At 48.6% G+C, this 245,144-nt stretch overlaps 4 protein-coding genes and 2 long non-coding RNA genes across 65 annotated transcripts, besides 29 other annotated features; 2 read left to right on the top strand and 4 right to left on the bottom strand.

Annotated features, from left to right (window-relative positions):
• PPARD (peroxisome proliferator activated receptor delta) lies at positions 8,410–94,030 on the bottom strand. 35 transcript variants are annotated; one of them, XM_047418919.1, is made up of 13 exons: positions 93,907–94,030; positions 89,438–89,521; positions 87,585–88,225; positions 84,892–84,915; positions 83,538–83,659; positions 39,483–39,611; positions 38,995–39,090; positions 25,371–25,601; positions 16,307–16,461; positions 14,630–14,768; positions 12,440–12,642; positions 11,809–12,259; positions 8,410–10,756 (listed from the first exon to the last, which is right to left on the bottom strand). In XM_047418919.1, the coding sequence occupies exons 8-13, from the start codon at positions 25,498–25,500 to the stop codon at positions 10,509–10,511; spliced, it is 1,326 nt and encodes a 441-aa protein (XP_047274875.1). In that variant the 5' UTR covers positions 25,501–25,601; positions 38,995–39,090; positions 39,483–39,611; positions 83,538–83,659; positions 84,892–84,915; positions 87,585–88,225; positions 89,438–89,521; positions 93,907–94,030; the 3' UTR covers positions 8,410–10,508. The 35 variants fall into 35 exon arrangements, with proteins under 35 accessions (XP_047274875.1, XP_047274878.1, XP_047274885.1 ...); XM_047418922.1 differs by lacking the exon at positions 84,892–84,915 and adding an exon at positions 26,226–26,374; XM_047418929.1 differs by lacking the exon at positions 84,892–84,915.
• Positions 24,867–25,399: an enhancer, noted in NCBI's record as "H3K27ac-H3K4me1 hESC enhancer chr6:35378966-35379498 (GRCh37/hg19 assembly coordinates)". NCBI's record gives its function as "activates a minimal SCP1, AML or CMV promoter by ChIP-STARR-seq in primed H9 embryonic stem cells {active_cell/tissue: H9 hESC(primed)}" and the evidence as "EXISTENCE:reporter gene assay evidence [ECO:0000049][PMID:30033119]".
• Positions 25,400–25,933: an enhancer, noted in NCBI's record as "H3K27ac-H3K4me1 hESC enhancer chr6:35378432-35378965 (GRCh37/hg19 assembly coordinates)". NCBI's record gives its function as "activates a minimal SCP1, AML or CMV promoter by ChIP-STARR-seq in primed H9 embryonic stem cells {active_cell/tissue: H9 hESC(primed)}" and the evidence as "EXISTENCE:reporter gene assay evidence [ECO:0000049][PMID:30033119]".
• Positions 42,146–42,195: an enhancer, noted in NCBI's record as "active region_24404". NCBI's record gives its function as "activates an Ori minimal core promoter by ATAC-STARR-seq in GM12878 lymphoblastoid cells {active_cell/tissue: GM12878}" and the evidence as "EXISTENCE:reporter gene assay evidence [ECO:0000049][PMID:35858748]".
• Positions 42,216–42,265: an enhancer, noted in NCBI's record as "active region_24403". NCBI's record gives its function as "activates an Ori minimal core promoter by ATAC-STARR-seq in GM12878 lymphoblastoid cells {active_cell/tissue: GM12878}" and the evidence as "EXISTENCE:reporter gene assay evidence [ECO:0000049][PMID:35858748]".
• Positions 44,121–44,689: an enhancer, noted in NCBI's record as "H3K27ac-H3K4me1 hESC enhancer chr6:35359676-35360244 (GRCh37/hg19 assembly coordinates)". NCBI's record gives its function as "activates a minimal SCP1, AML or CMV promoter by ChIP-STARR-seq in naive H9 embryonic stem cells {active_cell/tissue: H9 hESC(naive)}" and the evidence as "EXISTENCE:reporter gene assay evidence [ECO:0000049][PMID:30033119]".
• Positions 52,697–53,299: an enhancer, noted in NCBI's record as "H3K27ac-H3K4me1 hESC enhancer chr6:35351066-35351668 (GRCh37/hg19 assembly coordinates)". NCBI's record gives its function as "activates a minimal SCP1, AML or CMV promoter by ChIP-STARR-seq in naive H9 embryonic stem cells {active_cell/tissue: H9 hESC(naive)}" and the evidence as "EXISTENCE:reporter gene assay evidence [ECO:0000049][PMID:30033119]".
• Positions 65,270–65,529: an enhancer, noted in NCBI's record as "active region_24402". NCBI's record gives its function as "activates an Ori minimal core promoter by ATAC-STARR-seq in GM12878 lymphoblastoid cells {active_cell/tissue: GM12878}" and the evidence as "EXISTENCE:reporter gene assay evidence [ECO:0000049][PMID:35858748]".
• Positions 65,869–65,948: an enhancer, noted in NCBI's record as "active region_24401". NCBI's record gives its function as "activates an Ori minimal core promoter by ATAC-STARR-seq in GM12878 lymphoblastoid cells {active_cell/tissue: GM12878}" and the evidence as "EXISTENCE:reporter gene assay evidence [ECO:0000049][PMID:35858748]".
• Positions 65,979–66,228: an enhancer, noted in NCBI's record as "active region_24400". NCBI's record gives its function as "activates an Ori minimal core promoter by ATAC-STARR-seq in GM12878 lymphoblastoid cells {active_cell/tissue: GM12878}" and the evidence as "EXISTENCE:reporter gene assay evidence [ECO:0000049][PMID:35858748]".
• Positions 75,164–76,060: an enhancer, noted in NCBI's record as "OCT4-NANOG-H3K27ac-H3K4me1 hESC enhancer chr6:35328305-35329201 (GRCh37/hg19 assembly coordinates)". NCBI's record gives its function as "activates a minimal SCP1, AML or CMV promoter by ChIP-STARR-seq in naive H9 embryonic stem cells {active_cell/tissue: H9 hESC(naive)}" and the evidence as "EXISTENCE:reporter gene assay evidence [ECO:0000049][PMID:30033119]".
• Positions 87,665–87,914: an enhancer, noted in NCBI's record as "active region_24399". NCBI's record gives its function as "activates an Ori minimal core promoter by ATAC-STARR-seq in GM12878 lymphoblastoid cells {active_cell/tissue: GM12878}" and the evidence as "EXISTENCE:reporter gene assay evidence [ECO:0000049][PMID:35858748]".
• Positions 93,569–93,618: a silencer, noted in NCBI's record as "silent region_17091". NCBI's record gives its function as "represses an Ori minimal core promoter by ATAC-STARR-seq in GM12878 lymphoblastoid cells {active_cell/tissue: GM12878}" and the evidence as "EXISTENCE:reporter gene assay evidence [ECO:0000049][PMID:35858748]".
• Positions 93,649–93,788: a silencer, noted in NCBI's record as "silent region_17090". NCBI's record gives its function as "represses an Ori minimal core promoter by ATAC-STARR-seq in GM12878 lymphoblastoid cells {active_cell/tissue: GM12878}" and the evidence as "EXISTENCE:reporter gene assay evidence [ECO:0000049][PMID:35858748]".
• Positions 93,969–94,178: a silencer, noted in NCBI's record as "silent region_17089". NCBI's record gives its function as "represses an Ori minimal core promoter by ATAC-STARR-seq in GM12878 lymphoblastoid cells {active_cell/tissue: GM12878}" and the evidence as "EXISTENCE:reporter gene assay evidence [ECO:0000049][PMID:35858748]".
• Positions 108,830–108,889: a silencer, noted in NCBI's record as "silent region_17088". NCBI's record gives its function as "represses an Ori minimal core promoter by ATAC-STARR-seq in GM12878 lymphoblastoid cells {active_cell/tissue: GM12878}" and the evidence as "EXISTENCE:reporter gene assay evidence [ECO:0000049][PMID:35858748]".
• On the bottom strand, positions 114,817–138,770 carry DEF6 (DEF6 guanine nucleotide exchange factor). Of its 2 annotated transcripts, NM_022047.4 has the most exons (11): positions 138,636–138,770; positions 126,778–126,918; positions 125,944–126,129; positions 124,050–124,286; positions 123,816–123,962; positions 118,589–118,697; positions 118,117–118,415; positions 116,898–117,064; positions 116,571–116,769; positions 115,614–115,704; positions 114,817–115,401 (listed from the first exon to the last, which is right to left on the bottom strand). In NM_022047.4, exons 1-11 carry the CDS (start codon positions 138,729–138,731, stop codon positions 115,178–115,180), a joined length of 1,896 nt encoding a protein of 631 aa, NP_071330.3. In that variant the 5' UTR covers positions 138,732–138,770; the 3' UTR covers positions 114,817–115,177. The 2 variants fall into 2 exon arrangements, with proteins under 2 accessions (NP_071330.3, XP_047274794.1); XM_047418838.1 differs by lacking the exons at positions 126,778–126,918; positions 138,636–138,770 and having other exon boundaries at positions 124,050–124,374.
• Positions 123,543–124,042: an enhancer, noted in NCBI's record as "H3K4me1 hESC enhancer chr6:35280323-35280822 (GRCh37/hg19 assembly coordinates)". NCBI's record gives its function as "activates a minimal SCP1, AML or CMV promoter by ChIP-STARR-seq in naive H9 embryonic stem cells {active_cell/tissue: H9 hESC(naive)}" and the evidence as "EXISTENCE:reporter gene assay evidence [ECO:0000049][PMID:30033119]".
• Positions 133,204–133,403: an enhancer, noted in NCBI's record as "active region_24398". NCBI's record gives its function as "activates an Ori minimal core promoter by ATAC-STARR-seq in GM12878 lymphoblastoid cells {active_cell/tissue: GM12878}" and the evidence as "EXISTENCE:reporter gene assay evidence [ECO:0000049][PMID:35858748]".
• Positions 133,402–133,696: an enhancer, noted in NCBI's record as "tiled region #9100; K562 Activating DNase unmatched - State 5:Enh". NCBI's record gives its function as "activates a minimal TATA promoter and a strong SV40 promoter by Sharpr-MPRA in K562 cells {active_cell/tissue: K562}" and the evidence as "EXISTENCE:reporter gene assay evidence [ECO:0000049][PMID:27701403]".
• Positions 133,402–133,733: a biological region, named in NCBI's record as "Sharpr-MPRA regulatory region 9100".
• Positions 133,604–133,733: an enhancer, noted in NCBI's record as "active region_24397". NCBI's record gives its function as "activates an Ori minimal core promoter by ATAC-STARR-seq in GM12878 lymphoblastoid cells {active_cell/tissue: GM12878}" and the evidence as "EXISTENCE:reporter gene assay evidence [ECO:0000049][PMID:35858748]".
• Positions 140,269–140,433: a silencer, noted in NCBI's record as "fragment chr6:35263932-35264096 (GRCh37/hg19 assembly coordinates)". NCBI's record gives its function as "represses an EF-1alpha promoter that drives an FKBP-Casp9 reporter gene in an ReSE screen in HepG2 liver carcinoma cells {active_cell/tissue: HepG2}" and the evidence as "EXISTENCE:reporter gene assay evidence [ECO:0000049][PMID:32094911]".
• On the bottom strand, positions 140,603–177,055 carry ZNF76 (zinc finger protein 76). Of its 15 annotated transcripts, none has more exons than XM_017011249.3 (14): positions 176,861–177,055; positions 155,364–155,532; positions 150,380–150,460; positions 150,189–150,266; positions 148,743–148,942; positions 146,206–146,322; positions 145,872–145,947; positions 145,185–145,310; positions 144,851–145,030; positions 143,801–144,034; positions 143,544–143,707; positions 142,673–142,837; positions 142,019–142,132; positions 140,603–141,444 (listed from the first exon to the last, which is right to left on the bottom strand). In XM_017011249.3, exons 2-14 carry the CDS (start codon positions 155,434–155,436, stop codon positions 141,340–141,342), a joined length of 1,713 nt encoding a protein of 570 aa, XP_016866738.1. In that variant the 5' UTR covers positions 155,437–155,532; positions 176,861–177,055; the 3' UTR covers positions 140,603–141,339. The 15 variants fall into 15 exon arrangements, with proteins under 15 accessions (XP_016866738.1, NP_003418.2, XP_047275258.1 ...); NM_003427.5 differs by lacking the exon at positions 176,861–177,055 and adding an exon at positions 176,747–176,853; XM_047419302.1 differs by lacking the exon at positions 176,861–177,055 and adding an exon at positions 176,747–176,853 and having other exon boundaries at positions 145,275–145,310.
• Positions 149,571–150,770: an enhancer, noted in NCBI's record as "BRD4-independent group 4 enhancer chr6:35253595-35254794 (GRCh37/hg19 assembly coordinates)". NCBI's record gives its function as "activates an origin of replication core promoter dependent on BRD2, P300/CBP, MED14 and CDK7 cofactors, and independent of BRD4, by STARR-seq in HCT116 cells {active_cell/tissue: HCT116}" and the evidence as "EXISTENCE:reporter gene assay evidence [ECO:0000049][PMID:35650434]".
• Positions 176,421–176,740: a silencer, noted in NCBI's record as "silent region_17087". NCBI's record gives its function as "represses an Ori minimal core promoter by ATAC-STARR-seq in GM12878 lymphoblastoid cells {active_cell/tissue: GM12878}" and the evidence as "EXISTENCE:reporter gene assay evidence [ECO:0000049][PMID:35858748]".
• Positions 176,751–176,870: a silencer, noted in NCBI's record as "silent region_17086". NCBI's record gives its function as "represses an Ori minimal core promoter by ATAC-STARR-seq in GM12878 lymphoblastoid cells {active_cell/tissue: GM12878}" and the evidence as "EXISTENCE:reporter gene assay evidence [ECO:0000049][PMID:35858748]".
• Positions 177,056–177,132: 77 nt separating the features above from the next.
• SCUBE3-AS1 (SCUBE3 antisense RNA 1) lies at positions 177,133–216,218 on the top strand. Of its 4 annotated transcripts, XR_001744102.2 has the most exons (4): positions 177,133–177,298; positions 190,329–190,399; positions 192,158–192,240; positions 205,108–216,218. It is a non-coding gene; the product is annotated as an SCUBE3 antisense RNA 1 (long non-coding RNA). The 4 variants fall into 4 exon arrangements; XR_001744099.2 differs by lacking the exon at positions 190,329–190,399 and having other exon boundaries at positions 177,133–177,518; XR_007059559.1 differs by lacking the exon at positions 177,133–177,298 and having other exon boundaries at positions 189,816–190,399.
• On the bottom strand, positions 183,509–222,632 carry SCUBE3 (signal peptide, CUB domain and EGF like domain containing 3). 6 transcript variants are annotated; one of them, XM_005248943.2, is made up of 23 exons: positions 222,085–222,632; positions 208,886–209,008; positions 207,849–207,974; positions 204,729–204,863; positions 203,613–203,738; positions 203,287–203,403; positions 201,095–201,142; positions 198,570–198,686; positions 196,714–196,836; positions 196,098–196,214; positions 195,322–195,447; positions 194,929–195,045; positions 194,678–194,782; positions 194,268–194,384; positions 193,808–193,966; positions 193,352–193,567; positions 192,833–192,994; positions 192,458–192,625; positions 191,777–191,938; positions 191,163–191,360; positions 190,492–190,644; positions 190,303–190,382; positions 183,509–188,032 (listed from the first exon to the last, which is right to left on the bottom strand). In XM_005248943.2, the coding sequence occupies exons 1-23, from the start codon at positions 222,167–222,169 to the stop codon at positions 187,883–187,885; spliced, it is 3,030 nt and encodes a 1,009-aa protein (XP_005249000.1). In that variant the 5' UTR covers positions 222,170–222,632; the 3' UTR covers positions 183,509–187,882. The 6 variants fall into 6 exon arrangements, with proteins under 6 accessions (XP_005249000.1, XP_005249004.1, NP_689966.2 ...); XM_005248947.2 differs by lacking the exon at positions 192,833–192,994; NM_152753.4 differs by lacking the exon at positions 201,095–201,142.
• Positions 188,357–188,796: an enhancer, noted in NCBI's record as "active region_24396". NCBI's record gives its function as "activates an Ori minimal core promoter by ATAC-STARR-seq in GM12878 lymphoblastoid cells {active_cell/tissue: GM12878}" and the evidence as "EXISTENCE:reporter gene assay evidence [ECO:0000049][PMID:35858748]".
• Positions 192,097–193,296: an enhancer, noted in NCBI's record as "CDK7 strongly-dependent group 2 enhancer chr6:35211069-35212268 (GRCh37/hg19 assembly coordinates)". NCBI's record gives its function as "activates an origin of replication core promoter dependent on BRD2, BRD4, P300/CBP, MED14 and CDK7 cofactors, with strong dependence on CDK7, by STARR-seq in HCT116 cells {active_cell/tissue: HCT116}" and the evidence as "EXISTENCE:reporter gene assay evidence [ECO:0000049][PMID:35650434]".
• Positions 195,216–195,345: a silencer, noted in NCBI's record as "silent region_17085". NCBI's record gives its function as "represses an Ori minimal core promoter by ATAC-STARR-seq in GM12878 lymphoblastoid cells {active_cell/tissue: GM12878}" and the evidence as "EXISTENCE:reporter gene assay evidence [ECO:0000049][PMID:35858748]".
• Positions 197,482–197,776: a silencer, noted in NCBI's record as "tiled region #1078; HepG2 Repressive non-DNase unmatched - State 23:Low". NCBI's record gives its function as "represses a minimal TATA promoter and a strong SV40 promoter by Sharpr-MPRA in HepG2 cells {active_cell/tissue: HepG2}" and the evidence as "EXISTENCE:reporter gene assay evidence [ECO:0000049][PMID:27701403]".
• Positions 222,499–222,608: a silencer, noted in NCBI's record as "silent region_17084". NCBI's record gives its function as "represses an Ori minimal core promoter by ATAC-STARR-seq in GM12878 lymphoblastoid cells {active_cell/tissue: GM12878}" and the evidence as "EXISTENCE:reporter gene assay evidence [ECO:0000049][PMID:35858748]".
• LOC112267955 (uncharacterized) lies at positions 222,908–244,080 on the top strand. 3 transcript variants are annotated; one of them, XR_002956343.1, is made up of 3 exons: positions 222,908–223,959; positions 235,705–235,787; positions 243,978–244,080. It is a non-coding gene; the product is annotated as an uncharacterized LOC112267955 (long non-coding RNA). The 3 variants fall into 3 exon arrangements; XR_002956344.2 differs by lacking the exon at positions 243,978–244,080 and adding an exon at positions 236,308–241,347; XR_007059560.1 differs by lacking the exon at positions 243,978–244,080 and having other exon boundaries at positions 235,705–241,347.
• Positions 244,081–245,144: the final 1,064 nt, after the last annotated feature.

Below are 245,144 nucleotides of genomic sequence, written 5' to 3'. Positions count from 1 at the left end.
TGCTGGTGGGAGGCATGGAGGGCCCAGCCATGATGGCTGGGGAGCTGGGGGCTCAGGGTGTCCAATCCAGGCTCCAGGGCTGTGGGTGGGGTATAAAAGCCCTCAAGGATGTTTAGGTAATTATTGGAGGAAATTGGGGGATGGTTTAAGGACTTTAACAGTCTGGGAAGGCAGGGTGACTTGGGAGGGGGCCACGAGGACCTGGGAGTCTGGGAGTCCTGGGGCTTGGGAAGTAATGTGTCGTCTGAAGGTATTTGTGACTGAGGAAGCCGCTTGGGAGCCTCCCCACACCTCCAGAGCTACATGAGCCCCACCTGTGGAGCTAAGGTCAGGTGGAGAGATCAGAGAGCAGGCTGGGAGATGGTGTGAGCTGGGTGGGGGCACAGAGAGGCTGATCCAAACTGGCCCTGTACTGGACAGATCCAGGAGGCTCTAGGGTCCTGACTCCAGGCCTGAGATCTTTCCACAAAAAGTCCCTGTTGCCTGGCCTGTGTTTGCCAATGAAACCAGCTTGCTAACCTGGTCACAAAAAATTAGAATAGTGTTGATGTCCTAGCAAAGGCCACTATGAAAGGTAGCCAGGAGGGGGCTGCCCGAAACTGTATGTGGTGAGGACACTCCACATCGGATGGGAGGAAGGCAGCCCATCAGAGCCTCCTTTTTGGGTATATTGAGAGTAGATGGTTCACCTGGCTTGGGGCTAACCCTGAGTGATCCAGAGCCTACGTCTGTGCCCTCCAGGAGGCCTATGGAAATGTCTGTCTGGGAGGGACTGACCCTAAGTGCATCTTCCCAAGAGTTCTCAATCAAGTTCCTCAAAGACATGCTGTGTGCCTCTTCCCTGCAACCTCCTGGGGACTGACTGATGGCAGGGCTCGCCGGCACTCCTGGAAATCCACCGGCCCCAAGAACCAGGCTATCCCTGCCCCGATGGCGAGCCTGAGCTGGGTGATGGACTGATTGATTCCCTCTCTCAGTGAGTCTGTCCCCCGCACCTGGTCCTGAGAGCAGCATGGCCGTGGGATTTGGGCCCTGCTGGAGCGTTGGTCGGGGACTTTCTCCCCTTCTCCCTGGGATGGGGGTGCTGAGCAGCCCAGTGGGGCACAGGAACATTGTTTCTGGCCGAGGAGGCTCCAGGCTTGGCAGTTGGGCTGCCAGGAGGTTCTGTGAGCTGGCACTACACTTCATAACTCCCTTTTCCAGATAAACAATCTGTTGTCTTAAATTGTTTGCGGCAAAGATTATCTGATAAAGTTGTTGTGAAGATGAAATGAGGCCATAGGTGAAGATTGCTTGGCACTGGGCCTGACACACAGCTCAGCGAGGGTTTATAGCGGGGAAAGAGCAACGGGCGGGGAGCCAGGAGACCTGATATGACCTTGGACAAGGTGCCTCCCAGGCCTTGGCCTCAGTCTCTGCTACATAATGTGTCTGAGGAGATGGGGACCTTAGAGAAGGGGGATCATGGCCTCTAAGAGCGCTTCCAGCTCTGTTTCTAAGACTCCCTGAATTCCCATCTTACGCCTCCAAAGCCCAGTCTCTCTCTGCCAGACTGTACTGCCCTGTGTGGGAGACAAGATGCGAAAGTTAAAAAAAAAAAGTAAGAGGAATTAACTTAAAATTAAAGGAGAGATTTTAAAATTGAATTTTACAACTTCCTATGCCTATCAGTAGGTTGAAACACTAGGTTGGGAAACCAATAGTCCTGGAAATTTTTGTTATATATTTCACTTTTGCTGGATCAAATTTTTTTTTTTTAATTTTTATAGGTATTACCAATATGACCTTCATTGGAGGCTGCGCCAGTTTACAATCCTACCAACAGTATGGACTGCCCGTTTCTTCACACCCTTGCCAACACAATGTTATCAAACTTTTAAGTATTCAATTTAGTAAGTAAAACAACAGTATCTCAGCTGGGTGCCACAGCTCACACCTGTAATCCCAGGCCTTTGAGAGGCCAAGATGGGAGGATCGTTTGAGCCCAGGGGTTTGAGACCAGTCTGGGCAACATAGTAAGACCCTGTCTCTACAAAAAATCAAGAATAGTGAAGTGTGGTGGTGCATGCCTGTAGTCCCAGCTACTCAGGTGGCTGAGGCAGCAGGATCGCTTGAGCCTGAGAGGTCCAGTCTGCAGTGAGCTCTGATCATGCCATTGCACTCAGCCCGGGTGACAGAGTAAAACCCTGTCTCAAACAAAAACAAAAACAAAGCAGTATCTCATTGTAGTTTTAATTTACATTTCTCTTATGAATGAGGTTAAGCATCTTTTCATATTTTTCTTTTTTTTTTTTTTGAGACAGAGTCTTGCCCTTGTTACCCAGCCTGGAGCGCAATGGCGTGATCTCGGCTCACTGCAACCTCCGTCTCTCCCAGGTTCAAGCGATTCTCCTGCCTCAGCCTCCCGAGTAGCTGGAATTACAGGCGCTCAACACCACGCCCGGCTAATTTTGTATTTTTGGTAGAGATGGGGTTTCTCCATGTTGGCCAGGCTGGTCTCGAACTCCTGACCTCAGGTGATTTGCCCGCCTTGGCCTCTCAAAGTGTTGGGATTACAGGCGTGAACCACCACGCCCGGCCATCTTTTCATATTAAGAGGCATTTCCTTTTATGTTCATATCCTTTGCTCATTTTTCAATTGGATTGACCTTTTACTCATTGATTTATAACTGTTCTTTTTTTTTTTTTTTTTTTTTTTTTTAAGACGGAGTCTTGATCTTGTCACCCAGGCTGCAGTGCAATGGCACGATTTTGCCTCACTGCAACCTCTGCCTCCCGGGTTCAAGTGATTCTCCTGCCTCAGCCTCCTGAGTAGCTGGGATTACAGGTGCCCGCCACCATGCCCAGCTAATTTTTGTATTTTTAGTAGACGTGGGGTTTCACCATGTTGTCCAGGCTGGTCTCGAACTGCTGGCCTCAGGTGATCCACCTGCCTCAGCCTCCCAAAGTGCTGGGATTACAGGCGTGAGCCACCATGCCCGGCCTATAACTATTCTTTATATAATAAAGAAATTAGCCCAAAGGTTTTGCCATTTTTACATGGTTGGTTTAAAATTGCTTCCTTATGGTGTGTTTTATTTCAGGCAGAACATTTTTAAATGTATGTAGCAAAAGTTTTTAATACTTTATATTTTGGGGGAACAGTGTCTCCCTCTATGCCCAGGCTGGAGCGCAGTGGTGCCATCTTAGCTCACTGCAGCTTCAAACTTCTGGGCTTAAGCGATCCTCCTCCCTCAGCCTCCCGAGTAGCTGGGACTACAGGCATGTACCACCACGCCCGGCTAATTTTTAAAAACGTTTTGGCCGGGCATGGTAGCTCATGCCTGTAATCCCAGCACTTTGGGAGGCTGAGGTGGGTGTATCACCTGAGGTCAGGAATTTTGAGACCAGCCTGGCTAACATAGTGAAACCTGTTTCTACTAAAAATACCAAAAATTAGCTAGGCGTGGTGGCGCACGCCTATAATCTCTTGGGAGATTATATCAACTACTTGGGAGGCTAAGGCAGGAGAATTGCTTGAACCTGGGAGATGGAGGTTGCAGTAAGCCGAGATCATGCCATTGCACTCCAGCTTGGGAAACAAGAGTGAAACTCCGTCTCAAAAACAAAACAAAACAAAACAAAACAAAACTTTTTGGAGAGATGGGGGTCTCACTATGTTGCCCAGGCTGGTCTTGAACTCCTGGCCCCAAGTGATCCTCCTGCCTTGGCCTCCCAAAGTGCTGAGATTACAGGCATGAGCCACTGCACCAGCCTGATGAACATTTTTATTGTTTCCAAATGTTTGCTATTGCTCCTGTAAACGTTTATATAAGTCTTGGTGTAATTTGATGGGTTTCTCTCTAGGGTACTGTCTCAGGATGGCTTCTCTAGGAAATAGATTTGGAAGTTTACTTGCACAACACTTTCTGGGGAATGCTCTTTAGAACAACACCTGTAAGGAACTGAAGGAAGCAGGATTGGTCAGAGGATTCTCCCTAACCAGTTAAGTTAACCATTGAAGTTAAGCTGCAATGTAATTATAAGAGAAGCCTCAGCTCTGGAGCTGGGCCAGTCTTTGCAGTTGTCCCAAAACGGGCAAGAAGGCTTGGCCTTTGTACTCCCATGTTGGACACAGGCTGCCCTGAGCAGGGCGTGTGCATATCCTTGGGTGAGGCAGCTTCCTTTGGTAAGGGCAATTCACTGAGAGGAACTCAGCTTTGAATTCAGCAGCCGATACCCCCAGCAGCTGGGTCCTGAGGGGTGGGATCTGGGTGGTGCCCGGTAGCATCCACAGGCACATTTTAATAGGAAAATGCAGGGTAACAGAGTGTGTGCACCTTCAACTTGACTAGATTTTGCCAAATTGTTTTTCAAATTGATCGTACAGCACAACTTCTCCCTTCTGCAGTGTATGAGAATTTTTATTGATATTCTTTCCATATTTTCTACATCTTGATTTCCCTGTGTTATTTTCTGGAAATTTTCTTTCTTTTTTTTTTTTTTTTTAAGACGGAGTCTTGCTCGGTCACCAGGCAGGAGTACAGTGGCATGACCTTGGCTCACTGCAACCTCCGCCTCCCGGGTTCAAGCAATTCCCCTGCCTCAGCCTCCCAAGGGGCTGGGACTACAGGCGTGCACCACCACGCCTGCCTAATTTTTTGTATTTTAGTAGAAACAGGGTTTCACCATGTTGGCCAGGATGGTCTCGAACTCCTGACCTCATGAACCGCCCACCTCGGCCTCTCAAAGTGCTGGGATTACAGACGTGAGCCACCATGCCCGGCCGAAAATTTCTACAGATCCTTCTTGAGGAGCAAAAAATAATCTCTAGCTGTGTCTAATTTTTAACTCATTCAGGTTTTTTTTTTTTTCTTAGAAGTTCCAGGCATTTCTTAATTTTTTTTTTCTTAAAAAAGCAAATTGGCTGGGCGCAATGGCTCACGCCTGTAACCCTAACACTTTGGGAGGCTGAGGCGGGCAGATAACCTGAGGTCAGGAGTTCAAGACCAGCCTGACCAACATGGTGAAACCCCATCTCTACTAAAAATACAAAAATTAGCCGGGCGTGGTGGCGGCCACCTGTAATCCCAGGTACTTGGGAGGCTGAGGCAGGAGAATTGCTTGAACCTGGGAGGCAGAGTTTGTAGTGAGCCGAGATCATGCCATTGCACTCCAGCCTGGGCTACAGAGCGAGACTACATCTCAAAACAAAAAAACAAACAAAGCAAATTATTCCTTTCTTATGTTTTGATTTTTTTTTTGAGTCGAAGTCTTGCTCTGTCGCCCACGCTGGAGTGCAGTGGCTCGATCTCAGCTTACCGCAACCTCCATCTCCCAGGTTCAAGAGATTCTCCTGTGTCAGCCTCTGGAGCAGCTGGGACCACAGGCATGTGCCACTGCGTCTGGCTAATTTTTTGTGTTTTTAGTAGAGACAGGGTTTCGCCAGGCTGGCCTCAAACTTCTGATCTCAGGTGATCCACCCGCCTCACCCTCCCAAAGTGCTGGGATTACAGGTGTGAGCCACCACGCCCAACCTTGATTTCTTTTTTTTTTTTTAATGTATTTTTTATTTTATTTTTATTTTTTGAGACGGAGTCTCGCTCTGTCGCCCAGGCTGGAGTGCGGTGGTGCGATCTCGGCTCACTGCAAGCTCCGCCTCCTGGGTTCACTCTATTCTCCTGCCTCAGCCTCCCGAATAGCTGGGATTACAGGCGCCCACCACCATGCCTGGCTAATTTTTTGTATTTTTAGTGGAGATGGGGTTTCACCGTGTTAGCCAGGATGGTCTCGATCCCCTGACCTCATGATCCACCCGCCTTGGCCTCCCAAAGTGCTGGGATTACAGGCGTGAGCCACCGTGCCCGGCTATCTCTCTAATAAACTTCTAATTTCAGAATACTTTTAGGTTTATAGAATTATTGCCAAGAGAATCTTCTAAGTCTCCTAAGTTTGCTTTCTTCTTTTTTTAGTTTAAATGCTTGATTCATTTGTCCTGAGCATTATTAAAAAGAGACCAGGTGACCAACTGTTTTCCCCAAAGTTTTGATCCTGGCTGAAAAGCAGAGATCCTAAGGCTGCGGATGGAATACCGGCCATGCCTCTTCCTAGCTGTGACCACAGGCACACCCCTTAATCTCTCATTGCGCTTCCTCCTCTGTAAAATGACAGGTGATAATGTTTACCTTATAAGATTAGAGGTGATGTATGTATAATGCATGAATAGCTGCTTAATAAGGAATAGCAATTAGGGTAGTAACAACGGGGGCCAGAGTCATATGATGCTCTTTGCAGCACCAGAAGCCAGGCAAAGTGGTTGAGACAGCTTCGACTCTCTGAACTGAGTGAGAACTGGTTATTTAGTATACTGGGTTCTTCAGTGCTGGGAAGAGGACTGGCCTTTAACAACTGAGACACACACAGTCTTTGACTATTTTTTCCCCATTTGATAGTGTGGGAAAGAATAGGGAGGTGAGTAAAATAAACCAAGTGTAGAAAGTAAAAAAGGTTCCTCTTCAAAGTTTCCCTTCTTGTTAAAAAATAAATCATAAGTGTTAGAAATAATAGTTTCTTTTAAAGACTAACTTCCTTCAAGCCACCTTGTTTTGTGCTAATAACTCTTTGTTAAGCCCTATCCTGTGTAGCTGTTAGATATAAGGGAATTAGTACATTCTATGTCCTTGTACTTTAACCAGATATTTGGTTATTACTTTTCTAAGTCCTTTTGCAAGCAACTTCCTCTTTTCCTTTGTTCTCCCTTGCCTTCACCTATTTAGGAAAGTTTTAAGTTATTAGCCAGTCAGGTTTAGCTTAGATTGTGTGGTCTGGCTTCAGCCAATGGAGACAGGACACAGTAGCAGGGACAAGCTGCATAAAGGATAAAAATTGCTTCCCTCCTTTGTTCGTGTGTGCTCTCGCCATTGTTCCATCTGTGAGGAACACCCTTCCTGCAGAAAGTAAAATTGCCTTGCTGAGAAAACTTTTTGTCTAAATGCTAATTTTTCCTTATAGTTCCAAGGAACAAGCATTCTGTTTCTGAATAAACATTTTACTTATAACACCAAGTAAACCAGAGGATTCCATTATAAAAAAGGCTACCAATTTCAGAGATGCCCTGGTTCCAAGCACCCCTTTTTTTCTTCCTTCTCCTCTTTTCCTCCTGTTCCCCTGGGGCTGTCACTCTCTGGACTGAGATGAACCATATGGGACCTGACAATTCAGATTGCTCTGCCAAGATGACCAGCAAAGAAAGAAAACAAGGAGGCAAGTGCTGTAGTGACCATCCCTTAGCTGTGGGCCTCTGGGATCCCTCACACTGGGGCTGGTGCCTGTACGCTGTGCTAGTTGTTTGCCTGCAGACGCTTGGTTCAGTTCCCACCCTTCCACATGCTCCTCTATGCTGCAAGGGCTGGAAGTCTACAAACTCCATTTCCTAGACTACCATGCATTTTTTTCCCCCAATGGGAGGTAAAAGCAACAGACTGGAAGATAGGCAGAAGGAAGAATCCTTTGCTTCCCCAACCCCAAACTCTGACAGCACTTCTGGCAGAAGCAGCTGAGACCAGGCTATGAGTTATGGGGCTACAGCACTCAAGCAGTGAGGTTCCAGGGGCAGCAGTGGTGGTGGCCTCGGGCACTCTGGTGGCCCCATATGTACCATCTGCGTGAACTCAGGCACCAGCAGTCTGGTTCTACAGTCAAATCAACTGGTGACTTCAGGCTCCTGGGTCGCCGCAGTGTCAGTGTGTGTTGTAGCAACGGTGGGCCCTGAATACCATTTTCCCATTCAGCCCTGGAGGTGAGAATGGCTTCCTGCAGTTAGTCATCTCTGGATGACTCCTATTTCCCCCTATTGATCTTTCAGTACTTCCAATACTTTTGTAACAACTCCCTGCAGTACATTCCCCATTTGGAAATATTTAGCTGTAGTTTTTTCCTGACTAAACACATACTCTGTTACACACCCTGACCTGGCCTCACACTGCAAACAAACCCATGGCTGCCGGGGGCTGGGCTCGACTGGACCGCTGGGGAGATGGCACTCAGGAAAGACAGGAGAGAGCTGGGTGGCAGCAAAGGAGAGGAAAGCCGTGATCTCTTGTGGTGATGAAAAACTGGCTTTGATCTATTGAGTCCTGCATCCGCCTCCTCCAGGGGCCTTCCCCTTCCCCAGACCCCAAGTGCTCCACCAGGTGAGGCCAGGGCACCACAAGTCCTTTGTCCCCTCACACCCCAAATTCTCTCTGCAGGGCGGAAATGGCATAGTCGTCCACCTGACTGACAAGCGGTGAGCAAAGCGAGGTGGAGGCAGGGGAGGGTTTTGGAGCCCAAAGCCTCCTTTGCCCTCCAGTACTGGATGTGGAGGAGGCGTGGAGCCCTGTAAGCCCCAGGAAAAACATGCAAGTAACTGAGTCAGCTTCCAGTCAGCTCTTAAATATTTAATTCCCATTTATTTAAAGTTTCGTCAGTCTGTGTACACTATTTATATTAAAAACACAGGAAGCTGGGGCTCCTAGCAAAAATATACATTTCAATTTTGGAGATTGTTCAGACACTGAGAAGAGCTGTATCCTCAGCACCAGACCCGGGTCGGGGCAGGGACGCGGCATGTGGCCGGGGAGGGGGAGGTGGGTCCCAGCAGCTGTCCCTTCATAGCCTTGGCCTGAAAGGAAGCACCCCAACCCCCATCAGCTGGGTAGGTGGGGAGCGGGAAGAATCCTGCCAGCAGAGAGTGATCCTGGGGCATGGAAGGGAGGCTGCAGCGCCCGTAGGGGCAGGGGCTGGGCACTTCCACCCAGAGTCACACACAGAATGGCTCCTTGGGAGGGAGGACCAGGCAGGACCCAGGAAGCCTGGGCTTGAACCCCAGTTCTCCTACCTCTGTGCTCTGAGACTCCAGCCAGCCCCTTGCCCCTGCAGGCCTGGAGGGCTCTGCGCCGCTCAGACATGGCATGCCCAGCTGTGCTTTGGCCCTGCTCTGAGGTGAGCGCACCTCAACCTGGGAGCAGGGGAGGGCAGGGACCAGCGGTGTGGGACTGGTCCCACAAGGTCCCCGGACACTAGAGGCTGTGCAGGGAGACTTCTAGGTGGCCAGCTGGGCTGAGTAAAGGGGAAGGGGAGGGCAGTAGAGCTATTGGGACAAATGGACATCAGAATGAACAGGCTCAGTTTATCCCGGGAAGCTCCCACTGGGAGCAGGTGCTGGGCTGACCCACCAGGACCTGCAGGACCCCTGCCTCCCCGGAGACCTGGCCCAGCCCTGCCTGCTCACCTGCAGGCCCCTCTCTCTGGGTTCTCACCTGCCTCAGGGAGGGAAGGGAGGTGCATGGAGCCTGCAGGTAAAGTGATTTCAGTGCTTATGTGTGTGTGCTGGAGGGGCAGCTTCAGGGGGAGTGGGGCCTGAACTCCCGTGGAGCCAGCTAGAGAAAGGAGCAGGGGGATGTGAGGCCAGGCCCTGGCCCTGGATGCTGACACAATGTGGGCGGCTGCTACTGGGCAGGGGGGCAGTGGGAGTGCTGGCGGAAGGCCTGCCCCGAGCTCTCCCTGGCCTGACCCCAGGACTCAGACCCCGAGTCCTAGGGGCAGAATTGGGTGTGCTGCTTCCTCCAACCACCAATCCCCCCTCCTTCTCTTGAGACTTGCTCCTCTTCAGTGAGGTGGGGGCCCACCTGGAGGGAACCCTGCCTACTTCCAAGCTGGGAGAGTGCCGTCCAGCGGCCAGTGCAGGGGGCCATCAGCAACATTGGCCTGGCAAACCAGTGTGAAGATGGAAGGACACTGGGTGTCAGTGGGGCTGAGGTGTGCTGCTGGAGCAGGATCAGTTGGGTCAGTGGGTGGCCTCAGCATCGGAGGGGCAATGACAGTCTTGGGGAGGCATCTGGCTCTCAGCCTGGGGCCTCCTGCCCACTGTCCTTTGCAGCAGGGACCCCATGACTATAGGGGGCTGCAGTCAGTCCAGGCCATGCTTAGCCTTCCCTGGAACCCAGGCCCAGAGAGCTTAGTGTTTCTTTGGATGGCTCAAGTCTTTTGCTCTGAAGACAGGAGACAGAAGTGAGGACCTAAGCCTGCAGGTGCAATGATGGGGCAGAGGGCAGGCCCCACTCTCTTCTGCTCCTGGGGAAAAGGTGTGCAAAAGCAGAGGTCCTGTTCTATGCTGCTGGTGAAATAATACAAAACATCTCACAGAATAAGAAAGGAGGACAGACGTGGGGGGTGGAGAGAGAAAGGGAGGGCAAGGGAGAAGGGAAGAGAGAAACCTACAGAAAGGAAGAAACAGAGCAACAGGAATTAGAAAAGAAAGAGGAACTGAGAAAGAGGGAGACAACAAAGACAGGAAGAGAGCTGGCTGGAGGAAGCGGGAGAGAGGGCACAGGGAGCCAGAGGCCGTGGGTGTCATGTGTCTGAGGGCGATCGTGGGACTCTGCTGCTCCAGGCCGGGTGCTCAAGGGCTGGTCAATGGAAAAGTCATGTGGGTGGGCCCCTCCAGTGCTGGCCCCATTGGAGTCTGCAGGGAGGCCTGGGTGCCGCCGTTAGTACATGTCCTTGTAGATCTCCTGGAGCAGAGGGTGCAGCGAGGTCTCGGTTTCGGTCTTCTTGATCCGCTGCATCATCTGGGCGTGCTCGGTGACCAGTTGCCGCAGGTCAGCCATCTTCTGCAGCAGCTTGGGGAAGAGGTACTGGGCATCAGGGTGGTTGGCCTGCAGGTGGAATTCGAGGGCACGCAGGATGGTGTCCTGGATAGCCTCCACCCGTGGAACGTTCATGAGGCCTGGCCGGTCTGTGGGGACACAGGGCACGCCAGGGAGCTCAGAAAGGCAGTGGAGCTCCCCTACTTCCACCCCAAGAGGTGACTTGGCCCAGGGGACGGCAGGCCTCCTTGGCCGTGACAGACCAAGCCCTGTCCCATCAGCAATGCTCCACTGGGTGTTCTAATCTCCCTACCCCTGGTCTTAATCCACTTCTTTTGTTTTTTGCCAATTTGTCCCCACCTCCCCCCCGATTAGGCAACGTAGTATTGTGGTTAAGAGACTCAATGCTTAATTCAAATCCTGTGTCTGCCTGTGAGGCTATAGGCAGGTCATTCAGCCTCTCTGATGTGTAAAATGGAGACACAAAACATTCTTCCTGCACAGGGTTGTTGTGAGGATCAAGTGAGTCATCATCGATGAAAAGAACAGTGCCTGGCATGAAGTAAGCTCTAGACCACTGTTAGTTAGCATAGTTATTATTGTATTTATTGTGTTGGAATTTTAAAAATGCAGAAAAAATGCAGACAATTTTTCCACCCCACATTAACATGACAGCATACTGCCTGTTAGTCCTTTTCCTTTTTTTTGAGACAGGGTCTCACTCTGTCACCCAGGCTGGAGTGCAGTGGTGGGATTTTGGCTCACTGCAACCTCCACCTCTCGGGTTCAAGCGATTCTCCTGGCTCAGCCTCCCAAGTAGCTGGGATTACAGGCGCGTGCCACCACATCTGGCTAATTTTTTGTATTTTTAGTAGAGACGGGGTTTCACCATGTTGGCCAGGCTGGTTTCGAACTCCTGACCTCAAGTGATCCACCCGCCTCGGCCTGCCAAAGTGCTGGGATTACAGGTGTGAGCCACCACGTCTGGCTTAGTCTTTTTCCTGTCTCCACCTCTATCTACGTACATAATGAGATGGAGCTGATCCTGCATGCTCAGTCAGTGCCTTGCATGTTCCACTGCCAAGATCACAGGGACACTTCCCCACACTGTCAGAGCTCAGGCACAGTGCCCTGCAGTGAGGGCCAACCCCCAGGACGACTGGGTGTGCCAGGCCAGCCCACCTGCCCCACTCTCACTCACCTCCACACAGAATGATGGCCGCAATGAATAGGGCCAGGTCACTGTCATCAAGTTCCAGGGCGTTGAACTTGACAGCAAATTCAAACTTAGGCTCAATGATATCACTGAAGGGTTTGCGGAGGCTGCGCAGGAACTCACGGGTGACAAAGCCACTGCCGTTGGCTACCAGCAGCCCGTCCTTGTTGACGATAGAGGCCAGCATGGCGAAGATGGCCTCGTGCACGCCATACTTGAGAAGGGTAACCTGGTCGTTGAGGAAGAGGCTGCTGAAGCTGGGGATGCTCTTGGCGAACTCAGTGAGCTCCCGCACGGTCTCCACTGTGGTGCACTGGCAGCGGTAGAAGACGTGCACGCTGATCTCCTTGTAGGGAGGCAGGCCATTCACCAACTGCTTCCACACCAGCCCCTTCTCTGCCTGCCACAATGTCTCGATGTCGTGGATCACAAAGGGCTGAAAACCAGGCCCCGTTAGAGATCAGGCCTCGGGAGACCCCCACCCTGTGCTCCCCATGTCCCTTGCCTGCACCATGAAGTTGAGGGAGGGAGAAGGCCTGGCTCTCCCGGAGTCAGGCAGGCGGCAGTGGGACCCAGAGCCCAGGATGCTGCCAGGCCAAGCAGCAGCAACACTCACCGCCGTGTGGCTGGCTTTGCCGGTGAGGATGCTGCGGGCCTTCTTTTTGGTCATGTTGAAGTTTTTCAGGTAGGCATTGTAGATGTGCTTGGAGAAGGCCTTCAGGTCGGCCACCTGTGGGTTGTACTGGCTCCCCTCGTTTGCAGTCAGCCCTGCCACCAGCTTCCTCTTCTCAGCCTCCGGCATCCGACCAAAACGGATAGCTGCACAGGGAAGGGGGCAGTCAGCAAGGAGCCCAGGCAGGCCCCAGCACCTCTGACATCCCCATCCCTTTACAGGTGCATGGGCCAAATCCTTTTGGAGCCTAAGGCCCCCAGAAGCTCTAGAGTCAGCAAGGTAGGAATGATGGGGTGGCCCCTCCAGATCGCAAGCTCCACAAGATGTGATTTTTTTTTTTTTTTGGTGTATCTTTGCAAGAGCAGTGATTTTGTCTGTTTTGTTCACAGTGCCCAGCACACAAGGACTCTAACTTACTGAGTGACTGAGCTACGCTAGCTGGGGTAAGACAGACTTTGGTGACAAAGGCCTGGGCTTGAGTTCCAGCTCAGCAGTTTACTAGCTTTGTGACTTGGGGCAGACTCCTTCACTTTTCTTTTTCTTTTCTTTTTTTTTTTTTGAGACAGAGTCTCGCTCTGTCTCCCAGGCTGGAGTGCAGTGGCACGATCTCGGCTCACTGCAACCTCTGCCTCCCGGGTTCAAGCAATTCTCTGTCTCAGCCTCCCGAGTAGCTGGGATTATAGGCGCCCACCACCATGCCTGGCTAATTTTTGTATTTTTTTTTTAGTAGAGACAGAGTTTCACCATCTTGGCCAGGCTGGTCTTGAACTGCTGACCTCAGGTGATCCACTCGCCTTGGCCTCCCAAAGTGCTAGGATTATAGGCATGTGCCACCATGCCCAGCCTTTTTCTTTTTTTGTTTTGAGACAGGGTCTCACTCTCATCCAGGCTGGAGTACAGTGGCACAATCATGGCTCACTGCAGCCTTGACCTCCTGGGCTAAAGTGATCCTCCCGCCTCAGCCTTCTGAGTAGCTGGGACTACAGGTGCACGCCACCAAGCCTGGCTAAATTTTTTTTTTTTTTTTTTTTTTTTTTGTAGAGATGAGGTCTCACTATGTTGCTCAGGCTGGTCTTAAACTCCTGGACTCAAGCAATCCTCCTACCTTGGCCTCCCAAAGTGATGGGATTACAGGTGTGAGCCACTGCACCTGGCCACTTTTCTTTTTTAATCAGAAAAATGAGGCTAATACTTTTTAAAACTTACTGAGTTATTAGATCAATTAAATAAGAATCCTCACATAGTAAGCACTCAAAAATTGTTGTCATTAGTAATTGAGTAGGATACGAATTCGACTTCTCCTGGAGTTAGCGTAAGGAGAGGGATTCAGTCAGTTCCGAGATTTCCTAAGAAAGGAGTCAAACCCAGACCTGCCAGACCCCATTACCCAGGAGAGCCGCAAATGGAGGGCTCAGGTACTGCTACCCTCTAAGATGCAAGGCAGTTAGGGCATCCCTGGGTAAAAGCTGGCCAAGCAGCTAACCTGCCTGTAGAGATCACAAGAGGCTCTCCCCTGTCCTCTAGGGGTCTTACTCAGAGAGGTACTGAGGGGACAGGTGGGCTTTGCAATATCCTACCCTGGGGTCCGAAGACAAGGCTCTGCAGGAGGCCTGGAGCACAGGGCAGAGAAGGCTCTGTCTCCTGGGAGTGGGTGACCTCCAAGAAACTTCTGCCTGGCTCCTGGCAGTTGACAAATGTGGTTACTTACTGGTTACTGCCTGCCTTCTATAACCAAGAAGGGCCACCTGGCCTTGGCAGTAGCTTTCATGCTGTGTCAGGTCATCTGAGACAGGCTTGAGTTTCTGGGACTGGTGTTCCCCAAATTGTTCAAGCTGGTATCAATTATCAGTTCCCTTCTGGGCCAGAATGCGTAAACCTCAGGTATAGGGAGGTAAACACTACCCCACGCCTGGGACCCATGGTAGATGCTGGCAGTCTGAGGAAGTGGCAGGTCTTAGGCTCTAAGATCCAAGGTCCAGATCAGCAAAGCCAACAGCCAACAGCCATGGTGCTTACTGTGCGCCAGGCACTGCTCTACAGGTGCCCCCTCTAGGCTGCCCCAAGGGCTCCCTGGACCTTGGTTTCAGGCTGTGTGGAGCCAGCAGCCCGTGAGTTGCCCTGGTCAGCTCTCACCGTTGTGTGACATGCCCAGTGCCAGGCACTTCTGGAAGCGGCAGTACTGGCACTTGTTGCGGTTCTTCTTCTGAATCTTGCAGCTGCGCTCACACTTCTCGTACTCCAGCTTCATGCGGATCGTACGACGGAAGAAGCCCTGAAGCACCAAGAACAGGTGAGGAAAGGCCACCAGGAGGTGGGAGGGAGGCTGTGCCAAAGGGCCCGATTATGTATAAGGTGTAAACACTCCTGACATTTGGAAGTAACGAGAAGAAATTTTTTTGGAGGGGAGATGGAGAAGGAAAGTAATTCTAAAACTTTAATTAAAACTATTTTAGTTCAGGCACAGTGGCTCACGCCTGTAATCCCAGCACTTTGAGAGGCCGAGGTGGGCGGATCACCTGAGGTCAGGAGTTTGAGACCAGCCTGGCCAACATGGTGAAACCCCGTCTCTACTAAAAATACAGAAAAATTAGCTGGGTGTAGTGGCACACCCCTGTAATCCCAGCTACTCAGGAGGCTGAGGCAGGGGAATCGCTTGAACCCGGGAGGTGGAGGTTGCAGTCAGCCAAGATCGCGCCATTACACTCCAGCCTGGACAACAAGAGTGAAACTCCATCTCAAAACAAAACAAAACAAAATAAAACAAAACAAAACAAAAAAAAAACACAACTATTTTAAATGTCTAAAGAAGTCCTAAAGCTTCTTTGTTGGGGCTGGACACAGTGGCTCACGCCTGTAATCCCAGCACTTTGGGAGGCCGAGGTGGGTGGATCACCTGAGGTCAGGAGTTCAAGACCAGCCTAGCCAACATGGTGAAACCCCGTCCCTATTAAAACTACAAAAATTGGGTCAGGCACAGTGGTTCACACCTGTAATCCTAGCACTTTGGGAGGCCAAGGCAGGTGGATCACCTGAGGTCAGGAGTTCGAGACCAGCCTGGCCAATGTGGTGAAACCCCATCTCTACTAAAAATACAAAAATTAGCCAGGCATGGTGGCATGTACCTGTAATCCCAGCTACTCTGGAGGCTCAGGCAGGAGAATCTCCTGAACCCGGGAGGTGGAGGTTGCAGTTAACTGAGATCACGCCACTGCACTCCAGCCTGGGCGACAGATCGAGATTCCATCTCAAAAAAAAAAAAAAAAAAAAAAAAAGCTTCTTTGTTAGTTTGGTAACATAAGATTGTCTCACGGCTAACTTGATTTCTTCATAAATGTATCTGGTTCTGTGTATTTGTGAGGTGGTGATTCAATAAAATAATCTGTGAGATTTTGATGGGTGTGAAGTTAGGAAGGACCCACAAATATCACTGGAAAAACAAATGTCTGTCCTTTTTTCTCAGAGCCCGCTTTGAGCCTTGAGAAACAAGAAACCCAGACCTCAGGTAAGACGATGGCTCAGCCCAAGACCCTCATTCTGCCCTAGCTGCCTGGTCCCCAGGGGGACACAATCACCCACAGAGCTGGGTCAACACAGGTGCCCAGCAGGGTAGGCTTGACAAGGGAACCCCCTCTTCTCCTGCAGTGCCCAGAGCTGAGGTCTGGAGCACAAGGGCCTGGCTGCCTCCTGGGCAGGAATTCTGCAATAGGTACAGTCAGGGCCCCACCCCAAGGCAAGGAAAGCTTTGTGGAGGGTCAATTCACCATGTGACCACAGCCTCAGTGGCCAGCCACCGCTCCCCCCAGTCCGTACCTTGCACCCCTCACATGCATGAACACCGTAGTGGAAGCCCGATGCCTTGTCCCCGCACACCCGGCACTCCATGTTGAGGCTGCCGCATGAGGCCCCGTCACAGCCCATCTGCAGTTGGTCCAGCAGTGAGGGTGGCGAGGAGCTCCGGGAGAGGTCTGCGGACACACGATGGAGGGGCAGCTCCACATGCTGCCAGGCCTGGAAGCCAGGGCGTGGGAACAGCCCCACAGCCCTCGCCTCAGCCACTTAACAGCTGTGTGGCCTCAGGGAGTCAACCTTTCTGAGGACCAGTTTCTTCACCTAGAACAGGGGGTACTGACAGCTTCTCTGGGAGGATGGGCAAAAAGTCTCCACAGCATTTCTCCCAGAGCCTAACATACAGAAGATGTCCAGTACACAGCAGCTATTACCATCAGGGCTGGGTCAGAGGCTTCCTGGGCTGAACTCACCATGGGGTAGCAGTGGGGAGGAGGATGGCTGTGTTTTGGGAGGAAAGCAAGAGAGAGAAAGCAGACAGAGGGTCTTAGCCCTTAGGAAGCAGCTCTCCTGGTTCAGAGGTTGCCACCGTGTGGCCCATATGGAGATGTGTGCAACGTGTTTTGCAGAAACTGCAGGACTGTAGACCTCTGCAGAGCTAGCCTCCCCACCATCCCCCACAGGAAGTTCTATTCTTGCATAGACTCCAGGGATGCTGTAAACAATCTCTTCAAGAAGCTCAAGTTCATTCCCATGAAAACTTCTTGAGTAGAACAGCTTAGGTATCAGTCATATTGATTAAGCAACACACTGAATTTCTCCAAGTTTTTCTATCAGACGTATAGATGTTTGAACCACGGGGTGTTGAGTGTGTTGGCGAGAAAGGCAGTTTGCTAAGGCTATGACTTCAGGATATATCTGCTGTCAGATGATTTCATAAGAACTGCTAGGATTCTCTTCCCAGTGCCCTTTGGACACTCGGAAATGATCTCTTCATCTTGGAAAGGGGACCTGAACTGAGTCTCAGCTTCCTGACTCCTAGCCCAAAGCTGGTTTCATGGCCCCACATACCAGCTGTCCTACCTCTGCCATGATGACCGTCCAACCTCTGCACTCTTCTCTAATGACTGAGCAACCTCCCCAAAAGCAGGTGCCAAACCTCCAAACCAGAGAATCAGCCATTTTGAGTAGAAGGGGATGTTGGGGGACCGAAGCCACAGAGATAAACCCAGGCTAATGTTTTCCAGGCCTGTGGTAATACCTGTCTACTACACAGGCCAAGCAACTTTGATTTCCCCACCATGGGAGTACCTATCCACCTGCTACCAATCAAAGTGCACTCCATCCTTCCCACATGGTCTCCCCACTCCCCCAGCTTCCCCTTGGGTCCTAGGAGTGGCAGCAGGAAAGCCTGCTTCCCCTATCCTGACCACAGGAGGGGGAGCACAAGAAGCACCCAACTGTGGCAGAGAGGACCCAGTGGGCTGCTCCCCTCCTGGCTGGTGAGGTTTAGGGGTAACACAAGTCTCTGGTTCCTAAAATGGCCTGTCTTGTCCTGGCACCTTAGCTCCCAACTTCAGTCATTCCAAGGTGTTGTAACTGTTCCTCTTGACCCAGACTGGGACAGTGGGCTCCCTACATCTCTCGGGCCTGGGAGGGAAAAGCTGTGCTCTGGGAGGGTGAAGCCGCTTTGGTCTTCTCAGTAGCCTTTGTCACCGCCTGACATATCCTGTGTGTGTTCATTGTTGGAAGCCACCCACTAGACAAAAGGGCCACAAGGGCAGGAACTTTGTCCACCAGGGCACCAGCGTGGTCAGACACTGAGAGCTGTGTGAGGTGCTGGGCACGCAGCAGGCACGCGATAGCTCTCTGCACATCTGGCAGTCCTCAGGCTGCCTGGGTGTCCTGACTGCAGCACCAACTGGCTGATGGGGCTGGGCAGGACCTGCCACTCCTGGAGGCATTTATAACAGGGACAATAAAACTCACAGCACCGGATGTTGGAAGAAAAAGAGATAACATGACAGAAACCCTTTGTGGATGCCTGTGCAGATGCTGGGGCAGGCAGGGTTTCTGGCACTTCCTCCTTGAATCTGTGCAGTCCGTGAGCATATGCTCGTGTTGGGGCATTTCTTGTAATTTTGTCTTTGTGGCCTGCACGTCTGCTTCCTCTGCGAGACTCTGCATGTCTCTACTCACGTTCCCTTTGGATCTCTGAGCTCACTTCCACCACCGAGTCTTGTCCACAGTGGCCAATACCCTCAGATTATTCACACCTCCTGGAGGTGCCTTTCTCATCCTCCCTGTGGCCATGGAAGGTCAGCAGGTGTCTAGTCATTTGGTTTCTGTTGGCACTGCACGTGACAATGTCACCCTCTGTGTTCACTCAAAAGACACATGATAAGCACCTTCTATATGCAGGACAGGACCTAGACTCTATCCTCAAATAGCTGAGGTAAGAAAGAGGTAACAGCAGGGCTGGGTGTGGTGGCTCACGCCTGTAATCCCAGCACTTTGGGAGGCCGACGCGGGCGGATCACGAGGTCAAGAGATTGAAACCATCCTGGCCAACATGGTGAAACCCCATCTCTACTAAAAATACAAAAATTAGCTGGGCGTGGTGGCACATGCCTGTAGTCCCAGCTACTCGGGAGGCTAAGGAAGGAGAATCACTTGAACCCGGGGGCAGGGGGGCGGAGGCTGCAGTGAGCTGAGATCGCGCCATTGCACTCGGCTGAGTGTGGTGGCTCACGCCAGTAATCGCAGTACTTTGGGAGGCCAAGGCAGGAGGATTACCTGAGGCCAGGAGCAACATAGTGAGACCCTGTCTCTATAAAAAGTAAAAAAAAAAAAATAGTTGGGTGTCGTGGCACCTGCCTATAGTGCCAGCTACTGAGGAGGCTGAGGCAGGAAAATCCTTGAGCCTAGGAGAGCTGTGATTGTGCCATCGTATACCAGCCTGGGTGATAAAGCAAGACTGTCTCTACTTAAAAAAAACAAAAGGCCAGGTGCAGTGGCTCACACCTGTGATCCCAACACTTTGGGAGGCTGAGGCGGGAGGATCACTTGAGCCCAGGAGTTTGAGACCAGCCTGGGCAACATAGTGAGACCCTGTCTCTATCTCTATAAAAAATTTTAAAAACTAGCTGGGTGTGGTGGCACATGCCTGTAGTCCCAGATACTTGGGAGGCTGAGGTGGGAGGATTGCCTGAATGTGGGAAGATGACTTGAGCCTGGGAGGTCCAGGTTGCAGTGAGCTGTGATTGCACCACTGTACTCCAGCCTGTGGTGACAGAACAAGACCTTGTCTCAAAAAAATAAATAAACAAATAAATAAACAAGAAAAACAAGGAAAGGTAAGGTGTAACTTAACCTACTGTAACTCACTTGTGCCTACAGGAAAAAAATAAAATAGAAAAAAAAAGAGAAAGAGATAAGAAAACTAGAACATGAGACAGAGTGGAGCAACGCCAGGTAAGGGGCAGTAAGAAGTGCAGGATATTGGAAGGAGCCATCACTCACGCATGTGACTGTCACGGAAGGGGACTGCTTCCCTCTCTGCTGAAAGAAAGGTGATGGCAGAATTCTTCTCATACTAGGGGCTGGGTTCTGAAGGTTCCACCACTTCCCCCGCATCATGATGTCCTGGGTAGAGGTGGGGGTAAGCAGGTGTCCTGCTAAAGGCACTCCATTGGACACCCATTTCATCTCACGTAAAACCTCAAAACAACCTTTCAAGATGGTCTTCTTACCCCCACTTTACAGGCAAGGAAGCCGAGGCTCCAAGGCTCAGAAGTGTTAGTAACTTGCTGGCAGCGGCTATGTTGGTCTTACATATCAACTTGATTAGGCCACGGTGCCCAGTTGTTTGACCAAACAATGTGCTAAGAAGGTGTTTTTTTTTTTTTTTTTTTTTTTTTTTTTTTTTTTTGAGATGAAGTCTCGCTTTTGTTCCCCAGGCTGGAGTGCAATGGCGCGATCTCAGCTCACTGCAACTTCTGCCTCCCGGGTTCAAGCGATTCTCCTGCCTCAGCCCCCCGAGTAGCTGGGATTACAGGCGCCCAGCTAGTTTTTTTTGGTATTTTTAGTAGAGATGGGGTTTCACCATGTTGGCTGGGCTGGTCTTGAATTCCTGACCTCAGGTGATCCACCCACCTTGGCCTCCCAAAGTGCTGGGATTACAGGCATGAGCCACTGTGCCCGGCCACTAAGAAGATATTTTTTAGATGCAATTAACATTTAAATCAGAAGACTTTGAGTAAAGCAGATTACCCTCCATAATGTGAGTGGCCCTCATCCAACAACTGAAGGCCTTAAGAAAAAAGACTGAGTGCCTACCGTGGCCCCACTGTGGAACAGGAAATTCTGCCTCCAGGCTGCCTTTGGACTTGAGCTGCAACATCAACTTCCCCGGCTCTCCAGCCTGCCTGCCTTTCAAAATTTGGACTTGCCACTCCAACAACTGTGTGAACCAATTCGTTAAAACACATCTCTTTCTTTCAACACACACACACACACACACACACAGGTTCTCCTTCTCTGGAGAACCCTGACTAATACAGTGACAGAGCAAGAATTATAACCTAGAACCATGCAATTCCTGGAGCTGAGCTCTTAACCTCGGCATCTCACTACTACGCATACCTACATGTTCAGTACCGCTAATCAATAACATTATTATGATGAACAAGAAGACACAGTCACTGCTGAGGAGGCACCATGTCATTATCCAAATGTTTGGATTCAGTGTAAACACTAGCCCTCTCACCCAGAGAGTAAAGTATCAGTTTCACCATCTTTGATGACAAGTTCAGCAAATAGACACTATTGACCTTATTCACATCATTTGTGGCTGAGAGCTCTCCTGCATATCTAGCCTCCAATGCTGGGAGAATGCCGTTGTCATGGCTGTGAAGACAGCCAGGAGGCGCCCGATTGGTCTATTTACTTTGCTGGCAGAGCTCACAGGCAAACAAGCACCCAGCAGCTTCTGAAGTCAGGCCAAATTCTGCAGGGATTTGAGGCTGGGTTACTGAGCAGCCTCTTTACTTCTGCTGTCCTGTTTGCCTGAACTGTGGGCTCCTTGGGACAGGCACTCAGCCTTGTCCACCACTGTATGGCCAGCCCTGGGCACAGTGCTGGGCCCAGCCTGATGCCCACCAAGTGCTTGCCAAGTGAGGAGGTGCTGAGGCCAGGAGGAAGGACACTTTATCTTCCTCTTTCTCAAGGGTGATTGGGATGGATGTCACTGAAGCAGGAGGGATGAGAATGGGAATGGGAGGTGAATCCTGGCTCTAGCTGTCTCTACTCCTACACGCCCAGGGGACCCTGGCAAGTGGGTTTCTGGTAACCTCAGTTTCCTTGTTGATGGGAAGGTCTGTCCTGCCTGGCTGGGGGGAGGGTGAGAAGGTGCATGGCAGGTGTTGAGCTCAATATCTGCACTGAGAGTCAGTGCTGAACTGCTGAGGAGGGTGGTCAGGGGTGACTGTGGAGCCTTCCTGCTGTTTCAGGGCTCAAAGCTGTGCGCTGTCCTTATGGGTCCCTCAGGGGACTCCCGAGGCCAAAGTAATAACTCATGGGGATGGGGCAGAGAACTAGCAGGTGCTGAGACCTGCGATGTGTCACATACCCCCACTGACTCTCACCTGGCTGGCCCTCAGGCTGGGTAGGACACAGCCTATAAAGGTGAAGAGAATGAGACTTGGAGAAGTGATGGCACTGGCGAGGGCTACAGCTCACAGTGACAGACCTGGGATGCCTGCCCTGGTCTCTGTGATCTCCAAGCCCTTCTGCTCTGGACACATGATCAGGCTCTGTCTCCAGGGCCCCTCACCTGCCAGATCCTCACCCCCCTTTTAAACAGTTAATTTTACCCTTAAAAAAAGTACAGTTGCCTTTCAAATTATGGAAGTAGTGCAGACTTGTTGAGAAAAACACAGAAGGGTATGCAGGATCTTATGACACAGCCTCCTTAACCATGATCCTGCTCCTCAGAGTTAGCCCCTGAGTCCTTCGGTATAGACTCTTCCGGTGCCTTCTATGAAACATAAGGATTTTAAACAATGGGATCCCCAACTTGTCAGGAACTTATTTAATATATATATAAACCAGCCTTATCCTTTTCAATGACTCCAGAGTATTCCACCATATGGCTCTACCACAGTTTACATAACCAGTTCCCCACAGATGGGCACGTTCCTATTTTTGCTCTTATGAGCAGTCCTGCAGTAAATAAGCTGGCATGGGAATCTCTGAGCATGCTGAGCAAGTACTTACACAGGACACGTTCCTAGAAGTGGGAATGCAGGGTAAAAGAAATGCACACTTGGCCAGGTGTGGTGGCTCACACCTGAAATCCCAACACTTTGGGAGGCCGAGGCGGGAGGATCACCTGAGGAGTTCGTGACTAGCCTGGCCAACACAGTGGAACCCCATCTCTACTAAAAATACAAAAATTAGCCAGGCACGGTGGTGCACGCCTGTAATTCCAGCTACTTGGGAGGCTGAGGCAGGAGAATCGCTTGAGCCCGGGAGGCAGAGGTTTCAGTGAGTTGAGATCGTGTGCCACTGCACTCCAGCCTGAGCGACAGAGCCAGGCTCTGTCTCAAAAAAAAAAAAAAAGAATCACACATTAAGAAGTGTTGGCCCACACTACCCTTTCACCCCTGGTGGTGGGAGGACCAAGTCCTCCCCACCCATCTGACAGGTGAAATGGCATTGCAACTTAAGGTGCTTTCTTTGAGTTGGTTAGACTGAAAAACCTGTCGGGATTTCAGGCCATTCGTATTTGTCTTACTGTTACCTGTTCTGATTTTCCTGCTAGGTTGCTTGTCTTGTAGAATTTTTGGGAACTTTTCATACACTACAGCTTTAACACAAAGTGATTATGTCAAGTAACCCTCTCTCCTGTTTCAATGACTGAACAAGGAAGTCTATCTCCACTTCATCCACTTATTGATAAACAGAATCTATTAAACACCACCGCCTACATAGTACCATGTGACTGGTGAGGCAACCTCTGCCCTGGACGTTTCCCGCTGTGCCCTAAATCCCACAACGAAGCTGCCTGAGAGGTCACCGCCATGCCTGCCTCACCCTACCCCTGCTCCCAGGCACCTCACCTGGCCTGCACGGGAACAGTGATGCTATTTGGGAAACAGCCCTGGTCCCAAGAAGGGGTGTGGAGGAAACTCCAGGACAGAACACTGCTCTGCAGGGGACTTCCATCTGCCTGGGCTCAGATGTGGGGATGAGGTGGGCCACGGCAGGCGGCATAGCCACAAACCCTGTGGCCGTCTCTTCTCCTTGCATTCTCCCCTGAATCCTCATGACATCCCACACTCATTCTTAGTCCCCACTGTCTTCCCTTTGCTTTCTAACCCTCCCTACCTTCTTCAGATTTAGAACAGTATGTGCTACTGGCACTGAGTGAATTATCACTCCTGGTTAGCTGTTCCTCTCTTCTGAGACAGGCTGTGTCTCCAAAGCCATCCCAGTTACCAGCCAATAGACAGGAAGTTGCTTACTCGGGGAATGGCGGACACCTTCACTTTGGCCCTAGAATCACATTTGGCCTACTTTGGTCACTCCCAGGTGATCCTGGGTGAGATGAGAAGGACTGAATGATGGCTCTATACTCCCTCCACCCAACTCTATACACTGAAGAGGAAGAACTTCTGCAAAATTCTGGGACTTGCTTTGCAGGTTCAAGGTGGTGTGGCTCCAGGATTCAGACCCATCTTAGCTGCAGACCCAAACAGGAGCCTGCGCTACCTCCACAGCCTTCACCCTGCCTTAGCTTGGACACTAACTGCCTCCTCCTGCTCCATGCAGTCACAGGGGTCCAGAGCCCATTTCTGCGGGGTGGGCTTGCTCCTCTGCCTGAGTCACCGCCTGTGGCTAGGATCTCCTGCAGCTGAAAGCAGCAGCGAGTGCAGGGTGTCTACTCCCAGCAGTATATCCTTATGACCCTGAGTTCCCTCTAAGGGGAGGAGCGAGGATGAGCTGCATGTGCAGGCCTGCAGCACTTGGGTAAGGAGAGAAGTGGTGGGAGAAAGCAAGAAGCAGAGGGATCAGGCCAGGCGCGGTGGCTCCTGCTTGTAATCCCAGCACTTTGGGAGGCTGAGGTGGGTGGATTGCTTGAGCCCAGCGGTTCGAGACCAGCCTGGCCAACATGGTGAAACCCCATCTTTACTAAAAAAATACAAAAATTAGCCGGGCGTGGTGGTGCACGCCTATAATCCCAGCTACTCGGGAGGCTGAGGCAGGAGAATCACTTGAACCCAGGAGGCAGAGGTTGCAGTGAGCTGAGACTGTGCCACTGCACTCTAGTCTGGGCAACAGAAGGAGACTTTGTCTCAAAAACCACAAAAACAAAAAAGCAGGGGGAACTGCAGCAGGGAAAGCCAGGGGCTGCATGGATTCTGGGTGCTTTTGAAGGTAAACATAACATGATGATGATGAAGATGACAGAACAGTACAGGGTACTAGAGAAAACTGTCTGCACTGCTGATAAATAAAGGGGAACCAATAAGTGAGACAGGAGAAGCTACAACTGCTTGGCTGCATAAAAATAATATTAGTTGAGTTATTCATACTAACTGCTTAGCATTTTTATCTAATTATGATACGGCTCAATGATGATGTGTATAATTATTACCAGACCAATTGAACTGTGTGTTTCGACTGATCATAACAATCCCAGGTACAGCTGATCTTTCTAGTGTGCTGTTAGTGGAGATTGGTCTCAGATGCCTTGTGTTAACAGTGGTGGGAATACTAATAATGATGATGACATGTGTTACAGATGCCCACTCATTTAATTCTCACGAAAGCCCATATCCACATCACCTACCATCCTTTGGCCTGTTTTACAGAAGGAAGTGGTGCAGCTTGCTCCAGGCCCCACTGCTGGTGAGTGGCAGAGCAGATCCCCACCGCACTGGGCGTGAACCCAGGCTTCCGGCTCCAGTCCTTCAGCACTCTGCTACTCTGCGCCCCACATGATGGCGTTTGCAGAGGGCCAGGATCCCCACTGCACTGGGCTGTGCCTCCTCTGCCCCGTGTCCCCTGCCAGTCCTCTCCTCACCTGTGTAGCTGCTGGAAGGAAGTGCATGCTGTGGTCCCCCATTGAGCTCTGGGGCTCCTTCTGCCTCTGCCACTTCCTCTTTCTCCTCCTCTTCCCGGACCTCAGGGGCTTCCTCCTGTGGCTGCTCCATGGCTGATCTCCCCTCGGCGCCACACCTGCAGGCCCAGTCATAGCTCTGGCATCGTCTGGGTCTGAACGCAGATGGACCTCTACAGGGTGGTTCCCATCAGCCTGGGCAGAGGAGAAGACAGGAAGAGGTCAGGGGAGGCAGTGACAAGGAAGAGGATGGTGCGAGTGGGGCACGCTTGGGGGCTGCTGTCATGGAGGGGGTTCTTCTGCTCCTGCTCCTTCCCTAGTTCCTGCAGTGCTATACCATGGTCTCTGCTCCTTGTATCACAAGTCACCTGCCCTATCACCCTTCCCACCTGGCTCTTGTAGTGGGTTTGTGGGGTTCGGAGCAGGCTCCATAAACTAGAGAGGTGACACATCACTGTGCCACCCTTCCCTGCCTCCTCTGCTGCCTTCTGTTCTGAGTCTCCAGGAAGCACATTGGAATGACTTGAGGGGCTTTTCCCAACTCTCCAGCCCACCTGGAGATCCAGATATGCATCACGCCTCCCATCCCCGACCCTGTCCCTATCAGCACTCAGGCCCAAGAATCACGGCTCTGCTGTGCTACTGTTCCTGAAGGGGTGAGTCCCATCCTTTCAGTGGTTGGGTGTGGAAAAAAGACATAAAGCCCTGCTGTTCTTGGCTCATGTTGACAGCAGATCTGCAACCATGGCCTCAATAGCAGAGACATCAGAAAAAGGAAGATGTGCTCCATCCTGGAGTCTTTCCAAGGTGACAACTTACTGGGTGGTGATGCCACGTCCACATCACCCAGGAGGAGACAGTTCCAACCCTTAGCAAGTAAAACATTATCCACAAATGCCACAGTCAGAGATGATAAGATCATGAGGTACTGTGGAGAGTCTCCCAGCGGGGAAATGTCTGCACCAGACCTTGTGGAAGGATCAGGAGAAGAAAAGATCTGCTTTAAGATGTTAAGCATCTGTGGGACCCCAACTCTCAGATATTTTACCGACAGCTCAAACTCAATCTATCCAAACAGAACCCATCATTTTCCCCAAACCCATTCGTCCTCTAGTAATCTTTACTTTAGCAACCCACCTGCCTGTCTACCCACTCATCAGAACCAGAACCTGGAGTGATCAGAGACTCCTTCTGCTCTCTCTCCCTGCTCTAGACCTGCCAACTCGGCTGTACACTGTAGTCACTGGGGAGTTTTTAAAAAGACAGATGCCTGGTCCCATCCCCAGAGATTCTCCTTTGATTGGTTTGGGGAGCAGCTTGGACATTGGGTTTCTTATTTTTTAATTGTCCTGGTGATTGTAATGTACAGCCAAGTTTGTACAAAACATGTTAAGGCTACACATTCATTTCCACCAGGCCTTCCCTTGCTTGGACTTAACAATAACCTCGGGGCCTACTTGAGGGTGGAGGCTGGGAGGAGGAGAGGAGCAGAAAAAATAACTATCGGGTACTAGTCTTAGTACCTGGGTGATGAAATAATCTGTATAATAAACGCCTGTGACACAAGTTCACCCACATAACAAACCTGCATCTGTACCCTGAACCTAAAATAAAACACCACCACAAAACTCTTAGCTGTTTTCTGATGGGTTTTTTTGTTGTTGTTGTTATTGTTTTTTGAGACAGTCTCACTCTGTCGCCTAGGCTGGAGTGCAGTGGCGCAATCATGGCTCACTGCAGCCTTTATCTCCCGTGCTCAAGGGATCCTCCCACCTCAGCCACCCAAGTAGCTGGGACCACAGGTGTGCACTACCACACCAGCTAATTTCTGTATTTTTTTTTAGGGATAAGGTTTTGCTATGTTGCCCCGGCTGGTTTTGGACTCCTGGGCTCAAGCAATCTGCCCACCTTGGCCTACCAAGGTATTGGAATTACAGGCATGAGCCACTGTGCCTGGCTTAAAAATAATTTAAATTATAATAAAATAAGAAGGCAAAACTTAATAATGTGGAAGATGAGAGGGAGTGATCAACATTCAATCAGCTCAAGTCCCTTTACTTCTCAAAAGATGTCTCAAGATGCCGATGTATGATTTCCAAATCATTAGAGTGGGAAAACCTGGAAAAGGTCACGTAAACCTCTAGCTTTGTGACTGAGGAAGCCTCACAGACAGGAGCAGACCACAGAGACACAACTAAATGAATGTGGGATCCTGGACCAGATCCCCGAAGCAGAAAGGGGGCAGTGGCAGAAAAACTGGTAAGGTCTGAACAACACACTGACTTTGGTTAATAGTATTGTACCAGTGTTCCTTTATGTAAGATTTAATGTGAGCTGGGTAAAGGATATGTGGGGACTCTGTACAATCTCTGCAACTTACTCTGTAACACCGAACTTTTTTCAAAATAGAGTTAGAACGAAAAAACCTTTAAAAATTTTGGTTTTCTGGCTTCTCTTGAAAATTGGGCAGACCTGGCCCTTGGGCACCTGCATGCCTCTGGCACCCACCCCCAGAGCCAAGCAATCGGCTGCCCACTCGCATGGTCTCCACTAGTGGCAGTTTCTCCCCTGCAGGCTCTTTACTCATTTACACTGCATTGCAGGGACTTGATAGTTTGTTTAATGTACATCAGTTCCTCAAGGATCAGTCCCTGACCACTCGCCCCTGGGTGTTAAACTTGAGAAGCACCAGACCCAGAGCACAGGAAATGTTCACAGGTGCTGTCCTGCTCACCCCGTGGCTTTCTCCAAGTGGCAGCTGGGGCAGTCACTCCTACTTCTCCCCAGCTCCATTCTCCTTCCTTCTGAGTCTCAGTCTTCTCTGGATCAGCAATCTGTGCCTACCTAAACACTCAATTTCCCCAAGCTCTCTTGCAGCTACAGTGTTCATTGGCATAATTCTGACCAGCAATATGTGAACAGAAATCTACCAGGAGGAGCTTCCGAAAAAGCTATTATTTCCTAATAGAGAGACAAACTTCTGCCCCTCCCATCTTCCTGCCTGGAACAGGAATACTATGCCTAGAGGTGTAGCAGCTGCCTTCGGAGCAGCAGAAGACAGGGTAGGAGGGTGGGTGAAAAGTCCGAAAGCACCTGGCCACTGTGGCCTCCCAAAGCTGCTGGACCCACCCTGCAATGCCGGCCTCCAGACTGCTTGTTAGGTGAAAAAATCAAACTTGTTTTACCAGGCACTGATTGCCGGATTTCTGTTGCATGCAACTGAACGCAATCCTAATTTAAAATAGGAGACATAAAGACACTTAGCTCAAGAGTAGAGTGGGGTTCTGGGGTGGAAGTTGGCCACAATACTGGAAAAAGGACCCTAGCAATTACCAACAGCAGTGTGTGACTGTAGTGGCATTAGTCAGCTTTTTTTTTTTTTAATTGTGTGAAAGACAATTATTCTTTTATTTTTATAATATATTCAGACTCGGCATGGAGAGGAAACTAATTTTAGCTGAAATCTTTTTTTTCAAAGTTTATTTTATTTTATTTTATTTATTTATTTATTTTATTATTATTATACTTTAAGTTTTAGGGTACATGTGCACAATGTGCAGGTTAGTTACCTATATATACATGTGCGATGCTGGTGTGCTGCACCCATTAACTCGTCATTTAGCATTAGGTGCCATTATCCAAATAACAAGTACCAGAAACACTGATTCTTTATGCTCCACCAGATTGAAAGCCTGGAGATGGAGGAGGTAGGGGAGGGTGAGAAGGGGCCACGGGAGGCCTCAGAAGGGATGAGTCCCAAGAGAAGGAGCAGCACGGGTGACAAGGGTCAGATGGTGGGACCCCCGAGAGCCACAGCGCAGTGGCGGCAGAGCCCAGGGTGAGTGGGATGAGGCAATGAGAACACACTCTGTTTTTGGACCCATGTGGCGTGGGTGTCAGTGGACACGGGGCAATGCACACCAGGCTGTGGTGATGAGAGCCAGGAAGAGGAGGACGTGAAGATGTGGGGTCCCCGCTTAGCAGGCAGTAACAGAGGAGGAAAAGCTACAATACTGCCTGGTATATATACTTGACAACACAGCATCTGAGCCTCTGGTGACCCTGGGGAAGACCTGATGGAGCTCCCTGTCAGGACCAAATCCTGGAGGGAGGGGAGGGAGCTGACTGAGCTCCCACTATGCGTCACGCTCCCACTCAAGCCTCGCCAGCCCCCATTAAGGCCTTATAGGCCCCCCTTGCAGATGACAAAAGTGACAGGCCTGAGGATCCCAACAGGGCATCTCAGAACATGCTAGAGGACGAAGCAGAAAACGGCAGAGCTTCGGACACAGCAGGACTCGAGCCGGGCCAGGCCCTGACAGCTGTGTGCACTGGGCCGTGTTACTCAGCAGAGCCTCAGCTCCCACTCCCACATATGAGCTGGTAGTGGGTTTTTTTCACCAGAACCGGTAAAACTGTTCTCAGTTTCGGGAGGTGTAAGTAAGTGGTTGCCTCTTAGACTCAGATGCAGTTCTGGACTCTGGCTAGAGTTCTGAATTTGGGACCAGGGTCTCTAGTTCCCACGCTGACATCTCTCCCTAGCCTGGAATTGTCTCTTCTGACTGTGGCCTCTCAAGGACACCAGTGAAGAGGAAGGGGAGCTGTAGCCTGGCTGTTCTAAAACCTACCCACGTCCCTTGGGCTGCTCCTATTTAGATTGAACTGCTGTGCTGCAGCCCATCCCTGCATTTTGCCAGAAGCCTGCCATTTTCATATGGCCTCCTTGCTCCATCTACAGCTGAGGTCTGTCATCTACCCTGAGCCAAGGTTGCTCCCTGTTCTCAGCTTGCCCAGCCAGGAGCAACCTTGACCCCTAGGCTCTCTCCCCTGACCCACTGGACCTAGGCCCACTGTCTAGATTTTCTCAGGTAGCTGCCACCCCACCCACCACAATTCCTGCAATGAACCCTATTCTCCTCTTCCTTTCTTAAGCCCTGGCACTAAAGATAGCACAGGCTGGGCTGGGCATGGCTCATGCCTGTAATCCCAGCACTTTGAGAGGCTGAGGCAGGCAGATCACATGAGGCTAGGAGTTCGAGACCAGCCTGGGCAACATGGCAAAACCCTGTCTCTACTAAAAACACAAAAATCAGATAGGTGCGGTGGTGCACATTTGTAATCCCAGCTACTCGGAGGCTGAGGCACGAGAATCACTTGAACCCGGAGGGGAGAGGTTTCAGTGAGCCAAGATCGCACTGCTGCACTCCAGCCTGAGGACAGATTGAGACCCTGTCTCAAAAACAAAAAAAAAAGTCCAGGTGCGGTGGTTCATGCCTGTAATCCCAGCACTTTGGGAGGCCAAGGTGGGTGGATCACTTGAGGTCAGGTGTTCGAGACCAGCCTGGCCAACATGGTGAAACCCCATCTCTACTAAAAATACAAAAATTAGCCAGGCATGGTGGCGCACGCCTGTAATCCCAGCTACGTGGGTGGCTGAGGCACGAGAATCGCCTGAACCTGGGAGACAGAGGTTGCAGTGGGCCGAGATCGCACCACTGCACTCCAGCCTGGGTGACAGAGGAGACTCTGTCTCAAAACAACAACAACAACCACAATACAGCCAGGCACTAAGTTTAATTTGTATGCCGGCAAAAAACCCTGGCTTTTTTTTTTTTTGGTCTGGCTCCCAGTGTTGGCTATCTCCCCTCTCCACGCCCCAGCACTATGCCAGAGCCAGAAGCCCTCTGATCATGTCACAGCTTTGCCCCACTTAAGAGGCTGGAGCTTCAGACCCCCAGACAACACAAGGGCCCTGAGCCAGAATGAGGGGGCACGAATGCAGCAATGTAGCCCCTCACCAAAAAGTAGTCCCTAGCAAAATAATTTCTTGCATGGGGCATGGGGGAAGGGCAAGGGGGCTCACACCTATAATCCCAGCACTTTGGGAGGCTGAGGCAGGCAGATCACCTGAGGTCAGGAGTTCAAGACTACCCTGGCCAACATGGCAAAACCCCTGGTTATCCGGGTGTGGTGGCACGCACCTGTAATCCCAGCTACCTGGGAGGCTGAGGCAAGAGAATCGCTTGAACTAGGGAGACAGAGGTTGCAGTGAGCCAAAATCACACCACTGCACTCTAGCCTGGCAACAGAGCAAGACTCCATCTCAAAAAATAAAAATAAAAGGATTTCTTGCAAAACAAACCCCTGGACTATTCCAATTCTGACATATATGTATGTGTGTACACACACACACACACACACACACACACACACACACACACACACACAAAGCCTGCAGTGCACATGCAGCCCCCATGCTCCCATTCCAATACCCACTGTCTGGCCCCAAGAAGAAACTCAGCCCTTCAGAGAACTTAGGTGCAGGGAGGGGCATGACTCCATCCATTGCCCATTGGCAGGTGAATTTCATGGGCAGTGGTAGTTAGAAGCTTAACCCAAATGGCCCAGAGCTCTAGAGAGACCTGGTCTGGGGCCAGAGCAACTAAGCCACCTGGGGCCCAGTCCTTCCCACCAAGTCCAGTTGTCTCCCTTCCCCGTCTCTGCTAGGAGTAGGGAGGGGCTCACTTTCAGGGCAGCCCTCTGTGCTCCTGGTCAGCTGGGCAACCCCCAAGTGCCTCGTACTCCTCGTGGTGACTCAGGTGTTTCCCTGATGCCCACTGGCAGGCTGTACGGTGTGGGAACACTTCTGCCCTACCCAGGGGATGAGTGGGGACAGTCAGTGTGCCAGGGGCCTCCATCCTCCATGGGCTCCATCTGCCACATGGTACAGCCTGATGGACCTTCTTACTGTACCAGAGCCTAAGCTGGATCACCACCTCCATCACAATAGTACTAGCTTCCCTTCTCCAAGGACTTATTACACACCATGCTCTGTGTATGTTGGCAAATGTAATCCTCACAACAACCCTAAGAGGCAGGTACTATTATCATCTCCATTTAACTGACGTGGAAATTATGGCACAGAGAGGCAAAGTAATTGGCTCAAGGTCACACAGTAACTAGAGAAGCAGGATTTGAGTCAAGGCAGGTTGGCTCAAGTCTTAGCCACTCTACTGTGTGCCTCATATATGGTGCTGGGTAAGACTGGACCAGGAGCTGGCATGTCCTTGCCCAGCTGGGGCTCCTTAGTCTCAGTCTGGAGCCATCACCTCTGAATCCTCTGTCTGGCTGCCAGTCCCCAGCTGTTTCTGTCAAGAACACCTTGGTCAAAGCCCTTCTGGACATTACTGCCAGAAAATGACTCCTGTGTGCTGAAGACAGCCACAGGCTCTCGTCCCTGCCTCCCTCTCCAGGCCTATCCTCCTGCTCTGCCTGCCTATGTGCCTCATGATCCCACATCACTCCCTGAGCATGGAGGCTTGAACTGGCACCTGCCTTGAATGCCATCCCCTCCACTAGCTAAAACCTTCTCTCCTTCGCGACCTGTCTGCACCTCCTCTTCCGGGAAGCTCTCCTGGACTAGCTCCATTCTGTTCCTTCTCACCACAACCCTGACCCGGGCCCTCCAGATCTGCAATCACTACACCAAACTGCAATGTCTGCTAACTGCTCTGGCCTCACCATGTTATCAGTTTCCCAGAGAATGCCCTGTATCTTACTGAGGTAGGTCCCAGCACCTGGCACGGTGCCTGGCATTTAGTGGGTCCTCAACATACGTTTGCTGGATGAATAAATATACTAAAAACATGAGCCTTAGCCACACTATTCTGAGTTGTAGCACTTGCCACTGTATCAGTTTTCATATATTACTGCCATCGAGATGCAATACTCCAAAGAAGTGAATTCCACCGGCTTCAGTCAGGCCTGGGTTCACACCCTGGCTCATCCCTCCCATCCTATGACTTGGGGAAGACATTAAAACTGGAATACTACCACCTAACCTGAGAGGCTGCTGTGTGGAATAAATAACGATGCAGTAACTGCTTAACAGTGCCAGGTAGATAGTAAGGGTCCTACAAATAAGGACCACAGTGGCTGCTGCTATTATTATCACCCATGGCTTGTGTTAAGGGATTGTATGGTGATATTCCAGTCCTAGAAATGTGCTAGCCTGCTGAAACCCAAGGGACCTCCACAGACAGAACTTCCCAGTTCCCTGCCTCACCATCAATTGTGGGGAGAGAACCGGCAGGGAGCCCCCTACTCTGGGCACATGCTTCTTTTTTCAGGGAGAAGGGCCTAAACCTTCCTCCCCTTCTCGCCCCACATGCAGGTGACCCAGTTGCTGTCACCTCCTTCCTCCCATACTGCAACGGAATAAGGGGCAGCCTCTGGATACAAGACAGAGGTTGCCCCGTCTCCGTGGCAGGTGCTTTTGGGATCAGAAGTGAGGGATGTCATGGGAGAATGGGTCTGGCTGATTCTCTCCCAACCTTTCTTATCAATCATTAATCCAAGTGCTGACCTAGTGACCTGGTTTTCTAGGCCAGCAACTCTGCCGTGTTCTCTGCTTACTATTTGCCAATCCAGGTCACCCCACCCTCTTAAGGACACAGGAGAAGCCCGGGTGGCCTTCTAGCTGGCCAGAGTCAGCCCAGAGAGTCACCTGAGGCCAATCCCCAGGAGTGGCCTGGGGCTGGTTTTGTTCAGAGAGTGCTGGAACCAGAGAAAAGACAGCCAGGAGGCCACCCACGCATTCCACAATTCTTCCCATTGCCCCAAGAGGCAGCCCCCTAGGAACAGCCTCCAGGGCTGGAGAATGTCCTGGAGAAGAGACCAGAGACAGGAGGGTACTCTTCACCAGGGATAGGAAAGCTGCCACAGAAGGGGGCCTTGGGTGTGCCCACCCACCCACCTGCAGTAGGGAGAAAGGGGCACCCAGATCCCTGCATCACCTCTCCACTGGGAGCACTAACGTGCTGACCACCTCTGACCGCAGCCACTGAAGACTGCGAAAAATCTGTGGTTTTCACAAAGAGAAGCTCAGCAATGTCAAAGCACATACACATGCATAAAAACAAAACTGAAAAGACATGGCCACAAATGTTAAGGGTACTTTTCTCTGAGGGGTGGAGCTGTAGGTGATTTCGATTTTCTTAATTATATTTTCCTATGTTATCCAATTTCTTCACAGTGAGCGTGGGATACCTTTATAATCTGGGGTTGGTCGGGGGAAGGGGGAGACATTTTTAAAACCAAATAAAATGCTGAGAGATGCCAACGAGGTAAAGGAAAGGCCTGCTCAGGTCCCAGAAGAGACCCAGATCTCTCCTACTGAAGCCTGAATGGGCCTGAGACCCCTCACACTACATGGAGAGGGCTTCCAGGGTAGGGTGGTTCTGCCGGCCAGCAGAGAGACTCACCAGAGACCGAGCCAGAGCCCTTCTCAGCTAAGACCACAGGGGCTATGGTTGTGGACACTGTCCCTGCCCCTCTGCCCTTCTGGTCCCTGCCAGCTGGTTTCATTCACTTGTTCAACAAATATTTGTCAAGTACCTACCACCATGTGCCAGGCTACATTAGCCAGCAATGACCAGGGCTATGAAGGACAAATGCCAAGCAAGGTGTGGCACTCAGAGCACATGAGTCAGGTGCGAGTGGCCAGGAGACGCTTTCCTGAGGACCTTACGTAGCCTCTGGCCCAGGCAGGCTGAGTGGGATTCCAGGGTGATGGGAACAGTGATGTGAAAAGGCCCAAGGAATGAGGACCTGGGCTGTCTGTGGGTAGAGAGAAGGGCTGTGGCTAGAGGTCACTCAGCGTCTTGAAGGGTAAGCTGAGGATGTGGGTATTTATTCTGGGAGGAGCAGAGAGCCAAGGGGGTTATGAAGAGGATGGGGAGGAACAGAGCTGCATTTTTACAAAGACTTTTCAGGCTGCTGTGGAGAACAGACTGAAGATGAGAACAGACTGAAGGTGATAACAGACTGAAGATGATTTCAGCCAGGCTCGGAGGAGCAATAGTTACAGCAAACCTGGCAAGGGAGTCGGCAGGAGGGGAAGGCCACCTGGAGCCCTGCAAGGTCTGGGAAGCAGCTGCCTGTTGTGTTCCTGGGAAGACTCAGGCTGAGGAGTTGAGGGATGGGGCCCTGACTCAGAGCTGAGTACCTCTCTGGCTGCCCCACCTGTGTCCTCACTGAGTAAAATGTCAGAATTAGATCATCTCCAAGGCCTGTTCCTGCTCTGCCCTCCCAGGGTTCAGCCTCCCAGAGGTCCTGGTCTCAGTGATTCCCGACTATGACACACACATACAAACACAGGTATCTGGGGAGCAGACGTGGCGCTTGGCACTGCTTGGCATGAGGCCAATCGATACTAACAGCCACATTCCCAGGCTTGACAACTACACCCAAGCCCCTCACACATCTGACACAGAGCTCTTGTGACCAGGATGCCAACCATAGGTCAACAGCCCTGCTTTAGGGGCTCTGTGGTTACAATGTGGACACCACCACTTATACCTTTTTCTTTTCTTTTTTTTTTTTTAAGACAAGATCTCCCTGTCACCCAGGCTAGAGTGCAGTGGCACAATCACAGCTCACTGCAGCCTCGATTTCCTAGGATCAGGTGATTCTCCCACTTCAGCCTCCTGAGTAGCTGGGACCACAGGTGTGCACCACCACGCCTGGCAAATTTTTGTATTTTTTGTAGAGACGGGGTTTTGCCATGTTGCCCAGGCTGGTCTCGAACTCCTGGGCTCAGGTTATCCACCCGCCTCAGCCTCCCAAAGTGCTGAGATTACAGGTGTGAGCCACCATGCCCAGCTACCTATTTCTTTACAAACAATTAAGACTAGGACAGCCCTTTAAGGGCACCTGGCTAGCTCAGTTGGTAGAGCATGAGACTCTTAAGTTCCTGAAGTGCTTTCAGGTACATCACACATCACTTAATCGACCCAGTGAGATGAGTGAAGGCAGGGCTATTTCATTTATCACTACACCCCCTACTCTGAGGGAAGCTCTGACTGGCTCTTGCTCGCCTGTGAATGCTCTAGGTGAGGGGACGAAGGCTGGTGGTAAGGAGAAGGGCAGCCACTGAGTGGGTGGCCAGCAGGCCCCATGAGAGGCAATGAAACTCTGACTGGCCCAGGAGAAATGGGACGTGCAATTGCAGCGGGGAGGCAGGAATAGGGATCTGCAGGGCAGAGAGACTTCTCAACCTTCCCAGGGAGAGAGGAGACATGGAAAAATCCCACAGTTAAGCTGTGATTGGTCGGTCTGTCCAGGAGAACCCAGGGATCTCAAGTTCAAGTCTCACCTAAAAGCGTTCACGTTCTTTGACCCTATACTTCCCCTTATAGGAAAACACTGAGCTGTTCACTGCAATGTTATTTATAATAACAAAAAATCAGAAATGGCCCAATGCCCAATAATAGAGGAATGGTTAAATATATTAGGGCACACCCAGACAACTGAGTATTACCTAGTCATTAAACTCATGTTTTCATAGAATATTTAATAACATAAGTGAAAAATACAATACGAATTTACATAAAGATCATGATTCTCATGAAAATGACTAGAAAAAGAATAGAAGAAAGTTCCCCTGTATGAAGAGGGTGGTAGGTGATTTTTTTGAGACAGAGTCTTGCTCTGTCACTAGGCTGGGGTGCAGGTGTGACCTCAGTTCACTGAACCACCTCCTAGGCTCAAGTGATCCTCCTACTTCAGCCTCCAGAGTAGCTGGGACTACAGATTCATGCCACCACACCCAACTAATTTTTGTATTTTTAGTAGAGATGGGTTTTCACCATGTTGGCCAGGCTGGTCTTGAACTGAACTCCTCCCGGATCACAAGTGATCCTCCCGCCTTGGCATCTCAAAGTGTTGGAATTACAGGCATGAGCCACTGCACCCAGCCTTTGTTTTTTTTTTTTTTTTTTTTGAGACAGAGTCTCACTTTGTCGTCCAGGCTGGAGTATAGTGGCACGATCTCAGCTCAGTGCAAACTCTGCCTCCCCGGTTCAAGTGATTCTCCTGTCTCAGCCTCCAGAGTAGCTGGGATTACAGGCACCTGCCACCACACCCAGCTAATTTTTGTATTTTTAGTAGAGATGGAGTTTCACCACGTTGGCCAGGCTAGTCTTGAACCCACCTCAAGTTATCCGCCTACCTCGGCCTCCCAAAGTGCTGGGATTACAGGCATGAGCCACTACGCCCGGCCTTTTTTTTGGGGGACAGGGTCTCACTGTTGCCCAGGCTGGAGTGCAATGGCTCGATCTCAGCTCACTGCAACTTCTGCCTCCTGGATTCAAGCAATTCTCCCACCTCAGACTCCCATAGCTGGGACTACAGACATGCGTCACCACGCCCGGCTAATTTTTATATTTTTTGGTAGAGTCAGGGTTTCACCATGTGGGCCAGGCTGATCTTGAACTCATAACCTCAAGTGATCCACCCACCTTGGCCTCCCAAAGTGCTGGGATTACAGACATAAGCCACCGCGCCTGGCCAATGTCACTGTACTTTGAAACTTTCGGTAACACTTATGATCTTTATTTTACTTGACCCACGATAGCATGTGATAGTGATATGACTGCTCGATCCCTCCTCCTCTACGCCTTCTCTTCATTTGGCTTCCTCCCAGGTTTTGCTCTGATATCACTGGCTGCTCCGTATCAATCTACTTTGTTGGTCTCAGTCAGTAATTTTCTTCCTAATCTCTAAAGGTCTCTTTCATTCTCCATCTACGCTCCATCTCTTTCTGATCTTATGCCAGCTTGTGCCTTCCAATGCCTTCAGTATGCTGATGATTCCCCAATTTATTTCTCCAGGCCAGCTTCTCTGACACCTCCACACGGATGTCCAATGGCAGCACAAGCCTAACACATCCAAAACCGAGCCCTTTACCTTCCCCCCATGGTCTCTCTCATCTCAGTAAATGACAACTCCAACCTTTAAGTTAGAGTCAAGGAATCTTGCTGGCTTTGCCTTTAATAAATATACGGAATCTAATTACTTCTCACCACCTCTACTGCTATGACCCTGGTCCCAGCCAACACCATCTCCTGCCTGGATTACTTAACAGCCTCCTAACTGGCTTTCTGGCTTCTGCCTCCCACCTCACCACCCACTCTCTGTACAGCAGTCAAAGTGATCCTTCTAAAATACAATTCAGATTCTGTCCCTCCTGTGATCAAATCCTTCCTGGAGCTTCCTATCACAGAGAAAAAGCCCATCTTAATACCTGCCAGCAAGTCCTTCTGGAACTGGTACCCCTGCCTGCTCCACTCCTTCTGGTATATTAAGTACCAGGCACACGGCCTCCTGCTGGTCTCGACACAGCAGGCATATCCTGCCTTCAGTGGGCCTTTGCAGCGGCTTTTCTCTCTAGCTAAAGTTCTTCCCCCTCCCCAGTTACCCACCTCCACAGCTCACTGCCTCACCTTCTTCAGGTCCTTTCTCAAATGTGGCCATCTCAGTGAGGTCTTCCCTGGCTTCCCTATTTCAAATATGCGTAGTCCACCCTCAGGTACTTCCATCTCCCTTCCCTGCTTCAACTTTCTCCATCCGTCTTATGGCTATCTGGCAGAGTGTATATATATTTCCTTATTTGTTTAGTGCTTGTCTCTTCCCAAAGAATATAAGCCCCAGGAGGCAGAGATTTTTGTCTGTTGTTAGATTCACATAACCCTCAAGTATCAGAGGAGCAACTGGCATAATTGCAAAAAGACGTCTGTTCACCACGCACCTTGAAGCAGTCCTGTAGAGATCACTGCTCCACGGGCTTCAGTTTTCCAGGGGTATCTGACCCTGCTTTCCAGACCACTCCAGACCATTCCAGACCCTTCAAAGGAGGAGCTTATCAAGATGAGCATAAATTGGTAGAAATGTGGTGGAGAGCGAATCTAGAAGCCTGAGGGGCCTAGCAGCGTCTGGCTAGTTCTTTTGCTAATCTGCCAAGTGACGTTGGGGTTGGTGGTTCTGTGGTGGTGGTGGTTGCGGGAGGGGGGGCTTCATTTTTCCCATGGGGAGGCAGCACTGGTGCTTCTTCCTCCCTTAAACTATACAATCCTCTTGCTGAGCAGATCCCAAGGCTACTATTACTCAGTGGAGGGAGGCCTCCCTGACTCAGAGTCCTAGGTCAGACCCAGGGTGGGGGTGGGGAGGTGCTGACAAATCCTCAGGTGCCTTTAAAACGTTTATATTTTCAGGGCGAAAGATAAGACCAGTCAGTACCTGCACCTACTCACAGGACAGGCTGTGCACGAGGGAAGAGTGAAGGGCAGCTGAGTCCTGAGGAGGAAATTGCCTCTGGAGGCCTCAGGGAAGGTTCAAGGTCAAGGAGAGCTGGGTCTTCAAGATAATCTGAAAAGTACACTATGCTAATTATAGAAAATACTGCTGGGCACAGCAGCTGGGCAGGGAGGTTGAGATGGGAGGATTGCTTGAGCCCAGGAGTTCCAGACCACCCTGGGCAACACAGAAAGACCCTGTCTCATTTTTTTCTTTATTGAGACAGAGTCTCACTCTGTTGCCCAGGTTGGAGTGCAGTGGTGCAATCTCGGCTCACTGCAACCTCTGCCTCCTGGGTTAAAGCGATTCTCCTGCCTCAGTCTCCTGAGTAGCTGGGACTACAGGCGCATGCTACCACGCCCAGCTAATTTTTTGTATTTTTAGTAAAGACGGGATTTCACCACGTTAACCAGGATGGTCTCTGTCTCCTGACCTCATGATCTGCCCGCCTCGGCCTCCCAAAGTGCTGGGATTATAGGCATGAGCCACCACGCCTGGCCTTTTTTTTTTTTTTTAATAAAAACAATTTAAAGAAGAAGAAATAGGGCTAGGCGCGGTGGCTCACGCCTGTAATCCCAGCACTTTGGGAGGCCGAGGTGTGTGGATCACGAGGTCAGGAGATCGAGACCATCCTGGCTAACACGGTGACACCCTGTCTCTACTAAAAATACAAAAAATTGGCCAGGCGTGGTGGCGGGCGCCTATAGTCCCAGCTACTCGGGAGGCTGAGGCAGGAGAATGGCGTGAACCTGGGAGGTGGAGCTTGCAGTAAGCCAAGATCGTGCCACTGCACTCCAGCCTGGGCGACAGAGCGAGACTCTGTCTAAAAAAAAAAAGAAGAAGAAGAAGAAATAAAATACTTAAGAGTTTCAAAGAAGAAAATAAAGATTGAGGGGTAGGGTGTCCTAGGTAGGGGAAATGTAGGATCCTAGACCCAGGAGAGGAAGATGGAGAAAGAAAGAAGGAGACAGGGAGGCAGGGAATGGAAAAGGCTGGGTAAGCAGGTCATACCAAATGCATGCAGAAGACCTTCTACAACTCTTCTTCCATGGAGCCTACCCAGCTTCCGTGTGAATCAAACAGTGCACAGCACCTCTGTGTGCCAGGCATTATTCTAAGCTGCTTTCATGGAGTAACTCCCTTAGGTTTTACAAGTGGACTATAAGGCAGGTACCCATTATCCCCATTTACAGATGAGAAAATTGGAACATGGAAGAGTGAGGTAACTTCCAAGACTCTGGGAGCCGGGAGCCAGTAAGCCATCAGAGCAGGAGCTCTTAACCACTCTACTGTACTGCCTCTCGCTACTATTCCTGAACTCTAATGCTAAAAAGGTGTTCTGTATCCTGACCAATTAGACTCTCCCTTCAACTAACTGCCATTCCTGGTCCTGTCCTGCCTGGCCCTGGTCACCAAGTCTTGGCCTGCACCTTTTCCTCCCCAAACCCATCTTCTCTAGGTGAAACCTCTGTCACTGCAGCATTTGTCATTTGACAGGTTCCCAAACCCTCTTCCTTAGTTCATCACGTCCTCTTGATGTGTGGCTCCTAACACTCCCAGGAAGTAAGATGAAGTTAAAGTGTTGAAATGACATGTCCCCCTGCTTACAGTCCACTATGACTCCCAGGCAGACCAGTCATCACTGCCTGAACATCAAGTCAGGCCTTCCTGTGCTTACGGAAATAGAAGGGGGCCCCTTTACATCCACCCCTTCCAAAGTTTATCCTGTTGCTCCTGACCTGTCATTAGAGCTCTTTGAGGGTTTTCTAAGCCCGATTCTGTTCTCTAAAGCGCAAACAATCCCTTGTCTCATATTGTCTGTAAACCTGAAGAGCGTGTCTTCTACCTCTTCTCCTAAGTCAATCAGGGGCTTTCCTCAAGCAGTCATCTGTCTATTAACCTTCGGATAAGGCAGTTCAATGCATCTGAAATCCAATGCCTGGCACCCCCCTCTCTGTCCCAAGGTGCGAAGACAGCAAGTGGGCTACAGTGGAGAGAGCATTAGTGCTGAGTTATATGACAGGTACACCCCCAGCTCTGTCTTTACTATGCTGTGTACCTCTGGGCAACCTGCTACCCTCTCTGTGGCTCAGGCTTTCTATCTGTGAGATGGGACTAATGACCATGTGCCTTCTTTAATGGCAGTGGCAATGCTGAGATGAGGGAGCAAATGTAAAAGACATTTGTATTATACACACCAAAATGTTACCTCTTAGGGGTCATTTCTACTTTTTTTATTGCTTATCTGATTTTTTTTTTTTTTGGTGGGGGGGGCGGGGAGACAGGGTCTCACTCTGTCACGTAGGTTGGAGTACAGTGGCATGATCTCGGCTCACTGGAACCTCCACCTCCTGGGTTCAAGTGATTCTCCCACCTCAGCCTCCCAGGTAACTGAGACTACAGGTACGCACCACCACACCCAGATAATTTTTGTATTTTTAGTAGAGATGGGGTTTCACCATGTTGGCCAGGCTGGTCTCGAACTCCTGACCTCAGGTGATCTGCCTGCCTTGGCCTCCCAAAGTGCTGAGATTACAGGCATGAGTCATCATGCCCGGCTGCTTATCTGATTTTTCTACATTTTCTAAAATGAACATGTGCTGTGTCTAGTAAGCAAGTTTTTTAAAAAAAGGTTTTACAAGCAGATATAAATGATTGTAGAAAATAAGATGAAGTAGAAAAAGCTGAAGAAGACTACCTCAAGATCCATGTCATGGAATTCTCTGCAGATGCCCAAGAGCAGCAGGTGGCACAGACATGGTGCCATGGCAGGATGGCCGTGACATACAGCCGAAGAAAACAGGAAGTGGCCGAGCTGCGCATCCGCGACACACTCATTTTGTTTAAGACACTGATGCAGAGCTACACACACTTGCCCCACAACCTAAACTACTGGGAGGGGAAACCAGTCTAAGAACAGGAGGGAAGGGAGAATGAGGGGGACTGGTGGGGAGATAAATACCTTTATTCATGTTTGTAGTTTAAATTGTTTTTAAAACGAGCATCAACATCTTTTGTAATAAAGTGGAGTAGAAGAGTCAGGAGTCTTGTAAATGGATCTCACTCGAGTAAAGGCAGCCCAGGAGCTGCAGGCACATACTGACACCAGTAAAGAAGCAAAGCTCTCCTGCTGCTCAATCTCACAGAAATGTTTAGTCTTGTTCTCAGTCCTCCTGTCCCTTTCCAAGTGCATGCCTAGCTGGTTGCTTTCTAAGGTCCCATATAAGCACCCACTTAACAAATATTTGAGAAGCATGAAGTCCCCAAGAAAGGAAAGGAAGAACCAGAGTGAAAGGACAGATAAAACAAGAGGTTTCAAATCTCAGGGAGCCCAGAAAGACTTCTTAAGCATCAAAGCACCCTAGAGATTCAGAAAATTGGCCCATGCTGTCACCTCCCAATTCTCACATAATTCTGACAGCAGCTTCTGGATTTTATATTATACCTGCATGACAGCCCACTTCTCAGTAAGAACATGGGTCAAAAACTGCAATCTCACTCCTCAGGACTCAGAGCCAGGAGGAGGGGTATGCAGGATAAGATAGGGAAATGCCAGAACCGGAGTGACTTATTGATGACACTTGGGGAATACATTCAGAGAGTGCAAGGTCTCACACGCCAGGTCATGTTAGGCTTCTAACCAGTCTGGATCTCAGCCCACCTAGCAGGAGAGAGAAGGGACTCTCTTGAAAGAGTCAGGAAAAGCACTGCCACTGTTCACTGAGCAAGCATTACAAGCAGTGATGACCGGGAGTCTGTCTATAAACCCTGTTTCCTTTCGGGGCTCTCCCTCCCAAGATGCCCCCTCCCTCCGCTCCTGCCCACTTGGCTGCCAGAGCCCTGGGGGTCTCTCCATGATGGTGGCCATGAGCCAGGGGAATAAGAACTCCCCAGAGCTCCCCACAGGGCCCATACAGCAAAGCCTATGCCTCACCAAGCCACTGGCCCTGGTCCTGGCCCTGAATTTGGCCCCCTTCCTGGAGGCCTATGAGGATGAATAGTGTAAAGAGAGGTAACAGGAACCTCAGAGGGCTGATCCTCAGGGTCTCTCAGTTCTATAGCAACAGGACAACATGACCTTGACAAGGAGCACCATTTCCTGCTTCAGCCGGAGCCAGTTTTTCCCAAAACAACTGCTCTGGGGAAGGACACCAGGGTAACATGAGGAGCAGACACTGGGTCTTTCTACTTACCAAGTGCTCAGGTGCTACTGGCCCTGGGGATGGCTGCTAACTGGAAGATGACAGGTTGGTGGGCTGCTGGTGGGTCACCAGAGCAGAAGGTCACTAAGAGCCATTCTAGAGTGCTCCAGAGTCGCTGTCACAGCTCTCCTTTCTCGCTGCCTCCTCAAGAACCTCCACCCAAATCCTGGGGCGTCCCGAGCACGTAGGCGGTGTCTCCCCACCCACAATGACCTGCTTGGCAAGGCTTGGCACACCTTTCCCCCATTAATGCTTCCTGTCTCCCTCTCTCCCCCGAGGAACCCAGGCAGGCTGAGGCAATACCTTCCTTCATCCATCTGGACTGGCCTTGGAATTCCTGGGCCAATCTGGGGATCCCATGCATCAACCCTAAAGTGGGCCAGTGCCAGGTATGTGCAGCCTGTACTTCCCAGTCTGGGCAGGCGGAGGCTGGAACGGTGCCAGCAACTCACCTCTGCAACACAGCATGGAAGCATTTATTTCAAGGGTGGCTGGGGAGCGTCCAACAGCCCGCCTCCCAGCTTGCAGGACAGCCTGCCACATGCAGGGGAGGAACCAGTTTGCTTTGGGCAAACTGCTTCACTTCTCTGAGCCACCCTTGAAATAAATACTTCCGTGCTGCGTTACAGAGGAGAGCTGCTGGTGCGGTTCCAGCCTTTGCCTGCCCAGACTGGGAAGTACAGGCTGCATATACCTGGTGCTGGCACTGGCCCATGTTAGGGTTGGTGCCAGGGTTCCCCAAATTGGCCCAGGAATTCCAAGGGCAGTCCAGATGGATGAAGGAAGGCACCTCTCTCTTCCCTCTCACCTGTCAGGGCCTATAAGGCTTGGTGCTCTTCTGCTTGGTTCCGAGCACAACATCTGAGTGGTCAGTGCCACAATCATAACAACCAGCTGCCTCACAAAGGAGGCAGCTTGGCATAAGGACAAGGGCAGGGCTTTGTCCCCAGACAAAAATGGGTTTGAATCCTAGCTCTGTCACTCACTAGCTGAGTAGCTTTGGGCAAACTGCTTCACTTCTCTGAGTGTCTATTTCCTTATACGTACAGTCTCACATAGCTCAGAAATGACTTGGCTATGGTCACAGGGAGAGATGGCTGTAGAGCTTGGTCCCAGGTCCTGACATACTGGCTTCCAGAGCTTGTCTGACTATACTAGGATGTTTCTTAACTGCAGCTACACGTGACAGAGAAAACAGTCGTCTCTTTTCCTAAATGGCTGTCAGCAATTCCCAAAGTCAGGGAAAAGTTCCTTTCGAAGTTCACTGCCTTAATACAAAAGTAGCCTTCACAGATGCCAACTTAACTAGGTGAATCAAGTTAGCATCACTTTTACTAGGGCCAACTGGCACCACTGTGCCTCCTGATGTAAGCAACAGGAAGCACACCTCATCTATGTGGGTTCCCACCAACAACGTAAACCCGAATCTAATCACAAGGAAACAATCCAACAGATATGGAATGTGGACAATCTATGACACATCAAGCAAATGCGCCAAACTGTTAGCAACTGGTGAATCTTGGTGAAGGAAATACAGAAATTCATTGTTTTATTCTTTTAACTTTTCTCTAGTTTTAACCTTTAAGAGTAACTTTTAAATATTAAATATGTGTAGTATTACTCTTAAATCATTAAGTGATTTTTATTTGGTATTCATTTTGTGTTAATGCTCTCTTCCGCATTTTCTATTATCAGATGTCTATATCAGATAGAGATCATTTTTACATGCTAATGAAATATATACAATCATATATCACAATATATTTGTCCATAATAACAATAAACTATGCATTTATTTTATTTTTATTATTTTAATTTTTTAGATGGGGTCTCACTCTGTCACCAAGACTGTCACCACCCGGAGTGGTGCTATCATAGCTCACTGCAGCCACAAACTCCTGGGCTCCAGTGATCCTCCTGCCTCAGCCTCCTGAGTAACTGGGACTACAGGCACATGCCACCATGCTGGCTAATTTTTTTTATTTTTAATAGAGACAAAATCTTTCTCTGTTAACAGGCTGGTCTCAAACTCCTGAGCTCAAGCCATCCTCCTGCCTTGGCCTCTCAAAGTGCTGGGATTACAGGTGTGAGCCACTGTGCCCAACCAAACCACCAAACCACGCATTTAATGTTACATCTTTTTTTCTCTTTTTCTTTTCTTTCTTTTTTTTTTACAGAAACACCTCTGAAATTTTATCACAGAAAAAATAATTCCATTTATTATTATGACCACTCCTTATTTAAAAACTCATAAAGTGTTAGGAAAGATATAGAAAAAGTTATGATTTTGGGCATTCCAGGGAATTTCTATTACTTGTTCCTCAATCCTGAAAGTTAATAACTGTTGGGAATTTGGAAGTACCAGCATCTTGATGGCCAGCCTTCGTTATGACCCCTGCTCCCACATGGCAACATTCCACCTAGTAGCTCCAGCCAGAGAGCCCCACTCAAATAAAATATCATTTATGGGACTGTTTCAGGCACCATGTACAAAAGCACTGACCTAGACCCCTATGGGGAGAGATGACAAAAGGAGTAAAACACAGCCTGCCCTTGAAGAGGTAAGTATACAAACTGTGTGATGGAGGGCACATAAGAGGTGGCCACTGTGGAGGAAGAAATATTCCAACTTGGGAGCAGCAGGGATGATTCTGGAGTAGGTGTAATGGCCCTTTCTTCTAGCTGGGCCAGAAAACTAGAAAAGGCACTCCCAGGGAAGGCCAAGGTGAGTCAGGCAACGCAGCCGAGAACACAGGGCACATCTGGGAATGGCGAGCTGTCCGCTTTGGCTGGGGCACCCCACTCTCTGAAGGACAGATAAAGGGCCAGGACCTGGCTAGCCTTGAATTCCTAGTTTCTAAGGTGTATAGACTTAATTTTGAGGCCCGGGGTTCTGCCCTCTGGTTCCAATGACTGTAAGAGTGGAGAGGGGCAAAGAAAGTCACCAGGGCCCTTCAGAAATGACACAGTGAGAGAGGGTGAGGGTCTGAAATCTCATCTCTCACCCTTTCAAAATGATACAGTTCCTGTATTTTCCCAGGCATAGCTCTTTGCACACTTTCTTGCTATTGCATTTTACTTCTTTATTTTGGGGAATATGCTATTTATTTGCCTGCTTGATTTATAATTGGGGTATAACATACTCATGGTTAGAGTATGCAATCTGCATTAATCTTAAACATAATAAGCCCCATGAATTCCTACATTTATATACCACCATAAAACCATCACCCAGGCTGGGCGCGGTGGCTCACGCCTGTAATCCTAGCACTTTGGAAGGCCGAGGCGGGCGGATCACCTGGGGTCAGGAGTTCAAGATCAGCCTGGCCAACATGGTGAAACCCCTGTCTCTACTAAAAATACAAAAATTAGCCGGGCATGGTGGCAGGCGCCTGTAGTCCCAGCTACTCGAGAGGCTGAGGCAGGAGAATTGCCTGAAGCCAGGAGGTGGAGGTTGCAGTGAGCCGAGATAGTGCTATTGCACTCCAGCCTGGGGCACAAGAGCAAGACTCCATCTCAAAAAAACAAAATAAACAAACAAAAAACAAACCAAAAAAACCCATCACCCAGGTCAAGACAGTAAACATTTCCAGCACCCTACAAGGTTCTTTGTGCCCCTGAACAGCTAATCTCCACAATAAGTAACTACTCCGCTTTTTTTGAGACAGGGTCTTGCTCTGTTGTCCAGGCCAAGCTGGAATGCAGTGGTGGCCTGATCACAGCTCACTGCAGCCTCAGCCTCCTAGGCTCAAGCTATCCTCCCACCTCAGCCTCCCAAAGTACTGGGATTACAGGTGTGAGTCACTGTGCCTGGCTGTAAACCACTCTTCTGACCTCTATCACCATCAGCTAGTTTTGCCTGCTGTTGTGCGTCCAGTTTCTCCTGGTTGGAGTCAGAGCCCACAGAGGGCAGGCACTGAGAGGTTCCTGCTGCCTTGTGGCCCTCTACAGTGCTGGGCACGCAGCAGGCATTTAGATGTCTGATAAGTCAATGATTAGACCAGGTGGTGGAAGCGTGTCCATGGACACCGACCCTCTGCCACATGTTTGCACCTTCTGCCTATGCTGCTCTCCTGCCTGAAATGCCCGCCTCCCCTTTTCCTTTGTCTCATTCCTACCTTCCCCTCTTTTGTTTGAGACAGAGTCTCACTCTGTCACCCAGGCTGGAGTGCAGTGGCGCGATCTCGGCTCACTGCAACCTCCGCATCCCAGGTTCAAGTGATCGTCCCACCTCAGCCTCCTGAGTAGTTGGGATTACACGTGTGCGCCACCACGCCCGGCTACTTTTTGTAATTTTAATAGACATGGGGTTTTGCTATGTTGCCCAGGCTGGTCTCAAACTCCTGACCTCAAGTGATCTGCACACCTCAGCCTCCCAAAGTGCTGGGTACAGGTGTGAGCCACTACACCCGGCCTCCCCTCTTTTTGAGAAAAAGGTTTGGCTCAAGTTCCATCCCCTTCCCGGAAGCTCTCCCCTTCCTGCCCCCGCGGCACGTGCTGCCCACCAGGCTCCTCTGCAGATGCTGCCTCTCATGTTCTCTCTGAGTGGATATGTGTGCACATCTACAGCCTGCTCCTCATCCTGTCTCAGTCTCTCAAAGGAAAGATCCTGTTTTAGTCTGCATTAAATGAGCCCCAACTCCTCTCACTTCCTCCTTGTTTGCAGAGTATCCTAAGCTGCAAAAAATTTCTTCTGGTCTGTCTTCCTCACAGGGCTAGAAGGATCGCACTGGAAAACAGCTATGAAGAGGTTTTATAAGCCACAGTCCACCTAACATACATCATATGTACAACAAAAAAGCTTTAAAAAAAAAAAAAAAAGAATGGCCAGGTGTGGTGGCTCGCACCTGTAATCTCAGCACTTTGGGAGGCCGAGGTGGGCAGATCATTTGAGGTCAGGAGTTTGAAACCAGCCTGGCCAACATGGTGAAACCCCATCTCTACCCAAAATACAAAAATGAGCCAGGCGTGGTGGTGGGTGCCTGTAATCCCAGCTACTTGGGAGGCTGAGGCAGGAGAATCGCTTGAGCCTGAGAGGTGGAGGTTGCAGTGAGCAGAGATCGTGCCATTCCACTCTAGCCTGGGAGACAGCACAAGACTCCATCTCAAAAAAAAAAAAAAAAAAAAAAAGAATGCAGTGTATCTGTATATGCTGATATGGAAAGATTCCCAAGATACACTCAATCAAAAAAAAAACCAACTAGGTGTCAGAGCAATTTAGTGTGCTCCCCACTGCCACGGTGAAGAGCAGGATGAGGATAAAAACACACGCACATGAGAGCGTGCATGGAAAAACCGTGGAAGGAACGATACCCAGGAAACCAATCACCTTCACCTTCACCCCTGGGGCTGGGGTGGGAGATCCTGAGTCCAGTCAGTCCCTTTCTGTCATACAACATTCTGATCTATGTGTTATTTTGTATTAATAAACATTTTAACATAAAAATAAACTAAAATGAGGGGCTGAACTTATACCACCACCACAGTGCTCCCCAGCTTCCTAGAGTTCATCCTGAGGGTAAACCATGGGCAGCTTGCTGAAACCTGGGCTCGGGCCCCAGAAGCCACGCAGATGCTGCATGGGGTCAGTCAGAAATTCAGCACAAGTCAAAGCAGAGAGAAGAAAACATCCTGTGAGCTCACCGACAGCAACCCCTGGGGGCCTGGTAAAGAGCAACAACTGATGCAACTCCACCTTTTGCTTGGTAGCCAAAACCTGAGAGCTCAGAGCCTAGGGCCAAAGGGGAAATAAGGGGCCCAGGGCCCTCTGTGGGCCAACACTGCCGACCCTGTTGTGTGACCCAAACTGATCCAGGACTGGATCAATTTCCAGTTTATATATTTGTCAGGAGGTGGGGGAAAGCAGGTTTCCCCCACCTCCTGACAAATATATAAACCAAGGTTAGGAGATGCAATCTAAGGGAAAGGGCAGAAGGAACAAAGACCTCCAGGGTGCTGCTAGTCTTCACAGCACTAAGGGTCCCACACAGCACAAGACAGGGCCTCCTGGGACCAGAAACCATCCTGTGCTGGAAATGGTAGGAGAAAGACTACAGCAACCTTTTTGCAAGGCTAGGTCTGTCTCTGTCTCTCACATCTATAGAGCAGCCCATTCTGAAGCCTTGCTCTTCACCTTGAGGAGTTCATCTTCAGGGTTATCAACAAACTCCCACTGCCAGGCCAACAGTGAGGTAGATTCTATCATCATTTTCCTATTTTATGTCTGGTGGAGTCTTGGCAGGAGTCTTGACCTTGAAGTTAGTCTCCTTGAAGTTATTCCGTCATCTCCAATATTCCCCAAGATCCAAAAAGCCAAGTACCAAATGAACCAAGTATTTGTTTGTTTGTTTGTTTTTAAGATGGGGTCTCGCTCTGTCACCCAGGTTGGAATGCAGTGGCATGACCACAGCTCACTGCAGCCTCAACCTCCTGGGCTCAAGCAATCCTTCCACCTCAGCCTCCCAAGTAGCTGGGACTACAGGTGTGTACTGCCACACCTGGCTCACTGAAAAAAAAAAAAAAAAAAAAAAATTGTAGAGGTGGGGTCTCACTATGCATCGTGGTAAGAGAGCACGATGCAAAGAATGCAAAGGGCCTTGAAAACGACTAAGAACTACAAATACAAAGCATTAGAACCACCACCAGAGGAACACTGCTTTCTCCTCCCATTTTGAAACAGTTCTCTTGGAGGTCCTGGATGACCTCCTCTCGCCCCGCCATCTAAGAGGCCCTTGGCTGCTGCCCTGGTCCTGCTTCCATCTCACTGCTGCAATGATTCTGTCAACCACTTCCTCCCGAGGACAGGAGGGTAACTTGCCCAGGGTCACAGTCCAACCTCATAAGGATCGCCCTTCCCTCTGGGGGCTTTGCACTCTGCTGCTTGTTCTTCCCTCACCCGCCCTTGAAATGATGATCCTCCTTTCCTACCCCCAACGCCCTCCCCACCCCATTCTGTTCTTGGCTGGCTTCCCTGCTCAATCCATCCGCTGCACAATCCAACCACTGGCAATTTCACACACCGGGACTGCATCCCACACCACTGTCCGGGGCCTCTCTCCTGCTGACTGTCTAAATACCACACGGAGGCCTCGCAGGGGCCTTATAATGCGTTCAAAACACAGTCAATTATCTTCATGCCAGGCCACAGGAGTCCCTGGCAGGCAGCAAGTTACCCATTTGTTTTTTTTTTTTTTTTTTTTTAAATTTATTTATTTTTTATTGATAATTCTTGGGTGTTTCTCACAGAGGGGGATTTGGCAGGGTCATAGGACAATAGTGGAGGGAAGGTCAGCAGATAAACAAGTGAACAAAGGTCTCTGGTTTTCCTAGGCAGAGGACCCTGCGGCCTTCCGCAGTGTTTGTGTCCCTGGGTACTTGAGATTAGGGAGTGGTGATGACTCTTAACGAGCATGCTGCCTTCAAGCATCTGTTTAACAAAGCACATCTTGCACCGCCCTTAATCCGTTTAACCCTGAGTGGACACAGCACATGTTTCAGAGAGCACAGGGTTGGGGGTAAGGTCACAGATCAACAGGATCCCAAGGCAGAAGTTTTCTTAGTACAGAACAAAATGAAAAGTCTCCCATGTCTACTTCTTTCTACACAGACACGGCAACCATCCGATTTCTCAATCTTTTCCCCACCTTTCCCGCCTTTCTATTCCACAAAGCCGCCATTGTCATCCTGGCCCGTTCTCAATGAGCTGTTGGGCACACCTCCCAGACGGGGTGGTGGCCGGGCAGAGGGGCTCCTCACTTCCCAGTAGGGGCGGCCGGGCAGAGGCGCCCGTCACCTCCCGGACGGGGCGGCTGGCCGGGTGGGGGGCTGACCCCTCCCACCTCCCTCCCGGACGGGGCGGCTGGCCCGGCGGGGGGCTGACCCCCCCACCTCCCTCCCGGATGGGGCGGCTGGCCTGGCAGAGGGGCTCCTCACTTCCCAGTAGGGGCGGCCAGGCAGAGGCGCCCCTCACCTCCCAGACGGGGCGGCTGGCCAGGCGGGGGGCTGACCCCCCCACCTCCCTCCCGGACGGGGCGGCTGGCCGGGCGGGGCCTGACCCCCCCACCTCCCTCCCGGATGGGGCGGCTGGCCGGGCAGAGGGGCTCCTCACTTCCCAGTAGGGGCGGCCGGGCAGAGGCGCCCCTCACCTCCCAGACGGGGCGGCTGGCCAGGCGGGGGGCTGACCCCCCCACCTCCCTCCCGGACGGGGCGGCTGGCCGGGCGGGGCCTGACCCCCCCACCTCCCTCCCGGATGGGGCGGCTGGCCGGGCAGAGGGGCTCCTCACTTCCCAGTAGGGGCGGCCGGGCAGAGGCGCCCCTCACCTCCCGGACGGGGCGGCTGGCCGGGCGGGGGGCTGACCCCCCCACCTCCCTCCCGGACGGGGCGGCTGGCCGGGCGGGGGGCTGACCCCGCCACCTCCCTCCCGGACGGGGCGGCTGGCCTGGCAGAGGGGCTCCTCACTTCCCAGTAGGGGCAGCCAGGCAGAGGCGCCCCTCACCTCCCAGACGGGGCGGCTGGCCGGGCGGGAGGCTGACGCCCCGACCTCCCTCCCGGACGGGGCGGCTGGCCTGGCGGGGGGCTGAACCTACCTCCCTCCCTGACGGGGCGGCTGGCCGGGCGGGGGGCTGACCCCCCCACCTCCCTCCCGGACGGGGCCGCTGGCCGGGCAGAGGGGCTCCTCACTTCCCAGTAGGGGTGGCCAGGCAGAGGCGCCCCTCACCTCCCGGACGGGGCGGCTGGCCGGGCGGGAGGCTGACGCCCCGACCTCCCTCCCGGACGGGGCGGCTGGCCTGGCGGGGGGCTGACCCCCCCACCTCCCTCCCTGACGGGGCGGCTGGCGGGGCGTGGGGCTGACCCCCCCACCTCCCTCCCGGATGGGGCTGCTGGCCTGGCGGGGGGGCTGACCCCCCCCACCTCCCTCCCGGACGGGGTGGCTGCCGGGCGGAGACGCTCCTCACTTCCCAGACGGGGTGGCTGCCGGGCGGAGAGGCTCCTCATTTCTCAGACGGGGCAGCTGCCGGGTGGAGGGTCTCCTCACTTCTCAGACGGGGTGGTTGCCGGGCAGAGGGTCTCCTCACTTCTCAGACGGGGCGGCGGGGCAGAGATGCTCCTCACCTCCCAGACGGGGTCGTGGCCGGGCAGAGGTGCTCCTCACATCCCAGACGGGGCGGCGGGGCAGAGGCGCTCCCCACATCTCAGACGATGGGCGGCCGGGCAGAGACGCTCCTCCTTCCTAGATGTGATGGCGGCCGGAAAGAGGCGCTCCTCACCTCCTAGATGGGATGGCGGCCGGTCGGAGACGCTCCTCACCTCCCAGACTGGGCAGCCAGGCAGAGGGGCTCCCCACATCCCAGACGATGGGTGGCCAAGCAGAGACGCTCCTCACTTCCCAGACGGGGTGGCGGCCGGGCAGAGGCTGCAATCTCAGCACTTTGGGAGGCCAAGGCAGGCGGCTGGGAGGTGGAGGTTGTAGCGAGCCGGGACCACGCCACTGCACTCCAGCCTGGGCACCACCGAGCACTGAGTGCGCAAGTTACCCATTTGTTTGCTGAGCTGATCACCATATGCTTCTTTCCCCTCCTGCCACCCCAACTGCTCCACCTCTAGTGCTTCCCACCCAAGTCAATGGGACACCATCCCTTGGGCACACAGGCTGAACTCCAGCACCAGTGGGTCCTCCCTCACCACTCAGGTATCCATTCTCCCCTTTCCTTGACTGGCCAGGTTCAAGCCCTGCCCACTCCTCACCTAGATCTGCCTCTCCACTCCTGTCAGTGACATTTCTAAGCCCAGCCATGACCTGTCACACCCTTGCCCACAAAATCCAACTCCTTAATGTGGCATCCAAGGCTTTCCACACTCTGATACGGGTGCAGTCGCTGCCCAGTGGGCTAGTGGGCTAGCACTACCAGTAGCACTAATAATAATAAAAATAACAATAATGATGATAATAACAACAACACATACTGAATGCTTCCCATGTGTCTCTTCATTTCCATCACAGCCCTGTTGGGGAGGGTCCACAGGATCAAAATTTGACAGATGAAGAAACTGAGGATAGGATGGTAACTTGCCCAGGGTCACAGTACAACCTCATAAGGATTGCACTGTGCCAGAACAAACGATCTTTTAATCCTTTAGCCTTCTCTGACACTTTCAAACTCCTTAGGGGCTGGGATATGCCTGTTTAGAAAATCTCTGCAGCAGGCTTCCCATTGCCTCTCTAACTTCCCAAAGGAAACAGCAATAGATGTTCTTGGGATCAAAATGAAAGATAATGTGGGTCTCCCAAGTTATTCCTAGAATTTTTGAGTTCTAAGAAGGAATATCAATGTCTAACTGTCAATACATTTTATAGTAAGTAGAAGTATTTTTACACATAATTAACACTATAGCATACCAAGACCTCTGGTTAAATTAATGTGGGTGAAACAATTATACCCATTTCACGGGACCTGGAGAATTTTACTGCTCCAAAATTTCATTTTATGGCAAGCACAGTATAGGTGATGCCAGGTGCCTGGTTAGAACATGCCTCCTGACAACGACCCCATTCCTGGAGTAAAGTCTCCTGGCAGTGCCACGGCATGTCCAGGAACGAATGCTCTCCTGCCACAGGCCTCTAATTGCCTAATGGCCCTGGGACTTGGCTCTTCAAACACATGGCTCCCATCCCAGAGCTTCCCACTAGGCCAACTGTTTCTGTTTCCTAAGGTTCTAGGGGCTACTGCTGACGTCAGAATGGAGGGGCAAAAACAAACCCCAACAACAACAATGGCGACAATGACAAAAAGGAGAGAGCAGAAGAGGAAACAAACCACAGGCAAGAATGTCTGCATGACGAACTCTAGAATGCGCCCTTGGAGGGTATGTAAGATACCCACTTCATGCCTTTCTCCACTCTCCCCCTCTTCCTCACCCATCCTGTGTACTGTACTTGTTTACTTATCTATGTCTTCCCTCTGGAATGGGGCACCTTGACTGTTCTTCATAACTAGTAGATTGTAGGTGCTAAATTAATGTTGAATGAATGGCGGCAGACCTTGCTAATTGTTTACACAATATCCATTCTCCCCTTCTTTCTTGGTGACAGAATCCCAATTCTACCTCAGGTAGCAATGTGCTCAGCTAAATGATGTCTCAGCCTCCCTTGCAACTAATGGAGGCAAGGAGGAGAAGCTGAAGCTATTTGGTGGGACTTGCAGGAAAGCTCCTTAAGATGGAGCATGTGTTCTTTTTGCCTTTCCTCTCTTCTTCCTGCTTTCTTCCTAGAACCTGACATGATGGTTGGGGCTCCCGCAGCCATCTTAGACCATGATACAACCTTGGGGTTGGACGCCCTGCACTAAGGATGGCAGAGCGGAGAGACAAGCCCTAGACTGTCCCCCTAGATTTCTTTTCACAATAGAAAAAATTTCTACTGGTTTAAGCCACTGCTATTTCTGTTCTAGCTGCCAAATAGAATTCCTAACTGACTCATGAGTAAACCAATTAAATTTAGTTTTCTTAAATTACTCATCGCTGACCTACAGTTTACAAGGCCAATCACCACCTCTAACCTCTGGTCTTTGTAACGTAACGATAATTTGTCATTACGTTACAAATAATTATTGTTCACTGGAGGTCAGGAGGAGGGAAGGACAGAAGCACTAGAAGGAAGAGGTAGTTCAAGGAGGAGGAGGAGACACTGAAAAGCCAGTGGCCACTGGCTGGTTTTAAGTCTCTGAAAAGAAGATGAGGGACAGAGGCAGGAGGGGAGCAGGAAAATGAGGTGCACGGAAGAGAGGAGATGAGGGGAGAATGCAGAGAGGAACAGATGCAAAAGGCAGGAGCAAAGGAAAGTGGAGCCTGACAGGCAAGGTAGAGACCCTGGAGAGATGGAGCGGTGGAGAGAGGAGAAAGAGAAGTGTGCTGCAGCAGCAATTGCTGCTATGATTTAGAGAACAGGTGCTGCAGGCTGGGCATCAGCACCAAGCACTTTGTATGTATGTGTGCTCCCTGATCCTCTTGCTCCTGCACTAAGTGTTACCATGCCTGTTTTACAAATGAGGTAACTGGTTGGGTGCAGTGGCTCACTCCTGTAATCCCAGCACTTTGGGAGGCCAGGGCAGGAGGATCACTTGAGCCCAGGAGTTCCAGACCAACCTGGGCAACATAACAAGACCCCCAATCTCTACGAAAAAATTTAAAAATTAGCCGGGTGTGGTGCATGTGCCTGTAGTTCCAGCTACTCGGGAGGCTGAGCAGGGAGGAGCCCTGCTTGAGCCCGAAAGGTCGAGGCTGCAGTGAGCCGAGATTGTGCTACTGCACTACAGCCTGGGCGACAAAGTAAGACCTTGTCTCAAAAAAAAAAAAAAAAAAAAAAAAAAAAAACAAACAAAAAAAAAAAACACGAGGTTAATTGGCTCTGAGTATGAATTAACTTTCCCTCAGTCACAGAAAGTGGTAGAGGCAGGCTTTGCTGAAGTCTCCTTAGAAGGGAGGTGAGACATCATTCTTCTGTCTTCTTCTATCTCACTGTGAGATGTGGAACCACGGCAACCATTTTGGACCATGAGGACAGCAGCCACACCCTAAGAATGGCAGGGCACAGAATTGGAAGGAGTCTGGGTTGCTCATGACCTAATGGAGCTTCCACAACTGTCTGAGACTATAGACTACCTAACTCAGTCAGAATCCCTATCCATCAATCCATCAATCCATCCATAAATGCTTCAGATCACAATTTGCTACATTTTCCTCTAATCTTCAGTAATAGATTCCAAGTCACACTCCCAGACATTCTGATTCAGCAATCACTTTGAGATACACTCTCCTAGAAAAATGGAAAATCAGATTCATTGAACAGGTAAAGAAACTATCTGAGACTCCACAGGACAAACCTTGATACCTCAAAAGCAGCAACTGCTGATGACGTGCCCCTAGAAGACCTTGGAGATTAGCAGATGACACTGCAAAGTTAATCTATCATAATTTGGAGAAATGGAAGAAAGGAAAAGTTCATAAAGACCAAGAGAGAGCACATTTGGGGCTATTCCTCAGAAACAGATAAAAGGTAGTCCTAGTTAATTCAGACCAGTCTGTAACAGTGCCAGCAAGTCATCTGAGAAAAAACAAACGAATAGTCCAAGCCTCAGAAAGAGAACAGCTCCTTTTGGGCAAAAGCACCAAGTTGTCAAAGGGACACACTTGCATGCAGTGGCATCAGACAGCATTACTGTTGGGCACCACTGGTTGCAGCTTTCTGTGTGCTAGGAATTCTCTCCAACTAGAGTGCAAGCTCTCCTCTCTAAGAAGAGGGACTTGTGGCATTACTATTTCCGTATCTTCAGCAATAGCACCCAGCACAGTACTGAACACATAGTTGCTTAATATATGACCACAGACTGAGAGCTGTCAAGAAAGAACTAATGGGATTCACGTGGGTTGGGCAAAGATGCCTACTGCAAGCCAGGCGCGGTGGCTCATGCCTGTAATACCAGCACTTTGGGAGGCTAAGGTGGGCAGACCACAAGGTCAGGAGTTCGAGACTAGCCTGGGCAACATGGTAAAACCCCATCTCTACTAAAAATACAAAAATTAGCCGAGCGTGGTGGCGGATGCCTGTAACCCCAGCTACTCGGGAGGCTGAGGCAGGAGAATCGCTTGAAACCAGGAGGCGTAGGTTGCAGTGAGCAGAGATTGAGCCATTGCACTCCAGCCTGGGCAACAAGAGTGAGACGCTATCTCAAAAAAGAAAAAAAAAAAAAAAAAGAAAGAAAAGACGCCTACTCCAAGCCCTAACCCTGTGCCCACCTCTGAGTTCAAGCTGATTCCTGAAATTCCAGCCAAGGGAATTGAGAGTTGGTGCTGTCATTGTTCATCACTCTCATGAGACTGTTATCTGATGGATAATCTGGGGATCTTTAAAGGTTCGATTGCCTTCTCTTCTGAGAATATTCCTATGATAGAGTCTCAAGAGTCCAGAGAATTCAGGCAAAGCTGAGGAGAATGACACAGGCCATTAAGCTCTGCCCCGGACCTATCTCATCTGCCCTTTTTAGTTGTTAAGTCGCAGTAGGGTAGAAATCTTAACGAGGTCAGAAGTGATGGGTGACACAGCTCTAAATGCCAGGTACTGAGTTTTCACATCCTGGTCTCCTCGGAGGCCCCGGGCATACAGAGTCACCTACTCCTAAAGCAACTGCGCCTTTCAGAAGTGCAGCCTTATTCTAAAATTAAAGATTCTCAGGGCCCACTAGGATTATAATTAGTTTGTATTCCTCCACCTGGCACTCAGAGACGCTGAGTTTGGGAAGGGAATGTGGGGCATGCATTCTTAAGTCTGGAAACCACTTTAATTTGCAAGATTTAGTGGCTTTTTCTGGCCACTGGCTTGTTTTAAGTCTCTGGCATCCTCAGCTAGACTAAGAATTGTTACCTTGTGTCCCAGCCATACTGATTCACATTTCCATCAACTTGGCACAAAATGTGCCAAAAAACAAGCTTTCCTGCTGTCATTCCCTGCCTCTGCGTCCCATACCACTCCCAGCACTTGCCTCTACTCAGCCAGAGAAATTCAATGCAATTAAACTACCAACACTGAATGCCCACCAAATGACAGGTAGAATGTAAGGAGTTTCAAGTACCAAGAAAAACAAGACCCTGCTCTCAAGGGGGTCAGAGTCGGCTGAAAAAAGGAGATACGTGGCCAGGCGCAGTAGCTCATGCCTGTAATCCCAGCACTTTGGGAGGCCGAGGCGGGCGGATCACAAAGTCAAGAGATGGAGACCATCCTGGCCAACAGGGTGAAACCCCGTCTCTACTAAAAATACAAAAATTAGCTGGGCATGGTGGTGCACGCCTGTAGTCCCAGCTACGTGGGAGGCTGAGGCAAGAGAATGGCCTGAACCCAGAAGGCAGAGGTTGCCGTGAGCCAAGATCGCACCACTGCACTCCAGCCTGGCGACAGAGCAACACTCTGTCTCAAAAAAAAAAAGATACGTAAACAAGCAGCGACCCACAGAGTGATAGTTACTACAGACAGAGACCCCAAGCTCTGAAGGAGTAAAGGCTGCTCTCCTGGGAGGGATCAAGGAGAGGAGGGGAGACAGGCAATTCCAGCAAAGGAATAAACAGTGCAATTGCGCAGAGGCCTGGCAGCCTCAACTGCTGGGGGCAGCAACCACAGAGGCAGCCAACAGGGATCAGGGTTACTGCATGCCGGACGCTGCCATTTTACAGATGAGAAAGCTGAGTTATGGAAGGGATAAGTAACTTGTCCAAAATCATACCTTATGAAAAGACAGGTTCCAAGCCAAACAGCTGGACCCTAAAACCTGTGCTTTTAAACATTACAGTACATGGTATGCAAATAGTTCAATTTGCTGAAGTGTAAAATTTAAGAGCTAAGTTTATGCAGGAGAGGTAGAATGGGCTGCATCATGAAAAGCTTCATATGACACGCTAAGCATTTGAACAAACTTTCAGTAGGATACGGGACTAAATTAACGTGAAAGAGCTTCCCCTTTCCACCACTATCACAGAAAAATACCAGATAAAATAAAACAAATGACGTCCGTAGACATGCAGCCAAATTGGAAAGAGAAATGCCTATGTGCGAGAAGAATTGAAACATAAACAGTGAGTGGAACTGACACCACAATGGCCTGTGGACTTTCGCACCCACAAATGAAGCGGTTTAAAGCCTGCCTGTGGCTTTGAGCCCCAGTATCAAGAAGAGAGCCTCAAAGGGCTGCCCAGTAAAGGAAAGCAACAAGAAGCTGAACACTTCTCCAAGGCTCTGTGGGTCAGGTATGGGTGGGAGGTCACCCTTTCTTTTTTTTTTTTTGAGACAGAGTCTCACTCTGTCGCCCGGGCTGCAGTGCAGTGGCGTGATCTCAGCTCACTGCAAGCTCTGCCTCCCGGGTTCATGCCATTCTCCTGCCTCAGCCTTCCCAGCAGCTGGGACTACAGGCACCCACCACCTCACCCGGCTAATTTTTTGTATTTTTAGTAGAGACGGGGTTTCACCGCGTTAGCCAGGATGGTCTCAATCTCCTGACCTCATGATCCCCCTGCCTCGGCCTCCCAAAGTGCTGGGATTACAGGTGTGAGCCACCATGCCCGGCGGGAGGTCACCCTTTCTTAAGCCACCAAGCTAGTCCTGCCCATGGATATAAAACTGAACTTACACTACTAGGGTAGTAAAGGGGTGCCGCACTAAGCAGTGAACAAAAACTGAGCCAGGACCACTGAAACACTCATGGCCCCGCCAGAGGCAAACAAGCTGCTCTGAGGTATACTTTCATAATTCAGGACCCAAGTCTCAGCCAGAAAAGAGAATCCCTCCTGGAGATGAACTCACACCCAAAGTTACAAACCACACAAGGAAATAAACCACCAAGAGGGGCAAGCCTCAGACACAAAAAGAGAAGTAGCATCCCAAGAATCAGAAATAAGACAGTCTCAAAGAAACTACACAAGAAAACTTGGATGATTAAACAGATAAAGGAACACAGAAAGAACAAATATAGAGACTTTGGTGGTAAAATGCTCAACAATATGTCTAAGAGGCATTCCAGAGGCCACTGTAGAGAAAACGAGAAAGCCAAAGAGGCAATGGCTGAAATTTTCCAGAACTTAAGAAAGAATTAAATGTAAGAGATTAACATTAGGGGAAGCTGGGTGAAGGAATACAGAAACTCTGTGTAAAGCTAAGTTTATCTACAATCATTTTAAAGTAAAAAGGCTTTTTCTTTGTTTTTTCTTTTATAAATGAGTCCTCAGATAAAAGCAGCACACCAAATCCTGAGCAAGAAGATGGAGAACAAATCCACACTTAATTTCAAATGATTCCAAACAAAAGCATATATACATATACAGAGAAATATATTAATTGAATAAGATTAAAGAGAATACTCATGTTCATTGTACTATTTCCTCTAATTTTAACATTTTTCTAAGTAAAAGGATGGGAGAAAAGATGAGAAAATGTTGGAGTAAGAACAGAAATAAAGGCCAGGTAAGGTGGCTCACACCTGTAATCCCAGCACTTTTGGAGGCCAAGGTGGGAGGAGGGCTTGAGTGAGGAGTTCAAGACGAGCCTGGGCAACACAGTAACATCCCATCTCTAGAAAACATTTTTTTTTAAATTATCTGAGCATGGTGGTGTGCACCTATAATCTCAGCTACTTAGGAGGCTGAGGTGGGAGGATTGCTTGAGCCCAGGAGGTCAAAGCTACAGTGAGCTGTGATCACACCACTGCACTTCAGCCTAGGCAAAAGAGCTAGACCCTGTCTCAAAAAAGAAAAAAACAACGGAAGTAAAATGTATAGAAATAAAGAAAATTCCGGGCCGGGAGCAGTGGCTCATGCCTGTAATCCCAGCACTTTGGGAGGCCGAGGTGGGTGGATCACCTGAGGTCAGGAGTTCAAGACCAGCCTGGCCAACATGGCGAAACCCTGTCTCTACTAAAAATACAAATTAGCCGCGTGTGGTGGCACGTGCCTGTAGTCCCAGCTACTTGGGAGGCTGAGGCAGGAGAATCACTTGAACCTGGGAGGCAGAGGTTGCGCTGAGCTGAGATTACACCACTGCACTCCAGCCTGGGTGACAGAGCAAGACTCCATCTCCAAAAAAAAAAAAAAAAAAAAAAAAACTCGGAAGGAGAAAAATAGGCAAAAATGGAAATACATGGAAAGTACTAAAAAATATAATACAGTAATACGTTAAGTTAAATCCCAAAAATGTACATAAATTACTTAAGACAGATTGTCAGATTTGATTTAAATCCAGCCACATTCTGTTTATGAAAGAAACTCCTAAACATCGTGACACAAAAAGGTTGAAGAGATGAGGCAGTAGCAACCCCAGGCAGCACTAGTGCCATCAGACCTCACGGCAAAAAACAGGAGTGACATTAGGGAGGAAGGACAAACAAGACTTGGTGGCTGATTAAAAGAGGCTGAGGAGAATAAAGAAATAGAGGGCAACTGTCAGGTGACCAGGGGGATGTGGATGATTCCATTAAGGTGGGGATTGTGGGAAGAAGAGCAAGTCTGGCAGGAAAATGTAAGAATCACTGGGGGAGTGCTGAGTTTTAGGAGCTCTGGAGACCCCTCAGTGAAGATGTCCCGTAAGTAGTTACAGAAAATTCTTACTACCACTATTAAAAATGTACATATTTTTCCTTTTCTTTTTTTTTTTTTTTGAGACAGAGTCTCGCTCTGTCGCCCAGGCTGGAGTGCAGGGGCGCGATCTCAGCTCACTGCAAGCTCTGTGTCCCGGGTTCACGCCATTCTCCTGCCTCAGCCTCCCGAGTAGCTGGGACTACAGGTGCCTGCCACCATGCCCGGCTAATTTTTTATATTTTTTAGTAGAGATGGGGTTTCACCGTGTTAGCCAGGATGGTCTCAATCTCCTGACCTTGTGATCCGCCCGCCTCGGCCTCCCAAAGTGCTGGGATTACAGGCATGAGCCACCGCGCCTGGCCCATATTTTTTACTTCTAAAACAAAACAAAAATCCAAAAAGCAATTGCCCACTAAACCCCCCCGCCCCACCGCCGAGAACTAACCATGACCTTAGCAATAAACCCATGTTTCCCATCTATGCCTGGTCCATCTAAGTTCTGCTCCTGCTGGGTGATGTGAAAAGTGGTGCCAGGCTCCAAGGTTTCTGGAGCCGGTTCAGGTCCCATGTACAGAGTGGAAAAGCTCTTTGGAGGCAGGAAACCCTGTGTCTGTGCAGCCATAGGAGAAACAGATTCACCAGCAGCAGAGGTCAGGAGCCAGAGGTTCACTACTGCCAGGTGGACCACTTTCACTGGCTGAATCCCAAGGTTCAATTCAAGTAATCAGTTACCCAGTGCCCAATCTTGACCTCAAGAAACATACAGTAGGCCAGGCGTGGTGGCTCACACTGCAATCCCAGTACTTTGGTAGGCTGAGATGGGTGGACTGCTTGAGCCCAGAAGTTCAAGACCAGCCTGAGCAACATGGTGAAATCCCATTTCTACAAAAAATACAAAAAAAATTAGCCAGGTGTGGTGGCACATGCCAGCAGTCCCAGCATCTTGGGAAGCTGAGGTGTGAGGATTGCTTGAGTTGGGGAGGTCAGGGCTGCTGTGAGCTGAGATTGCACCACTGCACTCCAGCCTGGATGACACAAGGAGACTTTGTCTCAAAAAAAAAAAAGAAAGAAAGAAACAAAGAAAGAAAGAAATGTACCGTAGAGTGAAGAACAGTCATAGTATAAGACAGACTATGGCAAACCCCACAAGAGACGTACCAACAGCTATGGAGTTCAAAGAACAGAAAGCTCCTCTGTGCAGTTTAGGGGTACAATCATGTTACAGAGGAGGCAACATTGGAAATGTTTTTTTCTCCATGTCCCCTTGTTACATAATTACAGGGGTACATTGATCCATGCAGCTGCGTGTCCAGTGGCTTGTGGCATCAAGGCACTTAACACTCTCCACAGCAGAAGCTGGTCTCTATAATAGCGATACCTAATAATTATTGTTTACAAAGAGTCAGGCATGTGTTCAATGTTTTATGGGCATTCTTTCATTTAATCATCCCGATTACTCTATAAGACATTGCTATGGTTTGAATGTTGTGAACCCTCCAAAATTCATGTTGAAACTTAATCCCCAATACAACGGTATTAAGAGGTGTGGCCTTTGGAGGTGTTTAGGTCATGAAGGCTCTGCCCTCAGGAACGGATTAGTGCTCTTATAAAAGGGCTCCAGGGAACTAGCTGGGCCACTTTCACCCTTCTGCCATGTAAGGACACAGCATTCATCCCCTCTGGAGGACACAGCAACAAGGTGCCATCTTGGAAGTGGACAGCAGCCTTCACCAGACATCAAGTCTGCCAATGCCTTGATCTTGAACTTCCCAGCCTCCAGAACTGTGAGAAATCAGTTTCTTTTGTTTATAAATTACCCATCTCAGGAATTTTGTTATAGCAGCACAGACTAAGACAGGTATGAACCATTGTTATTCCCAATTTACAGATGAGAAAACTGAGACCCAGAGATGCAAAGAAAAGTTTCCCAAGGTCACTGAGATAGGGTCATAGAGCCTGAATCTGAACCCAGGTCTAACTCCAGAGCACATGCTCTTACCCACTTTGTCATCTATCTCATATAGGCATAATTCCACATGCCCTCCTAGACCTGTAGCTCTGTAATCCATTGTCTTAGCCCTCACCATGCCCAGCTCCAGGACAAACTGTGGAGAGACAAAGACAACTGTGGCAGAATGACATACAAGTAGGCTGGATTTAAGTCACAGCTCTTACACTCATCCAAGCTTGGGATCCTCCAAGTATAGGTTGAGCGATTTGGCTAGCCACAGCATCTCTCTGGTTATAAAGCTCAGAGTGGGCTGGACGTGGTGGCTCACACCTGTAATCCCAGCACTTTGGGAAGCCAAGGTGGGCAGATCACCTGAGGTCAGGAGTTCAAGACTAACCTGGCCAACATGGTGAAACCCCGTCTCTACTAAAAAATACAAAAACTTGCCGGGCATGGTGGCGGGAGCCTGTAAACCCAGCTACTCGGGAGGCTGAAGCAGGAGAATGGCTTGAACCTGGGAGGTGGAGGTTGCAGTGAACCGAGATCATGCCACTCCACTCCAGCCTAGGCAACAGAGCGAGACTCCGTCTCAAAAAATAAAAATAAATAAAAATAAAGCTCAGAGTGTCAGGCACAGTGCTAGACACTATGCAATCTAATTCTCACAACAATCCATTAGCTCCATTTTCCAGAAGAGGAAACTGAAGCCCAGAAAGGTTACAATCTGTCAAAGGCCCTTGGCTAATAAATGACAGAACCAGGATTCAAACCCAGACCCACCTTAGAAACCACACTTGTAGCTGCTGTGCACACAACCTAGCAAGTCTGACCTAGGAGTTAGTGGAAAGGGCAGGCAGTGAACTTTGCCTTTGGACTAGGGGAGCTCAAACAGAGTAATAAATATGTAATCACTGTGTGGACTAGAAGTACAGTCACTATTTCAAGCCAGAGACCAACAAGGCCAGGCCCAGAGAGGAGGTCAATGAGCACAGGTTCATGTACGTCTGCAGCATAGGAAAGAATCTCTGCAATGAGTTTTTTTCCAAACAAGGTGGTCATGTTCACAGGTTCTAGGGGTTAGGACTTGGACATATCTTTTGGAGGGGCAACCATCCAACTCACTACAGGCAGGAAAATCAGTGGGGAGAAACACTCAAAAGAACGGGAGGAACGACCTGTGCATGGCAGAGGAATGAGGTTTAAAGCTGTCAGTAAGGCTCCGGGAAACTGAGAGAATGACGGATTATTAACAGAAAGGGGATATGCAAAGAGCAGAGACAAAGATGGACTCTGCTTTTAAGGCTGCACACTCCAGCAGGCAGGTGGACACAGGGACCTGGTTTTCAGGAGAAAAGAACTTTAGTATTTGGTAGCTATAAGAGCAGATGGTCACAGCCACAGGAAGGGACAAGCGCGTGGAGGGAGAGGAGAGAGGGCAGAAGCCTGAAGAATGTTGACACTCAGGCAGCGGAAAGAGGAAGAGGAACCAGGGCAGCAAAGGCGCAGTCAGAGAGGAAGGGAAACAGAGGCCATGGGAGAACAGACATTTACCCTCCTAGGGGGCAGGGTCCAGTCTCTTTCTTCTGCATCATTCCCGAGTCTAACAAGGTACTAGGCATAGAGTAGGCACTTGGCAACCGCTGAAGTAATAATAAAAAGCAATTATGTGAGAGAGACCAACATGTGAGTGATTTCTAAGATGCAAAGAAAAGAAGGTAAAGGCATCTGTAATGCTTGAGAGCTTGGCCAAGTTACATGAGGCAGCATCTTCTGAGAGGGTGTGGGGTGAGTAGGGGAAGGCCTGGAAGAAACCCCAAGGGAAATGTGATGGGAAAACCACGAGAAGAAGAAAAGAATGAGCAGCCAGCTGCTGGAGAAGGTGAATTCTGGGGCCTTAACTGCCCCACCATGGGGCTCGTGTGAGCTCCCTGCTACACACAAGAGCTGCCTTGCCATCTAGCCGCTCTTTTTTTTTCCAATCCCAACCATCCATTCCACATATTTATCTAAAAAGCAGTTACCACAACTCATCTTGGGGAGAAGAACTGCTGTGAAACCCATGAGCGAGAGGCTGCTGCTGTGACCTGGGAAGACCTGCCCTGCATCCCTGGCAAGTTCTCTGGGGTGACTCTTCACCATGGGCGGGTAGCAGGCTTTTCCAGACAGGAAGTGTGTGGAGAGGAGCAGGGACTGTGGCCAGTGGGTGACTCATGAAGCGTTTACCAGCCATGTGGGTGCCCACCACCCTCAGATGGGGGCAGACTGGGCCAGTTGCATCAGACTTCCTGGAAGCATTTCTTCATTTCTATTTTTGAAGACACTGAACTTCCAGAGTGACATCTCTCCTGACGACTTCAAAAGGCACTCCAATCAGCAGCCATAACCAGTATCTTCTTACACATACTTTATCCACCCAACTCTACTCACTCCCCAACATGCCTGCACACAATAGAGGAAGTGGCCAGACAACACGATGCAGCCTTTCTAAGGGCAACAGGAAACGATACAATACCACGGAGCCACAATGAGGACCCGGGCAGCTAGAGCTCCCACACACCACCATCTTTCCCAACAGCCAGACCCTTCCTGGCCCACAGACAGGGTCAGGACACAGACAGCATCAATTCCCAAACTAACTGGTTGACAGGTCAGAGAATATCATCATTCAAAAGATCACAGGACTTCCTGTACAAATTAACCCAGATTCAAAGGAACAGGGAGTCAGGTACCCTTATACTGCAGTGAGAGGGTAAATTAGTACAACTTTCTAGAATTTGGCAATATGGCAACATTTATTAATATCCTTACATTTTGATTCATTCAAAATTTGCACATATACACACATACACATCCTTTAAAAACTGAATACCTACCAAGTGCCAGGAACTATGCCAAGTAGTAGGGGAGACAGAGAAGGTGACTGTTCTCAAAGAGCTTTTGTTCTAGTCACAGATTCGGACAATTAACCAATAAATCAACAAAATAATTTCTGAGTGCAGAGAGCACTGGCTATAAGAGCAAAAGATGAGAAATAACCTAAACGTCTGTTGGCAGGACTGATTAAATAAGATTAGATATTCTCATAAGAATGAATACCGCTCTGCTATTAAAAGTGCATTCTTGAAAACTATATTCAAATTGCTAGGATATAAATGTTTAAAGCAGGTTTCAAAACAGTACCATGATTATGTCCAGTGACAGAAGCCAATCACAAAAGATCACATATTGTATGATCCCATTTATATGAAATGTCCAGAACAGGTAAATCTGTACGTAGAGAAAGCAGATGAGTGGTAGTCTTGGGCTGGAGTAAGGGCGGGATGGGGCATCGAGGCGGGAATGCACGCTAATGGATTATAAGATGTCTTTTTGGGACTAAGAAAATGTTCTAAAACTAGATTGTGGTGATGGTTGTACAACTCTGTAAATACTAAAAACCATCAAATTGCACACTGTCAACAGGTGGACTTTATGACTTACATCTCAACAAAACTGCTAAAAAGTAACATTCAATATGACTTCAATATGGTTTTCAAAAAGAGGGGGTGTGAAGGGTCATGAGGGGAAGGATGAATAGCCATTCAAAACATTAACCGTGGAAATTCTCTGAGAGGAAAGTTCTAGGTAATTTTATGGTCTTCCTTATATTTATCTTTATTTTCCAAATATTCTAAAATATAGAAGTTTATTTAACTGGCAAACCAAATTATCCAGGGTTTTAAAATCTACTTTTCCAAGTGTACCTTAAGTATGTCCAAGGCACAAGACTAGAAAGGTCCAACTGCTGTGCTAACCTAGGTATCTCTAGGGTTGTCATATTCTTCACACCAAAGATACCAACCAGACAGCCAAGCAAAGGAATTTCATATTTCAAATAAATCAGACCAAGTAGCTCCTGGTTAGGGAGTGTCTGCTGACTGCTGGAAGAGCTTGCTACTCTCTGCAAACACTTTCAAAGAAAAACACCCAGAGGCCACCATAAAGCTCAGATACTATCAAAGCATGCAAAACAACATCAAAGATTTGAGCAGATTCAAATAGAAACTTCCTGGACACTTTCAGGAGTCACTTCCTGGTTGTGAAGTGTGAGGCCCTCTGGACAAATCATTCTCTCCCATGTGGCCTCCTCTGATCAGTGACTTCAAAGGCATCTTTCTGAAATGACTGGGCTGAGGGAGGGTGCCAGCCTCTGGAAGTCATTGGTTTCCCAACCAGGCTGTACTCCCAAATCAATGGGGAGCTTTAAAGGCAGGTTCCTGGACGCCATCCCTGGGAATTCTAATTCAATAGGCATGAGGAAGGCCCAGGAATCTACATTTTCCCCAAAACTCCCTGGTGAATATGCCAGTTGAGTCAAGTATGGGACTCACTGGGCTGGATACCATCTGGGATAACTCAAAATAGGGCTAGCCTCCACATCTGGCTACAATGCAGCAGGAATCCCACCCAGTGAGCACTGTGCATCAAAAGGCCACTAAGCGCAGAAAGGGAAACTCCACAGGGAAATTCCATGCATGTCTGGCTATCACTGCTGAAGCTTGGGGGAAGCTAGCAAATCCCTAGAGCAAACCTATTTTGGAAGGTTCCCTAAGACACAGTGATCTTGGATGCTCATCTGTGAAAAGGGGGATGACTAGTACAACTTCCACTGTGGGAGACCACAAGAAAAATCAGCCCTCTCCAACCACACAAAAGAGCCAGCAAGCTTTGCAACTCCCAAGGAACCAGAAGCAGAAAGGGATGCAGTATGGCATGACAGACTGTGAGTCTGAGTCACACAGATCTGGGTTCAAATCCAGGTATCCACTACCGGCTGTCTGTGGATTAAATATGGCTACAAACCTTTTGCCACTCTTTCCATCAAGAGGTGGCGTCTAGTTCCCAACCTGGAATCTGGGCTGGCCCAGTGACAGCTCTGACCAATAGAACATGATTGAGGTGATGTTCTGGGACGTGAGCCCAGGCCTCAACACGACTGGCTTCCACTGTCTTGGCCCCCAGATGCCATGCTGCAAGAAGTTCAGGATAGACTCTTGAAGGATTAGAGGCCATGCAAAGAGAAGCTGCCTTGGACATTACAGTGCAGCTAAACACAGACAAATGGGCAAGCTTGGCCGACATCATGTGGGGCAGAACCAAGCATCTGGACCCAATTCACACAATCAAGAGAAAGGATAAATGGTGGTTGTTTTAAACTACTGAGTTTCACAGGTGATTTGTTACACAGCAGTAGGTAACTGAAACACTGTTTCTCCTTGAGCAAATGGATTTTTCTGAGCCTTAGTTTCCTCATCAATCAGATAGGGAATGATGATAACCTGAATAGGGTTGTGTGAGTTTCAACAGAAGTGAACGGGCTGTGAAAGTCTGAAGCGCAGGCCAGTGCCAGTTACCATCACTATCTGCGCAAACCCAATGTTCAAACCACCACCACACCACCATATCCTTTTTCCACATTTAGAGTCTTTTTGGGCCAAGGGTACCTCTTCATACACAAAGCACAGGAACTATTTATACTCGCCCTATAATTGGGAAGGACCCTGCCAACAAATGCCCCATGTTCCCAAATCACTCACCTTCTCCCATCACATCAGTGTTCCCTCCGGCCTCTCTTCTTCCTGTTACAGTGTTATCTTTGCCCCAGCCATCCAGGTTCAAAGAATCAACCTCTTACACTCCTCCATTTCCTTTTAGCATCCAGGGAACGGACAAAACCTCACCTCCCCAGTCACCCCCACCTTTCCACTTCCAGTGCCATCAAGGCACGGTCATCAAAGCCAGGCAGGTCTGAGTGCTGCTCTGCAACTTACTACCTTTATGACCATACGCAAGTCATAAGTCTGGCCATACGCAAGACCATATGCATATTAATCAGTAATACCTTCTTTTTGTGGTCATTTCGAAGAAAGAATATGCAGCTAAAGTATTTAATACAGAGGCCGGATGCAGCGGCTCACGCCCATAATCCCAGCACTTTGGGAGGCCAAAGTGGGTGGATTACTTGAGGCCAGGAGTTCAAGACCAGCCTGGCCAACACCGTGAAACCCCATTTCTACTAAAAATAGAAAAATTAGCCAGGCATGGTGGTACACGCCTGTAGTCACAGCCACTAAGGAGGCTGAGGCACTAGAATTGCTTGAACCCGGGAGGCAGAGGTTGCAGTGAGCCGAGATCATGCCACTGCACTCCAGCCTGGGTGACAGAGTGAGATTGTCTTAAAAAAAAAAAAAAGTATTTAGTACTACAGGCCAGGAATTTCTCACCTGTACTACTATAGCCATCTCCTAATCTAGGCCTCTGCCTGTGTATCTCTCTCCATTTTGACCCCTCTAGCATAAATGCTATCAGATTAATTGTCCTGTATAGCAACTATCACATTATTCTCCTGCTCAAAGACCTTCCATGGCTCACACTGTTCTCAGATCAATCTCTGACAACCTCTCAGCTAAGTATGTAAGATTGTCCACAATCATGGCTCCATCTGTTGCCTTGGCCAATCCTATCCTTACTGCAACTTGCTATTAGAGTCAGCCTTCTAAAATGGCTGGCAACAATCCTCACCTTCTGGTATTCACATATTTGTGTAAATCTCTCCTAACCCATAGAAACTGCGAGATAGTGTTTTAAGCTACTAAGTTTTGGGGTAATTTGTTATGCAGGAATAGATAACTAATACTCTTCATTTCCCCTGTCACACCTGAGCTGTTGTTCTTTTCTTCAGTCATATTTGCCCTTCCTACAACATCTCAGCCTGCTGAAATTCTGCCAGGCCTGCAAGGCCCACTCAGATACCAGCGCTCACTCACCCTGAGCCTTTCTTAACTATCCTCTGGAAGCCTTCCCTAGTTCCCCAGTGTCTATCTCCATTACTGCACCTATCACACAGAAGCATTGTCAATCTGTTTATCTGTGTGTAAAATGACAAGGTTATTCATTGCCAAAAAAGACTAGAAGTCACCTGCACATTCATCAATGAATAAGAGAATGGCACATCCAGGCCGTGCATGGTGACTCACGCCTGTAATCCTAGCACTTTGGGAGGCCGAGATGAGCAAATCATTTGAGATCAGGAGTTCAGGACCAGCCTGGCCAACAAAGTGAAACCCTGTCTCTACTAAAAATACAAAAATCAGCTGGGCATGATGGCACATGCCTGTAATCCCAGCTACTCAGGAGGCTGAGGCGGGAGAATCGCTTGACCCAGGAGGCAGAGGTTGCAGTAAGCCGAGATCATGCCACTGCACTCCAGCCTGGGTGACAGAGCAAAAATCTGTCTAAAAAAAAAAAAGAAGAGACTGGCACATCCATACAATGGATGAGCCAACTGTTAAAAAAAAAAGAATGAGGGGCTGGGCGTGGTGGCTCACACCTGTAATCCCAGGACTTTGGGAGGCCGAGGCGGGCGGATCATGAGGTCAGGAGATCGAGACCTTCCTGGCTAACACGGTGAAACCCTGTCTCTACTAAAAATACACACACACACAAAAATTAGCTGGGTGTGGTGGCAAGCACCTGTATTCCCAGCTACTCGGGAGGCTGAGGCAGGAGAATGGTGTGAACCAGGAGGTGGAGCTTGCAGTGAGCTGAGATCGCGCCACTGCACTCCAGCCTGGGTGACAGAGCGAGACTCCATCTCAAAAAAAAAAAAAAAAAAAAGAATAAGGAAGCTCTACATGTCTGGTATGCAAAGATGGCCAAGATATAATAAGTGAAGCAAGGTGCAGACCAGTGAGTATAGCAGACAGGTATCAGGTATCTGCCTAACGAGTAACACTTGGGGCCGGGCGCGGTGGCTCACGCCTGTAATCCCACCACTTTGGGAGGCCGAGGCGGGTGGATCACAAGGTCAGGAGATCGAGACCATCCTGGCTAACACAGTGAAACCCCGTCTCTACTAAAAATACAAAAAATTAGCTGGGCATGGTGGCATGCGCCTGTAGTCCCAGCTACTCGGGAGGCTGAGGCAGAAGAATCACTTGAACCCAGGAGGTGGAGGTTGCAGTGAGGCGAAATCGCGCCACTGCACTCCAGACAGAGTGAGACCCCGTCTCAAAAAAAAAAACAAACAAAAAACAAAGAGTAACACTTGGGAGGCCAAGGCGGGGAGATTGCCTGAGGTCAGGAGTTTGAGACCAGTCTGGCCAACACGGTGAAACCTCGTCTCTACTAAAAATACAAAAAAAAAATTAGCCAGGCGTGGTGGCATGCACCTGTAATCCCAGCTACTCAGGTGGCTGAGGCAGGGAAATTGCTTGAACCAGGGAGGTTCAGGTTGCAGTGAGCCAAGATCGTGCCACTGCACTCCAGCCTGGGCAACAGAGCAAGATGCCGTCTCAAAAAAAAAAAAAAAAAAAAGTTAAACATGGAATACTATATGACCCAGCAATTTCACTAAGTATATTCCCAAGAGAACCTAAAGCATATGTCCACACAAAAGCTTGTACATGAATGTTCACAGCAGTCAAAAAATGGAAACAACCCAAATGTCCACCAATTTACCAATAAATAAAATGGAATATATACACACAATGGAATACTCAGCCACAAAAAGGAATACAGTACTATTATATGCTACAACATGGATGAACCTCGAAAACATGCTAAGTGAAATTGTTCAGACACAAAAGGCTACATATTATATAATTCCATTCATATGAAATGTCCAGGATAGGGAAAGCCATAGAGAAGGGAAGTAGATTAGCAGCCAAGGGATGGAGTAACTGCTGACAGGTAAAGGGTTTTTTAGGTGATAGAAGTGTCCTGGAATTAGTGGTTAATAGAACACAGTTAATATAATATATAAACAACACAGCTAAAATAATATATAAAACCGTTAATATAATATATAAATATATTAATTTAATATAATATATAAAACACAGTTAATATACAAAAACCATCAAAGTACACACTTTAAAGTGGTGAATTTGGTTATGTGAACTATATCTTAATTTTATGCTATAAAAATATGTAGAATATAAAATAAAATAAACTGCTCACATTCTGCCTGTGGCTCAGGCATCAGTCACCCTGTCCATGCCCTCCAGCCCCAAAAGGCTGCCTGTCTCCCCCATTTTTGTGTCCCCTGGCACTTTCTAGCTGCTCACTCGCCCTTCATCTCCCCCGTGACTTCCCACTTTCTGACTCTTGGGCAAGGCCTGGCCCCCGCCTCACTGGATCCACCCTTTCCTGGTGGGTCCACACCACCTACTCAGACCTACTGGAGAGCGTCTGGAGGCTGAGGCACCAGCCCCAGAAGTCACCCCAGATGAGCCGTCCAATGGCCAGGGCTGTAGTTACAAGCGTGTGTCAGCTGAGGGATACAGTTTCACATGGGAACTTAATTATAGCTTGGGAGTGGTGAAGGGAGAGGCGGTGGCGCAGGCTTTGAGGGGACGTACAGGAAGCCAGTGGGTCTCACCAGGCCTGGGATCACAGCAGAACAGATATGATCCAGGCAGGCCCACAGGAACGCACAGCCTATGGAAATCAGCCTGCTTTTAAGCATGAATTCCTAGCCCAACCTGTGTGCAGGCCAAAGTGGCCCAGAAAAGACCTGAGAAGCCACTGACCCTCAGTGCTCAGAAAGGCCTTCTCCTTGCCTACTGCCAGAGACCCCATTTTATTCTGTAAGAAGTGACAGGAAGGCATAGCTTGTTCCCCACAAAATACCCCATCTTCAATTTTCTCCCTTGCTTTGAGATGCGTTTCTGGAACGGAATCTGAGTTACTGATGCATGGAACATCTTCCTCTATGCTCGGATCCCTGCCTACTGCCCAGGGAGATGCCAAGAAGCTGTGCAGCTGCTGCCACACAGGTGTCAGTAGAGCACAGTAGCCAGATATACCAGATGTGTCAAACTACTGGGGCTGGGCACTGCCAGGTGAGGGAAGCAGATCAGGCAGAAAAAGAGAGAATCTCTGGAAAGATCATGGAAAGAGTGGGGCCAGGGTGGAGGAGCAGGTGCCACTGAGACACATTTTCTTCTCCCCTATGTCTGGCCCCTATCTGGGCCCCTTATTCTCCAGGCGTCTTCCTGGCCAGCTTGCTTGCTGTTTCAGAGAGGTCCCTGCAGTCACCTGCTGCCTACCCCGCCCCAACCCATCACCCACGCAGCTTCTTCTCACTGACTCAAGACAGCACCAGGGACCCAGGCCCTCCTCTCAGTTGCTCTTCCCAAGACCCCCACCCCCAGCCCTGGCATTACCCTTCCTATATACTGTCTGTGCATCTTTTTTTCTAAACTCCTGAGAGATTCATCCCTAAAAGCCATAGAAAGAAACCTTCAGACTGGAGGTGGTATCCTTTTCTGGATTTGTATGGAAGGAAAAAAAAAAAAGGCAGGAGTGGTGAGTAGGCAGAGCAGATGGGGCGCTGGACAGGGACAGGGAGAGACACAGATGGGGAGAGGCAGAGTAAGACTTCATGCACCTCTCTACCCTCTGCAAGTCTGGCAATAACATCAAGGAACAACCAGACAGTTCTTCCCAAGTGCCTCCCTCCAGGCCAAATGCCTTTCCCACAAATGGGAGAGGAGGTCGGAGGACAAGCAGACACCACAAAACCACCTGAAAAATGGGAAAGGCAAGTCACAAAACTAAATGTTAAACAGCATCCCATTTCGAAAGACAGAAAAAATAACTAGGTATACACAATTTGAAAAGAACCTAGGTAAGAAAAAAAAATCATATATCAAAGCAGCCACTTATGTGTGATAATATATTACTTTTTTCTCCTCAGTGCTTATCTGTATTTTCTAATCATCTATAACGAATGAGCATTATTTATATAACTAAAACATTTTTAACTAAATTAAAAATGCCATTGGTGGCATCTGATTAATTTCAAAGCTCCCAAATACAGTTTCCTAAAGGTGTCATCCACTGTTTATTACTAGTCAGATAAACAGCTTGCAAGTGGCAGGCCCTTCCTCCATCACCTCGTGCCCAACACCCAGAACCACCTGTCCCCATGGGACACAGACCCCTACCACTCCAGAGCTCATATCCAAAAGCCAGACCCTCAGCAAGGTGTAAAACTAAACATAAGGTTTGGTGGTTACAGGCATCCTTAGGCCAGAAGATTCCTCGCTGCACTGCCCTGCCTTTTCCAGGGCCCAGGCAGGGGCTGGCAGGAGCACACTCCAGGCTGCTGTCACTGGGAAGTACCCTGTGGGGCTCCACAAACAATCACTGGACTCAGGTTAATACCTACGCAGGCCAATGTTCAGATGAAGAGGACGACAAAAATAACATTAAAGTTATTTTTCTTTTTTTATTATTATTTTATTTTTTTAAATAAATAGACACTGGGTCTCACTACGTTGCCCAGGTTGATCTCAAATGCCTGACCTCAGGTGACCCTCCCACCTTGGCCTCCCAAAGTGCTGGTATTACAGGTGTGAGCCACCATGCCCAGCTGCCTTGAAGTTCTGTTTGGTCTAACCAATAATGACTGGCATCCACCTATGGTGCTGGGTGCTGAGGGTCTAAAGACACTAATGAAACAATCATCATTCAGTGAGTGCCTCCTCTGTGCCTTTACATGTATGAGCTCATTTAATCCCCAGAGGTGGAGGGTCTACAGTTATCACCCCCATGCCACACAGAGTCTGGCTCTTAAGCACTACCCCATATTCCCTAGAAGTCCGTAACCTAACCCTGAGAAACAGGCAGTGAGCTACTCCCTTCTCTGTTCCAGGAGGAAGCTCATCCCCCTCTGAGAAGCCAAAGAAATGAGAAGTGTGGCTGTTTCTCTGTCTCGCCTGCCCTCCCAGCCTCTAGCTACCCGAGCTCTATGATCCCTGGGGCCTACAGCTGGCCTGAGGAGGAGCCAGCAGGGCAGGCAGATGGGCACAGTTCCCAGAGACCAGCCAAGGCCACCAGTGAGATGCCATCTATGCCTGCCTCTTCTGATTTCTAGCGCCATCCCTGCACCCCAGCCCCTGCATCCAAGCCAAGAAATGGGAACAGAAATAGAAAAGGCTCTCTAAAAATAAATCGGGGATGGCAAGGTGCAAGAAAAGAGAAAAATATAATGCCACTGCTGGTTTGGGTATAGTGAGTCCTGCTAGCTTAGGCAGGGCCCATGTTGAGAGGGCAAGTACCAAGAGCCCTGGCTCCCTTTCAGCCTCTGCTCACAAGCCTGTGGATGCAACACTTGCATAACTATTTGCACATACCTGGAGAGCCCATGCTGAGGTGACATCAGCAAGAACAGCAGGGCTACTGAACTGAGAAGAACAGGGCTCAAATTCCAATTCCACCACTTGTTAGCTGTTTGACTTGGGCGAGTTAACCTCTCTGATCCTACACCTTGTCTGTAAAATGAGACTACCACTACACACCTCTTGCAGGCTGGTGTAAAAGGAAGGTGATCTCATCCGTGGGGTAACGACTGGCCTAAGGGAGAACATGAATAAAGGCAATTTCCCTCCCTTATTTCTCTCCCTATGTGCACATCTGGGCCAACTTTTCTCTTTTCACTTCACCAGACTGAAGCTGTTGATTAATCACAGCAGAGATTTTTTTTTTCTCTTAAGAGTTCCTTCCACCCTACAGGCCGGGCCCACAGCTTGGCTGGCCAGTCTCTTGTGGTTCTAGGGGCTGCTCACTGTCTTGGAGCAGATCCAGGGAGCCAGTATGCACGACTATTCTCAGGGCCTCCTCTGTCCACTGACCTGGAATGAGACTCTGCAGGAGGCCCCAAGGCCTGCCAAAATTTTGCCTCTTCTCAGTGACCAACAAGAGACTGCTATTTTCTGAAGCCAACAGCAGTCTGGCCAGTCAAGCAGGTACTTTCCAAACTGGAACAACTAGATCCAGCCAGCCATCCTTCCTAGAAGGCCCTGCTATGTAGTGATCAAAGACATGGGCTTTAATCACTTGGGTTCAAATCCCAGCTCTGCCATTCATTAGCTGTGCAACTTTAGGCAATTTTCCTAACCAGTCTGAGCCTCAGTATCCTCATCTCTAAAAGGGGTACAATGGTTCCTACCTCTCAGGGTTGTTGTGTGAATCAAAGTGATATATGTAGTGATCAGCACAATGCATTCAACATGTGGGAGCCATATTCTACTCAGATCGTTACTAGGTTATCTACCGGCTCAGCCATGGAAAGGGGATTAGACACAGGTGGGGATAGAAGTCAGCTGTGGGAGTCCCACTGGGGAGACCAAGAGGGGTGAAATGGAAAGAAACAGCGGGCCAGGGGGGTTGGACTTCCTCATGGGCTGAAGAAGGCCATGGAGGGGAACCTCTCAGAAACCACCCAGAACTACGCGGTGAATGGCCAGCCTGCACTGCTAGATACACAGTGCCATGCCAACACTGCCATGGAACTGCTTTCATCATTCAGAAAGAGGAGGCTGCTTTTTCCCCCTCTTCTAATATTTTTAAGTGACTATGTTTGCCTGCTGGTAGTCCCTAAGTATGATGGGATAAATATCCCATGGAAAGGAACTGAGGAACATGGGCCTAAAACTCGTGAGGTGGTGTGAGGGGGAGGAGAGGAGAAAGAAGGGGCAAAATGCCAAGCAAAGTAAAAGCTGTTATGGCACTTCAGGGCCACCAATCTCGTCTCTAACTTCATCTCCTGGTCTCCTCCCTCCCTCTGTCCAGCCACGCTGGCCTCCTCGCTATGCGTTGAACACCTCAGCTGTGTCCCAGTGCAGGGCCTTGGAACTTGCTTTCCCTCTGCCTGCGAGATTCTTCCCACAATAGTTCACTCTCCTCTTTCCACTTAAATGTCACCTTCGTGGTGAGACCTTCCCCGGCCCTCTATGTGGAACTGCCACTACCCTCCTTTCTGCTTAGTTTTCTAGAGAGCATCTGAAGCCATCTCACATGCTGTTGACTTAACTCTGGCTCCCTCCACTTCCCCCACCTCAGTTACCACGAGAGCAGGAGATTTTTTATCTGCTTTGTTTATCCCTTCATCCCCAGTGCCTAGCACATAGGAGGTACACAATAAACATTTATTGAATAAATGGAAGAGGAGAGGGGAAGATGGAATTAGAATCAGATTTTAATAATCCTACATCCTCACTGGTCTGAAAGAACTCTTTGTTCATGATATCACTGAAGGTGCTGGGAGAGTTCCAAAGCAAGGATCGGGTACCATATGAGGCTTTCTCTCTTGCTTCCAAGAACTCCCCAACAGGTTCCCCCAAAGTGCAGATTGTTTCAAATACTGGTTCAGGAAAATGCTGGGCCTATGCTCTCCTTGTGCCATGAGAGGGACGCCTTAAAATAAGAACAGGGATCAGCCAAGCCACCACTTGTACCTGGAGGCAGATGAGCCCTGTATTAGTTTCCTACTGCACTGTAACAAATTACCACATTACCACAAACTTAGCGACTTAAAACAAAACACATTTATTCTCTTACAGTTCTAGAGGTCAGAAATTCAAAATTAGTTTCACTGGGCTAAAATCAGTGTGTTGGCAGGGCCACACTTCCTCCAGAGGTTCTAAGGGAAAACAGTTTCCTTGCCTTTTCCAGCTTCCAAAGCTACGTTCGTTGCATTTTTGGCCTTCTCTTCCACCTCCAAAGCCAGCAGTGTAGCATCTTGCTGCAGTAGTCACATTGCCTCCTTCTCCTGTGTCCAATCTCTCTCTCTGGCCCCCACTCATAAGGACACTTGGGATTGCATTTAGGGGTCCACCCAGATAATCTAGGATAATCCCCTCATCTCAAGATCCTTAATTTAATTACATGTGCAAAGTCCATTATGTCATATAATATTCACAGGTTACAGGGGTTATAAAGGGGTATATTTTGGGGGCCACTATTTAGCTTACCACCAAGGAAGCAAGCTCCAAAAGTTTGGAAGAAACACAGTTCAGATCCCTGGTCCACATGAAAGAAGTGTCAGATTAGGAGCCTTGGCAGCGTCCCCAGGCCAGGGTCTTTCTTTAACTGTAACTGCTTGCTATTTAAATAGGCAGCAGGCCAGGCATGGTGGCTCATGACTGTAATACTAGCACTTTGGGAGGCCGAGGCAAGTGGATCACTAGAGGTCAGGAGTTTGAGACCAGCCTGGCCAAGATAGTGAAATCCCGTCTCTACTAAAAATACAAAAATTAGCTGGGTGAGGTGGCGCATGCCTGTAATCCCAGCTACTTGGAAGGCTGAGGTAGGAGAATTGCTTGAACCCGGGAGGCGGAGGTTGCAGTGAGCCAAGATCACACCACTGCGCTCCAGCCTGGGGCACAGAGTGAGACTGTCTTAAAAAAAAAAAAAAAAAAGTAGGCAGTGGAGAGTTAATTTTACGGAACTGAGCATTCTGGCCCTTGGAGGATGTCCTTGAAAGGGAAGGGCAGTTTTCTCTTCTCCAGTCTGAAGCCCCCAACGGAGTGCTGAGCACTACATACCAGGATGTGCGTGCTGAGGGTCAAGGGGAATCCATCAGGATCTCTGCACTTTCCTAAAGGCTTTTACACAGGAGAGGGGGCTGCAAAGAAATGGTCTGGACCACATGAACAAGCTCTAGATCAGGATGGCAGAAGTGCCGCCTCTCATGAGTGCAGCTTGGGGTGGAGGGTTCTGAGAACCCATCTGGGCTTGGAGAGGAAAACTGATGTGGTCAGAGTGCCATGACCACCAGGTCAAACACTAGGAATGGGCAGGTCAATGGCAATCTACACACTGTGACCAACCCTAGTCTACATGGCACCTCTGGATGCTAAGGGAAGGTGGCTTCTAACCAGACACAAAATGACTTGGAAAAGCACACCCTGAGAAACATAACTGCTCCAGGGAAGAGCTGTACATTGTGGACACTCTCCTCTGTTGTGCAGACATCATATGCTTTCTTTCTTCATTGGAATATGCTGTTAATTGTAAACCATTTCCCATCACTCCTCCCCAAAGCCCTCAAGGGCCCAGTGAGATAACTGAAGAGAGTAAACTTCTAATGTAAGAACAATATGCTTCTATTACCAGGTTTATTGATGTGAGGTTCGCCAGTGGACCCAGCTGACCAGCAGTATTTAGTGAATAAATGATAGAGCAGTGACTCTCAACCAGGGGTGATTTTGCCCCCTAGGAGACATTTGGCAATGTCCGCAGACATTTGGGTTTTACAGCTGGGGAGGGGAGAAGAGTGTCACTGGCACTTAGTGTGTAGAAGCCAGGGATGCTGCTCAACATCCTACAATGCACAAACAGCCCATACAAGAGATGATTATCCAGCCCAACATGTTTACAGTGCTAGGGCTGAGAAATCCTACACCAGAGGAACAGGAACTAGGAGGCAAAGAGAGTCAACAGCTATGAGCATGGAGATGTTTTAGGCAATTAAGGGAAACAAAGGAAGAGCATGCTTTGCTTGCTTGTTTGGAAAAGGGGGTAATGAGTAGAGAGCTCTGGATTCTGACAAACTTGAGAACAGCATGTTTATGAGGAGAGAATGCAGGGCGGCCTGCTCAGCTACTGCTGCCATTTGGAGAGCAAAGTTGGCTTGTACTTCCACTGGACTGGTGGCAAGGAACTCTGCCTCTGCGATCAACTCTTGGATGAGGAGTGTGCCAAAAGCAGTGATAAGGATCAAGTGGTCCTAGCAGATCACAAATGAAAGCAATGAAAATCAGCTGTTAGATACCTTTTAGTATCATGATATGGAAGTGAACTTAAGCATGAAGCAGTTTCCCACACCACTTGGCAACCTCCCTTCAGCATCCTCCTACAAGAGAACTCTTTCCAAGCTGAGTTACCATTAGCTGTGGAGAACTTAGTAACGGTCTCAGGAGAGCTGCTGAGGTGACCATGAGGCTGGGTAGAAGTTAGGAGTGAAAGAACTTTTCTGGGGAGTCTTTCTGAATCTGCTGTGATTCTGAGGGCTGCCCGATTAAAAAAAAAAATTATATAAGAAAGAGGTCGGGCATCGTGGCTCATGACTGTAATCCCAGCACTTTGGGAGGCTGAGACGGGCGGATCACAAGGTCAGGAGATCGAGACCATCCTGGCTAACACCGTGAAACCCTGTCTCTACCAAAAATACAAAAAATTAGCCAGGAGTGGTGGCGGGCGCCTGTAGTCCCAGCTACTCGGGAGGCTGAGGCAGGAGAACGGCGCGAACCTGGGAGGCGGAGCTTGCAGTGAGCCGAGATCACGCCACTGCACTCCAGCCTGGGCAACAAAGCGAGACTCCGTCTCAAAAAAAAAAAAAAAAAAAAAAAAAAAAAAAGAAGAAGAAGAAGAAAGCACTTTTTTTTTTTTTTTTTTTTTTTTTTACAGACAGGGCCTTACTCTGTCACCCAGGCTGGAGTACAGTGGTACAAATATGGCTCACTGCAGCCTCAACCTCCTCGGCTTGAGTGATTCTCCTACCTCAGCCCCCCAAGGAGTAGGAACTACAGGCATGTACCACCACGCCTGGATAATTTTTGTATTTTTTGTAGAGACGGGGTTTCGCCATGTTGCCCAGGCTGGTCTTGAACTCTGGTGTGCTGGGACTACAGGTGTGCGCCACCGTGCCCAGATAATTTTTGTATTTTTAGTATAGATGGGGTTTCCCCATGATGGCTAGGCTGGTCTCAAACTCGTGGCCTCAAGTGATTCACTGTGCCTGGCTGGAAGACAGGACTTCAATGAAAAAAAAATGGGGTGCTGCAACGCACTCCCCTGAATGCCAGGAGCTATTTAATGGAAGATGAGGCTCCCAGGCTGAGGCTGGGCTCCCTATGCCCAAGCCTGTAAATCTGGGCTGGTTCAGAAGTCACTCCTACCTGGGCTCACCCCCTCAGAACCCAGCTTGACAGAAAGAGGACAAGCCAGCATTTCCTGAGGTTCATTTTAATCCTCACAGGGAAGAAAATGAAGGCTCAGGACATTCAGTCACAAGCCCATGGTTAGAAGGTCAGTCAACACTGGAGCTGAGTCACACCGGTCTCCAGCACAAAATCCACTCAGGCCTCTTCACAGACGATGAAATGGCTACAAATGTTCCTCAACTTATAAGGACAAACCCATCATATGTTGAAAACGTCACAAGTCAAAAACGCATGTAATATATGTAACCTGCCGAACACCATAACTTACTTAGCATAGCCTACTGCAAATGTGCCAGAACATTTCCATGAGCCTACGGGCAACATCATCTAACACAGAGCTTATGTTACAATTTTGAATATCTCATGTAATTGAATACTGTACTGAAAGTGAAAAAACAGAATGGTCGTATGAGAACCGGGGCACGGTGGCTCATGCCTGTAATTCCAGCACTTTGGGAGGCCGAGGTGGGCAGGTCACCTGGTCAGGAGTTAGAAACCAGCCTGGCCAACATTGTGAAATCCTATCTCTACTAAAAATTCAAAAATTAGCCAGGCCTGGTGGCAGTCGCCTATAATCCCAGCTACTCAGGAGGCTGAGGCAGGAGAATCACTTTAACCCGGGAGGCAGAGGTTGCTGTGAGCCGAGATCACACCACTGCACTGCAGCCTGGGCAAGAGTGAGACGCCATCTCAAAAAAAAAAAAAAAAGAATGGTTGTATGAGTACTAAAGGATGGGGCTTCTGTTGAATGTGTATCGCTTTTTTTTTTTTTTTTTTTTTTGAGACGGAGTCTCGCTCTGTCGCCCAGGCTGGAATGCAGTGGCATGCACTCGGCTCACTGCAAGCTCCGCCTCCCGGGTTCATGCCATTCTCCTGCCTCAGCCTCCCAAGTAGCTGGGACTACAGGCGCCCACCACCACGCCCAGCTAATTTTTTGTATTTTTAGTAGAGACAGGGTTTCACTGTGTTAGCCAGGATGGTCTCAATCTCCTGACCTCGTGATCCTCCCACCTCGGCCTCCCAAAGTGCTGAGATTACAGGCGTGAGCCATGCGCCCAGCCGTGTATGGCTTTTACATCACTGTAAAGTTGAACCATCATAAGTTGGGGACTGTCTGTATTAAAGAAAGGGTGAGGATACCAGATGCTAAAACCCAGAAGCCAGTGCCTCAGGGAAACACAGAAGGCACCAGCTCTTTGCTAACATGTTAGCCCCATACGGAGCCTTCTCTCAGCTTCAAGTAGTTGCTCCAATCTGACCTCCTTCAAATTCTTTCTGCTGTGTGCCCCTCCTGACTCCTTTCTTCCCCTACTTTTGTCCCTCTTCCTACCATTCTCTAATTTGTCCTCCCCATTCCTTCCTCTGGCTCCACTCCTTGCTTCTATAATACTGAAACTGAAGCGTATTTGAAACATGGTTAGTGGTGTTAAATGAAGTTTCACCTTTCTTGCTTTTTATTTTTGAATAATTTATGCTTAACTTTTTATGTGCTTTGACAATAAAACCTAAATTTAGTTGCCTTCTAAAGTTTGTGAACTCTTAATCTCTCCTGTGCATCAACAGCCCTAAATGGATATGGGGTAGGGATGGGTTATTCCACCCTGGCTCTGGGTGCTTAATCTGTGTGGCTGAAATATCAAAATCAATACACTTAAATTGCAACCAGAGGAACTCAGATTTAATGTGAAGAAGAATTTCCTTACATTTAGACCACTGCAGTCCCCTACCTATCCTCTCTATCTCCATTCCTAATCTACCTTTTTGCAATATTAACACCACCACTCCTTGCTCCAAAACCACTGATGGCTCCCCCATTGCCCAAAGAACAGAGTACAAATTCCTTCACCTAGCATTCAATGTCCTCCATCAACCTATTAGGAATTTCCTAACTAACAGTAGCTTCCAGGAATGAAAATCATGAGAAGATGTGCTTTTCTCTTGGAAGTATCAAGACCACATTACCTCACATAAGGATGCTGAAAAGTAGTAGCTGGTCTCCAAGGAGGCCTGTTTCTCTCCTCAGTGAATCACGCCTCTTAGTATTCACACCCTTGTGTAGTCCTCTCCTTGAATCTGAACTGGTCCTGAGACCAAGGGAATAGAGGAAGTGGCACTGTGTAACTTCCAAGGCTAGGACATGAGAAACATTGACATTTCTTTCTGAATCTCTCAATACATTCATTTTGGGAATGCTTCTGCTCAGAACCCAGCTCTCATGCTATGAGAAGCCCAAGGCACATAGAGAGGTCATGTATACGCACTCCATTCAACAGCATCAAGTGCCACCCATGTGCCTAAGCCAGCGTGGACACCCAGCCCAGCTGAGCCTTCAGATGACACCTGCCCCGTCTTCATTTGACTATAGCAACATGACATATCCCAAGCAAGAACCACCCAGCTGGGCCCAGTTAATCCACAGAACCATGAAAGACAATAAAATGCCAATTTAAGAATGTCCTAGATGAATAAATAAAAACTAACTTTATTAAAATCTCCACCTTTGATATCTGTCTTTTAAATATTCTTTGTGGCCGGGCGCGGTGGCTCACGCCTGTAATCCCAGCACTCTGGGAGGCTGAGGTGGGCAGATCATGAGGTCAGGAGTTCGAGACCGGCCTGACCAATATGGTGAAACCCCATCTCTACTAAAAAAATACAAAAATTAGCCGGGCATTGGGGTGCGCGCCTGTGGTCCCAGCTACTTGGGAGGCTGAGGCAGAAGAATCACTTGAACCCACGAGGCGGAGGTTGCAGTGAGCCGAGATCACACCACTGCACTCTAGCCTGGGTGACAGAGTGAGACTTCATCTCAAAACAAAACAAAACAAAACAAAAAAGAACTGGCTGGGCACAGTGGCTCATGCCTTTAATCCCAGCACTTTGGGAGGCCAAGGCAGGAATGAATGGCTCGAGCTCAGGAGTTTGAGACCAGCCTGGACAACACAGGGAGACCTGATCTCTACAACAAGTTAAAAAATGAGGTGGGCATGATGGTGCATGCATGTAGTCTTAGCTACTTGGGAGGCTGAGATGAAAGGATCACTTGAGCCTGGAAGTCAAGGCTAGATACAGTGAGCCAAGACTGTGCCACCGCACTCAAGCCTGGGCAAGAGTGAGACCCCATATCAAAAAAAAAAAAAAAAAAAAAAAAGGCTGGGTGTGGTGGCTCATGCCTATAATCCCAGTAATTTGGGAGGCTGAGGCAGATGGATCACTTGAGGCCAGGAATTCAAGACCAGCCTGGTCGATGTAGCAAGATCACAAGACACCATCTTTACAAAAAATTTTAAAATGAGCTGGGCATGGTAGCACATACCTGTAGTCCTAGCTACTCTGGACGCTGAGGCAGGAGGATTACTTGAGCCCAGAAGTTGGAGGCTGCAAGTGAGCTATGACTGCACCACTGCACTCCAGCCTGGGTGACTGAGGGAGATGCTATCTCAGACAAAATCAAACAAAAGAACCAACAGTATGTTACCAATGATAAAAATCAAACTTTCAAGAGAAAACTCAAATTTAGAAAACGTGTATTGACCACTGTGAGCCCGACAGCTTCCCAATACTTAAAGACTTTTTAAAAATGAGATCAGTGGTGATATTAACGAATGTCACCCGCCCGGCCTATTATAACTTCTAACATGGTAAACATAAGCCCTTGGGGTCTTCAATAATTTTTAAGAATCTAAAGGGACTGGCGCAGTGGCTCACATCTGTAATCCCAGCACTTTGGGAGGCCGACGCGGGTGAATCACGAGGTCAGGAGATTGAGACCATCCTGGCTAACATGGTGAAACCCCGTCTCTACTAAAAACACAAAAAATTAGCTGGGCGTGGTGGCGGGCACCTGTAGTCCCAGCTACTCGGGAGGCTGAGGCAGGAGAATGGCATGAACCCGGGAGGCGGGGCTTGCAGTAAGCCGAGATTGTGCCACTGCACTCCAGCCTGGGTGACAGAGAGAGACTCCGTCTCAAAAAACAAAAACAAACAAACAAACAAAAAAAGAATCTAAAGGGATCTTGAGGCCAAAAAGTTTGAGAATGCTGTTTTATAATATTCTAAAGTTGACTTCAAAATAAGCCATCTTTCGCCCAGGCGCGGTGGCTCATGCCTGTAATCCCAGCACTTTGGGAGACCGAGGTGGGCAGATCACCTGAGGTCAGGAGTTCAAGACCAGCCTGACCAACATGGTGAAACCCCATCTCTACTAAAAACACAAAAAATTAGCCAGGCATGGTGACACATGCCTGTAATCCCAGCTACTTGGGAGACTGAGGCAGGAGAACTGCTCGAACACGGGAGGCAGAGGCTGCAGTGAGCCAACATCACGCCACGCCACTGCACTCCATCCTGGGCAACAGAGCAAAACTCTGTCTCAGAGAAAAAAAAAAAAAAAAAAAAAAGACACATAGACCAATGGAACAGAATAGAGAACCCAGAAACAAATCCACACATCTACAGTGAACTCACTTTTGACAAAGGTGCCAAGAACATACACTGAGGAAAAGACAGTCTCTTCAATAAATGGTGCTTGGAAAACTGGATATTCATATGGAGATGAATGAAACTAGACCCCTACCTCTTGCCATCCACAAAAACCAAATCAAAATAAAGACTTAAATCTGAGACTTCAAACCATGAAAGTACTACAAGAAAACAGGAGAAAATCTCCAGGACACTGGTCTGGGCAAAAATTTCTTGAGCAATACCCCGCAAGCACAGGCAACCAAAGCAAAAATGGTCAAATGGGATCACATCACATTAAACAGTTTCTGCACAGCAAAGGAAACAATCAACAAAGTGAAGAGACAACCCACAGAATGAGAGAAAATATTTGCAAACTACCCATTTCACAAGGGGTTAATAACAAGAATATATAACGAGCTCAAACAACTCTATAGGAAAAAAACGAATAATCTAATAAAAGGATGGGCAAAAGATTTTAATAGACATTTCTCAAAAGAAGACATACAAGGCCGGGTGTGGTAGCTCATGCCTGTAATCCCAACATTTTGGGAGGCTGAGGCAGGCAGATCACTTGAGGTCAGGAGTTCGAGACCAGCCTGGCCAACATGACAAAACCCCATCTCTACTAAAAATACAAAAATTAGCTGGGCGTGGTGGCGGGCGCCTGTAATCTGAGCTACTTGGGAGGCTGAGGCAGGAGAATCGCTTGAACCCAGGAGGTGGAGGTTACAGGGAGCCAAGATTGTGCCATTGCTCTCCAGCCTGGGTGACAAGAGCAAGATTCCATCTCAAAAAAACAAAAAAGAAAAGAAAAAAAGAAATATACACCTACTACTATGTACCCATTAAATTAAAAAAAAACAAAAACAAACAAAAAAAAAACTTAGCCAGGCACAGTGGTGTGCACCTGTAGTCCCAGCTACTTGGGAGGCTGTGGTGAGAGGACTGCCTAGGGAGGCCAAGCTTATCCAACCCATGGCCCATGACTGCATGCAGCCCAGGAGAGCTCTGAATGCATCCCAACGCAAATACGTAAACTTTATTAAAACATGAGATTCTTTTGCCATTTTTATTTTTAGCTCATCACTATTGTTAGTGTTAGTGTATTTTATGTATAGCCCAAGATAATAATTCTTCTTCCAATGTGGCCCAGGGATGCCAAAAGATTGGACACACCCCTGGTCCTAGGTGATATAGCAGTACCCAATCAAGAAAGAAAGAAGAGGCCGGGCGCGGTGGCTCACGCCTGTAATCCCAGCACTTTGGGAGGCCGAGGCCGGTGGATCACGAGGTCAGGAGATCGAGACCATCTTGGCTAACACGGTGAAACCCCGTCTCTACTAAAAATACAAAAAATTAGCCGGGCGTGGTGGCGGGCGCCTGTAGTCCCAGCTACTCAGGAGGCTTAGGCAGGAGAATGGTGTGAACCCAGGAGGCAGAGCTTGCAGTGAGCCTAGATCGCGCCACTGCACTCCAGCCTGGGTGACAGAGCGAGACTCCGTCTCAAAAAAAAAAAAAAAAAGAAAGGAGAAGAGAAGTTCCTACCTGCGACTGGGAGCTCAAGGCTCAGGGATGAACTGGACAACTGACCCCTGGAAATGCACGTACAATTGCTGCCACTGGGCCTGGCTGCTGCTAAAGCAAATGGCAAAGCAAATCAGTTCAACTCAGTAGCTCTCCCCGCTCAGGAGGTACTTTGACCTCTTCCCTCTTGGGGAACCTCAGAAGTCTCTGAAACTCCCCCCTTCTTCCTCCCTCACATTCCCTTCAGAGGAAAGCACTTGGTATGGGTTTGAAAGCAGGAGGGCCCCCCACCCAGGACCTTCCTGAAAGATCTACAAACAACCTGACCCCCACAGACAGAGAGACACAGGGACTCACCACCCTGTCTGACAACAGGAAAACCTGCAGGGTGTTAAAGGCAGAGAAGGGGAAGTGAAGCCCACAAACAGCTACTGGAACCACTGAACTTCAGAGATTAAAACAAATCAGGCAGGAGGCCCACGTTTCCCCGGCCCCCAGCAGGGACCCACAACAACCCAGCCTTCCAAATAGGACAATGAACATTGTATTCCCTGGAGCTCCACTTCTGAGAGTTTATAAAACCTGCCAGGCATCCTGAGAACATGGAAACAGCAATGGGAACCCAGAGCATTGTTCAGACTCTTGGTGAGAACCTCCTACCCCTGCAGAGATGGAAGAAACAATTCTGTGTGTTATGGCCAGCTCTCATATATACCAGCAAACCACAGACCCATGAGGCAGAGATTGGATCTGTTTTTTACTATTATCATTTCCCAAGTGCCTGGCACATAGTTGGCACTTAAAAATATTTGTTCCCGGCTGGGCACAGTGGCTCACATCTGTAATCCCAGCACTCTGGGAGGCTGAGGCGGGTAGATCATCTGACATCAGGAGTTTGAGACCAGTCTGGCTAACATGGTGAAACCCCGTCTCTACTAAAAATACAAAATTTAGCCAGATGTGGTGGCGCATGCCTGTAATCTCAGCTACTCAGGAGGCTGAGGTAGGAGAATCGCTTGAACCTAAGAGGCGGAGGTTGCAGTGAGCCGAGATCACGGCATTGCACTCCAGCCTGGACAACAAGAGCGAAACTCCATCTCAAAAAAAAAAAAAAAAGGCCAGGTGCGGTGGCTCACGCCTGTAATCCCAGCACTTTGGGAGGCTGAGGCGGGCGGATCACCTGAGGTCAGGAGTTCCAGACCAGCCTGGCCAACATGGTGAAACCCCATCTCTACTAAAAATACAAAAATTAGCCGGGCGTGGTGGCAGGTGCCTATAATCCCAGCTACTTGGGAGGCTGAGACAGGAGAAGCACTTGAACCCAGGAGAAGGAGGTGGCAGTGAGCCAAGATCACGCCATTGCACTCCAGTCTGGGGGACAAGAGCAAGACTTCGTCTCAAAAACAAACAAACAAACAAAATATATATATATATATATATTTGCCCCCTAATAAGAGAGAATGATGGACACCATCTTTGTGGCCTGGCACCCTAGGTACCCATATAGGCAAAGACGAAAGTTCGTTCATTTACTCATTCAACAAAAATTTATTCATTATCTCCTCTGTGCCAGGCACTATCCTAGACACAACAGGCAGCAAAACAACTCCCTGCCCTGTGGAGTTTATCTTTTAATGGGCGCAAAGGTGGGAATCTCCATGCTCCTGAAAAAACTATGTAAGCCATAGACTTTCAATAATTACTTAATAAATGCCTATACTATGCATAAGCAACTGGTACCAGATGCTGTGACAGGAACCTGGAATCTGGGAATAAGCCCTAGTGAAATTATTTCATCTTCAAGGTCAGGATCTTAAATCTGGATCCTGTGTCAGTGGTGGTCAGAGACCCCTGAGTAAAGAAAATGGGATTACCTCGTTGGTGCATCTGTCTTCATCTGTTGGTGAGCAGAAGCCACTGTGTGAGTATCACGTGCATGCCCAAAACACTGTACAACACTGCAGGATAGAAAAAACCCCAACAGCTTTAGCTGACAGGTGCCAGGGGCCCTCAAAGCAACTCTAATAAGTTATACCCACCGTAACTCAAAGAGTGTTCCTAAGGTAATCTGGCTCCTCGTCGGTCCCTTACACACCACCCTGAGATGTGATTCTGAGCCTGAGTCAGCAAATATTTCCCCAATCCTGGAAGGAGTCTGCTCACTCCCAAGTAAGCAGACACTGGCTTTGCTGATTTTATCAGGTCGGCGCAGAAGGCGCAGGCAAGGTAAGAAGGGAGCTGGGTAGAAGCTCATAAATGAAGATGTCCTGAGTCATAGTTGATGCCTTCACCAAAGCCCCTGCAGAATGAACTGGAGTCACATGCCAATCACCAGCCTGCTGAGTTATGAAGGCTAGGAGCCATCTGCCAAGGAAGAAGACCCATATGTCTGAAACCTGATGCAAGGGGCCATGTTCTCCCTGCCAGGCTCAAGGCAAGCTCCAAGGGCTCCTCTGACACCCTGGAATCCAGCTGTTGCAAGCAGCTCCTCACCCTGGCTCCAACGGCAGAGAAAAATGTGCATGGACACCAAACCATCTCCAAGAAGCAGCCATTAGGTAATCTGGGACATGGCATTGACAATGGCACCGGGCACAGGGCTTCTGACATCATATAAGCAAGGGCCTGGCAGAACGGACAAAGCCCACAGAGACCTGGGTAGGGAGGAAGAGAATGTTTCCAGTGTGGGCAATGCTGAGCAGTAAAGCTGTGTCCTGCAATTTCCAAGCCCTTCAGAGGCACTGGAGCAAGGCACCACTGTTCAGCTTCCCAGCCTGCAGAGAGCACTCAGGGAGGTGGGCCTCAGGGACAGGATATAGCTGAAGCCCTTAGAAGTGACAGGTCCAGGCTGGTTGTGGTGGCTCACGCCTGTAATCCCAGCACTTTGGGAGGCTGAGGCGGGCAGATCACGAGGTCAGGAAATCGAGACCATCTCGACTAACACGGTGAAACCCTGTCTCTACTAAAACTACAAAAAAAAATGAGCCAGGCGTGGTGGCGGGCGCCTGTAGTCCCAGCTACTCAGGAGGCTGAGGCAGAAGAATGGCGTGAACCTGGGAGATGGAGCTTGCAGTGAGCCAAGATCGCACCACTGCACTCCAGCCTGGGCGACAGAGCGAGACTCCATCTCAAAAAAAAAAAAAAAAAAAACGAAAAAAAAGTGACAGGTCCAACTCCTGAGAGAGAGGAGCTGCACTATCCCAGGATGTGCCAGAATCTGCAGGCCCTGAAGACAGCTTGCACAACAGTCAGGACAGCTGTAGGCCCAAAGCAGAGGCCTAATGGCTTCCCAGGCTAGTGCTCTACACTGTCTATCCTCTTACCAGGCCCTAAGGGAAGGCGTCTAAGGGACCACAGGTCGGGTTGAAAGGCTGAGTAGGAGCAATTCTTCCTGAATGGGTTAAGGCATATATCACACAAGAAGGCCATGGTGAAGAGGCAAGGAGAAAGGCACCTGAACGAGCAGTCAGTGTAATCTCAGTGCTCTGAGAGGCCAAGGTGAGGAGGACTGCTTGAGGCCAGGAGTTCGAGACATTGTGAGAGCCTGTCTTTACAAAAAAATTGTTTTTTAATTAGCTGAGTGTGGTGGTGTGCACCTGTAGTCCCCGCTACTCTGGAGGCTGAAGCAGGAAGATCCCTTGAGCCCAGGAGTTCGAGGTTACAGTGCACTATGATAGCACCACTGCACTCCAGCCTGGGCAATAGAACAAAACCTTGTGTCAGAAAAGAAAGAAGGAAAGAAAATCCAGACCCAGACTCTGCAAAAATCACTGAATGGGGAAGGAATTTGGTAATTGACAATCATGACTACCTTCTCAGAAAATGAGAGTGGACAAACTGCAAGAAGCTATCCATCTAGGGCTGCTGGTGCCCAAGCTGCTCCACAAGGACTGGCCTTGACCTGTTCTCAAATCTCTCACCTGCCACCACAGCAGAGAGCACTACTAAGGGGTAAGCACGGCCAGAAGTAACAAACTGCTCAAAAGAGTAAGGAGGAGTCCTTGAAAGCCAGAGACTAGACTAAAAATCTGTCCAACACTTGACCTCTACCTCTTTAGAATGATCCACTAAAACCCTGGAGAGATGCTATTCACAGGAACAAGGAAAACCCTCTGGTCCAGTCTACCCAAATCTTTGCAAGTGCTGCAAAGGGGGTCTGGGGGTCAGTGGAGAAGGGACTGGCTCAACAACAGGCCATCCACAATCCTATTGCTTTCACAGAAAACAGTGTACAAGAGGATTACAAAACTTTAAAGTCTGGTCAAGCTGGTTCCTTTGGCTCTCCACCGCAGCTCCTAAAGGTTGCCAACTCCCATGTCCAATCTGGCTCAAAGACAGCACAATCATCAAAAGAGGAGCCCCTAGAAACCTGGGGCCAGGTGAAACAATGAGCCTTCATTTCTAAACATGAGAGTGGGTCACGCTTTCAGAATCCTCCAAGATCAGACTGGGTAGAAACAAAGGATATGTTATTTCTTGAATACTTCTTTAGAGAACCAACGCCAAATAAAGGAGCTCAAACTGAAGGATATGACGAGAATCTTCTGCTTGGTAAGGTTAAACATCCAGACACACATGGAAGGTGGTGGGCTCTCAAGCCCCAGAGAAGATGATCTATGTGACTGGAAGCAGATGTGTCTGCTCAAGTTCCTGACAAGGTCTAACTACTGCAGCCCCACAGCCCACCAGGGTAGTTATCAATCTGATACCTCATACTATGCCTGGGCAAAGGGAACAGAGCTCTGGGATTGCCGTTCCTCCTGGATACAGAGGAAATTAAGCTCCCAGGGAAAAAGAGGGACAATTTGGATTCCCTAGATTCAGAAAAGAACAAAGAAAAAAGAGGGAGAAGAGACTCCAAGAGAACATGTTCAGTGACCAACATCAGAGGCACATTCAGTTGGCCAAAGATTGTCAAAGAGATATGAGAGAAAATCAGCAGCTGTTTCAAGCCACCAATAATAAAAGGGGACAGATGCCCGCCAGCCCCAGGGCTATCAGGCCAGCAATCTATTTCAAAACTCAAACGGGAAAAAAAAAAGTTCTGGAGCCAGTACACAGAAAAAAGGTTGAGGACCACAAGTATTTTCTGGAGCACAGCTTCTGGAGAATTCTCTTAGTCCTTTCGGATGGAGCACAGGGTGGAGGGTGGGAGTGAGGGCAGAGAGAGGCTGGGGTATCATGGTATAAGTGTATTCCACACATCCAGAGTGGAAAGACACAAAACCCCGGTTCCTGGAAGGGGAAAAGAATTGGACAAAGCCTCCGGCTACCCGTGGCACACATCCAGCTCAGCGCCGTCTCCCCCAAGGGTTCCTGGAAGTCAACAGCCCCATAAAGGGGAAGTATTAAAGCTGAGATAAGAAGAATGGCCTACAAATTGGACATCATCTCTGATGCAACACCCACGTACATTCTCCCACACAATCTGTTATTTCCTTTAGTCAATCAGCCTCTTAATTCGATCAAGGTCTGAACACCTCCACCCCCACCCCATGGTTATGTCAACTGCAGGTCAAGTGAAAGTAGAGTAGAGTGTGGAGCTAAGGCTTCTCCCTGAAGCAGGGGAAAGGAACAGGGAGAGAAAAGGAGGTGGGCGACAGGAATGTAGGGGACAGAATTGATACGAAGGAAATCGGAAAAAGGAGCAAAAACAGGGCCTCTCAGGGAACCAAGGTGAGAGTCTTAGGGAGACAGGGACTGCAGGCACGGAGTTGGAAAAAGCCTAGGAACACCCTGGGGAAGAGGATGGGGACCCATAATACTAGGAGGGATCAGACCACAGATAAGAAGGGGACAGGGATGGGGAGAGAGAGTAAAGCCTGAGAGAGCAAGGATGGGAGGATGAAGGCAGGAGACAAGGATAACGAGGGGGACAGAGGAAAAGATCCCAGAGAAGACTCTCGCTAGATAGGGCAGTGGATTCAGGAACACCAGAAACGGGTGAAGGAAGAGGTCAGAGGCAGGGGAGGGGAATGGGAGAGGCCCCCGGGCCTGAGACGGGGTTCTCACAAGTGGGAGAAGACGAAGCCACCAGGCCCAAGAGGGGGCAAAGAGTAGGGTGGAAGGAGGCCCGTATTTCGGACTCACTCAAGCAGCTATGGGGGTCCAAGGGCGGGGGGGCGCAGGGTCAGCGGGGCGCCTACATGGCAACGCACGACGGCTGACCGGAGCGGGCCGGAGCATCAGGAAGCCGCCGTGACGCTGTCCGCGGACCCCGGCAGCTCCCCGCACCCCGTTCCCCGCCGCCGGGCCTTGCGCCCCAGTCCCGCTGGCCGCCTCGGCCCAGGCCCGGCGCTTCCCTCCGCCACTTGCCTGACCGCTTCTCTCGTCTCGGACTGACCTGTCCCGGCTGCCTACGGCGCCACCGCCGCCGTCCCGCAGGCTCCGCAGAATTCTCCCGCTCCTGCCAAAACTTTTCCCATTAATCCCCAGGTCCGCGGCGGCCGCAGCGTCACACGCTCCGCGGCCCGGCCCCGCCCCCGCCAGCGAGACGTCACCGCGCTGCTCGGCCTTTCCCTCCCCACGCCCCCTTCCGCCCGGCGGCGGCCAATCACCACGCCTCCTGGAGACTCCCCTAATTCTGCCTCTCCGCCCACCGCACGCTGCCCCGGGCCAGCCTGTGGCGCCCTCTGGTGCGGGATGCGGACGTAGCAGCTAAGGGAGGAGCAGGGGAGCGCCAGGTCCAGTAGAACAAGTCCAGCAAGTGACACAAGAGGGAATTTAAAGCTGGAAGGGAATTTCTAGGTCATCTAGTGCAACCTCCTCATCTTCCAGTGAAGAAACTTAGTCCTAGAAAAGGTACGTGACTTGCAGTGACAAGTCTGGAGAGACTCTTAACCCAGTGCTAGGTCCACTGGAGGAGATCATATCGCCTATAATTTTCAAAAAAGGGCTTTCCGCCTTCAAGAGGCTTCTACAACTGGAAATTTACGGTCTTAGAGTTCTTAACCTTTCTTCCCATGTGCTTATGCAATACGCTTATTCACCTAAAATAGGGGACATCCTCCTTATTGTTGTAGAAAATTCTGTTCTTATTAATCCACATCTTTAAGACCTGGAAGGGACCTATTATCCCAACCTACCGCTTAAGATGTACCACAGGAAACTACCTAGCAGCTGGGAGGCAATCTGGTGGAAGAAGTTGGCTTTCATCTGACGATGAACAAAGCTTGACTCTCAGGTATATGACCAATGCCTCCCCTCCATCATCATTAAAGATGACCCCTCCCCTCTCCTTCGGCCACACCTTCCGTAGGCCGCAAGCTCCTTAGGCCACACCTAGCTATCTGGATGAGTGATTTTTTTTTTTTTTTTTTTTTTTGAGACACAGTTTCACTCTGTCGCCCCTGCTGGAGTGCAGTTGCGCAATCTCAGCCCGCTGCAACCTCCGCCTCCCGGGTTCAAGCGATTATCCTGCCTCAACCTCCCAAGTAGCTGGGATTACAGGCATGCGCCACACGCCCAGCTAATTATTGTAATTTTAGTAGAGACAGGGTTTTGCCATGTTGCCCAGGCTGGTCTTGAACTCCTGGACTCAAGTTATCCTCCCACCTTAGCCTCCCAAAGTGCTGGAATTACAGGCGTGAGCCACCGTGCCTGGCAGGGATGAGTGATTTTTTCCCCCTTCTTTCTGCTTCTCTTTTTCTTTTTCTTTTTTTTCCCCTACTTTTTGAAATGCTTGTGCATTATATTTGTAACTTAGATGTCAACCTCCTTGCCCTTTGAGATTGAGGTAAAAATGGACGGTGAAAGTCAGAGTCCCTCCCTTAACATATTTGCAAATATCTGGGGATTTATATTCTCCTAAATATCTCTGCCTCTGGGTTTCTGCTTTTGCCAGGCTGTTGCGTACCACAGTTCAGAAGTCTGGAGAGGAAACTCAGCTCTCCCTAAGGACTGCCCGCACCCTTCCCACACAAAACATTGACGAGTACAAAGACATTAGGGTACTCTGGGCCCTGGGGGAGGTCATATGATACATGGCAAACAGTTTAAACTCACCCCTCAGAAGTTTTTTTTTTTTTTTTTTCCCAAGGCAGAAGAATTTTTCTTAGTGCAGAACAAAATGAGAAGTCTCCCATGTCTACTTCTTTCTACACAGACACGGCAACCATCCGATTTCTCAATCTTTTCCCCACCTTTCCCGCCTTTCTATTCCACAAAGTCGCCATTGTCATCCTGGCCCGTTCTCAATGAGCTGTTGGGCACACCTCCCAGACGGGGTGGTGGCCGGGCAGAGGGGCTCCTCACTTCCCAGTAGGGGCGGCCGGGCAGAGGCGCCCCTCACCTCCCAGACGGGGCGGCTGGCCGGGTGGGGGGCTGACCCCCCTACCTCCCTCCCGGACGGGGCGGCTGGCCGGGCGGGGGGCTGACCCCCCACCTCCCTCCCGGACGGGGTGGCTGCCGGGCGGAGACGCTCCTCACTTCCCAGATGGGGTGGCTGCCGGGCGGAGAGGCTCCTCACTTCTCAGACGGGGCAGCTGCCGGGCGGAGGGGCTCCTCACTTCTCAGACGGGGTGGTTGCCAGGCAGAGGGTCTCCTCACTTCTCAGACGGGGCGGCCGGGCAGAGACGCTCTTCACCTCCCAGACGGGGTCGCTGCCGGGCAGAGGCGCTCCTCATATCCCAGATGGGGCGGCGGGGCAGAGGCGCTCCCCACATCTCAGACGATGGGCGGCCGGGCAGAGACGCTCCTCACTTCCTAGATGTGATGGCGGCCGGGAAGAGGCGCTCCTCACTTCCTAGATGGGATGGCGGCCGGGCGGAGACGCTCCTCACTTTCCAGACTGGGCAGCCAGGCAGAGGGGCTCCTCACATCCCAGACGATGGGCGGCCAGGCAGAGACACTCCTCACTTCCCATACGGGGTGGCGGCCAGGCAGAGGCTGCAATCTCGGCACTTTGGGAGGCCAAGGCAGGCGGCTGGGAGGTGTAGGTTGTAGTGAGCCGAGATCACGCCACTGCACTCCAGCCTGGGCACCATTGAGCACTGAGTGAACGAGACTCCGTCTGCAATCCCGGCACCTCGGGAGGCCGAGGCTGGCGGATCACTCGCGGTTAGGGGCTGGAGACCGGCCCGGCCAACACAGCGAAACCCCGTCTCCACCAAAACCAGTCAGGCGTGGCGACGCGTGCCTGCAATCGCAGGCACTCGGCAGGCTGAGGCAGGAGAATCAGGCAGGGAGGTTGCAGTGAGCCGAGATGGCAGCAGTACAGTCCAGCTTCGGCTCCGCATGAGAGGGAGACCGTGGAAAGAGAGGGAGACCGTGGGGAGAGGGAGCGGGGGAGGGGGAGGGGGCCCCTCAGAAGTTTTTAGAAGTCCTTTCCACACCCCCAGCTGAGGTTTTCTAACTGGCCCTGCACCCTCTAGCCTCCTCCAAAATCACTAACTCTCCCTCCTGCCCCACCATTCTCTCCTCTGTCCCACCCTCTCTGGAGAAAACACAAATTCCTCTGGCTTTCTACGGAGAAAGAGAAAGCGACATTTTAACCGTATCTCTTTGTTGCTTAAGTTCCTGCCAACACTCATGCTTTGCAGATCTGTCTACCCCTAATAGGCTTATTTCCCCTGTAAACTAAAAACAAATCCTAAGCCCCCTAACTAATTGAATGGACCCTCTTGGCCAAGGAGACCCCAGAAAAACCTTAAAAACTGAGTTTCCAGCCATGACAGGTCAGGGGGTCAGACATGCCTGGTTATACTCCCTCCCTTTTGCAGTTCAGACACAACATCTGACCAGCATCAATGTTAAAATAGAGATCATAGACTAACAGAATGCACTCTTTATGGCAATAAGATACCAAATTATAATCAGGACCTAAGGCCGTGTCAGGTAAGGGTTAAGTCACACACGCCTACACCTAAAGAATAAACTATATTTTCTGCCAGGCACGGTGGCTCACGCCTGTAATTCCAACACTTTCAGAGGCCGAGGGGGGCAGACTGCTTGAGCGCAGGAGTTCGAGACCAGCCTGGACAACATAGTGAGACCCTGTCTCTTAAAAAAAAAAAAAAAAAAAAAGAACGGCGGCTCACGCCTGTAATCCCAGCACTTTGGGAGGCCTAGGCAGGCAGATCACGAGGTCAGGAGATCGAGACCATCCTGGCTAACATGGTGAAACCCCATCTCTACTAAAAATACACAAAAAAATTAGCCAGAATATGTATGTTTAGCCAACCTGTTCAGCATAAAGCTCCTGTCCCAGCCCCTCTTCCTTTCAAGTACCTGCAACAAAATTCAACAACCCTTCATGCTAAAAACTCTCAATAAACTAGGTATTGATGGGACGTATCTCAAAATAATAAGAGCTATTTATGACAAACCCACAGCCAATATCATACTGAATGGGCAAAAACTGGAAGCATTCCCTGTGAAAACTGGCACAAGACAGGGATGCCCTCTCTCACCACTCCTATTCAACATAGTGTTGGAAGTTCTGGCCAGGGCAGTCAGGCAAGAGAAAGAAGTAAAGGGTATTCAATTAGGAAAAGAGGAAGTCAAATTGTCCCTGTTTGCAGATGACATGATTGTATATTTAGAAAACCCCATCATCTCAGCCCAAAATCTCCTCAAGCTGATAAGCAAGTTCAGCAAAGTCTCAAGATACAAAATTAATGTGCAAAAATCACAAGCATTCCTATACACCAATAACAGACAAACAGAGAGCCAAATCATGAGTGAACTCCCATTCACAATTGCTACAAAGAGAATAAAATACCTAGGAATACAACTTACAAGGGATGTGAAGGACCTCTTCAAGGAGAACTACAAACCACTGCTCAATGAAATAAAGGAGGACACAAACAAATGGAAGAACATTCCATGCTCATGGATAGGAAGAATCAATATCGTGAAAATGGCCATACTGCCCAAGGTAATTTATAGATTCAGTGCCATCCCCATCAAGCTACCAATGACTTTCTTCACAGAATTGGAAAAAACTACTTTAAAGTTCATATGGAGCCAAAAAAGCCCACATTTCCAAGACAATCCTAAGCCAAAAGAACAAAGCTGGAGGCATCACACTACCTGACTTCAAACTGTACTACAAGGCTACAGTAACCAAAACAGCATGGTACTGGTACCAAAACAGAGATATAGACCAATGCAACAGAACACAGGCCTCATAAATAATACCACACATCTACAACCATCAGATCTTTGACAAATCTGACAAAAACAAGAAATGGGGAAAGGATTCCTTATTTAATAAATGGTGCTGGGAAAACTGGCTAGCAATATGTAGAAAGCTGAAACTGGATTTCTTCTTTATACCTTACACAAAAATTAATTCAAGATGGATTAAAGACTTAAATGTTAGACCTAAAACCATGAAAACCCTAGAAGAAAGCCTAGGCAATACCATTCAGGACATAGGCATCGGCAAGGACTTCATGACTAAAACACCAAAAGCAATGGCAACAAAAGCCAAAAGAGCTTCTGCACAGCAAAAGAAACTACCATCAGAGTGAACAGGCAACCTACAGAATGGGAGAAAATTTTTGCAATCTATCCATCTGACAAAGGGTTAATATCCAGAATCTACGAGGAACTTAAACAAATTTACAAGAAAAAAACAACCCCATCAAAAAGTGGGCAAAGGATATGAATAGACACTTCTCAAAAGAAGACATTTATGCAGCCAACAGACACATGAAAAAATGCTCATCATCACTGGTCATCAGAGAAATGCAAATCAAAACCACAATGAGATACCATCTCACACGAGTTAGAATGACGATCATTAAAAGGTCAGGAAACAACAGATGCTGGAGAGGATGTGGAGAAACAGGAACGCTTTTACACTGTTGGTGGGAGTGTAAACTAGTTCAACAATTGTGGAAGACAGTGTGGCGATTCCTCAAGGATCTAGAACTAGAAATACCATTTGACCCAGTGATCCCATTACTGGGTATATACCTAAAGAATTATAAATCATGCTACTGTAAAGACACATGCACACGTATGTTTATTGCAGCACTATTCACAATAGCAAAGACTTGGAACCAACCCAAATGTCCATCAATGATAGACTGGACTAAGAAAATGTGGCACATATACACCATGGAATACTGTGCAGCCATAAAAAATGATGAGTTCATGTCCTTTGCAGGCACATGGATGAAGCTGGAAACCATTATTCTGAGCAAACCATCACACAGACAGAAAACCAAACACCACATATTGTCACTCATAGGTGGGAATTGAACAATGAGAACACTTGGACACAGGGCAGGGAACATCACACACCAGGGCCTGTCATGGGGTGGGGGGCTGGGGGAGGGATAGCATTAGGAGAAATACCTTACGTAAATGATGAGTTAATGGGTGCAGCAAACCAACTTGGCACATGTATACCTATGTAACAAACCTGCACATTGTGCATACATACCCTAGAACTTAAAGTATATATATATAAAAAAATTAGCTGGGCGTGGTGGTGAGCGCCTGTAATCCCAGCCACTTGGGAGGCTGAGGCAGGAGAGTCGCTTGAACCCGGGAGGCAGAGGTTGCAGTGAGCTGAGATTGCACCACTGCACTCCAGCCTTGATGACAGAGCGAGATTGTCTCAGAAAAAAAAAAAAAGAGCAGTGGTTTGTAGTTCTCCTTGAAGAGGTCCTTCACATCCCTTGTAAGTTGTATTCCTAGGTATTTTATTCTCTTTGTAGCAATTGTGAATGGGAGTTCACTCATGATTTGGCTCTCTGTTTGTCTGTTATTGGTGTATAGGAATGCTTGTGATTTTTGCACATTAATTTTGTATCTTGAGACTTTGCTGAACTTGCTTATCAGCTTAAGGAGATTTTGGGCTGAGATGATGGGGTTTTCTAAATATACAATCATGTCATCTGCAAACAGGGACAATTTGACTTCCTCTTTTCCTAATTGAATACCCTTTACTTCTTTCTCTTGCCTGACTGCCCTGGCCAGAACTTCCAACACTATGTTGAATAGGAGTGGTGAGAGAGGGCATCCCTGTCTTGTGCCAGTTTTCACAGGGAATGCTTCCAGTTTTTGCCCATTCAGTATGATATTGGCTGTGGGTTTGTCATAAATAGCTCTTATTATTTTGAGATACGTCCCATCAATACCTAGTTTATTGAGAATTTTTAGCATGAAGGGTTGTTGAATTTTGTTGAAGGTCTTTTCTGTATCTATTGAGATAATCATGTGGTTTTTGTCGTTGGTTCTGTTTATGTGATGGATTACGTTTCTTGATTTGTGTATGTTGAACCAGCCTTGCATCCCAGGGATGAATCCGACTTGATCATGGTGGATAAGCTTTTTGATGTGCTGCTGGATTCGGTTTGTCAGTATTTTATTGAGGATTTTCGCATCAATGTTCATCAGGCATATTGGTCTAAAATTCTCTTTTTTGTTGTTGTGTCTCTGCCAGGCTTTGGTATCAGGATGATGATGGCATCATAAAATGAGTTAGGGAGGATTCCCTCTTTTTCTCTTGATTGGAATAGTTTCAGAAGGAAGGGTACCAGCTCCTCTTTGTACCTCTCGTAGAATTCGGCTGTGAATCCATCTGGTCCTGGACTTTTTTTGGTTGGTAGGCTATTGATTATTGCCTCAATTTCAGAGCCTGTTATTGGTCTATTCAGAGATTCACCATCTTCCTGGTTTATTCTTGGGAGGGTGTATGTGTCCAGGAATTTATCCATTTCTTCTAGATTTTCTAGTTTATTTGCTTAGAGGTGTTTATAGTATTCTCTGATGGTAGTTTGTATATCTGTGGGATTGGTGGTGATATCCCCTTTATCATTTTTTATTGCGTCTATTTGATTCTTCTCTCTTTTCTTCTTTATTAGTCTTGCTAGCGGTCTATCAATTTTGTTGATCTTTTCAAAACACCAGCTCCTGGATTCATTGATTTTTTGAAGGGTTTTTCGTGTCTCTATCTCCTTCGGTTCTGTTTTGCTCTTAGTTATTTCTTGCCTTCTGCTAGCTTTTGAATTTGTTTGCTCTTGCTTCTCTAGTTCTTTTAATTGTGATGTTAGGGTGTCGATTTTAGATCTTTCCTGCTTTCTCTTGTGGGCATTTAGTGCTATAAATTTCCGTCTACACACTGCTTTAAATGTGTCCCAGAGATTCTGGTATGTTGTGTCTTTGTTCTCATTGGTTTCAAAGAACATCTTTATTTCTGCCTTCATTTCGTTATTTACCCAGTAGTCATTCAGGAGCAGGTTGTTCAGTTTCCATGTAGTTGTGTGGTTTTCACTGAGTTTCTTAATCCTGAGTTCTAATTTGATTTCACTGTGGTCTGAGAGACAGTTTGTTGTGGTCTTTTACATTTGCTGAGGAGTGCTTTACTTCCAACTATGTGGTCAATTTTGGAATAAGTGCAATGTGGTGCTGAGAAGAATGTATATTCTGTTGATTTGTGGTGGAGAGTTCTGTAGATGTCTATTAGGTTGGCTTGGTGCAGAGCTGAGTTCAAATCCTGGATATCCTTGTTAACCTTCTGTCTCGTTGATCTGTTTAATGTTGACAGTGGGGTGTTAAAATCTCCCATTACTATTGTGTGGGAGTCTAAGTCTCTTTTTAGGTCTCTAAGGACTTGCTTTATGAATCTGGGTGCTCCAGTATTGGGTGCACAAATATTTAGGATAGTTAGTTCCTCTTGTTGAATTGATCCCTTTACCATTATGTAATGGCCTTGTCTCTTTTCATCTTCGTTGGTTTAAAGTCTGTTTTATCAGAGACTAGGATTGCAACCCCTGCTTTTTTTTGCTTTCCATTTGCTTGGCAGATCTTCCTCCATCCCTTTATTTTGAGCCTATGTGTGTCTGTGCACGTGAGATGGGTCTCCTGAATACAGCACACTGATGGGTCTTACTCTTTATCCAATCTGCCAGTCTGTGTCTTTTAATTGGGCATTTACCCCATTTACATTTAAGGTTAATATTGTTATGTGTGAATTTGATCCTGTCATTATGATGTTAGCTGGTTATTTTGCCCATTAGTTGATGCAGTCTCTTCCTAGCAACAGTGGTCTTTACAATTTGGCATGTTTTTGCGGTGGCTGATACCGGTTGTTCCTTTCCATGTTTAGTGCTTCCTCCAGGAGCTCTTGTAAGGCAGGCCTGGTGGTGACAAAATCTCAGCATTTGCTTGTCTGTAAAGGATTTTATTTCTCTTTCACTTATGAAGCTTAGTTTGGCTGGATATGAAATTCTGGGTTGAAAATTCTTTTCTTGAAGAATGTTGAATATTGGCCCCCACTCTCTTCTGGCTTGTAGAGTTTCTGCTGAGAAATCCACTGTTAGTCTGATGGGCTTCCCTTTGTGGGCAACCTGACCTTTCTCTCTGGCTGCCCTTAACATTTTTTCCTTCATTTCAACCTTGGTGAATCTGACAATTATGTGTCTTGGGGTTGCTCTTCTCGAGGAGTATCTTTGTAGTGTTCTCTGTATTTCCTGAATTTGAATGTTGGCCTGCCTTGCAAGGTTGGGGAAGTTCTCCTGGATAATATCCTGAAGAGTGTTTTCCAACTTGGCTTCATTCTCCCCATCACTTTCAAGTACACCAATCAAATGTAGATTTGGTCTTTTCACATAGTCCCATATTTCTTGGAGGCTTTGTTCATTTCTTTTTACTCTTTTTTCTCTAAACTTCTCTTCTCACTTTATTTCATTAATTTGATCTTCAATCACTGATACCCTTTCTTCCACTTGATCGAATCAGCTACTGAAGCTTGTGCATGTGTCACGTAGTTCTCATGCCATGGTTTTCAGCTCCATCAGGTCATTTAAGGTCTTCTCTACACTGTTTATTCTAGTTAGCCATTTGTCTAATCTTTTTTCAAGGTTTTTGTCTTCCTTGCGATGGGTTCGAACATCCTCCTTTAGCTCAGAGAAGTTTGTCATTACCAACCTTCTGAAGCCTACTTCTGTCAACTAAAGTCATTCTTCGTCCAGCTTTTTTCCATTGCTGGTGAGGAGCTGCAATCCTTTGGAAGAGAAGAGGCACTCTGGTTTTTAGAATTTTCAGCTTTTCTGCTCTGTTTTCTCCCCATCTTTGTGGTTTTATCTACCTTTGGTCTTTGATGTTGGTGACCTATGGATGGGGTTTTGGTGTGGATATCATTTTTGTTAATGTTGATGCTATTCCTTTCTGTTTGTTAGTTGTCCTTCTAACAGTCAGGTCCCTCAGCTGCAGGTCTGTTGGAGTTTGCTGGAGGTCCACTCCAGACCCTGTTTGCCTGGGTATCACCAGCAGAGGCTGCAGAACAGCAAATATTGCAGAACAGCAAATATTGCTGCCTGATCCTTCCTCTGGAAGCTTCATCCCAGAGGAGCACCCGCCTGTATGAGGTGTCAGTCGACCCCTACTGGGAGGTGCTCCCAGTTAGGCTACACAGGGGTCAGGGACCCACTTGAGGAGGCAGTCTGTCTGTTCCCAGAGCTCAAATGCCATGCTGGGAGAACCACTGCTCTTAAGAGCTGTCAGATAGGGACTTTTAAGTCTGCAGAAGTTTCTGCCTACTTTTGTTCAGCTATGCCCTGCCCCTAGAGGTAGAGTCAACAGAGGCAGCAGGCTTTGCTGAGCTGCAGTGGACTCCGCCCAGTTCAAGCTTCCCTGGCTGCTTTGTTTACCTACTCAAGCCTCAGCAATGGCAGATGCCCCTCCCACTGCCAGGCTGCTGCCAGGCTGCTGCCTCGCATGTCAATCTCAGACTGCTGTGCTAGCAGTGAGCAAGGCTCTGTGGGCGTGGAACCCTCCAAGCCATGCGTGGCATATAATCTCCTGGTGTGCCGTTTACTAAGACCATTGGAAAAGCACAGTATTTAGGCAGGAGTGTCCTGTTTTTCCAGGTACAGTCTGTCTCGGCTTCCTTTGGCTAGGAAAGGGAAATCCCCCAACCCCTTCTGCTTCCTGTGTGAAGTGATGTCCTGCCCTGCTTTGGCTTGCCCTCCGTAGGCTGCACCCACTGTCCAACCAGTCCCAGTGAGATGAACCAGGTACCTCAGTTGGAAATGCAGAAATCACCCATCTTCTGCGTTGATCACCCTGGGAGCTGCAGACTGGAACTGTTCCTATTCAGCCGTGTGCTAATTTTTGTATTTTTAGTAGAGACGGGATTTTGCCATGTTGGCCAGGCTGGTCTGGAACTCCTGACCTCAAGTGATCTGTCTGCCTCAGCCTCCCAAAATGTTGGGATTACAGGCGTGAGCCACCACGCCTGGCCAAATTTGTGATTTTTTTTTGAGATGGAGTCTTGCTCTGTCACCCAGGCTGGAGTGCAGTGGTGTGATCTCAGCTCACTGCAAGCTCTGCCTCCTGAGTTCACACCATTCTCCTGCCTCAGCCTCCCAAGCAGCTGGGACTACAGCCCGCCACCATGCCCGGCTAATTTTTTGTATTTTTAGTAGAGACAGGGTTTCACTGTGTTAGCCAGGATGGTCTCAATCTCCTGGCCTCATGATCCACCCGCCTCGACCTCCCAAAGTGCTGGGATTATAGGCATGAGCCATCGTGCCTGGCCCAAATTTGTGATTTTTAAGTTAACATTCCTAATAGAGACAGTTTGGATCACGAGGTCAGGAGATTGCAACCACCCTGGCTAACACAGTGAAACCCTGTCTCTACTAAAAAGTACAAAAAATTAGCCAGACGTGGTGGCACATGCCTGTAATCCCAGCTACTCAGGAGGCTGAAGCAGGAGAATCACTTGAACCTGGAAGGTGGAGTTTGCAGTGAACCAAGATCGTGCCATTGCACTCCAGCCTGGGTGACAGAGCAAGACTGTCTCAAAAAAACAAAAAGACAATTCCTCTCCTAAAAGAAATTCAAGGAGCACTGTTAAGTTATTCTATTTTTCACTTCATTTTTATATTAAGAATATATGAAATTTAATATATCTAATAAATACCTATCTCTATATTTATTATTTAGAACGCATAATTCTACCTTGGATAGTCTGCTTGAGGAAATAATCCTAAATACATAAAAGGCTTTGTACACAAAAATGCTCATTCAGTATTATTTAAACCAACAAAAAACTGGAGATAACCTAATTGTCCAACAACAGAGAAATGTTTAGGTAAATCATGCTGTATCCTTCTGATGGAATATTATGCAGCCATTAAAAATGATATTTAAAAAGAGCTGGTAATATGGTCTGAGAAACCAAAACACACACCCCTTTATCACTAAGATAGAACCTAAGGTTAAGGAAACAAAGGTTAATTATACGGTTCAACGCAGCTGGCATGGCAACTCCCTAAATTCCTGTGGCTATAGGAAAAACCACATTCTGGATAAACTGTCTCAACAACAGGAGGTATCAGGCAAATGATCAGACCTCGCCTAGCTAATTTACAAGCCAGACCACTACAACTCTGATTGGACAGAGGACTGGCCTTACATTCTTTTCTTTCTTTCTTTTGTTTTTTGAGACCGAGTTTCGCTCCTGTTGCCCGGGCTAGAGTGCAATGGCGCGATCTCAGCTCACCACAACTTCTGCCTCCAGGGTTCAAGCGATTCTCCTGCCTCAGCCTCCTGAGTAGCTGGGATTACAGGCATTTGCCACCACGCCCAGCTAATTTTGTATTTTTAGTAGAGATGGGGTTTCTCCATGTTGGTCAGGCTGGTCTCAAACTCCTGACCTCAGGTGATCTGCCCGCCTCAGCCTCCCAAAGTGCTGGGATTACAGGTGTGAGCCACCGCGCCCAGCCCTTTTCTTTATTTTTTTAACATTTTTTATTTTTTATAATTGAGATGGGAGCTCCCCATGTTGCCCAGGCTTGTCTCGAACTCCTGAGCACAAGCAATCCACCCACCTTGGCCTCCCAAAGTGCTGGGATTACAGGCATGAGCCACTGGCCTACAAACATTCTATTTTGATAAGCAGTTGCAGACCTTAAACCAGTTTCAGCCAGTTTATAGAGGCTCCACACAAACCGTCTTTGTGTTCTACAGTTCACCTTTGATGTAAAGAGCCAAATTCCACCTCATTTTAATGCTGAAACCTGCCCCAAAGTGAACATGGGATTTATGTTACATATATGTTTGCCCATTGCACATGTACTTGGCTCCCCTCATAAATATGTATAGTTTTTCCCCCAAAACCGCTAAATATGTATGACTATTGTGTAGTACAGACCCTGTGAGGCTTAAAACCCAACCTGCCCTTTCCCTCTTTGAAGAGAATAGAGAGCACCTTCAGTCCATGTCTGAGACTATCTCTTCCTGGTTTGCAAACTGGTATCACTTAGTAAAGCTCTCCTATCTACTATTTAACCATCATGGTGGTCTTTTGGACAATAATAAAGTGGAAAAATGTTATAATCTGATATTAAGTGGAAAAGGATATGATGATACGTATGGAGTGAAATCACACTGTTTTGAAAACTAAAAATTAGCATGGAAAAAAACTGAAAGGAGCCGGGCATGGTGGCGTGTGCCTATAGTACCAGCTACTCAGTAGGCTGAGGCACAAGGATCGCTTGAACCTGGGAGGTGGAGGTTGCAGTGAGCTGAGATTGCTCTGCTGCACTCCAGCCTGGCGTCAGAGTGAGACCCTGTCTCAAAAAAAAAAAAAAAATTCCGGGCACAGTGACTCAACCTATAATCCCAGCACTTTGGGAGGCTGAGGAGGGTGGATCACTTAACATCAGGAGTTCGAGACCAGCGTGATCAACATGGTGAAACCCGTCTCTACTAAAAATACAAAAAAAATTAGCCGGGCGTAGTGGCAGGCGCCTGTAGTCCCAGCTACTCAGGAGGCTCAGGCAGGAGAATCGCGTGATCCCAGGAGGTGGAGGCTGCAGTGAGCCAAGATCGTGCCACTTCACTCCAGCCTGGACAACAGAGCAAGACTCTCTCTCCAAAATAAACAAAAACAAACAAACAAAAAAACTGAAAGGAAACACACAAAAATGTTACCAGTAACTGTCTTTGGATTGTGGTTCTGCAAGTTATTGTTTTTCTATGTTTTTTTTCTGAGCATGCTTTTTTTCCATAATAGAAACATTGTTTATTTTCTTCTTCTTCTTCTTTTTTTTTTTGAGATGGAGTCTAGCTGTGTCGCCCAGACTGGAGTGCAGTGGCGTGATCTAGGCACAATGCAACCTCCACCTCCCAGGTTCAAGCGATTCTCATGCCTCAGCCTCCCGAGTAGCTGGGATTACAGGCACCCTCCACCACACTGGCTAATTTTTGTATTTTTAGTAGAGACAGGTTTCAACATGTTGGCCATGCTTGTCTGGAACTCCTGACCTCAGGTGATTTACTCGCCTTGGCCTCCCAAAGTGCTGGGATTACAGGTGTGAGCCACCTTGCCTGGCTATTTTCTAAGAACAACAAAAATCTTCTTTATATTAAGAAAAAACATATATCCTCTGATGCTCTTACCCAATAATCTTAGTTCTACCCATTGGAGGTAAACTAAGTCAAAATTATTTTCTATGTAAGAGCTTTTCTGATGTTTGACATTTGACTTCATTCCCCTATATATTTTCTTTCCTTCCTTCCTTCCTTCCTCCCTTCCTTCCTTCCTTCCTCTCTCTCTCCCTCCCTCCTTTCTTTCTTCTCCCTCTTTCTCTCTCTCTCTCTCTCTTTCTTTTTTTTTGAGACAGGGTCTTGCTCTGTTGCCTGGGTTGGAGTGCAGTGGAGTGATCTCGGCAATCTCTGCTTCCTGGGCTGAAGCAGCAATCTTCCCACCTCAGCCTCCAGAGTAGCTGGAACTACAGGCATTTTCTTCCAGCCTCCTGTGCAGCTAGGACACAGTCACATGACCAAGGCACACCAATCAGATGTATTGGAAGGTGGAAAGATGAACCAGGAAGCACACATAATTGATTCAGGTGAGTGGCAGCAGCAGTTCCACCCAATTTCCAGAGACAGCCAGGGCAGCAGTTGTAAGAGCAGCATCCAGCATTTGGTAAGATTAGCCAAGGAAGCAGCAGCTTCTGTACCCACAGGTGGCAGCTGGAGTGTGTTCACAAGAACTGTTGTGTGGCTTGATTTGGGTACTGTTTCTGACTACACAGCCTCCAAGACAGCTCACTCGACCTCCCAATTATTTAAGGTACTCCCTTATATTCTACTAATAAATTTCTTTTCTGGAAAGTCAGTTAAGTCAGCTTAAATCAGTCAGTTTCCGTTACTTGAATCACAAACCTAGACTAAAATAGCTTCCTTGAATCTTCATTTTGACTAGATTTGCCCTGGGGGACAGCTCAGAGTGGGAAAAGTTGATTCCTGCCAAGCATCTACAGCCCGTTCCAGACCAGACAGGGATTTCAGCTACCAAAACCTGCTCTGATGCCTGATTATTGTGTACCTGAACAACTTACAGTGCAGAGTGGGAAGGCTGGATTGCCTCTGAATTTGATTCTCCATAGCCATTTCAGCCTCTAGCCAGCAGGTGGGGGCCTCCTCAGTCTTCTGAAATCAGCCTGCCAGGCATCGCCCTCTCCTTCCCCTCTGCTGCAGGAACTAGAGAGGCGACTCAGTAGGCACCCCTTGGGCCAGGTGGACTCCTGGCAATAGTTGCTAACACGCCTCTTGTACTCCAGCCCCACTTCCCCATCCATCCTCACATACAAGCCACAGAAAAAGAGAAGACGTGGGACCACAAATGCTGTGCATTCCATATGGCCCCTAGGGTTTATGTGTATCTGTGAAGGCATCAGAGACAGGACACACTTTTCTTTGTCCAGGGTGATGGAAAGGACACAGGAGTTATTTTCTCACCCTGGAATTAAAAGACTAGAAAATACATTCTCCTTCCACCTAGAAATGTCCCCCAAGGTTGATGGCTTCTCATGCCAGTCCCATCATGGCTCGCATTCAGGTGTCAGAGTGATCTTCCTTTCATTATATCACTATATCATGCCTCCACTGTCGATCCATCCCTATGTCCCACCATAGAATATTTAAAAGCCTGGAATGGACCCCATTTACAAGTGAGGAAACTGAGGCTCAGAGGTTGGCTTGCCACCTCAAATCTAAACTCTGCGTAGCTTCCAAGAATCTCTATAACCAGGTCTCACTCCACCTTTCTACTCGTGGGTTCTCCATAGCAAAATTGCCCTTCCAATCCTGTGAGAATATATAAGAACCATACAGTCCCTTGCATATTTTTTATTTTATTTTATTTATTTATTTTCTTGAGACGGAGTCTCACTCTGTCACCCAGGCTGGAGTGCAGTGGTGCGATCTTGGCTCACTGCAAGCTCTGCCTCCTGGGTTCACCCCATTCTCCTGCCTCAGCCTCCCGAGTAGCTGGGACTATAGGCGCCCACCACCACACCCGGCTAATTTTTTTGTATTTTTAGTAGAGACGGGGTTTCACCGTGTTAGCCAGGATGGTCTCGATCTCCTGACCTTGTGATCCGCCCGCCTCGGCCTCCCAAAGTGCTAGGATTGCAGGCGTGAGCCAACCGCGCCTGGCCGCCCCTTGAATATTTTTTAAGATAGTAATTCCAAGCTTTATCTAAGATGAAGCATTTTTTAGCCAATCAATTTTTTAAATTTTTTTATTTTTTGGAAACAGAGTCTCACTCTGTCACTCAAGCTGGAGTGAAGTGGCACTATCATGGCTCACTACAACCTCTGCCTCCTGGACTCAAGCAATCCTCCCACCTCAGCCTCCGGAGTAATTGGGAATACAGGTGCACACCACCACGCCCAGTCTAATTTTTTTTTTTTTGAGACGGAGTCTCACTCTGTTGCCCAGGCTGGAGTGCAGTGGCGTGATCTCAGCTCACTGCAGCCTCTGCCTCCCGGGTTCAAGCGATTCTCCTGCCTCAGCCTCCTGAGTAGCTGGGACTACAGGCACACGCCACCATGCCTGGCTAATTTTTGTATTTTTAGTAGAGACGGGGTTTCACCATGTTGGCCAGGCTAGTCTCGAACTCCTGACCTTGTGATCCACCCATTTTGGCCTCCCAAAGTGCTGGGATTACAGGTATGAGCCACCGCGCCTGGCCCTACCCAGCCTAATTTTTTTTTTTTTTTTTTTTTTGAGACAGAGTCTTGCTCTGTCACCCAGGCTGGAGTGCAGTGGCGTGATTTCGGCTCACTGCAACCTCTGTCTCCTGGGTTCAAGCAATTCTTCTGCCTCAGCCTCCCGAGTAGCTGGGACTACAGGCACGTGCCACCATGCCCAGCTAATTTTTGTATTTTTAGTAGAGACGGGGTTTCATCCTGTTGGCCAGGCTGGTCTTGAACTCCTGACCTCATGATCCACCCACCTTGGCTTCCCAAAGTGCTGGGATTATAGGCGTGAGGCACCGTGCCCAGCCCTGGGCCTTTTTTTTTTTTTCTTTTTATAGCTATCTTTTTCCTGCAGTAATTTTTTAAATTTTTAAATTCTTGACATTATAGAACTAAACTGAAATTTATTAACATTCCAGTCTTACATTTCTTATTGACAAACAGAAATAACATTCATGGGTCAAAAAACTCCAAGCAAAGCTAAAACCAGGGAAAAGCTTGTAATACTAAATATGGGTTTCAACATTGACAGCTGAACAGAGAATATTATTTTAAAATTCTTAGCAGATGATAAAGATGTAGAAACTGAATACTTACAAATTATTTACAACGTGGAATCAGGCCGGGCGTGGTGGCTCAACACCTGTAATCCTAGCACTTTGGGAGGCTGAGGCGGGCACATCACCTGAGGTCAGGAGTTCAAGACCAGCCTGGCAACATGGTGAAATCCCATCTCTACTAATAATCCAAAAAGTTAGCTGGATGTGGTGGTGCACACCTGTAATCCCAGCTACTCGGGAGGCTGAGGCAGGAGAATTGCTTGAACCTAGGAGGCGGAGGTTGCAGTGAGCCAAGATTGCACCATTGCACTCCAGCCTGGGCAACAAGAGCGAAACTCTGTCTCAAAAACAAACAAACAACAACAACAAAAAAAAACCTGGAATCACTGACCCCAAAAATTCCACAGTTAGATCATAAGAAAACAGCAGAAAGGGGTTATGAGGGAATCTACACTGCTCTAGCCATACCCCATTCCCTTCTCAGAGAAAAGCCTGGCATTGATTAGATACCAGGCCTGACTAATACTGGCAGCAGAACTAGTGATAGATAGTAACTTGCCTGACAGAGGAACCTTCTTCTGGATTGGCAATTTTGATCTGGGCCCTGGACCTCTTGCACATTTTTTTTCTTTTTTTTTTTTTTAAGATGGATTCTGACTCTGTAGCCTAGGCTGAAGTGCAGTGGCATGATCATAGCTCATTGCAGCCTTGACCTTCGCATGCACCACACCTAGGTAATTAAAAAAAATTGTTTTTAAATTTTTGGTAGAGATGGGGTCTCACTACGTTGCCAAGGCTGGTCTCCAACTCCTGGCCTCAAGGGATCCTCCCACCGTGGCCTCCCCAGTAGCTGGGACTCTAGGCACATGTCTCCACACCTAATTTTTTTTTACTTTTTGTAGAGACATGGCTCACTATTTTGCCCAGGCTGGCTTTGAACTCCTGGCCTCAAGTGATCCTCCCACCTTGGCCTCCCAAAATGCTGGGATTACAGGCATGAGCCACTGCATCCAGCCACCTTGCACATTTTTAAGATGACATATAGTATTTTTCATCATTAGTTTAAAACATAATAGTTACCAGCCAGATGCGGTGGCTCATGCTTGTAATCCCAACACTTTGGGAGGCCGAGGTGGGTGGATCACTTAAGCCCAGGAGTTTGAGATTAGCCTGGGCAACATGGTGAAACCTTGTCTCTACAAAAATACAAAAATTAGCCAGTCTCATAACCCAGTCTCAAAATAAATAAATAGATTAAAATTTAAAATAAAATTAAATTAAAAAAATAAAAAAAAAACAAAAAGCAATAGTTACAGAGGATAGGATGCATACAATTTCTGTCTTTTTTTTTTTTTTTTTTTTTTTGAGATAGTGTCTCACTCTATCACCCAGTCTGGAGTGCAGTGGCACGATCACAGCTCACTGCAGCTTCAACCTCCTGGGCTCAGGTGATCCTCCCACCTGAGCCTCCTAAGTAGCTGGGACTACAGGTGTCTGCTACCACACCCGGCTAACTTTTTTTTGTATTTTTTGTAGAGATGGGTTTTCGCCATGTTGCCCAGGCTGGTCTCAAACTCCTGAACTCAAACAATCCACCCACCTTGGCCTCCCAAAGTGCTGGGATTACAGGTGTGAGCCACTGCACCCAGCTGCCTTTATTAAAAAGTAAAGGCCATCCCAAATCCCAGCTCCTACCTAAAACTTCCTTTTCTCTGAATTCCTACAGCACTTTGAGCTTCACCGCTCATCCTTGAAATCTGCCTCATTATATTAGCAGCTTTGTTTCACGACACTTTAAATAGACTGTAATGAAGTTCCTTGCAATCAGGTTTAGTGTATTTGCAAAGTAAATCAGGTGCAGTGGCTCACACCTGTAATCCCAGCAATTTGGGAGGCTGAGGCGGGCAGATCACTTGAGGCCAGGATTTCGAGACTAGCCTGACCAACGTAGTGAAACCATGTCTCTACTAAAAGTACAAAACAACAAAAAAATGCCAGGTGTGGTGGCACACGCCTGTAATCCCAGCTACTCCAGAGGTTGAGATAGGAGAGTCGTCTGAACCTGGGAGGTGGAGGTTGCAGTGAACCAAGATCAGGCACTGTGCTCCAGCCTGGAGACTGATCAGGCACTGTGCTCCAGCCTGGAGACTGATCAGGCACTGTGCTCCAGCCTGGAGACTGATCAGGCACAGTCTCCAGCCTGGAGACTTGGTTTCAAAAAATCAGATAGCACATAAACTCCAGGAAGGCAGGGACTCTGTTTTTGTTCTGTACAATATAGCCAGAAGCTGGCATATAATAAGAGCTTAATAAACATTTGTTGAATGAGGGCAGAGTGCATTGGCTCCTGCCTATAATCCCAGCACTTTGGGAAGCTGAGGCGGGAAAACTGCTTGAGCCCGGGAGTTGGAGGCCAGCCGAGTTTTGTAGAGACCCTGTCTCTTGTAGGGACCTGGAAAACGAATGAACTTGAATTTCAGCTGCTCTATAACTTTTTAGCTTTGTGACACCTGAATTATTCACTTCAGAATTTATTCATTCATATATGTATTTGACAAATATTTGTTGCATGCCTTCTAAGAGCCAATCACCGTGGCTCTTAGTTCAAGAAGATATGTCCCTGCCCTTGAGGGGCTCAAGCATTTAGTTATGAAGGCTGTTACAAGGATGGGGGAAAGGAAGTCAGTGTGAGGCCTAGAGGGAGCTGCAAGTAGCTCTATAAGGCAGAGGCATAGGAGGCCCTCCTGGGACAGATCGCCATGGGCCTCATCTGCCACATATGGGAATGTGAATTTAAATATCAAAACTCTAGGATACCACCAAGGGACTGGAAATTAGGAAGAGTGAAGGACAAATCTGCATTTTAGAAATCCTATCCAGGTGGCAATGGGGAGAGGGGTTGACAAGGAGACCTGGTTACTGCTCTTATCTAGTTGGGAAGTGACAAGAGCCAGAATAAGGCAGTAGCCATGACAGACATGGCCTCAAAAGTGTGGATCTGAGAGTAACCAAGGAAGTCCAATCAGTTGGACTTGGTGAGATGGGCAAGACGGAGGAGGAGTTAAAGGTTAACAACCAGGTAGAAAACACAAAGGCCTCAGCCATGGCAGTAGCCATGGGGATGGAAAAGGAGGGACAGATAGGAGAGTAGGAAGGAGAGAGTCTATTGGATTTGATGATGGGGTTTGGATGAGGGGGCTGAGAGAGAGGACATGAATCTTCCTAAATACCCAGATCTCTGTCTTGGCTAACAAGGTCAGCGAGTCAGAGATGATGGGAAGAAAAGCAAGTCTGAAAGGCTTTGGTAAAGTTGCCAAATCTCTCTGAACCTCAATTCATCCATTTGTAAAATGCCAATGGTGATTTCCAGCTCTAAGAGTTGTCATGAGAATTAAATAACCTGGAAAACTGCAGTAGACACTCAATAAACACTTTTGGCTGATTCTAATAATGGTGCTTGCTCGTGTGCCACTTAATCCTCATATAACCCTATATGGTAAGTACAGTCATTATCTCTATTTTACCAACGTGGGAACTGAAACACAGAGATATAAAGAAAATTGACCAAAGTCAATCAGTTAGTAAGTAGCAAAGCCAGGTTCAGAACCCAGGCAGTCTAGCTGCAGGGTCTTTCTTAACCACTTTATTATACTTTTACTGCTCTTTGGAACCTATAACGGGGCTTGAGGGAGGAAGGGAGGAAATGGCAGGAGAGATGGACAGACCTGAGCCAATAATTCATTCTAAGAGCAGTTTTTATTTAGAAATGTGCTTCCACAACTTGGTGGCCACCTGGGGGCAGGTAGCCCCGGCTTGCTTGTTCTCTCTTTCCTAGCCCAAGAATCGGGTCCTTGGGTCTAAAGCACAGGGCCAAGTTCTCAAGGATCAACATCCCAGACAGCTCCCATGGTCTGGGGCTTGGAGCTGGTATGAAGGGTGAACCAGGTTCCATCCTGGACTGTTTATGGTTGGAGGGCCTGGGCCCCTGGCACCAGGACCTCAGCTCCCTCTCCTAGTAAGAGCTGGGATCACCCACAGGCCAGCTGTGGCCAGGTCCTGGTGGATATGACATTGGGAAGAACAAGGGGCTAAGAGAGGCTAATTTTCTGGTGCTGGATCCAGTTTATCTTCCTGAGGGGTGGAAGCCGGGGCAGGAGCCTCATCCCCACCATTGAGGGACTTCTGCTGCTCATTGCTGTTGGGCGAGGGGGTCCTGTTGCCCTGGGATCCCCAGCGGGTCAGGCGCTTTAGGGAGGAGTCACGGTGGGCAAGCAGAGGGGGCTGGAAGCCTGAGAAGGAGCTGCTGGTGACCGGACGCTTATCTGGCAGAGAGAAGGCAGGCAAGTAAGGAGAAAGGCATGCAAAGGTGAGAGGCGAGGGGCCTTGCCTCAGCCCTCAGAGGAGAGGGGAGCCTCCTGACTGCCAGTCCTGCTTTTGCTGGCCCTGGGAGATCTGGAGGTCTCCCAGGGAGACCTTTCTCCCTCCTTTCTCCCTCCCAGCTCCAGGGAAAGCTCCAGAGTCTATTCCTTCTCACCTCCAGGCTCAATTGGATGCATCAGCCGGTTCATCTGGACATTCCAGTGTTTCACGTTGGTGCTGGCCTGGCGCAGTTTTCTCTGGGCAGCCTGTGGGGACAGGGCCAGTGGGGAGTGATCAGAACCATCATCCATGGCATGGAGTCTTGATCTTTTCAGGTTCGCAGGCTGCTTAAAATCTGACCAAGACTACTGATCATCTCCCCAGAGAAAAACCATATATGCTCATAGAGTTATTAATACATACATGAATAGAGTTTGCCTCCAATTTCATGGGACTCATGGACTTCCAAAAGATAAAATGTAACCATAATAATAGTTTCCGTTTATTGAGCAGCTAAGATGTGCTAAGCATATTTATTATCTTATTTAACTTCCAGAGCAGAAGTTAACAACAAAAAAGTTCAAAAGAGGTTAAGTGACTTGCCCAGGGATACACTTGAGCTCTAAGCCACTGCACTACACCACCTTTCCAGCACCTAATCCAAGAACCTCTGTTCAACATTTCACGGAGCCATTAGCAGTGGTTGTGAGGTGGGGGGGATCATGGAGGAATTTTCCCTTTCTATGTTCCATATTTCTGTGTTTGAATTTATGGAGATTAAAGCTCCAAGGAGTAGAGCCAAAGTACAAGGATAGCAAGACAGGGGCTTGGAAGGGTAGAAGGAAAAATTTTTCCCCAGATTAATAATGATGTGAACAAAGATAGCAGCAAATGTTTCTTCAGCACTTACTACGTACTAAGTATCATGTATCATCTCATTTAATCTTCATAACAACGCTATTACCAGTTTCCCAGGTGAGAGACTAACTCCAAGAAGTTTGGGCATTTGTCCAAAGTCACACAGCCAGCAGCTGCTAGGGCCAGGGTTTGAGGGAAGGCAGCCTGGCTCCAGAGCCTGTGCCCTAATGAGCTCACCCTGCCAGCCTCCACCCCATCCCACCCCAGGCCTCACCTCCACATCCTCGTCAGCCCTCTGCCGGTTCTGCCGCACCTCCTCCAGCTGCTGCTGGGCCTGCTGCAGGGAGCGGCTCTGCTGTGCCATCTCCTGCTGCAGCTCTTCCTTCTCCTGCTGCGCCCGTTCGATGTAGCGCTCCTGCTCCTCCTTCAGCTGCATCAACTGCTTCAGCTTCTCTTCCTCCTCTTCCAGCAGTCTGCCGGGTGAGTGTGTACTGTGTAGCCTCTAGTGCCAAGGCACCTTGCAGGTGCACAGCAAGCAGGAAAACTGGGGTGTGTTCCAGGAGGGGTGGTGAGAGAACCAGAAGAGGTTCCTCAGGCCTACCTGGTCTGAGCGATTCGCACAGATTCTTCATCTCGCCGAGCTTTCACCTCTAGTTGCAGGGCCTCCTGCAACCGCTGCTGCATCTCCTCCAGCTCCTTGATGCGCTGCCGCTGCCGGGCAGCCTCCTCCTCCTTCAGCTCCATCTCAGCCTGCATGGAGGCCCGGGCCTGTGGAGGGGGGAGGTGGTGGACCAAGAGCCAGGTCAAAAGGGGCACGTGGGGGCGGAGGAGGAGGGGGTGGGCATGTTGCTAAGCTGCCTAGGGGTGAGGGTCTGGGGAACTCCTTCATGTTGGGGTTTCCTGATCTGACCCCTTTCTGAGAGCCTGACTGGAACAGATAATGGTCGGTGAACAGATGCCACGTGGGGGAAACGGGCTCAAGTTATTTCCTTCCTAGTACCAACCTTAATCATAATTATATAACATGTAATTAAACAACATTATATAATTAAATAAGATATAAAAATATGGTCATCTCCTTCCTAGCACTAACTTAATAATTATTATAATATATAATAATATGTTATAATCATGGCTGATGCTAGGAAGGATGTGACTATAACTACAATTATTACAACAAAAAGTTACTGGACACTACAAGTGTTTCCTCATTTAATCCTCACCGTACCTCTGTGAGCAAAGTTCTATTAGCATTAGCATTTTACTGATAAGGCTCAGTAAAATGAACTTGCCTGGGATCACGGGGCTCGTAAGAAGCAGAGCTAGGATTGAATCTACGTGTTTCTGACTCCAGATCCAGGTTTCTTAAATCCTAAATCTAATTGCCTCTGCACACCTAGTCCGCCTCCATACGCGTCCCGCTTGCCTCTCAAACTGGTTTCACTGTAAACTTAGTTCAAGTCTAGTCCAAACTTGGTCCAGTCTAATCCCCAATCACACGGTCTTCAACGGCTCCTTCTGCCCAAGCCCCAACCCACAGCCAAGGTCTCCGAACCAGGCCCCATCCATCCACGGGCTCGGACCTCGCCCCACACCCCTTTCCTAGCCCCAGGTTCTGTCCCTGGCGGAAGCCCCATCCCAAATCTCTTTTTCAAACCCGCGGACTCTGTCCCAACAATCCCTCATTTCAAGCTCCACCCCAGTGCACGCCCCTCAACCCAGGAGCTCCGCCCTCTGCCCAGGCCCCGCCCCCGGCGCTCCGCCCCTGGCCAGCCTCCCAGCCCACCGGTCCCGTCCCCGGCGCCGGGAGCTAACCCCACCTGCTCCGCCTCGCGCAGTTGGCCCTCGAGCGCCTGCTGCAGCTCGCGGTGCTGGCTGCGGCGCCGTTCCTCCTCCTCCTGCAGCAGCCGCTCGGCCTGCCGCTGCGCCTCCTGCAGCAGCTCCAGCTCCTGCAGCTTCCGCTCCTTCTCCTCCTGCAGCTGCTGCAGCCGCAGCAGCTCCTCTTCCTTGGCCGCCCGGCGCCGCTCCCGCTGCTCCCGCTGCTCGCGCCGTTTCTGCTTCAGGTCCTTGTGTAGGGACGTCTTCCCCTCGGCCTGCAGCCGGATCGCCATCTGGATGGCTGCCGAAGAGCGGGAGCGGGTCAGTAGGATCCTCGCACACGGCCCGAAAGGGGCCTTAGGAGTTTCCCGAGTCCACTCTCCAACCTCCCGCTGGACAAAGTATTATCACCCCCTTTTCACAGATGAGGCGCCTAAGGACCACCCAGACCCAAGCCACCTAGCGAGCACTCACCAGCTGTCCACTCCTGGCGCTGGCGCGTGTCTGAGGCGCTCATCTCATACGTGCGGTTGGCTGTCTTCACACAGAACATGCAGCGCTTTCCGTCGCGGTCTGGCAGCACCTGGCACAGGGTAGGTGGCCGCAGCCAGGCTGGCCTCACTGGGTCAGGGCCCCACCTGCCCCAAGGGTGCTCCAGCTCAAGCCCCTAGCCCTCCTGGCTATCTTCCCTGGGGACCCCACTCTGCCAGGAGCCTGCATGGCTTGCATCATAAGTTATGGGGGACTTAAGTCCCCACAACTCTGTAGCCTTTGCTCTTTGAAGGCTAGGTGGGTGCGTTTCCATCTTGCTATTATTCCACGGGGCCCAGTACATAATCGCCACTCAGTGTTTATGCAGATCACGCTTGAACACTGCCAGTAACAGGGTCCTCACTATCCATGACAACTCACTTCCACATAGCCCTGCTTGTTAAGAGTTCATTCATTCATTCCGCAGATGTTTTTGGAGTGCCTACTGAGTGCCACTCACTGCTCCAGGGGTTGGGATACTAAGGTGTGCCTAACAGACCAAATCTCTGCCTCCATTAAGTTTACATTCTGTGGAAAATAATAGCTACCACATTCTAGAGTCTGTACTAGTATTTTATATGCATCATTATCTTCACTCCACCTATACAGCTTTGCCAGGCAGGCATTATTAGCTCCACTTTACAGAGAAAGAAACTGAGGCACTAAGAGCTCCAGGATTGTCCACCTCACACTGTTAGTCTGTTAGTGATGAGGCTTGGACTTCTGCGTAGATCCGTGCTCCTTTCCACAGTAACACCTTATGTGACAAAATTAGACAGATCCTAGGATGGCTATGATAATTTTTTAAAAGGAAAAACAACTGTTGGTAAGGAAATGGAGAAACTGAGATCCTCACACACTGTTAGGGATATTATCCAGCCTTAAAAAGGAATGAAATTCTGATATATTTGACAACATAGATGAAGCCTGAAAACATTTCTAAGTAAAAGAAACCAGACACAAAGGGACAAATATTTTATGATTCTATTTATGTAAGATACCTAGAAAAGGCAAATTCATGGAGACAGAAAGCAGAATAGAGGATACTAGGAGCTGGGGTCAGGGAGTATGAGGAGTTATTGCTTGGTAGGTACAGAGTTTCTGTTTGGTGTGATGAAAAAGTTTTGGAAATAGATAGTGGTGATGGTTGTACAATATTGTGAGTATAGATCTTTCACCATGATCAGATGGGATTCATCCCAGGGATGCAAGGATGGTTCAACATGCACAAATCAATATGCATGACACATCATAGTAACAGAACCAAGAGCAAAAACCATATATGATCATTTCAATAGACCCTGAAAAAGCTTTCTAAAAAAATTCAACATCGTGTTATAAAAGCCCTAAAATATTGGGTATAGAGGCAACATACCTTAAAATAATAAACGCTATCTATGACAAACTCACAGCTAACATTGTAATAAATGGAGAAAAATTGAAAGCCTTTCCTCTAAGATCTGGAACAAGACAAGGATGCCCACTTTTACCACTTTTATTCCATGTAGTATTGGGAGTTCTGGCCAGAGCAATTAGGCAAGAGAAGGAAATGAAGGGCATCCAAACTGGAAATGAAGAAGTCAGATTAGCCTTGTTTGCAGATGGCATGGTCTTCTACTTAGAAAAATCTAAAGACTCCATGGGGCGTGGTGGCTTACACTTGTAATCCTAACACTTTGGGAAGCTGAGGTGGTTGGATTGCTTGAGGCCAGGAGTTCGACACCAGCCTGGGCAATACAGTGAGATCCTGTCTCTCTCTTAAAAAAAAAAAAAAGGCCGGGCACAGTGGCTTATACCTGTAATCCCAGCACTTTGGGAGGCCGAGGTGGGCAGATCATCTGAGGTCAGGAGTTTGAGACCAGCCTGGCCAACACGGTGAAATGCTGTCTCTACTAAAAATACAAAAAAAAAAAAAATTAGCCAGGTGTGGTGGCAGGTGCCTGTAATCCCAGCTAACTTGGGAGGCTGAGGCAGGAGAATCACTTGAACTCGGGAGGCGGAGGTTGCAGTGAGCTGAGATCGTGCCATTGCACTCCAGCCTGGGCGATAAAAGCAAGACTCCTCCTCCTCCTCAAAAAAAAAAAAAAAAAAAAAAGGGACTCCAACAAAAAACCGTTAGAGTTGATGAATGAATTCAGTAAAGTTGCAGGATAATTCAACATACAAAACCCAGTAGCATTTGTATACGCTAACAGCAAACAATCTGAAAAAGAAGTTGAGTGCAATCCCATTTCCAACAGCTACAAAGAATGTAAAATACCTAAGAATCGATGTAACCAAAGTGAAAGATCTATACAAGAAAAACTATAAAACTGATGAAATAAATTGAAGAGGATGCAAAAAAATGGAGAGATATCCCATGCTATGTATTGGAAAAATTAATATTGTTAAAATAACAATATTACCCAAAGCAATTTATAGATTTGGTGCAATCTCTGTCAAAATAGCAAAGGCATTCTTCATAGATATAGAAAAAAAATCCTAAAATTTATACGGAACTACAAAAGACCTCAAATAGCCAAAGTAAGCCTGAGTAAAAAGAACGAAGCTGGAGGCATCACATTTCCTGACTTCAAAATACACTACGAACTGGCCACGGTGGTACACACCTATAGCCCCAGCTATTCAGGAGGCTGAAGCAGGAGGATCCCATGAGCCCAAGGAGACTGAGGCTGCAGTGACCTATGATCATACCACTGCACTCCAGCCTGGACACCAGAGAAAAATCCTGTCTCTAAAATAAAACAAAAAAACAAAATGTAGTACAAAGCTATAGTAACCAAATCAGCATAGTACTGGCATAAAAAGAGACACAAAGACCAATGGAACAGAATAGATAACCTAGATATAAATCCATGCATTTACAGAGAACTCATTTTTGACAAAGGCTCCAGGAACACACAATGGGGAAAGAACAGTCCTTTCAATAAATGGTTCTGGGAAAACTAAATAACCACATGCAGATGAATGAAACTAGACCCCTATCTCTCACCATATAAAAAAATCAAATAAAAATGGATTAAACATTTAAATGTAAGACCTGAAACTATGAAACTACTAGAAGAAAACATTGGAGAAATATTCCAGGACATTGGTCTGGGCAAAGAGATTTTTTGTGGAAGACCTCAAAAGCATAGGCAACCAAACCAAAAATAGAAAAATGGGATTATGTCAAGCTAAAAAGCTTCAGGACAGCCATGGAAACAATCAACAAAGTGAAGAGACAACCCACAGAATAGGAGAAAATATTTGCAAAGTATCAATCTGACGAGGGATTAATAACCAGAATATATAAGGAGCTCAAACAACTCTGTAACAAAAAACCAAATAATCCAGTTTAAAAATGGGCAAAAGATCTGAATAGATATTTCTCAAAAGAAGACATACAAATGGTCAACAGAGATATGAAAAAATGCTCAATGTCACTAATCATCAGAGAAAAGCAAATCAAAATTAAATGAGATATCATTTCATCCCAGTTAAAATGGCTTTTTACAAAAAAAATAGAGAACATCTTTTTTTTTTTTTTTTTTTTGAGATAGAGTTTCACTCCTGTCACCCAGGCTGAAGTGCAATGGTGCAATCTTGACTCACTGCAACCTCCATCTCCAGGTTCAAGCGATTCTCCTGCCTCAGCCTCCTGAGTAGCTGGGATTACAGGCGCCCACCACCATGCCCGGCTGATTTTTGTATTTTTAGTAGAGATGGGGTCTCACCATGTTGGCCAGGCTGGTCTCAAACTCCCAACCTCAGGTGATCCACCAGCCTCGGCCTCCCAAAGTGCTGGGATTACAGGCATGAGCCACTGCGCCTGGCCAAGAATATCTTTTCTGTAAAAAGATGCTGGAGAAGACGTGGAGAAAGGGGAACCCTGATAAACTGTTAGTGGGAATATAAATTAGTACAGCTACTATGGAAAACTGTATGAAGGTTCCTCAAAAAACTAAAAATAGAACTATCATATGATCTAGAAGTTCCACTGCTGGGTATATATCTAAAAGAAAGTAAACCAATATATTGAAGAGATATCTGCCTTCCCATGTTTACTGCAGAGATATTCATAATGGCCAAAATATGAAATCAACCTAAGTGCCCAGAAGTGGATAAATAGATTAAGAAAATGTGATATATATAATATTATTCAGCCATAAAAAGAATGAAATCTTGTCATTTGCAACAACATAGATGGCACCATAGGTCATTTTGTTAAGTGAATAAGCCAAACACAGAAAAACAACTATCGCATGTTCTCACTTACATGTGGGAGCTAAAAAAGTGGATCACATGAAGATAGAGAGTATATTAGTGGTACCAGAGGCCAGGAAGTGTGGGGGGAGGACAAAGAGAGGTTGATGAATGGGTATAAACATACAGTTTGACAGGAAAAATAAGACCTAGGATTCAATAGATCAGTAGGGTGGCTACAGTTTACAATAATCTATTGTATATTTCAAAATAGAAGAGAATAATTTGAATGTTTCTAGCATAAAGAAATATTTGAGGTAAAGGATACCTAATGACATGATTTGATTTTTATAAAATATATGAATGTATTAAATTATCACATGTACCCTGAAAATATGTACATCTGTTATATATCAAAAGAATTTTTTAATTTCATGAATGTATTTAATGCCACTGAATTGTACGCTTAAAATAGTTAAAATGGGAAGTTTCATGTTACACACACATATATACATATTATTTAAAATAGTAAAGACGCTTGTGTTTTAAGCCTCTAAAATAGTGATGAACACAAGGGAGGAAACAGAAGGGGAAGACAGAGGAGAGGGGTATGGAAGGAGAATAGGGAAGTACAGAGTTGCTAAAGGGAATGGAATATGGGTGAAGAAGAAAAACCTTTAAAAGGGATTTTTAGAAAGATTTGCTGTGTAGTATAGATATAAGCCACTTCCTCTGAAATCTTGAGCAAATTCCATATTATTCACCAATTACTTTGGTGCTTGAGTTGCAGTTTTAGTTTTAAGTGCTGACGTGGATGAGAATGGCCTTGAGGCATCCGGATATATTTGGGTCACACTAATCTAAGCAGGAATTTGTGTCACTGTGGCTTTTCTCCATTTGCCCCTCTCCTGACCCCCTTGTCTTCTCATGCCCCTGAGGACACTCTGGGCCCTGAGATGTCCTCCACCCCCATCCTGCCCCTCACCTCCACGCAGCAGTGTGCATCCAGCGGGATAATGCCCCTTTTCTCTTTGCACTCTTCACTCCCAAAGTAGCAGAGGCAGCTGGGCTGCAGCTGGAACCAGCGTTCGGCCCAGTTCCTTCTCAGGTGCCCTCGCTTCCACAGGTAGCCCTGCCAGCCGGAGTTACGTCAGAGGCTTCCCAGGCCCCCCTTCGCCCTGCACCTTGTGTGCTTCCCCTAGTTCCCAGCTTGCCTGACCTGCTTCAGGACATCTTGGATGAGCTCCTGGTAGACCTCGTGGATGGCCATGCTGAGGGTGTCCCGGCCCACGCCCCGCAGGCAGCGGCCCGAATTGAAGAGCTCCAGGAACTGCCAGACGCTGAGCCCCCCGGTGGTCTGGGCCACCTGGGCCTCCTGGGCCAGAAGCTCCTCCAGCTCACCCAAGCTCACCTCCAAGCTCATGCTGCTGAGTACCTTTTTCAGCAGGTATTCCACCTGGAGCAGGAGAAGGAAGGCCTGGTAGCTGCAGCAGGTGGTGTTGCCAGCACCAACACCAGGGAGTGCTCTATCTGGCTCCCAGAGCCTGGGCAGAGGGAAACAGGGGACAGAGCGTTGAGGGGGCCAGAGGACCGAATGTTATGGAGCCAGGGAAAAGACCTGGGAGAGGATCCTGGAGCCCCAACCCCAACTCAGGTTTTCTCTCCCCGTCCACAACCTCCAGTCCCACTCCTTCCTGTCTTAAGGGCAAGGTGAAGGGGACCTGAGATCTGGGGTCCAGAAAGAGGCAATAAATCACAGAAAGTGTCAAGGGAGTGCAAAGGCCCTCTCATCCAATCACTCATTTTGCAGATGACCAAAAAAAAGCCCAAAGGGGGAAGTGACTGGCTCTAAGTCACACAGCAAACTGGGGGCAGCCAGAACCCGATTCTGATCTCCTGAATCCCATTCAGGTCCTTATTCCAAGCCCCAATCCCCAACCCTGGGGATCTTTCCCTTGTGGGAGAGGAAGGGGATTTGGGGTAGGGGTAGGCGTTGGGGAGTGGGGAGTAGAGGTAAGCTGGGCAGGGACAGGAAACCTGTTACAGAGGAACCGGAAGTGGTGGCTGGGGTACATCCTGCTGCAGTTGTTAACTCTGTATGTTGATCGCAGAAGCAAACAACCTCCTGGCCTCCGAGGCCACCTTGCCCTGACTGGCAGGGGTCTAACAAGGGCAGCCAGCCAAGTGTATGTGCAGATGGACACATGTCCCTCACCTGCCCCAGCAGCTTTTTGGGACACTCTGTTTAGGACTTTCTGGGGGATCCTGGGTCTTGTTTGGGTGTTTAGTAGAGGGCACTGGTTCAGGGCTCGGGTGGTTCCCTTCATCACCCTTCCCACAAACAGAAGCCAGGACAAATGTGAGTGGAGCTTGACATGCTAGGGCTTCTTGTAAGTACAGAAGCCCCCTCTCCTGTAAACCCCACTCTAAAGACCTAAAGTCACCCTGGCATCTCCACAGCCACCAAGAGGACTAAAGGGTCACAAGGCCAAATGGGCAGGGGAGGGAAGTGAGGATAAGAGGGAGGGTACAGGTGGATGGGAAAATGCCTTCCCTGGCTTCACCCAGGAGTAAGGAGATAGGGACCAGATTCCCAGCCTTTTCTCCCAGGATGCCCTATCCCTGGGTCTCTTAGCTGAGTTTGTCCTGGCTTTCCAGAAGAAAGGCAGAAAGGGAAAATCTGGAACCAGAGTAACCTCCTGTCTCAGAAAGGTCTCCCCTTGCCTTGTAAAGCATCCTTCCTGTCCTGGAAGAAGTGGCAAAAGGTAAAGGAAAAAAAAGCACCCTTCCTAGATTGCCAGTAATGCTCAGTAATGTATCTGGCATTTAGACCTCTGTGTAAACAGAATTTGCAGATCATTTTCCTACAGTGAGGACCAGCAGAACCCTCATGAAAGTGTAATTTCAGTTTTCCTGGAAGAAGGCAAAATTACTCTGACACAGGCAGTTCTAGGCATCTGGAGACAGCTGGGTGAGGACAGATACCAGCATGGGAAGATGGTAAAGAAAGAAAGGGGATATGGGAAGGCACCAAAGGTGGTTTGGTCTCATTCATGGTTTTGCTTAGGTCTGGTCCCAAGTGATTCAGTCCCTGGGGCTGCCATCACCCTCACCTCATCAGGAACCATGATCAGAGGGTACTTGTCCTCAGACAGGAAGTTGAAGAGGCACCAGAGGCGGAAGGCATCCTGATTGGAGAGCATACTGTTCCCGTTGCTATCTGCCCGATAGTTCTTCTTGGCCGTCAGCGTCCAGCACAGCTCATCAAAGTGCTCTTTAACAAAAGCCCCCTCCTCCACCTGCCACCAGGGCTGCAAATCAGCTGACTGCATATCTCAGCTCTACCACGACACTAGGCTCCAGCTGGGTTTCTTGGGTTCATCTATGCCCCTGCTCCCCACCTGGCCAAGTCCAGGGCCCTAACTCAAGGGATCCCTGAGCTGATTACCAGGTAACTAGCTGGTTCCAACCACTCCACCCTCCACAACACACCCACACCCACCCAGGCCCCCTGACAACAGATTAACTCTAGTCTTTCAGCCCAGAGGACAAAGAAGGAGAAACCCAGCAGGAAGCTAAGAGCCAAGAACCTGGAAACACAGTGACAGATTGGAGGAGTTGGAGGGGGAGTTCAGGGGGACAGTCTGGGAAGGGTGGAGAACCCTGGAAGCTGGAGGAGGGCCGGGCAGGGATTCGGTGGAAGGTTATGGGTAGGGTGGGGCCCACCTCATTAGAGATGAGGGACATTGAAGGTGAATTGAGGGGGACAGGAAGGGGGCAGGTGGCTGGGATGTGAGGGACGTGATGGGACAGCAGTCACGGACAGAGCAGGCAGAAGTAGGAGTTTATGGCAGGGGCGAAGAGTTGGAGTGGCAAGGTATTAGGCTGCTGGCCAGGCTGGAAAAGTGGGGAGAGGTTACAGATGCTCCCTACAAGCTGGGCCCCACCTTGTCCAGGATGTACTTGTTGAGGTAGGGCATGTATCCCTGGCTGGACACAGGGCCGTCATCATCATCTCGGAAGTGTTCCTCCAGGGCCACGGGGTCATGGGGGATGTGCAGGACCGTGTACAGGTTGTGGGACAGCACCTGGGATAGAGTAGAGTGGCAGTGTGTCTTTCTGCACCCCAACCAAAACTGGGCCAGAGGACTGCTCCCCACCTCTCTGCTTGTCCTCACCCCATCCTGGCTGAGTTCTCTACACACACTGTTCAGTTCAGTAATAACTAAAACTTATATACTATGTGCCAAGCACTGAGCTAAAGTACTTTACATATCATTTGCTTAACCACCATAACAACTACTCATATACCCATTTTACAAATGAAAACTCCTGCAGCCCTGAGATATTTCTCACCCAAGGTCACAGCTGGCAGAACTGGAATTCAAACCCATGCAGTTATACTCTTAGCCACTTCATTAGGTATTGGTGTCCTCTTTCTACAGACAGGGAGACTGAGGCTCAAGGGATTCAGTAACTTGCCAAAAGACCCACACTGAACAAGAGCTTGGAGTTCAAATCCATCTCCATCAGATTCCAAAGCCCAAGTGCTTCCCACAATGCTAGACAGTTTGCAGGGTTTGCAGGGACTTAGTCTGCCACCCCAGGGCAGAAGCTGCCAATTTATCATGGTTTCCATCAAAGACTCAGTGTCCTGGCTGCAGTGTGCCTATCACCTAAGCGTGTCTGCTCTGGGAGAGGAGAGGGCTCAAAGAAGGGTCATGAAAAATGGTCCATGACATGGAGAGGGCAAGGCTTAGAAGGGATAGTGGTCATAATGGTGTGCAGGGGAAATGTGGGTTTGTTGAACAAATCCATGATATTAGAATAAAGGGGTTGAAATCTGAAATCTGGTGAAAATAAAATCTCCTTGGGGTAATTCTATTATAGCATTTGTCACAAGCAGTGTAAATGATTAAAAAGTCACTAGTTACTATTGCACACTTACCATATGCCGGTCACTGTAGGAGGTGGTTTATTTAATTAAAACTGTTTTTTATTTTATTTTATTTTATTTTATTATTTTATTTATTTTATTTTATTTTATTTTATTTTATTTTATTTTATTTTATTTTATTTTATTTTGAGACGGAGTCTTACTCTGTCACCCAGGTTGGAGTGCAGTGGCATGATCTCAGCTCACTACAACCTCCACCTCCTGGGTTCAAGTGATTCCCCTGCCTCAGCATCCTAAGTAGCTGGGATTACAGGCACCCACCATCACATTCAGCTAATTTTTGTATTTTTAGTAGAGACAGGGTTTCACCATGTTGGCCAGGCTGGCCTCGAACTCCTGTCCTCAGGCGATCCGCCCACCTCGGCCTCCCAAAGTGCTGGGATTACAGGCCTGAGGCACCATGCCCGGCCAAAACTTTTTTTTTTTTTTTCGGTAGAGACAGAGGTCTGCATATGTTGCCCAGGCTGGCCTTGAACTGCTGGCCTCAAGTGATCCTCACATCTGGACCTTCCAAAGTGCTGGGATTTCAGGCATGAGCCACTACACCCAGTCAAAGCGCTTTTTATACCCCATTTCTAGTCTTCACAATCACCTATATACGCAAATATTATTAAGCCTGTTTTTCAGGTGAAGACACAGAGGTTTGGAAATTTTAAGAGTAAATGGCAGAGCTGAGGTTGAAACTAAATGTGCCTGGTTCACAGGTTGCCTTCCTACTAGAATACTGATGTCAAGTCTCCCTCCTCCGTTGGATTGTGAACTCTGGAGACAAGGTCTCTGTTCATCTTTATGTCCCTCAGCATCTATGTCCTCTTTTGTACATCAAGTGCAATCAATACATGCTATATTGAAGGGCTTCTTCCACCACCAGCAGTTCACCTTGGAATCAGTTCCTAGGAGGCAGGAGCTAGCACTGTCTCGGAGATGGTGTGTGTGCCAAGCCTTCATTTTATTCTCTTTTCAGAGAGGAGGGGGAGAAAGTATTGAGACTTTGCCTCAGTGTCCTCCTGGGGCTCAGTTTTCCTTGGCAAACTGGGAAGTGGGAGATCCCAGGAAGGGAGTATTTCCTTTTTTTCCCTCATTTCCCTCTGGGCAGTTATCCCTGGAGTTTTTGGTTATGTGAGCCAATAAATCCCCTCTCCCTTAAGCCATTTGAGTTTGGTTTTATCACTAATTCCAGGAAAGTCTTGCCTAACACATCTGTGGTCATAGAATACCAATCCCCACTCTAAGGGGTGCCACTGGCTCAATGCCTAGCACTTAAAACCCAGGGTGACCACCTCAAGAGAATAATGCCAACATCCACTGACCACTTCTGAAGTGACAAGTGTTCAAGTTTTATATATTCTCATCTGCTGTCTCTTGGCCTCTTTTCAAACTACCCGTGTCCTTATCTTTTTTTGAGACGCGTTCCAAATCTGCCGCCCAGGCTAGAGCGCAGTGGCGCGGTGTTGGCTCACTGCAACCTCCGCCTCCCAGGTTCACGTGATTCTCCTGCCTCAGCCTCCTGAGTAGCTGGGATTGCTGACGCGTGCCACTATGCTCGGCTAATTTTTGTATTTTTAGTAGAGATGGAATTTCGCTATGTTGGCCAGGCTGGTCTCAAACTCCTGACCTCAGGAGATCTGCCCGCCTCGGCCTCCCAAAATGCTGGGATTACAGGGCGTGAGCCACTGCGCCCGGCCACCCCAGCATTTCTAATCATCCAACCTACAGACACTCATGGGAGAGATACAAGAATGCTCATTAAGCATTGTTTATAATATGAAAAAATGGAGACAAACTGAGGCTCTTCCAGTAGGAAACAGGTATACCATGTCAGGAACCACTGTATGTAGCTGGAAAGATTTCACTTTTCCCACTTGTGTGCTCATGGGCAAATGTTTAATTCTCCAACACCTTAGTCTCCTCCTCTGTGAGGATAATGATAGGGTCTGCTCCAAAGGCTGTTTTGAGTGAAGAGTACCTGGTGCATAGTGCACTGCTTAATAAAAGTTGTGGGTGATCTTTGTTATGTTTATATGAACAGACATTGAAAGATATGCATACTACACTGGCATGTAAAAAAAGCAAGCTACAGAATGAAATGTTTGTCAAATACATGTGCAAAGATTAGGTCGAATTATATGAAACTAGTATTTCAGTAGGTCAAAACAATCAAGTGTCAGAAATTTCATATGGTTCAACCTGTTTATTTGTATACAGAAAGAATCTAGAAGACTCACAAACTGTTAACAGTGATCACCTCTCCAGAGTGAGGGGAGAAACTTTCATCTTTTTTTTTTTTTTAAGACAGAATTTCACTCTTGTTGCCCAGGCTGGAGTGCAATGGCGTGATCTCGGCTCACCGCAACCTCTGCCTCTCGGGTTCAGGTGCTTCTCCTTCCTCGGCTTCCCGAAGAGCTGAGATTACAGGCGCCCGCCACCATGCCTGGCTAATTTTTGTATTTTTAGTAGAGACGGGGTTTTGCCATGTTGACCAGGCTGGTCTCAAACTCCTGACCTCAGGTGTTCCGCCCGCCTCGGCCTCCCAAAGTGCTGGGGTTACAGGCATGAGCCACCGCGCCCGGCCAACATTATATTCTTCTTTACTTCAAAATTTTTTTGGGCCGGGTGCAGGGGCTCACGCCTGTAATCCCAGCACTTTGGGAGGCCGAGGCAGGTGGATCACCTGAGGTCAGGAGTTCGAGACCCACCTGACCAACATGTTGAAACCCTGTCTCTACTAAAAATACTAAAAATTAGCCAGGCATTGTGGCAGGCGCCTATAATCCCAGCTACTTGGGAGGCTGAGGCAGGAGAATCAGTTGAACCCAGGAGGCAGAGGTTGCAGTGAGCCGAGATTGTGCCATTGCACCCCAGCCTGGGCAACAAGAGTGAAACTCCATCTAAAAATTAAAACAAAAACAAAAACAAAAAAACAAATTTGGCCAGGCGCAGTGGTTCACACCTGTAATCCCAGCACTTTGGGAGGCCCAGGTGGGCGGATCACTTGAGGTCAGGAGTTCAACACCAGCCTGGCCAGCATGGCGAAACCTCATCTCTACTAAAAATACAAAAATTAGCTGGGTGTGATGGCAGGCGGCTGTAATCCCAGTTACAGGGAGGCTGAGGCAGGAGAATTGCTTGAACCTGGGAGGTGGCGGTTGAGGTGAGCCAGGAAGGATAGTGCCACTGCACTCCAGCCTGGGTGGCAGAGTGAGACTCTGTCACACACACACATACACACACACACCCCCACAAAAAAAAAATTACCACTAACATGTTTTAATTTTATAATAAATTCATTTTTATTTTTGTTTATTTATTTAGAGACGGGGTCTCACTCTGTTGCCTAAGCTGGGGTGCAGTGTCACGATTTCTGCTCACTGCAGCTTCCGCCTCCCAGGCTCAAGCGATCCTCCCACTTCAACCTCCCGAGTAATTGGGACTACAGGCATGTGTCACCATGCTCAGCTAAGTTAAAAAATTTTTTTGTAATACCAAAATTAGCCGGGTGTGGCGGCACACTCCTGTAGTCCCAGCTACTCAGGAGGCTGAGGTGGGAGAATTGCTTGAGCCCAGGAAGTCAAGGCTGCAGTGAGCTGAGATCGTGCCACTGAACTCCAGCCTGAGTGACAGATCCAGACCCTGTCTGGAAAAAAAAAAAAAAAATTCTTTTTTTTCATAGAGATGAGTTCCCATTATATTGCCCAGGCCATGGTGGCTCATACCTGTAATCCCAATGCTTTAGGAGGCCGAGGCAGGAAGAGCCCTCCTGGGCTCAAGAGATCCTCCTGCCTCGGCCTCCTAAAGTGTTGGGATTACAAGTATGAGCTACCACAGCGCAGCCCCGAATTTCTTCATTAACATTATATTCTTCTGTGTGTTTTCTTTTTTTAAACCAGGAGAATATATTGTCTTTAGGATAAAATTTAAAACAATAGGGATGAAAAAGGGTGCCATTAACCCAGTTATTAATTTGCCCTATTAAGTTGCTCTATAATAATATTCTTTTGCTGTTCACTGTTTGTGTGAGCATTTCTGGGTGTTCTACATTCCTTGAGGGCAGCAATGACTCTAATCTCAACCTTGACTCCAAAGATAGTATAATGTCCCCCATTCACTGAATGTTTCTGACTGACTCCTAAAGTCTAACTCAAATGCTCCAATGGTTTCCCATAATTTTCAGAGTAAAAGTTCGAGTCCTTCCACAGGCCTCCAGGCCCCATGTGACCTGGCCTGCTGCACCTTCTCTGACCTCATCCCTCTTGTTTACTTGCCTCCAGCCATTCTGCCTTCTTAATGTTCCTCCAGCAGGTCAGGCATATTCTTGCCCAAGGGCCTTTGCACTTACTGTTCCTGCAGCCTGGAATATTTCTCTCCAGGTCACTGCATGGCTCAAACCCTTTCCTCCTCCCTGTTTTTACTTAGATGACACCTTCTCAGGGAATATATATTCCCTGACCAGGTGGAATATCCTCTGATCACCTTATCTTTTGAGACTGGGTCTCACTCTGTTGCCCAGGCTGAAGTGTAGTGGCACAATCACAGCTCACTGCAGCCTCGACCGCCCTGGCTCAGGTGATCTTCCCATATCAGCCTCCTGAGTAGCTGGAACTGTAGGCGTGCGCCATCACACCCGGCTAATTTTTGTGTGTATATGTGTGTGTGTGTTTTCTTTTTTTTGCAATGTAGTTTTGCTCTTGTGCCCAGGCTGGAGTGCAATGGTGTGATCTCAGTTCCCTGTAACCTCTGCCTCCCGGGTTCAAGCAATTCTCCTGCCTCAGCCTCCTGAGTAGCTGGGATTACAGGTGCCTGCCACCAACATCCAGCTAATTTTTGTATTTTTAGTAGAGATGGGGTTTCAACATGTTGGCCAGGCTGGTCTCGAACCCCTGACTTAGGTGATCCACCCGCCTCGGCCTCCCAAAGTGCTGGGATTACAGGCAAGAGCCACCGTGCTGGGCCTAATTTTTCTATCTTTTGTAGGGACGGGCTTTCACTATGTTGCCCAGGTTGGTCTTGAATTCCTGGGCTGAAGCGATCCACCCGCCTCAGCCTCCCAAAGTGCTGAGATTACAGGTGTGAGCTACCCTGCCCGGCCTGATCACCTTATTTAAACCTGTAACCCAATCCTGCCTGACCTCCATGATCCCTACCCATTTCTGCTTTATTTTCTTCCATGTCATGTATCATCTTTCATCATATTGTACATTTCATTTAGTTTATTATCTGCCTCCTCTGACTAGAATGTCAGCACCACAAGGGTAGAAACATTTGCGTTTTTTTCACTGTGGTATCACGGGGCCTGGCACCTAATGGATGCTCATTAAGTATCTCTTGAATGAACTTAAACACTTCATGGGAAGAAGCAGACAAAATACAAAAGCCAGACAGAGATTGACTAAATCCCAGTGAGCATATTAACCTTACTGGGCTTCAGTTTTCATCTCTCTAAAAAGGGAGTCTTAGGAGAGGACCTATGAATGCCCTCCCCGACCCAGGACAGAACCTGCCACATAACAGCACAGTTATTTGAGCTTAGTTCTGTCGCCCTGTACTGTCCCTAAGACCTGCACCTCACCTGCACTTTTGCCATTGGATCCTGAAGAACCCAGGGCAGAGACTCTGACCCCCGCGTGCTGTCAGATAGTAGGACAAGGAAGAATTAAATGCCCAGACACTCAGGGCCTCTCTCCAGAGAGCTGGGCCGACCTCAGACTGTCAGCTTCCTGTGCCTGGGTGCGGTAGGGGTTGGGGGTGGAGAGAGGGTGTGACTAGGGGAGGGGTCATGCTGCAAAGGAAATGGCAGTGACAGAGGAGTTGTGAGCAGGAGCTCACTTGCAGATCTCCATCAGTCCTCAGCCCTGGATCAGGGGACTCTCATTATCCTCATTTTAGAGATGAGGAAATCAAGGCTCAGAGAGAGGAAGCGTCTTGCCCAAGGTCTGACTCCAAAGCCCTGCTCTTGATCTCTACAGTGCACTGGCCCTGGCTGAGCACCACAATCACCCAGAGAACTGGTGAAACTGAAACATGCCCGCCCAGCCCAGACCTACTGACTCAGAGTTTCCAGGGGTGGGGTCCAGGTGTATTTTTCACAAGTTGCCATTTGGGTTTCCTCAGAGAGGACTCCCACAGTCTCCACAAACCCAGGGAGCCTCTGGCCTCTGAGTTGGCAGTCACTGACCTTTGAGATGCTTCATCTATTCACTCTTTCCTCTGGAGGCATGTAGGGGAGTAGTTCTCCTCTCAGGACTTGGGGGATCCTCTAAAACTCAAGTGTGGGGATTGGGGATCCTAAAAACTCAAGTGTGGGTGTCAGGTCCATGTTGGCAACAGTCAGCAAGAACTGATTCTGTAGTTTCCAGCCTTCAGGATCCCCAGGGTTTGGGAATCCATAAAAGCACCCAGCAATGATTTCAGAAAGAATTCTCTCCTAAATTGACTTTTTTTTTTTAAGAAAGAATCTCACTCTATTGCCCAGGCTGGAATGCAGTGGTATAACCATGGCTCACTGAAGCCTTGACCTCTCGGGCTCAAGCGATCCTTCCACCTCAGCCTCCAGAGTAGCAGGAACTATAGGCAGGAGCCATCATGCCTAATTTTTTTCATTTTTTGTAGAGTTGGGGTCTTGCTATGCTGCCAGGGCTGGTCTCAAACTCCTGGACTCAAGTGATTCTCTTGCCATGGCCTCCCAAAGTGCTGGGATTACAGATGTGAGCCACCTTGCCCAGCAAGGTCTTTAAATGAATCTAGGTTCCAAGTGATCCTTTTAAAAGACACAGATCCAGCCAGGTGCAGTAGCTCACGCCTGTAATCCCAGCACTTTGGGAGGCCAAGGCAGGTGGATCACCTGAGGTCAGGAGTTCAAGACCAGCCTGGCCAACATGGCAAAACCCCGGCTCTACTAAAAATACAAAAATTAGCTGGGCGTGGTGGTGGGCACCTGTGATTCCAGCTACTTGGGAGGCTGAGGCAGGAGAATCACTTGAACCTGGGAGGTGGAGGTTGCAGTGAGCTGAGATTGCACCACTATACTCCAACCTGGGTGACAGAGCAAGACTCTGTCTTAAAAAAAAAAAAAAAAAGACACAGCTCCTTTTAAGAGTTACCAAATGTATTCTAGTGGGTTACTAGAAAAGCATAACTACTATCATGGAGGAACACTGGAAATTTTAAAAGGTGGGAATCTTTGGATTAGCTGTGTCACCTGCTGAGAGCAAGAAGGGGCTGTAGGGGTTGGGTGTGGGCATCAAAGGAGACAGAGGCCCAGTTAAGGGAAAGGAGAGGCTGCATCATAGACCAATTTTACCTACTTGAGGTACAGAATTTATTCTTTAGTTTTGTAGGACAGCTTGGTGATCAACCCCCTGGTTTATAGATGAGAAACTGAAGATGGACAGTGACTTGCTTAAAGTCACCCAGATGGGGAGCAGTACGGATCCAAGCCTGCGTGGTTCTGAGTCAAGTGCTCTGCACATCATTAAATCATCCTCCCCTCCCTACCCACAAATCCTAGCCTGGGGAGACCAGTAGCACACAGGGGTCAGGACAAAGCTAATGATCCTAGCCAGCCAGCAGGTTTTTGGACTGGAGCTGTTCTTAACTTTTCCTCCACTAAGGAGAAGGTGGTTGTCCCTCTCCAGAGGAGGCAAAACCTGAAGCTCATTGATTCTCAGTGGGCAAGAGTCTCACTCTGGGCTCCAGGACTGCCCTGAATATCAGCTGGAGGTGCAGGAGACTGGAAGGCCCCTGTCTACCCTCCCTCCCTTCCCCCAGCTCCTGCCAGTCAAGGAGGAAGTGGTAGGCCTGGTGCCACCCAAAGATCCTCATCAAACCAGAGACACACTGCTCCATCTACATACCCCTTCACCCCACTGCCTGATAGTCAGTGGGGAAGGAGGCCAAATTATCAGCTGATCCTCCACTAGTTCTAAAATCAAAACTGCTCCCCTGGGTAAGAGGGTGTGTTCAGTAGGACACACATCATTCCCAAGGGCTCCCCTCTCTATAGCCCTCTGTCAGGATGGCTACCTTCCAAAGGTTTTTAGAGGCGGTTCTGGGAACCTTGCAAGAACTCACAGCCCTCAACTCCTGGGAAGTTTTGTGTTCAACCTAAATCCATCCTGGGCAGGAGTGCCATTCCTATTGGTTTACTTTCTCTGTTCTCAACCCAACTGGATGAAGCCATTGTACTTTCTACAAGAATTCAAAGAGAGAAAGAAGTATCTGGTTTTTCCCTCAAGCCTTCTCTTTTCCAGGAGAAACAACCCTACTCCTTGGGCTTTTCTCAGAGGACGTGCTGTTCTTCCTCCTACCCTCTGGCCTCATCGTGGGTTTGCCCAGGACAGCCACTGGGAGCCCGTCTACCAACACATTAGGGGAGAAGTGGCAAATGTCACGCACCGACACATCTTGCCCTGGGCTAGTGCAGGTCTCTTGCCAGGTTCCAACCCAGGACCCTAACGCTAGGGATGGTTTTAGTAACCAGCCCAGTGAGGTGGCTCAAGACTATAATTCCAGCTACTCAGGAGGCAGAAGCCAGAGGATCACTTGAGGCCAGAAGTCTGAAACCAGCCGGGGCAACATAATGAGACTCAGGCTCTAAAAAATAAAAAATAAAAAAATTAGCCAGGCGTGGTGGCATGTGCCTGTAGTCCCAGCTACTCAGGAGGCTGAAGTAGGAAGATCGCTTGAACCCAGGAGTTTGAGGCTGTCGTGAGCTATGACTGCACCACTGCACTCCAGCATGAGTGATAGAACAAGATCTCATCTCTAAAACAACAACAAAAAACCAGATTGACTCCAAGGTCTTTTCCCTCATCCCCAAGTCTTTTCTGGGGAGAGGTGGGCCCTGCTTGTATAACTCTCTCGTCTGCTTCCTCCTTTGCCTTTTGACCACTTCTCTATTACTCCTTTGCTTTGCTGGAATCCCCGCCCCCCAACACTATCACTACTTCCTCCTCTTCCAATATTCACTATTATGGGCTTGAAAGGAGCCCCGCCATTTCCGCCCCACCCCCACTTGGCCCCTGAGACTCCCACTGTTAGCCCAGGTTTCCAGAGTTGACAAGTTTTCTGTCAAGTAGGAGGGAACTCTATAATTGATCCTGTGTGACCAGAGATGTTGCTGGCAGTAGGTTCAATATGAGCTGTGATGAGGTACAGACAGTGGACAGTTCAAGCATGCAAGCTCTCCATGGAGTATTTCCCTAGAAATACGCAACCTGTGGGGATGAGGGAGTGGGTAGTGGCCCTTTTAGAGGGCAAGACAGAGGCTCAAGCTAGGAGGCTTTACTGGCTGATGGCACCAGGAAAAGGGGAGCCACTTAAAGGCTGTACTTTCCATGTGAAGGGCAGAGAGAGCCTGGAGAGGTCTCAGTGGCCACAGGTAATACAGAAGTGGAAAATGTTACCCTGGAAGCAAAAAGCCACGGGGGCTGGTATTGTCTGGCAAGATATTAAAGGGACAGGGTGGGAGGTAGGGGTGGGACACAGAGTTTGCAGAAATGGATTTTGGATGATCGACTTTTTTCCATTTATACTGAGGACCCAACCAAATGACATGATCTGCAATACAAGAGATTTAAATAGGATGTAAGGAAGAATCTGCCTGTTAGGAGGTTCTCCCTAGGTGACAAAAGATAGTAGTGGGCTCTCCTTCCTGGGGGAGTGAAATCATCTATTAGATGCTCACAAATCCAGGTAAGGAATTTAACATAGGACCAGTTTGGGATATTCAAGTTCCTCACATCCAAGTTCAGTAAAGTAGGGGGTTGGAACGGTGGTGGGGCACAATAACTGTTCTGTCCCATTCATCTCTCAGGTATCCAGCACCCTCTACCTCGGTCATTAAGAATGGAGGTTTCCTTGAGACCACACGTCTCCTTTGGAGGATGGGGCAGGGAGACACCAGTTTAGTGCCTAGCCACATGCCAGGCACAGAGCCTCACGAGGGGCACTCAAGTACTTGCAGAGTGAACGAAGGCACCCCTATGGCAGGTCCTAGAGAGCTGAGGCCTACCTTGCTCCTTTCCCCCAGTGTTCGCTGATTCTAGTGGCTGAGGGCCTTGCTTCCTCCCCACTAACTAGGGTAGGGAAGGCAGCACTACTGGAGGACTAGAGGAAGAGAGAGAAAAACTCCTTGGCCTCCCAGAAATTGTCTAGGCCAGATGATTGACTTCAGGACAATCATTGATTGGGATTTTCCTGGGCTTAGATTCTCCCCCTTCCCTACCTGAGGTCTCAAGGCCTAAGGTAAGTTTCCCAACCTGATATGTGTGGTGGATAGGGGGGTGAGCTGCGTAGCAGTATAATAGGGTCCTCAGTCCTCACCCACTCCGCAGCTCTGTCCCACCTGGCGGGCAGGGTTAGACAGGCCAGACAGGTTTGGGACTGGGGGCGGCCCCTTTATGCCTCTCTCAGCTCCAGAGGAAATGACTGCCAAGCACTGGCTAACTGTTTCTCTTGAAAGTCAGGAGGAAGCAGCAAGAAAGAGCACACTGCGTGCCCAAGCATGACTCTGTGGAGGTGTGTGTGCTCATCACACAGAGTCTGGGATGTGGCCTGGCTCCTGGCCCTCAGAACCCCATAATGGCCCTCAGAACCTCCTGGCCTCCAGTTGTGGGGCCCAGTTCTGCGCAAGGTTTCTGCACACACTTCACTAGGTCTCTGGAGGGTGGGCAGCGGCATCTACCAGGCTACGTTGGCCCAGTTACCCAGGACCAGCCCCCCGACCCCAGGCCCGGGACGCTGGATGGCTGGGTGCCCCTGGAGTGGCACAGTGTCCACACCTGGCTCCCAGGCGGCAGGGGCTGGTGTGGTGCATCTGCCGTCCTCCCCCGGGTCCCGGGTGCCCCTCACCTTGAGCTGGGACTTGGAGACTTTGCCACTCTTCTCCACGTCCAGCGCGGTAAAGGCGTACCAGATGGACTTGAGCAGTTCCTTGCGCAGGGCCATGGCTGAGGCGCCCGCCCGGCTGGGGGCGGCTCTGACACTAAGATCCGGTTTCAGGAAATGCAAACGGCTGCAGAGACCGCAGAGGTGCCGTGGTGGAGCGAGAGCACCACCTGCCTGCACATTGCGTGAGGCTCTGTGCTGTCGAGAACCCTGCCTGTTGTTCTGGCAGTGCTCAGAGGCTCCACTCCCTGCATGGGAACTGGGGACCAACTCTCCGAGAGCGGGAACCCTCGTTCTGTATCCACGTGGCTCCCGGGGCATGTGAGGCCCTTTTAGAAGCCTCCTCAGACCCGGAGGCTTCTGGAGCCTTCCAGGGCTCCCAGACGCAGCTTGCTGAGGGAAAAAGCAAGCTCATCCTGATATTGGGGTCAGACAGAGTAAAGGTCCAGTCCTAGTTCAACATAGGAGGCCTTGGGTAAGTTACTTAACCTCCTTGAGCAGTTTCCTCATTTGTAAAGCAGGAAAAATGCCTCCGTGTTGTAAGAATGTCTGAGAATGGACGTAAAGCACATAGTAGGCTCTGGGTAGAGCTTTTGGTGCTACTTAACATTACCATGGTGGTGGGACTCCATCCAAGTGGAAGGAAACAAAGGCAACATCACAAAGCTGGAGAAGGAAATGGGCCAGGGCACCTCTCCAGGTCAGGATGTGGCACTTGACTTGCTGGCTCCCTATCCCCTCAGCACTGGCTCTAAACGGTACTCAGAGCACTGCCCACTCTAGCCCCAGTAGCCCTGAAGACACTGGAAACTTCCTGAAACACATGGGGGTGAGCCTTGTGGTGCACCTCAACTTTAAGGGTCCCAGCAGCAGCAGGCTTGGGATTCAGGGCCCTCCATGTCAGTGCTTCCTTTCTTCAGATCCAGTGTCCAAAAGGACTGGGACACGCCCACACCAGGAATGGTGGTCACAGATGTTGAAGACATCTGCTCAGGCCAATTCTAAGACACCTCCCCCTACCCCCTAAGCCAAATAAAAATCCCTCCAAGTAAGGTGCTGGGAATACCTCCTGCCTGGAAGCACGCCCCCGCCCCTCTCTTCCCAAGGAGCTGGTGGCAAGAGTAAATGGGAGCTTTCTAGGCATCCTGGGAGAGGATGCCTGGATCAGAGGAGGGGGTTCCAATCCTAGGAGGCAGGAAGGGGTTGGGGCATATCCATCACAGCAGAGAGAGGAAAAGAGGCACCACCAATCCCTGCAATGTTCCTGTGTAGGCAGAGTCAAACCCAGAGCTTCTTCCCATCAAGTGCCTTCCCCTGTATCCCTTCTTCCCCCTGGAGCTGATCTGGTCTCACCAACTCACTTTTCAGTGGGGTCTGATTGTGGCTTTGAAATCCCACAGCACAGTCCTAGGCACCTAGGTGGGCACCCCCAGAGCTGGGTAATAGAGCCAAGACTTCAGCTCCAGAGGCATCAGACTCTGCTCCTTGAATCTCAGTAACCTTGGCAAAGGTGTCCCCCAGCCTCACTCTAACCTGGGGCTTTGCCCTCTTGGAGAAGCTGACTGTGTGATTTGGGGGTGGCTGGGTTGGAGGGGCTCTGACTACGTTTCACAAGAAAAGGCAGGAAAAGAGTTCCCCCAGCTCAATCACATGAGGCCTGAGATTCAGCCAGAGCCTGGAAGCAGCGGTCACCCTGGTCCTGTTTGGCTACCCTGGAGCCCACCTGCTCAGCTGTGGGCAAGAAGCCACCAGCAGCTCCTCAGGGCTTTATCTTATACTGGGCTTCCTTCCCACCTGTGTCCCTGGCAGGCCAGCCCCACCACTCTGGCACCAAGGCTGAGTGGGGTTTGTGCCAGGGAGACAGGGCTGATAGCCTGATTTGACCAACCCTGCCACCCGGGCCTAGAGCTGAAAGGATGGAGGGACCCAGGTGGAAATTTGGAACTTTTATTAAATACTCATTCATCCATGTGCCACCACCACCCAGAGCAGGAAAAAAATTATCAAAATGGAATTAAAAAAAACAAAACAAATCAAACCCAATCCCCAGCAGTCTATGTACAGGGCCACTCCCTGCCTCTCTGCCATAGAGAGGTTGGGGGGCAGCTGAGGAGTGGTGGGGGCTGGGCACCTTTTCTTCAGCCACAGGCCCCTGAGGAATTAATTGACTGTGGTGTCAGGAAGTCCCTGGTGCCAAGTAGCCAGGCATCTCAGCTGGCCTCCAGGGAGGTGGTTATTGCTGGGAGGGCAGGACAGGGCCTGCTCCACTGCTACTGGGCTGAAGAGCTGTCTGTGGCTCAACCCTACAGGGCCAGTCCCCATAGCAGCCCCAATCTCTACCTGAGAAGGGGAACAGACTGAGGGCCAGAAGGGTGTTCTTTAGGAGGAGAGTGGGCGCCCAGCTGATTTTGAGAGGCGGGTGCCCTGGTGTAGCCTGGCTGTTGTCAGCTCCCGAGGATGATGCACTCCCCTGATTCCAGCTGCCTGGCCCCCTTCTTGAGCAGGGCCCCCATTCCCTTCAGTTAGGCAGTTTTCTTGCTGTCTTCTCACCCCAGAGACCTATGTGGCCACCTTCTATGTGTCAGCCACAGCCTGGGCCCTTGGGGGCAAGAGTGGCCATGCAGATGGCACTTCCTCCAGCATGGTGTGGGACCCAGCCCTCTTGGACTCAGCAGCCACTCTCCGACACTGTTGTCTCCAGGGTCACAGCCCCTTGCTGCATGGCCGCAGTGGCCACATTGATGGCCTCCTCTAAGGTCTGCTGTTCCTCCAGCTGTGGGGAAGGGGGTGCAGAAGGAAGGAGACAGTGAGACCCTCCCTGCTAGATTCCAGTGTTAGTAATATGTGGCCTACTTTTTTTTTTGACTCTCCCCCATCTACCCAGTGCCACACGCTGAGCACTTAGTAGGGCTCCAATAAACATGAAGTTCACGGATGAAGAGTCCTATTAGGCTAGGCATGGCCAGGGGGCCCTGGAATAGCCAGGGTCAGAGAGACCCACTTGCTCACGGAGGAAGGACTGGCTGAAGAGAACCGTGGTGATCATCTACGTCAGCCTCCTTCATTTCCAGATGAAGAAACAGAGACACAAAATGATGAAGGGCTTGGACCACAGGTGGACTGCCATCGGAGTTATCCTGAAGGCCAGAAGAGGCTTCAACATTCTGCCTCAGCCAAGAGCGAGCCTGAGACAGATGCATGGATGCAGGAGGAAAGGGATCTGTCCTCTGAAATGGGCTCTTTTTGAGTCAGATGCCCTTCTCTTCAAGATCCTCATCTAATTCCCCTTTATTCCTTGTTGACTTCTCTGGCCGTGGGATCCCCTTTCCTCCCAGATCTCTACTCACCTGCACTGCAATGTGCGTTCCGTTGGCTGTGGCCAACAGTGCCACCTGTTGATGACGAAGAGATGCTACACTTGAGTCCTCAGCCACCACAGCCCCAGAGGTAATGATTGTGACCTGAAAGACAAAAGGAGGTCTTCCATTCCACCTGCAGTATACTCTCCCTCCCCACAATCCAAATAAACATCCCTCCAATTAAGGTGCTGGGAACAACCCAGAAGAGAATGGATAAAACCGTATGGGTCAGATTAATTAGCCTGAGGCTCAGAGCTAAGTAAGGCTGGGTTTCCTCCCAACTTAGAGCCCAATTTAATTTAGGGATTTTGAATCACAGAAGGACAGAGCTGTAAAAAATTCCAGAGATATTTTAATCCCCTCACTTGAAAATGGACAGAAGTCCATGGAAAAGTGATTTGCCTAAGGTTGCACAACAAATCAGGGTTGAATTGAGATTTAGAAAGTGTCTCTTGACCTCCATTCAACTGCTTTTAAAGGTAAGAGCTGCTCATGGCCCAGGAACTGTGGGGAAGACCCCTTCTTTTGTGGGGAATCTTTGTCCTGGTAAGAAGACTTGACTAGTTTAGGCTGCACTTTAATGCCCGCCCCATGGAAAGGAATGACAAAATAAGAAACCCCAAGCAAACCGCCTGGTCATACGGGCTGCGTCTGGGTGCCATCGGCGCTGACCATGGTGACTGTATGTGTGCCAGATGTGGCCAGGTCGGCATCAGGACTGGGGATGGTGAGGGTGGTGCTGCCGTGCTGGGTGACCATACTGATGGCACTCCCCAGGGCCTGCAGGTCTTCCGGGGACAGGCTGACCTGCCAACAGGAGGGGAAGATGAGCTGGCAGTGTCAGTGGAGGGTTGTCTGAAAGTCCCTAAGGAAGATATACCTGCTCTCCCAGACAAGGTCAGCTTATTAGTTTCATGTCATAGTGGTGGAAGGGATGGGTGACAGGCAAACAAAATGGGTCCAAGGTTGCAAAGAGAGGCCACACTAGAAGAATTCCACTGACTACTTCTATTTATCACCACTTTGCCTCTGGGCCCTGTTGTATCCAGCTCAGGGTCGCCACCTGATTGTGTCCTAACAACTCTAGAAAGCACAGATGTACTTTCTAGCAAGGGTACGGACAAGGGTCAGGTTATATAGCTAGCTAGTACACTAGTAGGACCAGACCCCAGGCTTTCAGACCCCATACCATGTTCTGGCTGCTATATGAACATGCCTCTCTTGAGAAGGACATCCCATATCCTGTTCAGATGAACAGGACCTGTCAGCCTCCAAGTAAAGAGAGAAACTACTAACTGTGCTCTAGAAGCCCCAGAGACTGAGCTGGAAGCACAGGAGGAGGAGAGGCTGTGCTGCAAGATGTGGTCTCCTCAGCCTCAGCCTCTGAAGTCTATAAAACTTAAACAAGAAGCTGGGTGGCAGTGGGGCTGTCAGAACTTCAGGGCTCCCAGAGTCCCCAGAGAGAGTGGAGAGTGCCAGCTAGTATGGCACCTCTGCCCTCCAGGGCCTGTACCTGCTGGGCACCATCCTGAGTGATCAGAGCCACCTGGGGGGCCCCATCTTCTTCAGTCACCATCGCCACCTGGGCTGGGATGTCATCTCTCTCTTCCTTCACCTCCGAAAGGTAAGCTATCCGGGGTCGTTTGGGTGGCGGACTCTCCTCGGCTGCAGAGGCGGCTGGGAGAGGAGAGCCAAGGCTGACATCTGCTACCAGATGCCATGGGGAGGCCTGGCTTGTCCCCACTCTCACCCTCTGCCCACTCCCCTTACCCTCAAGTTGCTGCTGCTCATAGAGGGCCTGCTCGCTCTCCTCCGTGGCCTCCAGCTCGCCGTGGGCACTGCGCTTGTGCATGGCCAAGGTGGAGGTCTGCCGGTAGGTCTTGCCGCAGGTGCTGCAGGTGTAGGGCTTGCAGTGTGTGTGCACCACGTGGTGCTTATACAAGCTCGAGTACTCGGTGAAGCGTTTCCCGCAGCCTGGCACCGTGCAAACGTATGGCTTCTCCCCTGGGGACACTGGGCTGTGAGGGGGGTGGGAACTGGGGCTGGCAAGGGGGAAACTAAGGGGACAGGGGTGAGGGACAGGGTTGGTGAAGGGAGAGCCAGAGGGAGGGAGAGGGACTGAGACCTGAGACTCTGAATGGACAGGGTTGGGGAAGATGGCCAGTGGAACACAGAGAGGACACAGGTGTTGAACCACTGAATCCAGAGACAAGGCGGAAAGGAAACGGGGGACAGGGCAAGGCTGGGGCTAGTGAAGGGGCTGGTAGGGGGCACTGGGGCTTATAAGGTTGAGGGTGGGAGGTTGAGAATGGTGAACAGCAGAGGCAAGAGGCAAGGATGACTGAAGTATCAGTTGTGATGGGAAAGAGGGGACACACATGCTGAGACACAACACAGAAAGCTGGATGAGGGGCATAACACTGGGGAGGGTGAGGATACACAGGAGTCATGGACGGCGGATAAGGTGAGGAGTTGAAGGTGACAGTTCACTCTGCTTCTTCCCCATCATTCCTGACCCTGGCCTCTTTTCAAGAGTTCAGTCAGAGTTGGAGAACTCAGGGTGGGTGTAGAGGGGTGGTAGGGAGCTGAGGGACCCCAGAGAGGACTGGCAATACCTTTCAGATTGGACCTAACTGGAAATTGAGGAATTACTCACTGCAAGCAGAGTTGTTCTGGGGATACCCTACCCCCAGACCAGCCTGGAATGGCTGGCACAGAAGGGTTCTGGGCTGGGAGTTGGGAATGTGTCTTAGATGGGAAGCCTACAGTAGAGGGGTTGGGGCCTGAGTGAGGGTAGTCCTCGCATGCCAGCTAGCCCACCTGTGTGGATGCGCACGTGATTCTTATAGTTGGTGGCGCTGGTGAAGCCGCGGCCACAGTGGGGCTCCGGGCAGGTGTAGGGCCTCTCGCCTGTGTGGGTGCGCACATGTACCTTGCGGATGTTAGATGTGGTGAAGGAGCGGCCACAGCCCTCAAAAGGGCACTGGAACGGGCGTTCACCTATGCAAATGGTGGGATGTGAGGAGGGGTGTGGGAAAGAGGGCCATGCTGGAGCAAGCTGGGGATGGCACTGGGCTCCAGGTCTAAGTCTGAAAGGCAAGCTGAATTCCTTTTGCCCAGGGAATGGGGTTGGAGTGGGCAGGGCCCAGCATACCAGTGTGGGTACGGACATGCTTCTGCAGGTCTCCTGAGGTCTTGAAGGCCTTGCTGCACAGCTCCTCTGGGCACTTGTATGGTTTCTCACCAGTGTGGGTACGAACGTGGCTCTTCAGTCCATAGCCTGTCCATATGTGGCAGGCAGGGGGTGAGATGAGCACCCAGTGGGGTCTCATCCTCCACCGTCCACCTCATGCACAGGCTCTCCACCTCCTTTGGCTCAAGAAGCCCATGTCTGCCTCTATCCCACCCCTGCCCTGGGCAGGGGCTGGAAAAGCCCACTCTGCCCTGCTTCCCTCTCCAGGAGCAGTTGGAGCCATACCAGAACATGAGCATGAAAAGAAACTTAGAGAACTCATGGCTAAAGGTACTAGTTTCACAGAGGGGAAAATAAGCCCAGAGAGATGCAATGGCCCACCCAATAATCCACAGCTGGTTGGCATCAGAGCTGACACAAGAGGCTGGGTCTCTCCACCAACCCTCCAGGCTCCTTCTGCTGGCCTGAACCATGCTGCCTTGCACTCCCGTAACAAGGTTTCCTCCAGAGAGAGCACCCTGCAAGTCAGAGTACTCTGACGGTAGTTTCTCCAGGAAAGCAGCCTGGTGTTGGGTTCCCTTCAGAGAGGTCCCAAACAGAACGAGAACCCTCCACCCTCAACTGGAAGCAGCCCACCAGGCAGGTTACCTGTGGCAAAGGCCTTTCCACAGCTGGGGAAGTCACATCTGTATGGACGGTCACCTGTATGAGCTCGTTCATGCACCTGTGAGGACAAGCAATCACATAATTCAGAGGAGCAAGGGTATGACCAGGGCTCTTTGGTTTTCTTTAGGACCCTGATTCTCTTCCCTCCTGTACCATTCATGTGTGTCAAGCGCTCTGTGCTGGCATTCCTGTGTACCCTCATTTCTTCCCTCCAGCAACGTGAGGGCAGGGACCAATTCCAATCAAAGCAGAAAGGTAGAATTACAGCCTGGGAGGGAAGACTGCAGAGCTGACGGCTGTCTGCCAGCAACCTTACCTTTAAGTGATGAGCGGTGGTGTAGAGACGCCCACAGCCCTTGTAGCCACAGCGGAATGCTCTGTCTCCAACTTGCTGCCCTTTTCCATTACGGGGAATCTGGCTGTCATGAAGAACCTGGGGGAAAAGTCTTGAGATCCCTATATGTATTCTCCCCAGTGAAGAAGGTGGGACACAGGGCCCTGCTGGCAGCTTAAGACCCAACAGGCAGGGTTAAACCTGTCAGGGGCCTCTGGGGCAGAAGAACATAACTAGACGGACAAGGAACAGATGCTGGGGCATGCTACAGAAGAAACAGGGTGGGCATGGGGAGTCACCACCCATCTCTGATGGGATAAAGGGAGACCTACAGGTCATAGTGGCTGTGACGGCTATTGAAGAAAGGCTATCACATAGACAGCTAGGTAAGGTGAAAAGGGAGGTTGTCTGAATGGCCATGCTTGAACTGGACCAAGTGCCAGAAACCCTCCTTCTAAGCACACACACCTAGGAGCCTGCAACTCTCAAGACCTCCATCTTCTGATGGGAGGGGTCCCCTTCCTCCTGGCACGAAACTAGTGCTTAAAAGTACATAAACAAGGGGGCTTGCTGTGGAGATGAGCTCACCTAGGTTCATCTGATAGGACTTGGGGCCCAGAGTGAGGTGGCCACGACCAGAAGCACCCAGGGGAGTGCTGCAGTTTCCACCAGAAATGTCAGCTCTAATGACAGCACCCAGCTGACAAGTCCTCCCCTTTTGTCTCCTCTTCTGGGATATTGCTAAAGCCACCCATCTCACACCAGCCTCTGGATGCAGGGAGCCCTTATTGCTCTTCTGCTTTCCTGGGCAGGGTCCTGGTGGGACTATCCCTTAGTCTTTCTTTCTAGAATGCTTCAGAATCACACTCTGGTCTTTCCAGGAGCTCCTGAAACTGAACTCTACAAGTTACAGTGAGCAGGGGACAGAGGGGTGAGGCCAAATTCATGGCAAGGTCTGTCTAGTTAGGCTCCAGCTCAGAGGCTCAAGCAGCTGAGAGCTTCACGGACACTTAAACAGCTTCTGGGTAGAGGGTAGGGTCAGAGGTGGCCTGACCTGCTTGGCGGGCTAACCCACACAGGCACTTGGATTTCATTCCATGTCTCACTAGCTCCTGGGGTAATCACGGGAATCAAGGGACATCAGGGATGGAAGTGACCTCTGAGATCATCTGGTCCCATCTCATCATATTAGGAATAAGCTGAGGTCGAGGAGAGGAGGGACTCACCCAAGTTTGGACTAGGTAGAGGTAGAGCAAGCATAGATCTCAGGGCTCATGATTTAAATAAAACCCACTTCTCTTTACATCAACATCGAGTCTCAAATTTGGTCTCTAAGATATACCTCAGGGAACCTGGGTGGGAGTGAATGTAGCCTACTGTAAAGTTTTGTGACTTTTTTTTTTTTTTTTTTTTTTAGATAGGATCTCCCTCTGTTGCCCAGGCTGGAGTGCAGTGGGACAATCTCAGCTCATTGCAGTCACCGCCTCCTGATCCTCCCACCTCCGCTTCCCAGTAGCTGGGACCACAGGTGCGCACCACCATGCCCAGCTAATTTGTTTTTGTATTTTTGTGTAGAGATGAGGTTTCGCCATGTTGCCCAGACTGGTCTCAAACTCCTGGACTCAAGCGATCCACCTGCCTCAGCCTCCCAAAGTGCTGGGATTACAGGCGTGAGCCTCTGCTCCCGGCCTGTGCTTCATTTTGAAAAGACATGAGGACTTCCTTTTTTCCTCCATCATTCAGTCACACTGGTTTCATTATAAATAAAAAACCTCCCCCATCTTCGGGTAAAACTGCTGGAAGGAAGGAACGTGCAGGAAGCCCTGGCACATCCAGCCTGAGGCTCTGTAGTCATTCCAGGAAGGGAACACCCTGGTTTGGAAAGCTCAGAGATGTCTGTACCCTTTTCCCCACATGCAGGACCATGGTTTCGGCAGAAAGAACTTGGACTGACTGGTATTTGCAGAGCCAGGACCCTTTTCCTTTCCAGCTGAGCTACTGTGTGGGCCTCATAATCCAGGAATCCCAGCTGTTCTGTTGCACATGCCCTTGTCATAGCCCACTGAGGTTAATTTTCCAAATGACTGAGTCACAGAGAAGAAATAAATACAATTACCTCAGTGGACTAGAAAGCTAATACAAGTCACTGGCAGGGCTTTCCCAGCTAGTGCAGAGGATTACTACAGCAGCCAAAGTGAAGCTGGGCCTAACTCCTCAGCATAAGGATGCCACTGTTTCTTATGGCAGCTTTCCCTCTGCAAAGACAGCGTAAACAAAAGTGAGCGTAAACAGCTGTCAGCGGCCAGGCCAGGCTGTGTTGCATGCCCTAGACAATGATGTGTGACAGGTGAGTTGGGGGAGCTGGGGTGGAGGGGCAAAGGGAATATCCCACATGGTGCCCAAGCACAGGGCTGCCCTTGTCCTCTTGAGAGGTGAAGTTCTGGCAGGGCCAAGAGGCAGTGCGCAGGCCAGGCCCGGTTGTCTAGAGTGACAGACCGTGTCACGCTGTGCGTGCTCACCTTGCTGGCATACTGCTCCAGGGCCACCACTGCGTCTGCACTGAAGCCCTCATCATCCTCTGCTGCCAGGTCCTCCAAGCCCACCTCTGTCTGTACGGCCAGGATGGTGCTCTCCGATGGCACAGCCACAGGGTGGTGAATGTAGGCAGTGGAGCCATCTTCCAGTTGGACGGCTTCCAGGGTGCTGGGGTCATAGCCTTCTGCAGGGAACACGCGGTTAGCCCTGATGCCACACAAGGGGAAGAGATACAGCTGGGACCCTAGCTTTAAGTTAATGAGAGATACATATACCAAGGAGGGTTTCAACATCCAATTTCTCATGGCCCTTCACTTTGTGATTCACTCTTGCTGGCCCTCCTTCTGCAGCTGTCTCACCTAAGGATGAGGTCTCCTATGGTACACTAAATGGGAACTCACAAGCTCCTTGAGGACCTGACAGGGGCCCATCATCATTTTGGCTTAGATGACCACAATAGCCTCCTGACCAGTCGCTCCTCACCCCCTCTAGTTCCCTCCAGGCAGCACAACATCCAGAGGGATCTTTGCGGGACACAAATGTGACCATGTCACTTAACTGCCTCAACAGTTTAAATGCTTCCCACTGGTCTCAGGATAAAGACCAAAATCCTCACCCTGACACTCAAACCCAGAGTGCACCAGCCCTGTCTTTCTCTCTCCAGTTTCCTCCTGCTCATTCTGCCTTCACTCCCAGGGCTCTAGCTCCTAGCAGTTCCTGGAATGTGCTGTTCTTTCTTCCCCCCAGCTCTAGGCCTGCACATGCTATTCCTTCTGCCTGAAGTACTGAACCCTCCCTGCCATCCCTCTTCCCCCAGCTAAGTCTACCTCATTCTTTACCTCTCAGCTCAAGCATCACTACCTCAGAGAAGCCCTCCCTGAGCCTGATCTCTGTTTGTAATGATCAGTTCATCACTGATGGCTTGTTTCACTTCTGTTTCCCCCTCTAGACTCTAGGAGAGCGGGGACTGTGTCTGACTTTGTTCTGTCTTGTATACTGCACACCTAACACAACGCCAGGCATGCAACAGTCACTCAAGAAACCACCTGCGGAAGGAATAAATTGTTATTCTTCAGCACCTTAGGAGCTTCATTCTAAAATATTAGTTTTTTTTCCTGGTCTTGGATGATATCCTCGGGTCCTATTTAAAGCCCTAAGACTTTGTGGCTGTGCTGGAGCCAAGGCCACCATCAAAGTCCACGTCACTGATCTCCAAGGCTCACCTCCCAGTTGCAGACATAGCTGCTCCTGTGGTCTGCACCAGGGAAGGTGGGCAAGGCTGCTAATCCAGGTGAGCATGTGTGTACCATGGAGATGACAGCTCCCATGTCTACACCCCAGTTGTGTGCCATCCCATCCTCCAGTCCTGCCACCCCATCCTCCAGTCCTGCCTCCCATCCTTCCCCGAGTTGTGATGATGGTGACCCTACCTCTGGGTGTGCGGTGTATGTAAGCCATGCTGCCATCTTCCAGCTGCACAGGCTGACCATCCTCAAAGGAGAGAGCTTCTGTAACGAGAGCAATGCCTGCCTTTCCCTGGAGCTCAGTGCCATGGAGGGGTCCCTTGGTGGGGGCTGTCAGGCTTCCCTCGACAAGGCATGGTGTGTTGGGGTGCCCTCACCTTTCTGTACCGTCACCTGGTGAATGTATGCGGTGGTCCCATCCTCGAGCTGGATCACCTGCCCTTCAAGAAGCTTCTCTCCTGTTAAGAGTGGAAATAGAGAGAAATGGGCCAGGACCAGAAGAGGGCTAAGAAACGCCTGCCTGTTTTTAGCTGAGGCTTATTTGAGTCTCTAGGCACGAGCCTGCAGGTCTAAGCATGGGTAACATCTTCCTTGTTCCCTTGCTCTGTCTCCCTGGGCCTGGGCCTTGAGACACTAAGGGTGAAGACACTTGCCTTGCCGAACCCATCACCTCCCAACAGATTCCCTTCCAGTTACTAACAGGAGGAATAACTTCACTTATTATTCTACCCATGCCCAGCCAAGTGGAAACTTCCAACCTAATAGTAAGTTGCTGAGACTTGAACTAATGGCCCTTAAACCTGGATGAGCCCCAGTGGGTCAAAATTCAGATATAGCTCAAACTAACAAAATCAAAACATATCCCCTCATCCCTCACTATGACAGTGTGCTAAGACCAGGAGCCCCTGTGAAGGCAGGATATATAGCTTAATGGTTAAAAACAATAGACTCTGGAACCAGGCCAGGCCTCCAGAGTTTGAATTCCAGCTCTACCTCTTAACAGCTGTGTGACCTTGGACAGCTTATTTAACTAACCTCTCTGTGCCTCAGTTTCCTTTTCTTAAAATGGGGATTGAAAACTGTGTCTCTTATAGGGTTGCTGTTAGGGTTAAATGAGTTAACGAATATAAAAAACTGGGAAGAGTGCCAGGTATATATGGTCAGCCCTCAATAAATCCTAGCTTTTATTATAAGCCCAATATGCATTTTAGAAGAAATGGAAAGTAAAGCAATAGAGAACTATGTGAGCACAACTATTATGCTATTATGTGTCCATGAAGGTCTTATTCCACTGCCACTGTTGAGTAATGTTCCTTCATTGACCTCTCATTTTTCATTTCAATTTTCTAGTAAAAAATTAGATCACCTAAGGCAACACAACAAGCAGCATAAAAATTAACAAGCCTCCAGATTTCCTAAGATATTACTCTTCCTTTACCTTACTGGAAAGCACTTCTAATAAGGCTCTTGAAATTAGAACTAGACGACCCTTCCTTGTGTCCAGTGAGTCTGACAGAGGGGGAAGGAAGAAGAGAAATGAGAAAGGAAAGAAAGGGAGATTGAAGAGTTAATGATGGTCAGATTCGGTGGCTCATGCCTATAATCCCAACACTTTGGGAGGCCAAGGCGGGTGGATCGCTTGAGCTCAGGAGTTTGAGACCAGCCTGAGCTATGTGACAAAACCCTGTCTCTACAAAAAACACAAAAATTAACTGGATGTAGTAGTGCATGCCTGTGGTCCCAGTTACTCGGGAGGCTGAGGTGGGAGGATTGCTTGAGCCCAGGAGGCAGAAGTTGCAGTAAGCCGTGATTATGCCACTGCAGTCCAGCCTGGGTGACAGAGTAAGACCCTGTCTGAAAAAAATAAAAAATAAATAAATAAAAAGGCTGGGCACGGTGGCTTACATCTGTAATCCCAGCACTTTGGGAGGCCAAGGCGAGCAGATCACCTGAGGTCAGGAGTTTGAGACCAGCCTAACCAACATGGTGAAACCCTGTCTCTACTAAAAATACAAAAAAATTAGCTGGGTGTGGAGGCAGGTACCTGTCGTCCCAGCTACTCGGAAGGCTGAGGCAGGAGAATCACTTGAACCCGGGAGGCGGAGGTTGCAGTGAGCTGAGATTGTACCACTGCACTCTAGCCTGGGTGACAGAGTGAGGTCCTGTCTCAAAAAGAAAAAACAAAAAAGTAAGGCTGGGTGTGGTGGCTCACACTTATAATCCCAGCACTTTGGGAGGCTGAGGCAGGCGGATAACCTGAGGTCGGGAGTTCGAGACCAGTCTAGCCAACATCATGAAACCGTGTCTCTACTAAAAATACAAAAAAATTAACCAGGCGTGATGGCACATGCCTATAGTCCCAGCTACTCGGGAGGCTGAGGCAGGAGAATCGCTTGAACCCGGGAGGCGAAGGTTGCAGTGAGCCGAGATCACGCCACTGCACTCCAGCCTGGGCTACAGGGTGAGACTCCGTCTCAAAAAAAAAAAGGAAGAAAAAATAAAAAAAAAGTTAATGACAAGTGATTTGTCCTTTCCTTAGAAGATTGAGGTTTAGGAAACTGAGCGCTCAGGTGGGAAAGACAGTTACTTCCAGCCCAAGTCTCTGCTGACGTCTCCCCTTTAGAGGAATCCCCAAACTTGCTCCCAAACTGAGTCTTCTTGGGGTCAGTAACTAACAGTCCTACAACTAACCAAAGGCAGGTAAGGTGGAGATAAAGGTAAGAAATAGGAAAGGCAGCTGAGATGGGGGGAAGATGAACCCATTTTCTTCCCTCCCACCCACAGAGCAGTAGGCTACCCTCATTTTAACAATTTATCTGTCCTGGCAAGGGCATCAGTACTTGGGGTTCTGAAAGCATCAGCAAGCTACGGCCAGCAGAGTGGGTACTGCTTCAAGGTAGAAAACAAAATGTTGAGAAGAGTTGTCTGAAGAAAAAACTTAGCCTACTATTTCCTCAAACAACCAGAGACTACAATGGAGAGAGGCAGTGGGGAGAACAGCTGACTGACAAGGGCCTCATATCCCATTACAGAGAGGTGACCATACGCCCCAGTTTGCCTGGAACAGTCCTAGTGCATTTATTAATAGCACATTCTTCCACTTTTAAAATGCTGGGTTTGAATAATACATTTTATACTCATCCTAATTAAAGATAAGTCTCTTACAATTTTAGGGCTTCCAGCAGACAGAGACAAAAATGCCTCAGTCAAAAGCTTCAGAGGAGAAGTCAGAGAAGCCTTTCAGGAAAGTGTGGTTCTGGTCTCTGAAGGAGAGCTCTACCCTGAGCAGAGGGAAAATCTGTTGTGAGTGAGTGTGTGTTTGCATATGTGTGTGTGTAAGTGCACACTGCAACACTACAGAGTGGGCAAAGAACAGCCAGGAAGACTGACAGAATAAAGAAATACGTAAGAAGGATAGATATAAGGAAAGAGTGGCTCTCTCAGGTCAGGTGTGGTCACTTGCTTTTTATTCATTTGTTTGACCATTAATTCTCAGTGGAAGACTGAGGCACGGGAACTAACTGGGTCCAAGGAGTAAACACAACCCTAGCTAGAGTTCTAAGTTCTTCCATCCCATGGAGACTGCACTGGAGGGGCAAGACCTGGAGTGGGAAGTCTGCAAACAGAGAGTTTCAGGCTTCAAAAGCATTCTAGAGAAGTTGCGTTCTCAAGAAGATGAAGCCAACAAGAACCCACATGTCACAGACAGCTCTTGACAAGAAACCTTTCCAGAAGGGACCCCCACACACTGTCATATGGAAAGTGCTTACTGATGAGATTAAGGGGACTCCTTAGTCATCATCAGGAAACAGACAACTTAAAATGAAATCAATAAACAACTTATCTGTAAACTTAGGAGCAGAAATATATTCTGAGAGTGTGTTGAAATAAAGGAGGGCAATGTTGCAATGACAGTGCTTCAGGAGGACAGTGACAATCATGGAGTCCAGAAAACGCCAAATGAACAGTAGGAACAAGGCAGTATTTGCCTTGTTCAAGGTGCTGTCCAAGGAAGACACGAATGCTATCTGGCTGCCTGAGAACACTGGCAAGAAAGGAAAAGTGTCCCTGGCCTGCAGGCCTTGCCCTAAACACTTTATTCTGACTCCACACCTACCTTGATTTTAAGTACCTTCAGTGTAAGGATAGAATTGCCAGATAAAATACAGGATGCCCAGGTAAATCTGAATTTCAGATAAACAATACTTTTTTTTTTTTTTTTAGAACTTGGTATTATTATTTTAGTATTTTATAGTATTTAACACCCCCTACTTTTTTTTTAGATGGGGTCTTGCTGTTGTCTAGGCTGACCTCAAACTTATGGCCTCAAGAGATCCTCCCATCTGAACCTCCCAAGTAGCTGAGACTACAGGTGCATGCCACCAAGCCCAGCTTAATCCCACATTTATATATGTCTATCCCTTATAAGGGGTATATGTATGTCCCTAGTATGTGGTATACATACGTCCCTACAACATTTGGGATGTATGTATCCTACAAGAGTATTCATTGTTACGTCCAATTCAAATTTAACTACATGTCCTATATTTTCAATTCTGGCATCCCCTAGTGGGGATTAGGGCATGAGATCTCTGCTTGGGTGTTCCTCTCTGAATCAGGAAGAGTATCTTTTTTTTTTTTTTTTTTTAAGAGATGGGATCTTGCTCTGTCACCCAGGCTGGTGTGCAGTGGTGCAGTGATAGTTCACTGAACCCTCAAACTCCTGGGTTTCAGTGATCCTTCTGCCTCAGCCTCCTGAATAGCTGGGACTAAAGGTGCATGCTGCTGCACCCAGATTATTATTTTTATTATTTTTTTTAGAGACAAGAGTCTTGCTATGTTGCCCAGGCTGGTCTCCAACTCCCGGCCTCAAGTGATCTTTCCATCTCAGCCTTCTGAGTGCTGGGATTATAGACATGAGCCACTATGCCTGGCTTAAAAGAGCATCTTGTACATGGCAGATGCTTAGTAGTTTGAATGTTTGAATATACTTGAATTAAGATGATAAACTGCTTCTAGAAAGCACTAAAAAACTGTGACAGGGGATATCTGAAAAGCAGGGAGTCATAACTAACACTGTGTTCATTCCAGAAATATTTATCAACTGCTTATTACATATTAGGAATTCTGTCTTTGAGAGGTATTGGTTCCTATGACTGGGATTGTCTGACTTGTAGCATTTTATTTTAGAGTTCCCTTTTCATCAAGCACCACAGGAGATTCTAATGCAGAGCAAATTGTGGTGGTGGGCAAGGGTAAGCAGGCGGGAGGGCAAGGTGATGGTGGGACTCTTAGAAATGGACACTCCTTTCCAGAGGCTGAGGGACAGGGCAGGATCCTGAGGTCCCCAGAAATACTTACCTTTGACAGCTTGCTGGACGTAGGCTGTTGTCCCATCACTAAGGGTCACCGTGTGCAGCCCCAAGCTCTCCATGGCAAACTGCTGCTCGTGCACTCAGACATGAAGTTGGCTTCTGGCCAGCACCAAGAGCCACAGCTGAGGTCAGAGATTTCCTTCTGGGTCACAAATCTAAGAAAATAAACAGTATCACATTATGAGTTAACCAGCTTTCTCCTATCGCAAAGACACTCAGGGAAGGAGTTAATGAGGCCAGCCAGCCAAGAAGAAAAAAGATGAATTCTTCAAAGTAGTGAACTATATTGGTTTTTATGAAAAGGGCTCAAAATACACATTATCTAAGAATTCTAAAAGTTAAGCATAGAAGAGAAGCATGCCAATCAAACTGGTCATAAAGTAAGAAATCACTGATCAAAACCCATTTCTAAACTTTCTCCCCTTAGGAAGGAGCCCTGCTGAAGGCAGGCAGTTAACCCCACTGCTGATGGTTCTCTCTGCCTACTCCAACATCTCTCCTGTGCTCGGACCCATTTATCTACTGAGCTTGTTAACCATCCTCAGGGAACATCCCACATGTACCACACGTGGAATAAGTCCTCAACAGAACTCACAATGTGTCCCAACCTTCCAGAACTATTGTACTTCCAGTATCCCCTATCCCAGGGGTGGTATCGCCTTCCACCCAGAACTTCAGGGCGGGGGGGGGGGGGATCATGCTTGAGTCCTCCTTTTCCCTTAAAAGTCCAGGTACTTATTTCAGGCATGTCTCACCTTTCACCTCTGGACAACTATAAGGAGCCTTATAACTTATGTCCTCAGATAAACTTTTGTCTGTTTCCAATTCATTTTCTTTTCTTTCCTTTTTTAGAGACAAAGTATCACTCTGTCGCCCAGCTGGAGTGCAGTGGCTCCATCACAGTTCACTGTAACCTCGAACTCCTGGGCTCAAGTGATCTTCCTGCCTCAGCCTCTTCCAACTCATGTTCTAACATTCATGTTTATGCTGTCAGGGTGAATTTAAAAAAAAAGCTCTCTTCCCACTATCTTGGAGCCTGTAGAGGCCTGCTGAGAACAGGACTTCCAAAAGGCAAATATGGGCGGGGTGTAGTGGCTCATGCCTGTAATCCCAGTGCTTTGGGAGGCTGAGGCAGGAGGATTATTTGAGGCTAGGAGTTCAAGACCAATGTGGGCAACACAGCAAGACATTGTCTCTACAAAAAAAAAAAAATTAGCCAGGTGTAGTGGCACATGCCTGCAATCCTAGCTACACAAGAGGCTGAGGTGGGAGCACTGCCTGACCCCAGGAATTTGAAACTGCAGTAAGCTTTGATCATACCACTGAATTCCAGCCTGGGTGATAAAGAGACTCTGTCTCAAAAATAATAATAAGATAAATACAATACATTTGGAAGGCTGTAGTCCAAGGCCATTTTTTGCTAGCTGTAAGTGGGGCCTCCAGAACCAAAGCGAGGACACAGCTCTTATTAAAATTGAGGTATTGGCCAAGTGCGGTGGCTCACGACTGTAATCCCAGCACTTTGGGAGGCCGAGGACAGTGGATCACGAGGTCAGGAGATTGAGACCATCCTGGCTAACATGGTGAAAACCCATCTCTACTAAAAATACAAAAAATTAGCCGGGCGTGGTGGTGGGCACCTGTAGTCCCAGCTACTTGGGAGGCTGAGGCAGGAGAATGGCATGAACCTGGGAGGTGGAGCTTGCAATGAGCCAAGATCGCGCCACTGCACTCCAGCCTGGGCGACAGAGCGAGACTCCGTCCCAAAAAAAAAAAAAAAAAAAAAAAAAAATTGAAGGTATTTATGCTCGAAATGAAACTAATTCTATTTAGGCAAGAGATGTACTTACATGTATAAAGCAAAGAACAACACACTGACTGCTGGCAGCAAACTGAAGAAAACCAGCATAATCTGGGGAAAGGTAAACTCAGGCCCATGGAAACAGTGGCATGGTTTGTGCTAAATTCCCAAGCAATCTTGCTAAAGCTATTGAACACAGAATCTGTGTGACGCTGTGCCCCTCAAGGACTTAAGCTAATGAAAAGTAAATAAATAAAAGTAGATTTATAAGAAAAAAAGAGTACAAATCTAAACATACCACTTCCTTGACTAAAACCCTTCCATAGTTTCCTACAGCTCTTAGAGTCCACCTTGCATACAAGGCTGGGTTGTTATAAACTCCCACAGCCTAGGTACCACCTTTTCCTAGCACTCACACCTCTGGGCTCAACCTACTTCAGTACTCATCACTATCTGTTTAATGTCCGTTGCCTACACAAGGCTTTGGGCTCTAGCCTGGTTTCTGCGTCACAGTGGTTTCTCCAGCAACTCACACTGTGGGCTCTCCACACATCCTGTGAGTGACTCCCTGGGTCCCTCATGTGCAAGGTGGGAAGCACTGAAGCTTCCTGCTGGCAGGATATCTTCTGTACCCACTGTGGTGTGCAGCCTGCTCTAGCAGTGGACCCCAACACTTGTGAAGCCTGCAGGAAGCCCACGGCCTCTAAACTCAGTGCAGTCGTGAAGACTCTCTTTGACATCCATTCTCAAAATTCTCCTGGACTTGGAATCTGGACTGCCTACTGGATTCTCACGACTTACCAACCGATATCTTTGACTGGTGCTACCCAAACTGTTTTCATGTCAGGGGACCTAGAGAGACAGATATTTGTACATTGCATTGCAGATGCTGCTGCTTAAAGTCAGAAGTTCACATTGCAGATGTCACTGCTTCAAGCCAGAAGCGACCAACTGGGGCTTTGACAGCCCTGAGGGGCGAGCGGATCAATATCTTGGCAAAATTATAGACCATCCAGGAGTTCGAGACCAGCCTGACTAACATGGAGAAGCCCCGTCTCTACTAAAAATACAAAATTAGCTGGGCATGGTGGCACATGCCTGTAATCCCAGCTACTTGGGAGGCTGAGGCAGGAGAATTGCTTGAACCTGGGAGGCAGAGGTTGCGGTGAGCCGAGATCGTGTCATTGCACTCCAGCCTGGGCAACAACAGCGAAACTCCGTCTCAAAAAAAAAGAAAAAAACAAAACAAAAACTGGCTGGGCGTGGTGGCTCACACCTGTAATCCCAGCACTTTGAGAAGTTGAGGCGGGCAGATCACAAGGTCAGGAGATCCAGACCATCCTGACTAACAGGGTGAAACCCTGTCTCTACTAAAAATACAAAAAATTAGCCGGGCGTGGAGGGCGCCTGTAGTTCCAGCTACTCGGGAGGCTAAGGCAGAAGAATGGCATAAACCTGGGAGGCGGAGCTTGCAGTGAGCCAAGACTGCACCACTGCACTCCAGCCTGGGCGACAGAGTGAGACTCCGTCTCAAAAACAAACAAACGAAAAACCCAAAAAAACCTATAGACCAACTGCGACACGCTGATTGGAATGCTCTACCCCAGGCATGGCATCTCAACTAGAATTATTCATTCATTCTGTCCATAAACATTTACTAAATGGGCTAAGGTGCAAGGGCAGCAATACTATTATATAGTGAACACTACTATAGAGTTAACCACGTGCTAGGAATGTCACATACATTAACTCATTTAGTTCTAACAATCCTACAATCAAATGCTATGATTATCCTCATTTAAAAGTGAGGGAACTGGAGGCCCAAGACCAAGTTAAGTAACTTGCTCAAGGTTACACAGCTAACTAGTAAAGGAGGATTTCACCCTAGGCCATTTAATCCAGAGTGTGACCTTAATTACTATGCTGCGAAGCACAGAGGTGAAGCTGGGGGTTTATGAAACTTGAAGCTACTCCAAAATACTTTTTTGGTGTGTGAGCCTTTGCATTTTCCAGGAGAGAGGGAAATCCAAGGCTGTCATCAGGGTCTGATAGGGATTAATGGTGAAGAACCACTGGTCAAGGTGGGGATTCTGACATCTGACATCTCTGGTCTATTAGCATCCTTGCCCAGAGCCCTGATAACCTCCACGTGGTCCCTGTCTCACAAGAGCTCTGCTCCTGGCCTCTCTTGGTCTGCTCTGACCTTCAAGCTTCACTCTCTTCATCAGGTAGATTCTTTGGGTAACCCGCTTTAGTGTAACTGCACTGTGTCAGAAGACACATAAGAGAAACCAGGTCTAAAAACAAAGCAGGCTGGGCACGGTGGCTCATGCCTGTAATCCCAGCACTTTGGGAGGCCGAAGTGGGCGGATCACTTGAGATCAGGAGTTCGAGACCAGCCTGACCAACATGGTGAAACCCCGCCTCTGCTAAAAAAAAAAAAAAATACAAAAATTAGCCAGGTGTGGTAGCACATGCCTAGCTACTTGGGAGGCTGAGGCAGGAGAATTGCTTGGACCCAGGAGGCGGAGGTTGCAGTGAGCCAAAATTGCATCACTGCACTCTAGCCTGGGCAACAACAGCAAAACTCTTGTCTCAAAAAAAAAAAAAAAAAAAAACCCATAAATAAATAAATAAAAATAAAAACAAAGCAGACATAGGTTGAAAAGGGATTGCAAAATATCCTCAGACTCCCTGGGCCCTGTGGCTCCTGCAGCTCACCTCTGTCAAATACTCACATGGTTTAACTGAGCACAACTGCACTCCACTGGGACTTTCTAAGGAAAATCAGTGGTGTGGTTAAGAGCACAGGCTCTGAAGTCAGGTCTGGGTTTTAATCCAGGCTGAACTTCTGTGTAGCCTTGGGCAGGCTCTCTGAGCCTCAGATGTCACTTCTGAGAAAATGGGGATAATAGTGGCACTTGCTTCATAGCCTGCTGTAAGGGATTAAATGAGGGCACATATGCCTGTACTCTAGAAATACCAGCTATCAGGAGGAGGGGAAGGAAGAGGAACCTAAAGGGAAATGCTTTTGAAGCAATACGAAGTCCTAAAACAGCTAGGACTAGTGGCAACCACCCTGGACTAGAAGTCTACAGAATTGGCTTCTAATCTCGATTCTATCTCTATGTCTGCCTCTTTATCTGTAAAATGAAATGCTGGCCCAAATTACCCTAAGATCCTTTCTACTGCTCATGCTAATATTTATTTTTATCACATATAAATGTGATTAATATATACCAGCCACTTTTTAAAGCACCTTACCTATATTAACTCTTAATCTTAAAAATAACTGATGAGGAAGTAGGTATATTATACCCATTTTACAGATGAGGCAACTGAGGCTTAGAGGTATAGTACCTTGTCCAAGGTTCCAACACTACTATGTGTTGAAGCCAGAATTCAAAGCCAGGCTGGCTGGCCCCAGAGCCCATACTTCTCAATATCTGGCGCACTTCTTCCTTCTGCTAATTCACTGTGACTGGCACACCGTCAGCACTCAAAACACTTGAATACGGGTTAACTTCCATCTCACCCACTGTAACTTAAACCCAGACCTTCTTGGCCTACCCGCAATGGAAAAAGGGAATAGCTGGTAGCCACACTTCCCAAAATAACCCTTCTTAGACTCAAAGAAAACAAATTTCCACTCCTTTTCATGTTCTCGCGTACAGGCTAAATAACCTCAACTCATTCACGTTTCCTTCCTAAGTCTCGTAATACAAACCTTTAAAAGAGGCTACTGTTGTTCCCTGACCTTTCCCAATCTCTGAAGCTGCCTTCCAAAAGAGCCTGACTGCAGAGGGTGAGGAGGAAGCTTTGTGGCTGCTAGGCATCTACCAGTGCCCTGATTGCCATTTTTCTCCCTGTACTTTCTTTCAATGATGGTTTACTCTGAATCCTCCCATGCTGGCACTGAACTAACAACAGTGACATGGGCAGAGCCAAAGAAAGGCTTGTTACTGCTTCAGGATGGCTATGTGTGAGTTCTGCCTGCACTTGCCGGTTCAGACTCATTACTCCTGCAGCCCTCCGAGACAGGGCAGAGGGGCAGTGAGGGTGGCTGCTCTGTTTTCTCCTTGTAGGATATAAGGTTTACTAGCTCTGCAATGACCTGAGCTGTGTATAGGGGAGAGACAGACTGGGAGAGCGGAAGGTGAGAAAAGAGTGAAGACAGAAGGGAGCACTCTTGACTCTCCCAGAACTAGGAGCAAATCCAGTTCTGTTTGCTGCAATTTTTTTTCTTTTTTTTTTTGAGATGGAGTCTTGCTCTCACGCCCACGCTGGAGTGCAATGACACAATCTCGGCTCACTGCAACCTCCGCCTCCTGGGTTCAAGTAATTCTCCTGCCTCAGCCTCGTGAGCAGCTGGGATTACAGGCATGCACCACCACGCCCGGCTAATTTTTTTGTATTTTTAGTAGAGACGGGGTTTCACCATGTTGGTTAGGCTGATCTCGAACTCCTGACCTCTTGATCCGCCCACCTTGGCCTCCCAAAATGCTGGGATTACAGGCGTGAGCCACTGCACCCGGCCTGCTGCACTTTTAAATAAACTTAACCCATTACTGGTCCTGATGCAGGAAAACAACCCTTCACCTTTGCAATATATCGATGTGTTTCTTAATGTTAAAACATAAATTGTAATTATTGAGGAGAGAGAACATTTAGAAAAACCTTTTATTTATTTAGAGACAGGATCTCATTTTGTTGCCCAGGTTGGCATGCAGTGATCATAGCTCCTGTAAACTCAACCTCCTGGGCTCAAGCGATCCTCTTGCCTTAGCCTCCTGAGTGGCTGGGACTATAGGTGTGTGCCACTACTCCCAACTTTTTAGATACTTTGGATCTTTAGGTCTCTCCATGAATCAAGATGTGCTTAAACTGCCTCCTCAAAGGAGAAAAATAAGGGATGTGAAAGATAGGAAACTAAAGAGTAGCCATGGTTTTTGTGTTTTTCCACTTTATCATGGTTGAGACCTACTGCGCTCCACACACAAGCTGGGCTGTGCTGACTACAGGCACCTGTTCGCTATTCTATTGTCTTCTGCCAACCAGAACTCTGGACAGTTGGAACAAGGCTTTCTGTACTCTGCCTCAGCCAGCCCAGAGGGCAACTGTATTTAGAAGCCAAAAAAAGAAAACAACAACAAAAACATTTGCCTGAAAAGAATGTTCAATTTTGATTAGCAAAAATAATTATGACTTAATCTTCACTTAGAAACTTCTTCATTTGTAAACATAGAAAACTTCTCATGAGAAAAAAGACACATTAGTTTGGGAGGGATGAAGGCTGATGAAGATGAGTGGCAAACAAATCAGAACCAGATTTGGAAAAGTTGCAGTAAAATGATTCAATGTTTATTATAGAAAAATACTTCACTACACGCAGAAAAACCTAGTGAACAGGCCTGGTTCTGTGGGTTTCTAAACACTGAAGAGAAAACAGGAAATTAGTAACACAAACTTGCACTAACATAAGTTTTAAACAGCTAAAACACATCTTTGCATAAAGCATATTGCTTTTTTTCTTCAATTTTTTTTTTCTTCTTTTTAAAAGAAGAAGCGCCATTTAAAAGAAATCCCAGCACTTTGGGAGGCTGAGGTGGGAGGATCCCTTGAGCCCAGGAGTTTGAGACCAGCCTGGGCAACATAGTGAGACCCCCATTTCTTTTTTTTTTTTTTTTGTGAGATGGAGTCTCCCGGGTTCAAGCAATTCTCCTGCCTCAGCCTCCTGAGTAGCTGGGATTACAGGCATGCACCACCATGCCCATCTGATTTTTGTATTTTTAGTAGAGATGGGGTTTCACCATGTTAGTCAGGCTGGTCTTGAACTCCTGACCTCATGATCTGCCTGCGTTGGCCTCCCAATGTACTGGGATTATAGGTGTGAGCCATTGTGCCTGGCCCTGACTTGGGCTTTAAAAATCAATGTCTGGCCAGGTGCAGTGGCTCACGCCTATAACCCCAGCACACTGGGAGGCTGAGGCAGGCAGATCATTAGAGGTCAGGAGTTCGAGATCACCCTGGCCAACATGGCGAAACCCCATCTCTACTAAAAATACGAAAATTAGCCAGGTGTGGTGGTGCACGCCTGCAATCCCAGCTACTCAGGAGGCTGAGGCAAGATAATCGCTTGAACCTGGGAGGTGGAGGTGGCAGTGAGCTGAGATCACACCACTGCACTCCAGAGTTCACTGGGCAACAGAGTGAGACTCGTTTTTTTTTTGTTTTTTGTTTTTTGTTTTTTTTCTGAGACAGAGTCTCACTCTGTTGCCCAGGCTAGAGTGCAGTGGTGCGAGCTCAGCTCATTGCAACCTCCACTTCCTGGGTTCAAGCGATTCTCCTGCCCCAGCCTCCAGAGTAGCTGGGATTACAGGTGCGCGCCACCAGGCCCGGCTAATGTTTTTGTATTTTTAGTACAGACAGGGTTTCGCCATGTTGGCCTGGCTGGTCTCGAACGCCTGACCTCAAGTGATCCACCTACCTTAGCCTCCCAAAGTGCTGGGATTACAGGCATGAGCCACCATGCCCAGCCGAGACACCGTCTTAAAAAAATCAATGTGAGGCTGAGGTCAGGTGCAGACACCGTCTCTACAAAAATAATTGCCAGGCATGGTGGCACATGGCTGTGGTCCCAGCTACTCGGGGGCTGAAGTGGGAGGAACATTCAAGCCCAGGAAGTTGAGGCTTTGGAGAGCCATGATTGTGCCACTGCACTTCAACCTGTGTGACAAAGCAAGACCCTGTCTCAAAAGAAAATGAAAAACATCAATCTACTTCTTTTCTAATTCATGCTGGCATAAACACCAAGGTGGAGAACTGCCTTAAGAAGTTTTCTTCCTTTAACTACCAGAAGTCCAACTACCTCTTGGATATATATATGTGCATATACATACACACACACACACACACACACACACACACACACACACACACAGAAACAGGGTCTTGCTCTGTCACCCACACTACAAGTGCAACGGCATGATCATAGCTCACTGCAACCTTGAACTCCTAGACTAAAGTAATCTTCTTGCCTGAGACTCTCAAATATCTGGGACTACAGGTGTGCACTACCAAGCCTGGCTAATTTATTTATTTACTTACATCTATCTCTATTTACTTATTTTTGTAGAGATGGGGTCTTGCTATGTTGCCCAGGCTGGTCTTGAACTCCTGGCCTCAAGTGATCATCTCACCTCAGCCTCCCAAAGTGCTGAGATTAACAAGTATGAGCCACCTTGCCTGGTGGATATATTTTTAATGCAGTAGTCTTCAAACTGTTTTTGTTGTTGTTGTTGCTTTGAGAAAGGGTCTCGCTCTGCTGTCCAGGCTGGAGTGCAGTGGCATGATCATAGCCCACTGCAGCCTTGATCTCCTGGGCTCAAACGATCCTCCCACCTCAGCCTCCCGAGTAGGTGGAACTACAGGTGCGTGCCACCATGCCCAGCTAATTTTTCTTTTTTTAAATTTTTAAATTTTTGTAGAGATGAGGTCTTATTATGTTGCCCAGGCTGGTCTTGATCTCCCAGGATCAAGTGATCCTCCCACCTTAGCCTCAACAAAGTGCTAGAATTATAGGCATCAGCCACTGTGCCTGGCTGTATTCTTCAAACTGGGATGTGCCGTGTTTTGTTTGTCTTGTGGAATAGTGTCACAGTGGGACCCCATGATTCAGTATCCTATGTTGATCTTCAGGGAATCTGCTATATATATTTTTTTTTCTTTTTTTTTTTTTTTGAGACGGAGTCTCGCTCTGTCGCCCAGGCTGGAGTGCAGTGGTGCAATCTCAGCTCACTGCAACCTCCACCTCCAGGGTTCAAGTGATTCTCCTGCCTCAGCCTCCCAAGTAGCTGAGACTACAGACACGAGCCATCACCCCCGGGAAATTTTTTGTATTTTTAGTAGAGACGGGGTTTGGCCATACTGGCCAGGCTGATCTCTAACTCCTGACCTCAGGTGATCTGCCCGCCTTGGCCTCCCAAAGTATTGGGATTACAGGCGTGAGCCACTGTGCAGCAGAATCTGCTATATTCTTAACTCAAAGCAATGTCCATGAGGCTGTGGAGAAACAGGCACAGTCATACATTGCTGGTGGTGGGAGAACATATTGGCAAAATCTCTATGGAGGAGAGTTTGACAATAGCAACCAAAATTACAAATGTACATATTATCTGACCCAGCAATTTCACATCTAGTCTACAGGTAGATGGACATGCGTGAAAATGGCACATGTCCAAGGTTATCTATGGCATCTCTGCATGTAATAAAAGCAAAAACTTAGAAACAGCATAAATGTCCATCAATATCAAACTTCCATACTACGTAGACATAAATGAGGAAGCTCCTTACATATTGACATGGCAAGATCTCCAAAACATAATGAAAAAAATGGCTAGGTATAAAACAGTGCCATTTATTTATTTATGAGACGAAGTCTTGCTCTGTCGCCTAGGCAGGAGTGCAGTGGTGTGATCTTGGCTCACTGCAACCTCTGCCTCCCGGGTTCAACAGTGCTTTTTATGTAATGTCATTGGCATTAAAAAATCTGTGGGCTGGGCGCAGTGGCTCACACCTGTAATCCCAGCACTTTGGGAGGCTGAAGCAGTCGGATCACCAGGTCAAGAGATCTAGACCATCCTGGCCAACATGGTGAAACCCCATCTCTACTAAAAATACAAAAAATTAGCTGGGCATGGTGGCACACACCTGTAGTCCCAGCTACTCGGGAGGCAGAGGCAAGAGAATCGCTTGAATCCAGGAGGTGGCTGCAGTGAGCCGAGATTGCGCCACTGCACTCCAGCCTGGTGACAGGGCGAGACTCCATCTCAAACAAACAAACAAAATCTGTGGAAGGATAGTCAAGAAATTATTAAAATTACTAACCAGGGTTGCCTGTGGAAGGATGACTGAGTGGTGATGACGATGGAAGGGCGACTTTTCAGGGAATATCTTTTATACTCCACGAAAAACAAATGGCTGGGTGCAGTGGCTCATGCCTATAATCAGTACTTTGGGAGGCCAAGGCGGGCGGATCACAAGGTCAGGAGTTTGAGACCAGCCTGGCCAACATAGTGAAACCCCATCTCTACTAAAAATACAAAAATTAGCTGGGCATGGTGGCACGTGCCTGTAGGCCCAGCTACTTGGGAGGCTGAGGCTGGAGAATCACTTGAACCCAGGAGGCAGAGGTTGCTGTGAGCCAAGATTGCACCACTGCATTCCAGCTTGGGCGACAGAGCAAGACTTGGTCTCAATAAAAAAATAAAAATAAAAAAAGCCTTGAGAATGTGTTACCTACGCAACATAAATAAAAAATTAAAAATAGAAAGTCTAAATGCATGCTTTGTACTCCCTTTGTTGGTTACAGGAATATCTATGATTCTCCATACATGAGGAATGGAGAGTCCAGTGTTGATATGATGGATTCCATGTTACTGATCTACAGCAAAAGCACATCCGAAAACTGAGCTTCGTGATTCATGGAGGCCATTCTATAACATCATATGGAAAGCTGATCAGCTGAGCATGAGGCAACAGCAAGTCTATACAGGACCTGAGGACATGGTGGCTTCAACATGTGTGTCCCCAGCCTGGTCACAAGGGTGGGTCTGGACGAAGTGGTGGCCTAAGCAGGGTCTACCTTTCCCCTTCATTGCTCCATGTGGCCACAGGACAGTATTTCCTGGGTTGAGAAGATGATCTCAGAGAAAGAACTCTGGTCTTAGGCACCCCTGCCAAATCCCCAACATCAAAGCCTCAAGTCAGTTCTACAACCTCAAAGAGCTCCCAGTTCCTTGGTTCTTATCTTAACTGTATGGGTCTCATGCTTTATCAACCATCCAAAAGTAGCAGGAACTCCCAACAAATGAAGTGATGAAGTGAGATAGTACCAGGGTAACAAGTTGTATCTGGCCTTCTTAGGGATGAACTATTCACCAGAGGGCCAGCTCTAAGGGAATGTCAAATAGAGGCACTAGAAAAGAGGCACTCTGGCTTCCAGGTAATGACAGTATAATGAGCCTGAGACCCCGAATGACCTGTCCAACATCACAAATCCTTCTGATTCTGAACTGGAAGAGAGGAGCCTGAGTACGCCTCATACATTTTTTTTTTTTTTTTTTTTTTTGAGACAGAGTCTCGCTCTGTCGCCCAGGCTGGAGTGCAATGGCATGATCTTAGCTCACCACAACCTCCGCCTCCCAGGTTCAAGCTATTTTCCTGCCTCAGCCTCCCCAGTGGCTGGGACTACAGGCGCCTGCCACCATGCCCGGCAAATTTTTGTATTTTTAGTAGAGATGGGGTTTTACCATGTTTGCCAAGCTGGTCTCGAACTCCTGACCTCAGGTGAACCACCCGCCTCAGCCTCCCAAAGTGCTGGGATTACAGACATGAGCCACCACACCCGGCTGGCCTCATACTTTTGCCAGCAAAAGAGACAATTGCATAGGATTTGTGAGACCATCACATTTCTATATCTTGACTGATAGCTGCCAGGGTAAAAGGCATTTGAAGTTTGTTGGCAGCTTTAGGAAACAGCACTCAAAACAGGTTAGGGCCATCTGTTAAAGACAATGGCTTCAGCTGCACTTGGATTTGTATTGCAGGTGGTTTTTTTTTTTTTTTTCTCTCTTTTTGAGATGAAGTCTTGTTCTATAGCCCAGGCTGGAGAGCAATGGTGCGATCTTGGCTCACTGCAACCTCCGCCTCCTGGGTCCTGGTTCAAGCAATTCTCCTGCACGCCACCATGCCCAGCTAATTTTTGTATTTTTAGTAGAGATGGGGTTTCACCATGTTGGCCAGGCTGGTCTTGAATTCCTGACTTCGTGATCTGCCCATCTCAGCCTCCCAAAGTGCGGATTACAGGTGTGAGCCACTACACCCGGCCAGGTTTCGTTTTTTTTGTTTGTTTGTTTTTTCTTTTTTCACTCTCCAGGACAAAATTTCCCCATTCCATTACGTGGTAGATGTTGACTATGTCTCCTCTAAACTAATTTTGTGGGTGACTAATTTTGTCAATTAGGATGAGCTATATCTTATACTCTTATCTGGTCAAAGAGACTCTCCTCACGATATAAACGTAGACATCTAAATGACACAAGAATAAACACAGCCACAGGGACAGTTTCCAGATGCAGTTAAAGGGTTACACTGCCACGGAGTGTGTTTTCCTTAACACCTGACTCTTTTAGGGGAAAATAACATTCTTACTTTCTGTTACAGTGATTATAATTTAAGTTCCTGGAGAGCATGCCTTTCAGCCTAATTAGCACCTAACAAAGAATGTGCCCACAGATACCAAATGATTAATACTACTAGGTTACATAGCTAACTGAGCTCTTTAGCTCAGATTTGAATCCTGATTCAGTTCTGCTTATTGTAATATCTAAGTTGAACTCCTGAGACCAGATATGAAACTCTTCATCTACCACAGAACTGTGAGCTTCTAAGAGAAGCTCCTGGCAAGGAAGTAAATGTTGAACGAAAGAATGGAGGAGGGAAGGAACTGAAGCCCCCACCACTCCAACCCTTCCCAACCACTCCCAACTCTTCCCTAGTCCAGCTAAGTGGATGACTTTTCCCTCATCGGGATTACCATCTTGCCTCATCTTTGACATGCACGTTCACTGTTTCCACGGAGACCCAGATCAGGAACAAGCTTTCCCTGGCTAATGTCACACTCCAGCCCCATGTTTCGTCTGCACTTGGCAGTGAAGCCACAACAGGGGGTTGTCTGCGGTGCTCCCTGAGGGCACAGATTCGTCTTCTCCATCATCGTATCCTCATGTGACATAGTGCCCACCACATGGCAGGCACTCACTGGGTATTACTTCAGCGAATGAAGGAAGAAATCTTATTGCCAATACCACTACCTGGTGTAGAACTCAGCAGTTTCCAAAATGCTCTCAGATACACATATATTATCATGTTTATTCTAAGCACTTAATTCATCAACTCCCACAATAGGAGGGGCTGAGAACACAACTCATTCCTAGTCTAAAGTGGTCATTTTGGCTGGGTGTGGTGACTCATGCCTGTAATCCCAGCACCTTGGGAGACCGAGGCAGGTGGAGGCTTGAGCCCAGGAGTTCAGGACCAGCCTGGGCAGCATGGTGAAACCCTCTCTACCAAAAATACAAAAATTAGCTAGGCGTGGTGGTGCCCATCTCTGTAGTCCCAGCTACTCAGGAGGCTGACATGGGAGGACTGATTGAGCTGGAGAGGTCACTGCTGCAGTGAGCCTCCATGATTGCGCCACTGCACTCCAGCCTGGGTGACAGAACAAGACCTTGTCAAAGAAACAGATAAGGGGCCGGATGCAGTGGCTCAAGCCTGTAATCCCAGCACTTTGGGAGGCCAAGGCGGGCGGATCACAAAGTCAGGAGATAGAGACCATCCTGGTTAACACGGTGAAACCCCGTCTCTACTAAAAATACAAAAATTAGCCGGGCGCGGTGGTGGGCACCTGTAGTCCCAGCTACTCAGGAGGCTGAGGCAGGAGAATGGCGTGAACCCGGGAGGCAGAGCTTGCAGTGAGCCGAGATGGCGCCACTGCACTTCAGCCTGGGTGACGAGCGAGACTCCGTCTCAAAAAAAAAAAAAAAAAAAAAAGAAATAGACAATAAAATAAAATAAAGCAGTCATTTTGCAGATGAAGAGACAGAGGCCTGCGTTGCCAGAGGAGTCCCAAAGGATCACATAGCTACCTGGTGGCAGAGCAGGGCCTAACACCTGACCACCAGTGTTCTTCCCATACTCCGCTGTCTCTTGCCAGGTGATGGTGTTCTTTTATTTCCTGAGAGTAGACATTTCCTAGGCTCCAAAAGACTTGAATATCCAGCTGCTTACTCAACATCTCGACTTTGATATCCAAAAAACACTTCGAACTTGACATGTTCAAGAGTGAATTCCTTATCTCCTCCTTCTAACAACCTGCCCTCCTTCCAGGCTCCCCAATTTCAGTAGATGGGAATTTTACCATTTTGTTACTTAGGCCAAAAATGTGGGAGCCAGGCAGATCACGAGTTCAGGAGTTTGAGACCAGCCTGGCAAATATGGTGAAACCCCATCTCTACTAAAAATACAAAAATTAGCCGGGTGCGCTGGCATGCACCTGTAGTCCCAGCTACTCAGGAGGCTGAGGCAGAAGAATCACTTGAACCCAGGAGGCGGAGGTTGCAGTGAGCTGAGATCACGCCACTGCACTCCACCGTGGGCGACAGAGCGAGATGTCTTGAAAAAAAAAAAAATTGTAGCCACCCTCAACTGCTATTTCTTTTATATATCACATCCAGTCCATCAGCAAATCCTGTTGGCTCCTTTCCAAATACATCCAGAAGCCAACCACTTCTCACCTTTCCATTGCTTCACCTTGGGTTCAAGCCACCAACTTCTCTTGTTTAGACTATTGTAGTAGCCTCCTAACCAGTTTCTCTCCTTCCATTTTTGCCCCGTTATAGCTTATTCTCAACACAGCAGCCACAATGACCTTTTCAATATGTCAGGCCATGTTATTTATCTGCCTAGAATTCTCTAATGGCTACCATCTCACTCACAACTCACACTACAAGCCAGTGGCCTGTGTGATCTGCCCCCAATTCACCCCCACCGCAACATCTGCCATTTCTTCTCTCACTAATATACTGCAGCCGTATTGGCTGGCTTCCTCATGTTTCTTGAATATATAGGGCACATTCCTGCCTCAGGGCCTTTGTGTTTGCTGTTCTTCCTGACTGGAATAAATTTCCCCTAGATGTATGCTTGACTTACCCCCTAACTTCCTTCAGGTCTTTGCTCAAATGTTACCTTTTTAGTGGGAACCTCTTCAACTACCCTATTTAAAATTTTAACACCCAGAATCCTGGCATTTTCTTCTTCTTCTTCTTCTTTTTTTTTTTTTTTTGAGACAGAGTCTCGCTCTGTCGCCCAGGCTGGAGTGCAGCAGCGTGATCTCAGCTCACTGCAACCTCTGCCTCCTGGGTTGAAGTGATTCTCGTGCCTCAGCCTCCCGAGTAGCTGGGATTACAGGTGCCTGCCACCACGCCTGGCTAATTTTTGTATTTTTAGTAGAGCTGGGGTTTCGCCATGTTGGCCAGGCTGGTCTCAAACTCCTGGCCTCATGTTATCTACCCAACCCAGCCTCCCAAAGTGCTGGGATTACAGGTGTGTGCCACTGCACCTGGCCTACTCCTGGCACTTTCTATCTCCCTTCTCTGCTTAATTTTCTCAATATATATTTTACTTATTTGTTTATTGTCTGTCTCTACCCTGTCCATTCCTCAAACAGTGAGCTCACTGCTCTATTCCCAGTACCTAGAAAAGTACCTGGCACACAGCAGATATTCACCAAATATTTGTGGGATGAATGAATCAGTGAATGAATGAATATATATACCTTTAGGATCTCCCAGTAACTTGAAACCTTTAGGCAAGAAGGGGAAGACCCTAGTAGAGCTCTGGTCTCTCTCCAGCCCTCAGTCCCTCTTTCCTCCTTACTGCCTCACCCTCTTCTCAGGTCCAGTCCAGCCCTATTCCACCAGAAACCATACCTAAGCTGAGAAGCAGTGCAACAGGTGCTTGATGCCAGGATGTTACAATTCCCAGGCCACTAGGTACAGAATTCTGCAGGGTGCTAATTTTTAAATTTAGCATCCTGATATCTCACAAACAGAAGAGGTCAGAGAAAGGTTAGGACTAAATATACTACTTAACCTAGATAACAGTACTGATTCAGAAACAGTAGCTCATTTGCTCTGAGGTGTTTTCCAAGGAACAGTGCTAAATTTGCACTTGTTCACCTAGCTGCCCCTGCCTTTAATCTTTTTATAATGGATTTCCAACATACACAAAAATGGAAAGAATGGTATAATGAACCTCTTGAACCCATTATCCAACTTCAAAAATTACCAACATTTTGCCTCCTTGGTTTCCTCTGTTCCTTAATCGTCTCTGCAACCCACACTAAATATTTCAAACTAGCTGTTTTCTTGAGAACAGATTTATATAAGACAGCCCCTGATGCTGTTACCACTGTATTTGAGCAACTGCGTCAAACAACCTATCTTACCAGAAATACAGTAGAAAAAGAAAAGCACTTACACCCATTCCCCCACCCGAGCAATGACTAAAAAAGGAAGTGTCTAAATTACCGACGTTTAAATCAAGGGACATGCCCATTATCATGTTTGGAGAACTTTGGGGAGGGGTGTTGTGTCCACAAAATGAATGTAGACATGAACTGCTTTTACTTTTGTACACCTGATGCAGAATTTCTGAGTGAGTTAATTTAATCCAACAGGTAAGTACTGACTACCTGCTAAATGTGAGGGAAGAGATGAAGACAGAAGATAAAGAAAACCAGCCAGGTGCAGTGGCTCATGCCTGTAATCCTAGCACTTTGGGAGGCTGAGGCGAGTGGATCACCTGAGGTCAGGAGTTAGAGATCAGTCTGGCCAACATGGTGAAACCCTGTCTCTACTAAAAATACAAAAATTAGCTGGGCATGGTTGCAGGCGCCTGTAACACCAGCTACTTGGGAGGCTGAGGTGTGAGAATCACTTGAACTCAGGAGGAGGAGGTTGCAGTGAGCCAAGACTGCACCACTGCACTCCAGCCTGGGTGACAGAGTAAGACTCCATCTCGAAAAGAAAAGAAAAAAGAAAACCTAGTCTCTGTTCTCACAGAGCTCACAGAGTGGGGTTGAGAAAAGTACACAAATAACTCAAATACAAGGCAGAATAAGTTCTGTGCCCTAAGTAAACAAATCTAAGGCAAGAACTCCTTTTTAAAATCCACCCACAGCAGTTGTAGAACCCAGGGTATACCCTTTCCTCAACTCTAGTTTTAGTTTCTGCTGTATTTATTGCTGCACAGCCAATAAGTACATTATAAGAGACCTGGGAATTTGGTGACCCACAGAATAGACTTTTGGATGTGGATCTTTGATGTCACATTTTGCTACTGACTCTTCAGACTTCAGTGGTTGGGGATTATCAAGTTTTCCCAGGGCTTGGAAAACAATGGGGCTAATTCAGTGCCTGCAGAAGCTGACACCCAAAGCATTCTACTCTGAGGGCATATACAGCAAGCAGCTTCATAACAGGATAGGATAGTGGGAGGGTGTCCAGGAGACACAGCTAGATTGATTCTGAAGGACTTCAAAGGGCTCTCTCCCTGCCCTCTAAAAAACCAAGATCCTTTGGTGATCTATTATCAGAAGTCATCAGAAGTTCCCAGAGAAGAGTGTAGTTCTCTGGATAAACCGAAGAGACTGATGAAGTTTGGTGGAACAGTGCAGCATATGAAGGAAGCAGAGCTGAAAGCAGCAGGGGCATACGCATGGCCCTGGAGATAGATGCACAAGAGAGTGGAGGAAGAAAGGAGCAGACCTGAGATGGAAGGGAGATTTATATTGTAATCAATTATCAAGATTGGTGAGGTGAGGATGGCTGAGGGGACAAATAAGAGGAAGGCAGGAAGAGGAGGCCCTGTGGAAGGGTGAAAGACAATCCGGGTTTGAAAAGGTGAGGGAGGAATCTGAGAGGCAGGATCTCACAGGATACTGGGCAAGGGTATGAGAGGAGAGGCCTTAGAATGGGAGGGTGTGCAAGTTATACAGGATTGCTTCATGCTGGGATGGAAGGAGCCGATTCCATTGAAGCTAGTCACATCAAGAGGTCACTAAATGAAGGACAAATTATATGAAGGTTTCAGGTCACAGAATGTGGCTGAGGATGGCAGAAGGTGGGGTGGTGGGAGTAGAACACTGAGACTAAAAAATAGGATGAAAGGCAACTGGGCTAGATGGTTTTAGAGCATACAGACTTGTGGATTCCTGGGGCTAAGGGACTTAACAAGATGAAAGGATTTGGGGTAAAGTGCCAGTGAGGTGGGAGACACTGTATGGTGAGTGAGTTCACAGGGAAAGGGCTGGAAGCGTCAAAGATTCATAGAACAAGAGATATTTGGGCAAAGGATGAAGAGAGAAGTTGACTGGGTTCAAGACACTACTCCAAAATATGGCAACTTGAGAAAATGGCAGTAGGAAGGTCACTCTCACTTTCTCTGAGGCTCTTCTCCCCTGAAGCAGATCACAAAACCTAGGAAGGATTTTTCTGACTTTCCCCTGAAGCAGGTCATAATACCCTCCTCATAAAGAGGTGCCCTCCCTATACTCAGAGGAAAGAAGCACCCTTATCTGTGAAGACACAGGGACACAGAGAAGAGTCTGAACAAACAGGCCTTGCTAAGTTTCTCCCAGTTTATTACTATTTGATATTACCCTTTTTGTATTTTTCCACAACTATCCACTCTTCATCAGATCTAGTATAAAAATATACAAGTTTAATCATTTCTTTAGGTCTTCATTTCCTTATGAAGGCTCCTGTCACATAAAACTTACATTAAATAAATGTATATAATCTTCTCTTATTAAATCTGTTGTTATAGGGGCCTAAGCCATGAACCTAAGAAGATATTTTCCCTCCCCTACAAGGTGCAGGGGCTTCAGGGGATATGAGATCAAAAGTCATGAACAGCAGGATGAGAAAGTCACCAAGTTACATGGCAAACGGTAATAGAAACCTTGGGGGTCAGGGCCAGTCTTGGTGGCTCACGCCTATAATCTCAACTACTTGAGAGGCTAAGGTGGGAGGATCTCTTGAGGCTAGGAGCTCAAGAACAGAAACCTTAGGGATCAAGGAACGAGCTGATGTTGTATTTAGGAATTACTAGAAAATAAGGAATAAGGAGCTGAGGTTGAGTAAGTCTGGGGGAAAGACAGGCAATGGAGTAGGGTTTTGTTTTGTTTTTTTAAACTGTGGGTTCAAATCTTAGCTCTGCTACTTAGCTGTGAGAGTTTCTGGTTCATTTCTCTGAAACCAACCAACCAACCAAACAAAAATATGGGAAGGGAAAATGGTGGATATAATAATAATTAACTCTTGGGGCTGTTGAGACGTAAATTTAACTTATATATCCAGAGCTTGGCACACAGTAGGTATTCAGCAAGCCAATCGTTATTGAGGCAAAATCAGGGTAAGAACCAGAGAAGTGAGGCTACAGCAGAGATGAGAAGATAGGGATTCCAAGATGTCAGTAGTAGCAACATAATGCAAGGTATGGGCCACATGTTCAGTCTGTTAAATCCCTAGCACTCAGGACAGAGTAAGATCCATAGCAGCTTCTCATTTCTAACAACAGCTTATGCTAAGGGTTCCCATGAGCCAGGCATGGTGCCCGGTGCTTTACATATGTTATGTCAGGCACTACTATTTTCTCCCTTCGCAGAGGTGGAGACTGAAGTTAAGACAGGCTAAATAATATACCAAAAGTCCCATAGCTGAAGGGCCAGAATCAGTCTGGAACCTAGGTTTGTTATGAACTCAATGCCCCCAAATGAAGCACTCTGCTATACTGCTTTGCAAACATGTTAACTGATGGGGCCTGATCAAGGGAAATGGGTATGCACTATGAAGAGTGAAGAGGGTGATCCGGGAATGAGGGAGTAAGGTTCATGATGCAAGCAGATCCTGGGATGAGGTTACAAGAGGAAATTTCCAGGGTGGGGTACAAAAATGATTGCAAAAAATTATTATCTTGACTGAGAACTGCATAATTTCACAATTTCACAGACGGAAGGAAACTCAAAGATCATCTAACCCAACCTCATCACAGTCATGATGAGAAACTGAGGTCCAGACTGAGGAGGGGACTTCTCACAGGTCCCTAAAGCACAGCAGTGACAGAGCTGGGACCACACACTGGATTGACTGGATTCTGGATTGATCCAGAATTCTCTGATGCCTCCAATTATTACTACTTCATATTAATCTCTATATCCTCCTTAGCACCAGAAAGGTGCTGGACGCTTGTAAGTCATGTGCTGATTGACACTGAAGGGCTGGGATCGCAGAGAGAGATGCCAGTGGGGGTGATTTTAGGATAAAGGCAGACGTGGAACGAGGGTCATACGGCTACAGGATAAAGATACTGAGGGTTGTGTACAAGGTGAGTGCGTGGAAAACTATTGGAGTAGGGCTTAGGAGTCGCCAGCAGAGTTTTGAGGGGAGTCACCGAGTTTGTGGGGAACACAAGGTAGAATCGGGGGGGTTACTGGGCCAGGAGGGTTACCCAGGTTTGGGGGTCACTAAGGAGGAGTGTGGGGATCTCAGGGTCATGTGAGTCACCGGATTAAAACTGAGGGAGTCACTGGTTGGTGGGTCTCTGAGAAGTGCTGGGGAAATTCCTGGGTTAGCAGCCAATGAATAATAACCAACGGTTACCTGGTGAGGTCTTGGGGTCAGTGGGTGGGGTGTGGGGTCACAAGGGTGGAGGCGGGCGCCGTCACGGGGTGAGGTTTGGGAGTCACGGGGGAGGAGCCGCAAGGCGGAAAAGAGGGGCAGGGACCCTGGGTGGGGGAGGGGGCCCGGCCGCGGTCCAGCGGCCAGGCCGCCCTGCTAGGGCCGGAGGGAGGTGGGCACGCCGGGCTCGGGACCTTCCCGGGGTCCTGCGCCCGCCCGGCCTCCCGCCCTGGGCATGGTTGGCCCACTCCTCCCGCAGCCACCAACCTGACAGCCCCCGAGGGCGACTCCGCCGACAGACCGCCATGCACCGGGCCCCGCCACCAGCGCCGGCCCCACAACCCGCCTGCGCCATAGCCCGCCCGCCCGCGCGCAGCTTGCCTCGCGCGATATCCAGGTTCCAGGGCCGCCGCACTTTCCTTTCCTCTTGGCGCGCCTCTACCGGGCCCCGGAACCCGTATAGAAAATACCGGGCACGGTCCACCCCGCCCCCCGCTTCGCCGCGGCAGCCATCCAACTTATCCTGGTTCCGGGGCTCCTGGAGCCCAGGCGGCCGGGATCTGAACCGAGCTCTTCGGAGCCCCGCCCCCACCAAGGCCGGGGTGACGCATGGCCAGCGAGGCTGAGCGCCCAGGGAAGGCGTGCTGACGTCACGACGCCCGGGTCAGGGCCTGGGCGCGGCTCGGAGCCGGGTCGTCGCTATAGCAATCGGGAACCGCTACCTGTCCATTCCAAGGATTCGGTCCAGCAGAAGCGTGAGGAGGTGGCGGAGGCCCCGAGGGCTTTGCGTCATCACTTCTGCGGCCTGCGGGCGAGAAGGTGCGCTTCGGGAGTAGCGCGGGAGGACAGGAGGCGCAGGTTGTGAGGGACGCAGGCCCTGGGGCTTCGGTCTCTGTCCTCCGAGCTCAGAGCCTCCAGGCTTCTTCCCGGCCGCGCGCTCAGCACTCACTGTCTTACGGTCCCGAAGCGCTTTAAGGTGCGCAGTCCGCAGGCCTTGCCTACTGATCTTCCAGCCACCCCTTGAAGGAAGCAGTTGCAGGTATTAAGAGCTCCTTATTGAAAAGGACGATGTAGAGGGGCGGTGAGGGACTCGCCTCCGCAGGGAGGGCGCCCTGGCGGTCTTCTCAGGTTCTCTCTCATTCCCGCGTCAGCTCCACCGTCAGGCTCGAAACCGACTACTCCCTTTTGTAGGCTTGCTTTGGGTTGAACATAAAAACCAAGCCCCTTTACTATTTCCCTGCTGGGAGGGGCTGCGATTGGGAAATTTTCAGAAACCTGAGGGAAAATTAAAAGGGAGCGAGCTTTCGGTAAAAAATCAAATTAAAAAGGAGGGGCGTTAGAGAAGGAACTGGTAAAGATTGCCTTTTAGGAGAGGAACTGGGTGGCTGGAAGAATGAGGTGAGAAACTTTCCCCTCTCTATCCTTTCAGACTTTAACTGGTTTCTTTTGTATCTTCCCCGCCCCGAAAACAATTTAACTTAATAAGAATAATTTTTAAAGGACGTAAACTAGACACAGTTACAAAGTACGGGGTTTGGGGCTTGTGGTAGCTAAAGGTGTCTTTGGGGATGCGGGCATCCTTTTCCTCTCCTGCCTGAAGAGCTTAACTAGAAAGCCCCCCTTTCGGTCTTAGACATCCCCTCTTCCTGACTTGTTCTGGCTGGGACCAGAGTTCAGTTTAGGTAGGCCAGTGAGTGACATTTGATGGTTAGAATTCCTACGGTTAGAATTAATCCCTTCTGTATCTCCTAGTATGGAAATAAACTGCCTGGCCACTATGCTGCCCTCTTTCCATTCCTTTTTGGTGGAAGTTTGACAAGTTATTTCCCATAGAAAATAACTTATAGGCCGGGCGCCGTGGCTTAAACGCCTGTAATCCCAGCACTTTGGGAGGCTGAGGCGGGCGGATCACGAGGTCAGGAGTTCGAGACCAGCCTGGTCAACATAGTGAAACCCCCCCTCTCTACTAAAAATACAAAAAAATTAGCTGGGCGTGGTGGCGGGCGCCTGTAATCCCAGCTACTCCGGAGGTTGAGGCAGGAGAATTGCTTGAACCCGGGAGGCGGAGGTTGCAGTGAGCCAAGATCGCACCATTGCAGTCCAGCGCGGGCAACAGTGTGACTCCGTCTCAAAAAAAGAAAAAAAAAAAGAAAAAGAAAAAGTACCTTATAGATACAGAGAGAAGATTAAGTAGCTCCTCTTATAATATGAATTGAGGGTTAGAAATACCGCAGGGAATAGAACTCAGGCTGTACCTGAGTTTGTCCCTCTCCAACCACCCTTTTTCCATAGCTCTCTCTGTATATATATATCTGTCTTTTCTCACATTCCTTACGGATCGTAATCTGATGGCCAGTCACCTCTGCAATTATACATTTAACAAGAGCTCTGGGAAACAGTGTCTGAATCTGAAGTAATGATCCTAATGGAAGGTAATTTCAGGTTCTCAGGAGAATTGGTGAGGATATTTTGGAGGGCAGTATTGAAGACCATTGCTAGCAGTTTCTCTCCTATCCCTTCCACTCAACATATAGGCTGGTGATCTTCAGACATTTTTTAGAATGAACCCATAAAAGAATTTTGAAGAGCTATGTACCTCTTGTTCATTTTTAAGTTGATACCTAAATTTTCCTTCATTAATTTAAATACTTATAGAGGATACAATTTCAAATTTTGACATCTTAAACTAAGACTTACATCATTCTTTTTTTCTGAGACGGAGTCTCGCTCTGTCAACCAGGCTGGAGTGCTGCAGTGGCGAAATCTCAGCTCACTGCAACTTCCCCTTCCAGGTTCAAGCAATTCTCCTGCCTCAGCCTCCCGAGTAGCTGGGACTACAGGTATGCGCCACCATGCCTGGCTAATTTTTAGTAGAAACGGGGTTTCATGGTGTTAGCCAGGATGGTCTCGATCTCCTGACCTCGTGATCCGCCCGCCTTGGCCTCCCAAAGTGCTGAGATTACAGGCATGAGCCACCACACTTGGTCTACATCATTCTTAATGTATCTGGCAGGGCAGGCACAGTGGCTCATGCTTGTAATCCCAGCACTTTGGGAGGCTGAGACAGGCGGATCCCGAGGCCAGGAGTTCGAGACCAGCCTGGCCAAGATGGTGAAACCCTGTCTCTACTAAAAATACAAAAATTAGCCGGGCATGGTGGTGCGTACCTGTAGTCCTAGCTACTCGGGAGGCTGAGGCAGGAGAATCACTTGAACTCGGGAGGCGGAGGTTGCAGTGAGCTGAGATCGTGCCACTGCACTCTAGCCTGGGCTACAGAGTGAGACTGTCTCACATTAAAAAAAAGTATCCGGTGGATTCCAAGTACCCTAAAAATCTAATGCCTACCATCATCCACTTAAAAATATATGAACAAGCTCTTCAACAGAAATTTTATATGGTTCTCTTTCTCCTTATACTTTGAATTCCATTCACTTCCTGTAATCATTAGTATATAACTTACTAAACTTTTTTTTTTTACTAAATATTACTAAATACTAAATTTTCCTAAATATTTTTAACATTTTTATGACTTGTGAAACCTAAAAAGTACAATTTTTATTGAAAATGCATCTGTTAATGAGAAATATGGTGTTTCTCCCCAATTAGTTCAGGTATTCATGGATTAATATTACCTAATGGTAGAAGGAGATAAGGTGCAACATCAATCCTTTACCTGTTTTTTATTTTTATAGACATGAGTATTGAGAAACCTTGTTTCCACAATTGGGAAAGGAAGAGATTTGTTACAATGATATTCTTTGAGTCTTTGAACTTCTAAATTATATGCCAACAATCACAGAGTGATCTATTAATACTATCAAATAGAGTCTTCTTTTAATTTTGTTAAAAGCAAAGGATTAGAAACCACTGAACTTCCAAAAGGATTTAGTTATTAGAGTCTCAGTTTTGGTTTTATTAAACATGATTATTAATTATCTGTGACCTTTACACTCAGAGACACTTTGTTAATCAGATATTGATTTCCATACTTCTTTGCCTACACAATATTTTTTGGTAAAATTCTTTAATTATTACATGTCTTCAAGAACTTTTTGTTAAACTGAAATGCAGATTCAGCTCATTCACTGTATAGAAAACAACTGCCATTTGTGGAATTGGCAAAGCCAGTTTTCATTTCAAACCAATCAGCCAAATCAGACCTACTTTCTGTTAGAAACATGTCTGACTTTATTCTTCCATTCAAATAAATATGTTAACATTCATTTTGAGGAATATTATAAAAATTATTAGGAAATAAATGATTAACTATAGCTTATAAAATGGACCACTGATAAACCAGTCAAGATTAAAATTATTTAGACCTACTATTAACATAATAAATGGTAAAAATAAGATAGTACTGTTTTTCATTATATAATTAGGAATAATGCTGTATAATGTATAGTTAAATCCATCAGTTTTGAGAAGTCATATAGAAGGCATATATTCCCTTGGTAAATGTGTGTGCCTGCTTTCATCAAACTCTTGTTGTTCAGCTTTTGGGAACAATTAAATGAGAATCATGTCTAAAAATCAGAAATAACTAATAATCTTGTTACACAAATTTTTTTCTTCTGTATTTTTTAGAAAGGAAAGCTGTATTTGCTAAGAAATAATGAATTGAGCAGCTAGCAATTTCACTTTTTACTAGGAGGTAGAAAATAATAAACATTTTATATAAGATAAAATAGGAAGACTGATTGCAATGGGAATATTTTGATATGAAGTGGAAAATAATTGCTCCCTCCAAGCTCCTCAGGTTTTTACACCCTGGACCATGCATCAAGATTCAGTGTAGGGGAGAGACATTCCTTTCTTTTGTAAAGTAGGACAAGGACTATGGTGAAAGTGGGGGCAGTGGTAGAGTGGAGAATGTGCATGAATATGTCAGCTGGCTCCCAAATGGATTGGTTTTTAGAATTTTTTTTTTTTTTTTTTTTTGAGACGGAGCCTCGCTCTGTCACCCAGGCTGGAGTGCAATGGCATGATCTCAGCTCACTGTAACCTCTGCCTCCCGGGTTCAAGCGATTCTCCTGCCTCAGCCTCCTGAGTAGCTGGGATTATAGGCGCGTGCCACCACGCCCGGCTAATTTTTGTATTTTTAGTAGAGATGGGGTTTCACCTTGTTGGTCATGCTGGTCTCAAACTCCTGACCTTGTGATCTGCCTGTCTTGGCCTCCCAAAGTGCGGGGATTACAAGCATGAGCCACTGTGCCTGGCCGTTTTTTTTGTTTTTGTTTTTGTTTTTTGAGATGAAGTTTTGCTCCTGTTGCCCAGGCTGGAGTGCAGTGGCACGACCTCGGCTCACTGCCACCTCCGCCTCCTGGGTTCAAGCGATTCTCATGCCTCAGCCTGCCAAGTAGCTGGGATTACAGGTGCCTGCCACCACGCCCGGCTGTTTGTTTTTTTTTTTTTCTGAGATGGAGTCTTGCTCTGTTACCCAGGCTGGAGTGCAGTGGCCCAATTCAGCTCCCTGCAACCTCCCCTTCCTGGGTTCAAGAGATTCTCCTGCCTCAGCCTCCCAGGTAGCTATAATTACAGGTGTGCACTGCCACACCCGGTTAATTTTTGTATTTTTAGTAGAAATGGGGTTTCACTATGTTGGCCAGGCTGGTCTCAAACTCTTACCTCAGGCGATCCGCCCGCTACAGCCTCCCAAAGTGCTGGGATTACAGGTGTGAGCCAGTGCACCCGGCCTGGTTTTAGAAAATATTTTATAGGGAAGTTGAGGATCTGGAAATTTATTCCTTTAAAACTCTCCTCAGACTGATTTGAGGCTATTTCCTGGGTATTCCTTGCAGTCTTACGTACCCTAGGAAAAATCTTCATTTACCCCACTTGGAAGACTTCTTAATATAGGCATATCCAAACTCCAATGTCCCTGACTATCCATTATTTTGAGACACCAAAGCAAATGTCCTACGAAGTAAGGAGGAAGACGTGTTGTTCTTAGAATAGAAGTGAGTTATGAGAGAAGTCAAAGAGGATGGCTCCAAGTTGGTATAGTGTGAAGGTCATGGATATGGTCCTTGGCTTTGCAGTTCTAGAAGTGTGATTTTGGGTCAGTCCACACAAAGGTGTTCATGTTTTGTCACATTAAATCAAACTCATAGGAAGTTAATGTACATAATAGAATGCCAGTGCATTCTTTTATACTTACAGCCACCAAGTGAACTGGATTATCGCTCCTGTTGGGTAAATCTTATCTGGGAAGATCAATTATAATCAGAAAGTTACATGAGGAGTGTGGATCTTGAGCATGGCTATTGTCAATAAGCTGATGAGCAGGTGCTCACTACCTGGCATATAATAGGATCTCAGTAATTATGGAATGAATGTACTTCATCTGTATCTTCATTATAGATGCTAAAGGGTAAGTTTAAGATTCTGATAGGCCACCCCACATGTTTTTTGATCAGGTAGATTTTTCCTTGTTGCTCAAGTTATACTCTTAAATGGCTATATCATGTAGATATTAAATCCAATAAAATTTCATGAAAGGGAATTATATAATTGCAACAGCAAAGTTTTATCTATATCTCTGAGCCTAGAAATTGGGACTGTTCATTTATAATAGAGATTGGAGATTGCTTTCTCCTGCCCTGTAGGAGTAGTGATGGTGGTAGTGACTAAATGATCTGTATTTCACAATACTATTTGGTGGCTAAGAGTGTACTGCATACAAAGAATGACACTGGGTGACCCTCAGTGCTGGCGCTTTCCTAGAGGTGGGACATCCTGAGTAGGGAGGTGCTGAACCACCTGTGGGCTGGCCAGCTGTTGTGGACTGTACTGTGGAGAGGAGGAACAATAAATTTCCCCCACTCCTTAGATCCCCCTCAGGAGATAATACTTGATGCTGCTTTTAAGGACAGAGAAAAGACAAGCCTTTTCAAATTTTAAAATCATTAGGGATGAGTTGCCAAAAAATTTGGGTTAAGTTTTATCTGGAAGCCAGAAGACATTGTCTCCTCAAGGCTTTTTCTGGCTCTGGGATAAGCTATTGAGATAGAGGAAAAGATGCCGGGCTGAGGAGTTTCATTTAGTATTTTAATAATAATAAAAAAGACATACAAAATCCAAACATTTCTTTTTACAATTCAGATACATATTTTTCCCCAAGTGCAAAATACTCTATGAACTGCATCATTTGCTGTTTATTGTCGATTGTATAGGAGATGCTTACTAAATTGGCAGCAGTGGAAGGCAGATATAAATACAATATTTTGAAATTTCTTCTGCATTTAACAAAAAGCCTCCCACATGGCGATGATTATTCTGAAACTTGAGTTCAGCTCACACAGAAGTATAAAGTTTTCAGTTTGTTCAAACTGCTACAACCTGTGGTGTCTAAAAAAGCTGATGACAACTGGGGGTTCTATTCCTTCTAATCATATATTTCCTTGTACAAATAATGGCACAAGGATAGGGTGTGCTACTTTTGAGACGGGTCAAATGTAAAAATATCCTTGTGTTGTTCGCTCCCACTTTTATTGTGCTTAAGAAAGAAACCTGGAGGGTTAACATTTTCTGCTTATGCTCAGTTATACTTTGTCTTGGTACCCCTTGTTTGTGGCTGTAATATTGAGGTTAAGCAGCAAATACAAAAGTTCGAGTGCTCTATAACGTTTTCTGACATTTTGAGATATGACCTCATAATCCATTCCAGAGTCACCTCAAACATGTATATAGAGAACACTTCTCATATAAAAAGTTTCTCTAGGGCCAAAGACCAGGACTGTGTTACTGAACTTTCAGCAACAAATCTGAGTCTCCACCACCTCAAACTGACCAAATCTTGGGGGCTGTTAAAGCAGTCACAGCTCAGTGCCAGCCTTTGGGGATTTCTAGGCCTGGAGCAGGCAGCTCAGATCCAGGATCTGGTCAGTTTTCTTCTGACTCCAAGAGTTGTCTCAGGTTGTAGGAATAGGCATGGCCTGATAATATAGAAAGAGGGAGGCAGAGAAGTAAAGAGGAACTGCCATGTTGCTGAGGATATAAGTGCCTTTCTGGTGTGCATTACTTGGTGCGTGAAGCCCTCCCATTTCCAGGCTCAGAGCAGGTGAGGTTTTGTACTAAGATGAATGGAAGCCCCACAATACTGTCGCCCCACACCCTACACGCTGCAGAGAGGCCTCTGGGTTGCTTCATGAAGGGATCCTATTTATACCATCTTTCCATTTCCCTCCAATGGTAAAAACCTCTCTTCTGTCTGACCTGTAAAGACCTAGAATGTCCCTGAGCGTTGACTCCTCATTCAATCCAGTTAACCCCTAGTTTGATGTCCCAGGGCCAGCCTCCTCCATAGATTCAGCAGCAGCTTTGCCTGGGTTCTTAACCCTCCAACTTGGAGGACCTAAATTAAACTTGGTGGACAATAGCAGGTTTTTACCTGCTCACCAAGATCTGCCTTGACATCAATTAAGAAGCCTAGTGGTCTATGCCTTCCGTACTGTGGAACTCATTTGCAGGTCTCATAAGCCATGGAATAAATGGTTGAAGGATGTGTATTTGTATGTATGTATGCATGGTGTGACAGGAAAGGAAGGGAGAAAGGAGAAGCCAGACCCTGAAGGCATAAATTAAGAAGCATGGTCACCGTTTGGCTTTCCAAGAGACGCAAAACGGCTGGCAGAGAGGAATCAGAAAGTTATCCTAGGCTGGGCGCGGTGGCTCATGCCTGTAATCCCAGCACTTTGGGAGACTGAGGCGGGTGGATCACCTGAGGTCAAGAGTTCAAGACCAGCCCGGGCAACATGGTGAAACCCCATCTCTACTAAAAATACAAAAATTAGCTGGGCGCGGTGGCGCATGCCTGTAATCCCAGCTACTTGGGAGGCCGAGGCAGAATTGCTTGAGCCTGGGAGGCGGAGGTTGCAGTAGGCCGAGATAGCACCATTACACTCCAGCCTGGGTGACAGAGCGAGACTCCATCTCAAAAAAAAAAAAAAAAAAAAAGAAAGAAAGAAAGAAAGTTATCCTAGCTTCTGGTGGAGAATTAGGATAGTCAGAGTTGATTAAAGCAGTTTTCATGGTGCTTCCTGGGAAGTACAGAGACACTCATACTAAATGACCATTTCCCTTGTTTGGAAGCAGCCATTTTGCATCTTTACAGTGGCCCTCCTTGACCCAGAAAGACAAAGGTAGCCAGACACTCTACCCACAAGGACCATGATGTTGGCTAATGGTTGTCAGGGAATCTAGCTGTGTCATTGGCTACCTACTGCTATGGCCGTTTTGGCTGATGAATGCTACTGATGGGAGGGCAGGGAGTCAGACTCCTTTATTTAGTGTTGAGTCTCCTGGGGGAGCAGTAGCCTAGGACAGTCACCTAGAAATGAACCTGAGCTGTTCTGTGAGTTACCAGGAGAGTTAAAAAGAAAAAAAAAAAAAAAAGAAATGAACCTGAGGACTCAGTTGGTAGCCTTTGATTGATTGGGACTACAGCTTTGGGGGAACTAGAGTGAGAAAACAGAAAATAATTTTATAGGCAACACTTGGATTAAGGGCAGAATGTGTGCAGGCTTTGGGCTTGGGCATGGACTTGATTCTTCTTCCATTTGATTCTTTCTTCCTTCTGAAAAACAGTAGTTGAGGAAGCTAAGCTTGAAGTCAACTTCAAAGGGAAGTGACCAGAGCCAGGCAAATATCTGATGCCTTCTGTCTTATTCTTGGCTCCCACAGCTTTGTCTCTGGCCTCGGGACCCTGAGTCAGCCCATCCCCAGGTGGTATGTCCTGGTCCTCTTCCATGTGTACACCAGGGGATAACAGGATGAAGACAGGGAAAAGATGGAGGTTTTCCCTACTTGGGGTAGAGAATCACTGACCAGTTCCATTGGCCTCTATAATCATGAGGTCCACACTGACTCCATGGAGAGGCATAGGGATAGCAAGATTGGTTTAGCAAACATAGGTCTCTCTCCTTTCTGCTCCATCAAATCCCCAGAATTACTTTCCTACACATCAGATGCCTCTGCGCAATTACCCTGGATTACCACAGCCAAGGGCTCTAGGTGGCCAGTGGTGGCATAGAGACAGATCAGATGCTCCAGCACTCAAGGTTCATGAGATTCAAAACCGATTTTCTTCCACTCCAAACATACACTCTTTTCTCTTGGGCAGCTATAAATAGGGTTTTGCTAATAGAGGAAGAAGAAACAAAAACAAAAAACAAACCCAGAAAACAAAAACCCCTCCGTCTAGACAACATAGAAAGACTCAAAATGATTGCACTTATTAGGTGTGGACAGGGTGGGCAGGAGGCTCGCCAAGTGCACACACATTCCTTTTGCTGCCCACAGCCTGAGGCCAGAGGTAGGTGGCTCCAGGCTGGCTTCAGAGTGGGGTCCTCTTTGGTGAAGCCCACAAGCCAGCTGGGGCTACAAGGGAAAAACAACTGTAGGGCAAGGCCTAGGCTGGCTTCAGGTCAATAACCATGTTTAAGGACAACATGTAGCAAGGGGAGTAGGGCTCCCCCAGGGAGCATCACATGGGGCTGAGGAGGTGGCTGGGCCAGGGAAGACAAGAAAAGGGATTAGTGTTTGAAGTTGACTTCCAATTGTTCTGTGTCTAGTCCTTTAGATGATACATTTTTTCTTTCTGTTTTCTTTTTTTTGGCAATGCTTTAAAACCTTGTTTCTGTCCTGCAGAGTTACAGTCTTTCTCTCAGGGAGCTACAGCGGGGCATTCACCATGACAATGCCTGCTGCTCTTCCTCATTTAGCCGGTGTCCACTAACTCAGTGTTGTGGGCCATTTGTAAACCCTTATGGAGTAGACCCCAGGCAGACGTAGGGAAAGAAAGAGAGGATCTGTATAGACAAGAAAGCTGGCCATGTGGGAAGTCCAGAGCTCAAACCATGTGCCCCAGAGGACTGGTGCTGGCATTAAGCCTGTAAATCAAAGGCTTCTTTGGCAGGACCCTGGGCTGTTAGAATCACCCTAGGGAGCAGAGCCAGGGGACATTTTGGCCCCTGACTAGCAAGGCACAACCCTATAATGGCAGAAGCCCTTCTTTCCCCTCCCCGTTTCCCACCAGACCCACTTCCTTGATGGGCCTCTAGCACCCTTCCAAGCTGATGGGGTCGGGAATGTGAGCTGGTAAAATGGGCAGTGGAAGGGGCTGTACTGTTTCTTTACATCTCACGGGGACTAGAGCCAGTACTGAATGGCTTTTCTAGGTAGTGTGTTAGAAAAGGGGGAACAGTAGAGAGGCAGGCAGAGAGAGACAAGGAAAGGAAACTAGAAAGACAGAAAGGGAGAGTGCCTGGTTTGTGTAGTGATATTTTTTTTTTCCCTCCAAAAAGAGAGGAGAGAGTTCCTTGTCTGAGGGTAGGGGGCTGCCGGCTCTGAGGGCTAAGGAGTCTGGGGGCTTAAAAAATTGGGTCTCTGAGCCTAGGGTTACTATTTGTAGGGCCTCAGGAAGCTGGAAACTTTGGAGCGGAGCAGCTTGATGAAGGATTTTGGCAGCATCTCCTTGTGTTTCTCTGTGTACTTGAAGTAGTTCTGGGGGTGGGCTAGCACCTCAAAGAAGGCCTTGATGAGCTTCTTGTCCTGCAAAGGATGGCAGGGAGCAATGTCAGCCTCACCGTCGGGGGTGGGAAAGAGAAACACCATGACTCAGCAGCCCTTCTTGATGTCTACTAGGCATCCTATACTGAATATATCCAGAGGGCAACTCTGGATTCCCATTCCCACCATCTGCCCTTATTCTGGAATTCCACAACTGAATCAGTGGCAGCTCCATCCTTCTGTTGCTTAGGCCCCAATCCTTGGAGCCATCCTTGAATCCTCTTTCTTGCTTACAAGTATAGCAAATCCTATTGACTCTACCTTCAAAATATGTCTGGGTCTGACCACTTATCATCTTCCCAAGCCACCACTGTCTCTGACTTGGAGTACTGTAGTAGCCTCCTAACTGGTCTCCATGCTACCTTTGTCCCTCCGTAGACTCTTCTCCCCACAGCAGCCAGAGTGACTTTTTGTGTTTTTAATTAGTTCATCTTTTTCCTGTTTGAAACTCTTCTCTGGTTTCTTTTATCACTCATTGGCAGAATGTGATCTGTATCTTGCTTTCCACCTCCACTCTTGCTCCCTCTGCTGAGCCACACTGGCCTTCTGGAGGTTCCTGAACACACTAAATTGCTCCCATGCTCCTTAGCTTGGAATGCTCCTCCCTCATCTTCTAATGGGGAGCCCTTTTACCTCATTTGGGTCTCTTCTCCTTAGAGGCCTTTCCTGACCACCCTGTCTACAACAGTAGCATGGTATGTGGAGAGCCTACTAGGTGCCAGGCACTGTGCATTAAAACTCAGGTCTTCTGGCTCCTAGGCTGGTGCTCCTTCCATGGCGTCAGTGGATTTTTCAAATAAGAAGTAGGGGTTTCAGCCTCTTACCCCACTTTAATCAGAACAGCTGCACTGCTTTATGTGTTGGAATTCCACAGTACATTTGATTTGAAATAAGGGTTCAGATGCTTTAAAAATGTTTGAAAAGTATTATTAAAAGTATATTCTTTGAAGTCTGCAAGTTCTAGGTGATTTTTGTTGTCAAGGCTTTTATTTTGATGATAATATAAAAATATTTTGCTAACACTTAACTTTTTTGCAGTGATAATTTATGAAGGATAATTCTATGACTACGACTATAGTTTCCTTTTTTTTTTTTTTTTGAGACTGAGTCTAACTCTTGTTGCCCAGGCTGGAGTGCAATGGCATGATATCAGCTCACTGCAACCTCTGCCTCCCCGGTCCAAGCAATTCTCCTGCCTCAGGGTCCCGAGTAGCTGGGATTGCAGGCGCCCGCCACCACACCCAGCTAATTTTTTGTATTTTTTTAGTAAAGACGGGGTTTCACTATGTTGGCCAGGCTGGTCTGGAACTCCTGACCTCAGGCGATCCACCCGCCTCAGCCCCCCAAAGTGCTGGGATTACAGGCATGATCCACCATGCGCAGCCAGACTATAGTTTCTTAAGGAAGATTTTCTTAAATTGGGATTCACCGACCCAGGGCATCTAGTCCATTCTTCCATGTTGGAAGTATTTATTTTCCTTGAAAAGAAGTCTGTACATAAATTGATTCTGAGAAAGCTGTGCTAGATCTGCCGCTGCTTTTTTTGTTTTTGTTTTTTTGAGACAGGGTTCACTCTTGTCACCCAGGCTGGAGTGCGATGGCGCCATCTCGGCTCACTGCAACCTGCGCCTCCTGAGTTCAAGCAATTCTCCTGCCTCAGCCTCCTGAGTAGCTGGGATTACAGGCGCCTGCCACCGCACCCGGATAATTTTGTATTTTTACAAAATTAAGACGAGGTTTCACCATGTTGGCCAGGCTGGTCTCAAACTCCTGACCTCATGTGATCCACCCGCCTCGGCCTCCCAAAGTGCTGGGATGACAGGCGTGAACCACCACACGCAGCCTATCTGCTGCTGCTTAATGAGGCCTGGGGAGAGAATAGGGGAAGGAAGGGACTTATGCAAAAGTATCTTTCTATACTTCACTTTCCCTATGTCTCTTGGAAGAGGTAGGGACATTTCTTCTCCTCACTTTCCCTTTCTCTTCCAAGTTTTCCCCAAGGTGTAATATAGTGTGGGTGACGCTGCAGTCGGATAGGCTTGGGCTCAAATCCCAGCTTCCCATGGGGCAGGTTCTTTAACTCTCTATACCCCAGTTTTCCCATCTGTAAAGAAGCAATGGAGAAAGCACCTACCTCATAGAGCTATTGTGTCTATCAAGTGAGAATATTCATGTAAGCACTTAGCCTATTGCCTATATATTGTTACATGCTTATTAAATGTTAGCTATCATTATTGTTAATATTCATTCACCTTTAAAATCTCCTGGTGGTTTTCAGAGGCATAGAGCCGGCCATCTCGCACAATGTCTTCTACCAGCTGCTCATAGTCCTCTGCAAAGTCAACCAAGGTGAGGGGCTCAGGGGCGGGAGCTCTTCCTGCTCTCCTGGTTCCCTCTCAAAACTGACATACCTCCCCTTCTCACCCACCTCCTTGGCTTACCATCATAGGTAACATAGGGAATCTGGAAGCCACGGGCGCTGTTGGCCTCGCTTGTCTTGAAGTTGATCCAGAGCTTCCTGGAACGGGCAGTGAAGGCAATGGGACGCTCGTAGGTCTGGCAGGTCTCATAAGTGGTAATGGAGGATGGGGATGCTGGGAAGGCAAGCAGCAGGTCAGTAGAGCAGCAGGGCAGGCTACCCAAGCCCTCCTAGAACGTGGGCTGTACAGCTGGTGGTGGGGGTATAGGGCAAGAGAATCATTCTGACAAAGGCTCCCCCTTCGCATACACACACCCTACCCCACACCCTCTCCCATTGCCCACTGGGCTCATTCCACAATTCCTCCTTGATACCTGGGCACTCACATAGTGTAATAAATATGACATTTAAATGAATGGAATGGCAAAAATGCTAGGATAGGAAAGTGATACATGTAACGCCATTGGAGTTCTAGCCCCACTGCTAGCTTTCTTAACTCTGTTTTCTACCAAACATGTGTCATTGCTGTTTTCCTTTGTTAGCTTCTCTCTTCCTAAAGGCCTCTCACTATTTCACCCTCATAGATCCCTAACTTCACTGCCCCATTTCTTCCTGTATCAGTCTCTCTCTTTGTTCTCCGCCTTAACCAGATTTGGACTGCCCTTCCCTGGCCCAGCTCTGCAAGCCACCCACAGTTCTTTCTCATGACGAGGACGTCCCCACACTCATCCTCAGATGGCAGGAAGATCTCTGGTACCACGATAAGGATCTTGCGCTTGGGTGGGGGGTTGATGTTCCAGATGCACTCCACACCAGCTGGGTAGTTGCCCGGGTAGTTGGGGGACTCAATATAGCCAGTGAACTCACCCAGCTCCCCACCACACTGACGATCTGCAGCCAAACCCCAGTGGATAAAACAAGACAGAGAAGGGAAGTCAGTGGGGAAGTGTGCTGGGGGAATTGAAGAGTTCTGAAGTAGAGGTCAGACATTTATGGGAAGTCTGCGTTCTAGTTCATCATTATTTTCCAAGCTCTGAGTCCATCTTCCTTCCTGCCCTTTTAGTACCTTCTCTTCTCACTTCACCTGTCTCTGCTTCCTCATTAACTGTCTCCAGGGAGAGGGTGTTACAGGGTCCAGCCTAGCAACTGGCCTTGAGATTGAGTGAGTTGGGGAGAGGTGGAAGGTGGAGTTTTCCTGCTCCTCCACCCCCCAGCCCTGCTCCCTGTTGGTTTCACACCCCTCCTTTAGATGTCCACTGCTCCCAGGCCTCTCTCCTCCCTTTTGCACAGCCTGGCTTGCCACGTACTCTTGCATTGGGCCACACTGGTAGAGCCATCAAAGTCTGTGCTTGTGTTTCCTGGACAGCGGCTGCAGAAGTTCTGACGGAAGTCGGGCTGATAGGAGCCCATGGCACAGCGAATACAGCGGTGGATGCTGGTGTTGTAGTAGTGCCCTGGGGAGCACTGGACTGTAGGCAAGGGAGAAGGGCAGGAATCAAGATGGTAGGCAGGTGGGAGTTACGGGGCATGGGATGGACAGGATACATTCATCCTGGAGAATCAGGAGATCAGATACATCAAAGTTCTTTTCTAGGGTCTCAATCTTTCCCAGTCATGCCAGAATTTAAGCCCACGGAAAAACAGAGTTTACAGAGTGGTTGGCTACAGTGCCAATCCTTTTCTTTCAGACGCTGAGCACAGTGCCAAACCTATATAGAAACTCATTTGGGATATGGAGGAGAATATGCCACCAGTTCTCCAAAGTGGAGGGGTAAGTGGGACTGTTAATTATTTCTCAGTTCCCAAGCTTGGGACTAGTGGAGGGGCAGGGTGGGTCCTGGAAGCAGGATGGTATGGTTGGTCAAGTAGCTGGGCCCATTACTGGTTTGGAGAAAATGGTGGGTCAGTGTCCCCTCTGGGAAATTGGAGAGTTTTTTGGGAGTAGTTGGGGTTGGGGCATCCCCCAGGGAGGTGAGTAGCTTACTCACCTTTGGTGTCACAGTCTTGGAAGGAAATGGCCCCTTCATGCTTGGTGGTGAGGCCCCCACCACAAGGGAAGCATAGGGTCCGTCCTGCTTCAGGTTGGTAGGTGCCACGTGGGCATGGCTGACAGGGCTTGAACCCATCTACAGAGTGTTGGCCAGGTGGGCACTGACCTGCAATGAATCAAGGGCCCAACTCTGATGGGGATGGTCCTGAGTCATCCCCATGGGGTCACCCGATCTCAGGGGACAAAGGTATACAAACAGGATGTTGACTAAGAGAGTGGCCTGGAGCCTGGGCCTGCCCTTTGGGAAATCCCATGCCCATGGGCATCCCAGTGCCCACCCTACCCCACTCTGTATTGTTTGTTCCCCTGGCACCTGCACACGTGGTGACGTTGGTGGCTCCAAGAGGCCCGTGGGCATCACTCCCAGGGCAAAGGTCGCAGGAGAGCTGCCCTTCTCTCTCCTGGAAGGTGCCCGCTGGGCATGGCACACACTGCTCCGTCTGGCCGTGGTAATACGTTCCCTGCGGGCAGCTGACTGAGGGAGAGTCGGCCGCGCTAGCCACCCACCCCCGCATTTCCCACCACCCAGGCCTGGGACTCCCCTTCCCACTCCCCGCCACAACCCCCGATTCAGGGAGAATCTCTGTCAGGGAACAAACACAATCCTACTTGGGGGGATAGGAGGGTCAAAACCGTGTGCAGGAGGATTGCTGGCCCCACCTGGCATCCTTCTAGATTTCAGCCTGGAACCAAGGAAGGGAGGACAGCGGGCAGGAGCATCCTGGCTGCCTCATAATTTGAGAAATGCATCTGAGGCCACAAAGGGTCCTGCTCTGAGTCAGGCCCAAACTGGGTCTTTCCTACATCCCTGCTCCCCAGTAAGCTCCCTTACCACACTTGGTCCCAGCACGGTGCTGCCCGGGCCTACAGGACTCCATCGGCTCTGCTCGCTCCCCGGCTACCAGGCCCGGCTTGTGGGCCAGCTCATAATCAAGGCCTGCCAGGCGCAGCAGGAAGCGGTCCTGGTTGATGGACTTTCTGAGCATCTTCAGGGATCCTTTCAGCCGCCGTTCCATTCGCTGTCGGAGGCAGGGCAGCCCACAGCTGGCTGGTGGTGGATGGCCGTGTGTATCAGGGAGGAGAAAGAGTTGCTGTGAGCAGGAGGGCAGGGGAGCAAAGCTGGGAGCTAGGAGGGGCATGGTAAGAGGGACTAGCTTTTAGGCTTGGCACCAGGCAGGGTCTGCCCCTAGTACAGGCTCCATCCCTTCCTTTTGCTGCTGAGACCTGTGGTTTCCCCACCTCTGCCCTCCCCTTCCAGTCCTCTTCCCAACAGTGCCCCCAGTCCCACCTGTGGTTTCTTCGGCTCTGACCTCTGCCTCCAGTTCCAGGGTGAGCCTTGTGACCTCTTTGCCTGGAGGGGTCCGGGCCCGTCGGCCCTTGCCCTTCCGAGAGGAGTCACACTTAAGGTGGATGAAGGTGACCTGGCATTCAGAGCAGGGGGCACCACCTGGGAGAGAGGGCTTGTCAACCCCAGGGACATCCCCTGGAAAGTTCTCACTCCCAGCCCAGACAGACCTCCCCAGATCTCTAACTGTAACTATCTCTCAATCCTGTTTTAGTCTAGGGTCCTAATTAGTTGGTGGAGGGGAATATTCTGGGACTTCCTTGGGTGCTATGCCTACAGCTGCTTTTTCCTCTGCTCTGCCTAGAGTTCAGGGTTCTGGTGGGTTTTTGGAAGCAGAGGAGCTGAGGGGTAAGGAGGATTTAGTGGCCAGACAGCCAACTGGAATGGGGTCCCCAGTCCAAACCTGGCCCTGTGATTCTGCCAGCCTCCTCTGTTTTGCCTTTGTTTCGCAGGTGCAAACGGCATTTGGCATCCTTGATCTTGAAGGAGGCCCGTTGTTTAATGGACAGCACTGCAGCCTCTAGAGGGATGGTAGAAACTCAGCACAGTATGGGATGCCCATGGAGGTCGGGGGTGCCGTAGGGGTTGTTGAGAAGCTGGGTAATAAGCCAGGGGCTTGGCTGGGGGAGTGAGATTATGAAAGTCAAGGGGATCAGATGTTAGGGCAGAGGGAGTGAGGGAGCAGGGTTGGAGAATTACAGGGCAAAAAAGAGGATCCAGGAGAAAGGAAGGCCAGGGGATTGATGAAGAACAAAAATAAGGGATTAATGTAAGAGAGTAGGGTGGGAACAGGGCTTCTGGGCTGGTGCTTACCATGGCAGTGGTTGGAGTTGGTGCTGTTCCCATTGTGGCCAGCTCGGGCTGGAGCAGCCCTGGGGCTGGGGGTCCCACAGCTCACCGTGAAGCCATTCTCAGACTCTGAGAAAAGGAGCCTGTCACAGTTCTGACCTGCCTTCCCAACCCCCGCTGGCTGGAGGAATCCAGGGGGAATGAAGGAGCTGCCTGAACGGCCAGTCCTTCCTCTTTTCTCCTCCAAAGCTCTCCAGCACCCTCCTCCCATGTACCTGGCAAAAATCGGGCCCTGGAGGGACAGGTCAGGGCACAGGTGTCCTTCTTGCCAGACCGGTTGCAGCTGAGCATGGCTTTCGAGGCCCCAGGACTGCCCTGACACTTCAGTGGCTCTAGGAAGGGGAGAGAGGCCTGAGCAAATGAATGCATTCCTTTCCCTCAGTTGGGTAATTTGGAGGAATCAGCTACTTGCATAACTATTGTTGTACCCATGGAGACTGATGATGGGATTGTTTACTACAAATTTCATGTCTTTAACTCAAAATGGCTACATTCTCCACCCTTTCCACCTCACACCTTTCCCCAATGTGATACTCTATGCTTTCCAGAACCCCAACTGCTCCCTGAAATGGCAGTGTCATCTTTGGCCAGCAGAGGGCACTGCCCACCTGTGCAATCTTTGCCATTCCAGTGCAGCCGACCCTGGCCTGCTGGGCAGGTACACTGGTAGCTGCCAGGAGTGTTGATGCAGCCAAAGCGGCAACCTCCCCGGTTGATGCTGCATTCATCCACATCTGGGGGAAGGAGTAGGGAGACAGAAAAACAACGATGGAGTTGGAGGAGGAGCCGGAGAGTAGGCAGTGAGTGAGGGCCTTTGGTTAGAGTTTCAGGTACCCTGCATTACGCAAGATGAATAAGTTCGAGAGATCTACTGTACAACAGTGTGCCTATAGGCACATAAATACTGTAGTGTACACTTAAAAACTTAAGAGGGTAGATCTCTTGTTAAATATTCTTACAATTTAAAAAAGTTAAAAAGGCATTCTAGGCACTGTAAGATGACTACTGGCCTGAGAAGAGCTCAAACCTCCTCCAATTATCTCTGTCCCCAAAGGAATGATCGAGAAGGGGCCAAGCCAACAAGCTTTTTAAAGCCTTCCACTCCTCCCAACCAGTGAGACTGTCATTTGGGAGCTGAGAGTGGGGGTTCAGGGACAGTTATAGGAATGGGAGATAGGAATTTTGGAGGCAGGATGCTGTTTCCGCAGTCTCCCAGTTCTTCAAAAGCTGTCTTAATTCCTCCTATTTTGTCACAGCGGATGCAGACATGGTGCATGCATCCAGGGATTGCCCATAGCCACAAGCCAACACAAGGACCTGTTCAATTGGAGGGTGAAGAGGTGAGGGGGCCAGGGTGGCTGGGGGTGCAAGCTTACTAGCTTACCCCCACAGTGGGTGATACCATACAACAGGTAGCCACGATGGCAGAGACACTGGAAGCTTCCTGGTGTGTTGACACATATGTGGTCACAGGTTCGATCAAAGGAACACTCGTCTATATCTGGAAGAGCAAAGATTCAAGCCACTGAATCTGTCTTGGAGCACTTGACCCTTGCTCAGGTGAAGGACCCAAGTGAGGGGCCTTGGCTTTCCCCCTTGAACTGAAGAGTTCCTATTCATGTCCTAGCTCTAGGACCAGTGATTTAACAATGCCATTCCATCTTCTCTGCCCCCTCTATTTGAAGTCCTTGGAATTAGGAACTGCAAGATCTGGTGCCTTTAGGTCAGGGCCCACCATGTGTGGTTAGGTACGTCCTACTCTGCCAAGGATATGAATTGGGGTGAAATCCATCCCTCAGTCCTTGCCAGGCTGAATGCTTTGATATGGAGCTAGTCCGCTGAGGGGAAAGAGTACCATTTGCTAATTTGCAGGATGACACTGCCTCTAGAGACTCTGTGTGATATCTATTGAGTTTCTAAGACTTTAGCCCTCTGGCCTCCTTGAAGCTCTCCCACAAGAACCTCTCCTAAGGCTTTCACCTTTGGCTGAGTCTGCTCACCCTGGCAGTTCCTCTCATTGATGAGAAGCTTATAGCCTTTCTTGCAACTGCATTCGAAGCTGCCCACTGTGTTGCGGCAAATATGGTCACAGCCCCCGTTGTTTAAGCGGCACTCATCTATATCTGAAGAAGGAGGACAAAACAGGATAAAAGATACTATCAAAGGCTGAGAACAAACAAGGAGAAAGATCCCTCCCTCACTGACAGAGACATGCAAAAATCAAGGAGTCCTGGGCCTGCCTCTTCTTGATCTCTCTCTGTCTCTTTCTCTTTCTCTTTCCTGTCTCTCTCTCTCTTTCCTGTCTCTGTTTCTTCCCTGTTCAGGGGATCTGTGGCCATTAGTAACACCCTCTCTTCTGGGATTGAGTGTTCTTATAAGGGGACAAATTGGAACCAAAACTAGGAACAGGCCCTCAGGGAATTACCTAGAGGAGGGGCAGGTGGGCATTTGACCTAACAGGCTAGCCCTTAGTCTCCAGCTGATGGCCATTCCCTGAAAGGTTGGTGGGTAAGGGTTATCTCTTTCCTGTCCCTCAGGACGGGGGGTTGGGGGGGTGCGGGGCAAGGAGAGGTGGAGGGTCTAAAGGGACTCACTGAAAACGGGCAGCCCTTTAGGGAGGAGGAGGAGCTGGGAAAGAGGCCAGGCAGGGAGGACCTCCAGGAGAGCCAGTGAGGCTGGGTAGCTGATGGGGGAGGGCTGGGGGCCAGGCAAGGGGCTGGACTGGGAGAGATCTGGAGAGACTCAGGCCTGAGGCAGCTTTCAGCACTAGTAAGGGAAAGGGGGGCTGGTGAATGGCTTCCTTCCTGAGGTCAAGTTCCCCAAGCTGGTGGCAGACAGGACCCAGGCTACTCACCCCTGGTTGGGGGAAGGGGCAGGGAGGGCAGCCTTTCACTTCACTCTTAGCATACCTGTCAACAGTTCTTCCCAGCAGGAAACCTCTCAACTCTGGCTGGCTGACCTGCTGCCCTAGCCTCCCCCCTCCTCTCGCAGCTGTTGGGCCAAAAGACACAAAGAACGAGCCCAGTCCTCCTCGTCCCCACTCCTTGTGACCAGGGGATATGGACCTAATGAATCATCATTTTCAGTATGGCTACCCTGCCTTTTTCCTCCACCCTTTCCCCCCATTCTCCCTCAGACCTGGCTAATTAAAAGGAAGGGAAACAGAATGCATAATGTGGGTAACTATACTGTAATAACAGTTAACACAAAGTGTTTCCATTTGCCAAGCACTGTTCTAAGTACTTTTTATGTAATCACTCTTTTAATCACAACACAGTATGAGGCGAGCACTATGGAAAACTGAGGCACAGAGACATTAAGTGACTTGTCCAGGATCACAGAGCTAGTAGGAGACAGGGCTGGGATCTGAACCCAGCTTCAGTCCTCCTAACTAGTATCCTACTCTCCCTTTGACCAGTACAGCCTTTCGAGGGGTAGACATCATTTCCCCAGAGCCCACTGGGAAGGTCTGAGGAATGTGGGGTAAGAAGGTTATGGAACACACCTGTGACCTCATGCACACACACAGTCAGGGCTCAAATATCCTTCCAGACCCAGGAGCAAATGTGAATCGCATGTCCATTAACTAAGAGGGTTAGGGACCCATGGGGGATAGGAATGAGAGTAGGGAAACAAGGTGGGGTAGGGGAAGGGGGCACTAAGGAACTGGCTGGACTTCTCTGTCCCTTGAACTGAGATGAAACAGGCAGATAGGAGACAACCCTTAGCTATGTCCTGGGTTCTTCATAAGAAGGAGGTTGAGGAGGTGTCATCCCCTAATAGGCACCCTATCTCTGGTCCCAACCTCAGCCCCTTACCAAAGGTCACTCTGCTTCTGTCCTCTCAAAGTCCTTACCTTTGCACGTCTTCCTGTCTGGCTGCAGCATGAAGCCCACAGGGCAGGTGCAGTGGACACCAGTCGCTGCATCATGGCACTTACTGTCACAGCCCCCGTTGTTGACAGCACAGGTCTCTGTTTAGGAGGGAAGTGGGGGATGGTAATGAGGTTACAAGCCTGGAGGAGTCCCAAACTCTGAGGGTAGTGGAGACCACAGAGGCCCGAGGGAAGGCCTCAGCTGCCTCTCTGTGCTTTAGAAGGAGCATTAAGCCAAGGGAGGCTCCCAGCCCCTTTCCTCCCATCACTCCCAACCCCCATCCCCTCACAAGTACAGCCAAGCAGTCCACTTCCCTGCCCCCTACTTGATTGAAACAAGGTGGACAGCAGTGAGGCAGGTACAAGCCAGAGCTGTCAGGCAGGAATGTGCCGAGGGGGTGGAGGAGGTGGGGCGGGGGGCAGTAGGGAGGGATGGGAGCTAAGTGAGGGTGGTTCTGGCTGCCAGGGAACCAGAAGGGACAGATAGGAGTTTCTTCCTCTTTCCACTATGTCTTTGGTGGGTGGGTGGGGATTGTGGTGGGACAATCTTATTGTAAGTGGATTGGAAAGAATGAGCCGGGCCATTCCTAAGGCAACTGAAGGATACCCATCAATTTATCTTCCCCTTCCCCGCTGCCTAGCTGTCTTAAGAAAGATCCCACTTCCAGGATCGACTGACTGCTCATCCTCAGAGGAGGTAGCACATACTGGGTTAATCTACCTTCAACTCCTCCCAAACCCTCCTTTTAGTTCTAGATGGAGATAAGCTGGCTGTTTTGTTGTTTTACTCTGCTAATGGGGAGATGTTGTATAGGAGAGGGGAGAAGCAAAAGAAAGAGAAGAATCCAGAGGAGAAGGAAGGGTGTAAAAAGGTTAGTGAAAGAGTTAGAGAACCTCAGAGCTAGATAAGACCTAAATCCTTATTTTAGCTAAGTCTCTTATGCTGCTCCCTCTTAACTGGTAAGTTTTCCCTTTCACTAAAAGGTCAGAGTAGGAGGAGTGTCGATGGGTCACTCTCCCTATTTTCTGAATTCACAGCAGGAGAAAAACAGGTTTAAATGGTAGCTTGGGAAAGTCAGATGTGTCCAAGGAAAAGCCATTAGTTCAAACAGTGAAGGCCCCTGATACAGAGACTGTGGAGGTGGTGCATACTGTCCTCTTGGGGTGACTAGAATTCTCCCATTAGAGAGAAAGAATCCCAAGACCTCCACTAGGGAAGATAGAAGAATGGTTCTCAGAATCAAGGGAATTGAATAAGACCAGTACTGGATGTACTGTCATCTTCTTAAGTCTCTGACTCCCCACACTCAGGCCCAACTCTTGTCACCAATGAGAACAGGAAGGCCAGGGCTCCAAAAGAAGCCTAACTCTATGGGTCCCTGGCCATGCCCTGGTCCCTCAAATGCCCATGTGTGGAACAGCCCAACCTGGAGTGGGATATCGTCTGTGCCATTTCCACTTTAGTCTCTCCTGAGGCTCTCCAAGACCATGGGAGGAACCTAGTAGGGAACATTGAGTTCAGGTTCCAAGGCTAGCCACCCGCTAAAGAGTGCTTTTAGCATAAGAAGAGGTCCACTAAGCCCAGGAGCAGGGGGAGGGGCACAGAGATCTTATGCCAAGGCCAGATAGCTTCTGAAGGATGTAGGATACGGAATAGCAGAGCTGGCACAATGTCCATCCCAGGCTGGACAGAAAGCTGGGCATAGCCGCCCACCTGTGCAGGACGGCATTCTTGAGAGCAGGGTGGGGCAGCAGGACCATATAGTCTCACCCCTTTGCTCTCTAGGTCACAATATTAAAACCACAAGTTACTCTGTGCTTATGCTGTGCCAGGCACTTGCCAGGTAGATGCTCTACATGCACTATCTCAAGCATTACAACCCTAAGGAAGGACTGTTATTTTATAGAAAAGTAAACTGAGGATCAGAGAGGAAAGTAGCTTGCCTAAGGTCATACAGTTAGAAAGTAACAGAGCCAGGATTCAAACTCAGGTCTGCCTGAACACACATGCCATGCTCTTAGCCATTACGGTAGGAGAGAATGGTGAGTGATGCTGGGACTGTGAACTAATGTGGGTAAGAACCCAAGAAAGAAGCCCCAAGGAGGGGATGGCATCTAATCCTATCGCACCCCTATCTCAGGTGGCACAGTGGGCATGACAGGGAAGATGAGGCTGGCTGGGTAGAGGGGGGTGGGGAGCAGATGGCTGGGAGTGGGGTGGGGTGTTAGAAGGTGGGTGTGGGAGGAGACAGCAGAAGAGGAAGGGCAGAAGGAGAGTGACAGGAACAAAGACGAGACCAACATGAAAGCTCCCGGGCCAGCTCTTAGGGACTCAGGTTTCTTGTCACCCAATGGGCCCAGTGCCCTGGCTGCCAGGATAGCCCTGCTGGCAAGTTGGGGCCCAGTCAGGCTGGGCCCAGTGGGCATGCAGTTAGTGGGAGCCCCAGCGGGTTAGCCCTTCCCCTAGCAAGCCAGTGAGAGCAAGCGGAGAGAGCAGACATATTTACCATTAGAAACGGCTTGAGTGGGGATGTGCTGCTCTAGCCGCCTTTCCCCTGTTTGACATTGTAAAAAAGCTGTTTAGGTGCTGGGCAGAAGCCACTGTGGCCCTCTGGCCCCGGACCCCTCCCCACCCTCTCCTCCCCACTGCCAGCCCAAACCAGTAGCCCCAAATGATGAGCCCTGGGACCCTTATGACAGCTTCACTCCTCATCCTTATCCTGTCTGGTGGTATCCCCAAAGATGCCAAGCTCCCCGCAAGTGACTGAAAAACTGAAACAGTCTCAGAAAGGGCAACCAACCATGTGCCCAGTACCACAGAGCATGCTCAAGCCTAAGCTGGGATGCACCCTCAAGTCTTACTAACCACAAAATCCCAAATCCCAAAGGGTGCCGCCCTTTCTGCTAAACTATACTGCCTTCTCAGTCTTCCCACCGAATCTGAATGTCCTGACGGCCCCAGGCAATGATGTTTCCTCTTACCAGGGATGGCCAGAAAAATTAGATATATGGCAAGGTAAAATAAGTTCTATTGGAGAAGAGGAAGAGGAACTAGGAAAGAATATAGCTGTAAACCCCAGAATAGCCTCATTTGGTCTTTTCTGCCTCATTTGGCCTTTTCTGCCTCATTTGGCCACAGCCCAGTGGTGGAACAGGTCTTGAGTTAGAGAAGAGCCCAAGCTCAGTAAGGGTGTTTTCAGAAGCAACCATGTCTGGAACTTTGAACAGAAATAAATCAGAGAGGGATCAGACCTTCACATCCCTGGCCCCTGACTCATGCATCTTTTCTTTGGGCACTGCAAACAATTTCTTTTGAGAGACTGGGGATGTGTGAATGTGTCCAGGAGGTGGTGAGAGCTTTGAAAAGCAAAATAATTAGACCTATGAGTAAAAAATGAAAGGAGCTGAAACACACCAGCCCAAAGAAGGCAATGAGAAGAGCCTAAAAATGTTCTGGGGTCTTTGAAGAGTTAATTCAGAGGGAAACGTGGCAGGGGAGATTTTAATTATATAGGGACTTTAGAAATGGATGTGCCAGTCTCTGGAGCAAGTGCCTGAGGGAGCCCTGTAAGAGCATCATCTGCTCTCCAGTTCCTATTCCTGCAGTGAAAGGGACAGGTCCCTGGAAAGTCTAGTTCCTCAGTTAATGTCATGTCTCTGATATACATAACTTCATACACAGTGACTGGATTCACACACCCCCATCCTCAGCATGCCACAGCCCACCAGATGGACAGTCATTCATAAACACCTATGCCCACACAGCAAGCTCATGCCCTGCCTGGCTAAAGACACAGCCTCTCTCTCAGCCAAACCTCTTCCTTTCATTTCCCCCTTCTCCAAGGGGAAACCTTGTTCCATCATCCTTCTCAGCACTAAAGACCTAAAGGCTAAAGGAATTAGGAATTAACTTTAAGGAATTAAACTCATCTAGGGTACCTGAAAATATGTGAGATAAGGCCTAAGAATTCAGGAAGAGGGATCCAGGTATTAAGAGGACCTCAAATCAAGGTAAGAGATGGAAGGCTGGAGTTGGTGAGGAAGAAACAGGGTTGCTGGTGGAGCTGAGAGGGAGTACCACTGGCATCTGGAGGAGAGAGAAGGAAATGGGGGGTAAGGTGAGGTGAGTAGAAAGGGGAGTTGCAGGAGGAGAGTGAGGAGAGAAGGAATAAAGAGGAAAAAGATACCTGGAGCCAGGAAACCCCATCTGTCAGTCAGTTCAGGGATGGTTGTTCCAGGAAGGAGCACTCTGTCCCACCCTCAGTTGCAGAGTGGGGACACTGGGCTTTGATAATTCCTCTGTTATCACACTAGTCAACCAAGGGCCTCTGGTCAGGCCTAAGCAGATGCATTTCCCCAGATCTCTTCCCACTTCTCAACTACAGCCTTGGTCAATAAGCAACTCTGCTAATTATTCCCAGTTTGGCAACACTTTGTCCTGGGATGAAGAGGGTGGTGAGGCTCCTGGAACAGGGTGGTAAAACCACTGGGATGGGGAGGGGAAGAGGGCTGGGGAGCCCTTCAGTCTCTCTTTGAGTTGTCCCTTACTAGACCTGGCATTTTCTGGGTCTTAACTCCCTCACCAGTCCCTCTGTGCCCAGCACCTGGGCCCCATGCACTCCTCCACTTCCCTGGTTCCCAAAGGGTCCCACCCCCACCCCATCTCAGGTGGACTGAGTTCTCCCCTGGCCTCACCCACCGATGCATGTCTTCCCGTCGGTATGGAGCACAAACTTGATATGGCAGCCGCACCGGGGACCCTGCTCTGTGTCATCACACGTGTGCTGGCAGCCGCCGTTACCATAGTTGCATGTCACTGTGCACAGAGAGGACAGGGCCCTGTCAGCTTGCTCCTCCCTGCATCCACAGTTTTCCACAATGTGGGTACTGGCCCCCTTGCCTAGTTGCCTCCCCCATACTCCCTTTTCCTCCCAGCCCTGTCCTCTTGCTCCTGAAGCCCTATACCCTTCCTCTATGTTTTCACCCCCGACCCCACTGCCCCACCTGCCATCCCAATTATCTCACATTTACAGTCCCGTTGGTTCTTGGTAAGCTCAAAGCCAGGACGGCATTCACAGGCAATACCCCCCTTGGGTGTCTCCCGGCAAATGTGGGCACAGCCGTGGTTCTTGTTCATGCAATTCATTCCTTCTAAAAGAGAAGAAAGGGGTGTGAATGCTCTGTACCCCTGGATGTCTAGAAAAGAAAAACTACAGGGGGCAACTGGGGACCTAGGGAACTGGGAGAATTCTACTGAGGTTGAATTCAACACGAGGGGACTGACTCTCCTTGTCCCAGGCCTCCTGTCTTCCCCACAGACCTGGGTGCTCATGAGCAGAGCACAGAGCTGTTCTGAATGATGTATAACTAGCTAGCTATTGATACTCATCCCAACGAATGATCACCCTTTCCTTTAAACAACCAAAACATTGTGTATAATAGGTGTCCAGCACTGTGCTGGAGATGGGGTGGATTTAGGAAGGTCCTAGAAAAATACAAGGTGTGATCACTCCCCTCAAAGAGCTTACAGTCAAACTGGGAAGAAGATCAGTAGCAATCAGATCTACAATGAGAGTGGAGGGTAATTGGTATAGATATTTACTATGCAATTTTATTCAACAAACATTTATTAAACTCTCACTACACGCAGGGCAGTATGTTAGGTGCTGGGGATACAACAATGAGTTAGACATAGTCCCTGCCCTCAGGGATGTCACAGTCTAGTGGGAGTGGGGGGCATGAGTCATAGAAACAGCCAATATAAACCCATTATTCCTGCCTGACCCTCCCATGCCAATCCAAGGAAAAAGATATGGTGAGGCCCTCTCAGATAGGCAGCAGCTTAGAGAAGCTCAGCCATCTACAATTAGGGACAACATCCACCTCAGGTCTGGACACAGAGGATACTCCATAGTAGCCTTAATCCCATATTGATCCCAACCTCAAAGTAATTTCCCCAGATTTTGCCCTAACAGGGTGTCTGTTCCTAGATCCTTTAGGGTGTGATTGAGTTGAAGGACAAGAGAAGAAGGAGCTAGCTGAGTTGAGAATGGAGGGTGAGACTTAGGGGCTGCTGAGGGACAGCTGGGAAGAGAAGCCTGGGGAGGGCAGGGATGGGGCCATCCCAGGTCATGGGCTGACCTTCTGGCCGCTGGATACAGGTATGCTGGTTGTCGCTGAGGAAGAAGCCTTCCCGGCAGTGGCACTCATAGCTGCCCATCATGTTGACACAGCTCTGCTGACAGCCGCCGTTGCCCTCGGCACACTCGTCCACATCTGTGCAGGATAGGTAGTCAGTGGGGTCATGGGGTACAGGCAGGGTCCAGGGTATATCCCAAGACTTCAGCACCAAAGGCAGTCTTAAGAACTACTACCCCCTAAGCCCAGCCTTAAGCCAGGAAGTCCTCACACCCTTGTCAGCTAATATTTCACTAAGTGTAAAAAGGCTGCCCTGAGGGCAGAGCTGGGAAGCTAAGCAAGTGGGGGAAAAGGGGACCTTTGAACCTCAAATGTCACCTAGGTGAAGCCATGCCTCCCTTTCCCTCACCTGTGTAAACTGGGTATGAAGACAGAGGACACCAGGAAAGAAGCCAGAGAAAGAGGAACAGTGATGAAGGTAAGGATGGAGATTGGTCACATTGGTCGGATAGGTAACTGGGGGTTGCAGCTGGTTGCAATGAGCAGCCAGGGAATGTAGGAACCTGGGAAGTGGCTCTGGGTGCAGGCAGAGCTATGGCCATGGTGCTGAGGTTGGAGGGGCAGGGTGGGGAAAGGCAGCTGAGCCTCACCTCCTTGTGGAGCAGGGACCATTTCTGTGGACAGGCCACAGCCCTGTCCTTCCTCCCCTCCCCCCTGTGCCTGGGCTTGCTGCCATATTCCCTAGCCTTTCTCCTATTTTGGCTTAACAAAACAAAGTCTGACAACTTGGCGGGGAGGGATCTGGGGAGAGCTGCCAGGCCACACCCTAGATGGTGGGGGTGGGGGGCAGGGAGAACAGTAGGCTCTCACCCCCAAATCACCACCCCTAGGTTCTAGAGCCAAGCTCACCCTGGAGCCCCCAATTCAACACCTTGATTCCATCTCTATGCTAGCTACTGCCCTCCCAAGTCCATGGCCCTTCTCAGTTTGCCTTGGCCCAGGAGGCATCACGTAGATTGGTTGTCAAATGGAGCAGCTAGAATCTGGGCTCCTGAGGGCTTCATCTGCCCCTCTCTTCCCATCCTCTCTGCTGAGATCCTGCAACCTTCTCTTCCCCTTCTGGCCAGGGCAGAGAGGCCCAGATCCAGCTGGCTCTTGCCCAAGAGATGCACCTGTTGGAAGAGCTAAGGTGTACTTTCCTGTGCTTTGCTCCTGTCTCTACCCTGTCTTTTGCTGTTCTCTTGACTTCTCCCCATCCCTGTCTTCCTGCTCTTGCCACATTCTACATGCCATCCTTCTGTCTGCTCCCTTACTATCTAACCTTGTGGCTTTGCTACTCTAGCCAAGCTCTTTCCTCCAATTCTCAGTGGGGAAGCTAAGGCCCAGAGCATGGACAACTTTCTCAAAATTCCCCTAAGAGCCAAAGGTAGTATTGAGACTTTGAACCCTAACCCTAGGTAATCTTTGTCCCTTGACCCTCTCTATACCTAATCATTCTCTTGTCCCTCTGGTTGGTTCTCCCCAAAACACTTATAGGGAAATGAGATGTGGTGACAATCAGGGGCCTAGAAAAGTCAAAGGCAGCCAAAGAACTCAGAAGCTTATGTGCATGTCCTGTAGGCAACTCACTGTCCTGGTCTAAGTGCCACAGCTTCCCTTCCCAAAGGAGTTTCATAAGAGGCCCTCAAGGGTGACTGGGCAGATATGAGGCCCTTCCCTGGAAGCTAAAATGGTAGGAGAGGTGACCAGGGCTGGGATTAAGGGCCCAGCAGATATCAGGGTTTGGAGGCCAGGGTTGGGTGTAGAAACCTATAGCCTGGGTCCAATGATGGGTTATGACTAGGTTTGGAGGCAGCTCTGCAGTAAGGAGGCTCTTCTCAGCCAATAGGACTTAAGAGAATTCATCTATTTGGTCAATTGGTGGGTGAGGACCAGCCCAGCCTGCTTTTCTGGGCATCATTCCTTTTGTTTCTCTTCCTTTCCTGGTCCTTTATGCTTCTAGTGCCTGTTTTCTGTTGTGGCTACAGGGTGAAGTAATTTGGGAGAAGGCCCTGGGTTCAAATTTCAAATCCTTTTCTGCTATGAGCTTCAGATTTTCTGCTTGGGGAAGAGTCTGACTTGGTCCCAGTAATTTTCCAAAATGACAGAGACCAAAGTTGAGTTCAGTTCCTTAGAGATTCTCTTATCTCTGATCCAGCTCCTGGGACAAAGGAGATCAGTGAGGAGAGGGTGAGACTGGAGATTGCAGGAAGAACTGGGAGAAAACAAGCCTGTAAGGGTCAGAGGCTTCCTGGGGCATAGGGATGCACTGTCGTCATCATCAAAAACATTCTTCCCATTACTGAGCTCCTACCATGTGCTAAGGATTGTACAGGGCTCTTTTCATATGTTGTCTTGTGGTGATCCGCACAGCAGCCTTCAAGTGGGTTATTACCACCCCATTCTATTTTATTGTTATTTTTTGAGATAAGATTGCTCGATCTGGAGCGCAGTGACACAATCACAGCTAACTGCAGCCTCGACTTCCTAGGCTCAAGCCAAGGAAGAGCTCCCAAGTAGCTGGGGACTACAGGTATGCACCATCATGACTGACTAATTTTTATTATTATTATTTTTTGTAGAAACAGGGTCTCACTATGTTGCCCAGGCCTGTCTTGAACTCCTGGGCTCTAGCAGTCCCTCTGCCTCGGCCTCCCAAAGTGCTGGGATTACAGGTGTGAGCTACCACACCTGGTCCCACCCCCATTTTAGAGAGGAGAAAGATGAGATTTCCAGAGATTGGCTGATTTGCCCAAGACCCAAGGCTAGTAAGCAGCAGAACCAAGATATCTGTGTGGAGCCAAATCAGCTTCCTACCATGCCTCACCACTGGCTAAACCCACTATTCCCATCTCCTGGCCCTTGCCCTAGGAGCATTTCGTAGCAGCTTTTCCTCTAATGTTTTTCATCCAGCAGGATTTTTCATCCTAAGTGGCCAGTCTCAAAGGGGAGGCTGACCTTATTCTCTTGTGAATGTAGCTCTTCTTGATCACTCTCTCCTCCTTCCCTGGGAAATAGGAAATGCTGAAAAGATCTCTTTCTCCACAAGACATCCCTCCACCAAATCCCCTCTCCTTTGCTTACCCAGACAGTTGTGTCCGTCATGTGCCAGGTGGAATCCATCATAGCAGGTACACCGGTAATTGCCAGGGATGTTGACACAGTCATGCACACAACCTGCATTATCCTCTCGCTCGCACTCATCCACGTCTGTGGGCAAAGGGAAGCTGAGACAGCTGAACCCACCTGCGAACCCACTGTCCACCCCCAGACTCAGCCTTATGGTTGTGTTTACATAGTTATGTTCATGGCCTATAAGCCATTTAGCATTTTTCTGTTTTCATTTAAACCTAAGTCATGAACATTTTCAGGTCTCCATCCAGTCTTTCTAATTACCATTGTACATGGTTGCAGAATATTATTTTTCTATTTTTTTCTCTATTGTTAGAGATTTAGATTTCTTTAATTTATTTTACCATCATAGATAATGCATCAAAGAACATCTTCTCCCATGTATTATTTTGTTACTTTGAATAAGTCCCCAAGAGTAAAATTCCTGGATCAAAGGAAATACCTTTTAAGATTCCTGGTAGGTATTACAAAATTACTTTTCAATTTATAATGCAACTAGGAATTAACAAGTGTACCCTGTCCACTAAAGTCTCACCAACACTGAAGCTCATAAATTTAATATCTCAAGGCTACTTTAATTTGCATTGATTTAATTATGAGGGGAAGATGTGTTTACATTATGAACTTCCTCTGAAGCACACTTTCTGTTCCCATCCATTGTGGATGTGGTGTAAGGGTCTAAAGATAAAGGTTCCAATGTCAGGGAACCTCAGGTCTTAGTCTTATGATTTTCATGCTCCCACCCCAGCCAGGTTGTGGGCTGTGAACTGTCCCCACCAGGGCCTCTGCTAGCCTGCATGGTGCCTTTGTGCAAATTAGAAAATGGCACCCTCTCTGGGAAGATGCAGTTGCCCCCCTCACCACCCCCCCACCACTTGACCAGTGGAATTTCTAGCCTTGATGTGATGGAGAGTGGCCAACTGAGGGCAGTGGCACTGGTTTGCCTTCTTCCACAGGTCCCTCTCCTCCAGGTGCCCTTCCAGCCTCACCTTTGCAGTGTTTGCCGTCCCCTGTGTAGCCAGACTTGCAGATGCACTTGTATGACCTCGGGGTGTTCTGGCAGATAGCATCGATGTGGCAGTTGTCAGTCCCCTCCACACACTCATCCACATCTGGCAGGGGCAGAGGGGGCACATGAGAACCTCTGTTGGCACCTCTTAAGGGGTGTCTTGAAGGTGGGCTTCCAAGGGCAGAATCCCCTCTTCTCTAAAACAGAGGCAGTGACCCCCTCCAGAAACAGGTGCTGTCTCACATCTCTCTGATTTCAGAGTAGGCAGACACTGATTTTGGGAATTCAGAAGGAACCCCCACTGCCCTCAAAAATACTAAATTCACAGTGACAGCTAAAACTCCATCATTCGAAACACTCCTTTTTTTATTTGAAAACAAACAAAAAACCCTTAGAGTGGGTAGTACACTTAACTTGATTAGGAATAATCAACTTAAAGTGAATGAGTTTACGGAGAAGGCTTAGAGGGAAAGTTAAGGGAAAAGGCATGGGAACAGTGGTCTCTGGGAAGGTGGCAGGGTCCAGCAATCACTAGTAAAGGAGGAAGAAAGGGGGATGGGGCATCTGAGGGATCTTCATCTGTGTCATGATTCTGCTTGAGACCAGGCCTGCTTCCACTTGCCCACCATGGAGCCAAGAAGCTTTAGAGGAAAAATGTTCCATCCTGGATGATTTTCCTCGGCCCCTGTGCTGCCAACAATGGAGACATCCAGAGCTGGCAGAGGTTGGCACCAGCTACCTGAAGCCTAATAAGTGCAGCCCTTCAGGCCCTAATCCCCAGTGTTTAGCCCTCTGTCTCCTGGCCCTAGCTCTAACAATAGGTGCTACACACACAGCTATACTTGAAGGAAGAGGCCACTCACCATCTAGCAAAAAAGAGGATGGTTAGGAAAGGACATAGATGATGCCAGGCGCGGTGGCTCATGCCTGTAATCCCAGCACTTTGGGAGGCCAAGGCAGGTGGATCATGAGGTCAGGAGTTCGAGACCAGCCTGACCTTGATGAAACCCCATCTCTACTAAAAATACAAAAATTAGCCAGGTGTGGTGATGTGTGCCTGTAATCCCAGCTACTCAGGAGGCTGTGGCAGGAGAATCGCTTGAACCAGGGAGGCGGAGGTTGCAGTGAGCTGAGATCGCGCTAATGCACTCCAGCCTGGGCGACAGTGAGACTCTATCTCAAAAAAAAAAAAAAAAAAAAAAGGACATAGAAAAGAGTCCAACTTCTGAGGCAATATTATGGTGCCCTTAAATCTGAACTGAAATAGAGAAACATGTTATTCAGTTGAAAACGCCTTATTGAGTGTGTTTGTGAAAGACACTATAATGATAGCTGTGGAGGCTCAAAGGTGACTCAGCCCAGCCAAAAGGAGAAACAAAAAACATGGAGCAGAATGTGGTACATGCCCTGAAGACATGAGAGATAAGGTGAGGGGGTCCTCCACCCTGCACATCAGAGTCAACTCTCCTAGGAGATGTCCAAGCCACAACCCCAGAGATTCTGGTCAGATAGCCTGGACTGGTGCCGGGCCATCAGTATTTTTCTAAAGCTCTTCCAGTTATTCTAATGTGTAGTCAAGGTTGAGAACCTGTGTTACGGGGCAGATCAGAGGAGAAAGAGATTACTTCCAGCTGGAAACTGGGAAACCCAAAATAGTGTCTTAAGTAGCAGCCTGCAAGTGAGTGATCACTGAATGGGAGGCATTACTCTCCTGTGATCCCACAACTGAGCACAGAAAGGAGATGAGATTTGACACCAAGACAATTTGATATCCAAGTGTGATCTATGGGCCATAGAATTGCCTAGGTTTTATTAAAATGCAGATTCTCAGGACTCATTATAGCCTTTTTGAATCCAAATCCTTAAGTGATTATTTTTACTGAGTGAATGGATGCATGGACCAGTATTCTCTCCAATTTATAGATACCCAGAGTCCTAGCTTGAGACAGTTATCTGTCCTCCGCTTTTATACTCTGAAACTTCCTGGGGCTAAGAAGAGAACTGAAATCCCCAAACACCCTGCCTCAAATCTCACAGGTTTCCGTTCAGCTCTTCATTCTACCCTTCAACTCCTATGCAGCCAACCATCATACCAGTTGATTCTAAGTGCTGGGAGCCTCTGTCTACACTTACTCTCCACCTCGCTCAGGCTCCATAGGCATGGTGTCTACCTGCTGGCCCATCCTGGGAAGTCATCCCAACGTGACAGAATGGAAAAGAGAGGGCATGGAAGACTAGTTCATAGGTAAGGGCAAGAGGGACCTCGCAGATGGTAAGGTGCTCTGTGGAGAATCAGTTTGTCCAACTGATAAACAGAAAACAGTACAAAGAAATGTGCTATCACAGAACGATCTTAAGCACTGGAACCAGTCAGTCCCAGATTCAAATCCAGCTCTACCCTTCTCTAGGGATGGTTTTCTTATTCTCCATCTCCTCCCCCTTAAAATGGGGATGATAATACCTCCTCATGAGAGGCTGTGAGTAGCTGATGGGATAATTTGTGTAAATTGGCTAATAAAGTATCTGGTAAACAGTAGGGTCCCAATACAGGAAGCTTGAGATGGTATTAAATCACTGGTCAGGCAATAGATGCTCGAGACAGTATGACAGCCACTAGCCACATGTGGTTATTTAATTTAAAATTCACTTCCTCAGTTGCACTAGCCACAGGCCAAATGCGCAATAGCCACATGTGGCTAGTGGCTACCATGGCGGAAAGCATAGATATGGAACATTTCCAACACCACAGAAATAGCACTGCTATTAGCACACCACAGGATAGCACTGCTCTGGGGTTCTGAATAAGAGATACTCCCTGGGTCCAGCAGCACGGATACTGGTCTGGAACTGCTCCCCTGACCATATCAGAGGTATGTGCCTGTGACTGAATCAGCTGGTGCTTCACTAGAGACTGTGTCAGACTATATGGGCTCCCAATTCTTTCCTTTGCCTCCCATTCAGTGCTCACCAGTACTAGAGTGGATCTTGATGCTGATCACCACAAACCCAGGCCTCCCAGCAGATTCTTTTTTTTTTTTTTTTTTTTTTTTTTGAGATGAAGTCTCGGTCTGTCACCCAGGCTGGAGTACAGTAGTGGTGTGATCTCGGCTCACTGCAACCTCTGCCTCCCAGGTTCAAGCTATTCTTCTGCCTCAGCCTCCTGAGTATCTGGGATTACAGGCATGTGCCACCACACTTGGCTAATTTTTGTATTATTAATAGAGACATGGTTTTGCCACATTGGCCAGGCTGGTCTCGAACTCCTGACCTCAAGTGATCTGCCCGCCTTAGCCTCCCAAAGTGCTGGGATTACAGGCGCGAGCCACTACACCTGGCCACAGATTTTTTAGACCCCTCCTACAGCCAGACTTCTCCCACCATCTAACTAACCCCTCTCCCTTACCTCCCTGCTCACAATGCTTATCCCTCTCCAGCAAAGAGTCTCTGCTCTGGAAGACATTATCTCTTCCTGTTCCCTCTACAATACCTAACCATCCTATTCCTTTCTATGCATTTGCGTATTTTCGTTATTCACATTGCAGATGCATTCCTCATTTTTCTCTTCCAGCCACACTATGCTCAGCTTTCCATTCCAGCTCAAATTTTTCTTCCCAAAAGCTCTTCCTTGTAAGCCCCGTTCCTGGTGAGTTCCTGGTCCAAGGGGACTGTTCTCCTCAGTTCATTTACAGCCGTCACTGAATTGCTCTGCTAATACTTTAAAGCGTGTTCAGCTTTCCTCACCTGGCTGGGTACCTGCTGAGGAAGATGTCCCTTCAATGTTTGGTTGGAGTCTTTTGAAGCAGAACAGACCTAAGACAAAGCTGTGAAAGAGGGCCCCAAATTATACCCAGTATCTCCTCCTTTTACCACTCATTCTTCCAGAGTTCTCTCCTACCATATGTGCCCACCCAGAATTTGTCCTTGCAAGGACCCTTCAACGCTCACAGCACAGTCTCATCTTAGCCTGTTCTCTCAGGATGCAGGTGCTTACTAGCTGGAAAACCAGTTGATGCTACTGGGTGTGGACTGGTTTAAACCAGCGGTTCTCAACCCTGGGGCTACACACTGGAATTCCCTGGGGGTTTTGAAAAAAATGTGAATGTACAGATGTCCCCTAGACCAGCTGAATCAGGATCTCCAGGGTGAGGCTGTGGCTACTATCTGTCTTCCTTTCCCAAGGTAATGCCAATAAACTATTTGCCCAAGCTGGGAAGAGACCAGGGCAGCCACATGACAGAGTAGTTAAGAGAGAGGTTCTGGAGCAACATTGTCAGTTCAATTGCTAGCTCTACCTGTGTCTGTGTGGTCCTGGGCCAGCCTCTGAACTTACCTGTTCCCTCCTCTGTATGTGGGAATAATATTCATCATAGTACCTCCCCATGGGGCTTCCAGGAACATCAGTTGAATTAATACCCATCAAGTACTTAACACCACAGTGTGGGCATATAGAAAGTGCTCAACAAAGGTTTGCTATTTTTTTCTTTCTTTTTGAAACAGAGACAGGGTCTTGCTCTGCTTATCCAGGCAGGAATGCAATGGCATGAACATAGCTCACTGCAACCTCGAAATCCTGGGCTCAAGTGATCCTCCCACCTCAGCCTACTGAGTAACTGGGACTATATGCGCGTGGCATCATGCTCAGCCAATTTTTTAAAATTTTTAGAGGCAGGGTCTTGCTATGTTGCCCAAGCTGGTCTCGAACTCCTGGATTTGAACGACCCTCTCATGTCAGCCTCCCAAAGTGCTGGTATTACAGGTGTGAGTCGCCATGCCTAGCCAAGGTTTGCTACTATTATTCCTTCTCTCCAACCTTCTCCCTGTATTCTTTCTGAACTCCCTTTCCCTATCAAAGCCCCATTTCAGGCCTGGTGTGGGGAAATGCAGCACCAGGTGAGCATGTGTTGGTGGGGAGGATTTGGGGAGACACATCCCCACTGCTTACTCTACCTGTGCTGGGAACTGCACAAAGAATGGGGGTGAAGTGGGTGAGAGGCCAGTTGGGAACCCAAAAGCTGTCCTCTACAATTCTTTTTGAAGGCTAGGGAGATCCCACTCCTACTTCAGGCCATGCATTGGAACCAAAGTTGAGGTGGGGGAGAGTGGTGGCTGCACAGATACCATAGACAAGCCAAGACCTCCCTGCCTCGCCCTGTCCTGGCATGAAGGCACAGGTCTGTAACTACAGCAGCTTTTCCCAGTACCATCTGACATTTCTTCTGAATTTGCTTTAGCGCCTAGCAGAGCACTCCATAAACTCTCCTAAAGTAGGTAGGAAGGGTAGGATGGGGTATGGGATATGAGGGTCAGAGGGTCAGACCAGAAAGGGTGGATTATTATAAAACAAGTAGTCCTAAGATTCTGAGGATGGGCAGGTGTACCCTAAAAGGGAAGCAGTGGGATTCCCAAGTAAATACTTCATCTACTTCACAAGTTTGCCCAAGCCCAGCTCAGGAACAGTAACAAATGGAAATGAGCAGGGATGCCGGCTGTGGACAAGCAGACCCCCTAGGTAGAGTCCACCCCACCTTCCCATTACCACAGGAATTATTACCTTACCACCCATAGGGGAGGGGGTAATTGTGGGCAAATTTGATGGGCCCAGTGGGACAGTCAGAAACAGCCTGCCTAGAGCCCTAATGTACCCACCCACATAGCTGTGACATCCTCAGCCCAGCCAGGCTAGCCCAGGATATATGGTGTGTGTAGCGCACTCTGCTATTTTCCTCTCCTTGAATGTCCTTGAGGACCCAGTTCAGGTGCCTCTGCTGGGACACTCCCTGTGACACTACCAGCCTTCTCTGATCTACTCTTTCTCTTGACTCCTAAGACTTACTGTCAGGCTCTCTGGTCACCTGATCAATCCCAGGCTTGTGATACCTCATATGCTACCTTGTACCATTATTTAACTTTTAGTTCATGTGTATAATTTTCCTACTGAAGCAGTAGGAGCTTGAGGCCATGGCTCCTAAAGCTTTGAAACCCATGCAGCAACTGAAATAGAGCTCAGCATTCATTCATTCACTCACTCACTCAATAGTTATTGAGCACCTCCAACATGCGAAGCACCGTGCTAGGTGCTGGGGATTTGGCAGTGAACCAGAGATGAATTCTACATTGAAGCCACTTAGTAAATATTTGTTAAACAGATAGACGAGTGGATGGAGACATGGATGCATTAGTAGTGAGTGGATAATGTCTCTATCTGTGGCATCCCTTCTGCTCTATGTTACCTCAGAGAAAAATCTCACTTCTTTACTCTCCGTGATCCCACAACTGTTCTGGATGGGGGAAGTCCCAGGAAGTTTAGTCTCAAGTGGAGAGTAGGGAGAGAGGAAACTAAATTCAGAGGGGTAGTACCCACTTAAAGGCATCCATATGATGAGTGCTGGGGCCAGAAGAGACTGGAACCAATGAGTCATAGGGTCTCAGGGTCTTCAGACATCATATGGGGCTGCTACAGGGATCTTTTCAGAGCATCCCCTTCAACAGATGTTCCTCAGCCTCCATGCTAACTCTCAATGATGGGGCACCTGACACAGGCATTCCACTGCTTGCCCCTGGTGATTTCCCTCATTCTCACCTCTAAGTAACATCCAAAATAAAACCAGCCCAGCCTTGGGCCATGATATCCTAACCCACAGCATGTGCACATGTACCCACATCTGCATATCTGCTCTACCTCCAGATCAAAATAGCAACCAGGGAGATTGGCAGAGCCTGGAGTACCAGGCTGTCTTCCCAGTTTGGGACTGGCTGAGGCACTGTGACTTCAGTGAGAGTCTGGGCCCATCCTCAGTCTAGAAAAAGCTTATGCAAGGATGAGGGTAGCCTAGAGAAAGTCCAGAAAACCACACAAATGACCACCTGTTGATTCCAAGGCGGAGACAGAGCACTTTCTCCTTTTAAAAACAGTATCCTCTCCTCTCACTCAAGCTTAGCCTGCTCAACTGAACAGCCAGGAAAAGCTGCTGGTGTTTGGTGATTTGAAGGGAAGGGGGTCTGAACCTCAGAAGCTTGTCACTTACTGGGGACCCTGATGAGTTTCTCTCTGTTGTCCTGCCTTATCCCTAATCTAGCTCCCTGATCATTTGAATGTAACCCTAATTGGACAAGAATTTTCTCCCTTTCAGTATGGACAAAATCAACAACCATGAATCAGAGACTTTTAGAGGATGGGTAGTGAAGTGGGGGAAGAACAGAACATTGTAGAGTGAGGGGCAGAGAGGCAGGCAGTGGGCATGGGTAGGTTCTGGTTTTGTGATTAGTAATATTATCTCTTTAATTGAAAAAAATAAACTCATTTCAGATTCGTATAATTTCACTAAGTGTACAGTTTTTTCATGCAGGTTGGTTCACGTGGTCTTCAAACTGTCCTCTCTCATCTGGGGCCCAGTGAGGATACCTCAGGAAAGAGCAAGTAGCTAGTGTAAAGCCAGGATCCAGGTCTTCAAACTCCCAGTCCAGTGCTCTCTAACTACCCACTGTGTTCTCTAAGCACTTGAGGGAGGAATCCATGCCTTAGTCATTATTGTACCTCCCCCAACTCCACCTCAGCACTTAGTTCAGCATGAAGCATGCATCCAGTATATAACCGTGGAGCGGAAGGAGCTGAAATGTACATGATCCAGGGAGGAAATCAGCAGTGGGAATGCAGATGCTCTGAGGCTTTGGGCATGGGAGCAGCAGAAGAGAGCAAGGCTGAGTAGTGGGCAGGGAGGGTACAGACACAGTTGCAATAAGGAAAGGGTGGGCAATGCAACAGTGGGCAGGTGTTGCCTGCCCTTGGATTCACTATGCTGGGGCCAAGCAGCTGGTTAGAAACAAAAACAAACACCAGGGATACAGGTTCCTGCTGTTAACAGCTTCAAACCGCCAGAGGAAAACTCCAAATAAATATAATTAGAAACTTGTAAAAACGTCCTCTCTGTAAACCTGCTCCCCAGGGTCTACCCTTCAAGCACTCCCCTTCCCCAGCCCTCCCCCCAATGCCCACATATCCTGATACTCCCCACTTTCAGAGGGATTCCTTAGATGTGTTTCCTTATCCTGGATCTTCCCTCCAGCCCTGCAGCCCCTGCCCAGGTCTTTCCTCAGCTTGTTACCACCAGTGACCAGACCTGAAGAGCCCCTGGTGTAGGCTCAGAAATCCAAACCCCACAGCTCTCTAGGGCTATGGTTATAACCACAGGGAAAACCAGAGGTAAGAGCAAGGACCACTGTGCCCTATATAGGGGTCATCATCCCATTTGTTCAGCCAAAGCACAGCATCTAACAGCAACTACAAAGCAGTGCTTGATCTGCAGGGGGACATGTCTAGGCTAGGGCAGAATACAGACAGCTAGTCTCAGAGCTAGAAACACGGAATCCTGGGGCCCAGATCCAAGAATATTCAGTTCCCATAACACGGATATTTCAGCTCCACTTCCCAACTTTGTTGGATACACACATATAGAAACACACATGTGTTCTTCAGGGGCTATTTCCAGGGATAAATACCCACTTCATGGACACAGTAAGAACTATCAGCTACTTGGGGTTCCAGGAAACTGGGGTGGGGGAAGAAAGGAAGAGTATCCAGATGACCTAGCCTCAGGCAGGCAGAAGTGGACCAGCATCCAAGGAGGAGAGCGCCTGAGATTTGGGTGAGTAACCTGTGGAGGCCCGGCGCCTTCTGCCTTCAGCAGGAAGGATTTCAGTGAGATGTGCAGAATCTCAGGGCTGCAGGGAACCCTACTGATATTTTACAAGTGAGAAGAGGGATTTCAGTGATTTCCTCCGAGGCTCAAATCCTTAGGCTCTGCATTTGTCTAAACCCACTGGCACCATATACCTCTATATCCCCGGTGCCACTTGAGGCTGGCATTGGGTGGGCATAGGAACAGGAGAGTAGCCAGTCCAATGTTAAGTGGCCAGTGGGGGAGGGGAGTCTCTGTCCCCTCTTAGCCCAGGTGACTAGCTCCTGTACCCCCTAGACATCCCTGGGTTGGCCGTTGTTTCGCTTCTATACCCAAGGCCCAGCAGTCCTTCTGTTTCCAGACTCCAGTCTTCTGAGCCTGAAGAAGCTGTCCCCAGGTCTGGGCCTCTTGCAGGCACTGCCAGCCTCAGAGCAGCTCTGCAGTTTCCAGCCCTGACAGGGACTCTTTCTTATAAGTGGTCATGTGCTAGGGATACGGGATGTCAAAGGAGGCCCACACCCTGACATTTGGGGACCAGAGCTGGGGGAAAGGACTGAGTGAGTTCAGGCAGCAAGCTCTTCCAGCTCCATCTTCTCAAAAGGTCTGAAGCCCTTCGTTCCCTTCCCCTGTCCTCAGTTCAAGGCACTGGACCAAGCCATTCCACTTCTTTACTTCTCCAACTAAAACAAAATGCATATTGCCCCACTTCCTTTTTCCTCTCACCAGAGCACTTCACACACACACACACCCTGAGTCATGCACACACATTCACACGTGTGTGAATGCACACTTCACATTCCCAAACTCACACCCAGGGCCGGCTCCTCTTACAACAGGTCCCAGCTGCTCACATCTCAAACCGGTTCTCATGCTCTCAGATTCCTGAAGGTTTCAAAAAACAATCTCATTTGAGGGCTGCTGATGACTGTCTTCTTTCTCTGCCTGCAGTAATTCTGGCCTTAGTGTCTTCTAGTCCCCTTTCTCTTATTCCACCCTGCAGAGACTCAAAGAGATGAGAAGGAAGGGGTTGAAAACAGGGAAAAGTCTCTGTACTCTCCCACCCCGAGGCTTTCCCCACCTCTGAGACATGTCATGAGAGAAGAGAGGTCAAAGGGATTCCTGAGGAATTTCTAAGCAGTCCACCCTCTTCTCCACCTTCTGGAAAAATGGGGGTGGGCTTAGAGGGAACTGACTAAAGATCAGGCTCTGAGTGGGGACTCTCCCTCTCTCCAGTGTGGCCTGGACAGGGCACAGGCAATAGCCGGCTGCCCACGGGGCCACCCTTACCCGCTGACATGGTTATGGTTTTCATTTCATATTTTGGAGGGAGGGGCTAGTAGGAACAGTCCCCTCACTGTAAGAGCTGGCCACAGGAGCCCAGGGAAGCGGGGAGGAAAGGAAACAGCCACATTAAAGAGGAAGAGAAGGGTGGGAGAAAGAAAGAGACACATACACCCAGACAGAGACCCGGAGAGACACACCGAGACAGAGAGACACTGTTTGCCACCACATGAACGCTCTCAGTCCCAGGGATGGGGTTACTTGGAAATTCTAAATGCATGACTTTATCAAAACTCTATCCCTAACAAGGAGAGAAAACTACCAGGTAAACTAAACGGCCAGGCTGGCTCTCCTGGAGCCAGCCCTGGGGACAAGTTTCCCTGGAGGCCGAGAGACCTTTTCATTCAGCTGTAACCTGAGCCCTATGCGAGGATTAGGTCTTTTTAACCACTGCTGCACACACCCCCCCCCCCGCCGCGCCTCCCCCCCGCCCCCCCCCCCCCCGCCAAACACCCACCCCCTTACCAAAAGCAAAGCAAATTAATGCTTTTAAGTTAACAATTATCTTGGTTATCCAGTCTGTCTACTTTAAAATATACAGACAAGCACTTGAAAAACACTCAAAACCATGTCCCCTCATGCTCCCTCCCTTCCCAGTCACACAGGCTTACCCACCTACTCTTCCATACAGTTCTCACAGACACTAAAACAGCAGTTTACCCTTAGCAACTACGTCACAAGAAACACAGACATCCAGCTATGTTGCCTGTGGGTAACTGTGGTGAACCTCTCATGTGTGCACAGTCGCACACTCACCTTTACACTTAGGGCTCCCTTCCTTGTCTCCCCCTTTCCCCCCTTCCACATGACTTTGGTTTTCCCATTGTGGGAATCACTGATGAAAAGGGACAGAAACCCAGATACCCCCAGAGGTATAGTAACTCCGTGCAAGATACTTGCCAAGGGTATTTGATTTTAAAGACCTGCTAGTGCTTTATATAAAGCATGTGGCATTAAAGGCACACTTTCTGGCACTGCTGATAACCAGGAGATATGTTTGAAGGTAAGGCCTCCCTGATGCTCACAGACTGTGTCTATGGGTAAGGCTGTAAGGTTGCCCCGCCTGGTCAGTACTAGTTCTTCCTGCAGCATCTGCCTGCAAGTTTGTGTCCAGAGACATCCCTGTAACCCAGCAAACCTGCTATTAGGCAACCTCTGGCAGATGGGGTTTGTAGATTTCCTGAAGAGAAGGGTCAATGAAAGGCTTCCATTCTAGGCCAAGCTTAGGGATCAGAAGAAAAGAAGGAGGATACCAAGCTAACTGCGGTCCAGTCACAGGAAGGGTGGCCTGTGAATGAGATAAGCTGGGGACAAAAACTACTCTAAGTTCCTTGAGGGCAGGGGCCTTCACTCTGGCAGCATGTTCCTCAGTACCCAGCAGGGAGTCCAATGAAAGTGGAAGCCCTGGAGTACCATGCAGGGATTCTGACTCCCGTTCCTGAATCATGAGCTGATCTCCCATACTTGAGTGCCTTGGCTTGATGGCACCTGTCCCTTGGAGGGGTCTCCATCTGCCCCTGGGCCCCCCTCGAATACACTGCTTCTCCTTTGGTCCACAGCCTCACTAGGCCACTACAGACACTGGCTCCAACTTGAAAGAGGCCCTTATCTTGTCTCTAGGTTACTTCATGATATCTGTTCCTTCCTTCAGACTAAACTCCCCACCTAATTCCATGTTATGAGTAAGTCAGCACACACTACAAAAGCCAGCTTTGTTTATGAAAACACAAATCCACAGTGAGGAGAGGGGCTGCTCCCAGGTTGGGGGTGGCAGTGGCGATGCGCTGTCTGGAACCAGGACTGGAAAAGAGGCAGTGTGGGGCTGGAAGGTGTGGGGGCAGGGTCCAGTATTTGACAGCTGAGGATCTCTAGTGTTTCAGTTCTGTGAAAGGACAGGTTGGAGGGGGAAGAGGTTAGCTGAAGAGGCAGTGTTTGGGGAGAGGAGGGCGGCATTGATACAGCACCTTCCTCTTCACAGAGCAGGAGCCCATCCAATACAACAGAGCAGCTTAAGAGCCAAACGCTCAGGCTCTGGGACACAGCGACCTGTGTCGGACACTCAGGCTTCCCCAACTCCCAAGTTCAACTTTCCTTCTGGCCCAGCCATCTCCTCACCCAGCTGGCTTCAGGAGCCCCTGGGACAATAGGCAGAATCATACTCTCCTGGGCAAAACCTTGCCAGGAGGAATTTTCTTTTTGTCCATATAAATCTCTTGTCGGTGAGGACACGATGGGGGAGGGGTACAGCAAGAGGTCAAGGGGGAGGAGAAACTGTCCCGAGAGAACTGTAGTACATCAGCCTAGTCTCTGCCTGCACAGCCTTGGGACCTGCCAGGCGATGAGCTGGGGGTCAGGGACGGGGGCGGGAGGCCTCCCTGTCTCTCTTTAATTCCTAGAGGGATCTGTCAGAGCTCCCCGGCCTGGAATTCTACTTTGTTATTTTAATGCAATTCTGACCTGGATTTAAATGGAATTGGAAACCCGAGGCCTTAATAAATAAATATTATGATAAGAAATGAAAGCCATGCAAGACGAAAGAGATTTCACCCCAAAGAGGCAGAAACGCAACATTCCTGTCGGGAGCCAGTCACAGAAATTTTCTTCTCTTCTTCAGCCCCCTACCATCCGGTGAGAGATGAGTTGATTTTTCCATAAAAGATCCTATTTTTCTTCAACATTTTTCCACTGATAAGGCATCAACTTAGAAATGTCTAACTTTGCATGCGGGTTGGGGGTAAGGGAAAGAAATATACGGCACGGCTGAAAAGTTTTCATTATTCCCTCAGTCTCTCCAGGCCACAGCGTAAGTTTCTGGCAATGTTTGAGAGAAGAGAAAATTCTCTCTCAGATTTTGGAAGACAAGAAGTCTTTCGAAGATGCTGGGAGTGGATGAAGTCGAGCGGAATTCTGAGGCGCGTGGTCTCTTCTGCCCACCGCCCCCAAGAGTTTCTCACTCCTCTCTGCCGCCCCCAGCTTGTCCGGCTTTTCGCTCGGGGCGCAGCGCCCAGCGGTCGGGCCCCTGGCCGGGGAGTCCGGGTGCACAGAGCCGGGTTCTGACAGCAGCACGCTCCCCAGCACCTGCCCTGCCCCTCGGGAATCGCTCCTAGGCCCTGAGGCCCAGCAGCCAGGACAGCCCCCAGGCCGCGCGCCCCTCCTTCCTTACCTTGCGCGGCTTTGCTGTACTGGGCGGCGCGGGCGTGGACCAGCAGGACAAGCAGGCAGAGCCCGGGTACGCGCCCCGAGCCCATGGCTGGAGCTACTGGCGGCCCAGCCGCCGGGGCCGGTCTCGCGGCCAGGGGAGGGCGGAAGCCGGCCGGATCCCAGCTCGCAGGAGGGGGAGGGGAGGGGGCGCCCCGCCGGGGCCAGGCCGGGGGCTGCAGTCGCGGGGCGCGGACCGCGGCGCCCTCGGCGCGAGGCTCCCGATGCTACCGGCTCCTCCTGGCCGGACGTCGGGGAGAGCGAGGCGGAGAGTGCGACGAGGCGAGGGGCGCCAGGGGCGACTGACGGAGGGGAACCCCCGCCCTCTCCAAGCCGGCCTCTGCCAGCGGCGGCGGCGGGGCTGCTCCGTGTAATCCCACCCAATTCCCAGCTTCGCCGGGAGAGAGCTGCAGCCGGAGAGCGCGCAGAGCCCGAGCGAAGGACCTGAGAAAGGGGAGGGGAAACGCAGCGCCAGAAACACGCCCTTTCTGCCTCTCTTTCTTCCTCTCTCGCTCTTTCTCCGTCTCTCAGGCTCTTTTTCTTCGCCTTTCTCCTCCTCCTCCTCTTTCTCCTCCTCTCCTCGCTCCTTTTCGTTTTCTTCCTCCTCCCCCTCCTCCTCCTCCTCCTCCTCCTCCTTCTCCACCACCTCCTTTTTCGTGCCCTTTTTTCTTTCAAATGGGGCCTCGGCGCGGTGGCCGCTCCCCCTGCGCGCCCGGGCGCGGTGGCCCCCTCCCCAGGCTGCCGGGCCGCTGCCTGCAGGAATTTACAATCCGGCGATGGGGGAGCGGGCCTGGTCTCCATGGAGACGGCTTCCCCGGGAGCAGGGAGGTCAGGCGCAGACCGCGCGCAATCAATGGATCAATGCAAGCTCCGCTCGGCTCCAGACCAAACAGCACCGGGCTCCGACTCGTCCTCGCTCCCCTAGGAAAGAGTCGGGGAGCGAGGGTGCGTCCCCGCGCTCGCTCGCGAGGACGGCCGTGCGGCGCCAGGTTTGAACGCACACCTCCACCCGAGACAAAGAGGGTGCGAGGTGTTGGGGAGGCTGGGGCAGACGTGGACACACGGACACACGGGCACTCGGGCGTGTCCACCGACACAGCCTGACAGGGGACATAGGACCTCGGAACACACCGCCTCCGACACCAGGCCGAGTAACAACCTCTCAACTTTTACACCTACCACACCCCCAACCTCAAGACTCAGTCCCCATTCCTAGATGCGAGTCCACTTTGAGGACCAAAAAGAAAGTAGCCTCCGCCTGCTAAAACTGCCAGCTCCAGGGCAGACTCCCTTGCAGTTAAGGCCTTGGAGGTAAGCCTAATGAACCACCCTACCCGCAGAGACATGGACTCACATACAGACACTCTCATGTGGTCAGCACAGGGGCGAAAGCTACCCCACAGAATCATGTCTATGTGTATAAACACAGAGACATAGAGACAGGTACAAGAGGCTCCTCCAAACCTGCACCCCGCTTCAAGAGGTGGTCCTGACTGGTCCATTCTGAACCCTTCATCCTTCCAACTGAGGGGAAGCAGAGGAAAGAGAAAGGATATTTTTAAAACAGGGGCAAACCGCAGAAGGAGCAGGGTCTTCCAACCATGGATGCTGCCTCTTGACTGTTCACCCACTCTGTATCTTCTTTCCTTCCATTGTAAGGGAAAGAGGAAAGACCTCTTGAAAGGCTATGAAGACTTTCTTGGAGTGTGAGGCTGTGTTCAGAATGAGACCAGGCCAGGTCCAGTTTTCTACAGGGAAGATGCTGCTAGGACCCAGACTAGCCTCACAGAGCCCTCAGCGTACCCAGGAGGAAGAGGCAATGACCAAGATCTCCTCAAAGGTGATTCAGTTCTGAGACCTTCCATATTGGCTGCCCACATCAGCTGGGGCAAGGGGAGGACTTTGTTGGCAATGGTGCTGTCCACCAGGGAGAAGAGCTGAGCCCTTCCTTTCCTAGGGATTCAGTGGAAAAGTAGGATGGAAACAGACTCAAACTTCTTATCCTGGGATGAAGATTACTTTTGAACAAGTCATATGTCAATGGGCCTCAGTTTCCTCAGAAAACAAGAGGGTAGTGGATTCACTCAGTGGTGGAAAGGGGGCAGTGCCCCAAGGAAGCCTGGGGGAGGAGTCCTGGAGAACCTTGCATAGCATCAAAGATGACCTTTGGGATGGGAGCACATAGATCATGGGAATGGTGTGGAGGCCACAGCAAGGCTGGGTCAGATGATTGAGGTCCCTCCCATCCTTGTCACTCTAAGATGCCCTCCCTCCTTCATTCCACTGGCAAAACCCTCCCCTTGCAGCGGTTTTGCCTGCTGCCACCAATTATGTGTAGGGTTGGAGGACAAGTGTAAATTTGCCATCTTTTTTGCCCCCAACAAGAGAATGGTTTCAAAAAAGGAGAAAGAAGTGGAGGTTGCCGGACGGTGTCTGTGATCTCCATGGGGGCACAGAGAGAGAGAGCCGAGGAGCTCCCCCACGGCTGGGAGGGGAGATGGCACGCTGCCTTGCTTTGCTCTGCCTCTGCCTTCTTTGGACACTAGTGTAGCTCCTCCGGGTCCCTGGGGGGTTGGAGGGAGGGCCCCTACATCCTCCTTGAGGTGGGCAAGGAGGATTCTATAGGGGGATTATGGGTTATTTGGGGCCTTCAGTTCAGGGTGATTTCCCGGCCCTCTGAGTACGGATATTGCCCTGGCTTTCAGGGAGGGAGGTTTGGTGGGTTCTTCCACCTAAGCCACTATGTCTCTGGAAGATTGATTTTTATGCCCCGTAGTTGCCTTTTATCTCATCCTACCAGTTTTCCTCTGATGATTTCCTCTTTTCCTCTTGGACCAGATGAGCTACTCCTCCACATCTGGGCAAAAAGAGGCAGTTCCCTGCTCTTCTCTCCTGCTGCCACTCACCCAATCTGATTCCAGAGTACCCTCAGCCCTTCAGACTATTCTACAGGAGTAGAAGCAGGGCTTATATCACCAGGACACTGTGAATTGAGGTGCTGGTCCAATTCATATTGCCTTTTGCCCTGTCCTCTTCTGCAGGGACTCAGTTGGACAGTAACTCAGGAAGATGACAGGGAAGGAACAACAAGATGGCACTTGCAAGTGGTACTACAAAAGCAGCAGCAGCACGTGCCATATCATAACCAGCAGGGGCAAAATGTCCAGTGGGCTCTGGGCCTCCTACACGCACCTCTAAGGTTGCAGTTTGCTTTGGGGCTTCATTTTCCTTCAGGGATGCTTCTGACATTTGTTTCATTCTACTTGCTCCTGAAAATGTCTGAGGAGAAGACTGGCAGGGGTCAGGGATCCCCTAGCTGATAGATCTTGGTTCAGTCCTGTTTAGGGATCCTTCTGCCAGGGCCCACCAGGCTCAGGGGTTTCCCCTCCCCTGCAAAGTCTCCTTCCATGAGCGTTGCTTTTTCTTTCTGCTCCTCAGTTTCCCTATATATAAAATGAGTCCAATGACCCTACCTCGATGGGCAGTGCCATATAGTCTAATGGAGAGCACATACAAGCTGGAAGTAGATTGCCCTGAGATCATTGTTAGGCCCTACCATTTCCCAGCCATCTATTTTTCTTGGTGAGTTGTTTCACTTTTCTGAGCCTCAGCTTCCTCACCTGGAAAATAGATATGGTTATATGACCTCAAAAGTGTCCGTCCATCAGTGTCTGTGTGGGCTCTAAACAAACCTGCAATTCAAATCTCAGCTCTGGTGCTTTCTACCTCTGTGACTTCAGGGAAATTACTCAATCTCAGGGAGTTTCAGTTTTCTCATCTGACATAGGGGATAAAAACCTCGTAGGGTTATTGGTGTTAATTAAATGAGATAATATATAGAAAACACCTGGCACTGGCACATGTAGGCATTTAATAGGTAGAGGCTATTGTTGTTCTTTCCACTACTTCTCAGAAGAACAAAAGCCCAAGTGTTTGGGGCCAGCTGCAGTGGCTCACACCTGTAATCCAAGCACTTTGGGAGGCCAAGGTGGGCAGATCACTTGAGGTCAGGAGTTTGAGACCAGCCTGACCAACATGGTGAAACCCTGTCTCTACTAAAAATACAAAAATTAGCCAGGTGTGGTGGTGCACGCCTGTAATCCCACCCACTTGGGAGGCTGAGGCAGGAGAATCACTTGAACCTGGGAGTTGGAGGTTGCAGTGAGCCGAGATTGTGCCACTGCTCTGACCTGTGCGACAGAGCTCAAAAAAAAAATAAAAATAAAAAAGCCCAAGGGTTTGATAACAAAGGTATAGTAGTGGCTGGTGGGAAGAAGCAGCCTTGTCCCAGATTAGGCTTTGATGCCACTGGGTGTGAGCACAGCCAACTGGGCTAGATTCTCACCACCCCCAACAGGTTCCTGTCTGTCATACATACCTACTGAGAAGGTTCCAAAAATTCCATGCATTCCAGCACACTGCCCTTGTCATCAGCACTTATACATTATGCAGTTAGAAGAATATTCACTTGCCCACTAGGTAGCTCTGGAGTCTCTCCATCCCTACTGTCTTGCACCTCCTACTCTACCTTAAGAAGACATAGACACCCCGAGACACAAATTAGAGCTCATAGCTACCATTTACCAAGTGCTTTCTATGTTCCAGGCACTATACCAGGCACTCCATCACGAGCCTGTAAGGCAGGAATTGTTATCCCCATTTTATTGGTGGGAAAACTGAGGCTCAGGTAGATTAACTTACCCAGGATGACAGACTAAGAAAGAAGAAAGCCAGGACTTGGGGCCAGGCCTGACTCTGAAGCTTGTATACCTCCTCAGCTGTCTACACTGCCTCCTCTGAATTCACAGAGACTTGATACACTTTTGCCACTCACACCCTAATCAGAGGGAGGGGATCTTACTAGGCTGGTGGACAGGCTGACTCTGTCCTTGCTTTGCACTCCTTCAGGGTAGCTCAGGAGTCATTTTGCCATATAGGCAGAGGCTTGGAAGTAACCCTCTCTCAAAGTCTGTTTCCCAGCGCTGGGATTTTAGGAGTACCTTGTTCCCAGGCCCTTAGTGTTGGCTTTACAGAGAGGTCCACAGGCAGCCCTGCCAAGACATGGGGCAGAGGGAACCCAATCCAAGCTGCCCACACCTGTTCCAGCCTCTCCTCCAGACACTTAGGCCACCTCCAGTTTAGCTCCCTTGGCCCTTCACCCCAGTTTCCTCCCACCCCTCCTCTCTGCCCACATCCACTCCTGAGTTACCTTGCCACCTGCTTCCTCTCCACCTGTGCCCCAGCTGCTTTCACTAAGGAAACAAAAATCTCTACCCTGCCAACTGGCATCATCACCGATGTGTGGTTCCAGACCCCTGCACATCACAAGGCAAATCTCCAGCCACCCCAGGCCTGCACCCTGTCCACTTCCACACAGCTGCCCTCCCAAACTTGTTTCCCTTCTGCCAACCCCAGCCCCCATACTTCTCCAATCAGCATCCTCAATTCCTGTTTCTCCAAAAAGCCAGGAGCCATCTAACGTGAGCCTCCTATCGCCTGCTCCCTTCTCTCTCCACTGCTGGGAGAGGGGTCCATCCTTTTGGCCAAACCTAATACCATGTACATGTACCTGGATCTCATCCCCTCTTGCCACTTCAGGGAGCTGGCTCTGTCAGTTATCCCCTCTTTTGCCTGAATGTCTCACCTCAGCTCCCCCTGTAAACACAATAAGATCTGCAGCATCCTATAGTAGCAACAGGGAAGTAACCCAGACCCTGCTGCCTCTTGTCCTTCCAGGCTCCCAACTTCTCTGCCCTAGGTCTCCATGACACTGCTTCCCTTTCATCCCTGGCCCTAATGCATTCTGTCCCAGACTCCCTCTGCCACCCCTCCCCCAAAGTCTCCAGCGACTTCCACGTCTTCATATCCAGGGCTGTTTGCCGGTCCTTATCTAGCCTGACATCTCTGCCTCATCCAAAACCTCTGAACATTCTTCTTCCGCTTCTTGGAGCACTTTCTTCTCCTGCATCTCCTGCTGGCTGCTTTCTCTCTGCTGGCCTCTTACATGCTGGAGAGTTTGGGCTTCTAGCTTGGCTTTTTTCACTTCTCACTCTACATGACCTCCCTAGGGGACTCTCTGAGGGACAGCAAGGGTGAAGGAAAGAACATTGGCTTTGTGGTCAAATAGTCCCAAGTTTAAATCCCAGCCACGTCAATGGGTGAGCTTGGGCAAGTTTCTTCACCTCTTTGAGCTTTATCATCCTCATCTGGAAAATAGGGAGGATAAACTTCTGTTACTGATGTTTGGAGTGTTACTGATGATGACTTGTGTGGAAGGTCCCTCACGAAATAGGCGGACAGCACGTAGTGGGGCATTATGGCTCCAGGCACCACCAATATGCCAGTGACCACCAAATCTATATCCCTAACCCCACTTTTCTCCTAGCTCTAATTCCGCATATTCAATTTGCAGATCTATAGCTCTAGCTCCCTTCTCTGCTTCCTATCTAGTCCTATATTTCCACCTACTTATAGATACTTCCGATGATATTTTTCAAGACCTGAAGCTGAACCTACCCCCAGCTGAACTCATTCCTCACAACATCCTCCCCTGACCTGTCCTCTTCCCGTGATCTCCATCTTGAGGTTAATAGCTCAAAACCTACTCAGTGGCCCCATTTGGACTCCTCAGAGTCCTAAGGACAGTCCTCCTCCTGATCCCCCTTGCTGCTGCCACAGTTCAGGTACTTCTTGTGTCTCCTGTGGGCCACTGCCTGACAGAGCTAAGTTCTGGCTGCTTGGCACAGTGTACGTGGCCTTCTGTGCCAGTCCTGAGCCTTTATTTCCAATGACATTTCATGCTTGTCTTCTAACTTCACCATCACTACACCCTAGCTACACCATGCCTGGCACGCACCATGTTCTTGTCAGCTGGAGAACTACTGCCCTTTAAAATCTTGTAGTGGCTCATGCCTTTAATCCCAGTATTTTGGGAGGTTGAGGCAGGAGGATGACTTGAGGCCAGAAGTTCAAGACCAGCCCAGGCAACATAATGAAACCCTGTCTCTACAAAAAAATTCAAAAATTAGCTGAAGTGGTGATGTACACCTGTAGTCCTAGCTACTCAGAGGTTGAGGTAGGAGGACTGCTTGAGCCCAGGAGTTGGAGGTTCAGTGAGCTGTGATCTCACCACTGCACTCTAGCCTGGGCTACATAATGAGACCCTGTTAAAAACAAAAATAAAAAGATCCAGCTTCCATGGTACCTTGGCAGGGAAGTCTTTTTACTGCCCCAGCAGACTTGGAGCTCAGTGGTCCTTGAAACCTATCCCAGTGATGGCCCTGGCTATCGCTAATGGTCTGTTTACCTTCCACTAGTTCTGTCAAACCTTTGAGGGCAAGACCCATTTGGGTCACCTCTGTATCCCCAGCTCTAAGCATATGCCTGGAAGATAGTTGTGTTCAGTGAATATTTACTGAATAGCTGAAAGAATAAAGGAAGGGTGAGCTCACGCAAACCCCAGAGGAGAAGTGAAGCATTCCCTGACCTCGTCTCCCTGCCTCCCACCCGTCTGAGGATGCTTCAGGTTTCCTGGAGGACCTAGGGCAGCAGAGGGTGTTCAATGGAAGGGCAGTGTGGAAAACCCCACTGAGGAAAGACCATGTACACACAGGGGGCCTAGGAGAGGACTCCTGCTAGAGACTTTCAGGGTCTGGAAGACACAGATGCGTATCTGGAACCTTCCAAGCCAGAGCTCAGGATATCCCCAAAGGTCTGAAGAACTGGGTAATGGCAGCCTAGATAAAGCAGCCAGAGGTAGGAGACTGGTCAAGAAGCAGCCTGAGTGGTCAGAGGTCTGGGGCCAGAACAGATGAAAGGGGTCTATAGGCAGCTCTCATATGAACTCTGGGAGGCAAGTCCAGGAAGGAGAACCCTAGGTGAGGCCACTTGAAAGTCCCTGGGGGATTCTCTGCCACCTCATCAAAGATCTTTCTGACTGATGCTTAACATTCCATTATTGGAGAATCACTCCTTTGAGCTAAACCTTATGTTCTTTGGCCCTAAATACAAATATTCCTGTGAGAGAGGGTGACGGCCTTTGCCAGTTAAAACTTTAGTTATCAGTTGACACCCTAAAAAATGTGTTGTGAGTGTCAGAGGAGGGGGCTGTAGGAACACTCATAAGGAACTTCCTAATTTTGCTAAGAGGTGGCTTGCTTTCCCTCCCCCTACCCTATTCTTTATGGCTATCCTCTCCTAGATCTCCACTGGGTTCCCTCCTCAGAGGAAAAGATGGAGAGGTGGAGAAGGACCACTTCATCTACCAATACCACTCCTATGGATATCCTGGATTAAGGAAAGGATAGGTGGAAGTATTGGGGCAAAGTTCAATTTATCCATGAACCAACTTCAAGTAGACCATAAAGCAAATTGTTGTAAAACAAAGCTCAGTTGCCCAATAGCTTCTATTACATTTCCATAGAAGGGCTCCCATTGGGCTGAAAATCATTCTAGGAGAAGCTGAAAACCTGCAATAAGGAAGGATCGTCGGAATGTTTGCCAGCTATGTGCTTCTGCTGAGTGTTGATATCCTTACAGAATTTTGCCTCCCTTTTGCAGCAAGAGGCTCTCTTTTCGTCATGCCACGTCTCCACTTCTGAGCTGACTTGGCAAAGCTGAGGGACATCACAGTCAGGCTGACATTCCTTGGTGCCCTGCTCTGGTCCTGCAAAATCTAGTCTGTAGGAAGTTGCAGTATGTTGAAGAAGAACGGGCTTCCCTGGGCCCCTGACCCAGACTCAGTGATGTTCCACCTCTTGATCAGCTTAAGGGCTACTGAGGAGGGAGAGGAGCTCATTCTTTTTTTTTTTTTTTTGAGACGGAATTTCGCTCTTGTTGTCCAGGCTGGGGTGCAATGCTGCGATCTCAGCTCACCGCAACCTCTGCCTCCCAGGTTCAAGTGATTCTCCTGCCTCAGCCTCCCAAGTAGCTGGGATTACAGGCATGCGCCACCACACCCGGCTAATTTTGTATTTTTAGTAGAGACAGGGTTTCTCCATGTTGGTCAGGCTGGTCTTGAACTCCTGACCTCAAGTGATCCACCTGCCTCGGCCTCCCAAAGTGCTGGGATTACAGGTGTAAGCCACCGCACCCAGCCCGGAAGGAGCTCTTCTGTCTTTACCCTCTGTCCCCAGTCCCCGGTCCAATGCTGCTGGGATTGATTGAGAAATTTGGTGGCTTCTCTTTGGTAGATCCAAGCTGTAATGCCACCCTTTACCAGTAGGTGCCGCCATCTAACATACCATCCTTCAGCCCTTGGTGAAGTCCTGAAGCCAGACCTCTGGGAGTCTACTCAGGGAACCCACTGCCTCAAACAAATTTGCAAATAAAATTATTGTATTTGAAATAGGCCCACATTGGTGAAGTTAAGATGTGGAACTAATTGTATGTGTATTTCTATATAACCACAGACTCAATGTTTGATGTTTGACATTTATTGTGCACTTACTATGTACCAGGGACTTAAAGGATGTGGGGATTCAAAGATGACATGGTTTCTCCTTTTAAGTTTATGATTTGGCAAGAGAAATTCACATCTAAATAATTGGAATATAAGGCAGAATGTGGTAAATGTCCAAACATGGAGGTGCCAACATAAAATTCTAATGAGGGCATAAAGAGCACAGATTAATTCCAGCTGGAAGCAGGAGGACAACTCAGTGGAGGAGGAAAGGGTTTAAAGCTGACCTCAAAGAATATATAGAATTCTCATACATGGAGTTGGGTGAAGAGAGTGAGGGCTTTCCAGGTGGCAGGAACAACATGAGCAAAGACTTGGAGAGGAGAATGTCTTCAGGGAATTAATAATTGGTTCAATCAGAGACAAGTATTTCAGAGAGTGTGGAGGAAGATCTGAAAGGTGGGATGGGGCTAGACAATGAAGAGCCTGTTTCCATCAGATGCTAAGCGACTGACAGTGTTGCATAGGCTCCGGGAACCCGGCAACTTTACAGCAAAGTAGCAGCATGGCGGGCTCACTTCATGAATTAGCTTTATGTGTGCTCCAGGATTTCTTCAATGTGTTGATTTTTAGTGAATTTATTTCATCATGAATGCAGGAAGAGAACAGAAAGAAAAACGGGGAAAAGAGGACATAAAAAGAAGTGGGCTGGGCATGGTGGCTCACACCTGTAATCCCAGCACTCTGGGAGCCTGAGGCAGGCGGATGACGAGGTCAGGAGATCAAGACCATCCTGACTAACACAGTGAAACCCCATCTCTACTAAAAATACAAAAAATTAGCTGGGTGTGGTGGCGGATGCCTGGAGTCCCAGCTACTCGGGAGGCTGAGGCAGGAGAATGGTGTGAACCCCAGGAGGCGGAGCTTGCAGTGAGCCGAGATTTGGCCACTGTACTCCAGCCTGGGTGACAGAGCAAGACTCCGTTTCAAACAAACAAACAAACAAAAAAGAAGTGACAGGGAGGGAAATAATGGACAGAAGGAAAAGAGAGATGGAGAAGGAAGAGAGAGAAAGAGAAGGAGGCAGCCCTGGAGGAGACAAGGCAAACCCTGAACTGTTCAGGGGCCAAGCTTAAGGAGCTACTTGGGCTTTTCCAGGCAAACGACCTCTGGCTTCTTGCCCTGGCCAACCACAGAGGACAATGTGAGGCGAGTTTGTTTGGTGATGTGTTTTCTGCTGGCCCTGTTTGTTTGTTTTTCATTTTTCTGGTATTGGACAGATCTGGGGTGAAGGAAGAGGGAGACAGGGTTGTGGCTGGCATTGATAGTGGTCCTTGGGCTGGGCTCTGGGCTGCCCAGAGCCCCCCTTTAGTGGGGGCTTATGGGCATTGGAGCTGAACTTTTGATGTCCCTGGAAGGGGGCCTTTTTGTAGGTGCCCAGAGCCAGGTGGCCTTCCCAAGCCTGGAGATGGTTTGCCCTAAGCTCTTTGTCTCTGTCTTTCCCCACCCTGGCAAGAAAGAATTAGTCCTTGAGGCCTGGGCTCCTTGCCTGTGTAGCCAGGATGTCGTGCTGGGCTGGGGAGCCCATGGGGGTAGCAAGAGCAGCTGCTTCCAGATTGGTGCTGGGGAACGCAGGGGCAGTCCACGAGAGCCAGCCTTCTCCCCAGCCCCGATGATGAGTCTGGCTTTCTCTCCCGTCCCACAGCCCTTGGAAGCCAACCTAACAAGTTCTATTAAAGTTAATGAAACACAATGATTCCTCTGTTTGCTTGGTTACAACTCATTACGAGTTGCTCTTGCTTGCTCGGCTTTTGCAGAGGAGATTCATTTGAGTAGCCAGTGCTTGGCCTTTGTCCCCCTAATTTTTACTGGCCCATTAACAAGATCAGACACTTTGGCTGACCAGGAATATCTAGTACCCAAGTCCCAACAAAACCCATTGGGTGGAGTTTCAGATGACCTTTTGAGTCTAAATTAGCCTAAAAACATGCTGCCGCCCTTCCTCCCTCTGTTGCTTCCCTATATCCAAACTCAGTTTTATATGTAGGTACAATAGGAGTATGCAGAGATTTCAGAAGTTAGGAGATGCTTTTCCAGCCTCTTTAGAATGTATCTCAACCCACTGATTTAGAGAAGTTCCCTAGTAAGAGCTCCAGCTCGATTTAAGGGCTTTCCTCCCCCATTTAAATGGAAATAAACTGAACATTGTTAGTCACTTATACTTTGGTGTGAATTAGTTCATATTGTCACTTTAAGGGGATTTGGGAGTCTCCTAAATTGTATACAAACTTTTGTCCACATTATCCATTCTTCCAGAGAGAGGTTTTCTATAGCTTTCTTCAAAATTTCCATAACCGTCCCCCCACCCCCTACCCCAACACGTACACACACACACACACAAACTCTCTCTCTCTCAAAAGGTTAACAACCTCTGTGTTAGTAGAAGAGTGGGCCGTAACTGGGGCACAGAAGACAAACTCTCCTTCCTTCACCATCTGCTTGGCCAGTCCTGCCTCTAAGGAGGGACCTTCCCCTCCTCCTTGAGTTCCTTATCCACAGACCTCCCATTGTCACCACAGCTCAATCATGTGCTTCCCAAATCTTAAAACCAACCTCAAGTTGGTGGGGAGGAGTCAAAAGGAGAGCCCTTGAACTCTATGTTGATTTACATGCCGAGGCTGTAAATGATAGGTTTACATGCTGGTGTAAATACTCATAAACTCGCAGTAAGTGCAGGGCATCACATGCTTTCAGTGTCCAGATCCTCTGCAGCCCGTACAGGCCTGGCATTCTCAGGGTCAGGGAGGAGAGCGCCGAGTTGGCAGCAGCTAGCATGACAGGGGCTGACTATGACTATGGAGGAAAAGGGCGTGCTTGGAGTTGGTCTCTAAACCCTCATCCTCTCCCATACAGCAGGTGGCTTCTGCACAGTGATACCTTGGCATGACTCCCCCTGCTGCTCAGCCAGCCTGACTGTTCTTTTGGGTTAAAGCATTGTCTCCAGAAGGTCCCTGTTAAAATGCAAAGGGGCTTCTTGCAGGGTGACTTGGGCTGGTTGGCTGACTGGCTGTCACTCAACAGAAAACAGAGACCCCAGATCAGGGAGGTTAAGGTTTGGGAGAAAGGTTCAGGTGGGTCAATACTATAGCTATATGAAGTTGATTTAAATGGCTTTCCAGGTGTTCTCCCTAATTCCACTCTTGGGGGCTGAGAATCTATCCTTCATATGGCAGCCAGAGTCGTTTTAAAGCTGGGCCATACAACCTCAACGTGATTGACGTTTGTTGGGGGGCCATCCTATGCATTGTAGCACATTTAGCAGCATCCCTGGCCTCTACCCACTAGGTGCCAGCAGCAGCACTCCCTCCCCACGTTGCGACAGCCAAAAATGTCTACAGACATTGACACATGTCCCCTGGGGGAGGGGAGTGAAATCATACCCCCTATCTTCACTTCCCCCTGCCCCACTGAGAATCTCCATCATAAAGTGTAAGTCAGCCCATGTTACTCCCTGGTCAAAAATCCTACCATGTCTTCTCATTGTTCTGAGCATGAAATCCGCCGTTTGGCCCAGCCTTCAAGGCCTTGTGTAGTCCAGCCTTGCCTCCCTCTCCTGCCCCACCTTGTACCCCTCTGCTGTCATCTACCATCACCCTTTAGCCACATATAACCCTTTTTGACATACCTCGATAAACCAAGCTCTTTCTTGGACAGGGTGGAAGATGGAGAGATATGGGCAGATTTAGAGTAAGTTTCAGAGGCCCTAATTTCTTTGGATTTTACTGGGAGGCCTTTTCTTTTCGCTTTTTTGAGATGGAGTTTAACTCTTGTCGCCCAGGCTGGAGTACAATGGCGTGATCTCGGCTCACTGCAACCTCTGCCTCCTGGTTTCAAGCAATTCTCCTGATTCAGCCTCCTGAGTAGCTGGGATTACAAGCGCTTGCCACCATGCCCGGCTAATTTTTGTATTTTTTAGTAGAGACAGGGTTTCACCATGTTGGCCGGGCTGGTCTTGAACTCCTGATCTCAGGTAATCCACCCGCCTCAGCCTCCCAAAGTGCTGGGATTACAGGCATGAGCCACCGTGCCCGGCCTAGGGAGGTCTTTTCATATTAGCTTATGACAACTTGTAAATATTTAACTTACTGAATTATTTACTTTTGTTTTTCCCTTCTCCCCAACTAGAACGTAAGCTCCATCAGAGCAGGGACCATGTCTGGCTTGTTCACTATCGTGTCCTCATCATCTCCTGTACTGCCTGCCACATGGTAGGTCCTCGGTGATTACCTGTGGAATGAATGAATAAGGGTGGCAGGAGTTCAGAGAGGGAGAGGGACTCTTCTGGAAGGTTAAGGGAAGGTTTCCTGGGCATGCTGAGGCTTGAAGCTTGGGTAGGAGGTGGGGAGGGTAATCTGGGACAGAATTTAGGGGATGGCAGAAGCAGGGGCCTAAAGAATTTCACAGTGGCCAAAATGTGCTGCAATTAACCCAAGTGACATCCAGGCAGCAGGAACTTGTCATGGGGCAGAAGAACAAGTCTGATGTGAATATGATTCTCAGTCTGAGTGGATCCAAGGGGGTGAAGTAGTTGAGTCCCCTAAGTTGTTGAGGAAGTAGGGAGGGAAATCAGTTAGGCTAGAGCCTAGCAAAACCAGGGCCAAACCAGGGAGGGTTTGATTGCTGAGACTGGAGTATGGAATTGGCTGAGCCACTGAAAGGTGATGATTATTCCTCCCCTGGTATCTGATGTTGGTGATCTTGACTTCTCTGATCCCCTCGGATCCCCAGAACCAGCTCTGTGATCCTAAGTGAAGTCAAGGGACTGACCGGACACATGAACCTAGATCTCTGCAAAGAGCCCTGGGACCCAAATGGGAGAGGTCCAGGGCCTGGTTCCATCATCCCTCCCTCTCTTGATGTGTGGCCTTGCTCAAGGCGTTGGACTGCAGTGGACCTCCATGTCCTTCTTTTGGAAAACAGAGTTAACAATACCTGCCCCATTCAGAGGAGAAATGAGGTCATGTTTGTGCAGCACAGTGAGCTCACTGGAGACAATGAGTGTATTCTTCTTAACAGTAACAATAATAATCATTACTGAAAATCTAACCAGTAAATATATCTCCTCAAAGCTGGAGTTGGCCCCTCAGTAGGATAGCAATTAAAGTTTTTTTAAAAATCTCTAGATGGGGAAATTTTCTGGCTGCATTTTGATCTCTGGGGTTTGCAGAGTTGATATCATTGTGGGAGGGAGAGAGGCCTGCAGCAATCATTCATCTCAATTCCATTCAATTGTACTTTTTGTATCTCCCTTGTCCTTGAGTTCTATCCACTGGGCTTTGCAATTTCTCATCCTCTATTAGTCCTGAGGGAAAGAAGTCCCTAAATTCCGCATCTCCACACTCACCCGCTGTCCCATTCACTGACATAAACAGTGACCTGGCTACTGGAGATCCTGGGCATTCGAGCATTGGCCACAAACTATCCTGCAAAGAAAGTGGTCTGTCTTGGGTACATGATTCTCTTTCCTGCTCATCCCACTTAGTGGGCCAGTGATTCCCAAGCCGAGCTGTGCATTCAAAGCCCCCAGGAGTGGGTCCATGGATTATCAGGTGATTCTAATTTAGCCAGCCTAGCACCTGTCTGAATTTGAGAATTGCAAGGTTTTCAACCATTAGTTGTTAAATGTGTGTACAAGGAGCAGAGTGATGCTAATACAAAGGCATTGTTGCAGTTTGGGTCAAGCTGGCAAAAGACCGTCTCTCCTGCTACAATACACAAAATGACAGAAAAACTCTTGGAACAAATAAAATAGTAAATCCAATATCGTGTGATAAAACAGAGAACCATCAGCAGATCAGAAATGTTGGATCTGTGAGAGAGAAAGATAAATGGCATCAAAGCTATAAAGAGGCCGGGCGCGGTGGCTCACGCCTTTAATCCCAGCACTTTGGGAGGCCGAGGCAGGCAGATCACTTGAGGTCAGGAGTTCAAGACCAGCCTGGCCAACATGGCAAAACCTCGTCTCTACTAAAAATACAAAAAAAATTAGCCAGGTATGGTGGCGTGCGCCTATAATCCCAGCTACTCAGGAGGCTGAGGCAGGAGAATCGCTTGAATGCGGGTGGAGGTTGCAGTGAGCCAAGAACATGCCACTGCACTCCAGCCTGGGCGACAGAGCAAGATTCTGTCTCAGGAGAAAAAAAAAAAAAGCTATAAAGAAATAAAACTGAAGGAAACCACAGCTAAAACATGCAGGAGAAGACTGCTATGGAGAAAAGAGTGGTTTGGGGGACTCCAAGCCTGAGTCAACAGACTCAAAGAAACCAGAGGAGGTCCCAGGGATATTCCTGAACACCAGTGCTCAACAGCTAGCAGCAGTGGATTTGCCCCAAGGTGCTGGGCTAGAGAGGTAAGCAATACTCCAAGTAGCTACTGACACTCTGGGAGAGGAATAGGGAGCCCTCAGCCAGGAGAAAGACTGTCAGCAGGCCACTCACCTCTCTCCCACTCCCCGTAACAGAGACAGGCTACAGTGAACAGAAAGCTGGCAAATTAAGGATGAGCAGAACATCAATAATCACCAAAAATTTAATGAAAAATATAACCATGACAGGGAGTAGCCCCAAGCCAATATTATCCAATAGAACTTTCTGCAGTGATGGAAATGTTCTATATTTGAGCTGTCCAATATGTAGCCACATACCACATGTGGCTATTGAGCACTTGAAGTGTGGCATCCGCAACTGAAAAACTGAATTTTTAATTTAGTTTTAATTAAATTTAAGCAGCAAGGCTCTACTGTATTGGATAGCATAGCTCTAAACTTAACATATGGAAGAGTTAATGCCCAAAGTAACAGAGATAATAGAGCAAACAAAAACAGAAACCAGTTTGGTTGATGTATAATTGTTATCTTCAAGAGATGCAAAATAATATTAAATCCATTTAAAAGAATCAATCAGGAGTCTAAGAAATTTAAAAATTGATCATTGAAATTCAAAACTCAGTAGATGGTCTAGATAGGTTTAATGATCAGGAAGACTGTCCTGAGAAAGTCTCCTTAAGCACATTAAAAAAGATAAAAAGATGGAAAGTCTGAGAGAAAAAATTAAGAACCATCTGTGGGATAGGCATTACAGAAAGCTAGAGCTTCAGAGAATAGAAGAGGGAAAATAATTAAAGAACTAACAAAAGAAAATTTCCCAATTGCTGAAGAAAGAAGTTAATCATTAGCTTGACCTCTCCCAGGGAAAAAGACTCACACCTAGACATATTATAGTAAAACTTCATAACAACAAAAATAAAGAAAAAAAATCCTAGAAGCTTCTGGAGAGAAAAAAAGCAGGTCTTCAATAGAATAATATTAAATTGGCATCAGACTGGATGTTAAAAGACAATGAAATATTATCTTCAAGGCCCTGAAGGGAAATGAAGTATTCAAGTGGGAGGAAAAAATTAAGATTTTTTTTTTTGTTTTACAAGAAGAAAGTTTGCCACCCTCGTATTCCTTAAAGAATTTCCAGAGGAGGTGCTTCAATAGAAAAATAGTGAATTCAGGAAAGAGGAAGACGTGGGATGCCGAAACTGTGGTGAACAAAGAAACGAGTAAAACTTTTAGTGAAGTCTGAGTAATTATTGAGGCATAATGTAAACATTTTAAAAACAACAATTTGGAGCAATAATCTACCCAGATGATCTCAACTTGGGAGGTGGCAGGTGGGGGAGGAGAAGGAGGAAAGTTAAATAATGCTACGGGAGAAAAAGTTCCTGATCAGCTCTAGTCATTTATAGAAAACTAGAAGTTAAAGGATTCATCTGCCTCAGAGGGTATGGAAGAAAAAAAAAAAAGCAGGATTCAAATTTAAAGGTAATCAGCAGAAGATGGAGAATTGGAAAATCAACTTCCAGATCAATAGAGCAAGTTAAAAAGATGGGGAAGGGGGCAAAGATCAGTCTAACAAAAAGCAGGGAAAGAGAGGAAAAAAGATAAGAAGAAAACAAGGTGAAGAGGAAGCATAAAATAAAATGACAGGACAAGTCTAAAGATATCATTAATAATACATGAGAAAAGAGAAAATTCCCCATTAAAGGGCATCCTTCTATACATATGATTTTTACAGAGATGTACTGAAACTGACAAGATCATTTTGAATATGAACAGATGGGGGAAATATATCAAGCAAATAATAACAAAAAGAAAGGAAGTATATTAGTATCAGACAAAATGAAATCCAAAGACAAAAAGCATTAAAAGAAACAAAGAAAGGCTGGGCATGGTGGCTCAAGCCTGTAATCCCAGCACTTTGGGAGGCTGGGGTGGGTGGATCTCTTGAGGTCAGGAGTTCAAGACCAGCCTGGCCAACATGGTGAAACCCCATCTCTACTGAAAATACACGCCTGTAGTCCCAGCTACTTGGGAGGCTGAGGTGGAAGGATCGCTTGAGCTTGGGAAGCAGAGGTTGCAGTGAGCCGAGATTGCACCACTGCACTCCAGCCAAAAAAAGAAAAAAACAAACAAATAAAGAAGGAGATATATTGGTGAAAATTATAATCTTCCAAACACATACAATTTCCACGATTCTTTAGGCACCTAACAACCCAGCTTCAAAATATGTAAAGTAAACACTGATACAAACAAAGGAGAAATGAACAAATCTATGGCTATGGATGAAAGCTTTAATAGACCTGTCTCAGAAATCTGTGGATCAAGTGACAAAAGTCATAATGAAAATAATAGAGGATTTGAGTGACACAATTAATCAACTTTAATAAATGTTATATCCAACAAATTGAGAGACATTTTTTTCAAATACCTGTTTAGCATTCACAAAAAGAAATACTCAAAAAAATTATGAAAACGATATTACATCAGCCATTTTCTCTTTCTACAATACATAAGAAAATAGCCTCAGGCTGGGCGCGGTGGCTCACACCTGTAATCCCAGCACTTTGGGAGGCCGAGGCGGGCAGATCAAGAGGTCAGGAGATCGAGACCATCCTGGCTAACATAAGAAAATAGCCTCAGGCTGGGCGCGGTGGCTCACACCTGTAATCCCAGCACTTTGGGAGGCTGAGGCGGGCGGATCAAGAAGTCAGGAGATAGAGACCATTCTGGCTAACATGGTGAAACCCCATCTCTACTAAAAATACAAAAAAATTAGCCAGGAGTGGTGGCGGGTGTCTGTAGTCCCAGCTACTCGGGAGGCTGAGGCAGGAGAATGGCATGAACCTGGGAGGCAGAGCTTGCAGTGAGCCGAGATCACACCACTGCACTCCAGCCTGGGCGACAGAGCAGGACTCCGTAAAAAGAAAAGAAAATAGCCTCAAAATGCTGGGATGTGATGGCACTCCATATTTACCTGTAAATGTAAACTAATTTACAGGAAATTCCCTGGAACCCAAAGCCTGGCTTATCTCTGCTACAGCTCTGCTCTGGGGTGTACTTATGAGTTTAAGTTTCACAAATGAATGTCACCTTCATGGTATCCCAGTAGGGGGAACATTATCTCTGCTCCCAGTAGTACTCAGCTTGGTATTTAAAGCCCAGCCCCCACAATCTAACCCCAGTCTTTCCTTTTTCACCTCTCCTGTTTCTCCAAAATGCAAAATGCCATAAACTCTTGGTACACTCACCACCTCTTGGGTATTCCCAGGATATCTGGGAGCCCATACACTTGGTCCATGACACTCATCCTGTTGCTTAACTCATGCCCCGTTACTTAACTCTTCCATCTGTGCAAAGCTCTCCTTCTCAAACAGCAAACTGTGGATCAAGGGTCAAATCTGGCCTGACTCCTGTTTTAATAAATAAAGTTTTATTGGAACCCAGTCACGTCCATTCACTTACATAATGCTAATGGCTACTTTCCCCATAGTTGAGTAGTTACAAGAAGATGATATGTCCTGTAAAACCCCAAATATATACTATATATGCCCCTTTATAGAAAAACTGCTGTGTAGAGATACTTTCTTCTTCTTGTGGTCATCTTACCAAGCTGGGGCACAAGAAGAACCCTTATTGCTCACTACATGATGAATAAAAAATAACTGGTTAAAGGGCCAGGCGAGGTGGCTCACACTTGTAATCCTAGCACTTTGGGAGGCCGAGGTGGGTGGATCGCCGGAGCTCAGGAGTTGGAGACCAGCCTGGGCAACATACGGAAACCCCATCTCTACTAAAATACAAAATATTAGCTGGGTGTGGCGGTGTGTGCCTGTAGTCCCAGCTACTGGGGAGGCTGAGGCAGGACAATTGCTTGAACCCAGGAGGCAGAGGTTGCAGTGAGTCGAGATCATGCTACTGCACTCCAGCCTGGGCAACAGACCAAGACTCCGTCTCAAAAGAAAGAAACAAACAAACAAACAAAAACTGGTAAAGAATTACCTGTGCAGGAAATACCAAGGATGCTCTTTGTGCCTCAAGAACACTGTCATGGGGAAAGAGGAGGCAATGTGAGCAGATAGATATCACTTTGCCGAAGTGGCAGGAAAGCAGGCTTTGGAGCTGGCTGACTCAGGTTTGACTTCCAGTGTGGCCACTTTCGAGCTGTATGACTTTAGGCAGATTTTATGCCCTTTCTGAATTCTCTGTAAACTGTGAATGATAAAATCTACCTCTAGGATAGTTCAAGTCTCAAGCAAAATACGGAACAGAAAACACCTAAATCTAGAAGCCCTAATAAATGGTCATTCTTTTTCATTGTAGACACAGAGTCTGTTCCAGGATCGGTATCCAATTACTCCAGGCCAGTTTCAAAATGCCCTCATCCAACACCCACAAGCCATAACCTTTTTATCTGGGTGGCCCTCCCTGTAGAAGACCACCACTTCTCCACCCCTGTATTTCCATGGCTTCCCATGGCTTCCTTCCTTAGCCTTCCATGTTCCACACTAGTTCTTATCCAGCCCCAACCTCCCTGACTTCTCTATCCCCTCACCACAGCACTTAAACTCTTCCTTACTCTGTTTTTGTTTTTGTTTTACCTTGAGACAGAGTCTTGCTCTGTCACCCAGGGTGGAGTGTGATGGCATGATCTCGGCTCACTGCAACCTCCGCTTCCCTGCTTCAAGCAATTTTCCTGCCTCAGCCTCCTGAGTAACTGGAATTACAGGCACCTGCCACCATGTCCAGCTAATTTTTGTATTTTTAGTAGAGACGGGATTTCACCATGTTGGTCAGGCTAGTCTTGAACTTCTGACCTCATGATCTGCCTGCCCCGGCCTCCCAAAGTGCTGGGATTACAGGTGTGAGCCACAGCGCGCGGTTGACTCTGCTTTAAATATCATTATTGACTTCCTGGAATCATTCTGTGGGTGTTTCCTGTGAACCCAGATACCTGCCGACACCGATTTGTCCCCACCAGGGGTCTAGTGAGCACTTGAAGGCTGGTCACTTGATTTGACAACAGTGGGCAGGGGCAGGCACTAGACAGGCTCAGCCTTGCTCTGGGCTGAATGAGCACGCACCCACTGGGCACAGCATCCTCATTCCAAGCCACCCCAGACAGCTTTGCCTGCCTGGTGTCCCAGGGTTTGAAATTTCTGCCACCTACAGAGGGATTGCTTTGTGATTATTTTTATCCTCAAGATATTCCTTTGTTAAAATACAGGTAATTCCTAGAAGGAGGCCACCTGCTTCCAAGTTCTTATCTTGAGTCACAGCTTGTGGGATCTTAACCCTTCAATGGTCAGCTAATCCCTGGGTTGTTGCAGCCTCAAATGAGATCATATAGCTGAAAACGATTTCAACATTGTGAAGAGTAATATATAAGCAAAGGATTATTCTCAGTCAGTGTTGGAAGGTATTAGCAATTATCTCCCCACTTATTGAAAATGGCATTTGAAACAGGCCCCCAAAGAGTGAATCTCTAGTGATTGAATTCCAGACCACAAAGTAAGTCAAAGACATTTATGGTGCCAGGGGCAGGTACTTTTCCACTCAAAGCCTGCTGCCTAGGTGGCCACTGCCCGAATTCTAGGCCGGTTCTGACCACTGGAGTCTTGGAGCAAAGAAGGGGCTGTTCATGTGACTGAGCTGTTGAGTCCAGAGGCATAGAACAAGGAAGAGTCTTCGAAGCCTCTCATTTTACAGATGAGGAAATTGAGGCCCACAGAGAGAAAGTTGCTCACCCATCCAAAGTCAGGGAGCCTAAAGAGAAAATTATGCCTGGGCCAAAATAGCTGGGATGGGACTGGAGGCCAGGAGGAGGCCAAAGACAGGAGGGGACTGACCTCTCTTGGGGGCTGTCCCTATGCACACCCAGCACAGACGGAGGACTCCACTCAGCCTCTCATCCAGCCCTCCTCCCCCATTACCCTACCCCCACCTCCCAGTGCAACCAACCTCTCCTTGCCTGGGGCCACTCTGCCAAGAGGCCTCCCATCCAGGCCCGTGGCCCACAGAGAGAAAGTCCAAAACAATGCCTCTAAACTGAAAACATTTTTGTCTTTCTCCACAGAACAATGGCCATTAACAGGCATGGAACTGGAGCAGAAATGGAATGAACCCTAGGGGCCTGGGAGCCTGGAGGGGTGTAGGAGTGGGGAGGGGATTGGGGAGACAGGCGGCAGAGGAAAGCGCCTGCCCTCGCCTCCTCCCATCACCCCCTATACCCCTGTCCCTAATGAGGTGCTTCTGGCGGCACCTGACTTTTCCATTGCAAACACCACTTGACTCTCGGCCCTTCACACTCTCATGAGGTTCTAAGGGGCTGCACAGGCGCCGCCCACCCCAGCCATGCCCTGGGACTCACCACACACCAGGAAGGCCGGGAGCTGCAGCAAGGGGACAGCTTAAAACAGCCCCACCAACACCCCAAAGTGGGTCTCCCAGTTCCCCGAGAAGGCCTGGATGCCCTGCTGAAGGGTGAGCAGGGCCATGTGGGTGACTTGGAGGACCCAATTCCCCGGCCATGGGAACCCCCAGCCTGGGCTTTCTTTGGGGGTAGCTGAGACAACGAGCCCCCACCCAGAGCAGGAGATGACGCATTTTTTCTGTGGCCACAAGCCACTTTGACGGGTCCGCCCCACTGGGGAGCAACCGAAACCTCATCCCACCCAAAGCGGCCTTTGTCTGCACTACATATTTGTCTTATTTGGAAGATTTTTGTGGGTTTTCCTGTCTTTCTCCAGCGCTCACTGCCCTAAGGGGGACGAAGGCCATGGCGGAGCTGAGGGAAGGGGGTGAGAGGCATTCTTGGGGCGCTGTGCCTGGTGGTCTGCAGCACATTTGGGGGTGGGAGAGAAATCCACCCCACACACCCTCGGCGCCCCAGTGATGCCTTGGCCCCAGGCCACACTCTGGGCCTTGCCTGTCCTCTGTGGACTCGTGCCCCTCCTGGTCCTCCCAGAGCTGTTTCCTCTCCATCTTCTCTCAGCCTCCTCAGCTCACTCTCCAATACTTCTGTTTATTCCCTCATGTTCCATCCTTCCAGCCAGCTTGGCACCTCATCATTTCCTACCTCCCCCGTCATGGGACCCTCTGCTTTCTTTCTACCTGTCTGAATTCTGAAGACTCTCCCAGGGCTTGTTCCCCCATCTTGCCTCCTCCTGGGAGCCTCCCTGGACTACTGTAGCGCTTGGCAGGATCTCCTCCTTCTGAAATGTAAAAGTATGTGTTTTCTATC

Source organism: Homo sapiens, chromosome 6, assembly GCF_000001405.40.
Source record: "Homo sapiens chromosome 6, GRCh38.p14 Primary Assembly".
Taxonomy (NCBI): domain Eukaryota; kingdom Metazoa; phylum Chordata; class Mammalia; order Primates; family Hominidae; genus Homo; species Homo sapiens.
The sequence above is the reverse complement of the archived record's forward strand: the minus strand, read 5'-3'. Positions and strand labels throughout refer to the sequence as shown.

What these genes read in the sequence shown, in the direction of transcription:
- PPARD (XM_047418925.1), bottom strand. Translation starts at nt 25,500, where the DNA reads ATGGAGCAGCCACAGGAGGAAGCCCCTGAGGTCCGGGAAGAGGAGGAG. An exon ending in GCAAAGCCAGCCACACGGCG is followed by an intron (nt 12,260 to 12,439) that starts GTGAGTGTTGCT and finishes CCTGGTTTTCAG; the next exon opens with CCCTTTGTGATCCACGACAT. An exon ending in GGCCATCATTCTGTGTGGAG is followed by an intron (nt 10,757 to 11,808) that starts GTGAGTGAGAGT and finishes GTGTCCCCACAG; the next exon opens with ACCGGCCAGGCCTCATGAAC.
- DEF6 (NM_022047.4), bottom strand. Translation starts at nt 138,731, where the DNA reads ATGGCCCTGCGCAAGGAACTGCTCAAGTCCATCTGGTACGCCTTTACC. An exon ending in AACTGCGCGAGGCGGAGCAG is followed by an intron (nt 117,065 to 118,116) that starts GTGGGGTTAGCT and finishes CCCCCTCCACAG; the next exon opens with GCCCGGGCCTCCATGCAGGC. An exon ending in GCATCCAATTGAGCCTGGAG is followed by an intron (nt 115,402 to 115,613) that starts GTGAGAAGGAAT and finishes TCTCTCTGCCAG; the next exon opens with ATAAGCGTCCGGTCACCAGC.
- ZNF76 (XM_047419300.1), bottom strand. Translation starts at nt 155,436, where the DNA reads ATGGAGAGCTTGGGGCTGCACACGGTGACCCTTAGTGATGGGACAACA. An exon ending in TGGAGCAGTATGCCAGCAAG is followed by an intron (nt 146,323 to 148,742) that starts GTGAGCACGCAC and finishes CTTTTCCCCCAG; the next exon opens with GTTCTTCATGACAGCCAGAT. An exon ending in GAACGCACATTGCAGTGCAG is followed by an intron (nt 141,809 to 142,018) that starts GTGAGTAGAGAT and finishes TCTGGCCTTCAG; the next exon opens with GATAACTCCGATGGCAGTCC.
- SCUBE3 (XM_005248943.2), bottom strand. Translation starts at nt 222,169, where the DNA reads ATGGGCTCGGGGCGCGTACCCGGGCTCTGCCTGCTTGTCCTGCTGGTC. An exon ending in CACTCAAGCCGTTTCTAATG is followed by an intron (nt 198,687 to 201,094) that starts GTAAATATGTCT and finishes CCTCCTAAACAG; the next exon opens with AGACCTGTGCTGTCAACAAC. An exon ending in AGACAGGAAGACGTGCAAAG is followed by an intron (nt 196,837 to 198,569) that starts GTAAGGACTTTG and finishes CTCCTTCTTCAG; the next exon opens with ATATAGATGAGTGCCGCTTA.